Source organism: Mobula birostris, chromosome 6 (genome assembly GCF_030028105.1).
Source record: "Mobula birostris isolate sMobBir1 chromosome 6, sMobBir1.hap1, whole genome shotgun sequence".
In the NCBI taxonomy this organism is placed as follows: Eukaryota; Metazoa; Chordata; class Chondrichthyes; order Myliobatiformes; family Myliobatidae; genus Mobula; species Mobula birostris.
The window spans coordinates 177,503,611-177,751,249 of record NC_092375.1 but is presented as its reverse complement, the minus strand read 5'-3'; the positions used below and the strand labels follow the sequence as shown (position 1 = coordinate 177,751,249).

Here is a 247,639-nt window from a genome sequence, read left to right as displayed (position 1 = left end):
GCGAAAACACAGAAGGTAAAACACAAAAGTGAAAATAGTCCAAGAGAACCACAGACTAGTCCATAAATCGAAGACTGTACAAAGAAGATCGTAGAAAGAACTTTAAGAATATTTCAGAGGGTATTCCAGGTTTCCACCATCCTTTGATGATTAAGAGATTCCTGACATCAGCCCTTTTACATCTGAGCTCTAATTTTAAGGTTAATCTCCCTTGTTATAAGATACTGATCTAATTCAATGAGCAAATAGGCTTAGGGAATTGAGTGGTCTTCTCTTGTTTTCTAACTAGTGTGAAGCATGTGTATTTACTTAATACTACAATTCCATGCCCATTTACTTGAATGAGTTTACATAACAGTGTGTGCTCTAAATTGGTGAGCATTAAACGTTGCCATTTGTTCTTCCTGCAAGTCTTCTGGTTAATGCCAAATGGCAACTGAGCACAATGAATTCAACTTCTTCAAGTAAAATCTCATACGATAATTGTGTATGAAATAAAAATCATGCCATTCAATCAGCAAATTGCAAATACACCTATTCTATTATGGTTTTAGAGGAAATATATCAGAAAACTACTAAATATAATCATATATAGATTTACCAAATTTCAGCAACTGCTAATTTTGAATATCCCTGTAAGCTTCATGTTTTGGAATTGTCAGTTTGAATATTCACTCGCAAATTTCAATCGATGTACCGTGGAGAGTGTTTTAACTGGCTGCCTCGCCGTCCGGTATGGGGGCGGGGGGATGCGGGCTACTGCACAGGATCGAAGTAAGCTGCCGAGATTGTAAACTTAGTCAGCTCCATCATGGGCACTAGCCTCCGTAATATCCAGGTCATCTTCAAGGAGTATTGCCTCAAAAAGTCGGCGTCCATCATTAGGGACCCCCCATTACCCAGGTCATGCCTTGTTCTCATTGCTACCATCAGGAAGGAGCCTGAAGACACACACTCAATGATTCAGAGCTTCTTCCCCTCTGCCATCTGAATGGACTTTGAACCCATAAACACCACCTCGCTACTTTTTTATTTCTATTTTTGTACTACTTATTTAATTTAACTATGATATATATTATAGTGTAATTCCGTTTTTTCCTATTATCGTGCATTGCATTGTACTGCTGCCGTAAAGTCAACAAAATTTCACGACATATGCCGGTGATATTAACACTGATTCTGATTCTTATTCTAACATGTCTTTGGAAAAAGAAATAAAAAGCTGTACAATATCAAGAAGGAAAAAAATCGACATGCATATTCGAGTTACAGCTGTTATAGATTAAGACTTTATGGGTTTATTATGGTGTCTTCCAATGACTTCCGATTTGACTCCTCATTATAGCTTTTATCATTGATTTAGCTGGATAAGCTCCATTAGGTAAAATCCAGTTTTGTGAACATTTAAGTAGTTCTCATTAATAGTTACAACTGTAGTCATTACTTTCAGTCTCAGCACCAGTGTGTAGAACTGGGCCTTGCTAACCTCATTAGAGTCTGTGCATCAATGTGAACAATCCAGTATCACGTTACAAATAATCATATTTAAACACTGGTGCCCATCAATCGAGGTTTGGTTTTCACCACATGTCCAGCAATAATGAAGACGCGGGAGGTTAAAAAGTTCCCACTAATCTGTTCTCCCATTCTAACAGACAAGTTCTGGAAGGCACTCAAAAGACTGGTGGGAATCTCGATGAGGACCTGATGATACAATTTGGATCCTGCCTTAGTTAATCCTTGGCGGCGATACCCAGTGCCTGATTTGTCAGAAACACCGGGGGCAAACTAAAGGGTGAGTTCAATTGTCCCTAGATTTCCGTGCGGGGCTTTGCTTTCCCCTGAAGGGCATACCTACCCACTTCCAAACCCATGTTCCCCTCGTCACCATTTGCTGCTTTTCTGCTAGGTCCTCTACGATGCTGACTTGAAGTGGGAATCAGGCCAGTTATCTTCAAGTGAGGACCCGAACTTGTTCCTAGCCCAGTTAAAATCGGGACCTTCTGTGTTTCATCGCCCCTATTAGTTTAGTACGCCTTGCCGAGTTACTTAATCAGTTCTGTATTGTAATACAACCCAATTCATCATTTCAGTCACCTATGGGAATCAGCTAAGTAACCTCAAAATGCGGTGAAATTTAACTTAGTAACGCCGCCTCATCAGATCACAGAAGGCTGGAAGCACCATGGTCTCGAAATTACACTGAGATTAGTGCATTAATATTTAATATATCCACATGAAATTCTTTAGTCTCATAATTAAAATAGATATCTACACATTTGTTTTAATTTCTCATTTAAAACAGCAGGCAGGGGAATTTCATGTCCCTGTTTTAAGGCTTTCGTACAGTAATACAAGTCTAATCAGCTTCAATATGCCGCTTCAGAAGTCTGGAGCACACAGTATTGAAAGTGGATTGAGTGCACATTATGTGAGCGCCAGATCTTGCCAGATTATGATGCTCCTTCGGCGGAACAGCTTGTGGCCACTCGCAAGGACACACACACACGCAATTAATGCCCACTTGTATGAAATTTTATGGGTGAGTTGTCCCGGTAGAACTGCCACACACTGCAAGAGTTTCACAGAGAAAGCATTTAAGAGAGAAACGAAAATCAATAAGGCAAAAGACCAGGCAATATATATTTTCGAGTCAGTTTCAATGTTGTGGTATGTCCTTGAATTCAGAAGGATGCCTAAACCACCTATAACCTTCTAGTATATTATCGGCGTGTAAAATATGACGGGGCGTTTGTACACCTAAAAATTAAACCGGCTTCTGTCTCATCCATCCTTGAAATCATAATAAACGTCCCACGGTTGCATTCTAAATAACGTGAGCTTTTGGGTGTATCAACCACTTCCCTTTGGGAATAAATAAAGTCCACAGGCTTGAATTATTTCAGTTCAGAAACCAACTTTGAATGAACCTCAAATTAAGAGGTGTCAGCACCCTGACCCGCTGTTATCAGCAGCAAGTCACTCGACAGCTCCGATGTTATGTCACATGGAGCCCTTTTATCGGCTGCGATTGATGAGATGTCAGACTGAGGAGTGTGGGATATTTAGGGTTTTCCTGGAGGTCAAGCCCAGCTACACAGATCAGAAACTCAAGTGACCAATAAACACTGTTTGTATTTGGGGAGGAGTGAGAGGGAGGGCAGCCCATTTACTTCAGTAGAGATTGAAGCCGACAGCGGAGTGAATGATTCAAGTGTTTAATGATCGGAATGCGTGGTTCCTGCAATTAAATTTTAGCAGATCGAGGGCAGCCGTCCTAATAAGTCTATGAGCCTTTATGTGCTTATAATTTGCCTGCTTAGTTCATTTAAAATAGAAACAGACTGTAAGAAGTTTTGAGAAAAAGATACAGGAGCGTTTATTCTAAGACTGGACCAGCCTAAATTTGCCACACTTACTTAAGGCCTGCCTCTACTTCAACCAAGTGGCCTCTGCATTGTTTAAAATCCACCCCAAGTGATGAACAAATCATCCACCTGATAACTATTCTCACTCTCGAGTATATGCATATAAAGTTTTTCTCCGTCTTATTTGTGTGTGCATCTCACCAATTTTTCCACAACGGAGGCAAGATAATCAGCATATGTCGTGAAATTGGCTGTCTTTGCGGCAGCAGAATAATGCAATGTATAATAGAAAAGACACAGTGAATTACAGTATATACATGTTAAATTAAACTTGTGCAAAAATTTTAAAAAAGTGAGGTAGTGTACATGGGTTCAATGTCCATTCAGATATCCGATGGTAAGGGGGAAGAAGCTGTTCCTGAATCGTTGAATGTGTGCCTTCAGGCTCCCGTACCTGCTTATTGATGGCGGTAATGAGAAGGCCTGTCTGGGGTGATGGGGTCCTTAGTGACGGATGCCGTCTTTCAGAGGCATCGCTCCTGGATGTTTCGGAGGCGAGTGGCCACGATGGTACTGCCTAAGTTTACAGCTCTCTTAATCAGGGCACCCATTCTCCGATGAGATTGTGCAATGTGAGAGGAGGAATCTCAAACTTATCCATTATAAATCTGGAGATGGGGATGTGTCCACAATTTAGAGTTTGAGGATCAGCTATACTCTCTGGTTCACATTATTACCCAGCTCCTACCTCACATCACACCATGGAATGAAGTAGCACTGGAGGCCATTTTAACCAGTCCTGCTCTCAAGTACCTTTTTGCAATGACCAATAATGAATATGCAAGTATTAATAATTTAAAGTAAATAAAATGAATTTAGAAGTACCCAATAACAAACCACGGCACACAGACTCCTTACGGCTGTATAGGTATTTTATTTATATTTGGGAATAAACAAAACTAGTTACTGCTTCACACATCAGATGTTGATTCACATCCTTAAAACCTTTCTCAGTTAAAAACAAGGCACATTCGGAAAATATTTCAAAATTGCATGCACTCATTTAAATCTCCAAAGGAGAAGCTTGCTAGCAAAACCCACAAAAATTAAAATACAGACATCACAATATTAATTGACTGATTCACAACAAAGTGTTGAGGGTGAGTATAAAATTCTGCAGAACTATCATATGTAGAGGAATGTTTTGATCTTCAACATTCTTTTCCACAGTTTGCTGGTTCATCCTTAGTACAAATGAATTTGAACACCTAGTATTATGAAGACTTTTAAATTAATTAATCTCTTGAAATGTTGGCAAGTATAATTTTGACTAAGAAGTCACTTTTGGGGAGGAATTGTCTGCTTTGACAAACTGATACTGAATCATATGATTTTTTAAAATTCTCAGTTATTATTTAAAAGTAAAGATGGTCTTATGTTCAACAAATTTAGGTAAAGGTGCCTGCTACTAAGATTGTTATAAATGTGCATCAACAAAAAAGCACAGTACAATCAAACCAATCCTTTAACACACTGAAAGTTAAGATTAATCTCAGGTAGATTACCTGTAGCCAGTAAGCAAAACTCCTGGGGATATCCTAACCTTATTCATAAATGTGTTTTTAAACAATAAGAAAAAAAGCAGATAGTCCACATATCCACAAACCAAGTACACCTGAATTTTTTTTTCAGTTTAAATAGTGCACTACATACATTTTACACATTATACACATACACATAATTTGCACAAACCATTTATTACTTTACTAAAACACATGGAATTTTTAAAATAAATGACGTGAAGTTCTGAAGAATGAGTTTAGTTTGTGCATAGAGAAATTTGAATCTAATCTAAGCCCAGTACTTTGTGCAGAATCAGCAGTCAGACATCCAGAAACATCTTTTGTTAACAATGTGTTTGGAAAGATCCAATGTCTTCATGTACAAAGTAACTTTCCTGAAGTTTCCCGGGAAGATGTGTTTGTTTGATTTTTGGTTACAATAAAACAATTACATTGTAAATGCCTGTTATTGCTTTGACTTTCATTCTAACATTGTGCCATTTGTGATGTATTCTTTCCTCACTTTTAATATTGTGAAATGTGATCTGCTGTTGAACAGTATAATCTGATAAATACAAAATCAACAGTTCAAAAATAAGTTAGAAAGAGCACCAATAAAAAGGAAACAGATGTAGAGACTTTGAATAAAGCATCACCTTAACTCCCAAACATCACAAGAAATATCACAAAAAAGGCATTAGAATTTCACTTTAAGTTTCCTTTAAAAACTGGGAAGAAAGTCTTGCCGGAATTGAATTTGAAGGTTGTGTCAGAAATGCATATTGTGTAGATTTCTATTCGCATCTGTGGTCACACAACAATGCACTTACATCAAGAGAACAAACGCATGAACACAGCATTTAAAGGATTCTTAATATTTCATTTTGCAGTCTATGGGTCTTTCAATTTCAGTGACTGAAGTAATAGTGGCCATTTACTTTTATTTAAATAAGCTAAGTTGTATTTTTTCAGCTCTTAGTTATTATCTAATATTCTATAAAGCAAATTACAGGATACACTCACAGCCAGACATGGAAGCCCGATCAGGCCACCTATAACTCAATGCACGCTACACATACAGAATGCTGGAGGAACTCAGCAGGCCAGGCAGCATCTGTGGAAGAAGGTACAGTCGATGTTTTGGGCTGAGACTCTTTGGCAGGTCCTGGCCTGCTGAGTTACTCCAGCATTTTGTGTGTGTTGCTTGGATTTCCAGCATCCGCAGATTTTCTCTTTTGTGATTCAATGCACGCTAGTTTTTTCTCCCCATTGACGTGGAAGGTAGACATTTATTTCAATAAAAGATGGTTGTTTGTTTCAGACCTGTCTTCAAGAAACGTAGACATCCACTGTGCAACAGATGTGAGGATAGCTAAGGCAATAATGGAAATCATTGGGTTGATGGGGAGAAATTCTGACTATGAATGGATAACAAGAAGATTTCTCCTGCACAGTGATTCTCCACAGTCCAAATAGGGAAGGTATACTTCAGTGAAAGCTCGTAGGTACATATGATCTATCATTCCCCACTGTAATCCGAAACACAGAAGGGGTTCAGCCTTTACACTGTGGCCAGTGCTTTAATATGCCCAATGCATGCATTTAATCATTTGCATAGGTATAAAAGTACAACACAAAATATATTACAGCTATATGGCAGAGGGAAGGTAGCTATTGTCTCTTGCCTACCTGCATGTTAGTTGGTGGTCAAGGTCAACTGAACTCCCAGACTTCTTCATGCCTCTTCCTTGTAAGGGGCACTGAGTGGTTGGGGGAGGGGAATTTGCAATAAAATACCCTGAACTTGAAATGCTTTTGCCTCAGTCCTGGTGTTAAAATAAAAGCCATAGGTTCTCCATGATTACTACCTCATTGCCACACTTCTATTGATTGTGTTTTACCAGCTGATTAGCAGCAGTTCACAGTTATGGCCCAATCAGCAGATGTGGGCAACGTTACAAAAGCACCCATACAATGAAGTAATCAAATCTGCAATAATTACTTCACATTTTTGGAGGTCAATTGAGTACACGGTTGACTAGCTTGCCTAAATAGATAACTGTAATACAAAGGATTAGCCATGATATATATATAGTTCTAATCAAAAGTCATCAATCTGAAATGTTGTCCGGTTTCACCTGCCAATGTTGCTTGCTGACCTCTTGAGTCTTTCCAGCATCTTCAGTTTCAATTTCAGATTTACAGCACCTGCAGTATTTTGCTTCTGAATCCTGACTCCAAGTTGCCACTTAGCTATCAAAGCAAGCTGCTGGCATCAGTGAAGCCTCCTGCAGCAGTGACTGGTCATTGTGGGAGAGCTCAGTCTTCAGGAGTGGACGGAAGTGTAGGACAGTACTGACATGACTGTGAAGGACTGCAGTGGCTTCCTACTCTGCACATAAAGGGATGCTGGCGGCCTCTGATTGTTTCTTTAAGATATGCTTCCTTCATTAACATATTTGTTTCATGGCAAGATCCAATAACTCTAGATCAAGAGTTCCCAACCATTTTTATGCTATAGACTCCTACCATTAACTGAGGAGTCCCATGGAGCCCAGGTTGGGAAGCCCTGCTCTAGATGCTCCTAAGGTGGTGAACAACAACATGGCTCTCCTCCACTCTCATTTCCTGCTCGAAGATCCAACTTCTTTCCTGGTAAATTACCATTCATTGTCCTGTACACATCATACAATTTTAAAAAAAATCAATAACTCCCAGTAAACATATAGTTAACTGGTTAGATATTGAACATACTTGAAAGGAATACAATTGATAATCATTATAAAAAATGGATACTTATTAGCCCATTATGAGATGAGAGAAACCTCACTCTTTCAACAACTGATTGCAACATTAAGTATTTTGAAGCCACTGAATTATCAGGTTTGGTAACATGTGCTCTTGAGAATGGACAGTAGCAGCAGAATGTTGACATCACAAATTCAAGCGCAAATGAAATTAACGGGAAAAAAGTTATCCTTCTGAGATAATGCCCATAAAAAGTGAGAGTTTATGAGTTACTTTACCACATTGGCACAAATACATCTATTCCCATAAAAGGGAAAAGTTAATCTCATATTAAAATACAAACTTTTGTTTCCAATTGCTTGAATTATAAAAGCTTACACTGCACTTAAAGCTGCCAGAACTATTCAGTGCATTTACTGAAGTGTAATGTTCAAAGTAATGACGTTAAGACAGAAGTTACAGAATTTAATGCATTATGTTCCAATGGAGTAAATCCTCGACGGCGTAAAAGGAAAAGGGCTGGCAACACCAAGCTTTACAGCAGCAGTGGCGACGGCCGCAGAGAAGCATACTTTTCCGCGAGGCTCATGGTTCATTTGGTGAACCAAAACTCAGAGGCCCCCTCCACTGCGGGATACGGGAATCGGACATTCTCTATTCAGATTCTCTTCAGCTGCTTTCATCAAAATAGCTAATCTGCTTCCAGACACTGAGCCATTCTGGATTGCGCTCATCAGCTAGAAGCAATAGAAGAGGAAGAAAATCAATTTTTAAAAATCATTCAGTGCCAATCACATTGTTTAACTTATCAACAGATAATTCATTCAATATCAGGTAGATTTAATAGTTACAATGGCTACACGTAACATTTCTTCAATTATGAACAGACTTTAAATTACACTGTCTTTCCTGCCTATTCAGGAAAGATACTCACAGTTGTAAGGTAACATTACAAGGAAACCTACTACAAAAGCATTATCATCAAAAAAAAAAGAACATAATCTCAAAGGAGCAGCAAGTTCTCAGCTATTGGAAGAAATTTCAGGCTTCAATTGTTTGGGCAGTAATTTGTTGCAGTGCATCAGATGACAGCTGTACAACCCGATCAATTTATGGGAAATTCACAATCAGAATCAGATTTAATATCACTGGCTTATATCGTGAAATTGGGGAGTTCTGGCAATGACTTGGGGAACTACACTCCAGGCAAACAATTTCCTCACTTCAGTTGTAATTCAGTGTTCTGTGTTGAAGAAAGTAAAGATTTTACTTTAATAAAGAGCATGGGGCATGCTGGAATAAGATTTGCTGCTTCGTTGGATGTACTTCTCTCAGCAGCTGGAGGAGCTCTTTTACAAAAGTGGCCAACATTTCAGCAGCAAAACTCTCCTGCTACATAAATGTTCCCAGGAGCAAAGGAAGAGAGCCAACTCAAGCAATTAACACCATAGATTTATGCTGACATGACGATTTTCTCTTCAACCAAAAAGCAGGTAAACTTCCTTTTTTCCCTTCCCAATAATGCAAAATATTCATGTCTGAATATTTAATAAAGCCGTACATAAAGCAGTTTCTCCCCCATTAAAGTAAAAGCTCTGTATCATCAAACAAGTGGTTAAAGATGCTATATAATCAGGCATTACTTTAGCTCTAAACTGCCATTTTTGAAGGCTTTATTGCAGTTAGGTCTGGTTTGCTAATGATATTTTCTCATCGTATTTAATTTGTATATTCTCATACTTTGGGCGAGTCCTGCATTTTAGATATGATTATAGTGCATTTTAGATAAAAGACAGGATCTCTGAAAATGCCGAAACTCCACTTACTTTGCTGCAGAACATTCATGACATTATCAGTAAAACCTAATTATTTTCTGGGAAAAATCACCATCAACAAGACAGAAAATAAAATATTCTAAATCTGCATTTCCACTCAGAATCCAAAGATCTGCTAGCTATTAAAATTAAATCTCTATTCAGTCTGTGGGAAAAAATATCCAATGTTAACATAGCATATTAATATGCTGGATTTTACACAGGGATCCATCAGCTCTTGGCAGTATACATCAGTTTCTGTGGATCGAAATTCTAGCTTATTTATTACCTTCTGTGAGCTGTACAATTAGCTGGCAGAGGAAATAAATATGAGTTCATTTACACATGAGTTGCTCAGCGTCATTAAATTCAAATAAATATATATTTTTTAAAAATGGCATGTTAGGCACAAAAGATAGATTTTCTGCAATCTTCTATCACAATGCAGTTATCTACAGCTCATCTCAGGAGAGACAATTACCATTTCCTTTGCCTTGATCTTGTTTGTTTAACTTGACACAGCGAAGAAAGACCCGACATTGACCAAAATCCCGAGCATTAATTTATCTCATGCTCTGCATTCATCACTGTCATTGCAGAGGAAAGGCTTGGCAGATATTTGAAATACCTATCCAGGACAAGATCTATAAAAACAAACTCTACTTTCAGAGGAAAAATAAACTCAAAGGCTCATGCAGACAAAGTCAAATAAGCAGATCAAGAGCCTCAATTTTATCTTATGTGTAACTTAAATGAATGTCAAAGGGCTGGACATTTATTTTCATTCAAATAAGAAACTGCAGCTAATGACCTAAACATTTTAAGCTATTACCAAGTTATAGGACCATTTTCTTTCAGAGTCTTTAATGGAAAAAGCAGATACTCACCTGCAAGAATTCAATTAGCTCTACCTGTCCATTCTTGTTTATATCAACCTCCGTTAGCATTTCATGCAGAGTTGCCTCATCCACCTGATAACCAATACTCTGGATGAAAGACAGAAAAAAATGCTAAATTTAAAAAAATTGCAATATTACAATAACTCAAACATGCTGAAGAATAGCTTTAACAGAATAGATGTATGGTCACCTTCCCATCCTATCTATGAGAGGTCTATACTAACATAGGTTTAAAAGTTCAAAGTTCAACATAAATATCTGTCACCATGTACAACCCTGAGATTTGATTTCTTGCAGGCATACTCATTAAGCCCAATAACCATAATAGAATGAATTAAGAACCGCACCCAACAGTTCAGACAGACAACCAATGTGAAAAAGATAACAAAATGTGCAAATACAAAAGTTAAAAAATAATCAACAAGCAATACATTTCAAGAACTTGTGATATAGAGTCAATAGACAATAGACAACAGGTGCAGGAGTAGGCCATTTGGCCCTTCGAGCCAGCACCGCCATTCACTGTGATCATGGCTGATCATCCACAATCAGTATCCAGTTCCTGCCTTCTCCCCATATCCCTTGAGTCCGCTATCATTAAGAACTCTATCTTTCTTGAAAACATCCAGAGAATTGGCCTCCACTGCCTTCTGAGGCAGAGCATTCCACAGATCCACAACTCTCTGGGTGAAAAAGATTTTCCTCAACTCCGTTCTAAATGGCTTACCCCTTATTCTCAAATTGTGGCCTCTGGTTCTAGACTCCCCCAACATCGAGAACATGTTTTCTGCCTCCAGCATGTCCAATCCCTTAATAATCTTGTATGTTTCAATCAGAGCCCCTCTCATCCTTCTAAATTCCAATGTATACAAGCCCAGTTGCTCCAATCTTTCAACATATGACAGTCCCGCCATCCCGGGAATTAACCTCGTGAACCTACACTGCACTCCCTCAATAGCAAGAATGTCCTTCCTCAAATTTGGAGACCAAAACTGCAGACAGTACTCCAGGTGTGGTCTCACCAGGGCCCTGTACAACTGCAGAAGGACCTCTTTGCTCCTATACTCAACTCCACTTGTTATGAAGGCCAACATGCCATTAGCTTTCTTCACTGCCTGCTGTACCTGCATGCTTACTTTCAGTGACTGATGAACAAGGACACCAAGATCCTTGAAAGTGAGTCCATATGTTATGGGAACAGTTCAGCACTGGGGTAAGTGAAGTTAGAATAGTACAGCACAGTACAGGCCCTTTGGTCCACAATATTGTGCCGACCCTAAAACCCTGCCTCCCATATAAACCCCCACCTCAAATTCCTCCATATACCTGTCTAGCAGTCTCTTAAATTTCACTAGTGTATCTGCCTCCACCACTGACTCAGGCAGTGTATTCCACGCACCAACCACTCTCTGAGTAAAAAACCTTCCTCTAATATCCCCCTTGAACTTCCCACCCCTTACCTTAAAGCCATGTCCTCTTGTATTGAGCAGTGGTGCCCTGGGGAAGTGGCACTGGCTGTCCCCTCTATCTATTCCTCTTAATATCTATCATGTCTCCTCTCATCCTCCTTCTCTCCAGAGAGTAAAGCCCTAGCTCCCTTAATCTCTTATCATAATGCATACTCTCTAAACCAGGCAGCATCCTGGTAAATCTCCTCTGTACCCCTTCCAACGCTTCCACATCCTTCCTATAGTGAGGCGACCAGAACTGGACATAGTACTCCAAGTGTGGCCTAACCAGAGTTTTATAGAGCTGCACACACAAAATGACGGTGAATACAGCAGGCCAAGCAGCATCTCTAGGAAGAGGTACAGTCGACGTTTCAGGCCGAGACCCTTCATCAGGACTAACTGAAAGAAGAGCTAGTAAGAGATTTGAAAGTGGGAGGGGGCAGGGAGATCCAAAATGATAGGAGAAGACAGGAGGTGGAGGGATGGAGCCAAGAGCTGGACAGTTGATTGGCAAAAGGGATATGAGAGGGTCATGGGACAGGAGGCCTAGGGAGAAAGAAAAGGGGAGGGGAGAAAGCCCAGAGGATGGGCAAGGAGTATAGTGAGAGGGACAGAGGGAGAAAAAGGAGAGACAGAAAAAGAATATGTATATATCCCCTCCCCCTCCCACTTTCAAATCTCTTACTAGCTCTTCTTTCAGTTAATTGTGCGGAGGGCTTTACCTGTGGTGGACTGGGCCATATCTATTAATGTTCTTATTTAAATGAAACAGAAAACTAATTTTGCAGGCCCTGAAAATTTGCTGAATTAACACAATAAAATAAAGGCTGCTCTCACAGTCTTCTTTTAAAAAAAAGTGCTTGCAATAGCGAGTCCAAGCTTTAGGCACCCATACCACTACAGAGTTATTTTACCTCTAATACGCGCTGGACATCAAGCGTTGTGATAAAACCTTTCCTGTCACCATCAAATTTTTGGAACCTTTTCTTATACCTGCAAAATTACGAATGTATCAGTTTGACTCAATAAACATTTGTATAAAAGATTTGCATTTGTATAGTGCCTTTTATTTACTGAGGATGTCCCTAAATGCCATGCTGGTGCGCCATGGTGGTGTAGCAGTTAGCACAATATTATTACAGCTTGGGGCATTCCGAAGTTTGGAATTCAATTCCACACTGTACTGTAAGGAGTCTTTGTCCATCCTCCATGTGGAATGCTTGGGTTTTCTCCAGGTCCGCCAGTTTCTTCCCAAAATCAAAGACATGTTGCGTAGGTTAATTGGTCATTGTAAATTATCCCATGATTAGGTTAGGGTTAATTGGGTTGCTGGGGCCTGAAAGGCCGGAAGACCCTACTCCACATTGTATCGCTAAATAAATTAAAATAAACACTTTACACTTTAAGAAGTACTTCCTACTGTACGTGTAGTTACTGCTACAACACAGTAAACACAACAACTAAATTAACTTCTCAAACATCAATGCTTTTCATGCTGTTCGACAGTTAGGACAGTAAAGTGTGTTTGCCACTCACCTGAGAAGGCTGACAAAGACTTGGTTTAACAAATCAGGGACGATTGTACCTCTTGCCTGAATCTTTCACTAACTGCCAGGTCAGATTTCTATGTCCTGTACCATGACTGCAGTAGTGCTCTTTCGGTAAAAACAGTTTAACTGTTTCATGGAGTGTGGAGCAAGGTAGAAAAAAGTATTTCTTTTTACCTGTCGACATCTGCAGGTGACAGGTTTATTTCAGTGTTGCCTAATTGATCGGACCGAACTTTGTAACCCATTTCATAGTACAGAAACTCCTCAGCAGCCTTTAGCTCATCCTAAAAACATGCAACAGAAATCAGGGTCAGAGTATTAGAAACTATATAATAATTATTAATAGAAATTATGCTGAAGTTACATTAGATTGGGTGTTGCTCCAGATTCAGCATGTGCAGCCCCTAATTTATTCTAATTACAGTATTTCTTTACTACTAAAAATTCTAATCAAAGCAATCTTGACTATGTAATTCAAGCATCTGTTTAAATCCAGTCTGCAGTTTAATGAGAAGAGAACAGAGTTAAAAGCAGAGGAGCTGCTTAAAAAGTGGTGATAGATAATAAATGGGATTAACTTAAAAGAGGTTGTATACTTGATGAGCAATGAATATTATCTGAGGGATATCCTTCTACCCCAGGGTGCGGTGGTATTCCGGAATTTCCACCTGGCACCTGCATGACTGATAGTAGTAAAAACCGAGCTACTGACACGATGAATGAAGCATGACGTAGCCAGAGATGAAGGACCATCAATGCTGCCCTAAATGCCAGCGGCACGATGGGCAATAGAGAAAGAGAATATTATCTGAGACGGAAGAACCATAAGTGACCATTATTTCACCAGGGTATCTGGAATTCCTTGGTCTGAAATCCATATAAAAATCATAGTAACAGGACAATTTGCAAAAATACCAATCCTTTCAAAAACATAAAAACAACACTTTTTTCCAAATCATGCAACATATTTTTTCAATAAAAAATAAATTCACTGTAAAGGACAAAACATAGCCAGAAAACGTCTAAGTACTGCATTTTCCATTGAGATCTTATTTAGATCATCTGATACAAAGGATTAGACACATTTTGAATAAAATGAAAACAATTATTAAAAGTATATTGATATAAGCTATCTCATTTATTTTCAAATGCATTATTCATTCAATAAAACAGAGGCTTCTGTGCCACAGGTCTGAAGAAGGACAGATGTTTGGTGTGTGCAGATGCATTTATTATATTCAACTGGCAGTAAATAATGAAGGAATGGTGCAAAGGAAGTAATGTCATTTAAAACTATCAGCATTTTATTTGAGTGCACCAGATAATAAAGAAAAATCTATATATAAAAAGAAAGAACACGCGGGTGACCTGAATCCGTTTCTCACTCCAGTTCAGTTCCGCAGCCATTAACTCCACAATGCGGGGAAGAGCGTCTTCGGCAGCCTGCACATTCAGGAAAGATAGTCGTGTCCGGCGTGCAAGGATGTCCACAGCAGTGCGTGCGTACTCTTTCACGGCGTATCGTACCTGCACAAATTGGGCAACAACGTGCTTTAACGTTTCAAATAAGATCTGCCTTACAGCTGGCTTTATTGCTTGGGCTGATGAAAACCTCAGAAAAATAATGCTGCAAATATTATTACGGCGTTGTGATCGAGGCGCAGCCAGTGTGCTTTCAAGCAAATGGGCTGACCCTGGCGGCAACACCTTTTTTGATCAGATCACCTACCAGGGCAGCGTCACTCAATGAGGTGGCACAGTAGTGTAGCGGTTACAGCGCCAGCAACCGGGGTTCCATCCCCGACGCTGGCTGTAAGGATCTTGTACGCTCTCCCTGGGACCGCGTGGGTTTCCTCCGGGTGCTCCAGTTTCCTCCCGCAGTCCAATGCCTACCGGCTGGTAGGTCAATTGGACCCGCGGGTGTAATTTGCTGAGTATGCCCACAGGAAAATGAATCTCAGAGCTGTATTAATGTTAGATAGAGCTCTTAATGATAGCGTAGTCAAGGGATATGGGGAGAAGGCAGGAACGGGGTACTGATTGTGGATGATCAGCCAAGATCACAGTGAATGGCGGTGCTGGCTCGAAGGGCCGAATGGCCTACTCCTGCACCTACTGTCTATTGACATATACGTACATTGACAATTACATTTACTTTTATCTTCAAAGTGGATGGCGTGGGCTCGTTGGGCCAGAAGGGCCTGTTTACCGTGCTGTATCTCTCAATAAATAAATTACAGTAAATACATTTTTGTAAATGCTGTAAAGTCAGGCAGTGCAAGTAGCAGGAATAACACAGAGATGGAAACGTGGCTGGGCAGGTGGTTGGGAGCAAAGGAATGGAAGAAGAAGGTGAATGCCTAAACATGGTAAATACCTCAGGACAGACTTTGACCCTATGACTCTATGGTGTGCCAAAAGGATATAACAAAATGGAGATAGGACACCTGCAGATAATCTAAGTGCAAAGGATAGCTGTAAGATTGTGCAGCTAAGTGGCAGCTTCAGGAAGCAAGACCAGCATGTCTTTACTCGTCGTCTTCCTCGTGGCTATCCCTTGAGGTCGAGGATGATGGTCTTCGTTCCGTACAGAGCGAAGACACCTGTGCATGTATTTGTTTAACGTGTACTTGATGTTGCACTCCAAGAAGCACACGATACTTCACAAATCAACCAGAAGTACTGAACAGCAAGAAGGGTAATTAGTAGTGTTGGCTGTGGGGGGGGGGGCAGGGTTCAGTTAAAGGTTGTGCTTCAGAAACTCACCAAGAAAATAGACATTTTGAGGTGGGAGGTGGCTAAGATTATCAACCTGATTCTCCAGTGTAGAAGAATGTTTTACAATTCGACAATTATAATCAGGAAAAAATGTTAAATTATGCTGGAAATCCAAAGCAATGCACACAAAATGCTGGAGGAACTCAGCAGGTCAGGCGGCATCCATGAAAATGAACAAATAGTCAACACTTCAGGCTGAGACCTTTCTTCGAGACTGGAAAGGAAGGAGGAAGACAGCAGAATAAAAAAGTGGAAGGAGGGGGAAGGAGGATAGTTAGAAGGTAACGGGTGAAGCCAGGTGGGTGGGAAAGGTAAAGCGCTGGAGAGGAAGGAATCTGATAGGAGAGGAGAGTGGACCATGGGAGAAAAGAAAGGAAGGAAGAGCAGTAGGAAGAGGAAGTTATGTTGCAAAGCTTTGGCTGGGCTGCAACTGGAGTACTGCACTGAGGTCTGGCCACCCCATTATCGGAAGGATGTGGAAGCTTTAGAGAGATTGCAGATGAGATTTACCAGGATGCTGCCTGGATTTAGGATTGATTGTCTAGCCTCTTCTACAAGGAGAGGCTAGACAAACTTGAGTTGTTTCCTCCGGAATGCTGCAGGCTGAGGTGAGACCTGACAGAAGTTTACAAGATGATGAGGAGCAAAGTTAGAGTAGACAGCCAGGATCATTTCCCCAGGGTCAAGATGTCTAATACTAGATGGCATACATTTAAGGCAGGAGTTCCCAATTTTTTTTATGTCATGGTCCCCTACTATTAACTGAGAGGCCTATGGAACCCAGGTTGGGAACTCCTGAAGGCGTAAATTCAATGGAGACGTACTGGACAATTGTTCTTCTTTAAACATAGAGAGTGCGGGTGCCTGGAATGTGTTGCCGGGATGGCAGTGAAGGTAAACACGATAGAGATGTTTAAAAGGTTCTTAGATAGACAAGAGAATGTACCAAGAATGGGGGAATACGCACATCGTATCAGTAGAAGGGATTGGTTTAATTAGGTGTTTAACTGGTTTGCCACAACATTGTAGGCCAAAGGGGCTTTTCCAGTTGTTCTAATTGCAACACGAATGGACAGGGTAAAGCCTGATGCAAACTTGCTTGCAGTTTCTTTATCTAAATGGTTGCTTTTCATTAGACAAAATATTCCACTGGCATTTGAGAGTGGAGATCAGAGACTGCACAGAAGACCAAGGTATACAGACCTTGGATCTCCAAAACCCTACTACAATATAGAACATAGAAATCTACAGCACATTACAGGCCCTTTGGTCCACAATGTTCTGCCGAACATGTAACCTACTCTAGAAACTGCCAGAATTTTCCTACCACGTAGTCCTCTATTTTTCTAAACTCCTTGTACATATTTAAGCATCTCTTAAAAGACCCTATTGTGTCCACCTCTACCACTGTCGCTGGCAGTGCATTCCATGCACCCACCACTCTCTGTGTGAAAAATTTACCTCTGACATCCCCCTCGTACCTACTTCCAAACACCTTAAAACTCTGCCCCTTCGTGTTAGCCACTTCAGCCGCGGGAAAAAGCCTCTGGCCATCCACACCATCAATGCCTCAAAAAGAAATTCTAAAATAATTTTTCTTGAAAGAAATGCTGGTGAACCTGGCAATAATGCGAGGGAGATGGCAGAGACAACTCTTGAGTCTAACAACGATTATGATGCCAATATCCACACGGAGTCAGAACACTTCAGCTGGCCCACTGATGCTCACAGCTCCCTCCTCACCCATTCACACACACCAGCAGCAGATTGTCCGGTATCAACTCCCTCAACACATCTCACTTTGATGTAAACCACCAGACTCTGTCCATTGCAGATAAGCGGCATGATATGGCAAGGCCTGAACAAGAACCCACCACACCCCCTAAGAGAAATACTTCCACAGGAAGCTCCAGAATTAATTGACATTCAAAAACATTCAACTACAAAATAATTACACATACAATACATTTTTAAACAACTAAATGCACTTAACATCATTAATCTGCATTTAACGTCATTAATCTGATAAATATAAACTATCTGAAACCTACCCCTCTCGCATTCATGGCCTTTCCGCTCTACTGAATGGCGTCACTGAATCGGTGACAAGTCTAATCCATTTGCCTGCATTTGGTGCATATCCTTCTATGCCTAATTGTCTCTTAAGTACGGTGATTGCATCTGATCCCACCTCCTCCCCTGGCAGTGAGACAGGACACTCTGTGGGTACATCACTGCTCACAGATTTCTAATCAACAAAGTAATCTTAAATCACCATCAGCTGCCTACTATCATCAATTTTGGATCCAGTTAGCCAACTCAGATTCCATGCCAACCTACCACATGGATTTCATCAATTTTGGGAGAGTCCCGGTTAAGAAAGGGAGTTTTGGATCTTGCTCCATCCCTTCGCTCCTCCTATTTTTAACATACTGGCTACCTCCCCTCTATCTTTCAGTGCAGGTGAAGGGTCTTGAATGAAACTCATGGTGTCTACTTCCCTCTATAGATGCTGCCAAACCCACTGAGTTCCTCCTGTGCTTTGTGAATTGCTACAATTTCCTGAGTTGTCCTATTACCCTTCTACACAAAGGAAAAAAACATTTTCCTGTCCTCTGGAACCTTGTTTGTGGCAAAAGAGGATACAAAAGTTTCTGGCTAGTTCCCAACAGTCTCCTCTCTTGTCTCTCTCAATAATCAAGGACAGATCCCATCAACCTCTGGGATTTAATCACAATAAGTTTGTGAAGTACCTTTTCAATATCAACCGCTTACAACATTCGTGCAATAGCAATACTGTTTCATACCTCTGCTTCAATGTATGGGAAGTCAGCCACCAAACGTTTACCAACTAAAGGCCACTTCCTTCCCGTAACTTGAGCCAGCTTCGCCACCTCAAATGCTCTTCCCCCATAGGTAGAGGCAAGATGGCGTGCTACCTAAAGAATAAGAACATAGTTAAAATCTGTTAGAAAAGCAGAGTTAGCATTTCTGTTCTAACCGTGTTGTGTTTACAAAGTGCTGTCTACTTTCCAGAGAATGTCATGGCCCCAAAGCGTTGCAGCAGTTTTGTTGGCACTAGAATCAAAATCAGGTTTAATATCACCGGCATGTGTCGTGAAATTTGTTGTATTTGCAGCAGCAGTACAAGGCAATACAAAATACTAGAGGAAAAAACTGAATTACAGGATATAAATTAATATAAATAAAATAGTTAAATAAGTGGTGCAAAAATAGAAATAAAAAAAGTAGTGAGGTAGTGTTTATAGGTTCAATGTCCAATGGCAGAGGGGAAGAAGCTGTTCCTGAATTGTTGAGTGTGTGCCTTCACCTTCTTAATTGTAGCAATGAGAACAGGGCATGACTTGTTCTTAGAATCAGTTTAGTATTTTGAGTACCTTCATCCACATAGTGCAAGCTCAGGGAGATCTACCCTTTAGGACAGCGGGTCCCAGCCTGGGTCCACGGACCCCTTGGTGAATGGTAAGGCTCCACGGCATAAAAAATGTTGGGAAGTCCTGCTTTAGGATGATTTCTCGATGCAATTTGGTTGCAGATTGTCCTTCGTACTGGATGCTAAATGGAATTCTTATTCGACATACATTTTTAATGTGCACACTGTAACATATGTTAGCACAGTAGGGTTAATTTTCCTGACCTTTTCTTACCGAGCAGGTCCATTTCCCAGGAACAAAGTCAAGAATATAAAAGGCACAGGGCAGTTGTTTCCAGATCTCTCTTCCCATTCACAATGTCTCTACTGTGATGCAGTCTGGCACTTCCCTGGGGCTCAGGGGCAGTGCAGCAAATGAGGTGGCGAGCGGCTTTGACAATCCTACTCTGCTTTTGTGCAGCATTGGTGCAGGGACACAAATTTGCTGGGGAATCTCATGAGACTGAGTCTATAACAAGGACTAGCCACACTGATTTTTAAAGATTTTGAAATTTCAGCTCAGGTCTAGGCCTGGTATCTATTTTTTTAAAAATTATTTGAATGTTAGTGTCCTTATTGGGAATGGTTTTATGGAACCAAACTTTTTCATTTGAATTATCAGCCAGAGTTAATGAGTTGTTTTGAGAACTCAAGAAAAATAATGTTTGAACAAGAAACTGTGCAAATCAGTCTTGATCTTGACAAAAAGTGAGGATTACAAATGGAGCAGAAAAGAAAGAATAAATTTGAAAATCTAAGGCGCAGTTTGGAGGGTCTGTGTATCAGATCACAGACTTTTTTAAATGCAGTTTTGTCTAAAACAAGAAGACTCGTTGCCTCAGCACAAACATAATGGGATCCGCCTAGCCACAGGAGCTGGATACAAATTCTAGGCAGCCATGTTCTTTCAGGAAATGAAAATTTATTGCGGTAAAAGGTAAGTAATTCAGTCACCTCAGAAAACTCTGAAGCAACTAAATGGAAAATCCTACAAAAGGTAGTAGACTTGGCCCAGTGCATCATGGGTAAAGCCATCCAAGCCATTGAGCACAGCTACATGAAACACCGTCATAGGAAAGCAACATCCATTATCAGAGATCCCAGCCCAATCTCCTTTCTCGTTGCTGCCATCCAGAAGAAAATACAAGCGGCTCAGGACTCACAGCGTCAGGTTCAAGAACAGTTTCTACCCCACAATCATCAGGTTCCTGAACAAAAGGTGTTAACTACACTCACTTGCCCATCCATTGAGATGTTCCCACAACTAATGATCTCACATCAAGGACCCCTTATTTTGTTATTTCATGTTCCGGAAATAACTTGGAAAATGTGTAGCTCGGGTGTTTGATGGTTGGGTTGAAGTGTTCCCCAATCTTGGCAAGTCATTTGCAACTGTTTCATCAGCATATAAAGAGGTACCATCAGTGCACTGTAAATTATAACACTCTGATTGTGTCTCCTTATATGGCGATGAAACACTTGTGACTGAATTGCCAAGATCTGAGAACAAGTCAGCCCAGCCATTTCATGTTCTCCTTACTTATTGCTATTTATCTGTTTTTGCATTTGCACAGCCAGTTGTCTTCTGCACTCTAGTTGATCTTTCATTGAAACTGCTACAGTTACTATTCTATAGATTTGCTGAGTATGCAAACAAGTTGAATCTCAGTGTTGTATATGGTGACATACGTGTACTCTGATAATGAAATTTACTTTGAACTTTGAATTTACTTAAATTTTACAAGAATGCTAAAAGTTTAGGGAGGCGGTGAAGCCAATATTTCCACTTAAAAGTCTAATATGCAAAACTAAAGCCCTGAAATAAAAAGCAGCAGGATTGACAAAAGAAACATTGGCTCAACAACAGAAAACAGAGAAGAGTGGTATATGGATGTCTTTTTCCAGATAAGAGGGTGGGGGGGAGGGGGAGGAAGAACAGAAATTGCTTACCTCGGCACCCAGTCCATAGTATTGCACCAATCTGATGTGAAGAGTGGGAGACCAGTCATGGGCTCCTTCTAGTAGTAGTCCAACTGTCTTGCATGGTACTGTTGTGTTCAGGTTACAAGATTTGACAGCAGTGTTTATTGCATCCTCTGCCATTATACGGTAAGTGGTCCATTTACCACCTACAAAATACATGCACTAGTTGTGAACTCCAGGTTCATAAAACATATGCTTTGAGACAGGACTTCTCTCACTCTGCATCTATACTGTCAGGGTGGATTCCTTTTATCTTAAATTCCCTCAGATGCTACAACTTGGAAGGTATCAGGAATATTCTTCCAAGATGACCACAATGCTGTCATGCTTTGGAGGCTTGCATGCCTCATTAACTTGGAGAGCTATGTTGCCTAGAGTCAGAGCTTTACGCTTTGGCTCTTGGTAGGGTCACCCATGCCAAATGGGTCAAAGGGTAGAGGCCAGACTAAGAGTGGCCCACTGGCCCTCCAGGTTCAGGGATTCGGCTCAGGGCTAACAACCCTGACTGGTTATGGAAACAGCAATGAAGAATCCTTCTACATCTGATGCGATAGTATGCTTTCCCGAGTCACCCGGGACTTGCATGACTGACACTAATGAAAACTGAGAGGAAGCTACTGACACAGTGGAAGAAGCCCTGAACGCCGCGAGATATGGAGCATCTTCATTGCTGGCCGAAACACCAGCAGCGTAACAGGCCATAACACACATTAGGACCAAGTTTTCCACTGCAATAACCTGTTTATTCCATCCTTTTGTTTCTTCTCATCTTTTCCCAGTCCTCCACAAAATCTAATTCAACATCTTCATTCCTCCACTCAACTCCAACTTCTGAACATTATCTTTTCTTTTTCTTTAAGAACTGCATATTACATTAATATATAATTATATTCACAAACCAAAATAACTCTAGAAACCCTAAATTCACCCACAAAGCATTTTATCTTCATCAAGATCATTGCTTTTGTCTGAGACGTACTCAAATCAAAAAAGGAAAATGCTTAAGTTTTTTGAGCAATAAACAGAGTAAACTAAAATGAATTGGATAATCAGCTATAAATTATTTAACTATGCGGTTCAATAATGTTAATTTTGAAAATTCGTTCAAACGATTGATATTCACTGACTTCAAATGATATACCTGCAATAGTCACCAGTTTGCTGTCAGTCACTGTCACAACATGATTGCGAGAGATTGACTGGGTGTCCTTTGAGTTGGGATCAGACACCAGTGGTCGAATGCCACTCCAGGCTGCGAGCACATCTCCTCTTCTTACTATGCAAAGCAACAGATCCACGGCCAAAGGTTACTTTTAAAAATCTCCATATTGTCAGCTATTAAAATATACAAAGAATGCAGACTGAACCAGCTTACACTTGACTATCATGGTTTAGAATATCAAGTGCAGTGTTTCTAAACAGCTTGATTTTGAAAACAAAATATATCTAATGCAGGTTAGGGTCGTGCTGCTATCATATCTGATGACACAGATATTTAATGTATCAGAAATGATTTGGAGCTATTGTGAATGTGGTATTGGAAATGGGACATCTTGAGTCTTCTGCCATGCTTGTCTCCATATTCTCTGTGTATCCAGTAAGAATATCAGCTACCCTTAGCGCATCCAATAAGATCAGAACATATCCCCCCCCCACCCCCCAAACTTTACCTGCTATGGATTTCAGTTCAACTTCTGACACTTTCCACAATCTTCTTGGACCATTATTGTTAGGGTGTATTCAGGAGTTAGGACATATAGCAATTATTAATTTCACCAGTAACCCATCTTCAGGTTTGAATGTGGACTGCAGATTTAATTTTAAAATGCAGCTCAGAACAATTAGACTCGGCTGCATGAATGTGGAAATTAACATTCATTTTGGGTGTCTGGAGTGTGGGTGCAAAGAAGGAGGTGTGTGAAAACTATATGTAATTCAAAGGAAGCATTGTAGATGCATTGTAACTATAGAATTATCCTGCTGTTATCTTTGATATTTAGCATATAAAAATGTCATGTAATATTGGGTTGAGTAGGTTTTTTTTTACAAGAGTGTCTCAATATGACACCTGTTGCTTGTTTAAGCTGAATAAAACACTTCCATGTCCACTAGCTTCAGTGTCTCTCTGGTGACTTAGTTCATGTCACAACATTGCCAACCAATGCCTGCAGCTCGCCAGCCTCTCATTTCCCAATGTAAACCCATAGTCTATTTTGGATGAGCAGAATTAGAAAGAAAGATAATTTAGATGTGACACAATCCATAGACTATCTTTGTGAGGAGGTGAAAAGGAAGCACTAACGTCTACTGATAAGGCACCCGTACACAAATTCATCTGTCCTTACTGCCCTTAGTGTGAAGACAATAGCCATTATGCAGGCCCAAAATAATTTTAGGAAACAACAGTGAAACACTCTAAAGATCAGCCAGGGAGCAGTGGGGGTATAAATACTGTAACCAACTGGGTTAGTTGTTATTATACTAGATCATGAGAGTTCAAAAATTGTGAAACTGAATTAAATGAAATTGGCGAAATAAATTAAACACTGGAAAACAAAAGTCATTATGTGACAGAAGTCTGTTCTGGGCACTGGTAGTAACTATCATAGTGTCTGAGTTGATTACAACTTCCAAAATTCACTTCCACAGATATCGATGGAAATGAATTTTGGAAGTAGGCACAACTCGCAGCTGTTACTAGATTGTGCATTTGGCGCAAGCTGTCAAATTTTCTTCCATCCCCATCACCAACTGTGTTCAAATTTCAAAGCAGCAATGCAAGTTCAACTGAAACACTGTGACCCTCTCTACATCCCCTCCCCATCAATTCACTTTTTACCAAAACTATTTGTTTTAAACCAGTTTCAATTATTCCCATGTCCTCTTGCCCATCTAACTCATCCAACATTAACACAAGCTCATCCAAAATTCTGCAGCCTATGTGCTGGCCTCCACACCAACCCTGCTCACTCACCACTCCTGCGCTCGATGCTGGTTCCTCACTCAGTAAAATCTCAGTATTAAAAATTCCTGTCTTGTTTTTAAATCTCTTTGTGGCACTATCCATGCCCTTCTGTCATCTCCTCGTGAGCTACAAATCTCCAAGGATTCTACATTGGGTACAGCGCCAGCAATCAGTGATCAGAGTTCAATTCCCACCGCTGTCTGTAAAGAGTTTGTAAGGTCGCCACGAGAGCATATGGGTTTCCACAGGGTGCTCCAGTTTCCTCTCACATCCCAAAGACATACAGGGTCGGGTGAGTAAGACAAGAAAGAGCATGCTTTGTTGGCGCCAGAAGCAAGGTGAAACTTGTGGGTCCTAGACTCTCCCACCATAGGAAACATCCTCTCCACATCCAATCTATTGAGGCCTTTCTACATTCAATAGGTTTCAATTAGAACACCCCCATTCTTCTGAATTCTAGTGGAAACAGGCCCAGAGCCATCAAACGCTCTTCATATGCTGTTCAATCCTAGAATTATTTTCATAAGAGAGAATAAGGTACTGTACAAGAACATGGGACTGATGGACCTGCACTGGTGGGAGACAGAATTGCCTCATTCTGTGCTATGAATTATGGATTTGGAGCTATTTTAATCAATACTTAATAATAATTGCAAAAATATCAGCAATATTATATTTTCCAATCTTTTATGCAAACATTTGCTTTGAAAGTAAAAACCCAATTAATCTTATTATTTATCTACAGAAATGTATTCATTTTGTTAGTAAGTATAAATTAAATGTTTTTACTTGTAGTATCAGTGAACAGAAGAAAAGGATTTAAAAGTTGGCTATAAAAAATGAGAACTAAATATTAATTTTTACATTCTAATTCTACTAGAAACAAGCAAACATGCAAATAGATTCTGGAAGGAAATATGGGACATAGAAATTAAAATGAACAGGAAAAAAAGTGACAAAAATCTGAATAAAACCACAGTGAGACGTCAAAATAAAGATGAAGGATTAAGTATTACAATTGCTATGGATATCCGTTAATACAAAAGATGAAAAATTCCACAGCATATTTTATTATGTCATCAAAATTTAAACATTTAGAATGTTGAGCAAATTAACCAGAGCTCCAGATTTTAATAGAATAGCCGGTAATAGAATTTCAGAAAGTGCTGGTCTTTGAGACATAATTGTGCTGCAAAGCCTGTTCAATAAGAGTCTGAAATGAAAATGCAGATTCAAAAACAGAACAAACACAAAATAAATTAGCTTGCAATAATTCTGTAACAATATTGTTAATGGAATATAGAAAATATAAATGATTATGCAAAACTGTTCAACGGCTGAAAAAATATTACCACACATCATAATATATTTGGCTATTTTAATAAGCTACGAAAATTTTAAAATCTGTCATGAGCTGACAGCAGTCAGCCAATTGGATCAAATGACTCCTAAAATTAGGTGATATTTCCATATAGTTACAGTAAAATGTACAGTTTTATATTTTAAAAAGTAAACTTGAGGTTTTAAACAATATTGATTTATAGGCATTCAAATACCCTCTCTAGTGAAATGAATTAACTTCCTGAAACACACTAAACAACCAATAAATGTGAACCATCCTTCCATTCCAGGATCAACAAAATTTCCAATAACCCATAAGTAAAAATAATGCATCTAAAATATTGGACTTCCAATTGTGTTTTAACAGCCTAACTTTTAAATACATGGCAAAAAACAAATCAACATCTGCTCAAGTCCACATGAATGGGTAAAACAATGAAAGACTTTTTAAAAAAAATTGGCTTGGTAATAGGAAGCAGAGGGTGATGATTGGAAGTCTGTGATGAGTGATGTGCCACAGGGTCTGGGACCCTTTCTGCTTGTGATTTATATTAACATTTGACATGAACATAGGAGGCATGATTAACAAGTTTGTGGGTGACCATGAAAAGTAATGGAGTTGTGAATATCAGAGGCACTTGTCCAAGGCTCCAGAAGGGTGGAGATCAGAAGGAATATTGGGCAGAACGTTGGCAGATGCTATGTCATCTGAACAAGTGCAAGGTGATGCAGTCCAGGAAGTGATTTAGAGGTAGGACACATGATAGGGTGCTGATCAACAGAGGGAACTTTAAGTGTAAATCCATTGTTCATCGAAGGTGTCAAATGCCTTGATAGAAATATGGAGGGCTATGTAGGAGGGAAGGGTCAAACTGATCTTGGAGTAGGTTAGAAGTTCAGCACAACATCATTGCCAAAGGGCCTGTACTCTGCTGTAGTGCTTTATGTCTGTGTAGACAACATCAACTGCCCTACCTTCAGTCCTCTTTGCTTAACCAAGCTGAATTAAATTTGTGTGACAGGACCTGCCAGGAATGATGGCTATGCCTAATAAATTCCTGCTATTCTGGATGCAAGTAAATCCTGCCCCTTAGAAACTTCTCCAGTAATTCCCATATCTCAGGTATGGATTATTTCTTCTTAAACAAATGATTAACAGTGGTTATTCTCCAGTGTTCTGGGACTTCAACTGTAGCTAAGAAAGATTCAAAGATCTCTGCAAAGACCACAGCAATCTCCTCCTTCCTGCTTTCTGCAGGGATCGTTCCCTACGCGACTCCCTTGTCCATTTTTCTCCTCCCCATCCATTCCCACCGATCTCCTGCCTGGCACTTATCCTTGTAAGCGGAACAAGTGCTACACCTGCCCTTACACTTCCTCCTTCACCACCATTCAGGGCCCCAGACAGTCCTTCCAGGTGAGGCAACGCTTCACCTGTGAGTCTGCTGGGGTGATATACTGCGTCCGGTGCTCCCGGTGTGGCCTTCTATATATTGATGAGACCCGATGCAGATTGGGAGACTGCTTCGCTGAACACCTACGCTCTGTCCACCAGAGAAAGCAGGATCTCCCAGTGGCCACACATTTTAATTCCACATCTCATTCCCATTCTGACATGTCTATCCATGGCCTCCTCTACTGTAAAGATGAAGCCACACTCAGGTTGGAGGAACAACACCTTATATTCCGTCTAGGTAGCCTCCAACCTGATGGCATGAATATTGATTTCTCTAACTTCCGTTAATGCCCCTCCTCCCCTTCTTACCCCATCCCTAATTCTTTCTTCCTTTCTTTATTTATTCTTTACTCTCTTTCCCTCTCAAAATAACTCCTTGCCTGTTCTCCATCTTCTTCTGGTGCTCCTCTCCCCCTTTCTTTCTTCCAAGGCCTTCCGTCCCATGATCCTCTCCTTCTCCAGCCTTGTATCCCTTTTGCCAATCAACTTCCCAGTTCTTGGCTTCATCCCTCCCCCTCCTGTCTTTTCCTATCATTTCGGGTCTCCCCCTCCCACTTTCAAATCTCTTACTATCTCTTTTTTCCATTATTCCTGACGAACGGTCTCGACCCAAAACGTCGACTGTACTTCTTCTGATAGATGCTGCCTGGCCTGCTGTGTTCCACAAGCATTTTGTGTGTGTTGCTTGAATTTCCAGCACCTGCAGATTTTCTTGTGTTAGCAATCTCCTCCTCTTGTTTCCTCCGGTATCCTGTGGTAGACTCCATGTGAACTTACCAACCTTAATCCTTTTTAAATACACTCAACAGCTCCTCCTTATTATTGGCATTCGTTAGAACATTAACACAGCCTTCTCCTTGGTGAATACTGATGCAAGTAATCACTTAGTACCTTTTAACCTATCACCTCCTAACTATCGTCCTTCTCCTTCCCCCCCACCCCACCCACCTTTTTATTCTGGCATCTTCCCCCTTCCTTTCCAGTCCTGAAGAAGGTGTTTGGCCTGGAACATCAACTGTTTATTCATTTTCATAGATGCCGCCTGACCTGGTGAGTTCCTCCAGCATCGTGTGTGTTGTTGTTTTGAATTTACAGCATTTGCAGAATTTTTCACGTTTACATTTAGTATCTCGCCCCGTTCCCCTGGTTCCAGGCATAAACACTCTGAGTTGTCCTTGAGTGAAGTCACCATTTCCCTAATTGCTCTCTTGCTCTTTATGCTTAAAGGCTGGGGTATTTGAGGGAGAAATTGTTTTATTATAAGAACAGAGAGTGGTCGATATCTGGAACACACTGAGGAGGTGCTGGAGTTAAATACAATCATTGTGTTTAAGAAATATTTAAATGGGCTTTTAATAAGTATAGTTAGATGGATAAAGAAACTTTAAAGTAGGGGAAAGGTCCAGCAACAATGGAGCTCCAGAACATGGGGTGGCTGAGGAATGTGGGGGTCAGATAGCTGAAAGCCTGCAATGGGATAGAGGGGCAAAATGGCCTTCCACAGTGGATCCAAGTTGGAAGAGCATCAAGAGTGGGGTAGGAGGAGAACCAATGATTTAAAAGCTAGAGCTGAGTAGCGCATGGGGGAGCCAATAGAAATTGACATCAGTTCAATAAAACGCAAATACTGATTATTGTCAAACAGGATGTGGGTGGTAGAGACTATGCAGCATAGAGAAACTGTCCATATTCTGCAGGTTCCACCGAGATGCAACACAGAGCGTCATAGGAGGTCATTCCTGCCTGTGGCCATCAAACTTTACAACTCCTCCCTTGGAGGGTCAGACACCCTGAGCCGATAGGCTGGTCCTGGACTTATTTCCTGGCATAATTTACATATTACTATTTAACTATTTATGGTTTTATTACTACTTAATTATTTATCAGGCAACTGTAACGAAAACCAATTTCCCCCGGGATCAAGTATGTCTATGACTATGATTATCAGAATGGTTGTAATGAAGATATTGACATTTTATTGTGACTGAGTTACACTGAAAAGCTTGTCTTGCATACCGTTCATATCAATCGGCAGTACATTGAGACAGTACAAGATGAAACATTAACAGAATGCAGAATAAAGTGTTGCAGTTACACAGAAAATGCAGTGCGAGTAGACAATAAGGTGCAAGGTTATAATGAGATTAATTGTGAGGTCAAGAGTTCATCTTATTGTACTAGGGATGGGTATATCTAATTGTACCCATTCACTTCAAGGTCTAGGATCTTTTCTCTGTCACACTGGTGGTTGTGTGGCAAAAAAAGACCAACAGCATCTCTTCTACCTCAGGCGACTGAAGAAGTTTGACATGAGTCTCCGAATCCTCAAGGCCATCTACAGGGGCACCACTGAGAGCACCCTGACTGGCCGTATCACCTCCTGGTACAGGAACTGCATCGACCTTGATCACCGGGCACTGCAGAGAGCGGTACGGACAGCCCAGTGCATCTGTGGATGTGAACTTCCCTCCATTGAGGACATTTATAGCAGTAGGTGCAGAAAGAAGGCCTGAAAGATCATTGGGGACACCAGTCACCCCAACTATAAAGTGTTTCAGCTGCTTCAGTCTAGCAAATGGTACCGCAGCATTAAAGCCAGGACCAACAGACTACAGGATAGCTTCATTCTACAAGCCATTAGACTTTTAAATTCACATGTCTGTACATTACAATGGAGTCATAGCACAAAGACTTTTATTCCCTCACACTGTGGGATGGATGTAAGATTTAAATAAATTCATATTCATTCCATAGGTACTGCCTGGTCTCCAGAGCATTTCCTGTTTTCTTTCATGTCAGAATTCTGGCATCTACAGTATTTTATTTCTGATTTATGTAGGATTGAGTTAGAGATTTCTGCAAGGAGGCAAATCAAGGCTAAGTGTTTCAAAAGCAATAGGATAAAGTTAAGATGGTGAAGCCAAGAGTTGATGGTGACTGGTTGCTACAGATAGCCAGCACTTGTTTGAAATTGTCCCTTGCATTGGTCAGAATTTTACTGAGGATATTAAAATACTGAATTACTCATTCAGGCAGAGATGAGGAGCCCACCCATTGCAATGCAGGAGAAATTATTCATATATTGAGATAGAAAGAGATAGGTAACCCAGCTGACTATCAGAAATAGCAGTGAATTAGGTGTTTCTTCACTTTGGCTCAAGCATATACAGTATAAAATCAAGAAAATGTGAAGTAGTGAGACACCAAACAGACAAAATAGCACTGATTACTTGAACTGGTGAATCTCTGCACTGTGGCCAGTACAAAAGTCAAACAGAAATGGACTAAGGTGTAGGGTTGTAACAAAAGATGGTTCAGATGAAAGGATGATTAGAGATGGGAATTCAGTTGAGAAAAATGAGATAACGGCTTTTGCAGTATCAGCGGCCCGGATTCAGTTCTGCCACGTCTGTAAGGAGCTTGTACATTTTCCCTGCGACAGTATGGACTGCCACCATGTGCTCCAGTTCCCTCCTACATTCAACCGAGGTTTGGGTCAGTAGGTCAATTGGTCACACGGGTGTAATTGGGCAGCGTGGACTTGTTGGACTAGGAGGGCTTGTTACTCTGCGATATGTCTAAATAAAATAAAATCAAAAATAATACAGAGTTACCAGAAAACAAATAAAAGGGACATAGCGTTCAACTTTTTAGAAAACAAAGAAGTTACTCTTTTGAAATTCAGAAGTATAAGGTTAAAAAGCTCTTGTGAATTACAGATATGTGATTCGATGTTGGGGTGTTCATGAGCTTGGCAATTAGCTTGCAGACGTTTCATCACCAGTTGGGGTGACATCGTCAGTGCGCAGTTGTTGGTGTTTCTGTCTGGGAGTGCTTGCGTTTACATTGCCTCAGTCCTGATTGGCTGCTCCTTCTGTTGACCTTTGAATTCTATTGGCTCGCATTTCTTTGGCTCTTAGGGGTTCGTAGATGGTGTCTATTTCGAGATGTTTGTTTGCAGACATCAGAAAAGAACCATGCTTCTGATGATTTGTGATTGCTAGAAAAGCAATAGGAATTAAACAATAACCTGACAGAAGTACATTATAAACGGAAAGTGGAAACTGATTCTATGTTGACAACTACAATGCTGATTGAAGAAAAGTCATGTGAAAGAGACATTTGCTAAGTTAGGAAATGGCTAGAAAACAGACATATATTAGAAGAAAATGCGCATTTATATTCATTTCATTAATAATTCAATGACTAACATTTTATGGCTGGGATAATGCAGCAATATATGAACATACCTCCAGTATGGTTTCTTCAGGATAATGCAACACATCAGATTACAGGGAAGTTAATTTGATATGAAATGATCAGTCTTTCTTTTAAAAAGATATACAGTATGACAGATGTAAGCAATGCTTTGTAATGTGATAACAGGATTAATTCCACATGGAATGACATATTAGGCAACATTGACACATTTGCCATAACAAGGTTTACGCAAGTTATTAGTGACAATTTACATCGATACAAGTGGAAGATACATGAAACACTATATCTGTGAATGCTTGTCAGCCTCTGCTTTTTCAAGATATTATTGATTTCATTTAAAGGAAAATCATGATAATATAAAAATGATTAAACTTTGTACAGAATTGATATTTGGGATTATGTGGCAAAATATACTACAACTTACCTCTGGAAATTGATAACACCTCAATATACTAAACAATTAATTCTTTCAGAATGGAAATGAGGAGGAATTTCCTTAACCAGAGAGTGGTGAATCTGTGGAATTTGTTGCCACAAGCAGCTTTGGGAGCCAAGTCATTGGGTATTTTTAAGGCACAGGTTGATAGATTTTTGATCAATCAGGGTATGAAGGGAAACGGGGAGAAGGCAGGAGATTGGGGCTGAGAGGGAAAATGGATCAGCCATGATGAGATGGCAGAGCAGACTCAATGGGCCAAATAGCCTAATCTGCTCCTATTTCTTATGGTCTTATGGAAATGGTATTGCAGGCATACTTCGTCCAAGAGGATGTTTTATATAACACAAAAATGGTCAAGCTACAAATCACTTGGTACTATTTGACACCTGGACTCTTTATTACCCCTGCCAGAAAAATTAATATCCACTTTACTGGAAAATTTTTAAAAATAGCAAGATTCTGTTAATGTGAATTAGGTTTAAAGAACAACAAACAGGGTGCCAGTATAGAATGAATTATGTGCGCTTTATAGCATCAAAATGAAAAGGCCTGAACTGCCTTTACAGGTGTTTGTCCATTTAACATTACTGCTTCCGAGCACACTGAAGAACCATAAATCATGTAGTATGCAAGATTTAAGGTACTGTCCAGTAAAAATTAACAATATGTGCCCTGAGATAGCAGGAAGATAGAATTAGAATTTTCACTACCATAACAAACCCCATTTATTTAATATTTTTGAGATAGCAAAACATGTCAAGACCTTTCAAAAAAGCCTTATCAAATAAAATTGACGCTGCACCACAAAAAGAAAAAAATCCCCCCCCCCCCCCCCCATTTTTGACTCTGGCCTTCTACATCTTCTCACCTGCCTGTCACTTCCCTCTAGGTCCCTTTCTCCTTCCTTCTCTCTTAGGGTCCACTCTCATCTCCTATCAGATTCTTTCTTCTCCAGCCCTTTACCTTTCTCACCCACCTGGCTTCATCTATCCCTTCCAGCTAGCCTCCCTTCTCTCCCCCACTTTTTTACTCTGGTGTCTCTTCCCTTCCTTTTCAGTCCTGAGGAAGGGTCTCAGCCCAAAATGTCGACTGTTTATGCATTTCCATGTATGCTACCCGACCTGCTGAGTTCCTCCAGCATTTTGTGTGTGTTACTTTAGATTTACAGCATCTGTAAACTTTCTTATGCGTATACTATATATCAATTCTTGTTTATTTTGTATCATTCCCTGTTAAAACCATGAGGAGTTCTCTGAATGTTAGCTGTGAATTGTACTGCTAGACATGTCTTAACCTCTTGTGCCATTTCAGAAGCCATTGTGTGCCAAAAAAAAACATGCAGTTTCAGATGAGGGCCAAGGCAGACAAACTTGGAGCAAGAACATCTTGATGAGGAAAATGCAGATACATTGACTGTTATTTAGTAAAGTTCAGAAAATGTATCTTTGTATTGAGAAGTTTCAAAAGAAGCTCAATTATTTATATAAGGAGCAAGTTTGATATGAAAGAAGATTGGTAGCTCAGGTTGGCTACATGTTTGTAGGGTTGTTCGCTGAACTCGGAAGTTAGGTCGCAAACGTTTCATCACCAGTCGAGGCGACATCAGTGCACAATTCAGTGTTGTTTCTGCCAAGTGCCCACGTTTATATTGATCCAACTCGTTGTTCTGATTGGTTGGCTGTTATGCCAGCCGCCAGTCTCTGCTTTGTCCCAGCCAATCGAATAGCTGAGTGATCTCCGCTGGCCCGTATCCCTGGTTATCAGCCAACCGGTCAGAACAACAAGTTAGACCAATACTACAGAATTAACACTCAATTGTGCACTGATGGTGTCATCTCCACTGGTGCCGAAATGTTTGCAAACTAACTTCCAGGCTTAGCGAACAACCCTACAAACAAACAGGGAGCAAGTAATAACAAACATTAGCTGTGGCAAAATTTTTGGAGTCCATCTTAAAAATTAAATGTCTCACATATGCAGGGAGGAAGGAAGGGAGCAAGTGTGAATAGCTGGCTGTAAAACCCAGCTAGGCTGAGGACATAGCAATCTTACTGGCATGAAATCATCATAAAAGCTCTATTGTTTTACATGCCCTACAGCTGGCCAAATGAAAAGAATAGCTGACATCTGGAAAGAAACACAAGTGGCAGGAGGACAGTGACTGGAGAAAGGCCAATAATGAAGTGATGGGTGGGAGAGAACAGACACGTTAATACAGAGTCAGAGGTCAAGATTTGTGTAGAAGATTAATGTAGAACTCAAAAGTACAAGATAGGTCAAATAATCCGTGATGTGGGTTGGCAGGTTTGGAGGCAGGAGAAAGAATAAAAGTTTTTTTTCCTGATTTGGCTGAATGTGGCATTCCCCCAGGATTTGTACCGAGTCCCAAGCTTTTCAGCATTTATATCAATGATTTGCATGAGTACAGAATTGTATATCCACATTTGCAGATGCAACAAAGATAAAAAGCTTTGGAAGAGCCATTGGGAGAGCTGAAAATTAGAGTCACAGACTAAGTGAGTGGGCAAAATTATAATAGATGGAGTACAATGCGTTTATGTACCAGGTCATGCACGCTTGATTCAAGAAAGGCAAGATGGAACATTGTCCAAACGAAAGAGAAGAGGCAGAAAAGGGATTTCAGTTTTCTTGTACCTAAACCACCAAATTCCTAGCGCAGTTAAAATTGTGATCAGAAAGGTATTGAAAACCTCAAGCACTGTCTATTGAGCTTAGGTTAGGCCAGTCCTCAAACATCCCTCGTCTGATACATAACCCACCACTCAAATGATTTGAGCCCCATTAACTTTCCATTTCTTCTTGTCACATACTGTGTTTGATCTTCTGATTAGATGTTTGTATCTGAAGTCAAGGAGTAACCCAAATTTCACATTTGCCCCATTAAACTGTAAAATTGAGCAACAAATTCTAGCTTGTACATGAGAAGATTAACGTTAACTGGATATGTTACTGATAAAATTTTAATTAAAACTATCCATATCATTCTACCTTATATATGAAATAGTCAAATAAAAAATAGACAGTAGATCATTCAACAAGCAGTTATAACTCACTGATTTATGCTTTTAATGTTCTCTTCAAAATAAGCACTGCAGAGTGATGCTGGAAAAAAAAACTTAAGACTACATTTCAAATACTACTGTTGTTACCACACTGGTCGATCTATCTAAAATGAGGCATTTATCATATTATGAGAGTACTGAACTGCACTTATAAACCATGCTACCAGAAATAGCTCTTGTCACACTATAATTAAATTGCTGGAATGAATCCAAGTCTCTGGAAGTGGATGTGCCTGGCATAATGCACACAGGATAATATAGTTTGTAGCAGATTGATATGGCTGGCACAGTTTATTTAAATAATATGAGCCCATTTATAAATATTGTTAATTACTGAAATTTAAACACTATTGACAGTAAGAATATTTTAAACAATACATAGACTTCTATTATTAGATTCACGTCAAAGTTACACTCCCTGCTGGTGTACAAAAGTAAACTTCAGAACTGCACATTCTTATGAGCCTCTTCTAGAAACAAAAGATATATATATATGTGGGGTTCTCGATACGACCACAGGTTGAATGCAGCACAAACATCACCAACAATGCCAGCAACCTTTCTCGTGTGTCTAAACAATGAGTAATATCAAGTCAAGCTTATTGTCATTTAACAAGATACATGCATACCGTCAAACGAGACAGTGTTTCTCCAGACCAGGGTGTAAAGCACATTAGTACACATAAAATGCAGATAAGACCATGAGATATAGGTGTAGAATTAGGCCATCTGGCCCATCGCATCTTCTCCACCATTTCATCATGGCTCAATGCACGGAGTATCAGAAATAAGGTGAATGATCTCGTTGCACTATTACAGTTTGTCAGGTATGATGTGGCTATCATTGAATCATAGCTGAAGGACAGTTGTAGTTGGGAGCTGAATGTCCAAGGTTACACATTGTATTGGAAGGATAGGAAGGTAGGCAAAGGGGGAGGCGTGGTTCTGCTGGTAAAAAATGACATCAAATCAGTAGAAGGATGTGACATAGGATTGGAGGACGTTGAATCCTTGTGGGTTGAGTTAAGTGTTACGTACCCCGTAACTGGGTTGCCAAACCAGCAGAAATGGATCACTCAGTTGGAGTCTGGATTACTAGAACTAAGAAAGTTTTATTAAAGAAACGATTAGAGTACTGTGTTGTTTGTTTCTTTAGGATAATGAATGCAACAGTTCAGCAATGATAAACATACATGTACACAGAATTCAGATAACAGGGTCAATCAAGCTCTATCGTTGTCTAGGGGTAAATAACCAGTTTCAAAGTGACGCAAGGTTCAGTTCAATTTAGTTCAGTTCAGTTCACAGTAATCGCTGCCGTGGGAGATGGACAGTGTGGGGGAAGGAGAGAGAGAGCAAAAACGAATGAATATTCAAGGCTTCCAGACAGACCTTCGCAGTCAGCTTTCGGGCGAGCCCTTTGTGATGTCATCTGAGGTTACCGAACGTGACCCCTCCGTTTCCAGATACGATTGTTTCCCTGCGCTGAACCTGGCACCCAGGCAAGGGTGGACACACACCAGGTTCCTGCCGATCGTGCCTTTCCACCCTGAGCGTCTATGGCTTGATCCCGCGATCAGCCGTCCAAAAGCTTCCCACTGACTTGTGAGAGGCGCACCGCTTCCAGGGTCTCGTTACCTCGGGTGTCATGTGTGTCGCCTTAGCGAACCTGTCCCTTTTTATCCCCCTGCTGGGGTATCGCCTGTCCATCACTTCAAACAGTTCGGGGTTCAAAGGGTGAGCCGCTCTTGACAGCTCTCCTTCCCCTTCATTAACATCTCCAAATGCTGCTCCATTGTTTTCCTTATCTCTCTCTCTCCTGTCAGGTGGCAGACCAGCTGCTGATCCCACTGGTGCCAGCCCAGGCCAGCTACATCTTAATCTATGTGTATTCTTGTCACATAAGAAACTGCAAGGGTAAAAAGACCCTGATACCAGTTGTATACAGGCCTCCCAATAGCACCATAGATTACAACAGGAAATAGAAAAGGCATGTCAAAAGGGAAATGTTATGTTAGTCATGGGAGATTTCAACATGCAGGTTGATTGGGAAAGTCAGGTTAGTAATGGATCTCAAGAGAACGAGTTTGTTGAATACCTATCAGATGGCTTTGTAGAGCAGTTTGTCATTGAGCCTACTAGGTTTTATTAGCTATGCTAGATTGGGTGTTACGTAATGAACTGGAGGTGATTAGGGATCTTAAGACAAAGGAACACTTAGGAGGAAGTGATCACAATGTGATTGAATTCAACTTGAAATTTAATAGGGAGAAGGTAAAGTTTAGCGTAGCAGTGTTTCAGTGGAGTAAAGGAAATTATTGTGGTATGAGAGAGGAGTTGGCCATAGTAAATTGGAAGGAGATGCTGGCAGGAATGACAATAGAGCAGGAATGGCTGTGAGCTTCAGGGAAAAATGAGGAAGGTGCAGGATAGATGTACTCCAACAACAAAGAAATACTCAAATGGCAAATAGTACAACTGTGGCTGACAAGGGAAGTCAAAGCTAATGTAAAAGCAAAAGAGAGGGCATATAACTAAACAAAAATAAGTGGGAAGATAAAGGATTGGGAAGCTTTTAAAAACCTACACAGAGCAATGAAAAGAATCATTAGGAGGGAAAAGATGAAATATGAAAGCAAGCTAGAAAACAATATCAAAGTGGATAGTAAAAGCTTTTTCAAGTATGTAAAAAATAAAAGAGGTGAGAATGGATATAGGACCACTAGAAAATGAGGCTGGAGAAATAATAACAGGGGACAAGGAGATGGCAGATGAAGTAAATGAGTATTTTGCATCAGTTTTCACTGTAAAAGACACTTGCAGTGTGCCAGATGTTGAAGGGTGTGAGGGAAGAAAAATGAGTGCAGTTACGATTACAAGGGAGAAGGTGCTCAAAAAGCTGAAAGACCTAAGGGTACACAAGTCACCTGGACCAGGCAACTGCTCCACCATTTTATCACGGCTGATCCATTTTCCCTTTTGGCCCCAATCTCCTGCCTTCTCCCTGTATCCCTTCATGCCCTGACTGGTCAACCTCTGCCTTAAATATACATAAAGACTTAAACTCCAAAGCCACCGGTGGCACCATGCAATAACTCAAGAATGTAGGAATTAAATCTAGAAATGAATTATGCACAGATAAACAAAGTGCATATATTATTGCTCGCTGCTGCTTATGTGCGGGAGGGGGTAGCTGTGGGGGGGGGGACTTTGGGGTTCTAACATTTAACTGTTGTTCACTCCTTGGGGTACTCTGTTTTCGTGGATGGTTGCGTTTCAGGATGTATATTGTATACATTTCTCTGACATTAATTTGTAATAGTCATTTCTTGGTCCTCATGATTCAGATTAAATAATATCTCCGTTCATCCCCCACAAGCCATCTGCTCAGTTTAGATGGATGTAGGCAATAAATGCTGGTAATTCACATTCAGAGCATAGTTTTAAAAATATCTGCCTTCTGGGATGGCAGTCTTATACTCTACACTTTTCTCCAAGTTCTCCTTGTTGATGTGAGCTGTCTAAGCAAGTAAAAGAAGAATGAAAGATACCCATTGTTCCCCTTCACACCTTCCCTTGATTCTACGAATAGGTGGATCAAGGTCTGTATCTCCAATGATCTTCACAGTGATCAGTGTTGGTTGGAGTGAGAGTTGGTGGTTCTTAAGGGGAGAAAAGGAAATAGGAAAGGTTTGGTGGTTTCCAGTCTCCCTCTTCATTTTATTCTCTACATTTCAGTGGGTCTCCCAAAGACAATGTGGTAATTTGGTTTACCAACATCATTTACTGTGGTTTAGAGATTCTGTATTACTGTGCTAATCCAGCTTAATTTAGGGAACAATGGTAATCATCAACAAATTAACCAAATTATATCCATAAATATAATACTAAAAATGTAGTTTTAGAATATATTCGTAAAGTCAGTGCCCAGATGAGTATTACCCTTCCTTGTACTTCCCTCCAGCCATTCACAGCATTGATATCAATAGATCTATCACTGGGGGCAGATTACACATGATAGGCATTTAATGCTCGCTGTTAACTTTGGAGGTTTTAAAATTAAGAAAATTTCACATAATTACCTTCGACATCTGGACTCAGATAATTGCGTATTTCACTGAGAATGAAGTTAATCTCTTCCTCGTGTGGAATTGGTTTAGTTGTAATCTCCGTTGGTGTATCAGTGGTTCCTGCAATGACCATTCCTTCCCAAGGTAAGAAGAATATAACTCTGCCATCACTAGTTGCTGGATCCAGCAGTCCCATTGCTTCAGGGCTACAAGTCCAAGTTACGAGGTTATTTTAAATAGAGGGCGAATGTCAAACCAACAATTCACTAAAATGCAATAACATTTGGATTTTATACAGGATGATCTTTAAGAGAACAACTGTATTATTTTGTGATGATATTACACCTGACTATATTTTGTTCACAAATAAAACAAAAACAAGCTAAAGTTGTGTGGCAACCCGTATCAGACGAAAATAACTTGAACCTATGATTTGCTGCCTGTTGTACTCGCATTGTCCTTTATTAACTGACTCATATAGAATGCGTCTTGCACTGAGAGTCATCGTACCGCTATCAAATGGGGTTAAGATTTATTTTATTACCTATAGTAGCCAGGCAAGACAACGTGTACTCCAGTACTGCCCTGACAAATCTTCTTGACTCCTTTATCATCCATTTCACGCAGCGTATCTGTGAAAGGTCCAGTAGCGTTGATAACACATTTGGCCCTCACTTGAAACAATTCCCCTGAGAAAGAACACAACACTAATCAGGCACCCAATAGTCCTGGCGTAACATATAAATGAACAATAGTGTACAAAATAATTTTAGAACATCCTTGAAATGATAGCTCCTCTAAAATATATATCTGCTTTAAAACATAGAAAATTAAATTTTGTAACATAAATACTACAAAATGTTTTGAAGATTTTTATGCTAATTATATAACAGCAATAATTAAAATTCTGCATACAGCTGGCTTTTACAATTCTTGTGGTGGTTCCTGGGGTGAAGTCACATCTGTTCTTTGAGACCATCAGGGTACTTTGATCCTAGTGTCACAAAGCAGGTGGCTACTGAGAAGGCCAATGAATTGGTTTTAATTTGCCAATGCTGCCTAGTTTCAGAGTGGGTCTATTAGATTAAAAATAGAATATGTTGCTCCATTACTCAGAAAGGAAGGGACACAGAAAGCAGCATGAACCAAAGGGTTTGATTCAATAAATGTAGGTGAGTTAACATACTATCTGTATGGGAAAGCATTGCAAGTTACAGTAAAAACACACACACACAAAATGCTGGAGGAGCTCAGCAGGCCAGACAGCATCCATGGAAATGAGTAAACAGTTGACGCTTCAGGCCAAGACCCTTCATCAGGACTGGGAAGAGAAGATGAGAAGCCAGAGCAAGAAGGTTGGGGGAGAGGATGAAGAAGGACAAGGTAGCAGGAGGTAAGGTGAGAGAGGGAAACAGGAATGGGGGAACGGTGAAGGTTGGGGGGGGGGGTTAGGATACAATTACCAGAAGTTCAAGAAATCAATGCTCATGCCATCAGGTTGGAGGCTACCCAGATGGAACATAAGGTGCTGCTCCTCCAGCCTGAGTGTGGCCTTATCTCGGCAGTAGAGGAGGCCATGGACTGATATGTTAGAATGGGAATAGGAAGTAGAAATGAAATGGGTGGCTAGAAATGAAATGGGTGGCCACAGTGTGATCCTGCTTTGTCTGGCAGGTGAAACGTAGGTGTTCAGTGAAGCAATTTCCCAATCTACGTCGGGTCTCACTGATAAACAGCAGGCCACACCAGGAGCACCAGATACAGTAGATGATTCCAACAGACTCACGGCTGAAATGTCGCCTCAGCTCGAAGCAATGTTTGGGCCTTGAATGAATGGTAGTGAAAAAGGAGGCGTAGGGGCAAGTACAGTACTTAGAAAACATAGAAAAACTACAGCACAGAAACATGCCTTTTGGCCCTTCTTGGCTGTACCGAACCATTTTCTGCCTAGTCCCACTGACCTGCATATGGACCATATCCCTCCATACACCTCCCATCCATGTATCTGTCCAATTTATTCTTAAATGTTAAAAAAGAACTCTCATTTACCACTTCATCTGGCAGCTCATTCCATACTCCCACCACTCTCTGTGTGAAGAAGCCCCCCCTAATGTTCCCTTTAAACTTTTCCCCCTTCACCCTTAACCCATGTCCTCTGGTTTTTTTCTCCCCTTGCCTCAGTGGAAAAAGCCTGCTTGCATTCACTCTATCTATACCCATCATAATTTTATATACCTCTATCAAATCTCCCCTCATTCTTCTACGCTCCAGGGAATAAAGTCCTAACCTATTCGGCCTTTCTCTGTAACTGAGTTTTTCAAGTCCCGGCAACATCCTTGTAAACCTTCTCTGCACTCTTTCAACCTTATTAATATCCTTCCTATAATTTGGTGACCAAAACTGAAAACAATGCTCCAGATTCGGCCTCACCAATGCCTTACACAACCTCATCATAACATTCCAGCTCTTATATTCAATACTTTGATTAATAAAGGCCAATGTACCAAAAGCTCTCTTTACGACCCTATCTACCTGTGATGACACTTTTAGGGAATTTTGTATCTGTATTCCCAGATCCCTCTGTTCTCCTGCACTCCTCAGTGCCTTACCATTTACCCTGTATGTTCTACCTTGGTTTGTCCTTCCAAAGTGCAATACCCCACACTTGTCTGCATTAAACTCCATATTTGTTCCGCTTGCAAGGATAAGTACCAGGAGGGAGATCAGTCGGGAGGGAGGAATGGACAAGGAAATCATGTAGGGAGCGATCGCTGCGGAAAGTGGAAAGTGGGGGCGGGGGGCAGGATGGCGTGCTTGGTGGTGGGATTCCATTGGAGATGGCGGAAGTTACGGAGAATTATGTGCTGGACGAGGAGGTTAGTGGAGTGGTGATGAGGACAAGAGGAACTCTATCCTTGGTGGGGTGGTGGGAGGATCGGGTGAGGGCAGATGTGCATGAAATGGAAGAGATACGGTTAGGGGCAGTGTTGATGGCGGAGGAAAGGAAACCCCTTTCTTTGAAGAAGGAAGACATATTAGTTCTGGAATGAAAAGCCTCGTCCTGGGAGCAGATACAGTTGAGAGTAGGAATTGAGAGAAAGGGGTGGCATTTTTACAAGTGACAGGGTGGGTAGGGATACAGTCCAGGTAGCTGTGGGTATCAGTAGGTTTATAAACAATATCAGTAGATAAACTGTCTCCAGAGATGGAGACAGAGAGATTGAGAAAGGGGAGGGAGGTGTCAGAAATGGACCAAGTGAACTTAAGGGCAGGGTGGAAATTGGAGGCAAAGTTGATGAAGTTAACAAGCATAGCATGGGTGCAGGAAGCAGCACCAATGCAGTCGTCGACGTAGCACAGGAAAAGTTGGGGAGTGATACACGTGTAGGCAGGGAACAGAGACTGCTTCACGTAGATGACAAAAAGGCAGGCATAACAGGGAGCCATGCCAGTTCCCATGGCTACACCTTTTGTTTGAAGCAAGTGGGAGGAGAATGGTGGTGTAGGGGAATAGGTTGGGTCTTCTCTAGAAAGAAATGGGGAGCTTTAAGGCCCTCCTGATTGGGGGTGGAGGTGTATAGGGACTGGACACTATGGTGAAAATAAGACAAACGATACCAGGGAACTCGAAGTCATTGAAAAGATCCAGAGTGTGTGAAGTATTATGGATGTAGGTAGGATGGGGCTGAAGATGGTGGGGGAAAAACAGAGTTGAGGTACGCAGAATGTAAGTTCAGTGGGGCAGGAACAAGCAGAAACAATGGGTCTACCTGGACAGGCAGGTTTGTGGATCTTGGGTAGGAGGTAGAAATGAGAGGTGCAGGGTAAAGGAACTATGAGGTTGGTGGCAATGGATGGGACATCCCAGAGTTAATAAGGTCAGTGATGGTGAGGGTGACAATGACCCAGTGGGGTCCTGTTCGAGAGGTGAGTAGGAGGAAGTGTCTGAAAGTTGTCGCCTGGCCTCAGCACCTGAGTTACAGTACAGTAAGACACTTCAAAGAAATCCAGGCATTCAAACATAGGGAGGTCAGGTTTGGCCAAATTAGTGCAGTTCTTTCAAATAATACGCACTTGGTGTCAGGAACTTCCTTATTGACATGTTTGAAAATTAGTATACTATTATATTACCTGGTTATTTTATATCTAAACTGCACTGTTGGTACTAACTTTTTTTGTGTATTAATATCTCTTGTAAAGTTATATTGCAACTGTGTATCAGTGCCTATATGGTTTACCTTTTGTGTACTAATTCAATAAAAAGATTTAAAAAGAAAGAAAGGAAATGTAGAGGAAGCTTAACCCAAAAGCAGAACAGCGGAGTCAGTTTTAGTGGTGAGCAATAACAATAAGCCACAATGGACACAACACCAGAGAGGACAGGTAGTAAGCACAACAGGCAACGAGGTGACTGGAGGCCAAAATCAATAGGTTGAGGCTGGCTAGTTCGCTGAGTGAATGAGGTTTGTGGATGAGAGCTGGGTTTAAATAGGCTGCAGGTGATGAGTTGGAAACGAGTGGCAGGTGATTTCTGTTAGCTAGGTGAAGACTAGGAGGTGCCTGCCTGTGTAGGCGTGATAGGACTCCCCCCCACCTCACCAACAACTGACACCCAACAGCCCAGGACAATCCAAATCTGTCTGGTGGAACTCTTCGATGAGTGATGGAGCCAAAATGAAACTAGACAGCACTGAAGTCCTCTCCTCTGGGCCATACCCTTCCCAGTCAACCAGGTGCTGTCCATGATGACATAATTCCATCAACTGGTGAACCAGGTACACTACACCACTTTCCACTATTCTAAGTTGTGGAGGTGCAGGCTTAGGTGGTTTGAGTGGTCCATGGGCAATGGGCCTAATGTAGGATACATGGAAGGTATGTGTGATCCTGAGGGACAGTGGCAGCCAGAGACTTTAGTAACTAGATTGATGTGATGAGTAGTCTTGAAGCAACCAACAAACCAGAGCGAGTACTTGCGGAAGTATCATAAACAAGGCGGATGAACTTAGAGCGTGGATCAATATGGGGAACTGTGATGTTGTGGGCATTACTGAGACTTGAATGTCTCAGGACCAGGAATGGCTGCTGAATGTGCCAGGCTTTAGATGTTTCAAAAAGAATAGAGAGGGAGGCAAAAGAGGTGGGGGCATGGCATTGCTAATTAGGGATAATGTCATGGCTGCAGAAAAGGAGGAAGCCATGGAGGGATTATCTACTGAATCAGTGTAGGTGGAAGCCAGAAACAAGAAAGGGGCAATAATGGGTGTTTTTACAGGTCCCCAATAGTAACAGGGGCATCAAGGAGCAGATAGGGAGGCAGATTCTGGAATGGGACAATAATAATAGGGTTGTCGTGATGGGAGATTTTAACTTTCCTAACATTGATTGACATCTCCTTAGCGCAAGTAGATAAGCCAGCTAGAGAGGCTGTACTTGATCCAGTATTGGGAAGTGAACCTGGTCAAGTGTCAGATCTCTTGGTGGGAGAGCATTTTGGAGGCAGTAACCACAACCCTATCTCCTTCACCATAGTGCTGGAGAAGGACAGGAGTGGACAATTCGGGAAAACAGTTAATTGGGATAGGGGGAAATATGATGCTATTAGGCAGGAACTTGGGAGCATAAATTGGGAGCAGATGTTCTCAGGGAAATGCACAGCAGAAATGTGGCAAATATTCAGAGAACATTTGCATGGAGTTCTGCATAGGTATGTTTCATTGAGGTAGGGAAAGGATGGTAGAGTTAAAAAACCATGGTGTACAGAGTATGTAGAAAATCTAGTAAAGAAGAAAAGAAAAACTTACGAAATCTTCAAGAAACCAGGTACTGCTCCAGAATATTACAAGGTTGTTAGAAGGAGCTTAAGAATGGATTTAGGAGAGCCAAAAGGGGCCATGAGAAGGCCTTGATGAGCAGAATTAAGGAAAACCCCAAGGCATTCTACAAGTACGTAAAGAGCAAGAGGATGAGCCATGTGAGAATAGGACCAATCAGGTGCGACAGTGGAAACGTATACAAGGAGTCAGAGGAGGTAGCAGAGGTACTTAATGAATACTTTGCTTCAGTATTCACCAGAGAAACAGACCTTGGCAATTGTGGGGATAACTTACAGTGGACTGAAACACTTCAGCATATAGACATCAAGAAAGAGGATGTGCTAGAGCTTTCAAAAACCTTTAAGTTAGTTAAGTCACCGGGACCAGATAAGATATACCCCAGGCTACTGTGGGAAGTGAGGGAGGAGATTGCTGAGCCTCTTGCGATGATCTATGCATCATCAGTAGGGATGGGAGAAGTACTGGAGGATGGGAGGGTTGAAAATGTTGTTCCCTTGTTCAAGAAAGGGAGTAGAGATAATCCACGAAATTATAGACCAGAAAGTCTGACTTCAGTGGTGGGCAAGTTGTTGGAGAAGATCCTGAGAGGCAGGATTTATGAGCATTTAAAGAGACATAATCTGATTAGGGATAGTCAGCATGGCTTTGTCTAGGGCAGGTCGTGCCTTACGAGCCTGATGGGAATTCTTTGAGGAAGTAACAAAACACATTGATGAAGGTAGAACAGTGGATGCAGTGTATATGGATTTCAGTAAGGCATTTGATAAGGTTCCCCACGCAAGGCTCATTCAGAAAGTAAGGAGGCATGGGATCCAAGGAGACCTTGCTTTGTGAATCCAGAATTGGCTCTCCCATAGAAGGCAAAGGGTGGTCATAGATGGTGTGTATTCTGCATGGAGGATGGTAACTAGTGGAGATCCACAGGGATCTGTACTGGGTCCCCTCCTCTTTGTGATTTTTATAAATGACCTGAATAAAGAAGTAGAAAGGTGGGTTAGTAGGCTTGCTGACGACACAAAGGTTGGGGGTGTTGCGGATAGTCTGGAGGGTTGTCAGAGGTTACAGTGTGACATCGATAGGGTGAAGAACTGGGCTGAGAAGTGGCAGATGGACTTCAACCCAGATAAGTGTGAAGTGGTTCATTCTGGTAGGTCCAATTTGATAACAGAACATAATATAAATGGTAAGACTCTCGGCAGCGTGGAGGATCTGAGAGATCTTGGGATTCGTGTCGATAGGATGCTCAAAGCTGCTGCGCAGGTTGACAGTGTTGTTAAGAAGGTGTGTGATGTGTTGGCATTCATCAACCATGGGATTGAGTTCAAGAGCCGAGGGGTAATGTTACAGCTATATAGGACCTTGATCAAACCCCACTTGGAGTACTGTGTTCAGTTCAGGTCACCTCACTACAGGAAGGATCTGGATGCTATAGAGAGAGTGCAGAGGAGATTTACAAGGATGTTGCCTGGATTGGAGGGTGTACCTTATGAGAATAGTTAGAGTGAACTTGGCCTTTTCTCTTTGGAGCGACAGAGGATGAGAGGTGACCTGATAGAGGTGTATAACATAATGAGAGGCATTGATCACGTGGAAAGCCAAAGGCCTTTTCCCAGAGCTGAAATGGCTAATACAAGGGGGCATAGATTTAAAGTGCTTGGAAATAGGTACCAAGGGGATGTCAAGGGTAAGTTTTTCCACACAGAGGGTGGTGGGTACGTGGAATACACTGCCGGCGGTGGTGGTGGAAGTGGATACAATAGGGTCTTTTGAGACCCTCTTAGAAAAATAGAGGGCTATGCGCTAGGAAATCCTAGGCACTCTTTAGAGCAGGTTACATGGTTAGGACCACGTTGTGGGCTGAAAGGGCTGTAATATGGTGTAAATTTCTATGTTCTGTGTTCTAAGTTGGTGCACTGGAGCAGATCTTGGATGGACAGTCAGACATGGTACCCAGGCCGGAATAGTCTGGCTGGGCACCACTGGTGACTGGCCTGCCAGCAGTAGGCACAATTGGCAGCAAGGGTGGCCCTCCATGACTACTTCCAAGCATTCAAGCAGTGGCCCACTAAGGCCTTGGTGGATGGGACCTCTACTGTTGTCTCCTCTGTGGGGAACAACAGAAGCTGGTAGCCATACCTGTGGTAGACAAGGTGTGTAAATTAGGGAAATCTCAGCCCAAGCCAGATACTTCTTCCACCTGGAAGGGGTAGAAGTGGTGAAGCATCACAGAAACTTCTCCATTTACTGATCTGCTCTTTCTTACTGCCTGTTGGTCTGCAAATGATAACCTAAGGGCAAACTCATTGAGGTGTAAATGAGGGTACAGAAGGCTCACCCAAAGTGGGAGACAAATTGTGAGTCCTCGTCGAAATCATTGTCCTGAGGGAAGCTGCGGAGGTGAACTACCTATTGGAGAACCAGATCCACTATCTCAGCAGCTGATAGAACTGTGGGGCGGGCAATGATGTTGGTCGCCTTGGGGAACCCACTCACCATTGCCATAATCACCATGGCCCCATTAGAAGGTGTCAGACCTGTGATGAAATCCATTGCAATGTGGGACCACAGGCGTTGGTGGACAGGCTGGGGCTGTAGGAGGCCAAAGGGTCACTAATTGGAGGAATTGGACTGGGCACATTGAGAGCAGGAAGGGACAAACTGACATTTTGTACATCTGCGATCATGGTGGGCCACTAGAACTGGCATTGCAGAAAATCTGGAGTCCATCAAGAGCCTGGACAGCCGGCCAGGGATGTGGAGTGGGCCTACTGTTGTGCCTCAGAGGGCACAGCCAATGACATGTACAGTACATGTAGTTGTCAGCAGAGCAGGTTCATTCTGTAGGGCCTGGTGGATCTGGTTCTTGAGGTACCAGACAAATGGGGTGAGGATCTGGGAGGATGGAATGATAGGCTGAGATTCGATCTCCACTTCAGCTGGGTTGGTAGGAGATGGTGAATTTGAACTGCTTGAAGTGGGCTGACGTGGGTTGAGTTGACGAGTCTGTTTTATGGATAAGAGGTTCTGCTGGATCAGGAAAGGCTTGGTGTTCCCCATCAGCCAATGTCTCCACTCCTCCAAGGCCCATTTAACAGAAAATACTTCCCCGTCACTTCTACATAACGGTGCTGTGTGCAGTTGAACTTGCAAAAGAAGAAGGCACAAGGGTGTGCCTCCCTGTCCCGTCCTTGCTGAGAGAGGATGGAGGAGAATAGGGGTGGTGGTGAATTATCTCTTGAGTTTCTGTGGCAGCAGACCAGATATCTGTGAGGTAGGTGACTTGGTGAGGGAGGTGAGAGGAACAGAGATTTGGCTGTAGTTTCAGATGAAACAGCGGAAGAAGTTGGAGTATCCCAAGAAGTGCTGTAGCTGTTTGAGGTAGTACGATCGGGGCCATTCAATGATGGCACACAATTTCTCTGGGTCCACAGCATGAAAGGATGTAACCCAGGAAGGAAATGGCTGGGGTGTGGAAATGACATTTTTCTAACTTGCAGTACAGTTGTTTTTCAGGGAAACGATGAAGGACTGAATGGACGTGACAAACGTGGTCTTGGGGGTCTTTGGCGAAGATGGAGGAAGCAAAGAACGAAGGGAAGTTTTTTGATGTTTGCATAGGTTGACCCAGGGAACTATTACAACAATCGTACTCCCAAGGTGCCGTGAAGAATTGCGTTGCCGGATTTTGGTACAGTGCCAAACAAGAAACAATAGTGAATATGCAAGTCAGGAAGCCATGTTTTTCCTCTGACGTTAGTGCTTTTGCTGTGTTTATTCTAAGAGACTATTGTGAAGAGCTGTGCTGTCAAAATAAACTGGTTCAGTGGCTACTCAAATAATAATGCATGAAAGTGCCCATGCTGAAGGAAGTCCAGTAGCTGTGGCTTCCATTGAGGAAGCTGTTCTGTCTCAGCTTGTGGTTAACTTTCCAGGTTTTGCGATCACTGTTCCAATTATGCAAAGGGTCACAGTGAGATCAAACACATGGCAGTGGACTTGTAGAAGGTGAAACGCAGAGACTTGCCCACCTCAACTTGCAGAGTGACTCATTCAGAGCCAGTCTACATCTTTGTTGTATAATCTTGTCAATTTCACGAGTGGCACAGTGATGTGATCTAACCCACAGGTGAAATAATTCTTGAAGTTACACAAGCAAACCACATGGACTGTAAGGAGAGTATAAATTTGTGATTCTGGTTAGAGAGGAAATCCAAGGCTGAGAAGGAGAGGAGATTGCCTACAATAGTTAGAGTAATTTCATTGATTTAATACATCATGGAAAATTTGAAGAAGTGATCTACTTCGCCTATCTTGTTCCTGTTAACTTGAAGCAGTAATCATTTAAAATTTTCTCCAGTGTAATCTTCTGCACTTAGTATAAAACCTGTTAAAGCCGGCTTTAAAGTGAAATATCAACAATAATGGCAGACTAGGTTGTAGATACAGATTGTGGGAGTGTGTAGCCACTGATGGACCCCTGCGTGACTGTGCTTGCAATAGAAGCCTCTCCGCCTCACAGTTTTTAAGATGAAATGCAGGCTGGAAACATCCCAACCCGGTTTTTGAGTAACATGTCCCAGACTTCAATCATAGCTCATAGAAAGATAGAAAAATCAGAACAAACTGGTTTGACTGATAATCTGGTAATGATGACACATGGGACAGAGAATGAGGATCTGCAATGACCAATCCCAACCAACAGGTGTAATGTCCTAGTTATCAGGGAGGATATGAATAGCAATAGTCAGAAGGATAGCTATACTCTTGATCGTGGTACCTGGGAGCATGAGGCGATCTAGAGCAGGGGTCCCCAACCTTTTTTTGCACTGCGGACTGGTTTAATGTTGACAATATTCTTGCAGACAGTGGGGGGGGGGGGGGTGTTCAAGCTCAACAGTGCGTGACAGGGAATGAGGAAAGGTGCAGCTGACTCATATCGCCAAATCATGTTGTTTCCTCGCGGCCCGGTAGCACACACTATGCGGCCCAGTGGTTGGGGATCTAGAACTGAATTTTCTAGCTTTTTTTTATGCCATGGACCAATACCATTAAGCAAGGGGTATGTGGACTCTAGGTTGGGAACTTCTAATCTAAAGGAAGCAAAGAATAATATCTAAGTTAAGAGGCCCAAACCTGCTCACTATACTCCAAGTGAGGACTCACCAATGCTTTATAAAGTCTTAACGTAACACCTTTGCTTTTATATTCTAGTCTTCTTGAAATGAATGCTATCAAAGCATTTGCCTTCCTCACCACAGGCTCAATCTGCAAGCTAACCTTTAGGGAATCCTGTATAAGGACTCCTAAATCCCTTTGCACCTCAGTTTTTTTTGTATTTTCTCTCCATTTAAAAAATAGTCAACCCTTTAATTTCTTCTACCCAAGTACATGGCCATACACTTCTAGATTAGTAATCTAGATTACTGTAATGATCAGCAAATATATAGCAAGGGTTTCATGACAGTGACATGGTAGCGTAGTGGTCAGCATAACACCTTACAGTACCAGCAACCTGGGTTCAATTCCTGTTGCTGTCTGTAAGGGGCTTGAATATTCTCCCTGTAACCACATGGGTTTCTTCCAGGTGTTCCCGTTTTCTCCCACAGTCCAAAGACTTATCAGTTGATCGGTTAAATCAGGGGTTGCTGGGTGGTGCGGCTCAAAGGGCAGGGAGGGCCAATTCTGCACAGTATCACAATAAAAAAAATAAAAACTAGCATAACATCAAAATCAACAATCTTATATTATAATTCCATGTTAAAAAAAAGGGAATAACAGACTATGTCCTAAAGTAAAAGAACAATACTCCGAAACCTGCAGGCTTGTTAAGAGATGATTTTGCCCCACCATTCACAGTAGAGGACAGGGACAACATCCTGGATGTCACAGGGAAACTAACACTGAATCAAACAGTAGAATTTTAAGCAAAATATGTGACGAAGAAATCAGCAGCAATAAAAAAAAATGAAAAATAGCTAGAAACGGATGGCTACATCCCAAGGGCTTAAAGGAAGTGGCTGAGTTTATTGTAGATGTTCAATTTAAAATCTTCCAAAGTATTATCAGTCAGGAACCATTCAACTCAACTCGAAAATCCTGCATGCCACTCTGTTATTTTAAGAAAAGTGAGCAAAGGAAATCAGGGAATTATAGAGTATTATCCGACTATTTGTTATCAGAAAATCACTGCTCCTGTAATTAATGAGAGAGGACAAACACCTTGAAAACTTCCATTTACCAGACAGAGCCAGCAAGGGTTTGTAACAGACAAGTCCTGGAAATTTTAAATGTAGCACAGACAGGGAGTTATATCATCTGATTACAGTGAGGGCTGTGGGGAGGGAGGTGCATCCTAGCCTAACACAGTGATGGAAAGTCCCTTGCCAACTCGGTTTGACTATCCTAACTTCCTTTTAACTGATCAGTTTCGCAAAGCTGAGGAAAATGACTTGCAGGCAATCAACTTAAAAGCTGGATAATTAATTTCAGCAGTGAAGTTTCATTAAAAAAATTAAATCACTTAAATCCTTCAGATTTAAGTCACCCGGGCCTGTCAGCATACATCCTCACGACCTGCACCAGCAAACACCTTTGTGACTTTAAAAGCAACCGTCTGTTAAAAAAATCCGAAATACTGTACACAAGGCCATAAGACCATAAGATATAGAAGCCAAATTAGGCCATTTGGCCCATCGAGTCTGCTCCGCCATTTCATCATAGCTGATGCATTTTCCTTCTCAGCCCCAATCTCCTGCCTTCTTCCCATATCCCTTCATGCCCTGACTAATCAAGAACCTATCAACCTCTGCCTTAAATATGCCCAATGACTTGGCCTCCACAGCCTCCTGTGGCAACGAATCCACCAATCCACTATTCTCTGGCTAAAGAGACATGAAATAAAAGGTTTTTAAAAAAGTGAGAAAGACTCAGCAGGTCAGGCAGCATCTACAAAAATAAAGATGGTTTCAATTTGAAGGTCCTTTGTCAAGAGTTGAAAATGTACGTCTGAGGGAAGAGGACAATTGGATTGTATGTTCATCACGACAGGAAGAGCTACAGGAGAATGGATTTATTCCTAAACACACAGTAAGATTTCTGAAGGCTACCCGAAACAGGAGGTCAATGTTTTTGATCACAATGAATCATTTATTCTGCTCTTGCAGTGAGAAAACTTCACTAGAATCTCTTTTGACTTTTGGCCCACTGTGTAATTAAGGTTAAAAATCAGAACCTGATTCTGCTGAATTTCTGGCCAGCACTTTCTCTCTGGCTGCAATTTTCCCACCCGATCGCTGTCAATCTCCCAAATCAGCAGTTTGCAGAATGATGTGCTCGTTGAATTTGGGCAACAGTTTTAACAAAAAAACCACATAAAAGGTCCAAAGATGTTAATGTAGCACCAGATGGTATTTTAATCAGGCCTTGAGTGAGGAAGCTGCCATGGCTTTACAATTTGCTGAAAACAGGGGTAGTGACTGATAAGGATGAAGAGGCCCTTGAACAAGATGAAGTAGGTTTTCTTTGTGGGTTCAGGAGCTGATCTTTAGGTCACACTTGGATTACTCTGGCAGGGGCATCCCATAGCAGTTGCAATTCTAAAATGTTCCAAAATGCTTTGTCAGCAAGGAATCATAATAACCACGCTATGTATGTAGGCTGTATCTCCTGATTTTCACCTTCAGTTGCATTTATTATGCAAGCCAAATAGGACAGCAATAATATTTAAGTTGTGAAAGCCTATCTATCTACTGGCCCAATGTTCAGCCAATAATCTGTGTGTCCGGATTAATCCAAGACCTCAATGACTGGCACTTGGTAGGGGTCTCCCACCATCCATCGGGGACATTTATCAGGAGTGATGCACACCCAGGGTCCTTAGTGTAATTAAGGAGCCCACCCATCCATCCAGCATCCTCTTTGACTTTCTACCATCAGGCAGGAGACTGATGCATAAAAAGAACGACCAGGATGGGAAACAGTTTCTTCCCTCAGGCTATTAGGAGTCGCAACTCCCTGCCACGCCACATTCAAAGTGTAACCAGTTAATCTGTTCTGTACCTTACAATATTCAATTTATACACTTTAGTTTGTTTATGCATAATTCATCTGTAGATTTTATCCAAACTTTCATATGTGTAATATGAACGTTATGTGTACTACTGTGCTTTACACCCTGGTTTAGAGAAACGTTATCTCATTTGATGGTATACATATACGTGTATATAGTTAAATGACAATAAACTTGACTGAACTTCAGTACACAGGTACCTCAATACCTTTAATCACAGATTGCATTCTTGTGAATTAGAATGAACAATAACTGCTGGGTTAAATGATCTAACTGCCTCAAAGAAAAATAGAGACACTGGTGCTGAAAGAGTTAACATTCCTTCAGGTGATATATACTGTACCTACCTGTTTCAACATCCTTGCACTCTGCACCACATACACATTGTTTTCCAGTGTCCAGATCTGTGCTTTTCAGGAGCTTCACCGCTTCAACGTAATTGGCTATGGCAGCACCATACCTGGCGGCAGTGAGAGCGATCACAAGGTTCGTTCGTGCATCATTGTGTTGTCCTGCAGCAGGGGACAGATTCCGAGGGAAAGCGTGAGTCACCTCAAGCCACTGACTTGTAGTATGGAAGAGTGTCAGAACAGATCTGTCACATCTGTCCCTGTCAGATTTGATATATCTCATTTTCAGCCAAAGCTTCGAACAATAATTCTAAGTCTAATTTACAGCACTCTCCACTTTAAAGGCTCAAGAGTGGTAATTAACATCCCCTATAACTCATACAACATGAAAGGATTTTCATAAAGAAACAATTTTGCATTGTGACTTATATACACATACTGTTTCAGAAAATCAACACTGATTTAGGTCCAGGTCAAAGGTCATAAGTTCTTCAATTTTAAGCAGAAGATTTTAAAAAGGTGACAAATGAACAAAGCCTGATTTCATGGGGAAGTAATTCTTACGTACGTCATTAACGATTTATTACAAAAAAAAACCCTGATAAAAGAGAGCAGAGAAAGGAGAAGATTAATCACATTTAATGTCTGTGCTTGAGGGATTTCTTCTATTTATTATTGCGACTGAAGATAAAATCATGAATGTTGTGCTGTGAGCAAAATTGTTCTGCATTGCAGGGGCACAGTCTCTGTGTGCCCTGAATTTATAATGACTAGGGGCTAGGAACTGGTAAGAAGGTTAATGCTACCACAAGCTAAAAGCAATTCTAGCAACCATCCCGTTGCAATTTTCCTATTGCCACAATCTCACTGGCTCTCCACTCGGCCTTGGATCACCTGCACGTTAGCAATGTCTACGCCAGGCTGCTGTCTGTTGGTTATGGCTCAGCATTCCAACACCATCATATCCTCAGCACTGGTCAACAAACTCCAAAACCTGGGCCTCTGTAACCCCCTCCTAACTGGCAGACCACGATCTGTGCGGATCAGAAATAACATCTCCACCTCACTGACAATCAACACTGGCGCACCTCAGGGATGCGTGCTTAGCCCACTGATCTACTCTCTCTACACCCACGACTGTGTGGCGAGGCTCAAACACTATCTATAAATCTGCTGCTGATGATAACAATTGTTGGCAGAATTTCCGATGGTGATGAGAGGGCATGTAGGAGCAAGATAGGTCAGCTGGTTCAATGGTGTCTCAACAACAACCCTGCACTGGACGTTAATAAGACAAAGGGATTGATTGGAAGGGAGTCCAGTCCTCGTCGACAGATCAGCAGTAGGAAGGGTGAGCAGGTTTAATTTCCTGGGATCTATCCTCGGCCAAACATACTGGTGCAATTACAAAGGACAGTGGCTATGTTTCGTTAGGAGTTTATGAAGACTTGGAATGTCGCACAGGCTCTCGCAAACTTCTACAGACTTACCATGGAGAGTATTGTAACTGGTTGCATCACTATTTGGTGTGGAGGGGCCACTGCACAGGTTCGAAAAAAGCTGCAGGAAGTTACAAGCTCAGCTGGCTCCACATTGGGCACCAGCCTCCCCTGCATCAAGGACATCTTCAAAGGCAATGCCTCAAAGAGCCAGGTCCCATTTTTGTTTGCTTTCTTCTTGCACTACTTAGTTAATTTAATTATATATTATTCTAATTTATAGGGTTTTTTTATTATTTATTGCAATGTACTGCGGCAGCGAAACAACAAATATCACCACAACAAATTTCATGACATACGCCAGTGATATCTGAACCATCAAGAAAGATGAAGTGTGTTTTACAGACAGTAATATTAATACTCAGTTAACATATAGGGCCAAAAATTATTTTCAGTTATTAATTCAGAATGGAAAGAAATACTTATTGGACCATAAGACCGAGCATTTCTAATAGACTGATTGAAATTTGCTGCAGCTTTTCGATTAAAAGAGTCATAGAAAAGTACAGCACAGAAATGGGCCCTTCAGCCCAGTAAGTCTGTGCTGACCCATTTAACCTGTCTACTCCCATCAATCTGCACCAGGACCATAGCCCTCCATATCCTTACCATCCATGCACCTATCCAAACTTCTCTTAAAATGTTGAAATTGAGCTCCCATGCACCATTTGTGCTGATAGCTCCTTCCACACTCTCACAACCCTCTGAGTAAAGGAAGTTTCCCCTCATGTTCCCCTTAAACTTCTCACCTTTCACCTTTAACCCATAATCTTTAGTTGTAGTCCTACCCAATGTCATGGAAAAAGCTTGCTCGCATTTACCCTATCTATGTACCTCATAATTTTGTATACCTCTATCAAATCTCCTCTCAATCTTCCACATTTGTACATCCCAAGAATATAATCTTTTAATATATGCAATCCTTTAAGGAAAAGGTGCAAAAGGAAAGGACATTAACTTGAAATAAGGCAACATAGGCAAGATGAGTATACCGTTAAATCCTCTTAAACATTTGTTCTGTAAATACAATGAAATGATCGATGATTGCTGACACTTTTATCTTCAAATACCAAAATTGCAAGTTTAGTCTGCAAACCGTAAGCAAAGATCAATGATTGTTTCAGACTAAAATCACAACTATTTTTCCTTCTTATTTCATACTTTTATCCAATTAAAGTTAGAAAACCTTGAAAACCAAAAACCGTGCTCCTCTTTCAGAAAATTCAAATTGCTAACCTCTGGTCAAACGACTCGAACAAGTAATCTTGTTAAATAAATAAAACTGAAGATATTTAAAGGTTCAGTAAGCTGGATAGCAAAGATTTCTCATGCAGCACTCCAACAAAACATAAAGCACAGCTACACATACAGTCATCAAGTCAGTGAGCAAAGCCAATTTAATCTGCCGTTCCCCCTGAGGTAAGTGTAGTTCAGTGTCCTGCTCCCACTCAGCCTCAGCCATAATCCCCATTTCCTAAAGGAAGACTGTGTATTGAAGTGAAGAAAATTCTGCACTGGAATAAAACGATCTAAAATGACAGAGACAATAATGACAATGAATTTCATGTCTCCAAGTCACGAGCATGCAAATGCTTGACTGGGCAGACTTGTCCAATTAAATTGTTGCAGGTAACAGCAGGAGACGCAGTTATCATCTGCATGCTTGTGGGGATGGATCCTCTGAGCTGGTGAACTGCTGTGGAATGCAAAGCTCTTATGTTTTATTACAAGAAGACAACCCAAAGGCTCCAACGTACATACGTATCTAAGCACAGAGATATATAGTACTTCCTGACAAACCCAAGACTGTCTCGTAAGATTGCTTAAGCCCCACATCATACAGTGCATCTATCAAGAAAAGCACATCCAAATACCAAGATCCCTTCACATGGCTTCAGAATAAGGTGTCTTCTTCAATATTCCTTCAGCTGCATGAATGGATCTGACATATCACTGCTCAGATTTCAGTCACATTCCTTAAAAAAAAATATGTTTGCCTTTTCCCTTCCAAGAGAATCTGGATGTCAGAAAATGCTAAATGAAGTCTGACAAGTACCCGTAAGAAATAAAGGAGAGAGTTTGCGGCTACAAAGGAAACCTTGACTAGATGGGACATGCTGTATACACCCAGGATAACAACTAACATATGGTTTGCTTTTCTGATGCCAACATAGAGCACATCTACCCTGCAGTAAAATAGACTCTTGCATTAGAATATGGCCTTCTAACATTTGAGCATGTATTCAGAATTTTCTGTGAAATTTTGAACGATCCCAGCTATGCTAGGTCAGATAAGAGTTTTTCACCTTTCCTGCACTACATCCCCCATCCCTTCACCTGGATATACATTCAAGCACAATGGATGTTTTGGCATGACCCAAGTACCTTTTTTTGGTATGAAATCCAAAGCATCTGGCCAAAGCATCACAGTCAGGACACATCCCCAGGAGTCCCTTCCCATGAAATTTGTTCATTTTAAACTTGATCCAAATCCTTATGAACGGGAGCTTTCAGGAAAACCAACACTATTGATACACTGAATTTTGAAAATGTGTTTCTGTTATCTTAAATACTGTCCTGAAAGTGAAACATTCTTAAATTTGTTTCTGTTCATCTGCTGGTATGCACTTTATGACTAATAAGTCTACTTCTAGAAGCTTCCGATAGCTGAAAATTCTGATATATTGCCTATCTCATATTAATGAAAGGATTCCTAACAGTTATAGGAAGTAAGGTCTGAATGTTAGCCCAGAGGTGAATAGTTAAGGAGAGTCCAGTCAAGTAACCTGGAAGAATGGATTTCCCTGAGTTTCTTTCCAGTAGCCTTTCCATTCAGAATGTAATTTTCTTTTCCTCTTGGTTGCCTGTCTACATTGAGGAGGGGATACCTGAATACTAGATAATTTACAACATCAGCAAGTATTCCTGGTCCTCTAGTGCACAGGGAATAGCATTTACATTATCCATTTAACCCTTATTTCCTCAGCTCACCTGTTGGGTAATTTAGGCCTGGTACAATTCACTAAAACAACTTCAGATAGACTTACTGTCAAGAGGGCACACGATCCAGTTTACCAGTCCACAGAAGGTACATTCCCATATCACTGGTTCAAACCACAAACAGGCAAATTTAAGTCTTTTATCACCAAATCCAGATCTTTGGAATTTTAATCTCTGAAATTTCAGCAATTTATCTTTCTTTTGGGGAGTTAAGATTCATCCAGGAGTTTATCCGAACAGGCATCATTATTCTGGAGGGGTACCTCAGATTACAGATGGCGTGAGTTACAAAAATCTGATATATATTTATTTAATGAGAAACAGCGAGGTACAGGCCTTTCCAGCCCTTTGAGTCACACCGCCCAGCAGAACTCCAATTTAACCCTAGCCTAATCATGGGACAATTTACAATGACCAATTAATCCGCCAACTGGTACGTCTTTGGGCCGTGGGAGGAAACCAGAGCACCTGGAAGAAACCCACGTGGTCATGGGAAGAACGTACAAACTTCTCACAGCCAGCGGCAGGAATTGAACCCAGGTTGCCTGTACTAACCACTAAGCTGGCGTGCTACCATATTGAATTTTATGATTCAATTCTCCCATATATTTTAAAGCATTTTAAAAAACAGCAAAAAATAAAATAAAATATGTGATGGTTTTCATTAATGGCTGGATATAGTATACATTCCATTAGTTTAACTATGGTTAGTATTACGGTGAGTATTCAATGAAATGTAAGACTTATGACTAGCGAATGTAAAGCAACATGAAATGTGTTATTATGGAATATGAATGTTTCTGGCTTACAGGTAGTTCACAGAAACAGAACCCTTATGTAACCTGGGGGACTGCCTGTACTTGACACAATTATACTTAAAGATAAGGGCTGACAGACTTTAACATGCAATAACTGTAACATGTGAAAATACTTGCCTCCAAGTGCTTGAATATCGATAGTTTTAAAAAAAATCTTAAAAAAGCCACTAATGTTAAGCTTGTGCAAGCACTATTTCCGATTCCCCTTTGACAGATATTTAAAGCCCTTTAGACATAATTAAAATAAAATGGTTACCATCATAGTACACAACAGCTCCTAGAAGCTTTTCTTTTTTCAGCATAGGGAATAGTTCCAGAGCTCTTGACTTGGTAAGGATGTAACTGCTTGTCAAACACTGACTTCCAGCCACAAAATCATACATCTTTATCCCAGCCCAGTAATAAGGTAAGTGCCACCACCTATTTAGATAAAAATAAAGGAGACTATGATGAACTAGAGAACAAACCTTTCGCAAATATTCAGACCTAAATTTTAGTGTGTGGGTTCATTGAACACTGTTATAAGACTTACTGTCAATACATTACCGAAGTATCATTTTAGCAATTACTAAAAAAACTGGATAATTTGTCTTAACATATTAATTTTTTGTTACCAATGTTTTTATTGAATGAGAGGCTATGGAACATCTCACCTGTGCTGATTTACAATGCAGTGTTGAACTAAAACTCTACACTTGCAGGCATAAATATACTACAAGCTAGCAATTTTTAAACTTACATGAAGCAGTATCAAATTTATTTTGCTTTCTTTATACAGCATTTCTTGTAGCCAAAATTTCCAGGTAATTTTTTATATTTTTCATAAATTACATTTATCATTATGAAATGGTATATTTTCAGGCTCCTTTGTATTTCTTAGTATGACACTTAAACTCCCAAAGGAGTTGTATCGCATTAACATGACATCCAGAATCTCAAATACAATTAACAATGGTTTTTGAGAATCTACATTTGGTATTACTGTGGATTCCAGTTAATTGGGACACATTACACCAATACATTTTGGTCCAATTAAGCAACTGCCCCAATTACCCAATGTTTCATGGAAATAGCCAAAAAGGTATAAAAAAGTACTGTTTAACTGAGTAACAAATTATGTATTTAAGTGAAATACAGAAGAAAAACAGAACACTAGCAATACTACTACAGTACAATAAAACTAAGCATTAGTTCCTAGAATTTATTAGTGGATGAAGTCATCCAGTGTATACTGCCGTGTTCTTTTGATTGACTGTAAATAAACAAAATCAGCACTGATACTTCATATAATCAATCAATTATGCAATCCGTCAGTGTGGACATGGTGGAGGATTACAAATACCTGGGGATACGAATTGACAATAAACTGGACTGGTCTAAGAACACTAAGGCTGTCTACAAGAAGGGTCAGAGCCATCTCTATTTCCTGAGGAGACTGAGGTCCTTTAACATCTGCCAGACGATGCTGAGGATGTTCCACGAGTCTGTGGTGGCCAGTGCTATCATGTTTGCTGTTGTGTGCTGGGGCAGCAGGCTGAGGGTAGCAGACACCAACAGAATCAACAAACTCATTCTAAGGCCAGTGATGTGGGGATGGAACTGGACTCTCTCACGGTGGTGTCTGAAAAGAGAATGCTGTCTAAGTTGCATGCCATCTTGGTTAATGTCTCCCATCCACTACATAATGTACTGGGTGGGCACAGGAGTACATTCAGCCAGAGACTCATTCCACCGAGATGCAGCACGGAGCGTCATAGGAAGTCATTCCTGCCTGTGGCCATCAAACTTTACAACTCCTCTCTTGGAGGGTCAGACACCCTGAGCCGATAGGCTGGTCCTGGATTTATTTCATAATTTACTGGCATAATTTACATATTACTATTTAACTATTTATGGTTCTATTACTATTTATTATTATGGTGCAACTGTAACAAAAACCAATTTCCCCCAGGATCAATAAAGTATGGCTATGACTATGACTATGACTAATCCATTGTTTTCTTTGAACCTGATAGTGTTGCATGTTTGTAGCCACGGAAACCGTTCAGTGTAGCGCGATTTAAATAAAAGCCTGTTTCATCAGCATTGTAGATATATGTATCATCTGTACAAAATTTTTGAAGCAAGTTGGGGAGTTTTGTAGACTTCTGTGTTACTGCACTTACAACATCAGTACTACCTATTTCACTAAGTGCTTTCTTGAATTTAATGTGGTGCCTACATTTCCATCGAAACAATGAACCATTCTGTTGCTCTGAAATCTTCATGACCCAGCTTCTCAGCTAGCTCCTCTGACTAATGGTCCACTGACATGGACACGTCATCCAGTTACAGTAGAAAACCACCGATTGAGGGCCTCTTCAACATCTGGTTCTCATTGTCACGCTTTCAATTTTTGAAATGTTCCCTGTTGTCCCTCGCATAATGCCCATTCTTCTCGCAGTTTATCTTGCTGATGTCTCAGGCATGCAACTGTAGATTTCCGCACTCCAGTTATCTCTGCTAGCTGACTGTGATAGGCGGATGGCTTTTAATTTGGTCCAGTAGGGTCATTTTTCTGGCTAGTAGCAAATCTTTTCGTGGCATCTTGGCAAGGTTCTGAATTTTTTCCATGTCAACAAAATGATCAAAAATCACTGCATTTTGAATTGGCCAAATGGGTAACATAACACAAGCACACGTGTCCGATGCTATTTAAAAACTGCTCGTTCTAAGCATAGTGTGATGTTTAACGGCCACAGAAGTGCACGTGACTGATGCTAGCTAGAAACTGTTCGGCAACAGTCTCAAGTCCCGATTAAATAGCATGGTGTCCCAAAAAAATGAAGGAAATCCTGGCAATTTTCTCAATTAGTTTTTGTTCTTTAAGAGTTGTCCCAAATAAGTGACTGCCTTGATTAACTGATGGCCCAAATAACTGGAATCCACTGTACTACCTTTTCCAAAATAATAACAGTGTGCAAATTATGCCCTTTGTTCAATAAATGTACTGTCAACCCCAAATGCAGATTTTTTCGATCAGAGCTTCTGGAATAAGCCTACTTTTACGTGTCCTCACTGCTGATGGCAAACCAAGCAAAAATAATTCAGGAAAAGAAACTGGGAGCTGCAACAGTATTTTGTATTGTCGCTGCCATAATATCCACATCAAATTCTGTGGGGTAAAAAAGCACTCCCTTTAAATGTATCAGTAGAAACCTAATGTAGCAATGTCTTAAATGCACATCAGAGGACTACAGTTCTACATCAGGTACTGAAGCAAAGAAGACTGATCAGTGTAAGGCAATCTTCAATCATTCCAGAGAGAAAAGATAAAGATGAGCCAATAGAGCTGACCTGCCCTTTCAGATAATTGCTTCTAGAGCTCTTTCACATCTGAATTTATGAAAATGACAATTGTTTTTCAATTACTTCCAGAACTTGCAGAACCTATTGCCCAGTTAATCTAAACTTTATACTCCGCATTAATTACAAATCGCAAGTTTTCTGATCAGCAGTTTGATATATCCAGAGTTAATCAATTTCAAAGAGAATTAATATTATTGATAAAATAATACAGATTAGAAAGTTTAATTTCACTACTGACAAAAATCAACCTTATTGAAGTAATGCAGGGAAATCTTGAAATAATGCATGAATCAAGGGACAACTTTAACACCCGCATTATAAATACACCAACATTCATCTACTTTCTGCTTTGGGGAACATGATACAACACTTGCAATATCTGAAACCAGAGAATGCCTTGTACACGCTGTATAAATAAACAGTCTGTCATTTAGGCATCAATTTCTTGAGAGAAGCAAGAAATAAATTCTGCAAAGATTTTGTTATCTGGCCTGGTAGACATCTATCCTCTAACTTGCCATGAAAAGTTCAGACTTCTTCAAAACAGCAAGACCAGTTAGCTTGCAAATAAAGCACAAAGAAGTCAAAGAGCACCATTTCCTGTTGCACTGCAGAGCGCACACTTCAAACGTTGACTTACTTCATTGTTTTACCTCATCCTCCAATCTCCTGCACAGCAAACAAAAATTAATATTTAGACTTTGCGTTTCATCATTGTACTCGGCATGGTTTTGAGACTGTCCTCACGTAACTACGTAACCTAATTCCCGAAAGTTCCAGAAGATACGAGAAAGCCTGAATATTAACCTGAACGTGAGAAGTCCTACAGATGCTGGAAATCCAGAGCAACACAGACAAATTGCTGGAGGAACTCAGCAGGTCAAGCAGCATCTATGGAAATGAATAACCAGTCGACATTTTGGGTTAAGATCCTTCTTCAGGACCTTGAAGCACACACTGCCCCGAAGAACAAGTTTTCCTTTACTCAAAGTCTCCTCAGTCTTTACAGTGCAAGCGTGCTTTAGTAATATTACTGGATTTGTAATCCCATCTGTGGCAAAATGAAGGATGAGATAAGTAATCTCCTCTTCCCTTACTTCGAATAACTGTTACCTCTTTAGTCAGTAGTGCACCTGGACACGTGAATAACAAAGAGATTGTCACTGACGGGGTTGAGTTCCAACAGCAACACTGTGAATCCGACTGACTGCAAAAAGGTGAGCAGAATTAGAAGGTGAGTAGAAGCTGAACAGTGAAATAAACTGGAAATCCTGGAACCACTCAGCAGATCAGTATGAATGAAACGCAAAATGATGCTGGTTGAAGATACTATCAGAACGGGGACAAATGCTGCCTGACTAGTTTCATTCTCTGTTTTCATTTCAGATTTTCATCACTTGCATTTTTTTTTGATTCTCTAAGGAATAACCAGATGAGAACAAAATATCATCAGTGAAAGGAGCCTATGAAGATAATCTTAGGAATACTGCCTCTTCAAAATAAATAAAAACCCTCCCCACAATATAATACTGGAAATAAAGGCATCGAAAAGGAGGACACAGAAACAGGCCCTTTAAACCACCTAGTCCATGCCAAAACCATTTAAAATGCACACTCCCATCAACCTGCACCGGGTCTATAGCCCTCCGTAGCCCTCCCTTCCATGATCTAACTAAAGTTCTCTTAAACATTGAAATCCAGCTTGCATGCCCCACTTATGCTGGCAGCTCATTCCACACTCCCATGACCCTCTGAATGAGGAAGTTTCCCCTCACGTTCCCTCTCCCTTTCCAGCCATCACATAAAAAAAATCAAGAATTTTGATTTACGATGCACAGAGAAAGAGAATAGCAACTACAAATTCAAAGCAGTGACAAATAATTGAAAAAAATATTCAAGTCTATTTAAAGCTACAAGTAAAACTATTTATTTATTTAAATACAATTAGAACAATTTTAGGGGGTACATTAGTAGTCCAACTATTCACTGCTTCATTGCTTTTTCACCTTTCAGTGAGATGGATGGGCTTGGTGCAGTGACAACAGCTTCTCAACATCAGGCTCAATGCCACTCAGAAGGAGTCTCAGATCCCGAAGTTCAGTCATTTGTAGTCTGTTTTATTGCTTTGAAGTAAGCTTGGCAACTGCACTGAAACCGTGCATCAATAAATATGATGTTTGAAAGACAATAAAGAACATCTTGACCTTTTCCACAGTGCAGGATAGCAGTCAGAGATTTCTTTCTCCAACCAAAAGTCTTGATATGATTTTTTGAATTTCAGCTTCAGCTTGAAGTTATTTAGTAGCAAGACCAGTTCTTCCTCTTTCCTTCCTGTCAATCCCTCATAAGAAGTGTTCAGGAATTTAGATAGAGTAAAGATCCGGAAATTTCTTTTGCCATGGCTTTATGCAACTCACCCAGGTGGGCACAGTGCATACTTGAAGATCATCACCTGCTATTCTTTCTTTTTCTTCCAACTCAAAGAGGCTCATAAATTACATGACGACCAATAAATAGGGTTACCTCGAGCAGAAATATGGAGACAACTGATTTGACTTTGATAAGATTCACATCATGTCCTTGCAATTGAAAATTGATTTCATTAAACCTGGCAAATAATTCTGACAAATAAGCAATGTGATGCTTAATATTCTTGAGTGGATTACTGAATGAAGCACCTTGGATCTTCAAAGAAATTTATCACAGTTTCAAAAAGCACATATAAGTGTCTCAGGTAGTTTGCTTTTGCGAACCACCTGACATCTGCGTACAACAGCAAGCATTCTCACTGTTCATCATTCTCAGAACAATGCTCTCAAAATAGTCGAGAGTTGAGAGCATGGAACTTGATTTTAATCACTGTGATTACAGCATTTGATAACAGCATTTAAAGATTTCTGCCGCTGATCACTTTGGTTTTTGCAACAAGATGTTGTCTGTGAGTTACACGGTGAATGGTAAATATATTAGATACAGCTTTTTTTCAAGAAAGTAATAACCCCTATGGTAGATTTAAAATATGCAAGAAAACATCAAACTCAAATGGGTCAAGGAAGTAGACAGACCAATTGTCTTTATTCCTGCCATGTGCTTGGATATGGAAGCTGCCATTTTGTGGAATTGTTTTACATCCTCCATTTTGTGAGATAAAGTTGCTTCACTTTCTATATTTTAAAGTAGACACAGTGATGCTTCAGGTAAACAGCTGGACTAGAGATAATTTCCAATAAGACGTTATTTGTGAGGTGTTTTTCATATAACATGCAGGTTTGCGAATGTTGGGGTTGATGCCTGCCTGAATTGATTCAAGCTGGTTACTGAAGAGACCAAAGAGCCATAATTTACCAGTTGTCACTTCTGCATCAGAGTCAATAAAAAGGTGTTAAAGGTCAATCAGATGACCTACAGCCGTGACATTGGAATGCAATATTTGAATTGGTAAGGAACAAATATAAAAGTGGACACTTACAGTGTGCTATCAGCAATAACTCTCTCAAGAGAATCACCATCGTGAGGGAGAACTCCCATCACAAGGGCTGGGTGAAGAAATAATCGATCATCTGGACAACAGAGATCCCCTATTTTGTTGTTATGAGTTGGACAAGTTGTCTGAATAAGTATTGGTACAAAGGGGACAGTAGAATTCATCTTCTAAGTTGTCAGCCTGGTGTCAACATGGTTATGTTTTTCCTTTGTGCAGAGATAATAATCAATTAATTGTGTAGTGAGTTTCCTAATCTAGTTCTGTTGATGAAGGGTCAACAGTGGTATCTTATCATTGATGGTGTCCCATCATTTGCACTAGCCTGAATGTTGGTGAACAGAATGTCCTCTTCTTTGAAAAATTGCTCAAAAACCCAAATTATTAACTCACCCTTTGTATCTGTTTCTAGTCCCCTTGCAAGTAACAACTCTTGAACCATGCTTTCATCTTTTATAAAGCAAACATAACTACAAAGCCAAGATTTGTTGCTTGGCAAAGTTAACTCACACAACTGCAGAGCAAATTGTGTTGTCCTAACTAGTAGCACAATACGTCTTTCATATTCCCAGGCATTTTATCTATTCATCTTTGAACAGAGTTGTTGCTGAGAGGAATCGCTTTAATTATTAAGTCTGGTGACTTATGCAAAATCATACTCAGGACCTCCCTGACTGCTGGCAGAATCAGTCCTCCTACAATTGTGTGGGGCTTTCCAGTTTTAGCAACGAAATGTTGTACCAAGCACACAAACCATCACTGCTTTGTTGTGAAGTGCTGGCAAACATGTTTTGAAGTGTTCTCCATTTCTCAAAGCTTTCACAAAGTGACTGAAAATAAACCAATTTCTTGTTTGCTTTATCAAAGTGTATTCTCTTAAAATATTCAAGGAGCCTTGATGGTTTCATGGCCTCATTTGACAAAAGTTTTTCAAGCAAGAGACAATTTGGCTGCTGTTAGTTGCAAGGTGCTGGTATAGATCCATATTTCAGATGCTCCACACTATATTGTCTACACTTCACTTCCTTGAAAGGAAGTGTTAATGTTTGAGGAGTGTTTGACGGCACTGAGCCTGAACTACTGGAGTTTAAAAGCATGATGGGGGAATCTCACTGAAACCTATTGAATATTGAAAGGCCTCCATAGAGTGGCTGTGGAGAGGATGTTTCCATAGTGGGGGGGGGGGGTTCTTGGTCTAGAGGCCACAACCTTGGAATAGAGAAACGTCCAATTAGAACAGAGATGAGGAGAAGGAGGAATTTCTGTAGCTAGTGAGTGGTGAATGTGTGGAATTGATTGCCACAGACAGCTATGGAGGCCAAGTCATTGAGTATATTCAGTATATTTAAAGCAGAGGTTGATAGGTTCTTAGTCAGGGTGTCAAAGGTTATGGGGAGAAGGCAGGAGAATAGGGTTGACAGGGATAATAAATCAGCCATGATGGAATGGTGGAGCAGACTCAATAGGCCAAATGGCCTAATTCTGCTCCTATGTCTCATGGTCTTATTGTTTGGTCTGCTTCTGCCATTTTCGTTATGAATCAACGACCACAGTCAATCGCCTATTGTTTAAGTCACCCACCCAAGGATTCAGTGATCCTCCTCGCTCGCGGTGCACACACAAACACACACGTCCAACCTCAAGCGCTGCGGTCAATAAGGGGGAAAGTTATGACATCATCAAAGCTCAGGCAAAAATCTGACTCTCTACCTGAAGGCACATAAAGGAGGGCAGTGATAACTCGGTTGGGCTGTGGTCAGGAGAAGTGCGGTCAAGATCATTTGAAAAGGCAGATTCCGCACTTTTCCCCATTGAATGCCATATCCTAATTCACAGGAATTGTGTCACTGCGTGATTAGTGTATGGGAATCATACTAGCTAACACTGTACTACAGTAGTGAATGGAAATAATGTGCGGGCCAAGTTCAGAAATAACACAATTTCTTCAGTCCAGATTTCCCTTGATGTGCCTGTTCGAGAAGTGTCACGTTGCTTTTCAAAACTATAACGTGTATTGAGCAAAGTCTAAGAGAATGGTGGGTTACGTGATTGTTGTAATCAATTGAAGCACTGATGATCAAATGTAATTGATTTCTTGAACTAATCCCTCAGATGTCCCCATGCTACTGAGTGTCCCCCCCTTCTTCTCCATAGCCCCTGCCTAAAAGGAGTTTGTACATTCTCCCCATAAGCACGTGGGTTTCCTCCGGGTGCTCTGGTTTCCGCCCACAGTGTAAAGACATACCAGCTGGAAGGTTAATTGGTCATTACAAATTGTCCCATGATGAGGCTAGGGTTAAATCAGGGATTGCCGGGCAGCACAGCCCAAAGGGACAGAAGTGCTGTATCTCAATAAATAAATAAATAATTTTATCTTTATTGCCCCTTTAGAAACTCACACTGCCCCAGGGAGGCAATATCACCCAGTTTGGGAACCACTGATTTACATGAATGGTTCCTGAGATGACGGATTATACTGACAATGACAGAACAGAACAGGAGGCTGGGCCTGTTTTCTTTGAACAGAAGGCTGAGGGCATAGATGATGGAACTGTATCAAAATGGGTCTAAAAGGGGTCTCTGCAGAGTGAAGTGCCAGAAGTGGTTTCGTTTAGTGGACAGTTTGCGGACTGAAGGTTAAGTGGAAGAGGATTCGGAACTTGCAGGCAGGATCCATCCTGGCCTGTAAAATTTGAAAGATCTGGGGTGAAACCAATAGGTTGCTCTGGTAGACAGCCAGCACAGGTACAATCGGCTGAATGGCTTCCTGGTTTGTTCAAATCTATTCACAGCCATATCCCTCCATATCCTTATATCCAGAACCCACAGCAACCACTATGTCTTGTATTTACAACTGCTGCCAAGGCCCAAGTATCCAGGCTTGTGCCTGTCAATGCTGATTGCATGGTTATTTTCCACTCCCATCACCCTACATGTTCTTCAGCTCTCAACTATCTGAGATAAAAGTCAGCATTCAGTCACTTTGCCTGCAAAAGATGGCGACAGCAGACAGTTCAATAGAACCCTTCCTCAGTTAATGTTGACAAGAGCTCTCCAAAGAGTCAGAAAGGACATTTCTCCATCTGTAACCTAAATTTACTGTAAAGCCATAACACAGCAGGAGGCTGCCCCAGAAATCCAGCACTTTAATGACATCTTGGCTCAAAGCACATGGCATGCAATACAATATATCACGCGCTTCATAAATACAGGCAATGAAAATGCAGAACATGGGCCCTTAAGTCATTTTTCAAGGAATAAATAGGATTGCAGTTTAACTAACACAAGAGCTGCTAACAGAGAAACTCCCTATTATTGTAAACTTGACAATAGAAATATGGGTATTTACATAAAGGAAACAAATTGCAAGTTAGATTAATGCAATGGCAGGAAAATGCTGTCAAAGTTCAAAGAAAATTTATTATCAAAGTACATTTATGTCACCATATACATAAAACACCAAGATTCATTTTCTTGCGGGTTACTCAATGAGTCCAGTAACCATAACAGAAAATAAAAGACAATAAACTGGGCAAAGAAAAAGAGAAAGAAAAAAGAAACAACAATAAATAAGCAATAAATATTAAGAACATGAGATAAAGATTCCTTGAAAGTGAGTCCGGAGGTTATGTACAAAACTTCGATCCACCTATCAATCAAGATTAACCTTACTTGTTACAGCTGCCTGAACTTCCTTACAGTATTTCACAATTAGTGAGTACACTATTGGGCAAACAAAATGCAAAATTCACACTTGACATTCCTACAATACTAAGGAATACTTACTTGTAAAGAGGAAGCATTATAGGTAACTGTCTTGCAATATGAGGAGCAACTTCAAGCAAATTGGCACGTTCTCGTAGTGATTCTCGCACTAGTTTATACTATAAGAATGAACATAATTCGAAGTTACAAATATTGTTAATGTAAGTTTCTGAATCTTTTAACTTATTTGAAAAGAAAATTAGTTGCTAATCAATTAATGTATTTAGTGCACTATATATTCATCTCCTGATAAAAAAAACAATTATTTTTGCTCCAATTGTGATCATTATTTATACCTGCTCGTAATCTAAATTTATGAATGCTTTCTGTAGATATCGCACTCCTCCATGTATAAGTTTAGTGCTTTTGCTACTTGTTCCAGAAGAAAAGTCCTCTCTCTCTATCAGTGCAGTTTTGAGACCTAGGAAAATGAAAAATAATTCTCAGTAACTTGTCCTCAATTGTTGCACTTATACAAGAATTTAGAAAATAATTTAAAATAATTATCTTTTTCTGCAATTGCTGCTACCATCACGCCACTTTTGTGGCTTGGCAAACCACTTCTGTAGGAAAATTTGCGAAGAACAGTCATGGTCCTGATACCATGATTGTCTATGTCAAACGACATGACACACAACGATCATTATCATCATCAAGCCAGAAATCATCTAAAAATAGAGTCAAAGTTCCAGATGATCGATTGGTGGAGCCTGGAGAGAGGGCAGCACTTAGTTTCCAGAATCCAGGGACACTTGTATGGCTCAGGGACACTGCCAACACATGTGGCAGAGGGATAAGGGAAGGGAACCCAACAGAGTATCTTCTGCAACTGAAAGATCAGCTACTGGAAAAAGGTCACACACTGCAGGAAGAGAATGGGGAACCAGCTAAAAACTAATGGTTAGCTTGTATTTACTGGCGACTATTCCAGTATAGCGACGCCCAGCACCAGCTCCACCATTACATTTCTTCTGAATCGATGGCTTTGTAGCCAAGTCTGTGGACAATATGAAGATAGGTGGAGGGGCAGGGAGCGTTGAAGAAGCAGGGAGTCTGCAGATTGGGAGTATGCACAATAAAGTAGTTCTGGGAATGAAAGGGCTCTGTACTCGCTGGAGTTTAGAAAGATGGGGGGGGGGCGGGTTGGATCTCATTGAATCCTGTCGAATATTGAAAGGTCTAGATAGAGTGGATATGGAGAGGCTGTTTCCTATAGTGGGGGAGTCTAGAACCATGGGGCAAAGCTTCAGAATACAAGGATGTCCCTTTAGAACAGAGATGAGGAGGAATTTCTTTAGCCAGAGGGTAGTGGATCTGTGGAATTTTTTGCCACAGATGGCTGGGAGGCCAGTCACTGGGTATGCTTAAAGCGGAGGTTGATAGGTTCTTGATGAGTAAGGGCATCAAAGGTTACATGGAGAAGGTAGGAGAACATGGGTTGAAAGGGATAATAAATCAGTTCTGATGGAATGTTGGAGCAGACTCAATCGGTCAAATGGCCTAACTCTGCTCCTGTGTCTCATGGTCTTCATGCACCATCCAATAGTATAAGAAAGAACGAAAATAACTCCCCTGGCAAACTTACTGAAACCACAGCTTAGAAACAAGTCTACCTAACAGGGAAAACACAAAAGTGGGAAATGGAAAAACATATTAGTATAAAATAATATAATTTTACAAGCATTTATGGATGTTACTGCATTCACCACTTAATTTTTTGGCAAAATATTTATGTTCGCTAGCATTGTTTGTCCAACTTCAAAAATGTCAAAATGGCAGCCATAGTCCTGAATGCTCAAAATTCGTCAGTAGCATTATTGACCACTGTTGTGTATTTAATAACTTAGGAACATTTGAGTAATCTTATGTATATAGGTTCATTAAGCATTCTTGTTGAGTTAAAGAATTTATTACGAGTTGTATGTATAAATACATGAATTGTGTATGTTATGACGCTACCACATGAAACATATGCAATGTAAACACAAAGTTAGACCTGCATTCCCAGACTCGCGAGTCTTCCTTTGAATTAGCTTAATATCTTGAAGTTGCAAAACATAACATTGGCTACAAGGTACATTTAAAACGAACACAGGACAGCTACTGACCTGTTCAGCGCAGCCAAATATTCAAGTTAATAAAACACAGCCCAGCACATACAGAGATGGTCTTCAAAAGGGAAGACACAATCGAGCTTTTTAAAAAAGTCAGAAAAAGGAAAAATTCACAGGTTCATGAAGAGTGAGTACCGGGTGATAATAATAATTAAAAAAAACAGGAATAGCTGGCTACATTGGAAAGATTGACGCATCTGATTACACAAGAGATAATTGGAACATGTATACTGAGCTAAACCAACATATTTTAAAGCAAATGAAATAGCCAATGAGAAACAAGTACCAGTTTTGCTGAGTACATTAGGATTAAAAGCATACAGTTTGTTTTGAAGTTTAACTGCTCCAACCAAACTACCTGAGATGAGCTTTGCTGATATTCTGAAAGTGATGCAGGAACATTTGGAACCAAAGCCATTGTTGATTGCAGAAACCTTTAGGTTTCATAAGCAAAATCAAAAAGAAGGGGAGTCTATTTCAGCATATATTGCTGAACTGAAGAGATTATCTGAGCATTGTCAATTCAGTAATGGGCTTAATGATACACTGAGAAATTGTTTTGTTTGTGGAATCTTATGAGAAAGCATTCAAAAATGGCTTCTAACTGAAGCACAACTTACATTTAATGAGCAGTTGAAATTGCTATATGAATAGAAACAGCAGACAGAGCCACAATTGAGCTGCAGTCAGGAATGAAAGTGAGTGTGAACACAATTGCAATGTGTTACCATTGTGGCAGGGACTCACAGACACCAGACCAAGGGCAAAACTTTGACAAAACTTGCAGAAAATGCAACAAAGTAGAACACATACAAAGAGCATGCTGGGCAGGCAAAAATAAATGGATTGCACAGAGAAGAGAAAAAACTAGAAGGTCAAGTTGTAGTTTCAAAAGAAGCACTAATCTGCATCTCAAAATAAGGAGAGTGACGAGGACTGTGTAATCTTGAGATTTACAGTGTGAAAATTCACAATAGACAAGCAAAATGCCTTACACCAGAAGTGAATGGCAAATTAATTACAACTGAATTAAACACTGGTTCAGCTGTTTGTCATTCCACAAGATGAGTTTGAATGCCATTTCAAAGATACTAAAGTAAAGCATGCACATATCCAACTAAGAACTTATACTGTAGAAAAGATGACTCCTGTGGGAATAGCATCCATAATAGTGAAATATAACAACCTTTAAGCTATATTGAGCATGTATGTGGGAAAAACAAGAGTGCCAGCATTGTGGGGATATGATTGGCTGAGAGAACTGGAACTTGATTGGAGATCTATTCACAATTTGCACACCGCACCTGCTGCAATGAAACCATGTGAAAGCAAATTAAGGAAGATACTAGATGATGCCACACTAGTGTTCAAGCATGGCCCTAGAAAACTCAAGTATACCAACGGTAAAGCAGTGTTAAATGAAAATGCCACACCAAAGTTTTGCAAAGCCAGTCCAGTACCTTACACCATCTGTGATAAAGCAGGTAGTGAGTTAGATCATGTGAAGGCTGAAGGAATTCTTTCCCAGGTTGAGTCGAGCCCATGGACAACACCACTGGTCCCAGTAACCAAGCAGAATAAATCTGTCAGGATCTGTGGTGATTTTAAGGTTAATCAACCCAGCACTGAAAGTTGATCAATACCCTCTGCCCAGTATAGAGGATATCTTTGCAAACCTTTCTGGGGGAAAACACTTTAGCGAAGTGGACTTAACTGAGGTCTACTTGCTGATGGAGGTGGAAGAAGAGTCCAAATTGTTTCTCACCATAAGCATTCACAAAGGGCTCTATCACTATGTTAGGTTTATTTTGGAGTAGCATCTGCACCTGTACTCTGGCAGGAAGCTATGGACCAGGTGCTGCAAGGATGCTCAGGCACTCAATGTTACCTAGATGACATCATTGTTACTGGTAAGAATGACAAGGAACATCTCCAAAACCACAAAACAGTGTTAAAAAGATTAAAAAATTATGGGCTCAGAGCACAATGCAACAAGTATGAATTCTTTAAACCAAACACCACTTACTGTGGTCACATGATTGATGCACAAGGATTACACAAGTGTGCTGAGCTGTGGTGGATGCCCCGAGGCCAAAGAACATGTCACATTTGCGGTCCTTTTTAGGATTTGTCAAGTAATATAATAGACTCCTGTAAAACCTGGGTACTGTGCTCTACCCCTTGTACTCTTTACTGCAGATTGGGAAGAAATGGCAATGGACAAGGCAGTGTGAGATGGCTTTCGAAGTGCTAAAGGAAGTGGTGACATCAGACACTGTACTGACACATTATGATTAACATCATCCAGTGAAGCTTGCCTGTGATGCCTCAGCTTATGGTACCAGTACAGTCATGTCACATTATCTGTGATGGTAGTGAACAGCCCATAGCCTTTGCATCATGTTTCCTTACCACTACAGAGAAAAATTATGCACAGATTGACAGAGAGGCCTCGAGTCCGGTTTGGGGTGTAAAACATTTCAAACGGTACTTGTGTGGGAGAGAGTTTACCCTCATTACTGATCATCAACCACTAGTGTCCATTTTCAATCCACAGAAGGGTGCTCCACTGACAGCAGAAACACAAATGCAGAGATGGGCTCTGTTTCTTGGAGGACACAATTACAAGACGAATTCAAGAGGATGACTAATCATGGCATTGATAATGGATGTCCCGTTTATACTTGCAAAAGGAAATACCTGAAAAATGTACAAAAGAGGGCACATCCCTCAATGTATTCTCCCTAACGCAAATGGAAAGTCTCTCTATAACGGCAGAGATGATCCAAAAGGAAATCAGAAAAGACCTCATACTGCATCAGGTCTACTAGCCACCAAAAATGGCTTCAATGTACAGCAGAAACTCCAGATCCTCCATTGTTACCAGCACCAATATGAACTTGCCCTTATGCGGGGATTGAGAGTTATTGTGCCAAACAAGCTAAGAACTAAAATGCTAGAAGAGCTACATACCGGTCATCTAGTTATGGTTAAAATGAAAGTGTAGCTCGAAGCTTTGTCTGGTGGCCTGGGATAGATCAGCAGATCAAGCAGCTCACCATGCACTGTACAGGACGCCAACAACAGAACAGCAAAAGGCTCTGTGCCCTAGAGTCAGGAGTGAAGGTCACGGAGAGCGAACGAAATCAGCTCTCACCTCGGATCTGGGCTGTTGTTTAAACTGTCTAAACAGCACATTGTACCTTGCACTATGACCCAGGCACTGCTGCTGCAAAATGCCCCCAGGCCTAGATCACCCTGCCTAGCGACTTGCTCCGGGCCCAGATTTTGTTGTCCAGCCCGAAACTGCTCTCAAGCTCTTCAAAATCAGCTGGGTGTCCAGAATGATCCAACCTCACACCTGGGCTAGTTGTACGAGCATTGAAATTAAATCTCCACTGCCTAGGCCCCAGCTTCTCCTTACGATGCTCAGTGTGATCCAACCTTGCTCCCGGGCCAGTTGTACAGGTGTCAGAACTCCATCCGCAATGACTCATCTGCCGAACTCGCCTCAGCATCATTCATTCCTTCACTGTTTGCAGCAATAATTTAACACAATTTACCTCAGAAGAGGTATTTTTAGAGATGTTTTTAGTTGGATTTCTTAGCCTTTTGACTATCAGGAATCTGTCACACACACTTGGTAACGCCACCTTAACCAGATTGAGACGCCTCTTCGCAAAGCATGGTGTTCCATAGTACTTAGTCAGTGACAATGGACCATAGTTTGTGGGGGAACAAACTGAACCAGAAGCTCGCCAACTTCCTCCTTGAATGTAACACATTCCACAACCAACAACTCACCACCTATGCTTTTTCTGGGTCATCTCTTCTGCTCATTCTTGGATCTCTTCAACCCAGTCTCAGAAGGAGTTTGCAGGACAAGCAGCTGAGACAAATTGAGGGCTCCTCAGACAAGGAGGTTCGATGTTTCACTCCTGGACAAGCAGTCCTGGCGAGGGACTACAGAGGTAATCAAACGTGGGTACTCAGAAAGATTAAGGCCTGAACTGGACCACTCTCACACTCAGTGGAGATTGCACCTGATATTATCTGGGGATGACAGATCAATCAGTTGAGGACAGCAGAATCAATTGTTAGAGAAGAGAATTGGCGACTGCTGTCAGAACCACTTCCTGCAGTCTCAGTCATCTCCTACAATCACCACAGTGGAGGCCCCAGATCCTGAGATGGTTTCACAGCCACAAGTTTCACCTGACAAGAGTGACCCCCCCCCCCCCCAACCCCTTATCAGGGAAGACATTATCCCACAAGAGCAAATAATCCTGTATGGTGATTAAATCTTTAGGCCTGGATGGGAGAATTTTAAATTTACTATGCTGTGGATATCTCTATCTAGCAGTTATATTAAATAATATACTGTGTATGTAGTTGAGATGCATTCTCTATTGGGATGGAGCTAAGCAGGAAGGAATGTTGTGTATTGAATATTTTAGCAATATGTGAGTAATTATATAGATATATATATATATATATAAAAAAGCTGATTAAGCATTCTTGGTTGTGTCAATAATTCATTACGTATAAATCCATGAACTGCATACGTCATCACGCTACCACGTGATACATGCATGCCTCGCTAAAAGTAAACACAAAGTTAGACCCGCATTCCCAGACTCCCATTTTTTCCTTTGAATTATTTTAAAGTTTTGAAGCTATGAAACAATAACCACCATAAGCAAAGTAATAACCACCGTTCTTTCACAAAAATAACATATATATTTCCTGACAGGAGAATCTCGGAAATAAAGGATCAACCATTATTGTTTGTCATTCATATTAGTGAACTGGATGAGAATGTAGAAAGCACGATTGGCAAGTTTGCAGATGACATCAAAATGGTGTGGTGGATGGGGATGAAGGTTGTCCAAGGCTACTAAAGGATGTAGATCAACTGGGAAAGTGGACCATGGAGTGATACGTGAAGATTAACCACCAAGTGTGAAATGATGCATTTTAGGAGGTTCAACTGTGGCAAAACTTCGACAGAGAATGACAGGACTCTGGGAGGTTCTATAGAACAGAGAAACCATGGGTACATAAAATATTCCCTAAAAGTGGTGTCACTGGTAGACCTGATGGTAAAGAACACAATTGCCTTCATCAGACAGAACAGTGGGTACAAGAGTTGTCATTTATGTTAAAGATGTTCGTGAGACAGCACCTGGAATATTGTGTGTAGTTCTGGTTATCATACTAATAGGCAGGATGTGATTAAACTGGAGAGGATTTTGCCAGTACTGGAATGCTTGAGTTATGAGAGACCAGGTAGGCTGGGATTGTTTTCCCTGGGGCAAGGGACGATGCAGTGGCAACCTTATAGAAGTTTATAACATCATGATTAAAAAGGCACAGCTGAAATAAATTGTCACAGTCTTTACCCCCCACCCAAGGTGGAGGAGTCTAAACGAAAAGACACAAGTTTTGGTTGAGAGGGGAAAGACTTAAAGGGGATCTAAGGGAAAAATTTTCCATCAGAGGGTGATAGGGGTTAGAGAAGGAGGTAGATGGGGGTACAATTACCATGTTTAAAAGACATTTGGACAGGAACATGGATACAAAAGGTTTAGATGGATTTGGGCCAAATGGAGATAAATGGGACTTGGTTCACAAAAGCACCCTGGTCAGGATGGACAAGTTGGGCTGAAGGGCCTGGTTTCACAGTGTATAACTCTATAACTCTGAAGCTGCTTTCAGAACCAGACTACTACCAAGACGTTAATGCAGACCTCAAAAGGGATGTTCACAATATGATTTGTTCTGTCTCCAACACTCTGCAGTATTCAGCCACCAGAAGCTCTTCCGTCGTTGTACACAGAATAATTTGGCTATCAGGTGAGCTCACCCATTGGCGGCTGGAATGAAGGAAAGGAAGGGAGTGCAGCCAGCTCATCAGGAGCACGTGTAAAAACAGGCACAGGAAGAGGGGGTGGAAGTGAAAGATGAGGCTTAGGAGCCTCTCACCAGGAGTGGACACCAAAAATAAGGCATCCGTTAGTCTTGCGAGACCATGGATCTGTGCCTGGAAAGTCTTCACTCTCCAGGGCGCAGGCCTGGGCAAGGTTGTATGGAAGACCAGCAGTTGCCCATGCGGCAAGTCTCCCCTCTCCACGACACCAATGTTGTCCAAGGGAAGGGCATTAGGACCCATCAGCTTGGCACCGGTGTCGTCGCAGAGCAATTAATTAATTAATTAAGTGCCTTGCTCAAGGACACAACACGTTCCCTCGGCTGGGGCTCAATCTCACGACCTTCAGGTAGCTAGTCCAATGCCTCAACCACTTCAACAGGTAGAGGATTCAGCTCAGTACGTCATGAGCAAAGCCCTTCTGACCATTGAACACATCTACATGAAACGCTGTTGTAGGAAAGCAGCATCCATCAAGAGTTCCTCAACGCCCAGGCCATGCACTTTTCTTGCTGCTGCCTTCAGGAAGAAGGTGCAGGAGCCTGAAGTCTTGCACCACCAGGTTCAAGAACAGTTACTAACCCTCAACGTTCAGGCTCTTGAACAAAAGGGGATAACTACACTCACTTGCCCATCCTTTCAGATGTTCCCACAACCAATGATCTCACTTTAAGAACACTTTATCTTGTTATCTCATGTTCTCGTTATTTATTGCTACTTATTTATTTTTGCATTTGCAGTTCAATAGCCTGTGTATGATGCCTCCGCACAACTGTCAGCAATGCATGGGCCAAGGACAGCAGTGCAGTTTAGTAAAAGGACAGTGAGACAACAGCTTTCAACAGGAGGCAATGAAAGGGACCATAGGATCTGAGTGGTATGTCAGCAACAGGTGGAGCTGATGACAGTCTTCAGCAATGGCCCTGATAAGACCATATAACATTGGGGCAAAATTGGATTATTTGGCCCACCAAGTCTGCACTTCCTCCCTCACCAGCATTCGAGGCTTCAAACAGTCCTTCCAGGTGAGGTGACACATCACTTGCGAATCTGCCGGGATCATCTGCTGTATTTGGTGCTCCCAATGGGGCCTCCACTACATCGATGATATCCAACACAGATTGGGGAACCACTTCATTGAGTACCCTTGCTCTGTCCACTGCAAAAGGCAGGATCTCCTGGTGGCATCCCATTCCAATTCAATTTCCCATTCCCATTCTGACATGTCCATCCTTGGCCTCCTCTATTACCAACCTGACAGTATGAACGTTAATTATAAAGTTCAAAGTAAACTTATTATCAAAATACATATATGTCACTAAATACAACCTTACAGGCAATCACAGTTAACACAAGAAACTCTATAGAATTGATGAAAGACCACAACCAATCAGATGGACATCAGCTAATGTGAAAAAAACAATAAATCACACAAATATAAAGAAAGATAAAAAAGAAATAATAATAACAATAAACAAATCAGCAATAAATATCAAGAACATGAGATAAAGAGCCCCTGAAAGTGAGTCCACGGGCTAGGCAATTATTTCAATAATGGGGCGAGTGAAGTTGAGTGAAGTTATGGTTGAGGGATAACAACTGTTCCTGAACCTGGCGGTGTGGCACTTGAGATTCCGGTACCTTCCTCCTGTTGCTGGCAGTGAGAAGAGTGCACGTCCAGGGCTGGGTGCTGGAGAGCACATCCTGACGATGGATGCAGCTTTCCTGTGACTGTGCTGATGAAGGGTCTTGGCTGAAAATGCCGACTGTTTATTCCCAAAGTGCCGGAGGAACTCAGCAGGCCAGGCAGCATCTAGCAAAAGAGTACAGTCGACTTTTCAGGCCAAAACCCTTCAAAGGGTTGCAGTCCGTAACGTTGACCGTACTATTAGCTCCTCCAGCGTTTTGCGTGTGTTGCTCAGATTTCCAGCATCTGCAGATCTTCTCTTGTTTGTGACCATTTATTCCCCTCCATACATGCTGCCTTAGGCTTATTATCACTGGCATCAATTGTGAAATTTGTTGTTTAGCGGCAGCAGTACAAAGCCAGCACAACACAAGACATAAAAGTTACTATAAGTTAAAAAACAAATAATGCGAAAGTTAAATTGCAAGGTAATGTTCAAGGGCCATTCAGATACCTGATGGCAGAGGGGAAGAAGCTGTTCCTGAATCATTCAGTGTGGATATTCAGACTCCTGTACCTCCTTTCTGATGGTAGTAATACAAAAAGGGCAGGTCCCAGAAGCCGAGGGTATTTACTGATGGATGATGGCTTTGATGGTGGGGAAGGTTTTGCCCATGATTGATCTGGCTGAATTTAACGCCCTGCAGCCTCTTGTGATACTGTGCAGTGGAGTGGCCATACCACGCTGAGATGCAACCAGGCAGAATGTTCTCCACCATATATCTGGAGAAATTTGCAAACGTCTTTGGTGACATATCAAATATTCTCAAACTCCTATCAAAGTAGAGCTGCTGGCATGCTTTTCTTCATGACTGCATCAATATTTTGGCCCAAGGTAGATCCTCTGAAATGTTGGCGCCCAGGATGGTGAAGTTGTTCACCTTTTCCACCACTGGTCCCAAGAATGAAGACTGGTATGTGTTCCCAAGTTTTTCCTTCCCGGTGTCTATCATCAATTCCTTGGTTTTGCTGCTCGTGAGTGGGAGGTTGATGTGACACCACTCAACCAGCCGACCTATCTCACTCCTACACGCTTCCTCGTTGTCACCTGAAGTTCTGCCAGTAACTGTCGATGGCGTTTGTGCGGTGCCTAACCACGCACAATTTCACAGTATATATGCACAGCAAAATCTTTTGCGGACATATACTGTAGTCATTAGTGCTTTGCAAATCATTATGTACAGTTTCTTATTGTTCCCTCCTTAACTAAATACTTGGAACTTGCACCAGTTACCTTAGAGCTGCATCACAAGATACTGATGTCGCACACAATTCAATCACAGTAAGGTGCAGTTTTCCTTCCCTGATCTAAGACTGTTAGCAAATCCACTGGCTTCTTTACGACTGCCTGGCAACTCTGACGATTGTCTGCTTGTGATAGCCCTCACGTGTATTTCATTCAACTATACAACGGACAAATTTGATCTCACGGCTTCTATCCAGACCATAGTAAAGTAACAGAGCTTGAATTTTAACTTGTACCTTTCAAATTATTTCAATAAACATTGTTTTCCTAAAGCCAAGTTGAATTTTCACTTTCTATAGCTTGACTAAATTGTCTCCAAAACCATTAGAAAAATCAAGTACTTTTGCATGTGCCAATTCAACCATAAAACCTTCTTTGAAGCAATCTGACAAACTTCGACTCATTTCAAATTAACCTCTTGCCAGCAGAAAGAATAGAGATTAATGTTTAAAAATCTATTCTCAGAATGCACATAAGATCATAAGACACTGGAGCAGAATTTAGTCATTCAGTCTATCACTATATCATGGCTGATTCATTATCCCTCTCAACCCCATTCTCCTGCCTTCTCCTCATTACCTTTGATGCCCTGACTGAACAACAATCTATCAACCTCTGCTTTAAGTATACTCAATAACTTGGCCTCCATAACCATCTGTGGCAATGAATTCCAGAGACTCATTACCCCCGGCTAAAGAAATTCCTCCTCACCTCTGTTCTAAATGAACATTCCTCTATTCTGCCCTCTGGTTCCAGACTCCCCCACTATGGGGAATATCTTCTCCGCATCCATTTTATCTCGGCCTTTCAATATTTGATAGGTTTCAATAAGATCCTCCCTCATTCTTCCAAACTGCAGTGAGTACAGACTCAGAGCCAACATACACTTCTCAACATTAACCCTTTCATTCCCAGAATTATTCTCGTGAACTTCCTCTGGACCCTCTCCAATGCCAGCACATCACATCTTCTCCTAGACAAGCAGCCCAAATCTGCTCACAATACTCCAAATGTGTTTTGACCAATTACTTAAAAAACCTCAGCATTACATCCTTGCTCTAGTCCTCTTGAAATGAATGCTAACATTGCATTTCCCTTCCTTACATTTAAGGAATCCTGCATGAGTTCTCCCAAGTTCTATTGCACCTCTGATTTCTGGATATGCTCCATGTCTATACCTTTATTCCTTCTACCAAAGTGCATGACCCTACCCTTCCCTACACTATATTCCATCTGCCACTTCCTTGCCTATTCTCCCAATCTAAGTGCTGCAGATTCATCTACACTACTAGCCTCTCCTCCTATCTTCATATCATCCTCAAACTTAGCCACAAAGCCATCAATTCCATCATACAAATCATGACATACAACACAAAAAGAAGTGGTCCCAAACCCAACCACTGTGGAACATCACCCGTCACCGGCAACCGACCAGAAAAGGCACCTTTTATTCCCATTCTTTGCCTCCTACCAGACACCAATCTTCTAACCGTGCTAGTATGTTTCCTGTAATAGTTTGGGCTCTTGTTCTGTTCAGCAGCCTCATGCTCACAAGTCCTTATTTAATGCTTTGGGAAGTTAGTGTTGGGCACGTGGCCAAGTGGTTAAGGCATTCGTCTAGTAATCTGAAGGTCACTAGTTTGAGCCTCAGCTGTGGCAGCATGTTTGTGTCCTTGAGCAAGGCACTTAACCACACATTGCTCTAATGTCTGTGCGGGGAGTGGCGCCCCACACAGACTTCCAATCTGCGCCTTGTAAGGCATAAAAATGCCCGACGCAGGCCTCTCATGGCCTGAGTCGATGTTCCCTCCTTCCCTTCTCCAGGCACCACATGCATCTCTGTAGGCAGTTGGGCTGGAATTTGAGAATCGCTGCCAAACACAAGATAATGTTCACATCAGGATATCTGGTATCATAGAGTGAGTTCACAAAACATGAAAGAAATACAATGTGGAATTCTAATCAATTATGCAATTAGTTCTGCTTAATCATGATTCCACATTAATATAATGCAATTAAGAATTATTGGCTTGAAACGTAGTGCAGATAACTCAGGGACAATGTATAACAATTTATTTTTCCAGCAGTCCAATTGAATCAGGAGCAAGAAAGGAGGCAACTCACAGGTCCATGGGTGAGATTTTAAAAGGAACAATAAGCATTTTCCCAACCAAATCGTGATGCATTCGCAAGGGCAAATAAAAATAAGGCGGAATGGCCAGTGTGTAAGTGGACCAGTGTTAGAGTGGGGAAGCTTTGACTCATCAGGCTTCGGCAAGAACAGGCTTGGGCGAGGTAAGTATCAGGTAAGTTTCTTCTTCTTCATTCTTTATCTGTGAGTATATAGTTAGAGCAGTGAAAATGGCTCCGGGGCTGTTTTCTGTTCTTTGTGTGCAATATGGGAATGCTAGGAGGCCTCCAGGTGCACTGAGCTGCAGCTCCTTAGAGAATGCGTTAAGGAACTGGAGCTGCAGATCGACGGCCTTTGGCTTATTCAGGAAACTGAGGAGGTGATAGATCGGAGCTACAGTGAGGTAGTCACTCCTAAGTCGCAGGAGACAGGTGTCTGGGTGACTGTTGGGAGAGGGAAAGAAGATAGGCAACCAGCACAGTGTATCGCTGCAGCCGTTCACCTCAATAATAAGTATACCACTTTGGATACTGTTTGGAGGGTGGGGGAGGGGAGAAATGACCTATCAGGGTGAAGCCGCAACGACTGTGTCTCTGGCGCTAAGTCTGGCATTGTGGCTCAGATGGGAAGGTGGGGGGAAGAAGACTGCAGTAGTGATAGGGGATTCCATAGTTAGAGGAGTACACGCTAGGTTCTGTGAAAGTGAAAGATACAACCAGTTGGCAAGTTGCCTCCCAGGTGCTAAGGTCAGGGACATCTTGGATCAAGTCCATGGTATTTTAAGCCGAAGGGTGAGCAGCCATACGTCTTGCTACAAATTAGCACTAATGACATACAGTACTGTAAAAAAAAAGTCTTATGAACAAGACTTTTGCACAGTACAAAAAATGACAATGAAGTTCACTCCCTGAGGAGCTCGATGTCTTTATGCACGTTGTTAGGGAGTATTCTGGATTTATTTGAACACAGAAGATATTAATTCAAACAAAAAAATGTCTACAGTTCTTAACATATATTGTAAATCGCAAGTAGAAATTTTAAGTTACTCTACTGTGCAAAAGTGCACCCTAGCTATATGTACTATATATATGCACTTAAGAGTTTTGTACAGTATTGTAGGCAGGAAAAGAGAGGAGGTTCTGAAGAGAGGTTTTAGGGAGCTAGGCAGAAAACTGAAAAGCAGGACATCCAGGGTAGCATCTCTGGATTGCTGCCTGCGTCAGGTGTCAGTGAGGGTAAGAATAGGATGACTTGGCAGATGAATTTGTGGCTGAGGAACTAATGCACGGAGCAGGATTTCAGATTTCTGGATCATTGGAATGTCTTTCTGGAGAAGGTATGATCTGTGCAAAAGGCACAAACAAGAGAAAATATGCAGATGCTGGAAATCCAAGCAACACACACAAAATGCTGGAGGAACTTAGCAGGCCAGGCGTCTATATTCCATAGATGCTGCCTGGCCTACTGAGTTCCTCCAGCATTTTGTGTGTGTTTCCTGTATAAAAGGGACAGGTTACACATGAACCTCAGGGGGATCAATATCCTTGCAGGCAGGATTGCTAGAACTGGTGGGAGGGTTGAAACGAATTTGGCCTGGGATGGGAAGCAGAGTGATAGGCTGAGGTTGAGGCAGTTGGTTTACAAGCAGAAGCAGTGTGTAATGAGACTATCAGGAAGGACAGGCAGACATTCGGGCAAAATTGCAGTCAGTGGGATAAGTTGCAGTGTAATGGGGACAAAAATCGAAAAGGGTGATGAATACAGGACTGAAGGTGTTATATTTATGCAGTATACGGAATAAGGTAGATGATCTTGTAGCGCAGTTAAAGATTGGCAGGAATGGCACTGAGGACATCACTAAGTCATGGCTGAAAGAAAATTATAGTTGAGAGCTTAACATTCAAGGACACCTATTATATTGTAAGAACAGGCAGGTAGGCCAAGGGGGGTGGGTGCATAGCTCTGTTGGTAAAAAATGAAATCAAATCTGAAGAAAGAGGTGTGATATAGGATTGGAAGATGTAGAATCCTTGTGGGTAGAGTTAAGGAACTGCAAGGGTAAAAAGACTGCAAGGGAAACTATGTACAGGCCTCCAAACAGTAGGCAGGATGTGGGCTACAAATTACAATGGGAGACAGAAAAGGCATGTCAAAAGGGCAATATTATGATAGTGATGGGGGATTTCAATATGCAGGTAGATTGGGAAAATCAGGTTGGTGTTGGATTGCAAGAGTGAGAATTTGTAGAATGCTTATAAAATGGCTTTTTGGAGCAGCTTGTGGTTGAGCCACCAGTCGATCAGCTATTCTGGATTGGGTATTGCGTAATGAACCAAATTAGATTGGCTAAAGTCCAATGTATCAGTGTTACAATGGAGAAAAGGGAACTACAGACACAGGAGAGAGGAGCTGGCCGACGTTCATTGGAAGAAGAAACTAGCAGGGATGAGGGTAGCTCAGCAACGGCTGGAGCTTCTGGAAGCAATTTGAAAGGCACAGGATAGATACTGTACATCCCAAAGAGGAAATAGTATTCTAAAGGCAGGATGATGCAGCCATGGCTGAGAAGTGAAGTCAAAGCCAACATATAAGCGAAAGAGTGGGCATACAGTGGCATGCAAAAGTTTGGACACCCCTGGTCAAAATTTCTGTTACTGTGAATAGCTAAGCGAGTAAAAGATGAACTTATTTCCAAAAGGCATAAAGTTAAAGATGACACATTTCTTTAATATTTTAAGCAAGAAAACTTTTTTATTTCCATCTTTTACGGTTTCAAAATAACAAAAAAGGAAAAGGGCCCAAAGCAAAAGTTTGGGCGCCCTGTATGGCAGTACTTAGTAACACCCCCTTTGGCAAGTATCACAGCTTGTAAACGCTTTTCGTAGCCAGCTAAGGGTCTTTCAATTCTTGTCTGGGTGATTTTCGCCCATTTTTCCTTGCAAAAGGCTTCTAGTTCTGTGAGATTCTTGGGCCGTCTTGCATGCACTGCTCTTTTGAGGTCTATCCATAGATTCTAGATGATGTTTAGGTCGGGAGACTGTGAGGACCATGGCAAAACCTTCAGCTTGCACCTCTTAAGGTAGTCCATTGTGGATTTTGAGGTGTGTTTAGGTTCATTATCCTGTTGTAGAAGCCACCCACTTTTCCTCTTCGGCTTTTTTACAAATGGTCTGATGTTTGCTTCCAGAATTTGCTGGTATTTAATTGTATTCATTCTTCCCTCTACTAGTAAATGTTCCCCGTGCCACTGGCTGCAACACAAGCCCAAAGCATAATCGATCCACCCCCGTGCTTAACAGCTGGACAGGTGTTCTTTTCATGAAACTCTGCACCCTTTTTTCTCCAAACATACCTTTGCTCATTGTGGCCAAAAAGTTCTATTCAAAAGATTCAAAGGAACATCTAAACAAGCCTGATGCATTTTGGAAACAAGCCCTGTGGACTGATGAAGTTAAAATAGAACATGATTAAAAAAAAAGGCCAAAGTCAGCATGGTTTCCTTAAGGTAAATTCTTCCCTGACAAATCTGTTGGAATTATTTAGGGAAATAACAATCAGGATAGATATAAAAAGAACCAGTGAATATGCATATTGTGTAATTAGATTTTCAGAAGACTTTTGACAAAGGTGCTGCACATGAGGATGCTTAGCAAATTAAGAGCACATAGTATTATAGGAAAGATACCAGCATAAAAGAACATTGGCTGATTGGCAGGAGGCAAAGAGTGGGAACAAAAAAGAGCCTTTTCTGCCAGTGACTAACGGTGCTCCACAGAGGTCGGTGTTGGGACTGCTTCTTTTTACATTGTATGCCAATGATTTGGATGGTGGAGTTGATGGACTTGTGGCCAAGCTTGCGGACGTTACCAAGGTAGGTAGAGGGGAAGATAGTGTTGAGGAAGCAGGGAGGCTTGGACTTGGACAGATTCGGAGAATGGGCAACAATGAGGCAGATGGAACACAGTGTGTATGGGCATGCATTTTGGTAGAAGGAATAAAAAGCATAGACTATTTTCTAAACAGAGAAAATTCTGAAATTTGAGGTGCAAAGGGACTTGGGGGTCCTTGTGCAAGATTCCCAAAAGGTTAATTTGCAGGCCGAGTCAATGGTAAGGAAGGCAAATGCAATGACAGTATTCATTTCGAGATGAATAAAATATAAAAGGACGTAATGCTGAGGTTTTATTAGGCGCTGGTTGAGGCCACACTGGAGTATTATGAGCGGTTTTGGGCCTCTTATCTAAGAAAGGACGTCCTGGCATTGGAGAGGGTCCAGAGGAATGATTCCAGGATGAAAGGCTTATCATATGAGGAGCATTTGATGGCTCTGGGCTTGTACTCGCTGAAATTTAGAATAATGAAGGGTGATCTCATTGAAACTTAATGAATTGAAAGGCCTAGAAAGCATGATTATGAAAAAGATGTTTCCAACAGTGGGGAAGTCTAGGACCAGTGGGCACACCTCAGAACAGAGAGATGTCCATTCAGAATGGAGATGAGGGGGAATTTCTTTAGCCAGGGTGTGGTGAATTGGTGGAATTCATTTCACAGGCAGTTCTAGAGGCCAGGTCACTGGGTGTATTAACGGCAGAGGTTGACAGATTAAGTCAGGGCATGAAACGTTACGGGGCAAAGGCATACAAATGGGGTTAAGAGGGAAATGGATCAGCCATGATTAAATAGTGGAACAGACTAGATAGGCCAAGTAGCTTAATTTTGCTCCTAGATCTTATGGGTTTTACAGAACAACAAGGACATAAACAGCAACAAACTAGGTTGTGTACATATGCTTCCAAATGAATGCAAACTATTTCCAAGAGAAATTCGCAGCTTTAAGTAAATATAAAACCAAACAGCATTTTTGCCTTTGTCAGTAGTTTCTATTGAATTAATTTTAACATAAACTAAAAGAATAGTTAAGTGAAATAAGTAAATTCGGGATTTTTGTGGCTTTGCATCGTTCAGACTCAACTTTTAAGTACACATTAGTACTCGGCAGGTGGCAACATTTTCCAAGGTAGAAGCTTCCCAGTTCCAAGAATAGCGGGAAAAAATCATTTGCTTGCAAAACACACAAAATGCTGGAGTAACTCAGCAGCAGGCCTAACAGAAAAGAGTACAGTCAATGTTTCAGGCCAAGGCCCTTTATCAGGGCTGGGTCTCGGCTCGAAACGTCAACTGTACTCTTTTCCATAGATGCTGCCTGGCCTGCTGAGTTCCTCCAGCATTTTGTGTGCATTGCATGGATTTCCAGCATCTGCAGAATTTCTCTTATTTGTTTGCAAAAATTTGTTCACTATTAGCCTATAACCCATTGGTCAAGGAGCCTCTTAATGAATTGGAACACCCAAATTGTTGTATTAAAATGAAGAAGTTGAAGGGTGAGCAGCCGCGTGAAGGTGTAGCTTTTAAATAGCATTTAACAGGGCAGGAGTTTTTATATTATGTATTAAAGGAAGGTGTACCTGGTACACAGACTGCATCAATCACAAAAAAACTGCATATTTACTTGAATTTAGGTCACTTTTGCAGGTCACAGTTTTTCATTGACTTCACAAATTAAGAATAAGAGCAAGAGGCTTTGATTGGTCAGGGTTGACCATGGATGTTGCCTTCTAGCAGTCTAGATATGCAAGCCTGGGGAGTACAATATGGAAAACAAGCTGCTGTCCATGTCGGAAACTCCTCCTCTCCATGCATCTGGTGAACCCAAAGGACAGGCACCAGCAGCATCATGGGAGTTGCCAGTCAATGTTGAACTCAATGTAGCACAGCCTTAGGGTGTCTAACTCTGGACTTTTCCTTCGGGATTTAATCCAGAAGCCTTCCCAAGACTGGGTATAGCCGCAAGGCAGTAGAGATTTAAGATCAGAATTTTCCTTCTCCTAAATGAGCTGCCAACCATGGCTGATGAGCCCCATTTGCCCGAAGCAACTGGTCTTAAGGTGCCAGTAACCCGCCTTTGCCCCTTCTCCTGTCAGTAGAAACAGTTCTGCCAGGCTCAGCAGCTAAACCACACGTGAAGGCCTGGAGCTGGACTTGATTGTCAGAGGCTATTTGAAGCGCACACCATTGGGAGCATTTAATAGGTAAAGGCAGTGCTCCCCAGCCACCGGGCCGCGGACCGGTACCAGATCGCAAAACATGTGCTACCGGGCAGTGAGGAAACGATGTGAGTCAGCTGCACCTTTCCTCATTCCCTGCCACGCTCACTGTTGGAATTTGAACGCGCAAGGTCATTACACACACGTCGTCCATGTCAGCACAGGAAGAAGATCAACTCCTCGTGCTTGCAAATGATGGTGGGCTGAAAAGTATGTTTGACATAACATCTCTTCCGGCAGTCAAGGCTGAATACCCTGAGATAGCCACGAAAGCACTTCCACTTCCAACATCATATCTCTGCGAAGTGGGCTTTTCTGAAATGAATGCAACGAAAACTAAATTGCGAAATAGGCTGGACATGAGGAATCCCCTTCGAGTATCACTGTCTCCCATCACCCCTCGACAGGACTGTCTTGTTGCAGGGAAACAAGCCCAGGGCTCCCACTGATTCAGCGATATTGGTGTGTTGCAATGATTTTATATGCTCATACGGGGAAAATATGTGCTGTGTGTTTAATATTAGGAGTGTATTAGCCACTTATAAGTGACTTAGTTGACTTATCACCTATATTCTGGTCGTGATTAACACCCCCCAACCCCACAGGTCGGCTGGTCCGCAAGAATATTGTCAATATTAAACCGGTTCGTGGTGCAAAAAAGGTTGGGGACCCCTGGGTAAAGGGACTTTATCACTATTACCTCCCCAGCTATATCAACCTTAAAAAAACACAAATTAAACAGACTGCATATTAATTGTCCTGAATGTGCATAGCTCAGTATGGCCAATGTCATGAGCAGTTTATCCTTCTGGGCTCAGGTCCCTCAGTCATAATAAAATTTCCAGGATCATCTGGTTAACCTGAATAGCTGCAGTGTGCACTAAGTGAAGGAAGATGGTGGCATTTTTAAGACCAACCACTAGATCGCAGTGCCAACTGGTCCTCTCTACAAAAGCTCATTTTCTAAAAGAACTGGTGACTCCGAGTAGGCCATTTTGCTGGGACTCATTTCCATCACATACTAGAGTACAATACTCCAGGAAGATCAAAAGGCCAAACCTGGGGGAACTGTGAAAGAAGGCCAGCATCTACTTTGTTCCATCTTCTTCTCCAATGATAGGGGCATGAAGTGGGAATTAGTACATAAACCAAAAAATAAACTTTGACACGTCAGCAACAGGCCATGGACTGAAAATGAATGAATCAAATTTCAATTTTCGCATCAACATTCCCCATAATACCTTAAAGCTCATCTAAAACTTCCAGGAAAGCTCGGGTGAAAGTTGGATTGTTCTATGGCCTTTGGTGTTCTTAGTGTACTGTACACCTGTATGTGACTAAGGTGCAGTACCTGGAGGTGGCCGATTCCTTTCAAACACGAGTGTCTAAGGGGAACCTTCAGCACTGCGACCCAGTAGCTGGTCTGAAATATGGCACCTTCTGGGTACAAGCTGATCACCTAATATGGTGGCTGACAACCACAGATTCACTACACCAGAAAAGTGCAGTACCTACCTTATCTATAAAGATAAATCTATGCATGCAGCCAAAACTGGTATCAGGGCCTCTGCGTCCTCTAGACCTGACTGAAAACTCCTTGACAAAAATTTAATGAACCATGTCACAACCAGTTTTTTCAGGTGGCCACCTGCCCAATCAGCAGTATGAACAGTTTTACAGAAAATTTGATGTCTGATCAGAATCATTTAAAATTAAACAGCTGAAATAAATTTGACCCACTTTATTCAAAAGGCAACAAGCTTGGGACTGCATGGGGTAGTGGATTGAGTAAGGACTCACCAAAGCAGTTTTACTGACAATTGGAAAGCATTCTCTGGAACATTCCACTTTACTACCTTTCTGACATGATGATCAGAATAAAACAAACTACGTGGAGCTGCAATAGGCAGAGAACCAGAAAACAGTGGATTCCAGTTAACTAGGCCATTGATTAATCAGGGCAGACATTGATTTCGGACAACGTAAGGAAGAAAAACTAATCAAGAAAATAGCCAATTTTGCTTTGTTTATTTGGGACACTATGCCGAGCAGTTTCTAACTAACATCAGCCGTGTGCACTTGTGTGGCCGTTAGACACTTCACCGTGTTTAGAATGAAGTTTTTAAATAGCATCAGTTGCATGTGTTTGTGTTTAAAAAAAAGTTACTTTGTCACTGATAGTTGGCAAGAATTAAGCAGCAAGATAAATCACAACTGCATTGCTCACTGCCGATACAAGCATTCAGGCTTGGAGATGTGAGAAACTGCTGGGAGTGAAAATGAAATGATTTCACTCATTCAACAAGTTAGGACTACAAATAATTTGAAGGTATCAACAATCAACTCAATGTTGCAATAAAAATGAAGATTTGGTGGATGCAATAATCAAAAGCATTGTATGAAGACAATTCATTGTCTGTAATAGGTTTCTACACTGATTCTGTTCATTTACAGTCAATGAAAAGGACAGCATACACTGGATGAATTCCTCTGTTGATAACTAATAGGAACTAATACACAGCTTTATAGGGGTATGACAGAGGTATGTGTTGGCGAGCACTTCAGGTCCAGTGATCACAATGCCATTAGTTTCAATATAATTATGGAGAAGGATAGGACTGGAACCAGGGTTGAGATTTTTGATTGGAGAAAGGCTAACTTTGAGGAGATGCGAAAGGATTTAGAAGGAGTGGATTGGGACAATTTGTTTTATGGGAAGGATGCAATGGAGAAATGGAAGTCATTTAAAGCTGAAATTTTGAGGGTACAGAATCTTTATGCTCCTATTAGGTTGAAAGGAAAGGTTAAACGTTTGAGAGAGCCATGGTTTTCAAGGGATATTGGAAACTTGGTTTAGAAAAAGACAGAGATCTACAATAAATATAGGCAGCTTGGAGTAAATGAGGTGCTCGAGGAATATAAAGAATGTAAAAAGAATCTTAAGAAAGAAAATAGAAAAGCTAAAAGAAGATACGAGGCTGCTTTAGCAAGTAAGGTGAAAATAAATCCAAAGGGTTCCTACAGTTATAATAATAGCAAAAGGATAGTGAGGGATAAAATTGGTCCCTTAAAGAATCAGAGTGGACAGCTACGTGCGGAGCCAAAACCGATGGGGCAGATTTTGAACAATTTCTTTTCTTCAGTATTCACGAAGGAGAAGGATATTGAATTGTGTAAAGTAAGGGAAACAAGTAGGATAGTTATGGAAACTATGATGATTAAAGAAGAGGAAGTACTGGCGCTTTTAAGGAATATAAAAGTGGATAAGTCTCCAGGTCCTGACAGGATATTCCCGAGGACCTTGAGGGAAGTTAATGTAGAAATAGCAGGGACTCTGACAGAAATGTTTCAAATGTCATTAGAAACGGGGATGGTGCCGGAGGATTGGCGTACTGCTCATGTGGTTCCATTGTTTAAAAAGGGTTCTAAGAGTAAACCTAGCAATTATCGGCCTGTGAGTTTGACGCCAGTAGTGGGTAAATTAATGGAAAGTATTCTTAGAGATGTTATATATAATTATTTGGATAGACGGTCTGATTAGGAACAGTCAACATAGATTTGTGCGTGGAAGGTCATGTTTCACAAATCTTATTGAATTTTTTGAAGAGATTACTAGGAAAATTGACAAGGGTAAAGCGGTGGATGTTGTCTACATGGACTTCAGTAAGGCCTTTGACAAGGTTCCACGCGGAAGGTTAGTTAGGAAGGTTCAATTGTTAGGTATTAATATTGAAGTAGTAAAATGGATTCAACAGTGGCTGGATGGGAGATGCCAGAGAGTAGTGGTGGATAACTGTTTGTCAGGTTGGAGGCCGGTGACTAGTGGTGTGCCTCAGGGATTTATACTGGGTCTAGTGTTGTTTGTCATATACATTAATGATCTGGATGATGGGGTGGTAAATTGGATTAGTAAGTATGCAGATGATACTAAGATAGGTGGCGTTGTGGATAATGAAGTAGGTTTTCAAAGCTTGCAGAGAGATCTAGGCCAGTTAGAAGAGTGGGCTGAAAGATGGCAGATGGATTTTAATGCTGATAAGTGTGAGGTACCACATTTTGGTAGCACTAACCAAAATAGGACATACATGGTAGATGGTAGGGCATTGAGGAATGCAGTAGAGCAGATTGATCTAGGAATAATGGTGCATAGTTCCCTGAAGGTGGAATCTCATGTGGATAGGGTGGTGAAGAAAGCTTTTGGAATGCTGGCCTTTATAAATCAGAGCATTGAGTATAGGCAAACGAAGGGTCTCAGCCTGAAACGTCGACTGTTCCTCTTCCTAGAGATGCTGCCTGGCCTGCTGCGTTCACCAGCAACTTTGATGTGTGTTGCATTGAGTATAGGAGTTGGGATGTAATGTTAAAATTGTACAAGGCATTGGTGAGGCCAAATTTGGAGTATTGTGTACAGTTCTGGTCACCGAATTATAGGAAAGATGTCAACAAAATTGAGAGAGTACAGAGGAGATTTACTAGAATGTTATCTGGGTTTCAGCACCTAAGTTACAGAGAAAGGTTGAACAAGTTAGGTCTTTATTCTTTGGTGCATAGAAGGTTGAGGGGGGACTTGATAGAGATATTTAAAATTATGAGGGGGATAGATAGAGTTGACGTGGATAGGTTTTTTCCATTGAGAGTAGGGGAGATTCAAACAAGAGGGCATGAGTTCAGAGTTAAGGGGCAAAAGTTTAGGGGTAACACGAGGGGGAACTTCTTTACTCAGAGAGTGGTAGCTGTGTGGAACGAGCTTCCAGTAGAAGTGGTAGAGGTAGGTTCAATTTTGTCATTTAAAAAAAAAATTGGATAGGTATATGGATAGGAAAGGAATGGAGGGTTATGGGCTGAGTGCAGGTAGATGGGACTAGGTGAGAATAAGGGTTCGGCACGGACTAGAAGGGCCGAGATGGCCTGTATCCGTGCTGTAATTGTTATATGGTTATATGGTTATAGTACTGTAGTAGCATTGATAGTGTTCTAATTTGTTCTGCTTTTCACTTAAGTGCATAATTTGTTATTCAGTTAAATGGAGGAGAAGATGGCGGCGCGATGCAGCACTGTCGTAGTGGTGATGTCTGTTATTTGTCAACTAGGGGACCGTGCACAACTCTGATTTGATGGAGACAGATGTGAGAGTACGGAGGAACATCTGGAGAAACTTCTGAAATGCCCGCTTCGCTGCGGCTGTTATTGTGAGGTCCGGAATCTCCAGAGAAGGCCCCGAATACTCGGCTTTGCTTGTTTCAGCGCCCGGGCGAGGTCGAAGGCGCTCAGCGGAGGATGGCGCTCGGGAGGCTATATCAGAGGGCCTGGTTGGAGGCTTGAAGTTTTCCGACGGACGGACTCAATGTCGGCTGTGGTCGGGTGCTTCCAATGCATCGGTAGTTGTCGGTGCCTGGAGGTTTATGGCAGGAAGTTTCTCCCTTTTGCCGCCTGCTATTGGGGACTCGGGAGTTGATCGACTCAGGAGTTTGAGACTTTTTTTTACCGTGCCCATGGTCTGTTCTTTATCAAATTATGGTATTGTCCTGCACTGCTGTAACTATATTTAGACTATTATTTAAATGGTGAAAGAATTCAAAGTTCTGAGATGCAACGGGACTTGGGAGTCCTCGTACAGGATTCCCTTAAAGTTAACCTCCAGGTTGAGTCGGTAGTGAAGAAGGCGAATGCAACGTTGGCATTCATTTCTAGAGGAATAGAGTATAGGAGCAGGGATGTGATGTTGAGGCTCTATAAGGCGCTGGTGAGACCTCACTTGGAGTACTGTGGGCAGTTTTGGTCTCCTTATTTAAGAAAGGATGTGCTGACGTTGGAGAGGACACAGAGAAGATTCACAAGAATGATTCCGGGAATGAGAGGGTTAACATATGAGGAACGTTTGTCCGCTCTTGGACTGTATTCCTTGGAGTTTAGAAGAATGAGGGGAGACCTCATAGAAACATTTCGAATGTTAAAAGGCATGGACAGAGTGGATGTGGCAAAGTTGTTTCCCATGATGGGGGAGTCTAGTACGAGAGCGCATGACTTCAGGATTGAAGGGTGCCCTTTCAGAACAGAAATGCGAAGAAATTTTTTTAGTCAGAGGGTGGTGAATCTATGGAACTTGTTGCCACGGGCAGCAGTGGAGGCCAAGTCATTGGGCGTATTTAAGGCAGAGATTGATAGGTATCTGAGTAGCCAGGGCATCAAAGGTTATGGTGAGAAGGCGGGGCAGTGGGACTGAATAGGATAAAATGGATCAGCTCATGATAAAATGGCGGAGCAGACTCGATGGGCCGAATGGCCTACTTCTGCTCCTTTGTCTTATGGTCTTATGGTCTATATGTTATAATTGTGTGGTTCTGTCAGTGTTAGTCTTTGGTTTGTCCTGTTTTTCTGTGATATCACTCTGGAGGAACATTGTATCATTTCTTAATGCATGTATCCATTTCTAAATGACTATAAACGAGGACTGAGTGTTCTCATAATCTTGTTCTCATAAAATTGCGTTCACCAGCAACTTTGATATGTGTTGTCATAATCTAAATGGTAGTTTGCCTTTTTTATACCTTTTTAACTACTTCCCTGAAACTTCAGCTAATTAGGGCAGCCGCTTAATTGCGCCAAAATGTACTGGCCCAATGTGTCCCAATGTGTCCCAATTAACCAGAATGCACTATACTTTAATTGTTAAAAACAGTTACTATTGTGTTCTGCTTGTTCTGTCCACAAGGCATGTTAAGAAGAAAATCCATTGAAGTGACAAAACTGCTTTCCATTGTATAAATTCAGAGAAGCATCCTGATTTGTGGGTTCACAGTACTGTCTACTCTTAAAGTTAGTTTAAGTAAAAAAGGAACTGCAACTTGATTAACAATTATATCAGACTATCTGTGATATTAATTGTATGAACATGTAGAAGGCATTAGGATTTAAAAAAACATTTATTAGAAAAGGGAAAAAACTGAGAAATAACAGAATAAATGCACAGTTCTTTGGAAAATGATTTCCAATTTTACTCAGGCAATTGTTCAGAAACAATATACACAAGAGCAATACCAAAACACACAAAAATGAATGCTTTTTAGACATTACTTACCCCTAGTAACAGCATCCAGAGCACAGCCAGATCCCGTTGCCCCTCCCCCAATAATAAGGACATCAAACTCCTTGGTGGTCCGTAAAGTGTACAGTTGAGCTTCTCTGGATGGGAGTTCAGTTTGAGGATATTCCCTGTTTAACAGTTCTGATGCTTCAACATAAGAAAGGCGGGCCTAAGTAATTAAAATAGAAGGACAATGAAGCAAGACTTCAACACAGAATTTTCCATTTGTGCCCAATTAAAAATATTGAAATGACAGAAGTGTCTGACATTCTATGACAATATTCTCTCAGCAGATATGAAACGAGTTCATTTACAAAAATACTGCTATATATTCCACATTCTTCTGTAATATCACAAGACTCTTAGCACTTGGAGTTTGTCCTCACTCTCTTCTAAAATCTATTTCTATTTATTTCAATGAGGGTAACATTTCAGAAGTGGATTCCCCTACGCAGCTACTTTATATACACTCTTAACACAAGCAAACAAAGGTGAAATGGTTTCTCTTGATATTCTGTTTAGACCTGCTATTATTTTCAAAGTGCCCGGCAATTAATAATAACAGAGGTATCAGTACCCAAGTGGATGGGAGCAATCAAATGATCTTTTCGGGAATTGTCCTAAAGATGGAAGGTAATGAAGCCACTTGGCTCAGTGTTACAGGCTGCTGCAATCTTACCACAATGCACTAGCACAGCAAATGTTCCATGAACTCACCACAGAAAATTAGGCCCAGCACGTATTTGCACATTTGTTAATAAAGATCTCTAATTATGAATCTGACCAATTAAATAATATTAAGTTACTTACCTCTAGTTCCCATTCAAAATATCTGAAATGTCTTTAATGAAATGAACTACAGTCAGAGATTTCCAGAATCTCTTTTTATTAAACTTTTCTTTTCTTTTTTCCCATTTTAATGAAAACTTACTTTTTCCTTGTTATTTCTCTATCTGACATTTAATTCATTCCCTGCAAATCACCATCATTCTGAAGCCACTTTTAAATCCCCATTAGTTCAGGAAATGTAGAGCTGATTTTGCCTTTCTCTAAGATCTCAGCTGCCTCGTTGTCCCATTGTCCAATTACCTTCCTGAACATGACAAACAAGTGGGACAAGAGAAAGCAAACAACAAGTGAGCATGTCTCAAGTATGCCAGGAAATTCCAGCCATCTGAAACGCAGTTTTGCTTCCAGAATCAGTCGTTTTGCAAAAATTTAATCAAAAAACAGGGTGCAAAAAAAATGACATTCTGTCACATTTCTGAAATTTAAAAACAGGCACAAAGCCCTCTCAGACAACACAGTTGAAACACATTACACACCTTCACTTTACTTACCCCATCATTGAAATGTTCCCACAATCAAGAGCTCAACAATGGTTCAATTTAATATCAGAGAATGTATGCAGTATACAACCTGAAATTCTTAGTCTTTGTGGACATCCACAAAACATTAAAAAACCCAAAGAATGACAGAAATGTTAGAATCCCAAAGATGCCCTTCCCCTCTCATGCACAAGCAGCAATCCTCCCCCCATTTGATCCAGCAAAAGCAGCGATCCCCACCACCCAACCACGCAAGCAATAGCAAAGCTCCCAATGAGACCATGAAGTAGAGTTCATCAAAAACTACTGTCATCTCGATATTTATTACTTATTTACTTATTATTATTTCTTCCTTCTGCATTTGATTAATATGCTGTCTTCAGCACTCAGGTTCAAGGTCCAAGTTGGATGGTCTTACATTGATTCTGTTATAGTTATTATTCTATAGAACTGTTGAGTATGCCCACAGGAAAATGAATCTCAGGGTTGTATACGATGACATATATGTACTTTGGTAATAAATTTACTTTGAACATTCTGTAAGGTAGTAGTATTTTATTTCACTCAACATATAGATGTAAAAATGATAAACTGTGTACTTCTCACAGTATGATCAAACTTATCAAGGCTTTTTTGATCCATCACACCAGTCCCAAATCTCTGGTGAATCAACCCAATTAGATCCAGTGCCCTGCTCTTTCATCTCAGTCTTAGTAACTTTCCCCCTTCAAGTACTTCTTGAACTGCCTCCTGGAAGCTATTTTTGAATTGTGCTTCCACCATGCTGACAACCAATGCATCTCAAGCTACAATGGTTCACTGAGTAATAAAAATGCTCAAAAGCTCTCATCGTATTGCTATGGGCTCTTTACTAGCAATTCAACTGTGGTTCCTTTAGTTACCAATGCTTCCGCTGGTGGGAATTGTTTCTCAAAACAATTCACAATTTGGACATATTGATCAAACAGCCTTTGCGTTTATAAGGATCCCAGATTCTCCAGGTTATTTTCCCCACATGTGTGACTAGGTGGCAAGAGACTTTTGTTTGTTCATTATCTGCCGTGTCGTATGACATGGGTGATTATGGTCTTTCCATGACCATCATTGTTCCTGGAATATTTTCCTACAGAAGTGGTTTGCCTTTGCCTTCTTCTGGGCAGTGTCTTTACAAGATGGGTGACCGCAGCCTTTATCGATACTCATCAGAGAACGTCTGCCTGGAGTCAGTGGTTGCATAACCAGGACTTGTACTATGCACCAGCTGCTCACACGACCTGTTCCCATGGCTTCACATGGCTCTGATCGGGGAGCGGGGGAGAGGTTGGCTAAGCTGGTGCTACAGCTTGCACAAGGGTGACCTGGAGGCTAGTAGAGGGAAGGAGCGCCTTACACCTCATTTGGTAGAAACATATCTCCATCCCACCACCCACAAGTAACTTCAGATTATTTTAATTGGCCGTGTTCTTAATTAGAGATCTTTATTGACAATTGGGAATCATTGGTGAAAGGGTATACATAAAAATAGGTGCTGAACCTAACTTTCTAATGTTCATGAAGCATTTAATGTGTAATTACAGTAAGGGAAGATTGCAACAGCCTGTAACTCTGAACTACTGTATGTGGACTTCATTAACACTGACCTTTAAGATAATTTCCTAAAAGATCTTCTGATCATTTCACCCACTCACTGCAAAACCAGGGAGAAGACAGAGGTTAGTGCAGCAACAAAGTGTGCAAACAAAGCAATCAAGATCACCAGGTATACAGATAGGACTACTGTTTTAAATTGCATCTATTTGAATGCATATTTGCTGAAAAGTAAGGCGGATCACCAGAGAGTGTGGATTGCCTCCGATTGCCTCCAGGGACTGGGATATTGTGGCCATAACAGAAATATGACTGAGACATGGGCAACACTGGCAGCTCAATGCTCCAGGATACTGAACCTTTGGGTACAGAGGAACAGGTGAAAGTGGATGGGCTGTTGTTTTTTTATATATGGGAAGACATACCAGCAGAACTTGGAGAGGATACTCTTGACGGATCATCTCACAAAGTCATTTATTAGAATTTAGGGCTGTATTATACACCAACAGTCAACAGGAACTCGAGGAGCAATTTTTTCGAGAAATAGCGAACTGTGAGAATAATAGGGTAGTGCTAATACGTGATTGCAATTTTTCTGCTAGTGACTGGGCCACCCAGAATGCAAATGGCCTGGATAAGGTGTGATTTGTGTAGTATGTCCAATCTATAATGGAACTTACTCGGTCAGAACAATTCTGGACCATTTCTTAGGGAACAAGGCAGGCCAAGTAACCAAAATGGCAGCTGGGGAGCACTTACTGACCACAATTCCATTAATTTTTAAATAGTTATGGATAGGACTGCAGGTTTAATATCAAAGCTCTGGGAACAAGAAGGAAGCATTTAGGTAACTGGGTACAAATGAATCGCTCAACGAATATAAAAAGTTTAAGACAAGCTTAAGAGGGAAACCAAGTGGACAAAAAGATGGATTTGGCAGACAGGGATGAAGATAATCTCACTGGTCCTTCAGCTATAATAACAATGAAAGAGTGACTTTGGAAAGACTAGGTCCTCTTGAAGACCATCGCTACCTATATATGCAGTTACAGGAGATGGATAAGATTTTTAAACAGTATTTTTCCTTGGTGTTTTAAAAAGGATATCAAAGAAACAAGGATAATAAGTAGTGAGGTCTTGAGTCATATGCTTATTACAAGGATAGAAGTACTTGCAACATCAAGGTGGGAAAATCCCAGGGCGTGAACATGTGCACCCACAAACCTTATGGGAGTCCAGGGAAGAAATTGCAGAAATTGGCTTTTGTTGTTAGCCACTGTTGAAGTTCCTGAAGACTGGAGTGTAGCAAATGGTGCTCCACTGTTCAAGAAGGGTAGCAAGGACAGGCCAGAGAACTACAAGCCGATGAACTAGACTTCAGTTGTAGGAAAGTTATTACAGGGGATTCTGAGGGAGAAAATCAACCATCACTTGGATAGTCAAGGATTGATCAGGTATAATCAGCATAGTTTTATGTGTTGGAATTCATGTCTGATGAATCTTTTGGAGTTTTTCGAAGAGCTTACTAAGGGGATAGCTGAATGCAGGGAAGTAGATGTTGTCTACATAGACTTTAGTAAGGCCTTTGACAAGGTCCCACACAGCAGGCTGATTAAAGGGGAGCATACAAGCTGAATTCAGAATTGGCTCACTGACAGGAAACAGAGGGTGATGGTTGAATCACAAACAAGAGAAAATCCGCAGATGCTGGAAATCCAAGCAACACACAAAATGCTGGAGGAACTCAGCAGGCAAGGCAGTATCTATGGTAAAAAGTATAGGTGATGTTTCGGACTGAGACCCTTCATCAGGACTAGAGGGAAAAAGGATGAGGGATTCCAACATGTCAATCCATAGCCTCCTCTACTGTCCCGATGAGGCCACACTCAGGTTGGAGGAGCAACACCTAATATTCCGTCTGGGTAGCCTCCAACCTGATGGCATGAATATCAATTTCTTGAACTTCCAGTATTGCCAACCTCCTTTCACCAATTCCCATTCCCTTTCCCTCTCTCACCTTATTTCCTTACCTGCCGATCATCTCCCTCTGGTGCATCTCCCACTGTTCTTTATTCCATGGCCTTCTGAACTCTCCTATCAGACTCCCCCTTCTCCAGCCCTGTATCTCTTTCACCAATTAATTCTGCAGCTCTTTACTTCAGCCCTCCTTCCCTTCTGGTTTCACCTATCACCTTGTACTTCTTCTTCCACTCCCCTCCCCCTACCTTCTCATCCTTTTTTCTCCAGTCCTGCAGAAGGGTCTTAGCCTGAAACGTCAACTGTTCTCTTTTCCATAGATGCTGCCTGGTGCTGGTTAAAGGTCAATTTTCCAGCTGGAGGCCTGTGTCTCGTGAGCTGTTCCAGGGTCAAAGTTGGGATCCCTGATTTTCATTATTTAAGTAAGTAACTTGGACATGAATGTACATAGCATGATGAGCAAATTTGCTAATGATCCTAAATTAGAGGGCCTTGTTGATAGTGAAGCATGCCAGAATGAATTACAGAGAGATCTTGATCAATTAAGGAGATGGGCTGAGGATTTTAATTTCAATAAGTGTGATGTGATACATTTGGATATTCACGCATACTGTGAACGTCAGGGCACTGACAAGTGTTGTGGAACAGAGGGATCTGAAGTACAAGTGCAGAGTTCACTGAAAGTGGCCGCACAAGTGGACAGGGTGGTGCAGAACGTGTTTAGAATGCCTGCAGAATATCGCCATGGCTCACCCGCACCAATTTGTCCATCAGGAGTAAAGCCCTCCCCACCGCTGACCACATGTACACAGAACACTGCAGCAGAAAGCAGTATCCATCATCAGAGACCACCACCACCCAGGTCATGCTCTCCTCTCACTGCTGCCATCAAGAAAGTGGTACAGCAGCCTCTGAACTCGCACCACCAGGTTCAGGGACAATTATTACCCCTCAACCCCTGGCCTCTTGAACCAAAGGCGATAACTTCAGTTAGCCTCACTTGCTCCATCATTGAACTGTTCCCACAAACTATGGATCCACTTTCAAGGACTCTTCATCTCATGTTCTCAGTATTTATTGCTAATTTATTATTATTCCTTTTCTCTGTATTTGCACAGTTTGTCGTCTTTTGCACACTGGTTATAAATGCAGTAGGTGTAGTCTTTCATTGATTCTATTATAGTAATTATTCTATTATGGATTTATTGAGTATGCCTGCAGAACAATAATCTCAGGATTTAAGTGGTGACATATATGTACTTTGGTAATAAATTTACTTTGAACTTTAGAATGCTGGTCTTCCTCAGCCACGGCATCAACTTTAGGAGTAGGGACATAATGTTGCATTTGATGTATGCCATGGATGAGGCTGTATTTGGAGTATTGGCATAGTCATACTTTATTGATCCCGGGGGAAATTGGTTTTCATTACAGTTGCACCATAAATAATAAATAGTAATAAAACCATAAATAGTTAAATAGTAATATGTAAATTATGCCAGTAAATTATGAAATAAGTCCAGGACCAGTCTATTGGCTCAGGGCGTCTGACCCTCCAAGGGAGGAGTTGTAAAGTTTGATGGCCACAGGCAGGAATGACTTCCTATGACGCCCTGTGTTGCATCTCGGTGGAATGAGTCTCTGGCTGAATGTACTCCTGTGCCCAGCCAGTACATTATGTAGTGGATGGGAGACATTGACCAAGATGGCATGCAACTTAGACAGCATCCTGTTTTCAGACACCACTGTGAGAGAGTCCAGTTCCATCCCCACAACATCACTGGCCTTACCAATGAGTTTGTTGATTCTGTTGGTGTCTGCTACCCTCAGCCTGCTGCCCCAGCCCACAACAGCAAACATGATAGCACTGGCCACCACAGACTCGTAGAACATCCTCAGCATCGTCCGGCAGATGTTAAAGGACCTTATATGAACGTTATATGAAAGACAATGTCAAGCTGAAGAGGGTGCAGAAGTGGTTTCCAAGAGTGCTACCTGGCCTTAAGGGTCTGAAAGACTTTCTAGGGAGAGGATGGCTACACTGGACCTTAGCACCTTGGAGCACAGAAGAATGAGGAGACCTCCCTTAGGCTTATAAAATCCTGAGGGTTAGGTGGACTGTAATAGCATTCTTCTCAGGTTTGGGGAGTCCAAAATTAGACAGCTCAGATACAAGAGTAGTGGGGAGGTTTAAAAGAGATCAAAGTAGTAAATTCTTTACACAGAGGATAGAGAGTATCTGAAATAAGCTGGCAGAGGACGTGGTCAGTGGCCAAGCCGAGTACAATTGTAACATTTAAGAAGTATTTGAACCTCTTAAGTGTTACATGGAGGAGAGATGCCTGAAACTTTATAGGCTGACAAGGGGCACTGGGATGACCAGGGAGGACACTCCAGTGGTTTGGGCTAGTTCGGCCAAAATGACCGTTTCCGTGCTATAATACCCCTTGCCTGTATGTCATAGCTTCATTTGTTACAATTCAGAAGAGGTGTAGAGTCATAGAAAAGTACAGCACAGAGACAAGCCCCTCAGTCCATTTAATCTGCCCAGTCCCATCGACCTGCATTGGGACCATACCCCACCATTCCCCTACTAACCAAACTTTCCTTAAACGTTGGCATTGAGCTCGTATGCACCACTTGTGCTGGCAGTTTGTTACACACTCTTGTGACCCTCTAAGTGAAGTGGTTACTGCTGATGTTCCCCCTTAACCTTCCCATCTTTCACCCTTAACCCATGACCTTTCATTGTCATCCCATCCAACCTCAGTGGAAAAAGCCAGCTTGCACTTACCCTATCTATGCCCCTCATAATTTTGTATACCTCTCTCATGTCTTCTCTCAATCTTCTATGTTCTAAGGAATAAAGTCCTAACCTATTCATTTGTTCCTTTTAACTCAGGTCCTCCAGTCCGAGCAACACCCTTGTAAATACCCTCTGTATCCTCTCAACCTTATTCACATCTTTCTTGTAGATCAGATGATGAAAACAGCACATAATGATCCAAATTAGGCCTCACCAAAGTCATATTTTTATAGACCAACACACGCAAAATGCTGGAGGAACTCAGCAGGCCAGGCAGCATCTATGGAAAAGAGTATAGTCGATGTTTCAGGCTAAGACCCTTTTTCAGGATATCCAGCTACAGAGGGCTATAGTCCCAGTGCAGCTCGATGGGAGCCAGCAGTTTAAAGATTTGTCATGTCTTCCAGCATCTGCAGGCTTTCTTGTGTTTGTGTTTTCTTATATTTATAGATTTTTCTTTTCGTGTCAACGTCCATCACATAACCATTTCTAAACATTCATTGAACAAAGTCTAAAACTCATCCAAATTCAAGTTTATTAAAACCTTTCCATTTGACAGTTGCACCACATTACAATAAAATAGAAATGGTTTCTTTAAATAAGAAATTATAAAACAGAGGTGCAATTAAAATTTTCATAATCATTTAGTGCTTTTCTACAGGAGCACTGTAAATTTTTCCCCCACCTACTGTAATTATTTTTACAAATTGTTTAAAAAGAGGGTTGGAAAGCTATATTAATGATAGGTTCACTTTGGTTAATTTCTAACACAATTTCTCACTCCAAGGGGAGATAGAGAACTTTAATGATGACTAAATGTTTTATTCAAATCTATACACAGAACTCATACTGAATGATTATATCAATTTTGCTCCTGCTGGAACATGATTTGACTTGCAAATTCTTGAACGTACAGTATCAAGACATTTGCAATTTGGAGCTTAACAGCAAACAAGACCTATTAATTATCATCTACTCCCAAAAAAAAGTGCATATTTAAATAGTGCAGACAATTAAAGCTAGGTTGTCCTGTAATCACAGTTTTAGTCTAATGCAAGACTTCATGCAAATTACTTAGAGATGGATTTCGTTTGTTTTCTCACTGGAGTTACTTTCAGATCACATTCATTTATTAAAGCCTTCAGTACTTTAAAAATACACCAGGTTGTAATGAACATAATACAAAGTATACATGTGCATACAAACCACTGATGATGTGATAATAATTATGCGGTTGTGAGCAAGTTTTCAAATTATGAATTGGATAAAAGAATGATAAATGTTATCCTTTCATTCAATGCTGGGAAGCTTGGCAAGATTGGTTTTATTCTCCACTTACAGCACTGAGTAAAAGTCTTAAGCACACATATATAACTAGGATGCCTCAGACTTTGGCATGGTACTGTTGTAATTTTATGCATTCCACTATACTGGTGCCACTCAAAAAAAAAATCTCATGACATATCTGAGTGATGACTAACCTGATTCTGATACGGGTCTCTATTGTGGACTGAGAGTAGGAAGGAGGCAGGGAAAGGGGAATCGTGGTTGGAGAAAAGAGGAAGGGGGAAGGGAGAAGGGGGGAGGGGGAAGCAGCAGAATGATATAATGTAATTCTGCAGCCAGTCAGAATGGGCCTGCACAGTGGTGTAGTGGTTAGCACCACGTTTTACAGTACAAGCGACCTAGGTTCAATTCCTGCCATTCCCTGTAAGGAGTTTGTTAGTTCTCCCCATGACCACATGGTTTCCTCTGGGTGCTCCCATTGCCTCCCACAATCGAAACACCCACCAGTTGGTAGGTTAATTGGTCATTGCAACTTTTCCCATGATTTGGCTCAAATTACTGTGCTTAATTTCTAGGGGATTGTTGGGCAGTGTGGTGTGAAGGGCTTATTCTGAGCTTTATCTCAATAAATAAATGATCAATAAACCAATTGATTGGAATCAAATGACCTTCTCTCAGGACCACACCGTCATTACAGTACCAGTGGCCTGGATTCTTTCCCCGTTGCTGCCATCTGTCCCACACTGTCCCACTCCCAACATCCTTTGCTCCCACCAGATTTACAGACTCACTCTCCACTCCACGTTGACAAATACAATACTCTGCAAAAGTCTTAGGAACCCGAGCTATATACACAAGCCCAAGACTTTTGCACTGTACTGTACTTTCTTGTAATAATAAAAATGATGTAACATACAAAACAAGTTCAATGAAATAATAATAATTAATGTGGCAGCACAGCAGCCATGACTGTGACTAATGGTGCTAAGTGTGTATGGCCAGTTAGCTCACACAGCCACTGTCTGACTGTGCTTGAAGCTGGGTTGCTAACAGTGTCTACACTCTAGATCAGGGATTCCCAACATTTTTGATGCCAAGGGCCAATACCATTGAGCAAGTGGGTCTGTGGGCCCCAGGTTGGGAACTTCTGTTCTAGATGAACACAGGAACCACTTAGGTATAGAGGGCAATGGACCAGGTGCTGAGTGATAGAATGACCATGGAAGAATAGGGCCGAACAGTGTTTTCTTGATCTTCAATTCTATAACTTACACTTCTAATCACACAGCCTTCCTGTCATGCTGCAGTTTTAATTTAGTCTTTTTGAACAGGGGATCAAATCACCCACCTTTGGTTGGCAAGGTATGCTTCAACTGTGGGGTTAATAGTTAGTAAACACTTTACAGTACCAGCAACTCTGGTTCATTTCCTGTCGCTGCTGGTAACGAGTTTATAAACTCCTTACTGTAAGGAGTTTGTGTATTTTCCCCGTGACCGCATGGGTTTCCTCCAGGTGTTTCAGTTTCCTTCCACAGTCCAAAGACGTACCGGTTGGTAGGTTAATTGGTCATTGTAAGTTGTCCCATGATTAGGCTATAGTTAAATTGGGGAATTGCTGGATGGCATGGTTTGAAGGGCCAGAAGGGCTTATTCCAAGCCATATCTCAATCAATCAATAAACAAATAAATGAATAAATGAATGAGGGCCTGCCAATGGCAACAGGACTTGCCTAAGAATTAGACTGATGGCCAGTATAATGAAAACAGTGACAGAGTTTCTCTATCGCACATTGGGTCAGAAAAGACCCAGGTTCCTTTCTTTGTGCCCTTTATTGGATGTCCCAACCCGACAAAGAACCCTTGGCTCTCCAGACCCACTTGCACAACTGAGAGCAGAAATCCCACACACCCAATTTACAAGATGAAATTCTGATCGCTGGCAGCCAGTCAGATGTGTTACGTGACTCGCACCTTACCTATTCATCTCAGCTGACCAGGTGAGATGAGAGTCACATAACACAGCGGTCTGCCTTCTTCTCATTGTGCATTTGAGTGGTCAACCGCCCTATATTGGGGCAGGGCCCCCCCACACACACGTTTCTAGACTCCTCAGTCAGGGAACATCACCAATCCTATCAAGTTATGTAAGCATTATGATGACCTTTCACTCTTAGAAACTCCGAAGAGTACAGGAACAGATTCTCTAATCTTAAAACAAATCTTTCTAATCCAGTGAATCTATCATTCTGAGTGGACATCAAACCTGTACACAATTTTCCCTTCGAGGGTGGCTCACCAGTGCAATAAGATACATTTTTACCCTTAAGGGAAATACTTTGGTATTGCATATTAACTTAGAAATTTAAATTTACTGCTGTTTAAAAAAGTTTTTCTATGTTTTTCTTGTCAAAACACAAAATCTCACACTTTTTCATGTTATTGTCCATCTGTCACATCCCAGCTCTTTTCACTTAGCTTGCTGAGATCTACTTCATATCCCTCTTTATCCTCTTCACAACCTTAAGCTTAGACTCAAGTCAAAAATCAGCCTGGCCACCATGCCTAAAGACTGGCGTCTTCACCACACAATTTGGCACATTGCCAATCTCCAAAAATTGGAGGCGAAGGTTTGTTAGATTTCAATGCACTACATTTCAATAGAGCATAAATATATATTTACAGGGAGTACCAATCAGTTCAGCAATTCAGAATGTTGCCGAACAAGTTTTTTGAAATTACGAAAGTCAAGTGATTTCAAATACTAACAATGTGCACCATCAAGTTTGATAACAGTGAAAGTTGACCAGGAGCTATGCAGAACACCTGTTGGTCTGCATTTTAAAATTTTAAACAAGGCACTGTAATCTTTTGCAATTATTTCTTTTAAACCTTCCATTAGTGTAAATTATCTGCACTGCACTTGAGCACTCTGAACCTTCGAGGATTACAACATACCTTTTGTTTCTCTGCAGCAACTCTTCACCCTGATTGAGCACAGGTGCTCCCAATCAAGCAATCATCCCAGTGCTGTCACTGCCCTGACAGTGCAGAGGGAGCTTTCCTCTATATTTAACCTGTTGTTTTGGCACTGTTCCCACTTCATTCAGGAGGACAATAAAGTTCAAAGTCAATTTATTATCAAAGTACATATCCCTATATACAACCCTGAGATTCATTTTCTTGTGAGCATAGTCAATAAATCCAATAACCATAATAGAATAATTGAATGGTTGCACCAACAGGGTAGACAACAGTTTGCAAATACAAAAAGAAAGAAAAAAAGAGATAATAATAATTACAAAATAAGCAATAGATATCAAGAACGTGCGATGAAGAGTCCTTGAAAGTGTGTCCGTAGGTTGTGGGAACATTTCAATGATGGGGAAAGTGAAATTGAGTGAGGTTATCCCCTCTGGCTCAAAAGCCTGGTGATTGGAGGGTTAATAACTGTCCCTGAGCTGGTGGTTCAGGTCCTGAGGCTCCTGTACCTTCTTCCTGATGGTCTGATGGTAGTAGCATGTCCTGGATGGTGGGGGTCCTTGATGATGGATGTTGTTTTCCTGTGACAGCACTCCATGTGGATGTGCTCAATGGTGGAGAGGTTTTTACTTGTGATGGACTGGGCCATATCCACTACTTTTTGTAAGATTTTCCATATGAGGGCATTAGTGTTTCCATACTAGGTCATGATGTAAACAGTCGATATACTCTCTACCACACATCGATAGAAGATTGTCAAGGTTTTAGATGGCATGCCAAATCTTCACAAATTTCTAAGAAAGTACAGGCACTTAACCTGCTAGATCCAGGGCAGATCCTCTAAAATGATAACTCCACCTCTGGTTCACTGATTAGGATTGGCTCACGGGCCTCTGGTTTCCTCCTCCTGAAGTCAATAATCATCTCCTTGATCTTGCTGACATTCAGTGAGAGGTTGTTGCTGTAGAATTACTTGGGCAGATTTTCAATCCTCCTCCTTTATGGTGATTCGTCACCACCTTAGATTTGGCCTATGACAATGGTGATGTCAGCCAGCTTGAATAGGGCAATGGAGCCTCACAGTTCTAAGTCCAGTGTAAAGCAAGTAGAATATGAGCTAAGCACAAACCAAACAGACTGGGGTTTGAAAGTGAGGTATTCGAGGATCCAGTTGCAGGAGGAGGTGTTGAGTCCAAGGATTTGAAGATTATTGATTGATTTTGAGGGGATGATAGTATTGAATGCCAAGTTGTAGTCGATGATGAGCATTCCTGATGTACGCACCTTTGCTGTTCAGGTGTTCTAAGATTGAGCGAAGAGCCAGTGAGATGGCAGCTACTGTGAAGCTCTTGCATCAGTAGGCAAATCGGAGCAGATCCGAGTCTCTTCTCAAGCAGGAGTTGATACGTTTCATACAAACTTCTCAAAGCACTTCCTCACTTCATCAAGAGCTGTTGGACGATAGTCATTGGGGCAGATTACCGCATTCTTCTTGGGTACTGGAATAATTGAAGCCTACCCGAAGCAGGTGGGTACCTCAGATTGCTGAAGTGAGAGGTGAAAGATCCCAGTGAACACTCAAGGATAGACACTTTTACACTTGGCTAGGTACCCTGTTCAGGCTGATGCTTCCTGTGGATTTACCCTCAAGAAGGACGCTCTCACTTGAACCCACAACTAAACTATGTGAATATAAATTTTAGTTGTGGAACTACACATCAAGAGAATTATGGGTTCAAGTTCTGTTCTCGTCCAACCTGGGCTAACAATCCGGTGTAGCAATAAGAGAGTGTGGCACTGTCTGATGTGACTACTTTTGAATAAATTGTTAAATCTTCCCAACTGGACAAAATATTCCATGGGATTACTTTGCAGGGAAAATGCCTTGACCAATAATTATTGCTGTCCCATCAACACAAATGCTATGAATTCAATCACATTGTGGGAAACTGACATGAGCAGATTAGCCACTAAAACTTCTGACAATATGATAACGACATAACTTCCAAACTAGCAAAAAATGCGTTGGAGCATTTAGCAAATGAGATGAAATGTTTTTTTTAAATTTATTGAGATACAGCCCTTTGAGCTGCGCTGCCCAACAACTCCCGTTTCAACCCTAGCCTAATCACAGGGCAATTTACAATGACCAATTAACCTACTAACTGGAACATCTTCACACTGTGGAAGAAAACTGGAGCACTCGGTGGAAACCCATGCGATCATGGAGAGAACATAGAAACTCCTTATAGGCAGCAGTTGGGAATTGAACCCAGGTCTCTGGTACCGTAGATCGTGGTGCTAACCACTGCACTACGATGTCACCCCCTCTCACACTATAAATACACCGTTTTTCTTATGGTAGGATAAGGTGTAGGTACTACAAAAATAACAACACAATGGTAAAATGAAGCATGTCCTTTTGTAGTTGAACTTTTGAATGAGCCAATAGGCTGGTCCTGGACTTATTTAAAAATTTACTGGCATAATTTACATATTACTATTTAACTATTTATGGTTCTATTACTATTTATTATTTATGGTGCAACTGTAACAAAAACCAATTTCCCCCAGGATCAATAAAGTATGACTATGACTATGAACGCCAAAAGAGTTTAGTAATACCCTCATTAATACTGTGGTGACAGAGAACAATTCTAGTATTTGCACTTTCATAGAAACATCACTGAAGGAGCATTTCCCAGAACAGGTCAGAGGGACAAAAACAGCAACATGGATTTAAAGTGACGGGTGTTTGGAAGGCAAGTAGAGAAATGGGAAGGTTGACGGCTTTGGCATGTTAGTGTAGAAGCCAAAGGTGGAGCAGTATGAGCTAGGTATCAGAACAGCTGAGTTACAGCAAGTCACCGTGCAGGTTGGGCAATGCTGCACAAAATTAGGATAGTTAAATGAATGAAACATTATGGCTGAAGGTGACAGCTGAACATCACAGAAAAATGTACAAGTTTGGAGTTTACAGTGAGGTTGGGTCTGTGTACGTTAAACCATTCGAAGTTGGTGAGACCATTGGAGCAATCAGTGTCTGAAGTGGGAACGCAAACACGAGGAATTCTGCAGATGCTGGAAATTCAAGCAACACACATCAAAGTTGCTGGTGAACGCAGCAGGCCAGGCAGCATCTCTAGGAGGAGGTACAGTCGACGTTTCAGGCCGAGACCCTGCGTCAGGACTAACTGAAGGAAGCACTATCTCTTCTTTCAGTTAGTCCTGACGCAGGGTCTCGGCCTGAAACGTCGACTGTACCTCCTCCTAGAGATGCTGCCTGGCCTGCTGCGTTCACCAGCAACCTTGATGTTTGTTGTCTGAAGTGGGAATGAGGTTTTGCCAGTAGTGAGAATGAGAAATGGTCAATGTTACACAAGTAGAAATAAATAACCTTGGTGACAGAAGCTGCAAAGTTTGAAAAAGCCAATGATGATCTTAGCTAACAACATCACCAATAAAAGGCAGGAAATTGGGAGAAAACACCTTTCCAGTTTTGCACCTTGATTGAGCACAGGCACTTCCAATCAAGCAATCATCTCAGTGTTGTAACTGCCCTGGGAGTATGTAATAGGACAGTGGAGAGGGAGTTTTCCTCCATATCACTGCACCAGTTCTCCTGTTGCTGTGCTTCAGTTTCTCCAGTGGAACTTACAACCTTCTGACTGGTTGTACAGTACAATCAGAAGGTAGTGAGTGTAATGTAATGGTTGAGGGGTAACAACTGTTCCTGAACTATGTAGATGAGCTCCTTGGTCTTGCTGATATTGAGTAAGAGGTTGGTGTTGTGGTACCACTCAGCCAGATTTTCAGTCTCCCTCCTATATGCTGATTTGTCAACACCTATGACAGTGGTGTCATCAACAAACTTAAATATGGCACTGGAGCTGTGCTTAGCCACACAGTCGTAAGTGTAAAGCGAGTAGAGCAGGTAGCTAAGCACACAGCCTCGCAGTGCACCTACGCTGAAGGAGTTTGTGGAGATAATGTTGGCAATCCGAACTGACCGGGGACTGCAGGTGACGATCTAATTGTACAAGGTGATTTTAATGTTTAAAAATGTCTCCTCTGTATAATGTTAAAACACTCACTGTTGTCTAATGTGAATTACGAGGAACATAAGAAGCACTGTGCAATCTCATCCTAATTCTCCTATTCTTAACTGTTAAGTATTTTCCTTGCAATTATGTTTCCCAAGGAATTAATCTGCTTAATTCTTCAAATCCTGCCCATTTAAGAAACTGTCCATGTAGAGGCATTGATCATGTGGATAGTCAGAGGCTTTTTCCTAGGTCTGAAATGGCTAACACGAGAGGGCATAGTTTTAACGTGCTTGGAAGTAGGTACAGAGGAGATGTCAGGGGTAAGTGTTTTTTTTACACAATGGTGAGTATGTGGAATGGGCTGCTGGTGACAGTGGTGGAGGCGGAAACGATAGGGTCTTTTAAGAGACTCCTGGATAGGTACATAGAGCTTAGAAAAATAGAGGGCTATTGGTAGCCCTAGGTAATTTCTAAAGTAAGTACATGTTCAGCACAGCATTGTGGGCCAAAGGGCCTGTATTGTGCTGTAGGTTTTCTATGTTTCTTGAATGCCACAGAGGTGGAGGCAGTGGTACACATTTTAAGAACATAAGGTTCCAATATTAAGCACATGTCCCCCTTTTTTTTTAAAAAAACAGTCTGAGTTTCTCTGACCAAGTTCAGCTCAGCCAGTTTTCACTCTGAGCATTGTTAATGGTTAGTTTTTCAAAGTGTTCCACATTTGTTCAATTATACAGTAATTGGGTGTACCTTGAAAATGGGAAACAGCAAAAGTGCAGAATGAAAAAATGTTACTCTAGATCAGGGGTTCCCAACCAGGGGTCCATGGAGCCCTCGGTTAATGGTAGGAGTCAGTGGCATAAAATAGGATGGGAACCCCTGCCCCAGATCACAAACATACAATGCTGGAAACTCTCAACAGATCAGGTACATAAGCGGGAAGAATAGAGCTAATTTTTCAGGTCAAGCATCCTTCCACAGATCTGTGACAGTGAGAAAAGATGTGTTTTAAGTTGCACAGATGGGAAAATACATTTTTAGAGGCATTTATAAATAAAAATCACAGAAAAATGCAGCCATATCAGTGGAGTTAAAATAGGACTTAGCTGCACTTGTTAAATTCAATAGAGCCCCAAAGGCTGCAAAGTGCTTAAAAGATGAGGTACAGCTCATCAAACTCATAATGGGCTATGTTCGGGGTCAAAATTAGTGAGGTCCGACAGGGAGCAGGACAGAGATTTAAAGTGACAAACAACTGAAAGCTGAAGTAGCCCTTGTGGGACACAGAACTGACTCAAAATATCGACTGCTCATTTCCCTCCACTGATGCTGCCTGGCTTGCTGAGTTCTTCCAGTACTTTGTATGTAGCTTCCCATTTTCCTGGTTCCGATGATGAATCCCTCTCCTGATATTTCAACACAAACATGAGGAAATCTGCAGATGCTGGAATTTCAAGCACCACACATAAAAGTTGCTGGTGAATGCAGAAGGCCAGGCAGCATCTCTAGGAAGAGGTACAGTCGACATTTCGGGCCGAGACCCTTCATCAGGACTAACTCCCTGACCATACACTCATTTGGGGGGCGGGGGGCATCTGGCCAGTAAATGCACCTATGTTATTGACTACAGTTCTGCTTTCAGTGCTATAATTCCAAGCAAACTGATTACCAATCTCTGGACTCTGGGAGTCAACACCTCCCTCTACAACTGGATCCTTGATTTCCTGAACAACAGACTGTAGTTAGTAGGTATAGGCAGCAACACTATCGTCATCATTATTATATACACTGGCATTCCATAAGGTTGCATCCTCAACCCCCTACTCTACTCTATTCCCTGTACATTCACAACTGTGGCCAGATTGACCTCTACCTCTGTGTACAAGATTCCACATAAGTAAATTCCATAGAGGGCCATGACATGTCAGAATGATAACTTTTCCCTCAATGTCAGCAAATCAAAAGAGCTGGTCATTGACTTTAGGAATGGGTGTGATGCATGTTCTTGTCCACTTCAATGATGTTGGGGTTGAGAGCTTCAAGTTCCTAGGAGTGAACCTCGCCAACAGCCTGTCCTGGGCCAGCGACCCCATGGCCCAGAAAGATCACCCACATCTCTACTTCCTCAGAAGACTGAAGAAATTTGGCATGACCCTGTCGACCCTTACCAATTTTTATTGATGAGCCATATCTAGATGCACAACAGCATGGTATGTCAACTGCACTGCCTGTGACCACAAGAACCTGCAGAGAGATGTGCACATAGCACATCACCGAAGCCAGCCTCTTTTCTATGGACTCTGTTTATAATTCCCACTGCCTCAGCAAAGCAGCCATCATAACTAAACCCACACTCACCACAGACATCCTCCCTCCTCCCCTCCTCCCCTCGTCCATCAGGCAGAAGATACAAAAGCCTAAAAGCACTCACCACCAGGCTCAAGGGCAGCTCCTACCCTGCTGTAATAAAACTACTATTAAAACTACTATATGGTTCCCCGGTATGATAAAATGGACCCTTGACCTCATAATCCACCTTGTTATGATCTTGTACCTTAGTTTATTTGCACTGGGTTTTCTCTGTGTCTGTTAACATTTCAACACTTAATGACATCAAGTCAAGAAGAGTGTATTTTAGAATACAATGCCAAACTTTGTGCCACATTCTGATAAGAGAACTCTTTCTACATTTCAATTAATGCTAGCATTTTGGATTATGACCAACCCTACAAAAAGGTCAATATTTCTCATTCCATTTAGAAAATTTGCTGCTAAAAATGCAATGCCCTCCAGGTCATTTGTATCCTGATCGGAAAAAACAAAATGAGAAAATTCTTTCTTTTCACATTGTGGTAATGTCAGAAGTGTAATTATAGCTGGATTTCAGATGTAGCTTAGAAAAAACTACAACAAAAATACAGCAAATTTCACCAAGAATGTGTTTTCAATAAAGTAGATTCAGTTCCATATATTATATTTTGCCTGTATTTAACATACAGATATATAAAATGATGAGGTGTAAATGCAAGCAGGCCCTTTCCACTGAGGTCACAGGTTAAGGGTGAAAGGTGAAAAGTTTAAGGGGAACATGAGGGACAACACTCAGAGGGTTGTGAGAGTGTGGAATGCGCTGCCAACACAAGGGGTGCATGCAAGCTTGATTTCAACGTTTAAGTGAAGTTTGGATAGGGTACATGGATGGTTCAGGGTATGGAGGGATGTGGGAATAGGCAGTTTAAATGGTTTCAGCATGGACTAGATGGACTGAAGGGCCTGTTTCTGTGCTGTACTTTTCTATGACATAAACCTTTATGTTATTATGTTGTGTAAATTTTACTTGTACAATAGAAAGAAAAAATATATTACATATACAATCGGAGATTATTTATTGAAAGATCTCCATCCTCCCACAAGGAAGGGTCGCTAAGCTATTTTAATGGCTTCCAGGGAACCAAGTGAACACATGAGATGACTTCTACCACCACAGACAGCACAGTGATCTCGTTCTTATAACCCACTCCCCCACCCCAGAACTGGTGTTAAAAATGCATTTAGAATTTATCTCCAAATGCTCAAAAACAAAATCCAGGGGATTTTGTGGGGGTGATGTAGTGAAGTGAAAGACACAACCTGTGAAGAAATGTCTACTTTTTCTTTCTAGATTCTGCACACCTCAGAAACAAGCAAAACAGGACAAAGTTGGGAAGAACACAAGTTTACACAGCTCTGTAGCAATAACACCCAAAAGCAGAGACAATCTGTCAATGACTTGAAATATACTGTAGTCAAATTGGGACAGCAGTATTTCATAATTAAATGTGTAATCAGTAGTATTTCAACACTCTAAAACCATTTCAAATACCAATGGATCATGATTTTGGATAGAGTTCAACCAACTTTCAAACGAATTGCTGAGAGAGAATAAAAAGAGAATGAAAGAGGTAGAGACTGACAGAGACTATCCAAATATTTATTTTTTCATATGATTAGTTTGAACAGCTGCTGAAGGTGATCTAAGTTTTAATTAACTGTTGATGAGTGACAAATATTCATTTAATGTGAGGCCTTTTCTTTGCATTAACTATTTGCAATTCACATCATTTTACGCTCCTCAGATTTTTTTCCAAGCAAATGTCTTTCCAGTGCTTTATTTTAGTTAAATAATTTTTGGTAGACCAGATTTCATGACTGAATGATAAAGTCTGGGCATTTTAAAGAGAACTCATTATAAGTGCACTCATGTCCAGATCTACAAGCTGCTCTTCCATTGCTCTCAACAATGCAAAATAAAAAGTGATCATGCAAACTTTGCCAGTCTGTGTCTCCTGGAACACAACCCATTGCTCAAATCTTCTCCTCAGAATCCCTGCCACCTGCACTCACCCAGTGCAGAAAGAGAAAGCTAAGATCACTTGCCCCTGCTCCTGGGTGTTGGGCATTGTGGACACAGCAGAGTCTGTGGAGAAGGTTCAGAAAGAAAGAGCTTTGGGCTGGAGAGAGAACAAGCACTCTGAACATATTATACTTAATAGAAACATAGAAAATAGGTGCAGGAGTAGGCCATTCGGCCCTTCGAGCCTGCACCGCCATTTATTATGATCATGGCTGATCATCCAACTCAGAACCCCGCCCCAGCCTTCCCTCCATACCCCCTGATACCCGTAGCCACAAGGGCCATATCTAACTCCCTCTTAAATATAGCCAATGAACTGGCCTCAACTGTTTCCTGTGGCAGAGAATTCCACAGATTCACCACTCTCTGTGTGAAGAAGTTTTTCCTAATCTCGGTCCTAAAAGGCTTCCCCTCTATCCTCAAACTGTGACCCCTTGTTCTGGACTTCCCCAACATCGGGAACAATCTTCCTGCATCTAGCCTGTCCAATCCCTTTAGGATTTTATAAGTTTCAATCAGATCCCCCCTCAATCTTCTAAATTCCAATGAGTACAAGCCCAGTTCATCCAGTCTTTCTTCATATGAAAGTCCTGCCATCCCAGGAATCAATCTGGTGAACCTTCTTTGTACTCCCTCTATGGCAAGGATGTCTTTCCTCAGATTAGGGGACCAAAACTGCACACAATACTCCAGGTGTGGTCTCACCAAGGCCTTGTACAACTGCAGTAGTACCTCCCTGCTCCTGTGCTCGAATCCTCTCGCTATAAATGCCAGCATACCATTCGCCTTTTTCACCGCCTGCTGTATCTGCATGCCCACTTTCAATGACTGGTGTATAATGACACCCAGGTCTCGTTGCACCTCCCCTTTTCCTAATCGGCCACCATTCAGATAATAATCTGTTTTCCTATTTTTGCCACCAAAGTGGATAACTTCACATTTATCCACATTAAATTGCATCTGCCATGAATTTGCCCACTCACCCAACCTATCCAAGTCACTCTGCATCCTCTTAGCATCCTCCTCACAGCTAACACTGCCACCCAGCTTCGTGTCATCCGCAAACTTGGAGATGCTGCATTTAATTCCCTCATCCAAGTCATTCATATATATTGTAAACAACTGAGGTCCCAGCACTGAGCCTTGCGGTACCCCACTAGTCACCGCCTGCCATTCTGAAAAGGTCCCGTTTATTCCCACTCTTTGCTTCCTGTCTGCTAACCAATTCTCCAACCACATCAATACCTTACCCCCAATACCGTGTGCTTTAAGTTTGCACACTAATCTCCTGTGTGGGACCTTGTCAAAAGCCTTTTGAAAATCCAAATATACCACATCCACTGGTTCTCCCCTATCCACTCTACTAGTTACATCCTCAAAAAATTCTATGAGATTCGTCAGACATGATTTTCCTTTCACAAATCCATGCTGACTTTGTCCGATGATTTCACCGCTTTCCAAATGTGCTGTTATCACATCTTTGATAACTGACTTCAGCAGTTTCCCCACCACCGACGTTAGGCTAACCGGTCTATAATTCCCCGGTTTCTCTCTCCCTCCTTTTTTAAAAAGTGGGGTTACATTAGCCAATCCTCAGGAACTAGTCCAGAATCTAACGAGTTTTGAAAAATTATCACTAATGCATCCACTATTTCTTGGGCTACTTCCTTAAGCAATCTAGGATGCAGACCATCTGGCCCTGGGGATTTATCTGCCTTCAATCCCTTCAATTTACCTAACACCACTTCCCTACTAACATGTATTTCGCTCAGTTCCTCCATCTCACTGGACCCTCTGTCCCCTACTATTTCTGGAAGCTTATTTATGTCCTCCTTAGTGAAGACAGAACCAAAGTAATTATTCAATTGGTCTGCCATGTCCTTGCTCCCCATAATCAATTCACCTGTTTTTGTCTGTAGGGGACCTGCATTTGTCTTTATACCGTCTTTTCCTTTTTACATATCTATAAAAGCTTTTACAGTCAGTTTTTATGTTCCCTGTCAGTTTTCTCTCATAATCTTTTTTCCCCTTCCTAATTAAGCCCTTTGTCCTCCTCTGCTGAACTCTGAATTTCTCCCAGTCCTCAGGTGAGCCACTTTCTCTGGCTAATTTGTATGCTTCTTCTTTGGAATTGATACTATCCCTAATTTCTCTTGTCAGCCACGGGTGCACTACCTTCCTTGATTTATTCTTTTGCCAAACTGGGATGAACAATTGTTGTAGTTCATCCATGCAACCTTTAAATGCTTGCCATTGCATATCCACCGTCAATCCTTTAAGTGTCATTTGCCAGTCTATCTTAGCTAATTCACGTCTCATACCTTCAAAGTTACCCCTCTTTAAGTTCAGAACCTTTGTTTCTGAATTAACTATGTTACTCTCCATCTTAATGAAGAATTCCACCATATTATGGTCACTCTTACCCAAGGGGCCTCCCACGACAAGATTGCTAATTAACCCTTCCTCATTGCTCAAAACCCAGTCCAGAATAGCCTGCTCTCTAGTTGGTTCCTCGACAGGTTGGTTCAAAAAACCATCTCGCATACATTCCAAGAAATCCTCTTCCTCAGCACCTTTACCAATTTGGTTCACCCAATCTACATGTAGATTGAAGTCACCCATTATAACTGCTGTTCCTTTATTGCACACATTTCTAATTTCCTGTTTAATACCATCTCTGACCTCACTACTACTGTTAGGTGGCCTGTACACAACTCCCACCAGCGTCTTCTGCCCCTTAGTGTTACGCAGCTCTACCCATATCGATTCCACATCTTCCCGGCCTATGTCCTTCCTTTCTATTGCGTTAATCTCTTCTTTAACCAGCAACGCCACCCCACCTCCCCTTCCTTCATGTCTATCCCTCCTGAATATTGAATATCCCTGAACATTGAGCTCCCATCCTTGGTCACCCTGGAGCCATGTCTCTGTGATCCCAACTATATCATAATCATTAATAACAATCTGCACTTTCAATTCATCCACCTTATTACTACTTGAACAGAAATGAAGAATGAAAATGGCACTGAAGATAAGAAGGGAAAACATAAATGAAGCTGATGTTCCCTTTGAATTACATCATTTGACCACCATGACTTTCACCCAGCAATAATTTATTTGTTTATTGAGACACAGCATGGAATAGGCCCCTCGTGCCATGCTGCCTAGCAACCCATGATTTAACCCTGGCCTAATCATGGGACAATTTACAATTACCAATAACCTACCAACTGGTGTGTCTTTGGACTATGGGAGGAAACCAGAGTACCCAGAGGAAACCCACACGGTCACAGGGAGAATGTACAATCTAAAGTCAGCAGCGGGAATTGAACCTGGGTCACTGGTACTGTAAAGCGTCGTGCTAACCACTATGCTACAGGGCCACCGTTAAGTCAGGATGGATACTTATCCAGAATGGTTACCACAGCAGCCACTGTACAAATATCAATCAATGCTCACCCCGCCAATGGGTGAGTACACGTTAACTGAGGGCAAAGATATAGCCTCTGTTTAAGCGTCTGACTTACCAGGCGCACAAGGTAAAACTGCTGCCCACTGGTGCAGCAGGCCGTTTGTCTGGGTGGTCACTCAGGAGGAGGCGAACGGTTTCCATTTTCATCCGCCCACAGGAGCCAATAGCTCTACTTTAAATTAAAATGAAATGCCTGCAGATGCAGGAAATCTGAACGTGCTGGACACATTTACGGCGTCAAGCAACACTTGTGGAAAGAGAAAGAGTTAACATGTCAGGTCATCAGAACTGAATGAAAATTCTGCAAATTGTAATATTAACCCTGTTTCAATTTTAGAACATAGAGCATAGAATAGTACAGCACAATACAGGCCCTTCGGCCCACAATGTTGTGCCGACCCTCAAACCCTGCCTGCTATATAAGCCCCCACCTTAAATTCCTCCATGTACCTGTCTAGCAGTCTCTTAAACTTCACTAGTGTATCTGCCTCCACCACTGACTCAGGCAGTGCATTCCAGCACCAACCACTCTCTGAGTAAAACTTTCCTCTAATATCCCCCTTGAACTTCCCACCCCTTACCTTAAAGCCAAGTCCTCTTGTACTGAGCAGTGGTGTCCTGGGGAAGAGGCGCTGGCTGTCCACTCTTTTCACAGTTGGCGGATGGCTGCATGTTTTTTTCAAGTATTGGCTGTACATGTAGAGTGGCTCATCTAATAGTAGAGCTCTTAAACCTGCACCTCAGAGCCAGCAAGTGCTGCAATGGATGCCAGTCCGCATAGAAGGATACAACAGAACCTGAACCTGATCTTAACACAGCATTGTAACACACCTGCTGGGACTATCGGGGCAACTTCATAACTGGCCGAAGTGGCACCAAATGATTTTCCAAAGAGTAAGATTTTTCATGGTATCTTTCGCAGATTAAGAAGATTAGGTGTTTAAATCAGTTCCTAGCACCTTAAACAACATGCTGGAAATTCTGCTTTCTGATATGTCTTGCTGGTGAGCATAAAACCTGGCAGATCTATCTATAGGATCTGTAACAGGCAGATCACATATAATCACAGCAAGTGTGGTATGCTACAAAAAGGAAGAAAAAGGACACCAAGGGGGTGATTTACCAGCAGACAGTGAGGGAGTTGTGTAGCCTCAGTCATAAGAAGTACTAAGCCTCAAGCTGCAGTGCCGCCTGTTTACAGCTACCCAGGAGAGAGGCATCAGAGTCGGTATGCTCCACGGGTAGCGGTGTGGATTGACATCCAAGCTGGAGTCGGTGTTGCCGCCAGTGTTCGCTCGACAAAAGACAAGCAAGTGTTTGATCGCAGATTGTTGCAACATTCATGGAATCAGGGTCTTGGTCTATATTTTTGTGACTGTATTTTGCTGATATCTTGTGTGTGCTACATGGGCCTTGTGCTGTGTGTGACTGTTGGTGTGGTGTTTTGTACCTTGACCTCAAAAACACGTTTGTTTGGCTGCTTTCATGGGCATTCTTGTATGGTTGAGTGACAATTAAACTTGAACTTGAAATTCATTTGCAGTTGCATGCCTTGATTTGGTGACGGTATCTGTCTTTCACTATTGTTACATCCAGTAGTTTTGACCCAATGACTTCATCGATGAACCTGAATGTCAGAGGAGTTCATTTGGAACCTTACTATATTCCACATATATCGCATGCAACTGGGGATGCATTTTTATTCCAAGTTTACTTCACAAATTGTATTTAAATAGCCAATGAAGCTCGGGGAGAGCGGGTTGGAGATACATCTCTGCCAAAAGAGATGTAAAGCGCTCCTTCCATCTGCTGGCCTGCAGGTCATCCTTAGGCAAGGTGTAGCACCTGCTTAGCCTCCCCATCAGGGTCACGTGAAGCTATGGGAGCAGGTAGCGGATGGTCGTATGAGCAGCTGGTGCACATCACAAGTCCTGGTTATGTAACCTCTGAAGCCAGGCAGACAATCTCTGACGATTGTGTGATTGCAGATTGTTGCAACATTCATAGAATCAGGGTCTTGGACTATGTTTTTGTGACTGTATTTTGCTGATACCTTATGTGTGCTTGCTATCTTATAATGGCTGGGGTCACCCATCTTGTAAAGACATTGCCCAGAAGAAGGCAATGGCAAACCACTTCTGTAGAAGAAAACGTTGTCAAGAACAATCATGGCCATGGGATGATGATCGCCTACATCATATGACACGTCATATAATAATGATGATGGTACACTGATGAGAAACAGACGAGTGCTGAGTACTGGTTCACAGACACCCTAGCATGCATCTAAAATCACCTCACCTAGCCTGGCTGATGGCCCCAAGTCGAAACATGATTGCTCTGGCTGTTCTGACCTGGAGACGCAGGATTAATGGCTCATTAAAAATAAACTGCTTATGATGTGCAATCAATACGTAGACAAGTGCACCCATGAAAACATACAAGGCCTCACATTGTCCAGTTGTATATCAGATGCCAGAGAAGCTGACCCAATCAACTTTCTCTGTAGAAACACACACGCAAAATGCTGGAGGAACTCAGCAGGTCAGGCAACATCTATGGAAATTAATAAGCAGTTGGTGTTTTGGGCAGAGACCCCTCTTCAGGACAAAGGAAGGGAGAAGTGAGGGGAAGGAGGCTAGTTAGAAGGGGATAGGTGAAGCCAGGTGGGTGAAACAGGTGAAGGGCTGGAGAGGAAGGAATCTGCTTGAGAGGAGAGTGTACCATAGGAGAAAGGGAAAGAGGGACCCAAGGGGAAGGTGATAGGCAGGTGCGGAGAGATAAAAGGCCAAAGTGGGGGATAGGAGAAGGGGGGAGGGGGGAGGGAATGTTGTTTTTATCCAGAAAAAATCTATTTTCATGCTATCAGGTTCAAGGCTACCCAGACAGAATACAAGGCATAATACAAGGATTATAAGGCATACAAGGTATAATTTTCACTTTACGTGGTTTTATTTTACCTCTGATAAAAAGAATGAAGGAAAACTTACCCCCTTTGTCCTGCTGTCAATTATCTGGGAAAGACCTAAAATTGTTGTCAGGGTGCTGCCCCCAAGAAGAAATACCCCTCCAGCAATCTTTTGAAATGCCATCTTGTTTTCTGAAATACAAAATCACAAGTATCACTCAAATTTGCAGGCATTTAAAAAATTTTATTTAAACTATGAATAAAAGACATCAGAGAATGTAACAAAATAAAAGTAGATTATACTGGAAACACCCAACAGATCAGGTAACTCCTGTGAGAAAAGAAACAGAGCTAACTTGTTCAGGAAAAGAAGCAAAAGGATTTTCATGAGATAATTGTCTGTATTTAAAATTATTCCACATAACATTACGGTATGAGTTGTGGACATCATTCACAATAAAATAACTAAATAATGGATATTTATTCATTATATGCTGTGTTGTATGATTTAGACAATCATGGAACCATGATAGTTCTTGGCAAATTTTTCTACAGAAATAGTTTGCTACTGCCTTCTTCTGGGCAGTGCCTTTACAAGATGAGTGACCCCAGCCATAATCAATACTCTTCAGAAATTGTCTGCCTGGTGTCAGTGGTTGCATAACCAGGACTTGTGATACGCACCAGCTACTCACAAGACCATCCCATGGCTTCACGTGACCCTGATCCATTGGGGGGGGGGGCGCGAAGAGTCTAAGCAGGTGCTACACCTTGCCCAAGGGTGATCTGCAGGCTAGTGGAGGGAAGGAGCGCCTTACACCTCTCTTGGTAGCGAGGTATCTCCACCCCGCCACCCAAAAATAATGGATGACTACCCATCTCTGTTAATAAGTGGAATTTAGGACGCCTTATATTATTGGAAATAACCAATACCAAAGAACCGTCCATGAGCACCAACTCCTTATAGCTCTTTAGACTATTTATCTATTGTTTTGTTGTGATTTATTTATTGCGCACGGTGCTGCTGCCACAAAACAAGACTCAGGACATACGTCAATGATAATAAATTGGATTCTGAATCTCAGGATACTCAAATATTTGTGGGTTTTGTTTAGCTTTTTCATACTGCAAGACACGTATGCACTCGCATACTGCTCTCTTCCCGAATGAGATGGATACCAACTTTTATTCAATCACTACCATTCACTCAAAAGGACATATTATTTTCAAGCAAATACAAATGTAAACAAGCTACTGCATCCTTGAGGATGCTGGAGGCCTCTGACACATGCAATAATACCATATGAAGCTTTCAAAAGGTCAGTCATACAAATATTAATGTATATTTATGCAATTTCATTGACATGATATTTCCAAAGTTGCATTTTAATGACAAGTGCACCAGCACTATATTTATGTTTAATGCAGATAATATATTATCTTCAAAGCACTTTTAGTGACAATAGATTCTTAAAGTGGAAACGCCAATGTCTTTGAATGGAAAGTCCTACAAAAGGTAGTGGGCTCAGCCCTGTACGTCACAAATGAAGCCCTCCCAGCCACTGAGCACATCTACATGAAACACTGTCATACAAAAGCAGCATCCATCATCAGAGATCCTCACCACTCAGGCAATGCTCTTTCCTCGCTGCTGCCATCAGGTAGAAGGTACAAGAGCTTCGGGACTCACACCACCAGGTTCAAGAACAGTTAGCACCCGTCACCCAGCTGGCTCTTGAACAGAAGGGGATAACTACATGCACTTGCCCCATCATTGAAATGTTCCCATAAAAAGTGAGATCATTGTAAGGACTCTTTATCTCGTGTCCTTTATTGCTATTTATTTATATTTGCATTTACACAGTTTGTTGTCTTCTGCACTTTGGTTTGTCTTTCATTGATCCTCTTATTGTTACTATTCTATAGATTTGCTGAATATGTCCACAGGAAAATGAACTTCAGGGTTGTATATGTAATGCCCTGGTTACAATTTCTACTGCTATGCTGAGAGGTATTTTTATTTCAGCAGTTTTCTGCAAACATAGTATATCCTGTTTGTAAACTTCAGCAACTAGTGTTTTGGCTTCAGATAAAGATAAGGAGCCATTTGCCCTGATAACCAATTGAGTTATGATAACTGAGTTAGCCAGTTAGTTCGAAGTTGTCTTCAAGGAAGTTTGAACTGTGGCTGCGCATTCGCACAGAATGTTGGTTTAGTGCGCAAGTAAAGCAATACTTGCTCCAGGAAAGAGCTCCAGACTACTCCAGGAACGAGCTCCAATGTTTATGTGCACATTTGGATTGGTTTAACTGTAATAGGCCCTTTTATTTTTCCTTTTTTTCTGTTAACTATTTGTTAAGGTTGGATTATTGGTGAATCTGTTTCCTTTGTAATTTTATGCCAGTATACAATCTGTTATTTTTCTGGCAAGCAAAAACTTTGCATGGGGCAGCATCTAGACAGCATTCTCTACTATTCCAGTCCCTTCCCAGAACATCCCAACTTTCCTGTTTGGTTGAAACCAAATCGTACTGACCCTAGAAGTGTGTTGCTTATCAAAGCTGGCCCTCTCCCCACTGAGTCACATGGCAGCTAGCAGAGTATCCAAGTCTGTATACCAGCCCCAGTGAGAGGGTTACAGAAAGGTATATTGATAAAAATAATTTACTTTTGAACTTTTTCTTTCAACTTTTTGAAAGCATAAGGTTAAAAACAAAATTCCTATTGGCATTCATCAGCATTTAAGTTCCAGCTCCAGTTCGAAAATATGAAGTAACTAAAGCAAATGCTAGAAACAAAATATATCCAACCACAAATACTGCACTAGCTTCTAATTCATTCATCACAAATTAAATTCCTTGTGCCTGCTGCCGAATCAATCTTCGGAAATTGCCGAATATTAACTAAAGCACATCCTTTTTATAGAATATTAATTACCCTGATTGTGAAAAATGTAGTATCATAATAACCCAACCCTAATTATCAGAAACAACGTCTGGACAAGGAGGGTGCTTTAGGAGCTGCAACTGAAAGCTTTATGCAATTTATTGGGGATGGAGAAAAAAGTTAGAAATATTAAAAAAAAGATTTTTTCTTTCAAATCAGAGGAGTTATGATTGAACATTAATAATAAACCCAATGCACTCTGCTGCTGGAAACTGAAATAATCATTAGTAATGTCCCAGTGTGTAGTCTTCCCTTCAAATTGTCTGACTCATTCCTAATTCCAGGATGCAGTACTTTGAGTGCTTGAACAGTGTCCCTAGAGTTAGGTCAATAAATAATACAGGATTAGAAAGACAAAAAAAAGTATATTGGTTGGATAGAAAGCAGAAAAGTGCAAATTGTGCTTATTGATGGCACAAAATCGTCATTATGGTCATGACCATATTGTGGAAAATGGCTTTACAGACACACTAAAGAGCAGAATACCGATCAAACAAAGTAGAAAGCTATTTATTTGTTCATTGATTTAAAGTCTCACTTATGTACATTTTCACTCACATCAACACACACACACCAGCGTATTGGACTTCATTTTACACCACTTCAATTGAAACGTCGACTCAGACCATGAGAGGCCTGCGTCGGGCATTTTCATACCTTACAAGGCGCAGATTGGAAGTCTACGTGGGGCGCCACTCCTCGCACAGACTAGAGCAATATGTGATTAAGTGCCTTGCTCAAGGGCACAAACCATGGGTTGCAAATGTCACAGCAAAGCAGTCAAGGACCCCCACCATCCAGGACATATTCCCTTCTCAATGCTGCCATCAGAAAGGTGGTACAGGAGTCTCAGAGTTCACACTACCAGGTTCAGGAGCAGTTATTACCTCCTCAACCATCAGGCTCTTGAACCAAAGGAGATAACCTCACTTGCCCTATTATTGAACTGGTCCCACAACCTGTGGACTCACTCTCAAGGACTCTTCATCTCATGTTCTCAATATTTATTGATTATCATTACTACTACTTTCTTTTGTATTTGCAGAGTTTGTTGTCTTTTGCAATGGCTGTCTACTCTTTTGCTGTGATCTTTCATTGATTTTATTTTGCTTATTGGATTTATTGAGTTTGCCTGCTAGAAAATGGATTTATTGAGTAAGCCCATAAATAAATGAATCTCAGGGTTGTTTATGGTGACATGCATGTCCTTTGATAATAAATTTACTTTGAATTTTGAATGTGAAAATGCATTGACTCATGTAAAACTGTTAATGTAGCTTGTCACAAAATAATTATTTGGTGTTATAAGTAATGCTGAACCAAAAATTCTACTCCCTTTCTGAATAAACCAATTCCCTTAATCTTGCTCCCCCCCCCACCACTAGACCCTCACCAAACATTAATGTCTATGTTCCTTCCAAGAACATTAACTACTTCTACTGCAGCAGTTGGCACCTTGACCTTAACTCTGCTTTTCCATTAGAGAAATTCTCATTTATCATTCCTGTACTCAGCTTTTCCATTTCGGGTTTACATCCTTCATTTTCTTTAATGTCCAATTTGTTATCAGATTTACACCACTGCCTGTGAAGGCATGAGATTAAAACTTGGGAGAAGGGGTAGTGGAAGTGAAAACATAGCACTGTGCAGGTTCACCTGAAGCTCTTCGAACAGAGGAGCAGACAGCAGATCTTCTGGTGATTTATTTACACAATTGCGTTTAATGGAATAAATGGAATGGGGATGTTCCTATGTGGTTCAAGGACCAGATTTAAAATGTAATGTAAAAGACACACGGGATGCGAGGATGGGTCATTTTCTGACGTTTACTACAATATCAATATTGGAAAAAGGGCCAATTATCACTTCAAAAGGGAATTGGATGGGGATGTGAGAGAAAAATGTGCAAAATTACTGGACCGAGAAAACAAGCAAGGGAATGTATGGAAAACACAACTGAATGGTCTCTTTCTGCATCTTGATAATTCCATGATTCCATGCTCAACATACCGTGTTCTAGATGAAATTCAGCTTCCATACCAGCCTTCACAGCTTTCTGACCCGATAATAACATTTCAATCATCCATGACTCTAATTCTATAGTTTTCACCCCAATTCCATAGTATTCTCAAATCCTTATCATATTCTGAATTATCTGTTCTCTTGATTCCAGCCATCAATGCACCATTTGGTTCTTCAGCAAGGTCAGAACATTCAAATATCTTACTCTCAGCAATTTGTTCCCCGTGTATCCACCTCTGCTTGATCACCCTTTAAAAACCTTTAGCCATTTTCTCTAGCAACACACAAAAACTGCTGGGGGAACTCAGCAGGTCGAGCAGCGTCTATGGAAAAGTCTGTGGAGGCCAAGTCATCGGGTATATTTAAGGCAGAGGTTGATAGATTCCTGATTAATCAGGGCATGAAATTGGGGGTGAGAAGGAAAATGGATCAGCCATGATGAAATTGAAGAGTAGACTCGATGGAACAAATGGCCTAATTCTGCTCCTATATAATGAAAAAAAAAGAAAAAATATCAGTTTCAGTCCAAGACCCTTCAATATGACATTTTCTTTAATGAAAGTGTCACTCCGATTGCTCAATGCCTTAAACGTTTCTCCTCTGAACAATAGTTTTCTCACCCCGCTTTTGAGCAGTCCCTATATTAAAGACGCAGAAGATGATTGTGTCAGTACTACAGACACTGCTTTCAAACAGAGTTCAAAACATTATTTTGCTAATAGCCTGTTTCACCCTCCCCCCACAGGCATGGTTTTCTACATTTTCCTAAATAGTTGGAGCAATAAGCGAATCCATCAAACATACTAAATTTCATTTTAGTAGTGACTAAACCTAACAAACTGTTACTACAAGCTACAAGACCCTTCGCATTTAATGACCAACTCGTCACTTTAACAGTAGATTATGCAACAATTACAGTAAATTCAAGTTATGGCACGAGGTCTCTGGTACATTATACCCCTTCCTTCTGTCCTGAAGAAGGGTCTTGGCCCAAAACACAGTCTATTCATTTCCATAGATGCTGCCCGATCTGCTGAGTTCCTTCTGTATTTTGCTTCTGTTGCTTTGGATTTCCACTTTCTCATTTTGATAATTAGATTACTTTGAAGATCAAAGTACATATATGTCACCATAAACAACCGAGATTCATTTTCTTGTGGGCATACTAATAACCATAACAGAATCAATGAAAAAACACCCAACTAGGGCATTCAACCAGAGTGCAGAAGACAACGAACTGTGCAAATACAAAAAGGAAGAAATAATAATAAAGAAATAAGCAATAAATATTGAAAACATGAGTCCTCAAAAATGAGTCCACTGGTTGTGGGAATATTTCAATGAAATGATTAACATTGTGTTATCTTTAGTAAAACAAGAGTGAGTATGTCAGAAATATGACAGAAAATGAGCTATTTATACATAACCTATACTAAAGTTAAATAGAAATTTCCCACTTCAACATCCAATTTGAATAATTTTTCTGTGACTATATAAATGTTCTATAATTTACTTGATGAAAAAGATTGTGTGGGTGGCAGATTGGTATTATTATAAATGAAATTAAAAATGCTTGGACAGTGGCAAAGTGTTTAAACAGACAAAAATACAGTGAATCGAGCTTATCAATGATAATAGCATTTGAAATTACACATAAAAATTTAATCTGCTTGGTGATTAACATCATATGGGAATTCCATAATTAAGGAAATTGGTATGCATAATTGGTTGTTTATTGTACTAAACCTGAAATTTCATGTAAATAAGTGTCAGGCAATAAGCATTGGCAAGTTTTTGAATTTAACTCACAGCAGAAAGGACTCAGTTACCTTTAAGAGAAACCAGTGCAGATAAGACACGCAAGAAGTTGGAAGCCTGCAGCCAAGTGCAGATTTCCAACATGTGCAGAATCTCGGGTTTATCAGGTGCTGGTAAGTTCACCTTCCAATGGAAGAAAAATATGAATTGTCGTTAACTGTATGTAAGAGGACAAAAGCTCAAGGTGTGTAGGTATTTGTAGAACCAGTGACCACTATTTCTGACCACTCAGGAACTCATACTCCTGTGCCACATTATTGGGGCCCCACCTCGAGTCCCAATCAAGAAGAAACAGAAATTCCAGCTGAGCCCGACTGCCAGTCAACTCAAACCTCTCCCATCCCCAGCATCACATCACAGTGTGTAGCACAAAGTCAAGTTTATTGTTATTTAACTATATACACACGTGCATGACCACATAATGTCTACGGAAACGAGGCATTATTCTGAACCAAAATGTAAAGCACAGTACACACATGACACACGATAACTTAAGAAGGGGAAGATAAAATCTACAGATGAATCACACATAAATAACAAACTAAAGTGCATTAACATTAAACATTGTAAAATACAGAACAGTGACACTTCAAAGGTGATGCAGCAGGAAGTTCAGAAGCCTAATGTCCTGAGGGAAGAAACTGGTCCCATCTTGTTTTTGTACATCGCAGTCTCCTGTCTGATGGTAGAAAATCCAAAGAGGATGCTTGCTGGATGGATGGATGGGTTCCTTAATAATACTAAAGGCCCTACATACACAGCACTCCTGATGGATGGTAGGGAGACCTGTGATCCCCTTAACTGTTCTCACAGTCCTTTGTAAGGACTTCTGGTCTGATGCTCGGCTGCTCCCACACCAGATGGAGACGTAAAGAAACTTAACTGGTGTTTGGAGGTGATCATGAAGCGGAAGTTACTCAAAACATTACCATCCTTGCTGCGAATCACAGAATCAATGCAATTCAGGCCACGGCCATGTTATGAACACCTGTCCTATGGATACCCCTACACTTGAATTCAGAAGCCCAACTTACATGCATACATTCTTATAACGACAAAACTACTTTCCTCTTTCTCCCCAATTTCAGCAATTGTTCTTGTACGCTTTTGACGGCATTCATTACAACGCTCTCGAGGTAGGGTCACCATGTTGAATGATCTTTGTGTATCTTCTAACTCTGAAAATTGGCTTATGGATATCTGTAAAAAGAGCCCGTTCCTTACTAATGGATGGCCTTTAACTACTTAACGAAGTAAGGACTCACGGTGTTGAGCCCTGCAGTTATTTTTATTCTTTGGCTTGCGCTCCCATCCGGGATTGCTGAATTTATCTTCTGAGTAGTACAGAGGAATTCCATTACAAGGATACGATTTGCGCAGCTCCTCAAGCGACTTAACACTTCAAGTGACAAGTACAAGCGGCACTGACAGGTTGAACAACTGATCAGTGAACAGTTCTTATTCTATTAAAATGTCAGCAAGCCAGAGTTACTCCACATGAAAAGGATCAACCTCACCAAGTTAAAGCCCGCCGAAAAACAAAATAGACATTGTTGTTAAAAGAACGCCTGAAACTTTAATTCCTATGTTCACTGCATGCTTGGTCTTGCTTAACTGTCTGAAGTAGCGGTAAGTAGTATTGTAACAATAATCCTATTACACTGGTGCTCACTCTCCTTCCCCACAGAGGTGCTTACCCACATACCAACACCTGCCAGTCATTCATACCCCATAGGTTTAGGAGCTGAGAAGCCAAGAGGACTTTTGTGTTGATGCTAAACTCTCAGTGTACACCAAATTCAAAAGCTTTATCTGTCAGCAGAACAACTCTAACCTGACAGTTGAATGAAGCTAGGCAAGACTCCTCCAGAGAGTCGCAGTCAGCTTTTCCCTCAGATGTCAGACTGAAATCTGACTTTAGTCCTGATGAAGGGTCTCCATCCGAGACGTCGACTGTTTATTCCCCTCCATGGATGCTGCCTGACCTGCTGCGTTCCTCCGGCATTTTGTGTGTATCACTCAGATAGAAATCATTTTGCATTGAAATAATATCTGTAAGGGAGGTGCACTGCTGCACAGTAACCAAAATGTCCCTGCAACCACAGCCTCTGTTACCGCGCAGCTGGAATTTTCTTTTATATACTGTATTATTAAAGTGCCGCGCAGTTTTCAGGCCATGTAAAAAGTTTTGCTCAGAGCAACAGTTGGTCCATGCAGCTGTAAAAACAAATGAGAGGGAATGTTGTCGGTAATGCAAACTGATGTAATAAAAGAACACCGAAAGTAAGTGGATTTTGGCTACAAAGTTTGATCATCATATCTGAGTTTCAGTAACAATCATGAAACACCCGAGGAAATTACTTTACTGAGATATGAAAATTTCTAATCATTACAAAATGGGGGAAGATTCTATTCACTTAATACTCAATTAAGATTCCATAAAGAACCACACCACCTGCAACATTCTCTCTTCACACAGGAAGGAGGTACAGAAGCCTGAAGGCACACACTCAGCAATTTAGGAACAGCTTCTTCACCTCTGCCCTCTGATTCCTAAATGGGCATTGAACCCATGAACACTACCTCACTACTTGCTTTTTATTTCTGTTATTTTGCACTAATTATTTTAACTTAACTATTTAATAGATATATATCGTCTTGCTGCCATAAGGTTAACAAATTTCATTACACCTGCATGGTGGTATTAAATCTGATTCTGACTCTGCCCTGTGATAGGACCTTGCTTAGGTTCATTTTTTTTTTAAAAAAAATACACCAGATGTACGTTCTCACCATGACCACAGAGGTTTCCTCCGGGAGCTCTGGTTTCCTCCCACAGTCCAGAGAGGTACTGGTTGGTAGGTTAATTGGTCATTGTAAATTGCCCCGTGATTAGTCGAGAGTTAATAATAAATAAATAAATGGGGATATTGCTGGGTAGAGTGGCTCAAAGGGCCTTGACCACCTGCATCTCAATTAATAAAAATAAATAATAGCTGTTTTCCCATTTGATTCATACATTAATCATTTTGAATTAAAAATGAAATATTTATATACAACATATAAGAGGACAATTTCCTTTCCCCTTTGATCAATGGAATAGCATCACCATTATGTGCTGTCTCATATGACGTAAATGATCTTTGACCATGATTGTTCTCGGCAAACTTTTCTACAGAAGTGGTTTGCATTCCTCTGGGAGGTATGTTTACAAAATGGTGATCCCAGCCATTATCAATACTCTTCAGTGATTGTCTGTCTGGCATCAGTGGCCACATAACCAGGAATTGTGATATACAGTGGCTGCTCATACAATCGTCCACCAGCTGCTCCCATGGCTTCGTGTGGCCCTGATCAGGGGCTAAGCAGGTGCTACACCTTGCCCAAGGGTGATCTGCAGGATGGTGGTGGGAAGGAATATCTTACAGCTCCTTTGGTAGAGACATATCTGTGCCCTGCCACCCAACAATGGAATATACAGATGGACACTGGACAACCAACTGACCAGCAGGTATCTCTGACTACAGTGCAAGCTCCACTTGTTTTCTACCCCTATATTCACATTCCATACAAATCTTTCAGATCAGAATATTAAAGAAAGCAGCTCTTATTCTCAATTCCCAGCCTGAGATAACACTAAGTAAAAGTTTTGTTTATTGGGAACCAAGAATGCATCAGCCAATGTTAATTGGGCATTAAGCTCAGCCCTGATGATCTATGTATACTGCATTTTAAGTAGTAGAGTACAGTATGTACTTGGGCACGTGGCCAAGTGGTTAAGGCGTTTGACTAGCAATCTGAAGGTTATTTATTTTTGGTGGACTACAATCTTTGTAATGGTAATACACGCAGAGCCCTACCAATGACCAGCAGTCCTAACAACCTTGATAGCTGGAAATATACTTTTTTTTTCTAATTCAGTTACTGGACATGGATGTTGCTGACAATGCCTTTACATATTCTCCACTGGTAATTGCTACTGAACTGAGGAGGCAGTTTCAAGCCAACTGCATTGTTGAGTGTGCAGCCACATACAGTTAGGATGGTGATATTGGCTGCCCTGAAGGATGCTAATAAACCAGACATTGCAGTGCACAAACTGTATCTGAGGTGTCTCGGCAATGAGCGTTGATAGTGATGATTCTAAATACTGTTGAACTTGTTCAGTGTTGCCAAACCTCTATCACTCAAACATGTGGAAAGTATTGCATCAAGTTCTGAGGAATGCAGCAGAACTTACCTCAGTAAGTGAGCCACTCTTTGCTGAATGCTCAATTAACTACAGTGGCAATGGGCCAAGTAACTGAAGTGGCATTTGAGGAAGACTTTCGGTCCAGTGACCATGATTCTACTAGTTTTAAAATATTTAAAGAAAAGCATAGAACAGGGCCACAGGTTTAAATCCTGAACTGGAGCAAGTCAAATTAGGCAGGATCTAGCTAGGGTGAACTGGATGACTCTAAATGAAGACAAAAGGAGGGCTTTTGTATGGACCATAATCAAGAGTCTGTAGAGCAGCATACTTCTGTTAGGAGTAAAGGAAGGCATGCCAAATTCGGGGAACCCAGATGATGGGAGATATCAAGGCTCCAGTGAGGAAAATGAAGGAAATGTATATCACATTTTGGCAGCTGGGTATGAATGAATTGCTCAACAAATAAAATGTTTCAGATCAGGCTTAAGAGGAAAATCAGGAGGGCAAAATGAAAGTATCAGATAAATTTGGTGGGTAAGGTTAAAAATTCTTCAGCTCTATGAATAGCGAAGGGATGACTAGGGAGAGAACATGTCATCCTAAAGACCATCAGGACTGCCTATGAGCGGAGCCACAGGAGATGGCTGATTTTTTAAATGTCTATTTCTCCTATGTTTCCAAAGAAGAATATTGTGGGTGCCAAAGAAATTAGGGTAATAGGTAGTGAATTCTTGGACCCTATGCTTATTATGAGGAAGGAGATGTTTGAAACCTTGAAGTGTATTAAGGCGGGCAAATACCCAAGGCTAGAACAAGTGCACCTTCAGACCTCGAGGGAGACCAGGGAAGAAATCACGGATGCTCTTGATGAGACACTTGTTTCGTCATTAACCACTGCCGAAGTTCTGAAGGAGGGAGGGTGGCTACTGTTGTTCAAGAATGCTATTCAAAAGGAGTTAGATGGCAGGAAGCAAAAGGTGATGGTTTGAAGGCTGATACTCCAACTGGAAGCCTGTGAATAGTGGGGAGCTCCAGGGATCAGTGTTAGTATTCATTTTTATGTAAATTATTTGGACATACGTGCATATGGTACAATTAGCAAGTTTGCTGATGACGCTAACTCAAACAGTCTTGTAAATAGTGAAGCAAGTTATAACAAATTGCAAAGAGATCTTGCTCAGCTAGAGCAAGGGTTCCCAACCTTCTTAATGCCATGAATCCCTACCATCAACTGAGGGGTCTGTGGACCCCAGACTGAGAACCTCTGAGTTAGAGAGATGGGTTAAGGAGTGGCAAATAGATTTCAACTTAGGTAAGTGTGAGGCAATGCATTTTGGACAGTCAAACCATGTCAGGATCTACAGAGTGAATGGCAGGGCACTGACAAGGGTTGTGGAATAGCTGGCCCCAGGAGTATTAGTGGACTATTCATTGAAAGCAGCCATGCAAGTTGACAGGGTGGTGAAAAACGTTCAAAGTACAGAGTAAATTAATTATCACAGTACTGGCGTTGGCACGTGGCCAAGTGGTTAAGGCGTCGGTCTCATGATCTGAAGGTCACTAGTTCGAGCCTCAGCTGAGGCAGCGTGTTGTGTCCTTGAGCAAGGCACTTAACCACACATTGCTCTGCAACGGCACCGGTGCCAAGCTGTATCGGCCCTAGTGCCCTTCCCTTGGACAACATCAGTGGCATAGAGAGGGGAAACTTGCAGCATGGGCAACTGCCGGTCTTCAATACAACCTTGCCCAGGCACAAATTCATGGTCTCACGAGACTAACGGATGCCTATATAATGTTACCATATACAAACTTGAGATTCATTTTCTGGCAAACGTTTACAGGAAAATTAAAAAAAATACAATAGAATTTATGAAAAACTATACATAAATAAAGACTGACAAACAACTAATGTGCAAAAGCAAGAGAGAGAACATGTCTTGATTTTTTTCGCCATCAAGTCATTAGATGTTTCCATAAAACTGAAGCTTCCAGAAGGGATAAGTGACTTAGACATTAGATCCCCAACAATATGAAATGTTGCAGTCAGTACTGAGCAGAATATTTGGGAACCTGTAATTCAACATTCCAAATCTGAATGTGACTTGTATTGATGCTACACAAATCCATTCAAAGATAGACTTTTAAAATTAAAATATTGAAGTCCAAAAAGGTCCACTCCAGTCCTATCAGATTCCTTCTTCTTCAGCCCTTTACCTTTTCCACCTATCACCTCCTAACGTCTCAGTTCAACCCCTCTTCACCCACTCACCTTCCTCCAACCCGGTCTCACCTATCACCTGCACTCCTTCCCCTCCCCCCACCTTCTTATTCTGGCTTCTTCTTCTTTACTTTCCAGTCCTGAAGAATCCCAGCCCAAAACATTGATCATTTATTCCCTCCCATTGATGCTGCCTGACCTGCAGAGTTCCTCCAGCATTTTGTATGTGTCAGTATCCCAAGAATAAGCTCACATGTAGGTTTGTCACCTTTCAGCATTAGGGGCAAAGTAAATTTTTGTAGTGAGAGATGTGATCAAGAAAGGTTTGATGAATAAATGTACAGGATCAAAAATCAATACATGTCCCTGTGAGCATGTGCACAGAACTTCACACATGCACTTTTCACCAGCACATCCCCTCTGCAATCAATTAGGTCACTAGCTAAATATAGCAGTAAAGAGATCTTGGATTGCTCTGAAGTAGCACCTTATCCTCCTCAATTCAGGATTTTTAAAAAAGTTCAAAAGTTCAAAGTATATTTATTAGCAAAATATATATACATTGAGTCATGGGTATGACTCTAAACTGCAACTGGTGATGAGGCTCTGATTGGGGACTTTCAGAGCTCTGGGGAAAGCGGAGCTACCCCTCAGTCATTCATTGCTCCCAGGGCCGCTCTGACCCGGAACGGTAGCACTTGCAAAGGTTCCTGCTCAGGATACGAGCGAAGGCCAACGACAGATCCGACAGGTTCAGTAACTGAACTTATGACGGAGAAGGCGGATGAGCTATGACCTCAAATGTCAACAGCTATAGTACAAGCGGATGAATATTTATTTGGGAAGAGAAATGGCGATTTTTTTTAGTTCGCCCAATGGAAGGCAATAGCAAACCACCGTTGCTGGACACTAAGTTTCCTAGAATCTATTTGCTAAGAAACCCATGGTCAAACTCACAAAATGTATCACACAACAACAGCGTCAAGAGGATCTTCAAGACAATTCTGAAGACGCTTCGCTCGGTAGGGTTGATTCTGGTCAGCAGGGGAATCCCCGACCATCATCAAGCTACGGCTCATAAAATTCATGTAACACAAAAGAAAATTATTGCCACTTGGAATGTAAGAACCCTAAATCAAGCAGGAAGATTGGACAATGTAATAAATGAAATGGAAAGACTAAAGATTCACATCATGGGAATTAGCGAAGTTCGTTGGATAGGTGCTGGAACATGTCAGATTAGAAATAAGACACTAGTTTATTCATGTGGACCAACCCATACTAATGGAATAGGAATTCTTATGGATGAAAACATGGCAAAAAGTGTTTTAGGACACGGGCAATATCAGAAAGAATGCTCTTTGTTAGATTCAGAGGACAACCATTTGATTTAGCAGTTATACAGGTATACGCACCAACAACAGATGGAACAAATGAGGATATAGATAAATTCTATGAAGGGCTTGAACAAGCAAAGAATGGATGCAAATCTCAAGATACTGTTATTGTCATGGGAGATCTAAATGCTAAAGCAGGACAAGGTGCTGGTGGAAATACCATAGGAAAATTTGGACTAGGGGAAAGAAATGAAAGAGGTGAGAAATGGGCAGAATGGTGCAAGATGAATAATCAGGTCATTATGAATACCTGCTTTAAAAACCATCCAAGATGCTTGTGGACCTGGAAAGGTCCAGGTGATAACACTAGAAATCAAATTGACTTTATTACTATAAACCAAAGATTTAGAAACTCAGTGACTCAATGCAAAACATATCCAGGTGCAGACTGTAATAGTGACCATAATCCAGTAGTATGTCATGTAAAAGTAAAACTTAAAAAACTGAAGAAGCAAAAATCTGAACAATCCCTTGACTGTTTAAGACAAAAATTTACAATTGAAGTAAGGAATAGATTTCAAAGTCTAGAAATAGAATCTGTTGAAGATGATAGCAATCATGTAGAAATGAAATTTAACTCTGTAAAGGATGCCTTAGTAGAATCAGCAAAGTCAGTGATTCCTAGAAAAGAAAAAAGCACAAAGAATAAATGGATGACAGATGAAATCAAAGATCTAATGGAAGAAAGCAAATCCTAGAGAATATAAGTCCTTAGATAAAAAAATTAAAAGCTTACATCAAAAAGCCAAAGAAGAATGGTCAAACCAGGAATGTGAGCAAATGGAAAGAATCCCTAATACTGATCCAAAAAGGTTACATCAACAAATCAAGAATATCACTGGTAAAAAGCTCCTCTGTTCCTCAGGTGGATGTTTGAAAGCAAAAGACGGTACCATTATCATGGAAAAAGGTGAGATTATGGACAGATGGACTGAGTATATTCAGGAAGTGTTTGAAGACAAACGAGGTAAGAAACCAGAAATTAAGAAAAACAATGAAGGTCCAAGTATTTTAAAATATGAAGTTCGTAATGCAATAAATAAGATGAAGAAAGGAAAGGCAGCAGGTCCTGATGAATTAGTAATAGAACAAATTATCACCCTTTGAAGATTATGGAATTGAAAAACTTACTGATTTAATCAATGACCTTTATGAGACTGGAATCATACCAGAAGAGATGGAAAAATAATCAATTTATCACTCTTCCTAAGAAACCTGGAGCAATAGTATGTGAATTACATAGGACCATAAGTTTAATGAGTCATATCACCAAGAAACTTCTAAGAATTTTTACTTCTAAGAGCTAAAAGTAAGATACAAGCCGAAATAGGTAAAGAACAATGTGGTTTTGTGAAAGACAAAGGTACAAGAAACACAATATTGATGTTAAGGATACTATCAGAACAAGCTATTCAAATGCAAAAAGATTTGTTTGTTTTTTTTAAATGGACTAACAAAATCAGAAGTGAAGCACAATAAGTTATTTGAAATATTACAGGAAACTCTAGATCTAGATTCGAAAGACCTCCGCCTAATCAGAAATCTGTACTGGGAACAAAAACTTAATTTATATAGTTGTTGAAGAAAGAGCAAAAATGGGTCTATCTATCAATTGCAAAAAGACAGAATGTACGGTGATATCCAAAAAGAAGGAGAATCCTATCCGCATTTAGAATAAACGGGGAAGACAAAACAAGTACAAAACTTTTGCTACTTAGGAAACTGGGTGACATCAGATGGCAGGTACGACATGGACATCAAAAGAAGAATAGGGATGGCAAAAGACACCTTTAAAAGAATTAAGAGTATACTTACCAATACTAAACTAGGCATGACAACCCACTTCAGAGTTTTGAAATGTTACATTTATCCAGTTATGTTATATGGCTCAGAATGTTGGACAATATCCAGTAACATGAGGAAACGAATTGAAGCAGCAGAGATGTGGTTTTTGAGGAGGATGCAAAGAATATCATGGACGAAACGAATATCTAACAAGGATGTCATGAACAGAGCAAGCACAAAAAGAGAAATAATGTATGAGATCATGAAAAGGCAATGTAACTTCATTGGACATGTGATTAGGAAAGAGGAGTTAGAATGCACGGTAATTATGGGAAAGATTGAAGGGAAGAAAGCAAGAGGAAGGCAAAGACAAATGATGATGGAGACAGCAGCCAGAGAACTGGAAACGAATACCAATGAATTGATCCACTTGGCTTGAAACAAGAGTGTGTGGGCCATGGCAGTCAAAGCTCAAACTGGGCATGGCACCTGATGATGATGATGATATACATTATACAGCCTTGAATTCTGTCTCCTCACAGGCAGCCACAAAATAGAGAAACCCCAAAACACCCAAACACCCAATGCACAGAGAAAGGAATAAACCGAATCGTGCAAACAGTAAAAGTAAATAGCTGCAGATCTATTATTTTCCATACATTTCTAGACTTACAGCAGCATGCTACTATCCTTTTCCTCCCTATTTAATAATCTTTAAAAATCCTTTTAGGACAGTCTCATTCATTCTTATATCTCCATCAATAGTCATTTGCCATTCATGCAAATACAGGATTAGTAATTGATTATTGTTAAGCAATAATTGTTTATTGATCTTTCTTTACTTAAGTACGTATATTAAGATTGAATGCAAAAAAATACAGAATATAGTGTTGCAGTTACAGAGTGCAGTGCAGATAGACAAATAAAGTGCAAGAGCAATGATGAGGTAAACTGAGAGACCCCATACATTTTTATATTACTGTGTTCTTATAAAGTACATCTTAATTGGATAAGAAATCAAGTCTTGTAAAAATGGAGAAGAAGCTATACTTGAATCTGGTGGTATGCATTCTCAAGCTCTTGTAACTTTCGCCCGATGGGAGGAGGAAAGAAAAGAGAATGTCTGGGAGTGGCCTTTGATTATGTTGGCTGCTCTCCCAAGGCAGAAGTATAGACTGAATCCAGAGGGGGAGGCTGGTTTTCTTGATAGACTAGGCCGGGGTTCCCAACCCTCTTTATGCCATGGACCCCTACCATTAATAAAGGGGTCCGTAGACCCCAGGTTCGGAAGCCCTTGTTTAGGCTGTGTTCACAACTTTCTGCAATGTCCTGCAGTCTTGGGCAAAGCAGTTGTCAAAGCACAAGAACTGCTTCTATGTCCATTGCCATTCTATTTCACACAGTGAAACCTCAATGTAACACAATAGTTGAAGGACAACTTTAGTAAGTAAAAATAAAATTTACCTAATTTCCATCTTCAGGGTCATAATACCTGCAATATATCCAACCCCCCCCAAATAAAACAAGACATTTTATATCAAAGTTCCACATTTCCATCCATTTAGTGTACTGCACTCACTGCTCACAATGTCATCTCCAGTATATTGAGACCAAACACTAATTTGGTGCCATTTGCAAATCACCTCAATTCTGACAACAAGCATGACCCATTGCTGGCTGCCGGACACTTCTCCGTCTCAGCCTCATTCAAAGCACTTTGATTTCGGCCTCCTAATATTCTTCCAACAAAGTTCAATAAACTGAACTCCATCACCCAGTTGGAAAGTTCTCAGTAGCAGAGGAAGTGTAGAGAACATATACAAGGTGCAAGAGGCATAATGAAGTATCTTTGTCATAGTTCTTCCAGGAAGTCTACATGGACACGGACTTGGACAATGTCCTGAATGGGAGACTGGTCCAGAAGGTTAAGTCACTTGACATTCAAGATAAGTATTAAATTGGATTCAACATTGGCTTATCAAGAGAAGCCAGAGAGCAGTAGTAGATGGCTGCCTCTCTGACTGGAGGCCTGGGACTAGTGGTGTACCGCAGGGAGTGCTACAGTCTCTGGTGTTGTTTATCATCTATATTAATGACTTGGATCACCAAGTTTGCGGATGACACCAAGAATGGGGGGCATTATGGGCAATGAGGAAGGCATCAAAGCTTGCAGTGGGATCTGGACCAGCTAGGAAAATGGGCTAAAAGGTGGCAGACGCAGATTAATGCAAACAAGTGTGAGGTGGGAGTTGCAACTTTGGGAGGAGAAACCAGGTACAACATGCACACTGAACAGTAGGGCACTGAGCAGTGCAAAAGAACAAAGGAATCTAGGAATACTGAATTCCTTGAAAGTGATGCCACGGGTAGATAAGGTCATAAATTAAGCTTTTGGTACACTGGCCTTCATAAATCAAAGTATTGAAAACAGAAATTGGAAAGTTTGTTGAAGACTTGGGTGAGGCCTAACTTGGAGTGTTGTGTGCAGTTCCAGTCACCTACCTGCAGGAAAGATATCCATTAAATTGAAAAAGGTACCAATGAAGTTTACAAGGACATTGCCAGGACCTAAGGACTTGAGTTACAGGAAAAGGTCAAATAGGTTGGGACTTTATTGCCTGGAGTGCAGGAGAATGAAAGGAGATTTGACGGAAGTAAACAAAATTATGAGGGGTATATATAGGATAAATGCATGCAGGCTTTTGCCACTGCAGTTGGGTGAGACTAGAACTAAAGGTCATAGGTTAAGGGTGACAGGTGAAAGGCAACACAAGGGGGATATCTCTTCACTCAAAGGGTGGTGCTACTGTTGAATGAGCTGCCAAAAGAATTGTAAGTGGGTTCATTTATAACATTTAAGAGAAGTTTGGACAAGTACATGGTTGGCAGGGTTACGAAGGACTATGGTCCAGCTGTGGACTGAAGGTACAAGGCAGAATAGCTGTTCAGCACGGACTAAATCAACCAAAGGGTGTGTTTCGATGCCATGACAGTCTATAGCTCCACCATTTAGAAGCCCATTCAAGAGTCATTGAGCACATTTACAAAGATCTTTGTCACAAGAAAGCAACATCCGTCATCAAGGACACCCATCGTCCAGGCTACGCTCTCTTCTTGCTAGTACCATTGAGCAGGTGGTACAGGAGCCTTGGGTGCCACACCACCAGGTTCAGAAACCGTTATTACCCTGCAACCATCAGGGTCCCAAAACAGTGTGAAGAGCTTAATTGACTTCAATGCTGTACTGCCTCCACAACCTATAGACTCTCTTCCAAGGACTCTAAAATTCATGTTCTCAATTTTATATTTTTTTATTATGCACAATTTGGCTTCCCTTGCATATTGGTTATTTGTCAGTCCTAGTCATGTATATTTTTTCATAAATTCTATTGTTTTTCAGTCTTGGTCTGTCTTGTATTTCTGTGATATCACACAGGAGGAACATTGTATCATTTATTAACGCATGCATTACTAAATGACAATAAATGAGGACTGCGTGTCCTCATAATCTAATCTAATTTCTGTTTTCCCTGTAAAAGCCAGCACAAAAATGAATCTCAAAGTAATAGATGGTGTCATACTTTGATAATAAATGTACTTTGAACTTTGAACAGTGGGATTATAAAACAGTGAGTTTAACATTTTCAAAAAGTCATCACTCCAGAACGTTTATTGCAGATTTCCTGCCAACCTTCCTCAGACAATCAATTCACATTTTTACCGCTTCCAGGCCCTTTGGTATCCTGCAGAATCTCCCTGTTTGTAAATTGATTTCTTCAGCCTTTGGCCCAGCCACAAAACTTCCCTCCTGTTCTCACTATTCTCTTAATTTTAATCGAGCTTCTCTCTCACTTTCCTCAGATCTGTTGAGAAATCTTTGATCAGAAATTTCTTCTTCCCAGGGAAAGAAACCAATAACTGGAGGGCAGAGGTTCCAGGTGGAAGTTTTATAAGGGAGGTGGAGGGCGATGTATACATGGAAGGAGCTGTCAGGGGAAGCAATTAATAATGTGGGTAACAACATTTAAAAGACATTGTGCTAAGTAGATGACTTGGAAGGGTTATGAGGGATACAGGCTCAGTGCAGACAAATGGGAATAACCAGGGTATCACCTTGTTGGGCATGGGACGAATTGGGCCCGTTTCCAGCTGCATTTTTATGATTTTCCCTCCACAAGTACTGACGGATATGGTGAGCATTCCTGTTTGATAGAGTAAACACCGGGCTTATCATCAGGTTGGAGACAGCCAGAGACCTGCCCGTTTCCTGAGTGGCGCTGCGGGTTGCCGGTACCCCAGCGATCCCCGGACTGACCACCGAAAGCAGGGCTAGTCCGATCCGGCCAGCGCACAGCAGCCCGGGGTGGAGCACATGAAAGGGAAGTGGGAAAACAGCGGCCTTTACATGCTTCTGAAAGGGAAACGCGCCTGCACTGCCCTGGGGGCAGGTCGGATGCGAAGCCTCCGGGTCTGAGATGGTCTCTGGGCTTACCTGCTGACAGATGTCACCATCCCCGCTACTGCGCCAGGCCGGCGGGCGGGTTGTCACGCAGCCCGCTGCATCCTCCAAAAACAAATCGGTCCCCGCTTCACTGAACGCTAATCATTCCACTCACCAAACCACCGTATCCGGACGCGTACACATCGCTTGGAAATTGCACAACCCTCACCCCCAGCGGCGAGGGTTCCTACGATATGACAACGTTTCAGGCAATTGATAATAATCGTGACCTCAGAGATTGACAGCTCCCTGCGCCCAATGGGAGGCAGCGCCACGATCAATGTGGGCTGGGTTTTGTACTGGGAGCACCAATTGCAGCCGGCGCGGAGAAAAAAAATGCTTAAATTTGGACCTGCCCAGTGATTCATCCTAAAGTGTGGGAGAGTGGGTGGCTATGTCATTTCTGGTGTCTCCAGATCATTTTTATAGCATCTTTTGAAAGTGTTGCTAGTTTTACTGTACTTTTGCGTTGTTGTCATATAATTATCAAAGGGCAAAATCATATTAAAGTGCCAGCAGTCTCACGTGCTTTCAGCAAACATGGGGAAAAAAATTAAAACATTTGGTCCCCCTGTGTTATTGCACACATGAAGTCCTTTGTCACCTTATATAATCCCCAAATGTAACCAATAAAAAATAGATTATTTTCTATTATTGCAACGTGCTCGGGGGGGGGGGTGCACTCTGTCAACAATGTATTAACAGGTGGCTGACTGCTGTACAACATCCTCGGCACCCTTTCTCACGGCCATCCCTTTCACCCTCTCCGCCTAGTGAATGTTGGAACAATCAGTTTGCTCACATATGAATAAATGTGTATTCTGTTGCTTATTTGTCAAGTTGAAATAATCGTTTCTGAGATGTATATCTGCAGGCTCCATCAATGACATGAAAATTATCTTAATCCTTCTCGGTATTGTGGCGCCAACACTAATCCACTCCTAACTCAGATATCAGATTAATTCCATCGAGGAAACTCCCAATCAAAGAACCATTTACTCTCAAACCCAGTTCCAACACTGGGAACTTACATTGCCAATCATGGCCTGGTATGGTAACACCATGCCTTTGAGTGGAAAATACTACAAAAGGTAGAGGATTCGGCCCAGTATGTCACAGGAAAAGCCCTCCAAATTATTGAGCATATCCATATGAAATGCTGCCATAAGAAAGCAGCATCCATCATCAGAGATCGCCACCACCCAAGTCATGCTCTCTTCTTGCTGCTGCCATCAGGTAGAAGGTACAAGAGCCTCAGGACTTGCACCACCAGGTTCATGAGCAGTTTCTACCCCTCAACCACCAAGTTCTTGAATAAAAGGGGTTAACTACACTAATTTGCCCCATCATTGAAATGTTCCTACAACCAATGATCTCATTTTAAGGACACTTTCTCATTATCTCATGTTCTTGTTATTTATGTTTGCATATGCACAGTTTGTTATTTTCTGCACTCTCATTGATCTGTCATTGAGTATGCTGAGTATGCCCAAAAGAAAATGAATCTCAGGGTTGTATATGTACTCGGGGTGACATACATGTACTTTGATAATAAAAGTTACTTTGAACTTTGCACTTTTAAGTTCTGACACACTAAACAGTGTATCAGCGATCATTTAAAAATAGGTATTGATAATCAGAATCACACTGTCAATGTTAGACCTCTTAATAGCATTGAGGTATAGAGGGATCTTGGAGTCCTGGTTCATAATTCACTAAAAGTAGCTACACAAGTGGGTAAGATGGTAAAGAAGTCATCTGCATGCCTGTTTTCATTGATAATGTAGTGAGTCTACATCCAACATAGAACATAGAAATCTACAGCTCATTACAGGCCCTCCTGCCTGCAATGTTGTGCTGACCATGTAACCTACTCTAGAAAATGCCTAAAATTTCCCGAGCACATAGCCCTCTATTTTACAAAGCTCCATGTACCTATTCAAGAGGCTCTTAAAAGACCCTATTGTATCCGCTTTCACCACCGTCACCGGCAGTGCATTCCACGTACCCACCACTCTCTGTATGAAAAACTTACTCTGATATCCCCTCGGTACCTATTTAAGGGTTAATGCTCAGCTATATAAAACTTCAGTGAGACCACATTTGGAGTACTGTGTGCATTTCTGCTTGCCTAATTGCAGAATAATGTGGAGACTGAAGAGTTTACCAGGATAGTGTCTGGATTAGAGGGTATATATGGCAAGGAAAGTTTGGATAAACAAGGACTGGTCTTAGTGTTGAAGGCTGAAGGGAGATCTAATAGAAGTTTTTTAAAATTGCAAGGCGTAGGTAGGGTAGACCCATGCCACACAAGTCAGAGTCTTTTTGCCAGGGTAGATATGCCAGAAGACTTTCTTTTAAGGTTAAAGGAGTAAGTTTAAAGTGATGCGATGGCCAAGTTTTTACACAGAGAGAAGTAGGTGCCTCAAGTAGATTATCAGGGGTAATAGTGGAAGCAGGTATTTTGGAGGAGTGTAAGCTTTTAGATAGATGCATGAAAAAGAAAGGATCAGAGGGATGTGTACCGTATGACACACCTAAGAAGGACATTTAGTATAAATTAGCATCATTTGGCACGGGCAGCATGTGCTGAATGGCCTATCCAGTGCTGTACTGTTCCACGTTCAATATTTTATATTAATATATCAGGTAGAGGGTGACATGGTAGCATAGTCATTAGCACAACACTTTACAGTACCAGGTTCAATTCCAGTCACTGTTTGGAAGGAGTTGGTATGTTTTCCTCATGACCGCATGGGTTTCCTCTGGGTGCTCCAGTTTCCTCTCACAGTCCAAAGAGGTACAGGCTGGTAGTTTAATTGGTTGTTGTAAATTGTCCTGTGATTAGGCTGGGGTTAAATCGGTGTTGTTGGATGGCGTGGCTCAAAGGGACAGAAGGACCTATTCTGCACTGTCTCTCAAAAAATAAGTAAATAAAACCAAGCATGAGGAATTCTGCAGATGCTGGAAATTCAAGCAACGCACAACAAAGTTGCTGGTGAATGCAGCAGGCTAGGCAGCATCTCTAGGAAGAGGTACGGTCGACATTTCAGGCCGAGACCCTTCGTCAGGACTAACTGAAAGAAGAGCTAGTAAGAGATTTGAAAGTGGGAGGTGGAGGGGGAGATCCAAAGTGATAGGAGAAGACAGGAGGGGGAGGGATGGAGCCAAGAGCTGGACAGTTGATTGGCAAAAGGGATATGAGATTATCATGGGACAGGAGGCCCAGGGAGAAAGAAAAGAGGGAGGGGGGAAACCCCAGAGGATGCCAATCAACTGTCCTGCTCTTGGCTCCATCCCTTCCCCTCCTGTCTTCTCCTATCATTTTGGATCTCCCCCTCCCCCTCCCACTTTCAAATCTCTTACTAACTCTTCTTTCAGTTAGTCCTGACGAAGGGTCTCGGCCCGAAACGTCGACTGTACCTCTTCCTAGAGATGATGCCTGGCCTGCTGCGTTCACCAGCAACTTTGTTGTAAATAAAACCAAGAGAGTTTTCAGGATGTACAGTGGAGCTGGTGGCAAGTAAATGGGGTTTATGACAGGGACAAAGAATGTGCTTTAAGCTTTCATAATGTTTAACACAGAAAGTAGGAGCTCAGTCCAAATAAAAACTGTACCTTCACTGAAGCACGTGTAAAATATTAAGTAGATGATAGGTTCAGTGATCACAATGGAAACTGATCCATGAAGTCTGCACTTGATGATACAAAGATCAGGAAAGTAGTTTATATCATTGGTTCCTTCCTGTCATCAGAACCCTTTGTAAATGGAGCCTGTACTTTGACAAGTTTTCATACTCGTTGTAGTCCCGCCAGTAAGTTTTATATTGACAACTTGCTGATGATACTACATTGATTGGCCTGATCTCAAATAATAATGAGGCAGCCTACAGAGGAAGAAGTCATCACTCTGACACAGTGGTGTCAAAGAAACAACCTCTCCCGCAATGTTGCTGAAACAAAGGAGCTGGTTGTGGACTACAGGATGAGTGGAGACAGACTAACCCCTATTGACAACAATGGATCTGGAGTAGAGAGGGTGAACAGCTTTAAGTTCCTTGACATACACATCACTGAGGGTCTCACGTGATCTGTACATACCGGCTGTGTGGTGAAAAAAACACAACAGCGCCTCTTTCACCTCAGACTGTTGAAGAAGTTTGGTATGGCCCCTGAATATTAAGAACTTTCTACAGGGGCACAACTGAGAGCATCCTAACTATCTGCATCACTGCCTGGTATGGGAACTGTACTTCCCTCAATCGCAGGACTCTGCAGAGAGTGGTGCAGACAGCCCACCCCCTCTGTAGATGTGAACTTCCCACTATTCAGGATGTTTACAAAGACAGGTGTGTAAAAAGGGCCCGAAGGATCATTGGGGACCCAAGTCACCCCAACCACAAACTGTTCCAGCTGCTACCATCCGGGAAATAGTACTGCAGCATAAAAGCCAGGACCAACAGGCTCTGGGACAGCTCCTTCCACCAGGCCATCAGACTGATTAATTCACACTGATACAATTGTATTTCTATGTTATATTGACTATCCTGTTTTATATAATATTTATGACAAATTACTATAAATTGCACATTGCACATTTAGATAGAGACATAATGTAAAGATTTTTACTCATGAATATGAAGGATGCAAGTAATAAAGTCAATTCAATTCAATTCAATTCAACCAAAATCCTCGATAACAACGGGAATGCCTTTGGGATGAAGAAGCACCAGGAGGAAAGCCACACATGGGGGTGGATAAAGGGACCCCACACTAAAGGTCAGCACTGACCTGCCTTGCTGGGAGTGTGAGCCACAGGCACTCCCAACACCCCTATGCCACCTGTTTAAAAGTACACCCCAAGCTGCCTTGGCAAGATGACACACATTGTGGTCACAGTGATGAAGGGAATGGGTGCTAATGAGATAGCTGTGCTGCCAATGGAAGTTCAAAGTAAATTGATTATCAAAGTAATTCCTTGAGATTAATTTTCATGCAGACATTTCAAGCAGGAAATAGAGTACAATAGAATTTATGACAAACTACACGTTACCATCAAATCAAGATTCAAGATTGTTTAATGTCATTTGCAGTACACAAGTGTAAAGGAGAACAAAATAATTGGGGCAACACACACAAAATAGTGGTGGAACGCAGCAGGCCAGACAGCATCCATAGGAAGAAGCACAGTCGATGTTTCAGGCCTGAAATATCGACTGTGCTTCTTTCTATGGATGCTGTCTGGCCTGCTGTGTTCCACCAGCATTTTGTGCGTGTTGCTTGAATTTCCAGCATCTGCAGATTTCCTCGTGTTTGCGTTACAAAATAATTGGTACCTTGGATCTAATGCAGCACAAAAAACACAATTAGATGAGGAATACAATAATTTTTAAAGATACTATAAATATAAATCTGTAAGATAGATTCTATCCATTGTATGTCCATAAAGTGATGCTAGGCAAAGTGAAATGAGGGCCTCGTTGGTCAGAGTTGACCATGGATATTGCATCCTACTTGTCTAGATATGCAAACCTGGGCAGTACAATAAGGTGAGCAAGCTGTTGCCCATGTAGCAAGCTTCCCCACGCCATGTATCTGATGAACCCAAAGGTACGGCAGGGAATGATACAGTTTGGTACCAGCAGCGTCGCAGGAGTTACCAGTCAGCACTGTAGGACTGCCTTAAGGATTCCAGCTTTCAGAGGAAGAAATAATAACTGCAATCTCATCATTGAATTCCGGTAAAGCACCTGGTCCGGATGGGTTTACAGTCCAATTTTTAAAATTTTTTTCCTCCATTCTTTCTTCTAAGTTGTCTAGAATATTCAAGGAAGCAATCAGTTTGGGTAAATTACCACAATCGTTTTATGAAGCCTCTATTTCCTTAATTCTTTAAAAGAATAAAGATCCTACTGATTGTGCATCATACAGACCGATATCTCTTCTGAATGTAGGCTCTAAAATTTTTTCAAAAATTCTAGCTACTAGACTGGAGAAGGTGTTACCTCAAATTATTTCCATGGATCAAACCGGATCTATTAAAAATCGCTATTCATCCTTTAATATTAGGAGGTTAATGAATATTGTTTACACCCCCTCATTTACTACCCCGGAATGTATTATCTCATTAGATGCTGAGAAAGCCTTTGACAGAGTTGAATGGCCTTATTTATTTAATGTTCTTGAGAAATTTAATTTTAATTTGACATTTATATCTTGGATTAAATTGTTATATTATTCCCCGGTAGCCTCGGTTTGTACAAATAATTATAGGTCTCCTTTTTTTCGTCTTTTTCGTGGTACTAGGCAAGATTGCCCTCTTAGTCCTTTACTATTTAATATTGCTCTTGAACCTTTAGCAATTGCTATTCGTGACTCGCCAAATATTGTTGGTATTACCCGTGGAAATGAAATACATAAATTATCATTATATGCAGATGATTTGTTGTTATACACCTCTAACCTGGAGAAGTCAATTCCTGCTATCCTAGATCTGTTAGCTCAATTTTGTAACTTCTCTGGTTACAAATTGAATCTTAGTAAGAGTGAATTATTCCCTTTAAATAAGCATGTACCTATTTATGGACGTTTACCATTTAAATTGGTTACTGATTCATTTATATATTTAGGGATAACAATACGAAAAAATATAAAGGTTTATTTAAAGCTAATTTTTTACCTTTAATTGATCAGATTAAACTTTTATTTACCAAATGGTCCCCAATCTCTTTGTCTTTGATTGGTCGGATTAATGTTATTAAGATGATCATTTTGTCCAAATTTTTGTATATATTCCAATCGGTTCCAGTTTTTATCCCAAAATCTTTTTTTGATAACGTAGATTCAAAAATTTCCTCATATATTTGGCAGAATAAAAATCCTAGGTTAGGTAAAAGGTATCTACAGAAATCTAAAAAGGAGGGGAGGCTCGCCCTCCCGAATTTTAGATTCTATTATTGGGCAATTAATATTCGATATTTAAAATTTTGCTTACAAGATTTGGACGCATCTTTAAACCCTCATTGGGTAAATCTTGAATCTAATTCATTACAAGGGTTTTCCTTGGGTTCGGTTTTAGGAACTTTACTTCCTTTTACTTCTTTTAAATCATATAAACAAATGAACAACTCAATAGTTAAGCATACTTTACGTATATGGTTTCAATTCCGAAGATTTTTTGGGTTTAATCAATTTATTCTAGCAAGTCCCATTATATCAAATTTTCTTTTTCAACCTTCCACGATGGATCAAGCTTACTTTGATTGGAAAACCAAAGGTACAATATCTTTTCGCGATTTATTTTTGGATAATTGTTTTATGTCTTTTGATCAACTCTCTAATAAATATAACTTACCCAGATCTCACTTTTTTAGATATTTACAGATTAGAAATTTTTTAATTACTGTCTCCCCTAATTTTCCACACCCATATCCAATGGACACTTTGGAAAAAATCTTAGATTTAAATCTCTCTCAGAAAAGTGTAGTAGCAATTATATATAATATAATTATGAATTTATGTCCTGATGCTTCTAATAAATTTAAAGCTGACTGGGAAAGAGAACTTGAGATTAATATACCGACTGAAAAATAGGAAAAAATTCTTCAGTTGGTGAATTCATCCTCTGTATGTGCTAAGCATAGGTTGATACAGTTTAAAGTAGTGCACAGGGCTCATATGTCCAAGGATAAACTATCTCGTTATTACTCTTATATTAATCCAATATGTGACAGATGTCATTCCGAGATAGCTTCTTTAACCCACATGTTTTGGTCATGTCCCTTGTTGGAGAAATATTGGAAAGATATTTTTGATATTATTTCAACGGTCCTAAATATAGACTTACAAACTCATCCAATTACTGCTATCTTTGGACTACCAATGATAGACTTAAATAATTTAACCTCTTCATCACGAAGGATGATTGCATTTCTTACTTTAATAGCTAGAAGGTCCATTTTGTTGAATTGGAAAGAGATTAACCCTCCTACTGTGTTTCATTGGTTTTCACAAACTATGGTGTGTTTGAATTTGGAGAAAATTAGAAGTGCAGTTTATGACCCTTCCATTAAGTTTGAAAAAACTTGGAGGCCATTCATTCAGCATTTTCATTTGATGTAATTTGATCATTTCCAAACTTGTTTTATCTCTCTGTACTGTTGTTGGAGGGGAATGGAGTCGTCGACACTAAGGTTTTCTTCTTTTCCATTTTTAAGTTGTTAGTTTTGCCCAAGTCTTTTAGTTTAGTTGATTAATTTTGTTTTTCTTTGGGGATGGGGTTTGCTTTTATTTTTGTTTTGTTTTTTTTCTTTTTCATGATTTTTTTTCCAGTTTTTTTTTTGCTTTGTATTATCCGTAGTTGGTTCTACATGTTTGGGAGCTTTGTTAATTTACACTACTTGGTTTTGCAATTACTTTTTTTAAGTGTAACAATATATCTCCTACTATTTGTATTATTGCTATGTTTTGTTTCTATATTTTGAAATTAATAAAAAGATTGAAAAAGAAAGAAAGGGCTCCAGCACCATACTCTTCCTTCGGGGTTTACTCCTGAAGCCTTCCCCGTGAGTGGGTATAGCCGCAAGGCAGCGCAAGTTTGAGACCAGAGTTTTCCTTCTCCTAGGTGAGCTACTGATCAGAGCTGACGAGCCCCATCTGCCCGGAGCGACTGGTTTTAAGGTGCCAGTAACCCACCTTTGCCTCTCCTCCTGTCAGTAGAAATGTTTCCACCGGGCTTAGTAGCTTAAGCCACACGTGAAGGCCAAGAGCTGGACTCGGTCGGCAGAGGCTATTTGAGGCACACCTACTATGAGACAAACAGTTCATGAGCAGGGTGGGTGGAATTGTTCATGAAGTTATTGGCCTTTTTCGGAGACCTTTCTGCATACTTGTCCTTGATTGTGGATAGACTGTGTCAGTGACGCATTGGTCAGATTTGATTAGCTATTGTAGAGGCTTCCTGTCCATCACAGTGCCATTTCAGTGCCACGCAGTGATGCAGAATGTTAGGATGCTCCTTACTACACATCTGCACAAGGACATAAATAGTCCATCTCCCTTCAGCCTTCTAATGAAAGCAGAGGCATTTGTGAGCTTTCCGGATTGTGTAGGATGTGATCTGGCACCATGAGAGATGTACACTCCCAGGAGTTCCAAACTGCTCGCAGTTTCCACTGCTGTACCGTCGACATCAAGGGCAGTGTGAGTGGGCCGAGTTCTCCAGCAGTCAATAACCATCTCATTGGTCTTGTCGACATTAAGGAAGAGGTTATTTGCCTGGCACCAGACCTCGAGCTCTTCCACCTCCTCTCTGTAGGCTGTCTCACCATTGTCAGTGATAAGCCCCACCACTGTCATGTCATCAGCAAATCTGACAATGTAATTGTTTAGGTGTTTGGACGTGCAGTCATGTGTGAGCAGAATGAACAGCAATGGACTCAGCACACAGCCTGGGGTGGGGGGGGGGGGCGTCTGCGTTGAGGATAATGGGGAGGGAGGAGCGGCTTGTGCATCCTGAGTCTTTGCGGTTTGTTCATTAGGAAGTCCAACACCCAATTGCAGAGTGGTCTGTTCACCAAAGTCTGTGGGGCGATAGTGTTGAATGCTGAGCTGAAATCCAGGGACAGCATTCTGACTTGGGTATCCTTTCCAGTAAATTGGCAACACATTCGGACACAGAGGCCTCACCAGGGCCAACTAAAGGTGTTTATGTCTTTTGTAAAAGAAAAATTTTATGATCACAAGACACTGCTGGACATTAAGAACTTCAAGTACTGCATGCCTACCCCATCAATGAGGTGCTCTTGGTTGGAGGAGACCACATTACTGCCTGCTACAGAAAGACACCGGAGTCAATGTGTGAAGGCGGTGTGCAGTCGAACAGCGAGCAATCGCCTTGGATGTGTTTCTTGTGACCACAAAACATGTTGGTTATTGATCATATAGAATACTACAAGTCTGGTACACTTGTTTATTGGTGAGACCAATGGCGGGGCAGCTGCCTGGCTTTGGCTGTAACTAGGCCTCATGCCGCGGTGTTGCCTGTTGGAGCTGTCAGGAGGGAAGGCGCCAGAGACCGGGTGGGACAGCATCCATGCTGGGTTGGGGTGGCTGGACCCTCCCATCAGTGCTGCCCTCCAGTGTTCACTCAGTGGACGACAAGCCAGACTGCATGTGTTCTGTCAACAGCAACAGCTGAGACCTGCTCTTGAAATAACTTCATGCTCCTTCAGTCTACGAAACACATCACTTAGGGACTTGAGCTGCAGTATACTTTTTTTTTGTGTTACATAGAAACGTAGAAAACCTACAGCACAATACAGGCCCTTCGGCCCACAAAGTTGTGCCGAACATGTCCCTACCTGAGAAATGACTAGGCTTACCCGTAGCCCTCTATTTTTCTCAGCTCCATGTACTTGTCCAAAAGTCCCTTAAAAGACCCTATCATATCCGCCTCCACCACAGTTGCTGGCAGCCCATTCCATACACTCACCACTCTCTGTGTAAAAAACAACAACAACTTACCCCTGACATCTCCTCTGTACCTACTCCCCAGCACCTTAAACCTCTGCCCTCTTGTGGCAACCATTACAGCCCTGGGAAAGAGCTGCTGACTATCCACACGATCAATGCCTCTCGTCAGCTTATACACCTCTATCAGGTCACCTCTTATCCTCCGTCGCTCCAAGGAGAAAAGGCCAAGTTCACTCAACCTGTTTTCATAAGGCATGCTCCCCAATCCAGGCAACATCCTTGTGAGTCTCCTCTGCACCCTTTCTATGGCTTCCACATCCTTCCTGTAGTGAGGCGAACAGAACTGAGCACAGTACTCCATGGGGGGTCTGACCAGGGTCCTATATAGCTGCAACATTACCTCTCGGCTCCTAAACTCAATTCCACGATTCATGAAGGCCAATACATCATATGCCTTCTTAACCACAGAGTCAACCTGCGCAGCAGCTTTGTGTGTCCTATGGACTCGGACCCCAAGATCCCTCTGGTCCTCCACACTGCCCAGAGTCTCACTATTAATACTATATTCTGCCATCATATTTGACTACTATCTTATACATGCTATATTTGCATTGTGCTGTGTATGACCCTTGGTACTGTGTTTTACACCTTTGCCCCAGAGAAACGCTGTATCATTTGGCTGTACTCAAGGGTATTTATGTATGGTTGAATGATAATTAAACTTCAACTTGAACTTTCTCAGTATTGTGACAAGGATACACATAGATGTTAGCTGTCCTGTGTGATCAGCAGTTGGCTGCCACCTGCCTTCGGGAGAGAGAGAGATAAGGAAGACAACGGAGCAGCATTTGGAGATGTGTAATGAAGGGACGGGAGAGAGAGCTGTCTAGAGCGGCTCCCCCTTTGAACCCTGAACTGTTTGAAGTGATGGACAGGCGATACCCCAGCAGGGGGATAAAAAGGGACAGGTTCGCTAAGGCAGAACACACATGACACCCGAGGTAATGAGACCCTGGAAGCAGTGCGCCTCTCACAAGTCGGTGGGAAGTTTTTGGATGGCTGATCGCGGGATCAAGCCATAAAACGCACAGGGTGGAAAGGCACAATCGGCGGGAACCTGGTGTGTGTCCACCCTTGCCTGGGTGCCAGGTTCAGCGCAGGGAAACGATTGTATCTGGAAACGGAGGGGTCACGGTGACCTCAGATGACATCACAAAGGACTCACCCGACAGCTGACTGCAAAGGTCTGTGTGTGGAAGCTGTGTTGAATATTCATTCGTTTTGCTCTCTCTCCTCCCCTCCCCCCACTGTCCATCGCCATGGCAACGATTACTGCGAACTGAACTAAATTGAACTGAACTTTGTGTCACTTTGAAACTGGTCATTTGCCCCTAGACAACGATAGAGCTTGTTTGATCCTGAATTCTGTGTACATGTATGTTTATCATTGCTGAACTGTTGCATTCATTATCCTTTTGATTAGAGTGCTGTGTTGCCTGTTTCTTTAATAAAACTTTCTTAGTTCTAGTAATCCAGACTCCAGCTGAGTGATCCATTTCTGCTGGTTTGGCAACGCAGTTATGGGGTACGTAACAGTATGTCAGGTTCTGGTGAATGACAGATTAGTTATGGCACCTACTGTAGAGCATTTCTGTTGCTTATTTGGTGAGTATCCAGTGTGGCAGGAGTGGGCTTTTTGATACCTGTTATTACAGGCTGTTCAAAGCTCTTCATAATGATTGGCATAGACAATCAGTTCTGAAGCCGCAGACTTCTTTCGTGCAGGGATGATGGTGGCTGATTTGAAGCATATGGGGACAGAAGCCGGGATGAGTGAAGTATTGAAGATGTCCGTGAAGACGTCAGAGAGCTGATGTGCACACTGCCTGAGTACTTGGCCTGGGATGTTGTCTGGCCCACCTGCCTTACGGGAGTGGGCTCTCTGCAGAGCCCTTCTCTCATCTGCTGCTGCTACAGACAGTGGCTGCTCACTTGGGAGGGGAGTACCTTTCATGGCCGGCATTATGCTGCATGCCTCAAAGTGTGCACAGAAGTTGTTTAGAGCATTAGGGAAGGAGGTGTCACTGGTACAGTCCATGCTGTTTTCCCTTGCGTGGTCAGTAATGTCTTTGATGCCCAGCCACATACACTGGGGATCATTATCGGACGGGTGTTCCTGAACCTTTTGAGCATAAGCAGTCTTAGCCCTCTTGAAGCACCAAGATAAGGTTCCCCTGGCTGCTCTGAGAGCTGTTCAGTCATCAGAAGGCAGCATCCCAGGTTTTTAGTAGGGAGCGCATCTCACCATTCAGCCAGGGCTTCTGGTTGGGCTCTGAGGTGTCTGTCCTCGAGGTACTAACATTGTTTACACACCTACTGGTGTAGTCAATGGCAGATGAGGCATATTCCTCGAGGTCTGTATCCTCTCCATTTTGTGGCGGCCTCCGTGAACGTCTCCGAGTTAGTCCATTCAAAACAGTCCTGAACCACAGAGAATGCTTCATTAGGCCATACAGTGATGCTCCCCTTTACTGGTTTCTCTGTTTTCAGCAGCAGCCCAGTCGATATGGTGGGATTAACATGATGGAGATGTGGTCAGAGAGAATGGGGTGACTGTCTGGGACGGCTTTGTAAATACTGCATCTGTTTGCATAAGTATGGTCCAGTCTGTCTGTTCTCTTAGTGGCCATGGTGACATGTTGGTGGAATCTGGGTAGAATGTCCTGCAGGTTAACATGACTGAAGTCTCCTGCAATTATGAAGAGACTGTCCGGATGCTTGTTTTGTGGAGAGCTGATGATACTGTAAAGCTCTCCCGGTGTGTCCGTGATGCTTGCGCTCAGTGGGGGATGTAGAGAGTGTTGATGAACACAACAGCAAGCTCCCTGAGCAGGTGATGTCGCTGGCATTTAATTGTAAGGTGCTCAATTGCCCCGGAACAGTGACTGTTAACTACAGATTAGTCTGTTCACCAGCCTTTGTTAACGTACAGACAGAATCCTCCTGGCAGGGACTTCCTGTTTGCAGGAACAAAGTCATCCCGTCGAGTTGAGGCACTGAATCAGTGATGTTTTGTAGTTCAGCCACATTTTGTTGAAAACCGGAATGCAGCAATTGCTCTTTTTCTCAGTTTCAGTGATAGGTGATGTTACGGTCAGTCTGATCGGGTTAGCTCTCAGTCTGGCTGGTACTCCCACTCCCTTGCTGTGTTTCTGCTTCCTCTCACACCACCCACATCTGAATTGAATTGACTTTATTTCTTATATCCTTCGCACACATGAGGAGTAAAAATCTTTACATTACAACTCTGTCGAAATGTGCAATCATAGTAATTTATAATAAATAGAACAGTCAATGTAACATAGAAATACACTCAGATCAGCATGAGTTAATCAGTCTGAAGGCCTGGTGGAAGAAGCTGTCCTGGAGTCTGCTGAGTCTGATGCTGCTGGATGGTAGCAGCTGGAATAGGTTGTGATTGGGGTGACTTAGGGCCCAATGATCCTTCAGGCCCTTTTCTCACCCCTGTCTTTGTAAATGTCCTGAATAGTGGGAAGTTCACATCTACAGATGCGCTGGGCTGTCCACACCACTCTCTGCAGAATCCTGCGATTGAAGAAGTACAGTTCCCATATCAGACAGTGATGCAGCCAGTCAGGATGCTCTCAATTGTGTCCCTGTAGAAAGTCCTTAGGATTTGGGGGCCAATACCAAACTTCCTCAACCGTCTGAGATGAAAGAGGCGTTTTTGTGCCTTTTTCACCACACCGCTGGTATGTACAGACCACGTGAGGTCCTCGGTGATGTGGATGCTGAGAAACTTAAAGCTGTTTACCTCTCAACCCCAGATCCATTGATGTCAGTAGGGGTTAGCCTGTCTCCATTCCTCCTGTAATCCACAACCAGCTCCTTTGTTTTTGCGACATCGAGGGAGAGGTTGTTTTCTTGACAAGGTTGTGTCAGAGAGATGACTTCTCTCTGTGGGCCACTTCATTATTGTTTGAGATAAGGCCAATCAGTGTAGTGTCGTCAGCAAATTTAATTAGCAAATTGGAGCTGTGGGTGGCGACACAGTCATGGGTATACAGGGAGTAAAGGAGGGGACTCAGTACGCAGCCCTGAGGGGCTCCTGTGTTGAGAGTCAGAGGTGTGGAGGTGAGGGAGCCACTGTTACCACCCGCCAGCGATCTGATAGGAAGTCCAGGATCCAGCTGCACAAGGCAGGGTGAAGGCCGAGGTCTCTGAGCTTCCTGTTGAGCCTGGATGGAATTATGGTGTTGAATGCTGAACTGTAGACCAAGAACAACATTCTCACATTCTGCTACTTCCTCGACTGAGCTACTTAGGCCAGGTCATTGTCGCCAGGCCTGGTGTCCAAACAATCCTTCGTCTGATGAGCACCGCTGTTAACTCTGCTGCTGCCCGAGTCATTTTGTCTAAAGGGTTCAGCAGTGCTGTATTCACAGAGCTTTAGTTGACTGAAATCCCGGACTGGAAACTTTGAAACTCTATGTAAGAATTTAAAACTAGCACCATTATTGGGAGGCAGAGAAGCCACTATGTCCCTGCACACCACCGTGTTACAATGTGCAAAAGACAAACTGTGTAAATAAAAAATTTAATACTGAGAACACGAGTTGTAAAGAGTCCTTGCAAGCCTGTCTGAAGGTCATAGAATCAGTTCAGAGTAGCGGTGATTGTAGATATATACACCGGTTCAGGAGCCTGAAGGTTGTTGGGTAGTAACCGTTCCTAAGGCTTCTGTACTTGAAGTGAGTTTGTTCTGAATTGTGTCTTGAACATTATTACAGCTTCACTCATCTAATCAAATGGAGAATATTCCACCATGCTTGTGCCTTATAGCTTGTAAATGGTGGAAAGATTTTGCAGCGTCGGGAGTGAGTTATTACAGGGATCAGCCTTGGCCAGTTCTTGTAGTCACAGTAGATATGGAGTTTGTTCAGTTGCTTTTCTTCGATCAACTACTTACCTGCCTTCTGTGTTCCACTTCTCCTGGATGTTTGTGTGTGTTATGTATTGTTTTCCCTGTCGCTTCATTCAAACCCAAGGTAGCCTTCCTGAACGATTGGCGTCCTGTTGCACTCACCTCAGTGATAAGCAAATGCTTTGAGAGGCTGGTCAAGGACTACATCTACAGCAGGCTACCACCCGCACTAGACCTCCTACACTTCGCCTACTGACAGAACCGGTGTACCGATGAAGCTGTAGCCACAGCACTACATACCATCCTCACTCACCTGGAGAAGAGGGATACATACATTAGAATGCAGCTCCTGGACTACAACTCAGCATTCAACACCATAATTCCCTCCAGACGACAGGAAGCTCAGAGACCTCGGCCTGCACCTCACCATGTGGAGCTGGATCCTAGACTTCCTATTGGATCGCTGACAGGGGGCAAGGATGGGCTCCCTCACCTCTGCCCCTCTGACCCTCAACACAGGTGCCCCCCCAGGGTTGTGTTCTGAGTCCCCTCCTCTACTCCCTTTACACCCATGACTGTACTGTCATACACAACTCCAATCTGCTGATCAAATTCACAGATGACACGACTTTGATCAGCCTTATTTCTAGCAGTGACGAGTCAGCCATCAGAGGAAAGGTTGACACCCTGACACAATGGTGCCAAGATAAACTCTCCCTCAATGTCCAAGAAATAAAAGAGCTGATTGTGGATTACAGGAAGAACGGAGACAGGCTCGCCCCGATCAACATTAGTGGGCCTGCAGTCGATAGGGAGAGTAGTTTCAAGTTCCTTGGTATATACATCACTGAAGATCTCACCTGGACAGTACACACTGACTGTGTGGCATAAAAAGCACAACAGCATCTCTTTCACCTCAGGTGATTGAAGAAGTTCAGTATGAGCTCCCAAATCTTCAAGACCTTCTACAGGGGCACCATTGTGAGCATCCTGACTGGCGGTATCACTGCCTGGTACAGGAACCGCACCAACCTTGATTGCTGGACACTGCAGAGAGTGGTACGGACAGCCTTGCGCATCTGTGGATGTGAACTTCTCTCCACTGGGAACATTTACAGCAGCAGGTGCAGAAAGAAGGCCTGGAAGATCATCTGGGACACCAGTTACTCCCACCATAAACTGGTTTAGCTGCTTTGTCTGGCAAATGGTACCACAGCATTAAAGCCAGGACCAAAAGGTTGTAGGACAGCTTCTTTCTACAAGTCATTAGATTTATAAATTCACATGTCTGTACTTTGCGATGCTGTCATAACACAATGATTTTTACTCTCTCACGTTGTGGTATGGATGTAAGATGTAAATAAATTCAATTCAATTGTCAAAGATATAATATCTTTCAATCCTGGAGAACATCTCACCGGTGAAACATTAATTTGATTGTTGTCTTCCTATCTGGCATATCTTTTTTCCAATTTTTAAAGATGTTTTAGGTTGATACATTAAAAATATAGCAAATAAATCATACTAAGTTTAGAAGTTATCTGCAATAAATCGTATGAAAAGAGACTGAAAAATTTTGAGGAAGATGATAATTGAATAAATGTCAACAATGACTAGAATATTATCTTAATTGAACAGATCAGGATAAATAAGAAATTAGATTAAAAGGATTCAAAAAATCGTCATGCAAGAGCTTTCTTTCTCTTTATATAAACTGGACAATTTATGCACATTTGGCAAATTTGATGAAGAAACAGAAATAATTGAAGCAATTATCTTTAGTGAGACATTAAAACAAAGGGGATCCCACTTCTCCAACATTTGGTTGGTGTGTGACCAAAGTTGGCTGAAATACTCAATTTCCTGACACGATGCCCTCCTTCTGCAGTGGGTGATGAGGACTGGCTGCCGGTGACATGGCTCGTGGCTCTGATGTGCAATCCACGCCCAAGAGCACTGCATGGAAAGAATAAGAGCCAGGCCCGCATGCAATCTGACAGCTGATATGCTGAAACACAATATCCAATTTCTGCAGTATGCTTGCTCTACTCAGCAAATGAAGTGTCAAGATTAGTGATCATCTGCTGACTGCTGTGCGCTCTTGTCAGCACATGAGGACTGCCTTCGATACCAGTGAAGTCCTGATTAACAGGAACAAGAGAGGAAGCAGGCAGAACAGAATCAAAAGGAGGAAGTGAAAGGTAGGAGGCAGACAAGACAGATTTTTTTCAGCTTCTCTCTGAAGGGGTAACTTGAGTGCTCAAACTATACAGTTAGAACTCTGGTCCCCCGATTGATCACAGTCAATGTCTTAAGTTACTGACTATGATTACATTTGTTTCCTCAATATTAAAACCAAAATGAGAGCTGATGGAGTATGGTTAGAAGCCAGTGAGCCACACACCACCGTATAGTTTAAGGGTAAATTGTATAAGTGTTTGAAATCAAGTAAGAGAGGGAGACGTGATACAGGATTGCTCTGTCAAAGGATATCCACAAACACAATAAGCCCAGTAAATCCCTGTTGGATTTTTATTACAATGGTTGAGGAATATCTAGGGGAGGGTAGGGGGTAGTGGTTGATGGAGCAGATTGAAGCTTCATGTCATTCAGCAAGATTTGGCGAAAGGTGCTTTAACCGAGTGCATGTTAAATATTCTTAAGTCCAGGGCACAGAACTAAACTTGCTGTTGACTGGCTGGAATTGAAAGTAGTACTACAGCTAGTGACTGCACCAGAGGACACGATGAAAGATGCTCACAGGGAGAGACTGAGAAAACCAAATTGAGAAATATTATCATAAAGGAAATTTGAATGGTTAGCGGTCTGGCGGTGCAGTCAGAAGTGATTGTGGGAAGTTCTGTCCAGAGCAGATGGAATTCGAGAGATGTGAGTATGTATGCATTATGCATTCTTGAGAATCAAATCCTTACAGTCAGCCACAAAACAAGAAGCCCAAAAAGAACCCATAAACAAAGAAGGCAGTGTAAGGGGTGACTGTTACATGGTTGAAACTATGTATGAAAAAATGGCGTCAGGCAAGGAAAAAAAATTGAGAATTCAAAGGAATATGAGCAAAGGAAGTGAAGGGGGAAGTAGGAGTAAAAGTTTGGGGAGCACAAGGAGTACTTTACTCAAAACACTCCAGCAAGCAATGAGTAGGTTAAAAGAAGATGATGAAGGGTAGCAAGGTGAGGTAGCAAAGGAAGGGAAGTTACCGTCGGAGTACAGAGAAAGATCAAGATGCAATTGGATGGCAAGTTACACCTTGGTGCTGTTAATTGGGTTGCATGGGTTGGAGTAACACATCAATGAAACAAAAGCTACTGTACTGTGTAAAAGTCTGAGATACATTTATATACTGTAGCTAGGGTGCCTAAGACTTTTGCACAGTATTGCATTTGTCAACATGGAGCAGACAGCAAATTTGTAAATCTCGCAGGAACAGTGCCATGGGAGGGGTGAGGGATAGGTGGCAGAGAAGGAGTGCCAGGGGTAGGGGGGGCAGTGGTGTGGGTGCACACACACCCAGCCCCTGAGACACCAGGCAAGATCATTTGATTCCAAACAATTGGATTTATTGATCATAACAGAATGCCTCTCTGGTGCTTCCTGCTCCCTCCCCTCTCAATTCCCCTTTTCCCCAACCATAATCTGAGGAAAGACATCCTTGCCATAGAGGGAGTTCACCAGATTGATTTCTGGGATGGCAGGACTTTCATATGATGAAAGACTGGATCAACTAGGCTTATACTCGTTAGAATTTAGAAGATTGAGGGGGGATCTTTTTGAAATGTATAAAATTCTAAAGGGATTGGACAGACTAGATGCAGGAAGATTGTTCCCGATGTTGGGGAAGTCCAGAATGAGGGGTCACAGTTTGAGGATAAAGGGGAAGCCTTTTAGGACCGAGATTAGGAAAAACTTCTTCACACAGAGAGTGGTGAATCTGTGGAACTCTCTGCCACAGGAAACAGTTGAGGCCAGTTCATTGGCTATATTTAAGAGGGAGTTAGATATGGCCCTTGTGGCTAAAGGGATCAGGGGGTATGGAGGGAAGGCTGGTACAGGGTTCTGAGTTGTATGATCAGTCATGATCATACTGAAATGGCGGTGCAGGCTCGAGGGGCCGAATGGCCTACTCCTGCACCTATTTTCTATGTTTCTATGATTCTTCTCTCCCTGCCCACTTCCCACTCTCAGTCCACAATAGAGACCCATATCAGAGTCAGGTTTATCATCACTCATTTATGTCATGAAGTTTGTATTTTTTTGCAGCAGCAGTACAGTGCAATACATAAAATGACTACAGTACGGTGTAAAAATCTTAGGCACCCTAGCCATATATATGTGCCTAAGACTTTTGCTCAGTGCTGTATATTTCAAGTTACTGAAAGGAGAAGGTAGGAGAAAAGGACCCAAAAAATCCATGGAAGGGAGAAAAAGGGGATAAATGTATTGGGCTGTGCCTTAGGGCACTGACAAAATGCTTATGAGATTGGATACAGGGGGAAATCTGTATACCTAGGTACCACAGAGATTAGAAAGGGCTTATTTCATTACACTTACCCGCTTGCTATCTTCGAATGCTTCTCTTACTAGGAGTGGGTTTCCAAATGCACTCTTCTGTTGAGAAGCCACATCACAGACGATTAACAAGAACTTTCTGAGTTTAATTGATAGTGTCCGCTGCCCTGAATTATAATTAAAGCCCAGAACTACCAAAGCTATATTTGACATTCAAATATCTGAAAACGTTCAAAAACTGTTAAAAATTAATAAAACATCGAGAATTAAATTATTAAAAAGTGTTTAAAAATTAAAGCACTAGAAGTATTAAAATACAATTAAAACATTTAAGTACATTTAATCAACACAATTAGGTCAAACGAAAAGTAAGTTCTGACCCAGTGGCTCTTCACATTGAAATCAACGCACATGTATCAGCTTAATCAGGCATGCACTCATCAATGAGTTTCACAGCACAAGTACGAGGAAGTCTGTAGAAGTGTTCTCACTTTCCATTTGGTGACTTGGAATTGGTGATCAGTTAGACAAAACTTACATCTGATTAAACAGGTCAATATTAGCAGTTCTGAATATTACTCTACATGTCTTGACACTGGCGTTTAGGCCAGCAATGAAGGTCTTCCATTTCAGGCAGTGTTCAGGGCTTCCTTCATCTTGTCAGTAGCTTCCTCTCAGTTTTCACTACAGTCAATCATGCAAGGTCCAGGTGCAGACTCAGGAATATCAACACACCCAGATGTAGGAGGATTCTTCATTGCTGTTTCTGTAACAATTTTGTTTGACCAGTCAGGGTTGTTAGCCCCAAGCTGAACCCCCAAACCTGGAGGACCAGTGGATCACTCTTGGTCTGTCCTCTGCCCATGACCTGTTTGGCATGGGTGACCCTGCAAAGCACAAGGCCCTGACTCCAGCCAACATAGCTCTCCGGGTCATTGAGGAATGCAAGCCTCCAAACCACAAGGTTGTGATCCTCTTGAAGGAGTTCTGAGTAGAACTGTTAGTTTTTTAGTGAATGATACAAACCATCAGAGACCATCAATAACCATACAGGCTGTAAGAGCAGCTATCACTTGCAGCTCCTTCAAATGCCTCAATAGTTACACAAGGCACACCTTGTATTTGGAAGTTATTAATAAACTGTGACAATATCTAGTTCTTCAACTGTCACTCACAGGGGTAAAGCTACAGATGAATAACCTTATCATAGAGAAATATCAAAGTTCAAATTAGATTTTATTACCAAAGTACATATATGTCACCATACACTGTACAACCCAGAGATTCATTTCCCTGCAGGCATACTGAACAAATCTATAGAACAGTAACTATAACAGGATCAATGAAAGATCAACTAGAGTACACGCTGCAAATGTAAATATAAATAATTAATGAAAACATGAAATAACAAGAGAAATAGTCCTTAAAATGAGATCATTCTTGTGGGAGCAACCCAATAGATGGGCAAGTGAATGTAGTTATCCCTTTGTTCAAGAGCCTGATGGTTGAAGGGTAGTAACTGTTCTTGAATCCATTGGTGCAAGTCCTGAGGCTCTTGTACCTTCTACCTGACAGCAGCAGTGAGAAAAGAGCATGGCCTGGGTGGTGAGGAGATCTGATGACTTCTTCCTACGACAACATTTCTTATAGATGTGCTCAATGGTTAGAAGGGTTTTACCCATGGTGTACTGTCAATATTACCTTTTGTAGGGGTGTATGGGGTGTCAGGGAGGGGTAGCACCTCTGGTGGGGGAACATGTCGCATCCTTTTCAGGGCGGTTAGTCCACCTTTGGTCCCCACCTGGCACTCAGCTCTCACCTGTGGCTCCCCGTAACTGTTTGCATGCGACAGCGGCCACAACCCGGGCAACGGCTTCGTCAAGCCGGCTAAACCAGGTGAGGGTATCCGATGGGTCTCAAACCCTCGGTGAGATAGGGAGTTTCTAGCCCAGCATGTGAAGACAGACTCCAGTAGTTTGAGTGGACGAGACCAATGGAAGGTCCAACGGTCAAGAAGGCGGTGTCTGCAAGTGTCGTGGAACGTGTAGAGCAGGGCAAGACACAGAAGACGTCCTGGTCATCCACTGCGTCTAGTCCCATCTCCAGCCGTCTAGACTCTGTCGTGCCACTGGATCCAGATGGGAATTGGGAAAAGAGAGTGAGGCTGATGCTGTGCAACTCTCCCTCACTTAAATCCAAATCACGCGCTAGTCTCGACACCATCATAATGGTGTTGAGGTCCTCATCAACGTCGACGATGGACAAACACACCTTTTGTAGGATTTTCCATTCAAAGGCATTGGTGTTTCCATGCCAGGCTGTAATGCAGCCAGTCAATATACTCTCCACTATTCATCTATAGAAGTTTGTCAAAGTTTTAGGTGTCATGCTGAAGAAATAACACAGAAACAGCCTTTTGGTCCACCAAGTTCATGCTAGCCATCAACCACCTATTTCCACTAATGCTATATTAATCGCACGTTGCTATCAACTTCTCCAGATTCTACCACTCACCTACACACCAGGAGGAACTTACTAACCCACACGTGCTTGGAATGTGGGAGGAAACTGGAACATCTAGAGGAAACCCATCCAGTCGCAGGAAGAACAGACACATTTCTCACAGACAGAACCCAAGGTCTGGATTGAATACAAACATCTGGCTCTGTGATGCAGCAGATCTACTGACTGTGCCTATCACCCTACAAGTCGACTCTCACAAGTATAACAGAAGTGATCATTTTATCGAGTGCTTTCTCAGAAAAAATATCAATCTCTGATCCATTTTGGAAAAAAAAGGTCAGGTTACACTGTATTTTAAATATTTACAGCCAAAAGGAGCTTTGTGAATAGTTAGCAACACACACAAAATGCTGGAGGAGCTCAGCCCGTCAGGCAACATCTATGGAAATGAGTAGATAGTTGACATTTCGGGCTGAGACCCTTCTTGAAGACTGAGAAGGAAGCGGGAAGATGCCAGAATAAAAAGGTTGGGGGAAGTGGAAAGAGGCTAGCTGGAAGGTGATAGATGAAGCCAGGCTGGTGGGAAAGGTCAAGGGCTGGAGAAGGAGGACAGTGAATAGGAGAAAGGAAATGTGAATAGTTGCTCAGAAATGCTCTGAAATAACAGTTACAATATCATCATAGCTCCTAATGCCAAAAACACACATTCAATCTACTCGTGACTAAGCCAAATCTACTTTAGTGGAGCATTTTGATAACCATAACCATAACTTATGTTTTCTAAGGAGTGGTATATTATCTATTTAAAACTCTACATTCCATATGAATAAATTGGCGGGAGGAGAGATAGCAGCGTGCCGCGCGTGCGCAGCCCTCCAGTGCAAATAATATCGTATCCGTTAAATAGGAGCCGTGGACAATTCTGATTTGATGGAGACAGATGTGAAAGCACAGAGGAACACCTGGAGAAATTTCTGAAATGCGAGTTCACTGCTGTTGTTACTGCGCGATCAAGAATCTTCCGGAGGGAAGGCCTCAAAATCCCCGGCTTTGCCTGCTGTTGGCGACCGAGATTGAGGTTGAATCGTTCGGATAGAGATGGTGCTCGGTACTCGGTGTCGGAGAGCTGATCGGAGGCTCAAAGTTTTCGGATGACTCAGATTCGGACTGTGGTCGGGCATGGCAGGGAGAGTTTTTCTTCCTTCTCCCGTCTGCGAGAGATGTGGGACATTTGAGAGACTTTGAGCTTTTTACTGTGCTCATGGACTGTTCTTCATCAAGTTATAGTATTGTTACACTGCTGTAACTATATGTTATAATTATGTGGTTTTGTTAGTTTTTTCAGTCTTGGTCTGTCCTGTGTTTTGTGATATCACACCGGAGGAAATATTGTATCATTTCTTAATGCATGCATTACTAAATGGCAATAAAAGAGGACTGCATGTCTTCATAATCTAAATTGCTGAGGTTCAAGAAAAATTGCAAAACATTTCTAAATACCTCATTCAGAAGGAGCAGAAAAGTGGTGTTGCTCTAACAGTCTAATGGTCTCTAGTACACACTTGTAGACAATATTTCCCTTCCATTAGCATTCAAAGCCTTTGGAGCTGATGCTGTCTAGGTTCATTAGGACTGGGATGGCCCCTGACTTTGCAAATGTCCATCAAACTGTTGCAGAATTTACTGCCACATCCATGAATCCCAGAGAGAGTCAACTGACCACAGGAGGCAGGAGAAATAATCTGCAGACCACCTAAAAAAGGAATTAATCAATCTAAGTCTATATATATAAAGCTTCATCCTGTGTAAACCACATTTCAGTCTTGACGCTCCCAAGATGGACACCTGGGCAGCCTCTAGAGTTCGGAATGTTTCTTTCTTTTGGAAATATCTGGTTCCAGGCTAGAAGCACCCCGCTACCCCCATCCATTATCTACCTCTTATTATGTCACTAGGCCTGACAGGGAAGGCAGAAGGCCAGGATTTGGGTAATCTGGAGCCTGGCTGAAATTCTAGATCTACCATTACACTCCTGGCTTGTGGAAGTCCACCAAAAATTTGGAGGAGCTTGAAATATTCAGTCTAATTCTGTGTTGATGAAACAGCACAAACAAACTATTGGTTTGATTGTTTTATTTGAGGACCAAAAGGAGGAATTTTAACCCTAATCATAAATAAGTAAATGAAAACATTGATTTCCACCTATTTCAAATGATCAAAATCGCTATCAAATTCTCACTTCAACAAGGGTTTGGATTATAAAATGTTGACATGATCGCTCATCAGATAAATAATGGAAATTAAGTTTTAGATTTACCTTCAGGTGAGATTACCATCAGAAATTCACCAGACATGTATTTCTTCCTCCACGGTTAATCCTGGGGAACCCACAATGCAATATTTGGGGCAGATTTAGGGAAGGGTATTTAAAACTAGATTTCGACTATAGATCTGTATCCAGCGATTTGTATTACGCGATACTTCCAAGTGAAGCATGTACAGCATACACTTGGTCCTTATAATTATTTGTTCTGTTTGAAAATGCAATAAAAATAAGCCAATTCTGGAGGCAAAGAGGAGAAACTCTACAGGAATTTAAAAAAAACTTTCTCTATTACAGTTAAAATGCTCTTAACAGTACAGCACATGAAGATTTATTCTCAAACTGATCAATTTGTTTACCTGATCCAAAACATGAAATGCTTTTAAGTTGGCATATGTCAGAAAATGATAATTAGCACCAGCACAGAGTCAAAGTGAATACAAGTGGGAAAATACTTTTCTGATTATTCAAAAAGCTCTTGTGATGTCACAATCCCCATGTTTGAAAAATGTTTTGATGGTTGCTGTGCTATTTTGTGTATAATGCTGTTTTAATCAATTTCTGTTTTGTCAGAAAATCTGAACTTAGTTTTCATTCAAATTCAGTTTTAGAATACTCAGCAGTCATTTCAAAATGTACAGTTATTGTTAGAGGATTTAGATAGAGTGAACGTGGAGAGGATGCTTCCTATAGCGGGGGAGTCTAGGTCCAAAGGGCAAAGCCTCAGAGTATAAGGATGTCCTTCAGAAAAGAGATGCAAGAGGGTGGTATTCTGTGGAATTCATTGCCGCAGGTGGCTGTGGGAGACAAGTCAATGGGTATATTTAAAGTGGATGTCGACAGGTGGTTGATTATGAAGGGTGTCAAAGGTTATGGGCTGAAGGGAGGAGAATGGAGTTGAGAGGACAAATCAATTAGCAATGATTGAATGCAGGAACAAACTCGATGGGCTGAAGAGTCTAAATTTGTTCCTATGTCTTATGGGTTTATGGTGTCACAGAAAGGTCTGAGAAGTAGTGGTGGGTGGTTGAGATCACAGATTCAGTACTGTGCAAAATTCTTAATCACCCTCGTTTTATATATATATATATGTGGGTGTGGGGTGTATGGGGCATCAGGGAGGGGTAGCACCTCTGGTGGGGGAACATGTCGCTTCCTTTTCAAGGCGGTTTGTCCACCTTTGGTCCCCACCTGGCACTCAGCTCTCACCTGTGGCTCCCCGTAGCTGTTTGCATGCGACAGCGGCCACACCCTGGGCAACGGCTTGGACAAGCCAGCTAAACCAGGTGAGGGTAGCTGATGGGTCTCAAACCCTCGGTGAGACAGGGAGTTATCTATCCCAGCATGTGAAGACAGACTCCGGCTGATTGAGCGGATGAGACCATTGGAAGGTCCAACAGTCAACAGTCTGCAAGTGTTGTGGAACGTGTAGAGCAGGATAAGACACAGAAGACGTCCTGGTCATGCACTGCGCCTAGTCCCATCTCCAGCCATCTCGACTCTGTCTTGCCACTGGATCCAGATGGGAATTGGGAAGAGAGAGTGAGGCTGACGCTGCGCAACTCTCCCTCACTTAAATCCAAATCAAGCACTAGTCTCGACACCATCATAATGATGTCGAGGTCTTCATCGATGACGATGGACGAATCTATATATATGTGTGTGTGTGTGTGTGTGTGTGTGTGTGTGTGGTGTAAGACTTTTGTACAGTACTGTAGGTCATCAGCAGAGCTGAACAAACGCAATTAAAAGATGGCAGAAAACATAGATGGAAGGTACCTGGAATTGTGGAAGCCCTGGGACTCACTTCTTACTTAAGTGATATATTGGGCTCACCTTTACCAGTCTGCACATTGCAAAGCTACTGATGAGACCAGGTGGGCCTTTACTTGTGCTAAACAGGAGTGTAACTAACAGCCAAGGTATAAGAACTCATGTCAAAGGGAAACCTCATCCTAGCTCATCGCATCAAATTGATGACCTTAAATAAGTGATCAGGGTCTCTGTCCACTCAAAGACATAGAACATAGAATAGTACATCCTGGCACCTTCTTCCATGTCTGTGACTTTTGCAATGATGGCCTACCAAAATGCTAGAATGATCAAGTAAATTGAAACTACAACTTACACCGTGAGATGGTATATTTGATTTGCGTATTAAATTAATTGATCATGCTTTCTGTACTTGATTTAAGAGTAATATATAACAAAATAGATAAATTAGTGTCATCTTTGTGAGAATAGGAAAGCCAAGAATGAAATTGGTGAAAAAAAATGAAAAAAACATTGGAGGAAAAAGTTGCAACCACCTGCTGCAGATGATATGAGACTATTACAGATATTAAACACCATGAAACATAACCTTCTATTATATAACCCACAGTATATCTAATATATAAGTTACACTGATTCCACTACTTTAACATTGAACTGCTCATATTACTTGATTTTGTTGTCTTATATCTGACCCATTATTCCCAAATCAGTGGTGTGCAGATGTTACACTCATTTCCTCTTTGCTGCATATTTACTCTATCTAGAGTATACATATTTTGCTTTTGTTTGAAAGTGTGCACAATATTTCCATCTCTATCGTTTCATTGCTGTTCTCATCTGCATTCTCTGTCTTCTATCATCTATCATGCTCTTATCTCCTTCCTGAATGTACAATAGCCAACCAACCCACCACTCCCTTCCCTGTAGAGTACAACAGAGCACAGGCAGGATCCTGGGCTTTTAGTAGGGAGCACACCTCTGCTCTGCTGTTGTCTGCTGTAGAGTTGTTGCACAAATTCTCTGCTGTAAGATTGTTGTGTGACAACATTTCCAATAATTTCTGAATTTGTTTCAGTTTTTAGAATTGTATTTTGCTTTGGTAAAGTTCAGTTTCTCATGAAGAGTAAAGTGTAGTTCTTCAGTTGAAAAATATTACATTCCATCAGTAGTTTGTGTTCACTGTCAGAAGGATTTACAGATTGCACAGAAAAATTATAAAGCTAACTGCACCCATTCTTTCAACTGAGAAGTTTCATATATCTTGCCAAGAGTCAATGAAATAAGATCTACAGTATTGATATGTAATCCAGGAATAAACCTAAACAATACTGTATCAAAGAATCGGGGATCTCTTCCCCTCAACAATGGCTTTTCATTAATTGGGACTACTTGTAGGCCCTGGGGTCAGTTTTGCATGATTTAATTTAAATTACCAGAGTCTTGTTACAGGTTTGTACTTAGTAGGGTTTACTAACATTGGGAATGAAGTTAATGTAGCACATGTTTCTTGCTTTTTTTTTTGTCAGAGTAGAATCTACTGAACTTTGTTGAAACTAATTAAATATAAACTTGGGCTTTTGCCCTGAAGCACGATTTTAAATGACTGTGAATGGTAATTATTTGAATAGGATTAGGCTTGTTGCTATTTTGCCGTAAGTGAACTCCAACAATAAATTAATTACATAAGTATAGTCATCATGAATTAAGAGTAGTATAAGAAAGTATCAGGTAGAATAAATTAAATAAACCAAGGCACTCAAGAAGGCAATCGATTAAAAAGCAAGCCTCACATAAGCGATTAAGGAAATTGGCAATGAGATAATAATTAAATAAGCTCAGCTGTGAAATAAGTGCCTCAGGAATTAATTAAGTAAAAAAACAACTTTTGAACAGTGGACTTAAATGAATTTAAGCACCAGTGATATGGGGGGGTGGGAGGAAATGATGTTCACTTATATTAAAGAAGAAAATGAGTGAAATCTCAAAGAAGTTCCCAAACTGAAAGCAAGGTTAGAAACAGGGTTACATTTAAAGTAACTAACAGGAGTAAAACTAACAACAGGAATGTGAACACGTATTTGAAAATAGGAAGAGAATAAAGGTACTGGATAGGGAACCATCTGGAGCCTGACCTCAGATGCCTGTCTGAACTTTCTGAGCATCGTCAGCGCATTAACAACTATGAGAATGTACAAACCACTCTGAAAGTTTCAGAAATACTAGTCACCAGTTCTTAAATTTGGAACTAATTTAATCCTGTATGTGAGTTTGCCAGAAATGTAATAGAAAAATCAGCTACTCATCATTACCTTAGATAATATTTTCTCTCTCTCCATCACCAGCCCTGCTTCATAGAATTGTTAAGGCGTCAGCTGATAAACAATTAAAACCTTATCCATATCAATGCTACCTTCAGAAAGAATAGTCCAATGCTCTCCAGGTTGGCTCCTAACTCTGTCAACTTGAGCTCATCCCAACTTGCAAAAAAGTCTCATCCGTCCATTATCCAGTGATTGCTAACCCAGTAGTGTGGTGAATCTGTAGAATTCTCTGCCCAGGGAGGCAGTTGAGGCTTCCTCACTAAATATATTTAAGAAACAGTTAAATAAGTTTGTACATAGTAAGGGAATTAAGGGTTATGGGGAAAAGGCAGGTAGATGGAGCTGAGTTTACAGACAGATCAGCCATGATCTTATTGAATGGTGGGGCAGGCTCGATGGGCCAGATGGCCTACTCCTGCTCCTATTTCTTATGTTCTTATGTTATATACCCGTTAAAGGATGCTGTCATATCTGCTTCCACCAACTCCCTTTTCAGCACCTTTGACACACCTATCATACTATGTTAAACAAAGCTCCTCTAAGTGTTCCTCCTCTCATCTACATTCTGAGTTCTTCGTCATTTGATATTTCCTCTCCAGGAAAAAAGACTCTGACAGTCTAACCCAGAGACTCCCAACCTTTTTTATGCCATAGGTCCCTACCATTGACTGAGGAGCCCGTGGACACCAGGTTGGGAACCCTTGGTCTAACCCATTTATGTTTGTCATAATATACTTTATCAAGTTGCTTCTCAGCCTCCAAAGTTCTATTGTAAACAATTCAAGTTTGTCCAGCCTCTTCTTATAGCTAATAGGCGTCCATTAGTCTCATGAAACCGTGGATTTGCGCCTTGGAAGGTTTCCAGGGCACAGGCCTAGGCAAGGTTGTATGGAAGACCAGCAGCTGCCCATGCTGCAAGTCTCCCCTCTCCACGCCACCAATGTTGTCCAAGGGAAGGGCATTAGGACCCATACAGCTTGGCACGGGTGTCGTCGCAGAGCAATGTGTGGTTAAGTGCCTTGCTCAAGGACACACATGATGCCTCAGCCAAGGCTCGAACTAGCGACCTTCAAATCACTAAATGAACACCTTAACCACTTGGCCATGCGCCAATATAGCTAATACCTTCTAATCCAGACCACATCTTCATCCACTCCAAAGCCTTCATAATCCCTCTGTAATGCAGTGACCAGAACCCACACACAAAACTCAAGTGTGAATTACTTTAGACAACCACAACATAATGCGTCAACTTTTAATCTCAGTTCCACAACTGATGAAGGCAAGCATGCCATAAACTTTCTCTACCACCCTCTCAATGATTAGTAAGGGCATTGAAGGTTATGGAGTGAAGCCAGGAGAATGGGGTTGAGAGGGAGGGTGAATCAGCCATGATGGAATGGCAGAGCAGACTCAGTGGGCTGAATTCTGTTCCGATGTCTTATGGTTTTTACGGAATACTTTACTAAAGTCCATGTTGCCACTTTGAGGGAGCCAAGGACTTGCACCTCAAGATTTCACAGTACATCAATATTCCAAAGGATCCTATCATCCGAAACCTGGCTTTTACATTTGACCTCCTAGAGTGTAAAACCTTACACTTATTCAAATTAAACTCCATCTGCCGTTTTGTTGCCAACCCAATTGGTCTATATCCTGCTGAATCCTTTGATTGCAACAACAGTACATTCCAATACACAATTATAAAAAACTGTAAATTTCATTAAGTATATATAAAAGAAAAAAAAAAGTATTGAGGTAGTATTCATGGGTTCACTGTTCATTCAGAAATCTGATGGTAGAGGGGAAGAAGCTGTTCCTGAATCGTTGAGTGTGTACCTTCAGGCTCCTTTACCTCCTCCATGATGGTAGCAATGAGAAGAGGGCACGTCCTGGGTGAAGGGTGCCGCCTTTTTGAGGTGTCACTCCTTGAAGGTGTCATGATGCTTGGGAGCCTAGACCCCATGCTGGAGCTGACTGAGTTCACAACTTTCTGCAGTATATTTCAATCTTGTGCAGTAGCCCCCCTCCCCATACCAGTCCGTGATGCAGTCAGTCAGAATGCTCTCCATGGTACATCTGTGGAAACTTGCGAGTGTCTTTGGTAATATACCAAATCTCCTTGAACTCAACTTCCCGAACCTCATTAATCATCTTTATTACTGCCTCAAAAAGTCAATCAACTTTGCAATACATGACCTCCCTGCACAAAGCTATACGCTATTAGTCCATGCTTATCCAAACCTGAGTATATCCAGTTCCAAGGATAATTTGCATTCATCACAGTTCAAATACACAGGTTTTAAGCCCTTTAATTCATTCACAAAATCTCTCTGCCTGTCCATCCAAATGATTTTTCATCGAACTGAACTTCATCAATAGCCTATACTGGACCGACTACTTTGATGTCATAGCCAACAAAGTTCATCAGCACTTCTACTTCCTCAGAAGGCTAAAGAAATTTATCTTGCCCCCGACAGCCCTTATCAGTTTTCATTGATGCACCATAGAAAGCATAATAGCTTGGTATGGCAACTGCTCTGCAAGTGACCGCGAGGAACTGCAGAGCGCTCTGGACACAGCTCAGCACATCATGGAAACTGACCTCCCCTCTCTCGACTCTGTATACACTTCTTGTTGCCTCAGTAAAGCAGCTAAAACCCTACTCACCCCAGACATGCTCTCTCCTCCCCTCTCCCATCAGGCAGAAGATATGAAAGCCTGAAAGCACACACCAGCAGACTCAAGGATAGCTCCTACCTTTTTTTCCAATGGTCTTCTGTCCTCTCCTATCTCTTTTGCCAACTTCCCAGCTCTTTACTTCACCATCTCTCCCTTTCCCAGTTTCACCTATCACCTATCACTTTGTACTTCTTCCTCCCCTCCCCCCACCTTCTTAGCCTGACCTCTTCCCCCTTCCTTTGCAGTCCTGATGAAAGGTCTCGGCCTGAAACATTGACTGTTTACTCTTTTCCATAGATGCAGCCTGATCTGCTGAGTTACTCCAGCGTTTTGTGTGTGCAGCTTCTACCATAGATTCTTCAGTGGATCTCTTGCTCGTTTATATGGACTCCTGACCTCACAATCTGCCCTATGATGATCTTTCATTTTATTGTTACCTGCGGTTTCTCTGTAGCTTTTATTCTGCATTGTTATTGTTTTACCTTGTTCTACCTCAGTGCACTGTGTAACGATCTGATCTGTATGAACAGAATGCAAGACAAGCTTTCCACTGCACTTCGGTACCTGTGACAATATACCAATACCAATCTGCTTCAAGATGTTCCTTAAAAACCTTTTATTCAAAGTGAAGTGGAGTTGATTGTCAGATGCACATAGCCACATACCATATATAAGCAGCATTCAAAAAAAAACATAAATCAGACATAAATTATACAGAAATTTTACAAGAAGAAATCACAATAAAAATTAAAAAGTCTATTTTAGTCCTAGATCATCAGTTTTTGCTAAGCTGTAGTGGTGATTAGGGTTTTGCCAGTTTAGTTCAAGAACTAAATGGTTAAAGGGAGGTTGGGAGGTTCTTGAACATGGTGGCATGGAACTTCAGGTTTCTGTAACTCCTACCCAATGATAACCATGAAAAGATGGTGGTTGAGATGGTGGAGATCCTTGATGATGGAAGTTGTTTTGTTGAGGCAGTGCCTCCTGAGGATACTACTAATGGTGAGGAGCGATGTGCCATGATTTCTTTTGCAGAGTCCACCATTCTTTGCTGTCTGTTAAGTTCTGATGCTATAATATCTCTTAATTACCCCACCTTCTTACTCTGGCAACTTCCCCCTTCTTTACCAGTCCTGAAGAAGGGCCTCAGCCTGAAACATCGACTGTTCATTCATTTCCTCAAATGCTGCCTGAGCCGATGAGTTCTTCCAGCATTTTGTGTGTGTTGCCGATATCTCCTCATGTTGCTTTGTGCCTTTTTCTCCCTGTGAAGCAATGCTGCTAAGAACCAGATCCTTCGGCTCATCTCAACATTTGCCCAGATCTGGCTGAAATCACTAAACCTTTTCTATCCACGTACTTGTCCAAATGTCTTTTAAATGTTCTTACTGAGATATTTTGAAACAGTAAATATATGTTCTAAATCAGGGGTTCCTAGCCTTTTTTATACCATGGACCAATACCATTAAACAAAGGGTCTGTGGACATATATTCCTTCATGTATGCTGAAAATATGAAGTGATATTAATCAGCAGCTAAAGCTTACAGATTTTAAAAACATTTCTAAATGAGCAATTAGAATAATTCCCACTGTATTTCAGTCTCAGTACTTGAGAAATACAAAATATTAATTAAATCTGCACACTGTCACATTTTGGACACAGACTTACCAGTTTTTGTTATTAACTTTCTCTCCTGTTTATTTTATTCAGGGTAGAGCAGTGACATTAACTGTCCCCCTTGTCAGTGATGAGCCATTAGTTTATCAATGAAGCTAGTCACCTCTCCTCACCACCTCAGAATGTGGGATTAAAGGTCATTACTATTCTCAAAATGAATAGGGGCCATTCTGGTTAATGGAACGATTGACCTTCATTGTGTTTGTTGAAATAAACAGTGAGCTGTGACATTGTTTTATCTGCTCATCTGACTTCATCCTTGATGCCCACAACATATGGATTTTTTTTTGTGCACAAGTCTATATTCCCTTTGTTTAAAAAACACACACTCTTGGGTATAACTACAGTACTGTGCAAAAGTCTTAGGCACGAGGATGCCTGAGACTTTTGCACAGTACTGTAGTAATTCTATGTATTGCTTTGCACTGCTGCTGCAAAAAAAATCAAATGTCATGACATATGTGAGTGATGATAAACCTGATTCTGATATGGGTCTCTATTGTGCACTGAGAGAGGGAAGGGGGCAGGGAGAGGAGATTCATGGTTAGGAAAAGGGAGGGGAGCAGAAAGCACCAGAGAGACATTCTATAATGACCAATGAGCCAATTGTTTGGAATCAAATGACCTTGACTGGTGTCTGCACCTGCGCCACAACCCCCCCAACCCCCCAGCACTCTTCTCCACATGTTCCACACTCTTCTCGCAGTGCTCCACCCTCGCTACGACCAACAACCTTTGCTTCTGCCAGATTTACAAATTTGCTCTCCGTTCCACATTGACAAATACAGCACTGTGCAAAAGTCTTAGGCACCCTAGCTTATATATACATGTGCCAAAGACTTTTGCACAATTCTGGAAATCCTAAAATTTAACCAAATGTCATTAAAAGCTCCAAGCTATAAAATGTTGATTTTTCCCAATGCGTGCTTGTGATGCATTATATGAAATACTTACTTACTGTCCGTTATGCTGCTGACATTTAGGGAAGCAATGAAGGCAGTTTTCAGAGCTTCCCCCATCATGTCAGTAGCTCGGTTTTCATTACTGTCAGTCATGCAAGTTCCAGGTGGAGACCCGGGAATACTGTCGTACACAGATTTAGAAGGTTTCTTCATTGCTGCTTCCATAACAGTTTTGTTTTACCATTTACGGCCGTTAGCCCTGAGCTGAACCCCCAGATCTGGAAAACCAGTGGACCACTCTTAGTCTGGCTTCTACCCTTTGACCTGTTTGGCATGGGTGACCCGACAAGAGCCAAAGCATAAAGCCCTGACTCCAGCGAACATAGCTCTCTGGGTCATTGAGGCATGAAAGCCCGCGACCCATGACAACGTTGTGGTCCTCTTGGAGGTGATGTGGAATGTTGATCTGTTAATGGATTCCAGCGCCTAGATATGTTTTTGTAGACCATGGAGGAAGGCCCTTCAGCGCATGGAATCTATGCCAAAAATCCTAAGGACATAGTCTTATTGTATTCTTCTCATAATTCCCACTACCCTGTCCCAACCCCAGATTCTCCCACTCTCCTACATGATCTGGGTAATTTAAAGTAGTCAATTAATCTACCAACCCATGGTTCTTTGATGTGTGGCAGGAAACAGGAGTACCAATGGAAACGGATATATTCACAGACAAACATATACGCTTCGCTCAGACAGGACCCGAGACTGGGATGGAACTTGGGCCGCTGGAACTGCAAACCGGCAATACCGTGCCCGTGCCACTATTTCACCCAAATGATAATAGTCCCTATTCATTTTCAGAAGTAGTTTTGGCATTTCCTTTAAAACCCACATTTCAAGGCGGAGAAGAGAAATGACTAGTTTCAATGATAATGAGTCATCAGCCTGGGTGTAATAACCTTGAAAGAAAGCTAATGGTAGAAACAAGTATGCCAAACTGCAAAAACACGAATGGTCATCGTCATATTGTATTTTGGATTATTTACATAGAATTAGTAATGGTCCTTTCATCATCAAATGATAGTGGGGAACTGTTTCTCATCATAGAAAAGCTGTTATCCAATGAGAAGCTTGGAGTAGGGTGCAGCGCTGCAGTGAGAAAGCTGAGAGAAAGTGTTGGGCAGATGACATAGCCTTTCTTAAAGCTTGTCTGCACTGAAAGTAGATCACGGACAACATGCTCTCATGTAGCAAATAAAATTCTATGGGTAGCCAGATTCTAAGATTCAGAGAGGTCAGCAAAGGCTGTATGGCGGCTGACGCAATTCCCTGCTTTTCTGCTGTATCATCAACTGATGAAGGTCAGATCCCTTGAGTCTCTAGACTATTGTGAGATTGGCCTCTAGGAAAAGGTAATTGAGGAGGACCTTAGCAGTCATTCCCAGGGTAGACAACAAGGAGTCCTCTCCTTTCCGAACAGCTTCTTCCTCTCTGCCATCGGATGAACACTGCCTCACCATTTTTGCTCTTTTTGCACTATTAATTTATTTTCTTTTTTACTTCTTATTGTAAAATAATCGTATTTTCTATGTATTACAATATAATGCTGCCATAAAACACCAAATTCCGTGACATATTTAAGTGACAATAAACCTGATTCTGATTCAGTGGTTACCATAAGACTATAAGATATAAGAGCAGAATTAGGCCATTAAGCCCTTTGAGTCTATGCCACCATTTCATCATGGCTGATTCAATGTTCCTCTCATGCCAAATCTCCTGTCTTCTCCCTGTATTCCTTCATGCCCTGACGAATCAAGAATCTATCAACCTTTGTCTTAAATATGCATAAAGGCATGGCCTCCACAGCTGCCTGTGGCAAAGGATTCCATGGTTACTACAGTCAATTTTGTCTCTTTTCTTCATGGTCACACTTCTGCCATCTTTGAGATTTTCTGATATGTTATTTTTTCCCAGACATGGAAGTTTAATTTGTGTCCTCTTCACTCCATAACCAAAATCAGCTCAGTGACTGCCTTCAACTGATGATGTTTGTGAGTACAGTCTTCAGGAGGATGAGCTCCAATTTGCCATGGACTCATTCACTGGAACATGAGGGAAGAGCCCGTCACTATATACATGTAAAACCAAGTACCTATACCAACCCTCCACCACCATACAACACCACCCCCAACAATACAGGTTCATCACAACACTGATGGACCAATTCCCATATCGTAGGAGTCAGTACTCAACATTGGTGGATAACAATGATGAAATTCATCTTAACTTTTAATGCATCTGCCCACACTTCAGCCATCTGAAGAGAAGAATGTTTAAGATCTAAACACCAATTCCACCCCCATCTAGCTAGACAATGGTCACCCCTGCTCTCCTGCACACTTCTGAGACTGACATTACCTACAGCAGGCACTTCAGAGCATGGGAGGACAAATGAAGCAAACTTAACTTTCTCTCTCAGGAGCAATGATCTTAATTACTCTGAGTTGGCGAGGATGGCTAGGATTTATTGATTTATCCAGCAATCCCCCAACTTAATCCTACCCTAATCACGGGACAATTTACAATAACCAATTAACCTACCAACCAGTGGGTCTTTAGACTGTGGGAGGAAACCATGGTCACAGGGAGAACATACAAACTCCCTACCATGACAGGAATTGAACCCGGGTTGCCTGCGCTGTAAAGCATCGTGCTAACCGCTATGCTACCGTGCCACCTAACACCAGACTTTGGAGGCAGACTCTAAGCTCCGAAGAGACTATCAGGCAGATGAAGAAGACGCATAAAGGATGTCTTCAACACCTCCCTGAAAAAATGCAACATTCTCACTGATTCGTGAGCCCATGACCATCAAGAGGAGGAGCATTTTGTGATGAACCTCAGGTTCATTGGTTGGGAGTACACAGAAGCATACTGCCTGGGGTGGAAAGAGAACATCATCTCCTGATCGATCCAGTCTCCCGTTCCTTTAAACTTTTCCTGCAGATCCCACATGACCCTCATCAGTCCACTTGAGATACAGAGAGCTGGAGTGGAGCTAAGACAACCTCATTCCCAAGGGACTGCTGAGGAAGAAGAGTTGGGATAAACTTAAAGCGATTCACATTAGAGCAGTCTCCATCCATGGTGAAATTGGATGAATGACGATAATAATCAATAAGCAATCAGGTCTACCCGAAAACACAAAATCTAAGTCTCATTCCTGTAAGCCATGTTTAGGTACATTTTAGTTTGTTTCAATGATTGCCGCGTACAACATTATTTGCTTCCATTGGAAGAAAGTAATCTGTTTAGATTGATTCAAAATGTAGGTCTGAAAGTACATCCTGCAGCAATGGCAGATTAAAGGTTACCCCACTCGAATGACATGTCTCTATCAAAGACTTTAATGTGGAAAGAACAAGGAAAAGAACACAAGGAAATAGAAAGAGAGAGAGAGAGATGCAGAGCTGAAATTAAGCTTGTACTGGCCAGTGTGGTGTACCAATAAGAAGTGTGTGACATAATCTGTTCAAAAAATTAATTTCACTGTATTAAAACCTTTTTGAGAACACATGTTTTAATATCAATATAATTTAAGTAAGTGCCCATTTAGATGGCAAACTCACTGCTGAAGCACATTGTTTCATGCCTAGCTGTTGGATATACATAATACTATTTCTTTTTTTCCCCACAAAATATATTACCCCATTTTTATCCATATTAATTACATCTACCTGTTTTAGCGAATCTCTAATAACTGTATGAGGCCGGTTAATTTCAAGACTGTGTTCCTTTATGTAAATCCTCTGTGTATGGATTGTCAAAGAGAGCTGGATAATGGTAAGGAGTTAATCCATCCGCAATGAGAATCACTGTAGAACTGACTGCCTCATATTTTAGGAACTCGCTTGACCTATTATAACTACTTATTTCTGAAGGAGAGCATAGATTTACCACATAGCTTGTCTCATCACATTTAAAACAACTGATAACATTCTTGACTGAATATGGTCTCAATCGAACGAATAATTGGCACACCAAGTTGTTCATCAAAAGGTCTCTCCTCTCGCAACAGGTAATGGCTTAAATATGTTACTCCCAGGGGCATAGAATAATTACTATATTCTGGCTGCTCAAAATAGGTTACAATTCTGATCAAATAACTAGTTTTCTTAATTGCCTGGAATTATTTCCACAGCACAGATACTTACAGGCCTAGAACTAGTTCCACATCTTCACCACCCTCACCATCTAAGACAGTGCAAAATCTTTAGATACATACAGAATGGGTACAGGTTCTTCGGCACACCATGTGTATGTCAAACACGTCAACCTATCTGTACTAATCCCATTTCTGCCATGCCTTTCAACATCATGGTTACATTCTTCTGCCAATGACATTATCCTGTTTTGTTTTTTTAAATATTTCATAACGAGTAAACTCTTCTCGGGCTTCCAGCTAAACAGGTATCGATTATAACCAACGTTTCAATGACAAACTCTGCCATCTTCATCAGGGAAAGCACTAGATCCTTTTTTAATATTTCATACTTTCTCCAAGTTATCTGATAAATTTTCTTCAATTATCCCATTCAAGCTTTTCTAATCTCTCTTTTCCCTCCTTTCTAAACATCACATTCAAGTTCAAGATCAGGTTCAAGTTTATAGTCATTTAAGCACATACCTGTATACAGCTAAATGAAGCACCATCCCTTTATGGCCGAGGTGCGAAACACAGCACCTATATTTACGATCCAGCACATACAGTCGCAAAATAATATTAGCACGAGTCCCTCAGTGACAAGGCCTGAAGATTGACAGGTTGACATAAAGTGCGAGGAGCATGTTTATTTAAGACGGTACAATGTTACTGGCACTATTAGAATAAAACAAGCAGTTGTATTAATATGTGAAACAGCAGCAATTAAAGATAAGAAGAGACCAGTGCATGAGGAGAGTGTGTCTGTGAGTTGGGGAGTGGTGTGGGTGTTGGCGGTAGGGTATACAGATAGGGTGTACTTGTGTGCTGGGGTGGCCGCAGGGCATTAAGAAGTATAAAGTCTACCAGTCTGGGGGAGAAGCTGTTACCCAGCCTGACAGTTCTGGTTCATAAGCTGTAGTACCTTTTGCCTGATGGCAGGAGTTCACAGACATGGTGGGAAGGATGGAAGGCTCTTTGACAAGACTGGAGGCACTGTATACTTTATCTTCAATATTTTTGAGTCCTAATTTTATTACATGCCTCCTTTGTAAATTAAGATTCCTCTTTCATTTGCAATTTTGTGAAAAGGTATTATGGATCAGAAGAAACATTTTTTTCCCTAGCCCACCAAGGGACGTATAAAGATAAAACATATTTGGGGCTCTTCTGATCTCAGAATGCTAGAAATCCAAACAACACACACAAAATGCTGGAGGAACTCAGCAGTGCAGGCAGCAAATATGGAAAAGAGTATAGTAGGCCAGGTGGCATCTATGGAAAAGAGTACAGTCGACATTTCGGGCTGAGACCCTTCATCAGGACTGGTGAAGGGTCTCGGGCCAAAAGGTTGACTGTACTCTTTACATAGATGCTGCCTGGCCTGCTGAGTTCCTCCAGCATTTTGTATGTGTTGTTTGTTCTTTCCTTCAATTCTTTCATATACTGAATTTTCTATTATTTTCATAATATTTTAAACATCTGTATTTTTTAACTATCTTTACCAACAACTCATCATGAGTCTTATCTTTACAGTGGTTCTCCACTCAGCTCCGCTTTGTTGCCTGCATCCTAGTTTGTACACAGACTATCACCTTTCCCCCTGCCCTATTGCACAAGATCATGGATGTCAGCTGACTTTAGTCATCTGAACTTACTTCTGCTTACCAATGATGCTTGGCATCTGATTCTGAAACAAATCCCTGGTAGCATCAAAATACCAGTCTACTAAAATGCATGATTTCTTGAGGTAAACGTATTTTACTGATAAAGCAGAAGAGCACAGATGTGACTGAAAGTGCAAAAGCAGACAGCACAGTTCCCATTTGTACACTTCCTGTCAAGGAAATAGGAAATTACAGTTTCAGTTATGTTATTACTGCAGATACACAGGTAAAAACTGATTTGGGGTTGACTTTTTCTTCGCCATCAGGGAAAACTGAGAGGTCATGATCATGAGGAAGGAACTAAATCAGAGGTTGTTCAGCAGTTGGTTGTTTAGAGAAGAACAGACAAGTATTTGAGCAAGTACATGCCATGCAAAAAAGCTTTTTCAACTTTTAAAAGGAGCTGGAAGAGGCAGAATCTGTCCGGTATTAATGAAATAGAGCCATAGAATATGGCTGCACAGAAACAGGCCCTTCAGCCCATTAGTGGAAATAGTTATTTGCAGTGGGAGTCATCTAGGTCCCATGGATAGTCAGATTAAGTAGCAGGTTTCACCTTTTGAGTTGAAATACCCATTCTATTTTTCTAAGCTCCATGTACCTATCCAGGAGCCCCTTAAAAGACCCTTTCGTATCCACCTCCACCACCGTTGCCGGCAGCCCATTCCACGCACTCACCACTCTCTGCGTAAAAAAAATTACCCCTGACATCTCCTCTGTACCTACTTTCAAGCACCTTAATACTGTGCCCTCTCATGTTAGCCATTTCAGCCCTGGGAAAAAGCTTCTGACTATCCACACAATCAATGCCTCTCATTATCTTATACACCTCTATCAGATCACCTCTCATCCTCCGTCGCTCCAAGGAGAGAAGGCCTTGTTCACTCAACCTATTCTCATAAGGCATGCTCCCCAATCCAAGAAACATCCTTGTAAATCTCCTCCGCACTCCTCCCATGGTTTCCACATCCTTCCTGTAGTGAGGTGACCAGAACTGAGCACACAATTTCCTCACAGTCTTCTGAGGAAATTGAGATCCATGCTGGAAAGCAAAAGGAGGCAGATTGGAGGGATGGGAGGCCTCTTGGCAGTCTTTAGCTATGAAAAAAATGGCCTCGTGGTCTACTAGCAAAAAACACAAGTCAAACAGGCAGAGGTAGTGGATAAGGTTGCTACAAGATGCTGGCTGTGATCTAGGCACTAAACCTGCAGTTTCACCGTTCCACCGTATGGAACAGTGAATTCTGGTAAGATTTTAAATCCGGGTTGAAGTAGTAAGCCAATGGGAGACCTCGATGAAGGATTTTGTGCATTCTTCACCACTATCCCATCCGATTTCAGTCACTCATCGAGTTTTCTCAGTGATTTTTGTATATAGAATTCTAGAAATCTGATTTGCTCAAGGCTGAATTCTTAATTTTCTGTCACTATTTAGAGATAGATTATACATTTGCTCATTGAAGCAGCAGCCATTAATTACAACTTCAGAAGGCTTGTCTGCAAGTTAAGCTTAGGTACAGTTATACAAACTTGTGTGCTTTATGGATATAATCTCACGAGTGCTATTTATTATGTGCAGCTTTCGTGATGTAAATGGCAGAGTTTAATCATGAACACATATTTCATGGTGACCATCTATAACACTTGCCTGAGTTTGGCTCTGTGGATCTATAGTTTATAGATAATTGAAGAACCCGTTAAACTCCATGGATTTTATATGTTCAATGTATCTGTTTGATAGAAAACAAAACCCACTAAACTCCATGGACAACTAATTCTAAAGCAATTCTGAGCAGGGTTTTGAAAATTGATCTCACTGCTCATTGGGAAATATTAAAATCGTAGGCTTCGTGTGCCTTCACTCAGGGTGGCACGGTAGTGTAGTGGTTAGAACATGGCTTTACAGTACAGGTGACACGGGTTTGATTCCTGCAGCTGCCTGTAAGGAATTTGTACATTCTCCCTGTGACCGCATGGAGTTCCTCGGGGTGCTGCAGTTTCCTCCAACAGTCGAAAGAATTAGACCATAAGACAAAGGAGCAGAAGTCGGCCATTCGGCCCATTGAGTCTGCTCCGCCATTTTATCATGAGCTGATCCATTCTCCCATTTAGTCCCACTCTCCCGCCTTCTCACCATAACCTTTGATGCCCTGGCTACACAGATACCTATCAATCTCTGCCTTAAATACACCCAATGACTTGGCCCCCGCTGCTGCCCATGGCAACAAATTCCATAGATTCACCACCCTCTGGCTAAAAAAATTTCTTCGCATTTCTATTCAGAATGTGCGCCCTTCAATCCTTAAGTCATGCCCTCTCATACTAGACTCCCCCATCATGGGAAACAATTTTGCCACATCCACTCTGTCCATGCCTTTCAACATTCGAAATATTTCTATGAGGTCTCCCCTCATTCTTCTAAACTCCAGGGATTTAAAACATTAATGTTGGGCATTAATGAATTACCAGCTGGTCATTGATCGTTGTAGGTTATCCTGTGATTGGGCCTGGATTAAATCAAAGGATTAATAGGTGGCATGGCTAGAAGGGCCAGTAGGACCTGTTCTGTGCTGTATCTCAATAAATAAATAAATAAATAGATTCAGAAGCTATGAAACAGGTATCTTTAAAGGCCTCATTTTCTCCCAGATAACAAACAGAATTGACTAGCTGATTGGAAAAGACAAATGATGTAATGAATTTTCATTCTAGTTGCTGTTTTAAAGCAGTGGCTTCAACATTGTCCTTTATAGATATTGAATCCATTTCACTTTGTTGGGCTTTAATGAAGTTTTTAGTACTGTTCTTAGTTTGAGATGCAGAAAACAGTATGGACATTGAATTGGTGAAACTATCCTTGCCAATCTTTGTGAGCTGATTTAGCATACACTTTATTAGGTTCCCCCTGTACCTATTAAGGTGGTCACTGAGTGTATTTCTGTATGTTCATGGTCTTCTGATGCTGTACGCCATCCACTTCAAAGTTTGATGTGTTGTGCATTCAGAGAAGCTCTTCTGCACACCACTGTAGTAACATATGGTTATTTGAGTTCCAGTCAGCTTGAACCAGTCTGACCATTCTCCCTTGACCTCTTTCATTAACAAGGCATTTCCAGCTACAGAACTGCCACTCACCCATTTTTCACACTATTCTCTGTCACCTCTATAGACTGTTGTGTGTGGAAGTCCTAGGAGGTCAGCAGTTACTGAGATACTCAAACCATCCCATCTCATCCTAGCCAATTCCACAGTCAAAGTCACTTAAATCCAATTTCTTCCACATTGTGGTGTTTGGTCTGAACAATAACTGAACCTCTTGACCATGCCTGCATGTTTTTCTATATTGAATTGCTGCCATATGATTGGCTGATTAGATATTTGCATTAACAGCTGTACAGGTGTACCTAATAAAGTGGCCTCTGATTGCAGGATTCACCCTAACCAGGTCCAAATGGCTTTGAAAGAGCATCAGTCCATTCATTTCCTAATCTGGCAAAAAGTATCCAACATTCTTTTTCATAGCATTACTAATGGATCAGCAACAAGATTAAAGAGGAGAATATTGCAAGTTTTGGGAAATTATCTGTATATCACTGTCCAAAGGAACTTGGATATGTAAGGCAAACAGAACTTGGAGAAGCACACAAAAAATGCTGGACGTATGTTGACTGCATGGTTTTCCATAGATGCTGCCTGGCCTGCTGAGTTCCTCCAGCATTTTCAGATTTCCAGCATCTGCAAATGTTTTAGAACTTGGAGGAGGTCGGGGTTGCTGAACTCATGTGGCAGGTAGCAATGTGATGGAAGAGGCTTTGCAGTGTAGCTGGATTTGCAGGGTTATTTCACCATGGTTACACCTCATGGATCCTTGGAATGTACAGAGAAAGAGCGTAGAAACCGACAGTTCGGCCCATTAAGTTCACAATGATCACCAAAGCACCATTTACACTAATCCTAAATGAATCCCATTCTTTATTCTCATCAGCTCCACTCCCCCGCCCCTCAGTTTACACACTTGTGGGGGTTTCTAGTAACCAGTTAAGCTGCCAACACACATGCCTTTGCTAGATGTGAGGAAATCAGAGCATGGTCCTAGGGCCAACATCAGAATCTGAATCAGGTTTAATTTCATCAGCATATGTCGTGAAATGTGTTGTCTTTGCAGCTGCAGAACATTGCAATACGTAATAATAAAAACTGTGAATTACAGTAAGTATACATACATATTAAATAGTTACATTAAATTAGTGCAAAAATAGAAATAAAAAAGTGAATTAGTGTTCATGAGTTCAATATCCATTCAGAAATCAGATGGCCGAGGGGAAGAAGTGTTCCTGAATCATTGACTGTGTGTCTTCGGGCTTCTGTACATTCTTCCTGATGGTAACAATGAGAACAAGGCATGACCTGGGTGATGGGGGTCCTTAATGATGCGCACTGCCTTTCTGAGACACCGCTGCTTGAAGATGTCCTGGATACTATGGATGCTATTGCCTGCAATGGAGCTGACTAAGTTTACAACTTCTCTGCAGCTTATTTTGATCTTGTGCATTAGCCCCCGTATCAGACGGTGATGCATGCAGCCGGCAAGAAAGCTCTCCATGGTACATCTGTAGAAACTCGTGAGTGTTTTTGGTGGCATACCAAATACTGTATCCTCAAACTCCTAATGCAAATTCCATTCACAGAGCACTCAAGGTCTCTGGTGCTATGTGGTGGCAGCTTCACTAGCTGTGCTACAGAGCCACTAAAGATTTATGTATTGAGGGAAACTTCTCAGAGCCCTTGGATTGCCTTTCATTAGAAGGCAGTAAAAGCAAAACCCTTGAGTAGTCTTAAGGCAGAGATAAACAGCTTCTGTTTAGGGATGGCACGGTAGTGTAGTGGTTAGCACAACGCTTTACAGTACAGCTCACCTGTGTTCAATTCCCACCACTGTCTGTAAGGAGTTTGTACATTCTCCCCATGACCACATGGGTTTCCTCCGGGTCCCAAAGACCTACTATTTGGTAGGTTCATTGTTCGTTGTAAATTGTCCTGTGATCAGGCTAGGATTAAATCGGGGTGGGGGGGGTGAGTTGCTGAGCAGCACAGCTTGAAGGGCTGGGTGGGGCTAGTCAGCACTGTATCTCAATAAATACATAAATAATTTTTTCATATGTCATTTCATTAGCAGTGATCATTCAGCAGGGTAGACAGGAAGGTGTAATCAAATCAACCATGACTTTAATCAATGATGGATCAATCTTGACAGGCCAAGTAATCCATCTCTACTCTAAATTTCTCTAATTATATCTATGATATATGTATATAATATATTTTTAAAATCCGTCAAAGCAATAAATAAATCCGCGTCTAATTTTCTAAAAGACTATGAGAACTGAAATTATCGTAGAGGACCTGGAGAGGAGCAAAGAAGATCGTAATATGGCAAGGAATTACAGGCCATTGACCTGATCTAAATAATGAAGTACAGGTACTTGTTTCTGGAGGAAATACTTAATTAGCAGTTTACCAATCAACCACATCAAATTCTAAAACAGCAGACTGTCAAAATTAGCAGTGAGTGGTCAAGTCTGTGGTTTTCTAAAAAAGAAATTGAGACAATGTCACATGAGATACCTTGTAGCAAAGGAAGTGATGGGCAGATGTAAGGAAATGAGATCTAGTGACACTGATGAAAGGTCTATACTCCAATGGTACTTTTATTTAGTGATACAGCATAGAGTAGGCTCTTCCGGCCCTCTGGGCCATGCCGCGCAACCCCCAACAACCCCAGTTAACCCTAAACTAATCACAGGGCAATTTACAATGACAATTAACCTACCCGGTATGTCTACGGATTGTGAGTGGAAACCAGGGTGCCGGACACATTCCACAGGGAGGACATACAGAGACCATAGAACCATAGAAACTACAGCACAGAAACAGGCCCTTTGGCCCTTCTTGGCTGTGCTGAACCATTTTCTGCCTAGTCCCACTGACCTGCACACAGACCATATCCCTCCATACACCTCCCATCCATGTATCTGTCCAATTTATTCTTAAATGTTAGAAAAGAACCCGCATTTACCACCTCATCTGGCAGCTCATTCCATACTCCCACCACTCTCTGTGTGAAGAAGCCCCCCCTAATGTTCCCTTTAAACTTTTCCCTCATCACCCTTAACCCATGTCCTCTGGTTTTTTTCTCCCCTTGCCTCAGTGGAAAAAGCCTGCTTGCATTCACTAACAGACCTCTAACAGAAAGGCGCCAGAAGTGAAATCTCAACTCCGGCGCGCCCCGATCTCTGATCGTATTGCGCTGGCCGCTACACTACCGTGGCATGAATGGTTGAAATTTCCAGTTCCAGGTAACCCATCTCTTGTGTTCCTTTTTCACAACTTCCAGCCCACTTAGGTTCTCCCTCCAGGTCCTAATGAAAGGTCTCAGTCTGAAATGTTATTGCCCCTCCCTAGAGCATCAGACTGACCAGCATTTTGGGTGTTGCTCAGGATCTCCAACATCTGCAGAATCTGTTATGCTTAGGTTCTCTCCCCCTTTGTCCACCTTTCTCACCTGCCTATCCATCGGCGTTCCACTTCATTCCTCATGTACTTACATCTACCCTTCATTTCTCCTTCATCTGACTCCACTTACTACCTTCTCCACATCACCCTCCCATGCCCCACCTGGCTCTAAATGCCCCCTTTCTACCCCCCCCTTTTATTCTTATCTGTTTCACCTATCACCCGCCAGCCTCTGTATCTAAACTCCACCATCCCCTCACCAGTTCCCACCTGGTTCCATTTGCCATCAACTGTTTCCATTTAATACCCTAGCAGATCACATCCCACCCCACCCATCACCCCCCTTGACTGGGTCCACTTATTACCCGAGCAGATCCCTCCTCTTCCTCTCCCTCTTTATACTGGTCTCCGTTATGTTTTGTAACTCCAAAACATTAAACTAATTCAAAAGAAGACTCGGGAGTCAGGAATGTGAGTCTAACTTCGTTTTTTACCTTAAGCGAGGCGCGTACATATCATGTGGTAGCGTGATCATGTATGCAATTCATATATTTATAGATACGGTATAACCCGTAATGAATTATTTAGAGAACAAGAATGCTTGCTCAATCAATATATTTATAATATTACTCAAATACCACTTCCATCATGAAGGACCACCATCACCCAGGTCATGTCTTGTTATCATTATTGCCATTGGGTAGGGGGTACAGGAGCTTGAAGGCACACATTCAACGATTCATAACAGCTTCTTCCCCTCTGCCATCTAATTTCCGAATGGACATTGAATCCATGAACACTACCTCACTTACTTTCTTTAAAAAATCTGTTTTGCTCTGCTTATCTTAATTTACTGAAACTATTTAATATACATATATATACCTAGTGTAATTCCATTTTTTCTCTATATTTATTTATCATGTATTGTATTGCACTGCTGCCACAAAGCTAACAAATTTCAAAACATGTGCCAGTGATATTAGACCTGATCCTGATTCTGATGTAAAATACACAACAGTTATCTTCCCTCTCCAGGGATTCCCAACCTTTTTTATGCCATGGACCAATACTACTAAGCAAGCGGTCTGCGGAGTCCAGGTTGGGAACTCCAGCTCTACACACTCAGTCCTGATGCAGGTCATGACTTGAAATGCTGGCCATCTCTTTACCCACAGGGATGCTCTCTGACCTGCTCTGTTTCTCCAGCAGTTTGTCTTTTTGCTGACTGAGGATAGAATATGGCATTTTGAACCACAAGACAAATTTGAAGCAAGTCTACAAATTAACTTAATATAGAATTAGATTGTTGCTTGAAAATTAGAATATTAATAAGTTTGGGAATGAAGGGCAAAAGAAATGGAGCTGTCGACTTAGTGTAAGTATCAGGCAGCCCATTGGACAAAATTTGGATCTGCCTTATTCCTATTTGATGGAAATCTCTCGAAAGATTTCACCTGAATGAATTATCTGTCATCTCTTTCATATATCTGTCATGACCATTGTCTGGTACGGCACGTAAAAGGCTACAAAAGGTATAAACTGAAAGTGGTGGTATCTTTGACTGATTTTCCAACACTGCTGGTTGGCTCTGTTGAGTTAATTGGAAATGCAGATCTGTATTTACCTCCCTACTGATCCAAAGAAAATTTATATCAGTTGTGGTGGATAGTATATTGTTTCGGGGGTGGCGAGTTGGAGATATGTCTTTACCAAAGGAGGTGTAAGGCATTCCTTCCCTCCACTAGCCTGCAGATCACACGGGCAAAGTGTAGCACCTGCTTAGCTCCCTGATTAGGGTCACATGAGGGCATGGGAGCAGGTGGTGGCTGGTCAAGTCATAGTCATAGTCATAGTCATACTTTATTGATCCCGGGGGAAATTGGTTTTCGTTACAGTTGCACCATAAATAATAAATAGTAATAGTAATATTACCATTAGTAAATAGTAAATAGTAATAGTAATAGAAATAATAAATAGTATTAGAATAATAATAGAAAATAGTAATAAATAGTTAAATAGTAATATGTAAATTATGCCAGTAAATTATGAAATGTCCAGGACCAGCCTATCGGCTCAGGGTGTCTGACCCTCCAAGGGAGGAGTTGTAAAGTTTGATGGCCACAGGCAGGAATGACTTCCTATGATGCTCTGTGCTGCATCTCGGAGGAATGATTCTCTGGCTGAATGTACTCCTGTGCCCACCCAGTACGTTATGTAGAGAATAGGAAGTGGGCAGCCAGTGCATATCACAAGTATTGATTATTGACCATTAACGCCAGGCAGGCAAGTATTGGTAATTGCTGGGGTCACCTGTCTTATAAAGACACTGCCCACAAGAAGGCAATTGCAAACCACTACTGTTGAAAAATTTGCCAAGAACAATCCTGCTCATGGAAAGACCATGATCGCCCATATCAAACAAATGGCACATAATGAACGAACGAACGACTATATTGCAAATACGGATAACTCTCATCTAGTGGCCTTTTATGTCTTTGGTGTTGTTTGCTCATTCACATTATTAATTAAATAGACTCACAACCTCAATGCTTTGAAAACAGTCATTTCAAGAAAGTGAAGTCTCTCATTTTTCAATAACAAAGCTAGCCTTCAACACCCGTTCAAAGAAGGTGAGATTTGCGCATTGTATGTTCAATACATAAGAACAGAAAATTTGAAAGCTTCCCCTTATTATGCCCCGAAATTCAGCAAGAAGTTGTTATTGCGAATGAGGTTCCTGTCTTCTCTATGTGAGAATCTCCAGGGACAGCAGAAAAGAAATTTCAAGTCGACATCAAGCAGCAGGAAGCAGTCACGTTAAATTTTCCCACCCGCGTGCACTTGGTACTGAAAGGAATCTGCAGGTGGCATGTGCCATGGTTGAGATAAATTATCATCAGAAATTAAAACAAGAAAGCTTTAATAGAACAAAGCTGAGGGAACTTGAAAAGCATAGTGGGAAAGGATAGCCACAGTTTTTAAATCTGAAGTGATAGAAACTTAAATGTCATAAAGGTTAATGCTCTATCAGCTAAATTAGGTTTGGCAACTATGCCATTAATGCATTCAGTTCACTCTTATTTGTGTCTTGCAGCAGTAACCATGATTGGTAAAAAGGAAAAAAAAAATGTGATTTTAAACTGATACATAGGCAGTAAAAAATACAGAAAATCATTTTGTTATTGCTTGAATTAATATGACTGACAATAACAGTTTAAATGTACTGAAGCATTACTGTGAAATTGGATCTTGCTACAGTTTCTTGCTTGCTCACTAGCAATAAACTGTTAAATGTAAAGACAATGTAAGCTGAATACTCAAGGTGGCCTGGGCAGTTTATCAACAGTGCGATCACAAGAACCCTGAGTGAAATTGAGACAATATGCTCCAAGTGAGCTGAACAGACATAATAATGGTGATGGAAACAGCTACGCTTTAAAATGCAATTTACAACAAAGGATCCAAAGGGTGTTGTGGATGCTAGTTAACGCATCCCATTTCTTGCTTGAGAAGCTTGAATCTCAGGCGGCTTTAGGAGTGGATCTAAGCAAATGCCAAGTTCTCCATCTGAGAGTGGTGGATGAATTGCTGCAATTCTTCCACAAATGGTTGCTTCAGCGTCATCAGGTCTGAGAAATCGTTTAACCCGCACCCCAATCTGAGAGCAGCACATGGCAAAGAGTGGCCTGGAGTTGGGAATCGGCAATGAAATGGCGCAGGGAGGGGTTGGTGAAGTCTCTGCATTGTTAGAAATGCCAGTTGAGTTTAAGCAGCTCATTGAAGAATGTGGGGGCTAATCTGGAATAAATATGAGACCCATACCAATCGATTGCAAATGTGCCTACTTCTTGTTTAAGCATGTGGAGTTTTGGGCAGTGAATTAGCTCGCTTGGGAGAGGAACATTAGTGATGACAAGATTTAATGAGCCTGTATTCCTTAGGTTTTTGGCAAGAATTTAAGTCCAGTGGCTCAAGTTTAGCTTTTGTAGACCTTGGGAAATCTGGCAGCAAAGGAGAATTGGTAGTTTCCAGGTTTGACTGGTTAATGCAGTTCTAGTACTGCTATGAATGGGAAGAGTAGGAATCCTTTCTCCCACTTCCTCAAGCAAATTTGCTAATAATCTCTCACCTGCTGTGATCACTGTCTGTGCCCACAGTCTCTTTCTAATAACCTGACTCTCAGAATCATTCATCCAGCAAGTGTGTGGTCTCCTGCAAACTCCCCCTCTGATTTCTCCCCTTGTTATCTCTTCTCTGATATCATGCTCTCTGAACTCTCTCTCTCTCCCCATCAGATTCTCTCCTCCTCTTCTTCACCACTATGCTCTGAACTGCTGTAACACACCCTCTTAGTCTAGATTGCTGTGACTGATGGTTCACAATCTTTCTGAATACAACCTTACCCGCACTCTAAAATATGGTTCGCCAACATGATATCATGGTCTGTTCCTTTTAAGCAGCTGAGCCTGTCTCCAACGTTTCCTGGCTACTGGGTGGAATAGCCAACATGCTCACTTTATTTAAATTTTTTTTGTGAACTTTCTAACTAAATTAATTCAATATTATTGAAGTCTTGCTGACCAGCTGTAATCTATATCACCACCTTCTACTCCCATAGAGTGCAGTCCTTCCTGAGAGAATCAGGGACCCAGGGTTGGAAGCCACTGCTGGAGACAGACTCCTGCTCTCATTGGCTGCTACCTGGTAACCCAGACTTTCCTGACGAGCAAGGCACCCACCTTTCAATCGGCTCTGTAGACAGGACTCAAAATAAATACATAATGTAACAGCATAATAGGCCCTTCTGGCCCTTCAAACCACGCCACCCAGCAATCCCCGATCTAATCCTAGCCTAATTATGGGACAATTTACAACGACAGCATCGTTGTCATAACGTAACAGCATGAATGGCTGTGATGTTTCACTCCTAAATGAATTCGATACCTTTTATGCACACTTTGAAAGACAGTATAACACTACGCCTGTGTGAATCCCCCAAAGCATCTGGCGATCCTGCGACCTCTGTCTCGGAGGCCAACGTCCGACCATCTTTCAGGAGGGTGGGCCCTCACAGGGCATCAGGCCCCAATGGTGTGGCTGGCCAGGTCCTGAGAAGCTGTGCTGACCGGCCTCTCACTGCTACGGTCTGAGTTCCCCTCCTGCTTCAAAAGTGCTGCCCAAGAAAAGCTGAGTAGGCCACTTCAAAGATTATCTACTGACTGCACTCCCATCTACTATGATGAAGAGCTTTAAGTTGTTAGATAAGGCTTGAATTAACTCCTGTCTGAGCAAGGACCAGGACCTGCTGCCACAACAGCTCCACAGCAGATGCAATCTCAATAGCTCTCCGCTGTACTTTAGAGCACCTAGACAACTGCTTGAGATAAATTGGACGACTGTTTACTGATTGCAGCTCAGCATTCAACACCATCATTCACTCTGTAATAATACTAAGTTTCAAGAAGAGAACCAGCCCTCTGTGCCTCCCTCTGCAACTGGGTCCTCGATTTCCTCATTAGGAGTCTACAGTCAGTGTCAGTAATAACATTTCCTGCTAGCTGACTATCTTCACAGGCATACCTCAAGGTGATGTTTGTAACTTCAAAAATTTATACTAGGTATTTATATCTTTATACTGACGTGGGTACGAAACAATGGATTTCACATCTGTGATAATAAATCTGAATCTAATTCTGAAACAAATAAAACTTTGGAGCCTCATTGCTGAAGGTAATAAATTATTCCCAGAAGTTTTAAACTTTTTTGTTTACTTCTTTCTCTGTTTTCACTCCTCCTGTGGGTGATGATAAACCGCAGACAGCTGACATATAAAAAAAACTTCTGATCACTTGGCATCTTACATGCCTTCAGGATGTTCCAATTTATAGCCAATGAAGCATTTTTGAAATGTAGGAACTGTGACAGCCAATTTGCGCACAGCTCGTTCCAACCAATAGTAATGTAATAATGACCAGATAATCTATTTATGTCATGTTCCACGTGGGGTAAATATTGATTAATTTAAAGACAAGACCTTGATTTAACATCTCATCCAAAAAGCAACTCTGAGCAGGTGTCTTCAGGAGGGAATGTATTAAACTCCTTATAGACCTAACTTGCATTGAGAAACCATGAGGGATCTTTGATTCAAGCAGCTTAAAAAATAGGCTGCGACTTGAAGAAGTTGCAGCAATCTTGTTGACAAGCAAGATTTATTCAAGGGCTCAATTTATAATATCCATTTTCCCTGCAGCCTGAGGAACTTAAACAGAGTAAGAATTTTTTTTAGGTGTTGATAAACTCAGAGCTTCTTCCCCATCAAAAAAGCATTAAATATAAGTTTATGACACAGGACTAATAGAATTAATTAGGTTAAAATGCATGGTATTTTGAAGAACAAACTAAGCATAGAAGGGACAAAGTTCAAAGTAAATTTATTATCAAAGTACAAATACGTCAGCATATACAACCCTGAGATTCATTTTCTTGCAGGCATACTCAATAAATCCAATAACTATAATAGAATCAATGAAAGACTCCACCAACTGGGCGCACAACCAGTGTGTAAAAGACAATAAAATGAAATACAAAAAGAAAGAGATAATAATAATAAATAAATAAGCAATAAATATTGAGAACATGAGATGAAGAGTCCTTGAAAGTGAGTCCATAGGTTGTAGAAACACTTCAGTGATGGGGCAAGGGAAGCTGAGTGAAGTTATCATCTTTGGTTCAAGGGCCTGATGGTTGAGGGGTAATAACTGTTCCTGAACCTGGTGGCTCCTGTACCTTTTTCCTGATGGCAGCAGTGAAAAGAGATTATGACCAGGGTCCCTGATTATGGATGCTGCTTCTCTGCAACAACGCTCAATAGTGGGGAGGGCTTTAGCCACGATGGGCAGGGCCATATCCACTACTTTTTGTTGGACTTTCCATTCAAGGGCAATCGTGTTTCCATTTCAGGCTGTGATGCAGCCAGTCAATATACTCTCCACCACATATTCATAGAAGCCTGTCAAAGTTTTAGATGTTATGCTGAATCTTCACGAACTTCTAAGGAAGTAGAGGTGCTGCTGTACTTCCTTTGTTATTGACTAAGGGAGGGGTTTTTCATCAATTATCACATGTGTAAAGGGGGTTTATTGGGGCAAACCTGACTAGAGTCTGAAAAAGCAACTATAGACGGACATGTTGCCACTTACACCAAGCACCTAGTTGTGTGCAATCCAGCCAGATCTCACTGGTGCTTGGGAAGTCTAGGAACACTAGTGAAAGGTGAGGGAATTGGAGAAATGGAAAACCTGTGGAATAAGAACAAAACTGAAACCATAAGAACTTAAGGCATAGGAACAGAATTAGGCCGTTCAGCCCATTGAGTGTTCCGTACCATTCAATCATGTCTGCTTTATTTTCCCTCTTAATCCTGTTCTCCTGCCTCCTGCCACAACCTTTGATGCCCTTACTAATCAAGAATCTTTCCATCTCTACTTTAAATATATCCAGTGACTTCTCTCCATAACCCTATCAAGGCGCTAATCAAGAACCTATTAACCTCAGCCTTAAGTACACTCAGACTTGACCTCCACAGCCGTCTCCAGCAAGCAGAGTCCAAGAGCTGTCAAATGCTCCTCATGTGTTAACCCTTTCATAACCAGGATCATTCACATAATCTCTGGATCTTCTCCAATACTTGCGCATCCAATCTTATATATGGGGTCCATTATAGTGTGGAGGCTAGCATAATGATTGGGCTTCAACCCCTGCTGTTGTCTATATGGAGTTTGTACGTTCTCCCTGTGATGGTGTGGGTTTCTTCTGGGTACTCTGGTTTCCTCCTACATTCCAAAATCATGCTGATTAGTTTGTTCATTTGTAATGTACCATGTCATATGATGTGGGCAAACAAGGGCTTTCCATGACCATGATTGTTCATGACAAATTTTTCCACAGAAGTGGTTTTCCATTACCTCCTTCTGGGCAGTGTCTTTTCAAGATGGGTGACCCTAGTCATTATCAATACTCTTCAGACATTGTCTGCTTGCGTTGGTGGTCGCATAACTAGAACTTGTGATATGTACCAGCTGACCATATGACCACCCACCACCTGTTTCCATGGCTTCACGTGGCCCTGATTGGAGAGGGGTGGGGTGCTACACCTTGTCCAAGGGTGACTTGCAGGCTAATGGAAGGAAGGGGTGCCTTTGGTAGTTATGTCTCTTCACCCCACCACCCAACTGATTAGTAAGGGTTATAAGCTGTGGGTTTGTAACGGTTCATAAGTTATTAGTAAGCTATGTTGACGTTGCCATTGGCCGGATAAGGCTCAGCAGGAGATTTAAATAAAGGGTTCACATCGAACAATCTGTCCTGACCTAGTTTCTTTGCTGAGATTGTAGCAAACTTGCCCATAATGGCTACTGATTTTATTTTGAATTAATCTGCATATGCAGTACTGTGGAATAGGGCACATATGCTGTATATAGCTAGAGTGCCTAAGGCCCTTGCACAGTACAGTAGTAGTTTTATCTATTGCATTTTATTGCTGCTACAAAACAAAAGCAAATTTCATGACATACATGAGCGATGACAAACCTGATTTTGATGTGGGTCTCTGTTGTGGACTGAGAGTGAGAAACGGACAGGGAGAGGAGAATCATGGCTGGGAAAAGGGGAAGGGAGAGGGAAGCACCAGAGAGACGACTCTGTAATGATCAATAAGCCAATTGTTTGGAATCAAATGACCTTGCCTGGTCTCTCAGGGCCATGTGAATCTGCACCCGCACTAACCCCCGCCCCGGCACTCCTTCTTTTTCACACTCCTCCCACGGTGCTCCCTTTGCCATTCTCAACATCCTTTGCTCCCGCCAGATTTACAAACTTGTTCTCCGCTCTACATTGACAAATACACTACTGTACAAAAGTCTTAGGCACCCTGTAAGCATTAGGGTTAGGGTTACAGTACTGTAATTTAGTTTCTTGTGTCCTGTTTTGGCTTGGGGAATAAAAGCAGAAAACCTTTAGGGTAAATTCAGGATTGTGCATGTCAGGAACTGAAATGCATTCCCTATAATCAAAACAACATTCTGAAGTAGCTCAGCAGAAGAGCTACATTACAATTATCTTTGCTGCATACAGTATATTTTTATTGGCTGTACAGAAAATAAATGACTTTTGATGAAATTGTGGCATAATTATTAAATTTTATCCACGAATAATAGTTCAGTCAACCCTAGGTCAGAATGACCATGTTAAATTTCACCACTTTTATTGGTTACTCGCTGAGAAACTTTTCCATACAGTTACAAATTATAAGTAAACCAATTATTGGGCTGATCCAGTCAATTCCTGAACTGACCAAAGCAACTATGTTGTATTCAGTATAGGATGATGGTGGATATTGGTAGCTTGTGGTGAGAGGTTTGATGTTTTAAAAGTGGGCTTCTCTTCTGATAACTCTGTAAACAAACTTATCAAAATAGACACCATCTACAAACCCCTAATAGCCAAAGAAACGTAAGCCAATGGACCTCAACTGAATGGGTAGCCAATCAGGATTGAGCCACGCAAATGGTGACCTTTATAAATGCGAGCACTCCCAGAGAAAAACACCAACAACTGAGCACTGAGATGTCACCTCGACTGGTGATGAAACATCTGCAAGTTAATTGCCAGGCTTGGTGAACACCCCAACATCAAATGTATTCAGTACCTCAACAGGGCAATTTCTATATAAATTAGAAGTATTTAACATCTACACTTTTTACATACAAAGATGGAAAGTATTTCTCTATAAAAGAAAACAAAATGTCTAAAAGAAAAAGGTATTGCAGACTTGTGATTTTCAAGTAAACATGCCCTGCTTGTGGATTGCAGGATGCCCCAATGTTATTATGAAGTAGGTGCAGAATTATATTCCATTCTATTGTGTGTAAAGAGCATATATCCACAATCCTTTTTGGACAAAAATACGTATATATAACTATATAATCTGTGCCAACTGAAATAGTGATGCTGTATTGATGGCAGAGCCAAAAGTTCACAAAAAAGGCTCATTATCCAGAATGTTCTAAAACATTTTGAAAGAAAGCCTACTTTGGAAATGTGGAATTTTATTGTGGCCATCTTTTGTTACCTTTTTATGTGATAAGAATATGTTCCCATCCAATTCTGAAATATGCTGTTATCTTCTCTCCTGAGATGACACCAGATCTGCCACAGTATGTATGTTCAGCTTGTTTTAATCTGCTGCAGATTTCCTGCATTTGCAGTATTTTGCCTTTGTAAAATCCAGCACTCCATCACTGGCAATCTGACTGGTAGTCTAATACTGACAGGGATACTCAACCTACCAGCATGGTGGGAAGGGTGACAGCAGACCTTGAAACGATACTTGGTCAACACATCTGCCTCCGCTGTGATTCCATCAGCCGAGAAACTCTTGATTAAGGATTTTTTTTCTACCAAATAATTAGTAGAAGTAATGTCACTAGAATGCCAGGGATCAAAGTTTAGCTGTATGATGAAAATAGTAATGCAAAATGCTGTAACTTAGAACTAGTATAGATGGGTACTTGATGATAGGTTTGGATTTGATGGGCTGAATAGCCTGTTTCTGTGCTCTGTGACTCTATGACTCTGAAACTGCTAATCAGATTATTGAAAATTACCTCAGGAATATAGTTTGTCTATTTAATGAGCTCTTGTACAATACTTTGTCCACTGCACCTTAGATTTGGGGTAGCCCTATACTACCCAACAACCAACTCCTTAAAAGGACAAATCATTTCTTGGTACCTTCTCATGAGACAGAGTGATCTTTGATCTTATATTTCCTTTACCGCATTGAAGGTGAGCAGACATTTGCTGTGATACAAATCATTAAGCAACTTTTACCAGAGTTACTAATTCCTGTGGTTACAGCCCAAATTAATGGGCAACTTCAAAATGGTGAGTACCCCACATTTCCCACAGCAGTATATCAGCTGTCTCGAGCAAAGTAATTTCTGATTAATTATTGCATATTTTCTGAGCCTGGCTCTCTCATGGTTCCATTTTAAAAATCTTGATCACTAGCAAACAGTAAATACATTGGATATGTTGTACATTTTCACAAATTAACTTGTTACTGCTTACTGACTGTAGGAAAATATTATCACATCACAACCAGCTCATTAAACCCTTCTACAATCTTGATGAGGCAACTTCTTTGCAGTTGTCTGAGAGCTGCTTATTTTAATTTGCAGCATACCATGCTTTAACTGCAAACTTAGGCTACAAAATTCCCTCCTATTTTTTGAGGGAAGTATTGCATGTTTTCTTATGCAGTTTGGAAAAGCCCTGTAAAGATTGTGAGATTCCACAGCACTATTTAAAAATAGTGTTCTTGGAAAGGCTCATGTGAGACCATGATGTACTGGACCACTGGAAAGCTCCATTGAATTTCTTGAGATTTCATCAGGCAGTCCTCATAGTCATTGAACCAGAGTGCCTATCCATGCAGAGCAACTGGTCAGATAGAGAAGGTGTGTAGTGTTTCTAATATTTGAGTAATGTTGGAAATGTATTCTTTGATTAAGCATTCTTTCTTTGTTTACATAATTCATTACAGATTATATCAGAAGTAAGTGAATGGCATACTTCATTACACCACCATGCCATATGTGTGCCCCTCATAAAAGTAAAACTAAGTAGATATGCATCTCCCAGATCCTATGAATTCCTTTTGATTAGTTATAAAACATAACAGGATGCTTTTCACAAGGGGAGAGGCCTGGCATCAGCAGACTGTGGGGGGTGCGGGGTGTTACTGTTTCAGCTCCACAGAGTTCAAGCTTGGTCAGTGGTTCTGTCTCAGAAGCACTGATTGAGACTTACAATCAGTAAGTTTTAGGCAAAGGCTCCTGAGAAGGTACTCCGAAATGCTTGGAGTAGTATCAGTCTGGTCTGGGACCATGAAAGAATTCTATCAGCAGCAGGACGACCTCTTTTCCACCTAGAAAGTAAATTACTCTTTTCTATTAACGGCATTGCTGAGGGACAGCAGCATCTGAGGAGTTGGTTTCTGTCTCTATTGAGGCAGTGTCATGGTCCTCCAAAGCCCTGTCCCATCCTGAACCAGCATTGCAGTTGCTATTGGGGAATAGTTAGTCATGCTCGAAGATCTACTCACTTGCCTCATCAAGATTGTAGAGGCAGAGACGGGAATTGCCTAACCTGAAGAGCACCATATTTAAATGTTGTTCACTTAGAGCTATAACACAATAAGACTTGGGATTAGAATTAGATCATTTGGCCTATCGAATCTGCTCTGCCATTCTAACATGGCTAATTTATTATCCCTCCCAACTCCATTCTCATGCCTTCTCCCCGTAACCTTTGGCACATTTACTTAACCATCAGAGAGAGTTGCCAGTGAAAGAAATGAGATATCCACCTACTCTATGTGTGGCAAGATCTCTCCCAAGACTTTCATGCACCCAAATATCCATTCGCATTTGTTTCTCACTGCTGTTCAGGATATCTGACATTATAATTAAAAAATATGGAAAATTGGGGGAAGTTACAGTGAAGTCATTTTAGGGCAATACTCTCTCATTGAGTACCAGTTTAAACATTTTACTGGCCATTGTAGCCATTTATACTTTATACACATTAAAACATTTAAATTGCAATGATTGCTCAAAAATTTTGCACTGTGCTGAATAAATTATTTAAAGAACCCTCTTTTCAATTCTGTTGTGGGGCATAAATTATGTCAAACAAGCCTTGGTTGTGATCCAGTAATGTTCCCTTGTTAACCTGTATGATGGACAAAACAGTGAGAGCCTGTACAAGCTAAAAGGTCACAGAATGATCAGCATTATGCACAGTTGCAGGTACAGCTATTTGTATTAGATCACATTTTGCAACTTGTAATAAGAACGGTCGACACTAGCTGGAGTTGGGCAAGGAAGATCAGAATTACCGACAGACCAGTCTACTTTCATCACCAAACCATTATAGAGCAAGGGTAGCTATTTGGTAACGGGACAAAATAAAGTCACTTCTTTGCTGGGATCCAAGACAATTATGTCAATGCAAGAAGCATGCTTTATCTAGATGTCTCTGTGACCTGGCATCCTTTTCAGTGCAACTGCTGTCAAAAGTGCATTAATAAAACATGGCTGGAGACAGTTTGGTTGTAATACATAAATAAAGATAGGGACACTCAACATAGGGTTAAGGTCATAATATAGATTAGAGTCAAGAGGCTAATTGGACTCTATTTGTTTATGTGAGTTGAATAGCTCAACTTACATTAGCTGGAAGGAGATATTTGAAATAGTATTAATTCTATTTAGGGACTGAATGTTTTAAACCCTAACAGTTCACTGTTAGGTTATTTAAATTTGTTGTCTCTATTGAGGAACAACCAGGCTATTTTAAATAACAACTTAATGTAGAATAAGAAACAGAATCTTCTGATAAATTTGGATATATATTGAATCTGTACTTAAAATTAATATGATTGCTCTTCCTTTCTCAGGCCAGGGTTTGTACTGGCCATTTTGATACTGACAACACACTTGGAGATGTTTGATATGCTCCATCTTATCAATCCTTCTGGTGCCTCTGCAGCACTGCCCACATAAATACAGGCTCAAAGCTCATGTAACTTGTCCACACAATACTGAGCAAAAGAATCATTAAGATCAAGTCTTTGAATTTCAGTGGGGTTCTCTTGCTCATCTGTGGTAACCTTTGCAGAAGGTTGATGAATCCCCTAGAGAAATTGCATAAATGGCTGCTTTTAGCTGCAGATGACATTTTCCCAAGGGTCTTGCTGAACTGTCTTCGGAGAACCCTTTCAACCACAACTTGCATGTATAAGCAGTACCAACAGGTTAAACATATCTTTAAATTAGACACTGAAAAAAAAGAGCATTTTCATTTTGATTTGTTCCTTGTCAGGTAAATTGATGGTTTTACAAGCTCATTGTCTTAAAGCTTTCATTGGACAAAGGAAGCTGGAGGAGCAACTTGCTACCTTCCTGACTGCTTTATAAAACAACATGACATTACGGCTAATACAGTTAAAAGTATTAGCATACTTGATTGGCAAAACTATGACTATCCCTTTGGACACAACTTTCTGCTTCATGTACAGAGGATAGGGATGATGAAGAAGAAATTGCTGTTTAGGTACAAGTGGGATGCTGTACAAGTATGCTTTTTGGTATTCAATGGTTCAATTTAATATCGGAGAATGTATACAGTGTACAACCTGAAATTCTTACTCTTCACAGACATCCACGAAACAGAAGAAAAACCCCAAAGATTGAATGACAGAAAAACATTAGAGCCCCAAAGCCCCCCTTGTCCCCATGCACAAGCAGCAGCAAGCATCAACCCTCCTTTCACCTGCCTCAGCAAAAGCATCAACCCCCTTTACCACTCCCCATGCAAGCAACAGCAAAGCCCCCAAACAGACCATGATCTAGAGCGTATCAAAAAAAAAACACTTTCTATCCCAACACTTCAACATCCCACAGGCTCTCTCTCTTTTTCTCTCTAAAAGGGAGAGAGCGGCATCTCTCGTGCCTTACCAAGAGGGGAGACCAACAGCTCACTGTTTTGACGATACAATCTGCAGCATCGCTTATTTCAACAGCAGCCATTGAAATACTGTCTCGATGTTTTACTCTCCTGTGAGGCCTCAATCAGTGACACCGGCAAGGAATCGGGTCATCCACAGGGCCTGAAGGTTCAAATCTTCCAGTCAGGTCCTGGAGATACCAAAAACACTAGGCCGATAGGCAAACTCTGAAAGGGGTCCCACCACCGTGAAGGACTGCAGTTTGAGCACAGCTGTAGATTACGGACTCCAACAGGACCCCAGCCACCTTGTAAAGGAAAGAAAAGACATTAAACAGAAGAAATCAAATTTCTTCGCCATCTTTAGCTCCTCCTCACTGTACTACTTATTACTGTAAGATCTACTTTTATGATATATCAGATTTGCATAAATGAAACAATACAAAGTAACCTGTCTTCCTGTACAATGATTCTTAACAGATAATACATTTCAACATATATAGACATTATAGACATTACAGGAAGACGGGGCTGTCGTCACCGAAGTCACAATGGAGTTGAATTGTCACCTCCCAACCTTGAGCACATATACTTCTGAGAAGTCATTAACACTTTACTTGCACAAACCTGTGAATTAATTAATGTTCTTTTGGAAGGCAGCCAACAGCAGGAAGGGGTCTTCTATTCATACTTCTGTGGCTGGAATCTGCTAGCATGGCAGAACAGATTGTTATTATGCACCCATATGCATCCGTGATCCCAATTCAACGTGATTTTTTTTAACTTGGCAATCCACACCAATTAAAATGCAATTACAGACTCTCATGTCCTTGCTAACGCATGATTCCTTCATCTAGAGTAGTTAAAAATGTGACTATTTCTTGCAGAAGCAAGAAAACTCACATTAAAACTGAATGATAAAGCATTTGCATTATATTACAATCCATGACATAGCTATCACTGAAGTTCAAAGTTCAAAATAATTTATTATCAAAGTACATATATGTCACCATATACAACCCTGAGATTTATTTGCTTGCAGATATACTCAATAAGTCCACAGAATAGTAATCATAACAGAATCACTGAAAGTCTACACCAACTTGGGCATTCAAGCAGTGTGCAAAAGACAAGAAACTGCAAATACAAAAAGAAAGAAATAATAATTATAAATAAATAAGAAAGAAATATTGAGAACATAGATGAAGAGTCCTTGAAAGTGAATCCATTCGTTGTGGGAACATTTCAATGATGGGGCAAGTGAGTTAAGTTATCCCCTTTGGTTCATAATGGTTGAGGGGTAATAATTGTTCTTGAACCTGGCGGTGTAAGTCCTGAGGCTCCTGTTACTTCTTCCTGATGGCAGCATTGAGAAGAGAGAATGTCTTGGACAGTGAGCGTCCCTGATGATGGATGATGTAGCCCTCATAACATCACTGTGCTTCATAGGTGCCATCCTGATGGGTGCCATGATGTGAAGAGCAAGCCATGAAGAAAGATGTATGACTGCTTTAGTGGAGCCTCAGCATTAAGTATTGATTCTAATACCTTGACAGATTGGCTATTCTTACAGAATGGTCCAATCTAAGCTGTTGATCTTCTAGCTCTCTGCTGTATCTTTTCTGCATTCTTCTGTTGTTTTACAATTCGCCAAGCATCTACGCTCCGTCCACCAGAACAAGCAGGATCTCCCAGTGGCCACCACCCATTTTAATTCCACTTCCCATTCCCATTCTGATATGTCCATCCATGGCCTCCTCCACTGATGTGCCCCTCCTTCTCCAATTCATATCCCTTTTTCTTTCTCTCACCTCATCTCACCAATCAGCTTCCCAGCTCTTTACTTCATCCCTCCCCCTCCAGGTTTCACCTGTCACCAGGTGGTTCTCTCCCCGTCCCCAACCACCATCTACTGCTCGGCTTTCTTTTTTTCCAGTCCTGTCAAAGGGTTTCAGCCCGAAATGTCGACTGTACTTTTTTCCATAGATGCTGCCTGGCCTGCTGAGTTCCTCCAGCATTTTGTGTGTGTCGCTCGGATTTCCAGCATCTGCAGATTTTCTCTCATTTGTTGTTTTACAATTGTTGATTTGTACATCTGTCAGCAAATACTGGACAAGCAAAGTTGTCCTCCAGTGCAGGTAATAAATGAAGTACTATTATCTAAGGGGTCCACGGACACCAGATTGGGATTCCCTGATCTGCAGTATATATTATATAACATCTGTCATGAGTCTTACAACAATAGAACAGATATTTTCCTTGGGTGAGGTGGTACATGTTCTTAAGCTTCAGTATCTTCTGCTTGATGGGAGACGGGAGCAGAGAGAATGACCGGGGTAGGGGAGGTCTTAGCTACTCAAGTAGAATAAGAGATACTGTTCTTCCAATTTGTGTTTGGTCTCTCCAAAGCAACAGAGAAGGCCAAAGACAGACAAGATAGTGCTGGATTGAGAAACAAATTTAAAATGACATGTAATTGGAAGCTCAAGATGACTGTGGTGAACAGACCACAGGTGTTCCAGTTCACCAATGTAGAAGAGGCTACAAAGCAGCCACCCAGTGCAATAGACAAGGACTGAAGAGGTGGAAGATAATGTCTGTCTCACCTGGATGGGTTGTTTGTGTCCTTGGATGGCAGAGAGGAAGGAGCTGAAGGAATAGATTTTATACCTACCTCAGTTGTCGTGGAGAAAGTGGCAGGATGAGGAGGGTGAGTGGGATGAGATAAACAGAATAGGGAGTCCTGAAAGAGCAGACCCTTGGAAAGCAGGAAATGAGAGAGAGTGAAGAAGATGTGATTGGTGGTGGGGTAAAATGTAAGGAGTAGGGGAATTCTGATATTCCCTTGGGGTTGGAGAGCGGTAAGAGTGTTCTCTTTTGTTATTGTTGCTGATTTCCTACTTAACACTGACACACAAAAAAACTATTAACATCGCAGGAGAGAAAAGGAAAACATTTATTCAGAAATGCTTATTTAATTAGTTAGACGTGGAGAAACATCTAGCAAATTTATGGTTTGGTCTGAGATTGGTCACTGCCCCAAAATACAGGCAAAAACATCCACTCTTTTCAACATTTTTACAGAATCCATTATTCCTGTCAGCAGCTCTTGGCGGAAGTTAATTGTGTCAGGTAGAATTTGAATCTAAGATCCTTACATCTTGAATGAACAATGTATGTTTCAGGCATTGAATGCCATTTAGAAACTTTGATGAACAGGACAGCTGATAGTCAATGTAGCTGACTACTGTCCAATCAGTCTACTTGCAATCATTAGCAAACTGATAGAAGGTGTTACTGACAGTGCGATCAGATAGCAGTATTACATCAACAACCCGTGCACTGATCTCTCGTGTTCTGCCAGGACCATTTGGCTCTGGGCCTAACCAACCTTGGTTCAAACATGGATCAAACAGCTGAAATCCAGAAAAGATGGGAGAGTAACAAGAGCTTTCAAAGTTCAAAGTAAATTTATTATCAAAGTACCTATATGTCACCATATACAACACTGAGATTCATTTTCTTGGGGAATACTCAACAAATCCAAGGTAGAATAATAACCATTAAAGAATCAATGAAAGACCGCACCATCTTGGTCACTCAACAAGTGTGAAAAAGACATCAATCTGTGCAAATACAAAAAGAAAGAAATAGCAATAATAAATAAGCAATAAATGTTGAGAACATGAAATGAAGAGTCCTTGAAAATGAGTCCATATGCTGTGGAAACAGTTCAATAAGGAAGCAAGTAAAATTAAGTGAAGTTATCACCTCAGCTTCAAGAGTCTGATGGCTGAAGGGTAATAACTGTTCCTGAACCTGGCAGTGCAGGTCCTGAGGTTCCTATACCTTCTTTCCAATGGCAGCAGTGAAAAAAGAACATGGCCTGGATGGCAGGGCTCCTTGATGAAGGCTGCTGCTTTCCTGCAACACTGCTCTGTATAACTGTGCTCAGTGATGGAGAGGGCTTCATCCATGACCTACCACTACTTTTTCTAGGCTTTTCCATACCGGGCAGTAGTGCTTCCGTGGCAGACCACGATTCAGCCAGTCAATATACTCTCCACCACACATCTATAGAAGTTTGTCAAGGTTTTAGATGTCATGCAGAATCTTTGCAAACTCCTAAGGCAGTAGGAGTTTTTTTTATAATTGCAGTTACATGCTGGGCCCAGAATACTTCCTCCAAAATAATAGCACTGAGAAATTTAAAGTTGCTGACCCTCTCCATCTCTGATCCCACAATGAGGAATGGTTCATGGACCTTCTCCTGAGGTCAATAATCAGCTCCTTGGTCTTTCTGGCATTGTGTAAGAGGTTGTTTTTATGGCACCACTCAGCCAGATTTTCAATCTTCCTTCTATATGCTGATTCATTACCACCCTTGATTCGGCCAACGGCAGTGATGTCAGTAGCAAACGAACTTGGCATTGGAGCTGTGCTTAGCCACACAGTCGATAGTGTAAAGCGAGTAGAGCAGGGGGCTAAGCACACAGCCTTGTGGTGCCCCTGTGCTGAGGGAGATTGTGGAGGAGATGTTGTTGACATTTCAAACTGATTGGGGTCGGCAAGTAATGAAATTGCACAAGAAGGTCTTGAGGCCAAGGTCTTTAAGTTTATTGGTTAGTTTTGAGGGGATGATCATATTGAATGCCGAGCAATAGTCGAGAAAGAGCATCCTGATGTATGCATCTTTGCTGTTCAGATGTTCCAAGGTTGAATGAAGAGCCAATGAGATGGAATCTTCTGTGGACCTGTGGTAATGTTAGGCAAATTGGAGTGGATCCTAATTGCTTCTGAGGCAGGAGTTGATACGTTTCATCACCATACTTCTGAAAATAATTGATCACTGTGGATGTAAGTGCTACTGGTCGATAGTCATTGAGGCAGGTTACCAAGTTCTTTTTGGGCACTGGTATAATTGAAGCCTGCTTGAAGTAGGTGAGTACCTCGGACCACTGAAGTGAGAACTTAAAGGTCTGAGTGAACACTCCAGCCAGTTGTTCAGCACAGGTTTTCAGTACTTGGCCAGGTACCCCATCCAGGCCAGGTGTTTTTCATGGGTTCACTCTCTGCTCGCACATTGGCCTCAGACAGAGATCGAAATCACAGGATCATCAGGGCTGTGGGAGTTTGTGATGGCTCTTCCATATTTTGACGGGCAAAGCGAGCAAAGAGGGTATTGAGCTCACCTGGAGGCGAAGCCCTGCAATTGCTTATGTTGCTTGATTTAACCTTAGAAGAGGTGATAGTATTCAAGCACTGCCACAACTGTCGACCTTCCTTCGTTGATTCAAGTTTAGTCCAGAATTAACACTTCACCCATGAGATGGCTTTTGGAAGACCACGACCTCTTGTAACATTCTTGGTCACCAGACTTGAATGCCTCTGATCTGGCCCTCAGCAGATTGCGGATCTCATAGTTCACCCAGGACTTCTGGTTTGGAAAAACTGAATGATTTTGTGGGGACACGCTTGTCTACAACTCTTATAATAAAGTATGTGACAACCATCCTGTATTCATTCAGATCCACAGATGAGTCCTTGAACTGGGCAGACCCAGTCCACTGACTTGAAGCAATTCAGTAGCCGTTCCTCTGCCTTCCGTGACCACCTATTTGGCTGATATTAAGGCTGATTTAGACTGAATGTGACATCAAGAAGCCCTGACAATACTAAGGGCTCTAAAAGATAGGCACAGACAGATTGCCTCCCCACAGTGAGTAGTCTGAAACTACGGATATTGTGACAATGGGATTAGTATAGAATTAGTGTAAATAGCTGCTTGGTTGTCTGCACGAATTTAATGGTTCTGTTTGTGTTCCCGGAATAAGAGGGACACCGTTTAGGACTGCATAAAGGAGAAATTCCTTTAATAAAAGCAGAAAATGCCAGGCAAGACTCTTCATCAGAGCTCTACTCAAACCGCTTTACTCATTTGTTAGGGAATCAATAATATTCTCTACCCTGCGTATTATGAAATGTGATCCGGAACTGCAAGCGGCGAACATTTGTCGATACAGATCAGAGGCCACTCGTCCTATCCTCCTTAAACTAGCTAGTTCCCCTCTCCATTCGCAGTCGTCATGGAGGATTTCGATTTGAAACGTCGACAATTCCTTCTGTTCTCACAGATTCTGCTGAGTTCCTGGTTGTGTTAGATTGTTTGTTGCTCTGGATTCCAGAATTCTGTTAAAACTCTGGAAAATACCGAACAAGATGTTTTCCTCCTTTATCGTATCTGCAAACTGTTTACTCCATGCATCGGTGGTTCAGTGGTAGAATTCTCGCCTGCCACGCGGGAGGCCCGGGTTCGATTCCCGGCCGATGCAGCGCTGCTTTTTTTTTCCTACTCCGTTTATTTCATTTTAGTTCCTGCCTAGAAGTCATGCGTATGTTTCACTCGTGGGAAAAGTTAGGCTTCCCTAGATCTTTCTTATTGTTATTCCTCTGATCGAGGTACCAGGAAATAAACTCAGAGTCGCACTAACCGGAGAGGAGAGTGTGAAAAATTAAAACTTGCTGGTGACCGTCGCCTACTTTACGAACAAGTTCTTAGATGGTTGTTTAAATGCAACTACAAACTTCCAGCGAAAAACTTTAAATCAGCAGTTGAGTTATATTAATTTCACCTTTTATTTAAACTGTGAATATGCACTTGGGGATGTAGCTCAGTGGTAGAGCGCGCGCTTCGCATGTGTGAGGTCCCGGGTTCAATCCCCGGCATCTCCAGGACATATTTTTGTTTGCTTTATGTTTTGCATGAAGTTGATCAGTTTTCTTCGTTGGTATTCGTAGTTATTATGATATGATTTAAAAGTAATTTCACAGGGGGAAATCACATAATCTGAAAGGAAGAACAAGCTATTAAAGACGGGAAAGCAAGTACTTTCCAGAATTGTCACCAAACTGGGGAACACAGGAGCCGTTTCCATCCATCCAAAATAAAGGACTCCAGTACTTATTCTTCTGTTTTAAGGAATAGTATTATTAGTTTCTCACAGACAATTCTCCTGTTACACAACATAAGATTATCAACCGCTGAGTTCTGTATTTTGATTGTTCAGTATTCATGGAAAGTCTGAGGCATTTGATAAAAGCCAGGTCTGCAGGCATTGGAAAATGTATATAAATTTTATTTGAACCAGCTTGGGGAATGCAGAGAGAATTACAGAATTATTGACTATGAAGTGACCTCAAGCAATTTACAATCAATGGGCATTACATGACCAAGCAGAAGATAACATTGGATGTTCATTTCATTAATATACAAATCCATGCAAAAGTTACTGAGAAAACCTTTGCTTCACTTCAAAGCTGATTCTATAGATGTCAAATTGTGATCCAAGGTTACCTCTCACAAAGTGTCTATTCTAGGTCTTAATCAGATATGTAACTAAAAGCGTGTACAGGATGCAAAGATGACATGTGGCTAGGAGGCAGGTGTTTCTTGGGTTTGCATCCATAATATCAGAGGAGCATGAATGGAGGAAAATAGAGGGAATGAGTCTCAGAGGGGTGACTCTCAGAGCATCACCACTCCATTTATGTTAATTATCTGTGTTCTACTTTACAGAGTGCCTGGGTGCTGCCCTGACTCGCCTTCACAGTGAGCTCACCAGCTCTGCTCCTTATCCTGAATAGTTCTGTCATCAAATTCCTGGAATATTTGCTCCCACACAGGCACTGCAAAGGAGTTTGAAGTACTACCATACCACACTTCTGTTCACTTAATATTTTAGATTTTCAAAGCAAGCTACATATTTCTACTTCCCTAAGATCCACAACACATCAGATTAAATGCCCGCTAGTTGAGCACTCTGTTTTACTGAGATTATTTTGATGAGCATCAGACTTGTCTGTCCTTGTTATTATCCAGAGAAATCACTTACCATATTAGATGACAAACATCAATTAAGTACAATAGTATTTGTGCAATTGCAAGGATTGCAAATAGCACATATTTAGAAAATTATATGTTACAATTGACTTTCACGTTAGTTTTTAAGTAGTTAAGGTCAACCTAACTGCACCAAACAAGCCTCTTTCCTTTTGTACCTTGGATTATTTTAATGAATGACTGAAAGGCTCAGGCAACAATATTGATTTCATCACAATTGCAAAGATTAAAAAAAGCCAAGCCGATAGTCACATTTTTATGTCATTGTTTATGCATTATCCATACTCAAAGATTCAAAGATTTATTATCAAAGTATGTATACAGTACCCAACTGTGAGACTCGTCTTCCCCACAGACAGCCATGGAACTTGTTCAGAGAACAAACATCAACACCCCCCCCCCATGTGCAATGAAAAACAAATCTCACAAATGGCAACAAAAAAACAAATGTAAAATACAGAATATAAAACACAAAATTGAAAGAGTTCAGCTTAGTGTTCATTTTCTGCAGGCCACCCCGATTCAAAACTGCCCAAATTAGCAACAAAGAAAGGAGGTACCAGAAACGAGAAACACATCGTAACGCGAACTACAGATACCAATCCACAAACCACGTCCATTACCTTGTACAGAACCCAGGACTTAGGCACCATCCTCCAACAGCGAGCAAGAGGTTGGTAAACAGCGCAGTACACCTCTTGCCTTCCGCACTTGCCTCGATGTTTTCAATCTTCCTGGGCAGTTTAATTAGTGAGAAATGGAGTTAATTATGGGCTCGTGCTCCATCTCCAGGCTTCTTGGCCTTGAGGCCACACGCTTTGCTGGAGACACCCTTGGAGACAGCAAAACGCCAGATCGCTCAATCGGACGGAAAAACACACCACCAAAATTTCGATCATGGGCTCCAACAGTGGGAGAACCACATTTGAATGAAAAAGAAGACATAAAGGAAGTGAAAGAAGTAGTTTCGTGAACAGTCTGGAGCATGTTGCCCTTAGTTGCTTTGTTTGTACAAGCCATCTTCTTCTTGTAAAATTCAAATGTAAGATTTCATCCTTCGCAGTTTCTTGTAGTTCAGTCTGTTCTAACTACTTAGATTGAAGGTGATTTGCTTTCATTCTGGTTTTTTTACGGTCTGAAATGGCTAATGAGGATAAATGTACAACGTGGGTGGCAAGCTTGAGTTGGACTAAAGTTCCTGTTTCTGTGCTGTATCACTCTATAATATAGGGACTGCAGATGGGACAGGACCTCCAAGTGGACCACAATCTTATTGTGGTTTGGAGGTTTACATGCCTCAATGACCCGGAGAGCTATGTTGGCTGGAGTCAGGGCTTTATGCTTTGGCTCTTGGTAGGGACCCCATGCCAAACTGGTCAAAAGGTAGAGGCCAGACTAGAAGTGGTCCACCGGTTCTCCAGGTTCGGAGGTTCAGTTCAGGTCTAACAACCCTACTGGTAAAACAAAGTTGTTATAGCAACAGCAATGAAGAATCTGAGTGCGATGGTATCCCTGAGTCTCCACCTGGGACTTGCATGAATGACAGTAGTGAAGACTGAGAGGAAGCTACTGAAACGATGAAGGAAGCTCTGAACACCACCAGAGTTGCAAGATCTTCATTGCTGCCCCAAAATGCCAGTGGCGTAATGGGCAGTAAGATACAGAGGTGGCAATCAGGGCAGGCAATCGGAAGCCTGGGAAGTACTGCATTCCTTCTGCCAGTTTTGCAGGACTCCTGTCTACTCTCAGTGAATGAGCTTATCACAATTATTTTCTTCTGCGCTTTGAATGGCTTTAAGCTAGAGGTTCCCAGAGCATGACACGTTTCTTCAAAGGAAGCTCTAAGCGAATCCGTGAATCCTTTTCATTGCCTGCATGGCATTGCTGAGGGTAGAGGAAGGAGGCTGGCGGTGAACTTTGGTTTTGCAGGTATTGAGTGTAAGCTCTGTCTTCTCTGGTCCAATGGTGAACAAATAAACGATATCTTAAGAGATTTTTTTCAGAACGCTCTAATCTTGTGCAAATGCAATTATCGTGTGGATACTCAGTGTGACCATGAAGTCCTGATGACCTTGGTTGTGGAGTGTAGTTACCACAGGTTAAACTTTTTACCATTTGTTCTGAAGATTAGCTCTACTTTGAGGGAAGCCTGGCTGAGTCCCCTGATGTCATCAATATACCAACTGGGAGGTTGTCCCATTGTAAGGCTTGCATGTGAGCTGTCCTATTGACAAAGGAGATAAATAGCCCTGTGGAAGGCAAAGGATATGTAAAAGAAGTCCCTTCCTAATGATTGATTCTCTGCTGCTAATGCCATGTAATTAATGAACAGCAAAATGGAAAGTCTATGCTCAAAGGGTTTACACCTGAGAATTTATGCTATTTTATTCTTTACCGATTTTGAAAGCTATGCAGTTTCTCTCCTACATTTATTGCTTAAATACAGATATGAAATTCTCAAGTCATATATCCTCAAGGAAACTGCATGATTACTGCTCATCTGATACACAGCAGATGCCGGACACGTTTGTAACGTAAAAATCTGTAGATTTGTGAAATGCAGTTCATTATATTTTTATTTTAGAAGGATAGAATATTTCACTGCATATAATATTAATTGGAGTAACCTAACATTAACAAATCGGTTATTTATTGAGACACAGTGCAGAATAGCCCCTTCCAGTCCTTCGAGTCATGTGCCCAGCAATGCCCAACTTAACCCTAGCTTGATCACAGGACAATTTACAATGACCAATTAACCTATCAGCTGGTACGTCTTTGGACTGTAGGAGGAAACCAGAGCACCCAGAGGAAATCCACATGCACATGGGGAGAATGTACAAGCTCCTTACAGACAGCAGAGGGAATTGAACCTGGGTTGCAGGTACTGTAAGGTGCTGCGACAACACTGCTACAGTGCCACCCCATCTGTAATATATTGTATTTTTTTTGCTTATAAATTGTCCATTCAGTCATAACTCTTTACTGGACAACCAGGTATTCTTCTGAAATAAAAAAAAGGTTGCAGAGAAAAGAACATTTGTACAGGTGTGGATAAGCTTTTGACCATAAATGATTTTTGGAATTTAACCATATTTAACTAGGATGGAATTTGTTTTGCAGTTTGTCGGAAACACTCTCTGACAGGTGTAGGCAGACATACGTAGTGTACACATTTGCAAACAATCATTTTCAGTGTGATTTCTATAGCAACAGCAGCCAACTGGAGTGCAAATAGTTCTTGTGTGGGTGACAGTGTTTAGGTTTTATGCCAATGAGAAGATAAGATGTGACACCTTGCTGCATGCAGGATATAGTTCGGACCCTGGCACTGATGTGAGCAGCTGCAAACAGTGTGCACAAACATGTACTGCTTTCCCACTTGGTACGCCAAATTAACTATTGGAGTGCAAGATCTTGCTGGAAGTCTTTGCCCTGACAACATTGGATAGAAATTACAGCTGCAATTATCCTTGCAGACTATCATGACATTGGATAAGGGTCCATGCCATTAGATAGTGGGAAACGGTGACCTCTCAACCAAAAAAGTTAAGGATGTTTCTGGAAAACAATTGTTTGTGCAGGTTAGGGTGAGTGTTTCCCTGAAAGAAGGAAGGTATGCCTTTGTGCTGAAGGGAGATTTTTTGTAAATGAGACTCTCCATGAAAGGTATAACAATGTCTCTGTTACACAGTTTGGGCTTTGTCTTTAAAACATCTCCTTCTCAATGGTATGAAAGTGATATTAGTTTCCAATAGTAAACCTAACTGCTTATGAACTGAAGGCTGTCCCTCTATACTTGGGTTAGTATCGCCTGAAGTTCTTAAGGCAGCACCTTCCAGACCCAGGACCACTACCATGCAGAAAGACGAGAACACCGCCACTTGGAAATCCCCCTCCAAGTCACTCACCATCCTGACATGGAAACATATCACAGTTCCTTCATTGTCGCTGGGTCAAAATCATGGAATTCCCTCCCTAACAGCACTGTGGGTGTACCTGCAACTCAGGGACTGCAGTGGTTCAAGAAGGCAGCTCATCACCACCTTCTCAAGGGCAATAAATGCTGGCTTAGGTGGTGATTCCCACATCCCATAAATGAATAAATAAAAAAAATTTATTTTTTTGGGCGCAGAGCTTAAGAACAAAATAACAAAAATAATGACCAAGACTCTTGTAAATTCCTCTAGGTGTACAATGGAAAGCATTCTGAGTGGTTGCATCACGGGCACAAGATTGAAAGAAGCTGTAGAGCATTATAGACTCAGCCAGCACAGCCCTTCCCACTAAGAACATCTGCAAGAGGCAAGGCCTCAAGGCGACACCCATCATTAAAGACATTCACCATCTGGGACGTTCCTCTTCTGGTGGCTACCATCAGGAAAGAGTCTGAAGACCCACACTGAGTGATTCGAGAACAGCTTCTTCCCTTCGGTCATCAGACTTCGGAACCGCCCAAGAGCAAACTCTTCATCATTGGTTCTTCCTTGTATTATTTACTTCTTCTGTCATTTATATTAGTTTTATACCTTTGCACTGTGCTCTTACTGCAAATTGCCAAATTTCGCATCAGGTAATAGAACGTGATTCTGATTCCCATTCAGTGATAAGGCTGTTGCTATTGTAAGGAAAATGAGTGATGCTTTGGGTGCCCCATTGAAAAAGTTGTACATTGATAATGATTATGGCAGAAGTTTAATACAATTTATCTGATGAGGGATTTCCTTAAGGGAAACTGTTAAAGCAGTTCCATTGATTAGATTTCAAGGGAAAGATCAAGTTGCCATGCTGAGCTGTTTCTCCATTGTTAAGGTGTTCCTCAGTGGATTTGCCAACTGTGGTTGCAGAGATGGGTCCGATTCCACCAAGAGCCATTTTCCTATGTGTCACTCTTCCAATAAATACACGATTGGATTGGATTAAGATCACTACAAAAGTAAGTGCCCATGAAAGGTCTCGGCCGGAAACGTCTTTTCCATAGATGCCGCCTGGCCCTCTGAGCTCTTCCAGCATTTTGATGTATTGCTCCAATTTCCAGCATCTGCAGATTTTCTCTTGTTTGTCTCTTAAAGAGTATGCCAAATATCCTTTGACTAATTATTGAAAACATTTAGAGTGTTGCAAACAAGCTGGTCGAAGTAGCTAAAATCTAGTGCAGAAAGGCGAAAATGCTGCAGATCTGGCATAAAAGCAGAACATTCTGGGAATAATCAGAGCAGAAGAAGAGCCATTGACTCAAACATCAACCCCACATGGTTGCCGCCGAGCCGAGAATACGCAACAATTTCTATTTATAGCGGAGATGTTGTAACTGTTGGGTTTTGCTTAAATAGCCGAAGCTGGATAAACATGAACAGATTATAAAAGTTAACCATAATATTTTAAACTTGCGTTACTTAAAAAAAATCCCAGCGATTCCTCCAATTATGTACCGAAAATTTGTTAGTGGGGTGATCGAACCTTTGAAAAAACGACCACAGTTACTTTTGGTGTGGATATTTGGTAGATCTGGGAGGAGAGGGAGATAAATGGAGCAAAATGCGTGAATAAGTTTCAATCACTGTCTAAGCCCTAAGGAAAAAATACATTTATGACATGTATTTCTCTTATGGAACCACAATGTTGATTACTTATATCACTTAAAAACGGGGAAAAAACCCAAACATATCCACAAATTCTCAAGTCTACAAGATTGCAGCACATACTGAAAAATAATTTCTTAAAAGGATTACCGAGTTTTTAACATTCAGTTTAAACTTTGCAAATGCATGATTTAACGTTTCTAATTTCGGACACGGCTCTCATGATAACAGTGAGTATTGTGACGAATACATCCTCTCTTGCACACTGTAAACGTTGTTTCCTTTGTACAGCCACTCATGAGGATCCCCTTTCCCTTTTTTTCCCATTGCATGCCGTCAATGGAAAAAGCCATCAGTCAGGCGCTCAACTCTAATTGAAACAAATGGCTCTATTTATAGAATGACGCAGACAGCGACCGCGTCATCGGGTCCAGGCTCTATTGACGTCAGGATGACGCGAGTGCGGGGTTTGTTAGGAGGGCCGGGGCGCGAGCGGCAGTGTGGACCGGATAGCGATTTTTGTTACAATGGAGTCTTTATCCGGAGAGTTCCATTGGAAACAAAAGAGAAGCGGGAGCGGGCGCGGGGCTGCGGAGCGAGGTCGCCCCGCGCAGCCTTGTTCCCGGATTCGGCGATCCGCGACCGGCTCCTGTAAACGTGCAAGTGCGAACCTCGGGGGCTCGCAGCCCGCTCCCTTCTCGGTATGTGCTCGCCGCTGGACTCGGGCTGCACCGGTAAGTGGAGTGGTGCGACTCGGAATGCCGTGTCTGGGTTACTCGTGTTTTGCAGTGAATGAAAACCGACGCAGAAAAGTAGATTTCGTTATTTTCATCCTCCTTCGATTTTAAAATGTAGCCGCCTTGTTGGCAAGACCCAGACAATTCTCCGCAAAATTCTTATGATGTTGTCAAATAATTTTTTAAAATAAGTTTTGTGGTGGCTGCTAGAAACGCGATTGTTGACTTTTAATTTATAGATATTTTACCTGTTATGTTTTTAAAACGTTATGAATAAAATAAGAATCAGTATATCTCGCCCGTTTCGAATAAACTCTCCATAAATAGGACAATACTGTATATCAATAGAAGATGTACAGTCGTTTATTACGGAAATAATTAGTTATGTGTCAATGATGTAATTTAGTTAAGTGAGTAAATAATAGAAACACATTTTCTGGGTACAGATGTTACTTTATAAATGGTTAAGCATGAATGGGCTTGGAGACATATGGAAAACAACATGTTGCCATATGGTCCATTTAGCCTCTAACCTTCAGTGGAATCAATCACGTACAAATCTGTGAAATGACAGTAGCATTTCGATGACAAGATGGATTTTGTGTCAGGGAATGATATGTGGTGGTGCTAGTTCATACATTGAAAGGTAGAATAAGTAATTGTCTTAACACCCGTCTTGTCTGTTGGGCCTTTGCACTGTAACAATATCACTGATAAATGTTTAAATATGAGCTCTTGTGAATGAACAAGATGAAACAAAGTAATCTTTCTGTTTCGCTATATGGAAATTTTAAGTGTGAACTTGTGTGTTTTTAACATCAGTTTTATTTCTGTATATTGATATATTTGAAATTTCCTTGTGTATAAAGGTCCATTTGATACATTAGAGGTAGAAGGCGAAATATTCAGGTGCATTTTACGTATTTCTCTCTCAGTTAGTAATGGATGCTAACGAGTGAGTTAAATTTAATTCTATATACTTCAAACCTCCCACAGATTCAAATCACTATTGAATCATCATGCACTGCCTACTGAAGATTGGTTTAAATTGGGTAAGTGTTATAAATATAGACTGTTGATGTTTTAAGCAGGAGATGATTCATTTGCTGCTGTAAACCTACACTGCTAATGAGTACTGCATGTTAGTACAAGCAACATGCTATTCTTTTCCCACTCTGACATTTTCTTATTAACCTGTATGTTGCCAGAAAGATTACACAGACAAATCGGATTTTCTTCTAAATAGAGCAACCTGGTTCTTAATAGAAAGGTCCACCAATAGAGTACTGTTAAGAAAAAAAGGACTTAATCAGTGAAATATAGATCAGTAAGTAGCTGGTGTTGCACCTGGGCCCTTCCAAAGAGTCCACAAGTACAAAGAGCAGAAATTATGGTTCTCTAGTACTTACCCAGAGAAAATGAATGTTTAGAGTCATGGAGTACCACAATACTGGAACAGACCCTTTGGCCCATCTAATCCATACTGCTGTGATCTTCTGCCTGCACCTGAGCCATATCCCTCCAAAAACCCTCCCATCTGTGTACCAATCCAAACTTCTCTTAAATTATACAAATTAACCCTTTCTTAAATCTTTATGCATTCCCTTACAAGTTGCTTTTTGCTTTACTGATCAGAGTGCCACAAAGTCAGATTATATGAGCAAAATATATTTTGGACTGTTTTCATTAATGATCATTTCTGTAAGGTGTGATGAACCAAAGAAAATCTTTTTAATATTTCATTCCATTACTACGTATCAAGATACCATCCTTGCAATTTATGCTGTGAACCTTCTTCTCTCACATGTGCGATGCATGGAAACTGATGACAGGACGATTTTGTGGCATGTCATCATGTGGGCAGATCGAGAGTGATGTGGAGATTGCGCACAAATTGGAATTCTTTACAAAATGAGCGTGGTTACCTGAAACCTAATTGGTGGAGCATCTTTAATTGTAGTACTCTGAATGATGCCGGGTGTACATTTTTATACAAATGTAATTCACAGTTTTGAAGTTTGAATTAAGACTTGGTCTTGTAGTAACATGTTTTTTGCTGTTAGATTGCTACACCTATGTGAAAATAGCTGACATATATATATGCTGGATGACTACTGTTAATGTGCCACATTCTCTGAGATCAGCATCCTTTATCTTAATTAGCACATGAATTTGCCTGCACAGTTAATATTTTTGATCACTATGATCATTAACGTTAATATCCCAAAGGAAGTTTTGAAGATGGTGTTTGATGTTTAATGGTTTTTTTTGGTTAGTTTCTTCACCACCTCTTGTGAAGGTTATGACTAAAGTGAGCAGCCATCTTTTGTGTCAATCAGTTAATGGATTATTTGCTCATGGACTCATCACAATCATTTCCGTTTTGCATGCAACCAAAGACCATGCATGGCCAATTTCCAGCTTGGGCTTGGAAACAAGAAACCGGAACTCCCGTTACTTGAATCCAGTCAGTGAAGCTGTGATGTAGTAGCACGTGTAACCACCTGAAATGTTGCTTGTATGAATATCTTGGGTTTCAATTGTTAACAGATGTTAAATTTGTATTTTGTGTTCTCAAAATTCCTAGTTACTGATTTGCATTTCTTTTCGTTACAGCAGTGGAGCTTCCACCATTCCTGAAGCAATGAAGTGGCCATCAGCAACACATTGCAGTTAACTCTGTTGCAGTTAAGTACAGACAGGTGGAGGAATTGTTTGTTTTTTTTTGCTTGGTGGTGGTGTAAGAGAGGAATCTGGATGCCCCTAATTACCCTTGAAGGTGTTGATGAGCCAGTTTCCTAAACTGCTTCAGACCTGGTGAAGCTACTCCCACAAAGCCTTAGTGACAGAATGATTCCAGGTCAGGACAGTGCCCCTTGGAGAAGAATACGCAATTGCTAATGTTTGGATACCGACTGTATAGGAACTGGTGGAGTTCATGGACTGGGGAGATGTATCGGATGGATCTGAAACGTGTATCAGTTGCAACACGTTTTGTAGATAGTGTATACTGTAGCCAAATATGGCCCTATGGTGGAGACAGTGAATGGGCTACCATTTAGAAAGTCTTCTTGGTCATGGAAGATGTTGAACAGCTGGAGTGTTGTAAAAGCTGCAGTTATCCAGGCAAGAGAATATCCTATCAGACTCTTGATCTGTGCCTTTTAGACACAGCAAATTTTTTGGGAATTGGAGGTGTGCCATTTCTTCATGGCACACTGTCCCTGATCTGGTTTTGTAACTAGAATGTAGGTGGCTGGTCCATATGAGATTCTTGTCAGTTGAAATCTCCAGTCTATTGACAGTGGAGAAGTCTGATAGTGGCACCAATTGTTAGTTTGGGGTAGACAATTAGACTCTCTGGAGATTGATATTATTTGGCATGTGGTGTGGTTGTTACATGTCACTTAACAGTTGCTGTCTGAACAGTTTCTAAGACTCGTTGCTCGCAGGCTTTGCCTGATTTTGCTGAGCGAGTGTGAATCGAGGAGAATGTTGTGCAGTCATCAACACGTGCCCCATTTCTGACATTGTAGATGGAAGGTCACGGTTGGCATAATTGAAAATGGTCCTGGGCCACTTCTCTGAGGAACTTCTGAACTGATGGTCTTGAAAAGGGTTACTGCTCTCTGCAAACCACAATCTTGTTTTTGTGACAGGTGCAGTTCCAATCTGGGGAGTGCTTACCTTTGTGCTTTGACCTCTGATAAAAGTGAGATACACCAGAAAATACTAGAAATTCTCAGCGAGTTAAACAGCAACTATGGAAAGTGAAACTATTGTTTTAGGTCGAAAGGTCTGAATGTTTCTGACAAAATCATAGAAAAGTACAGCACAGAATCAGGCCCTTCAGCCCATCTAGTTCATGCCAAACTATTTAAACAGCCCACTTCCAGTGGCCTGTACTGGGAACATAGCCCTCCATATTCCTACTATCCAAGTACCTATCCAAACTACTTCAAATGAAAACATTAATTCTGTTTCTTTATCAGAGATGCAGGCTGACCTCTGGTGTGTTTTCTGTTTTTATTTCAGCTTTGCTAGGACTTCTTGATGTCATGGTTGGTTAAATGCTATCTCAATGTTGAGGACAGTTCTCTCTGTTCACCTTCAGAATTCTGCTCCGTTCCATATTTGGATGGAGCTTTGATATGACAAAATGTAACTGGGTGTTGAGTAGGTGCAGCCTGACGGAACCTTTGGCATTTTTTGTCAGCATGTTGGGTGATTGAGGGCAAACTCATTCGATTGTAATTGGCTTTGATTCCTGCTGCTATGCAAACAGGATTCATCTGGGCAATTTTCCTCATGGCTGGGCGGATGCCAATGTTGTCCCTGTATTAGAACAGTTTAGTTGGAAGTGTGACTAGTTCTGGAGTGCAGGGCTTCAGTACCACAGCTGAGATGTTATGTCCCAGAGCTCTGACCTATCTAGCACCATTTTTCTGAAGTGGAAGGCCAAAAAATTAATAAATAATAGCAGTGTATTCTCGGCACTCCATAGAGAATATTTGCAAACATCTTTCCTGAATGTGATTAGCTTCTTTCTGTGCAGGAAGTGAAGGTCATAAATTGCTGTTAGTTTCTTTATGTATCTGTTGGGCAAAGTATGGGAACACCTGGTTGTGTGCAATGAAGTCCATCAACATTCCGTGTATTAAAGATTATGATGCACATATGGCAAGGGTGTGCCGAGGTAGGCCTTCGCAATGTGTGAGGCTTCAAATCTTAAAGGGAACCAGTCCATGCAATTTCTGGAAGAATCACTTGCACAAATTTATGATTAATCCTGACTCCCTATTATCACCCCTTGCCACTTCAAAGTCTTTTTCCACTTGCTTGCCACTTTCCTTGATCCTTTAGGCTCTTTTTGTTTCCAACTAAATTCTTTCCCTGATTCAAAGTAAATTTTATTATTGAAGTACATATGTGTCACTATATATAACCCAGAGATACATTTTCTTGCAGGCATTCACAGTAAATACAAAGAGGTACAATAGAATCAATAAATAACTGCACATAAACAGATGAACAAACAACCAGTGTGCAAAAGAAAACAAATTGTGCAAACACAAATAAAACAGAATAATAAGAAGAAATATTGAAAACATGAGTTGTAGAGTCTAGAAAATGAGTCCATAGGTTGTGGAATCATCTGACACCTCACAAATTACGAAGGGTTTAGCTTGGGATTCTACTCAATATTCAGCCTTCAGTGTCCTGAAGAATATTGTTTTTTCAGTGGAGTGGGGTAGCTGGTGGTGATAGAGCCCAGAAAGTGTGCCTTGAGCCTTCGTATATCTTTTGCTTTGTCTATCCTGGCACAGAACACAAGAATTAAGTGTTTTGTACCATCCTTGACATTTGTTACTAGCTACGGTAAGACATTGAGGTTACAAACTTGTAACATATAGACCATTTGAATAAAAACTATTAATAATTCAACAGATAACTGAATAGTTTTTTTAAACAAGCAGTATTCACTTGTCTATTTTTAACTGTGGCAGTGCTGTAATTGTGAGGTATATTTAAAATGAGGATTTATTTTCATAAATAGTATTTCTTGATTTGAATGCTAAGGATGTAATAATTCATGATTCCATATTCAGAACAGAAACATTTGCATTTTAAAAAAAACTTTTTTTCCTTGGATCTCTTAACACATTGCATCAGTTTACAGCTGAGCAAAAATGGATGGCATTGATTACACCAGTGGTTCGTGCAGTACAGGCCCATGGAAATCAACCATTTAATTTGCTTTCCTCTTTTGTTTAAAAAGTCTTTCGCTTTTTACTTTTCCATTATACTCCTGCCCCATGACATAATTGATAACTTGCTGCAAAGGGAATTGTGGAGTGTTGACTTGCATCATAACACTCTGTGGTTAGAGGCAATGTTTCCTTCCTATCTTGTGAAGGATGGTTCCACCACTTATTCTGGAGGGATTTGAATTGTTAATCACCTACTTTTATTTACTTGTCTGCCTGTTATATTCTATCACAATCTATTCAATATATAACAATGTACAATAAAAATAAGTTTAGCATTTCATTGTATTCTATCATTTGTGATGCAGTATCATAGGATGGATTGGATGTGATTTTTTTTTTGGGCAAAATATCCAGTAATGCTGAAAAGGATGGATTGCATTGAACATTTTATTTTTTAAAATTCCATAAATGATGGATAATCGAAGGTAATTGTTTTTTACTCTTTACCCCCGTGGCAGTCAACGTGTGATTCATTTTACAATTGTTCTCTAACTATATTGAGCTAGAAATTTATGAATGGTGTAAAACAAAATTATATCATTAATTGTACTTGCAGTTACGGAATGGCCCAGATGGATCAACATTCAAAGGTTGTCTGAACCTTCCACAAGGCATTGGGTTCATGTTGTAATGCATGTAATTATAAAACTAACCTATTTTAAATTTGTTGATATATTAACTTGAGAGATTTTCAATTGGGCAGCTCTGTAAGAAGGAAATAATGCTAATACTTTGTGGAAAAGTACATTTCAAGTATCTCAGAGCAAGAATTTTGTTCATTTTTCTCCTTGCTTGGCGCCACCATCCTCTTGGCTCAAGTACAATTTAATTTTCAATACTAAACCTGCAAACATTGGCTATTATAGGCTGCTTCATTGTTTATAGAATGTCAAAGCTTAGACTATAACACTACAATTATACTGCCAAAAAATATGTGGATTTACAACATTTCCAAAAAGACATTTTCTTAATGTAAATCCAGCTAAAATTGCTGCTTAAAACCCTTGGAAGCACAAAATTCACAGAATATTGAAAGATGTTCCATTCTTTGTATTTTTAATTGTCTTAAGTTCATTCCCTTGCTGTCTTCCCTGTATACTGCCTTTCACACATCAAATATGTAGTATCAAATGTTGCTTAACTTGGTTTAAACACGTGAAAACAGTTACTCAGTGGAATTTCCTCTAATTCAGATTTATATGGAACTCCAAAAAAAAGTTGCAATATCTGTTCATTTGGAACATAGTAAACATTTGACTTTAAATTGAACTTTCCAATCTCAACCAGGTTTAAGTTGCGTTATCCTTTAATTTGGAAGAACTGAGGGAGAGATGGAATCTTGGTATTCAATTTCAACATAGTGCTTAAACAGCACAAGCTATTTTTGCTGTTTAATTAAACAGATTGTTATTTTTATAAGGTAATCACTGTAATTCAGTTTCATACATGACTGATGTGTATGTTAAAGAGAAAGAGTCTAACATTATACTGTGTGTGTGTGTATATATACATATATCTACAGTGAATTAAGGATGCACTTTGAAATTATTGTCTTTCAATTTAGAAGACAGAAAATATTTCAAGGCACTGTAATTTTTTTGTACTGGATGTTCCCAGAGTTGGAAAATGTGAACAAAGAGGCCTATAAATCACAGTGCAAATGACAAATGTAATAGCTTTGGCTTTTAAAAGCTTGATGGTCCTTGGAGGAATGGAAATTTGAAGACAGGCTGCATCATTTTTATGTACACACAATGCAGAAGCCAACATCAGCCAAAAATTAAGTCATTTGGTTAACTTCAACTTCTTGCTACTCAAACATTCATCAGGGAAGTTTTCAAAATGTAGAGGGAGTTTTTGCCTCCAACTCTTTGGACAATGAATTCTAACCCTTGTCTATATATTAAGTGCATTCAGTCGGTCAGGCAGCATCTGTAGGAAAAAGAGCATTAGTACTGTAGAGTAAAATCCTTCATCTATTGCTGAAATATTTTATTTTTTCCCATACTTTTAGTCAATCAACATAAATTTCTTTCTTTCATACCTATTTCAGAGAATTCCTTCCTGTTTGGATGTTTCATAATTTAGTACATCTTTATGAAATTTTCCTTTGTATTTTATTCAATTACAAACAGCTCAAGACCAGTCAAATACTCATCATGATAGTAATTGTCCACATATGAGATCTTTAAATCTCCTTACACTTTTTAATATATTTTGTATCCTTTTTATTGTGATAACTTAAATGTCATAGAGGAATTGATGTGCTGCTAATGAGTGTCAGAGTTCTATCTTCTTTAGTTTTAGTCCTTCTGTACTCTGCCTCAGCTGACAAAGGCTGGTATCTTGTCACCTAATTAATTTTACCTACCTATCCATTAAGTTTGTACAATGGACATGGATTATAGCAGGGGTTCCCAACTTGGGGTCCACAGACACCTTGCTTTAATAGTTTGTTCCATGGCATAAAAAAGGTTGAGAACCCCTGGACTTTCTGCTTCTCAAACAATAAATTAAATGCTTCATTTCCTTATTTGTCTTCATCCATTATTTCTCTGAGCTGAAATTCTATTCACTTTTTTTTTGTGGACACCCCACCAATCCATGGATCGCTTGCAGCCTTTAATCTCTTTTCTCATCAATAAAACACATCGCAGTTTTTGGAGTCATTGGCAAACTTCAGAACTGTGGCCCCTCTATTTAAATCTAAATTACTAGATCCCCCTTTGAGACGTTACAGAGTTAGAGGGTTTAAGTGTTGGGGATGAACAACTTAAGAGTTGCATGAACAAGTGTCACGATGGATGTGGGGGAGGGGGAATGGGAAAATGGTGTATGTGCTCTCTTTGGAGAAACACAAAGGGGAAATCTCAGCAGTTTTATTGACACAGAAAGCAAGAAAGGCTAATTTGGCAGTTTGGATGCCAGAGAAACAAAACTGATCCCATTTAACTTTGGTTTCTCATGTTGTATCTGTGACAGTAAACACAATTTCAGTTTTTGACCAAGTCTGGTTGATTTGGAGGTCAGGTGGGGTCACAGTTGAGAAATAGTGTTTGCCATGACAATACTCAAGCATGGAACCGCTACTAAAGCTGAAATGGAAGTTCTGCACGAACTGTTTTTCTTGGATGAATATTTCACTGTCAGAGGTTATTTCTGAGGTTTGCCAAAGATAAAAATAAGCAGTTTATCTTTGAAGAATATAATGAAAAGAGATTTGATTTGCCCACTAAAGGTGTGGTTAGAAACTGCGGTGCAAGAGAATTGGAGTTTAAAAGTATTGGGCAGCAGAATATACAGTATGTGATTCTAGGTTTTGCCCACTTCGAAGAAGTTTCTCTGTCTTATCCTCCAACACAGTCTCCAAGGTGTGCCCACTTAGAAGTTTTGCAAGTCCTAGTGTCTCCATAATTTTCTGATGAATTTCACCTTTCAATGTTTGAACTTTCTCTTCATCTTGATCTGAGTTTCTACTAACAGGATTAGGTTGATTTTTAACCTACACCGTGTGTTTGGAGAGGGAGGATGAGCAATTACACCATGTCCTTGGGGATGTGCTGTGAATATGAATTACTTTATAAACATCTAAAAGATCGCTTATAACAGTGTGGTAATACAGTCTCTTCTCTACAGGCAAATCAATTCTTTAAGCAGACTACTCCATTCAATTTCTTTGTCAGTAAGAACCATTGGTTTGTTGAAATTAGTCAGATTTTTAGCAAGATCAAAATCAAAGAAAAATGTTTGAATCTTTAAGAAACAAGGACTTGTTTCCCCTGCTTGTATTGTATTTTCCATTTATGGTGAAAATTAAGCTGGATAGTAACAAATAATACAACCATTGATCTGGTCATAGTTTAAATATTAGATTAACATGATGCAAATAACTATTTATTTGAATTTAAAGTATTCATTTCATATTGGTAATATCACAAGCCTTAAAGCATCAACATTTCTGATGTATACTTTATCCATCGAATGGGATTTCTCCAGTAACTTGGCTGAGTCTAGTGTCAGGTAACAATAACATTTATGAAATGTGCATATGGATGTTAAATGTTAAAAAAAAAACATTACTGAAAGTGGAGAGTGGAAACTATTTCTGTCTTTCATAGGAACAAAGGCATGTATGTACATTGCAAATACAAGAAAGTGCAGATGCTGGAAATCCAAAGTAACACACTTAAACTGGTGGAGGAGCTCAGCAGGTCAGGCAGCATCCATGGAAAAGAGTGAACAGTTGATGTTTCTAGCCAAGACCCTTCAGCAGGACTGAGAAGGAAGAGGGAAGAGAAATCTTCGTAATTTTGGTCTTAATTGTTCTTCATGGCATTATTAGTCTGGCATCTTTCTCTCTTAATTCTGAAGAATGGTTTTGGCCTGAAATATTGACCGTTTACACTTTTCCATGGATGCTGCCTGACCAGCTGAGTACCTCCAGCATTTTGTGTGTTGCTATGTATGTACAGTGTTTTTAAAATTTAATTATATTATGGGAGCTCATTCATATGCAGCGGTGCCCATAAGTTGGGTGTTAATAACCTGGGGCAACCTGTACTGGTTAATTATTTCAATATATTTTGATTGCTGATTTTGAAACATAAAATATAATCTCTCAAAATTAATATAACAGCAGTCATTGTTATTCAAGTCTTGGAATAACTTGAAATTAGTTGAAATCTTAAATAAAAGTTTCGTGCATTTGTTTTGCTGTTCCGTGTCTTTAATTTCCCCTACCACGTACCACTTTCATATTTGGTGGAGAAAGCCAATCCATTCACTACTGTCACTTCGCTGTTGCGTACTGAAGTGGAAACGGAACTGAATCAACAGGATAATATAGTGATTAAAGTTTCTGGCCATAGCTTACATTGGCTGACAATAATTCCAATAACCGCCTTGTCCACTCTGCAGCCAGCTATCTGCGTGTTGTCAATTCACAGGGGAACATGTACTTAAGTAAATTACGGTTAGAACCTCTGTGGAGTTGCACAAGATCTGGTTTTGGCGAAATTTTTAAACTTAGTTCAAAGGCGGGGAGGGGGAATCCTTTTTTTTGCGGGTGGATCTTTTGAGAGCGACTGCCTCTTCTTGTTGAAAACGCGTAACTACACCAGTTCCGGTTTTCTGAATGGAGTAAGTCTGCTAAGCGGTCAACCACTGGAAATGTGTCGTCTGCCAAGAATCTTTCCTAATAGGAACGTAATGGACATTTCCCTTGAGTTGTTGCCTTTTACGTTAATTGAACGTTTTGTTTACTGATGCGTTCACAACTATTCGGAAGCTATTCATTTAAATATTTTTCCAATAAAGGCATACTCCAATGAAGTGATTTATATTTTCCCCTGTAACAGTATAATAAATTTATCATATCCCCCCATTGTTGTCCTACACCACTAAGCCGTGCACTGTAAAGTAACTGATCACAAGAAGGTGATTGCTGAGACGTGGGTTTTAGTTTCGAACTAATCCACTGCCGTCTTGGGTTTGTATGAAAGGAACAGGTGCTATTGTAACACCTCAGACTGAAACGCATCAAAACTGGCGACAGGAGAAGTGCCAAAAGGCAGAAAAGCTTCAAAAATACCTTAGTAAAACATGAGCAAAATCACAAACATAAAAGCAAAATTTTTTTACCATATATTCACATTTATGAACTTAAACCCTATCCATATAACTTGGCGCGAAAGTGGAATCTCTAAAAATATCCGCAATGTCTTAATTTGGTGCTCTCGAGTTTCCGCTGGAGTTTAAAATAGCCGCAGTACGCCCTGCCCCCGAATGCATCAATTGCACAGTGACAATGCGCTGCCAGCCCTGCTATTTTTGGCTGCCCAGCCCGGCTCCTTGCGTCAATGGCTGCGTTCCTGCGTCACGCGGCACTCTGCCGGCCTCGGCGCGCGCCCTATCACATTTTCCTTTCGTTCATTAAATCGCTTCGCCCACGAGCGCTGACGCTGCTCTGCAACAAGCCGCGTTAATTAGCTCCCTCCGAGCCTGTCACTACTAAAGGTGGTCACAAGACTCCCCCCCCCCCAGCCACCCGGTCCCGCTTACATTATTACAATTTCCACTTTAGCAAATACATACACACAACGCATTTGTGAATTTCCTAGTCAGTGGTGCTCCGTAGTAACTATAACAAGCATTTTAATTACTAGTTACCAGTATAATTCTCACGAAACGTGCACTTAATTGTAAAAACAAAACTTCCTATCCCACAATCCGAAATTATACCTGTTGATTGTTTTTTTTGGCGTGATATTCCAGAAGCAGAACCTTTTATAAACCTTAATGAATACATGTACGCTGTTTATTCAAAGATAATTATAGTTCATACTTTGCGAATTACACCAAATGGAATGCACGCATTTTAAACAATATTAAAGTAGTGCCAATTTAACCCAAAATAAAGCGACTGAAAATAAATCCTTTAGACTGCTTAATAACTCACTCAATTTTCCTCATGGCTGACTAGAATTTTACATGTTTAATAGCTACGTAACAAAAAAAATGTTACAGTTACCGTCATAGAAATAACTCCACAAGGAGCGATCAATAGGATCGATAATCTATATACGGCGAATGTTCCAACTACATGTTGTTTTGGAAATGCTGCAAAAAGGTGAGAAGGTTGCCGTAAGTCATGTCCTTACTACCTTAAAAATCCAGAGCGCTAACGTCACCTCGGAAATTTACCAAAGTGAGACTTAGCCAACCGTGTGGTGCGGGCCCAGCCCTCGGGCGCTCATTGGGTTTGGCCACGCTGACGCTCGCTGACGCTCGGCGACTTGGTTACACGCTGTCGGTGGAAGAGAGGAGCTCACATAAACAAAGGCACATTGGAGACTAGGGCCAGTCCGAGTCTGATCGCCTGCTCAGAGTGCCGAGAACAACAACCTGTACCACTGCCGCTGCTTAAACTCAAAACACTGCTGCACTTCAAAGTTCATTCTACATAAAGCTGACTTTCTACTCATCCTGCAGACTACAGCATCCAAATGAGAGGCGGAAAGAGAAAATAATCAAGTAGGTATACAATGTTTGAGCAATCGCATGCTACGTGTTTATACGGCTATTTTCATTATATTGTTCCTTGCTGCAGTTCTGAATGCCAAGGCTTAGTTTTACCGAGGATGTTGTGAATTATCGAGAGCGCTTGTCAGTTTTGGAAATGTGGGTTCTCGACAACAGTTGCTGGCTGGCTGTTTTTTGTTCCTGTCCCGGTCATCGTAGCTCAGTTATTAAGCAATTAAAAGACTGGTCCTAGCAATAATTCAAAGCAGTGATTAAACACCTCCTCTCAGAAGTCACAGGACATGTCCAGTTTCGCCCGCGTGGCTTTGTTGTTAATGCGGTGACCTGTACGTTCCACCTGGTACCCTGTACAGCTGTTTAGGATGGGGGCGTGATAGCGGGATCTCATTCACACGTGTCTTCCTTGCGACTGGCAGCGCGAAGTATTAAGATAAAAGCCTTGTACAAAACTGCCAAAAGATTAAACTACCACTAAGTAACCAGTCGCGTTACAAATATAAATATCGGTCAACTGTCCTAAAGATTTACAGAGCGATTCGAGCCAGTTGGCAAAAAGTTAGACGTGCGCATTTTGGTATGGCGAATACTACAGGGCATAAGTCCAAAAGGTTCTCGATATTTAGAAACTGCGGCGATCTGCTTATAATCGTGTCGAGCTAAGCTATTTGGACTAATTATAAATTAAAGCACCAGTTTATGGTTGATCAATTTAAAGTAGACACATTCTTTTAACGTTGTAGAATTGTTCCAAGTTTAAGTTTATAAAGGCATGTGTGCAAAGAATGTACATATTGCTGAAACTTTATTTTAAGCCGGAGGTTCTTACTCTTACTGTTTGGTCTCCCACAAACCATGTAAAACGGTTTGCAAAAAGAACCTACAAGTTTTTTTTGTTGTAATCGGTTATTAGTGCGTTTAAAAAAAATTGTTTTACGTAGCCCCCGCCTTCTTATGTTAGCATTAGGGAGCACCAATGTAATTTGAATCAACGCTAGACAGTTACCTTTCTTCCTATGTCTATGTGTCTGCCTGCCTGCTGTCTATATACATTACTACACCTGCCGATTTGCTTTAATTTGTGTATGTGTGTGTGTGTGCGTGGTGCGTGTGTGTGTGTGTGACTCTTCGTATAAGAGAACGTGTAGCAATATGCGGCTGCATATTTCCATGGGTATAATTTAACATTGAAATAATTTAGTCTGCCAGCGCTACGTTAATAATCACAAATCAGCCAACTTCCTCTAACAATCTTTTCTAAATATAAGTGATTATTTCCCTTCATCTGTTGTCATAGCCTCTCCCAGGTTCCTCTCGTGGATTAATCAGTGAAATGTGATCTGGTATGCAAAAGCGTTGAGACTGTTGTTGAGTTAGTCATATATAAAATATGCAGGGAATTCGGAAAGATACTTAAGCAAAAACGACATTTTTTTCCAAAGGATGATGAGAAAAATGGGGCAGAAACCAGTGCACAATATTGTCCCTACAGGGCTTGAGTTAAATCCCCTCCTTCGGGGCACGCCGGGAACTTTGGAAATATGAAATCAAGGAAGATGTTACTTGAAAAGGATAGAAATAAAGTGTTAGGTGTCCGGTGAAAGACTTTAGAATGTAGTTACTATTCTATGAAAATTTACACTTGGCGTGGCTGGGGTTACTGATTATTTGTTTTCCATTTGCTTTCAGAAAAGCTGTTATTGTACTATCACCGAAACTGCGATTTAGAAAACATTCCGAATTCTGCTCTTCAGGAATACAAACCACAACAGTGTCTACTTTTCATTTCTTTCACAGCCACTTGGCAGAAGGTACGCCAATTTGATTGTGCAATTATGTGTTAATTTATCAAATTATGCTAATTAAATTATTTTTCCATTGATTAACTCGGCATCGAAGATACTATTCTCGATGCGGTTCATATTTTTAAAACTCTGCTCCTGTTGATGCAAATATTTGCGTGATAGATATTTGACTTCATCTCGAATATTGCAAAACAAAAGAAACCTGGGCTGTATTTTGAAATTTGTCATTTAGAAGTAAATCGGGGGTACTTTACTGAGGACACGGTGAAAATGTGTACGTTTAAATGCTAACAAATGCTAACAGTACCTTCCATATTACCTGAAAGTAATATTACCTGGGTTGAAGTGAAATGATTTCGACGTATTTAGTTAGTTCAGATTTCAGCGCTGGGGCTTGGGTGTATAGAGCAAGACGATTTAAAAGTAAAAGCCTTATGCATTGAAATGGTATGAGTACATGTTCAGAACTTTCATTTACAGCCATGCCCTGTGTTCAAGCTCAGTATGGGTCATCGCCACAAGGAGCCAGTCCTGCCTCTCAGAGCTACAGCTACCACAGTGGGGAATACAGCTCTGACTTCTTAACGCCAGAGTTCGTAAAGTTCAGCATGGATCTCACAAACACCGAAATAACAGCTACCACATCGCTGCCAAGCTTCAGCACCTTCATGGAGAATTACAGCACTAGTTACGACGTGAAACCGCCTTGCTTGTACCAGATGCCACTGTCCAACCAGCAGTCCCCCATCAAGATCGAAGACATCCAGATGAACGGCTATCACCAACAGAACCACCTACAGCACCCACCAGAGGAGATGATGCACTCTGGCTCTATGTATTACAAGCCATCTCCACCTCCTACCCCAACACCCCCAGGCTTTCAGGTCCAGCATAACCCATTGTGGGATGACCCCAATTCTCTTCACAGCTTTTCTCAAAACTATGTAGCTACCACCCACATGATAGATCAGCGGAAGTCAACGGTTTCAAGACTATCTCTCTTTTCCTTCAAACAGTCTCCTCCCGGCACCCCAGTCTCTAGCTGTCAAATGAGATTTGATAACCCCTTACACATTTCCATGAACCCTGAGACAGGAGGAGGGCATCACGTGGTGGACAGCCAAAACTTCGCTGTCCCCAATCCCATCCGAAAACAGGCATCCGTGGGCTTTCCCGGTCTCCAGATCGGCCATGGGTCTCAGCTGGTGGACAACCAGGTCCCATCGCCTCCTTCTCGAAGCTCTCCATCAAACGAAGGCCTGTGCGCCGTCTGCGGAGACAACGCCGCCTGCCAGCACTACGGAGTCCGCACTTGCGAGGGCTGTAAAGGCTTTTTCAAGGTAATTGATTCATTTTAAAGTTTAATTCAAATTTTATGGTGTTCGCGGAATAAATGGAAAGGCTATTTTCCGCGTGTTTGCTCATTATGTGTGTGGGGTTTAAATGGAACCCACTGCCGCGAAAAGCAGAAGGACCCGACGTCGTACAAAGGCGTACTGTGGGTTCAACATTGTAACAAACATTTCTGTCTGCACCAATTTACCTTATTTACAAGAGCAGCTTTTGGTGTGATTGTCTCAAATACAGACGGCAGTGGGAACCAGCTATAGCGTCTGTCACAAACTCAGCTGACTCCTTGAGATTTAAATTGGTAACAACATTAAGCCGTGTCTAAGTTAACCAAGTGGAACACAATTCCCTGTGGTAAAATTAAGGTGATCTCTTTATTTCAGCACCATGATTGAATAATCTTATCATTTTAAATTGAGGGGTCTCGGAGGGATGTAAATAATATGAATGCCCACGAATTTGTATTTACCCACTGTCTGCGGCCTCCTTTCTTCGCATATCAAGTACAGCGAGACCATGGGATAGGGGCAGACGGTTAGAGCCGCTGCGCACACTGTAAAATCCACCCTTTAAATGCGGTGCAAAAGCAGCTTGCATTTAAATCCCCTTTATTTTCAAATCTGTACATATATACCAGATTTTGAAGAAGGTCGTTTGTTATTTTTATTAATTAACATTTTTGTTACTCTTTTACAGCGTACAGTGCAGAAAAACGCTAAATATGTTTGTCTGGCAAATAAGAATTGTCCAGTGGACAAGCGCCGCCGTAACAGGTGCCAGTACTGTCGCTTTCAGAAGTGCCTTGTCGTTGGCATGGTGAAAGAAGGTAAGTTTTGGCGCGGTATGTAATTATGCACCAACTTTTGCAAGAGAGTAAATGACGCTTTTATCAAAGGAATTGTCCCAGATCTGAGTTTTGCTTTTTTTTCTCAGTCGTTCGTACGGATAGCCTGAAGGGTCGCAGGGGACGCCTCCCGTCCAAACCGAAGAGCCCTCAAGAGCCGTCGCCGCCGTCTCCTCCCGTCAGTCTCATCACAGCTTTGGTCCGAGCGCACGTCGACTCCAACCCTGCCATGTCCAACCTCGATTACTCTCGAGTGAGTCCCACAATTGCTTTTCCACAAATCGCCAGCCAATTTTCTGTCTGTCTAAAACAATCTTACCGCGCGATCTCCGGGTTACTGATTCAGTCCTATTAGATTCATCAATATATTAGAAAATAGGTATGCAATGACTTTGATTTTTAAGGGACTGCAGTTAAAACACATGTCATTTTCACTCCCATCTTCCGAGACTAGAGATGTAAAAAAAGGTTAACTTGTAATGCCATTTACAGAGATTACCAAAACAATGAATGAACTTTAAAAATCCATAATGTTTGGAATGGGTTGAGAGTGTTTTATTTAATTGGCTAACAGCATTGGGCAGTTTGACAGATTTTTGTTTTAAAATGTGAAAATAAACACCACTTTCGAATTTATTCAGGAATTATATTTATTAATTGGTCAATAACCATATAATTGCAGTTGTTAGCAGAATTAGAAGGTCGCCCTGTGCGCAAAGCAGGTGTGACTTTACATTTAGTCTAACGGGTCTTTATTGATCTTTAAAAATCTAGTTCCAGTCCAACCCCGAATACCAACTGAGCGGCGGGGACACGGAGCACATCCAGCAGTTCTACGACCTTCTGACAGGCTCTATGGAAATAATCCGCGGTTGGGCAGAAAAGATCCCTGGTTATACCGACCTTCCAAAAGAGGACCAAGAGCTGCTTTTTGAATCGGCTTTCCTGGAACTGTTCGTCTTGAGGCTGGCCTACCGGTGCGTATGCAGTTCTAATGTGTCATTGACGCTTTTCCACACCCTACCCCATCAAGCTTCAATGATCTAAATTTTATTGCTTTGCACTAATTAAAGGGACTTGTTATTGCACAGTAATTAGTAACGTTATAATTGTTAATTTCAGGTCCAACCCTGTGGACGGCAAGCTGATATTTTGCAATGGGGTGGTACTGCACAGACTGCAGTGCGTTCGCGGCTTTGGGGAATGGATAGATTCAATCATTGACTTTTCGTCCAACCTGCACAGTATGAACATAGACATTTCAGCCTTCTCCTGCATTGCTGCCCTCGCCATGGTAACAGGTCAGCACATTTATTTTAAGCCTTTCTCCTTAAATCCCACAATAAAATCTTTAACCCCTTCAACGCCGCGCTGTATTGCCCAATAGCAAACTTTAAGTAACGTTCCTTTTTTTTCCCTCTTGCTGTTATCAGAGAGACACGGACTAAAAGAACCCAAGAAGGTAGAAGAACTTCAAAATAAAATTGTGAACTGTCTCAAGGACCACGTGACTTTCAACGGTGGAAACTTAAATCGTCCAAACCACTTGTCCAAACTTTTGGGGAAATTGCCAGAGCTACGCACCCTCTGCACGCAAGGTCTTCAGCGCATCTTCTACCTAAAGCTGGAGGACCTTGTCCCACCGCCGACAATAATTGATAAGCTCTTTCTGGACACACTACCATTTTGAAAGCAACCCTAAGCATTTGGACTGAATAAAAAAGATAGTGAAACTATGATAAAGGACATTAAAGTGCCGCAGAAATGCGGCAGAGACATTTCTACAGTGGAACGGGACTTTGGTGCCAAATGCATTTGCAGAAAGGTTGACAACTTTTTGCGCTTGTTAAAACTTTGTATTACAATCGTTTACTGGCTAGGATTCACAGCAAATAAACCCTCAAAACGTGGTATATACAGTTTTTAATTATCCGTTTAGTCTTTTTTTATTGACGAGATGGAGCTTCCCCAAATGGGGGGGGACATGCATTCCTGTCAAAATCCGTTCAACTTTTGATAGAACTCATAATTGCAGTGTATAAAATGGATTGTAACCTCCACCCTCAGTAAAGCTCGTGCTCTTAGCATATATATGCGATAGTATCTATAACATAAAGAATTGGTGATTATAAATACAACAAATATGTGATGACGTGATGCGCCCAAAGCGAAAGAGAAAGCTGCAACAATTGTAAATTATCAAATTAAGTTTTGCTCTGATTATTTTTCTGATTGGTTTGAAATGTAAGAGTGAAGAAATGTAAGATGGAGATCTATTAGTGGTTAGTGCAAAAATAAAGGCCAAGCATGTGAATGCTATTGCAGGACTAATCTTCATACTTGTATGTTGGAAATATTATAGGCACTTGGTATCTTCTTGATGGATTATGTCTACAGTATGAGAACCTAAGAAATAGTATTCCAGACACTATGTAGTCTGTTAGATTTTTTTTAAAGACAGATGTAGTGTTTGATATCTTGTTAGCAGATGTACAATTTTAGCATTTGGCTACAAGCATACACCGACTGGCATCTTAAAGAGATACATTGTGTTTGTAAAGATCGTTCAACATTCATCGTTTGTAAGTGTTGTATGTACTGTTGATGTTGATAAAAGTTTATATATTATTTTTGTTGTCTAACATGAATTTGCATGCTCCTGCTTTTGACAGTTTTCAGAGTGCTTTTGGGGGAAATCTCCTGCAATTTACTGAGCACTTTGTCCTACTTTCCAAACGTCTGCAAAAAGGTGACACTTGTCATTTCATGTTTTAGTGGGATTTTTAAAAGAAAGTATTTACATACATGTAGGTTTTACTTTGTATATTAAAATATATATATGTATGCGGTACGTATACATTTTGACCTACAAGTCACTGCCTTTTCTATTGTGTATCTTACATTTAGAAATGCTTAAAGTATGTTTTCTGAGAATTCTTTCTTTGAGAAAGAAACATTTAATGTTTACAAAAATAAAAGATGTCTTCAAATAGCTATTTCGTGGGTTCATGAGTACTTAATCGGAATCACCGTGAATTTTACCTCTGTAGTCTCCCATTCAAATTGAAACGTACTATTTCGATTTAATTCACCCGCTGCACCCATTTGGCGCAACCTCACATTCATCAAAGCAACACTTTTCTCTGTAAATCGCCGGGAAGAAGATAACAGCGAAGGCGTGTATGTGTGAATTGATAATTTTATTCGATGATCACAATACTAAATTTTAATGTGACGCGAAGAGTTTTTAAATGAACATTTGGGCAAATATTTATTGGACTTTAGTAAACAGGGCTGAATTTTATTTGAATAGAGAACGCACTGAATAGAATGCGTTTTCCTAACGCTCTCCGAAATTCCAAGCCTTTCTATGTTGTATTGCAAGCTTTGTATATAATAGTCAGAAATGTCCCATCAGTTTAAGTACCTTTCCTAATGAGAAATGCAATTAAGGTTTCCGACATCCTATCTGAATAGCATTTGGTTATCGGTTATTCATGTATTCTGTCTTGGGATTCAAATAAATTAAAGGAAATAGCTACCCAGAGAATTTCTCGATTTCATGAATGTCACAAGATCAGCTTCTCTTGTCTTCAGATAAGGAATTCAGATTAGTTTCGCAGTGAAAAGATGCGAATTTTTCCTTCGTGCAGCGCCTCGGTAACTATGAATGAAGAAAACCTTTTTTTTGTGTCATTACTTGACAGAGCTAGACATTACTTACGAAGATATGCGCAGCCAGAAACCGCTGTTTCCGCTTATCGCTTTTTCAATTCCCCGAGTTTATCAATCCAAGTTAGCACGATTGCCGACTCGAAATAATCCTGATGCTGTTAGCGGCCTCATTATTGGATTTTTTAAAAAGTTTGTCGCAACAGAACAGAAGTGTCAGTGAATGTTGGACCAGTTTTTAGGGGTATATTTAAGAAAATCAATCTGAGTTGGGCAACAAAATCATCAATGTTGGTAGAACGCTTTCGTCTTAATACTGAATACTCTTTAACGGCTTGAGTTGGGATCCCAGTACATCATGTCATAAATATTACTTAATAAATATTGTATTGGTATTTGCAATTTGCTCTGTAAATTGAATTCCTCTATCGGACTTGGTTTAGCACAGCGTCTGGATTCTGATTTTTGTTTTACCTGCTCGGCACTGAGGAGCCAAAACTTCTCGAATTGCGGTCTTTTGAGTAGAAGGGTATTTTCTAAAATAAATCAGCATAAAATGCTACAAGGGGCGTATATTTTTAGTTCTGAAAACGTGGAATTTAAGTTAAAATTCATCTAGTTTTGCATTATAATCTCCCATCTGCGATTTATTTCAACGTGTATTAATTTCAATCTACCACAATTTCTTCTCATGTCATTTTAAAGATTTTGTTCGGAAATTTCGACTGTAGTATGTGAACCAGTGCCTTTTCGATGCGTAACTGTAGATGTTCCAACTGGCACCTGTTATATGCACAACAGCATCATTTCACACCATAATACGGATCAGTATTTTTGTATAAATTCAGTGTTTAGCGTAAATCGAAATAGTCCTCACTACGTGCGTAGGCACACACACCCTTCAATGTGAAGTGCCGTTGTGCATCTATTTTGAAAAAATGTGTAAGACACAAGAACAATAATTTGATTATTTCAAAGAAACTTTTAAATTAGTTTCGCTAGTGTAATTGTTACACTTCTAATGCTGTTTGATCACAAATAGCGGAACGTTTCATTTAATGGACGGTGAATATTGTAAAATAATATCAGGCAATAAGACAGAACTAGAGAAATAAATCTCATCGAAATTCTATCCATTCAGTTTTCTTACTGTGCAGGTGTAAGCTGATTTTAACCAGCGCTGGGCGGAACGGATATTCATAACCGTGGGAATTAAGGATTGCCTTAAGTATGAAACAATTCGATTGAGGGCAATCAAACAGCTCTAAAAGACAGAAAATATGAATTCCCATGTACGGTTTAAACCAACCTAGCTGAACAGTTCTCAAAGAAATCAACTACCGGCCTAAAGAGGTACAGTAGTCTTTTTAAGTGGTGTTGCTAAGGTTGGTCTGTTTACTGGCAGCTTAAGATCTCAGTGCGCTATCATATATAATTGGTGGTATTTGGAGGCAGCTTGTACGTTTGTGTGCATGTGTATGGACGGCGCTTTATAGAGGTTCCACAGAGAGTGATCGGCAGCTGGGGCCGCTACAGAGCTGGACTTGGAGCGTAGGGTACAAGCGATGGCAGACAAATCGGTCTCGCAAAGTACGAAGAAGTAGAGGGGCAGCTATATAGTAAAAGCATCTGACAAGAGAGGGATTTGGATGGGGGCAGTTATGGCCAGAACATGCGTTGGAGCGTGTAGAGCACGAACGTAACTCAAAACAAAGAGATCTCACAAAGATGCCTCAAACCCCGGAGAATAAAACGCAGAATACAGACAATGCGGTCCCATTCGAGTTTGGGGATAGATGACCCTGAATATGCAAACGAATATCTGGCTTGGCTCAATTTTGCTTACAGAGGAACGAATGGATTTAGGTTAGCCATATAGACGCAATCTGTATCTTTTTAAACTGGGAGGAGTGCGAGGGACATTTTGTGCTCTTGAAAGCAATGTCCCAACCAATGCATTCTCTAACCCACTCCTCCCCACACCCACCCAAACCCGGATCAGCACCGTCCCCCGACCCCCGCAACCACGGTAAAGCTCAAAACGGCAGAGTGAGATGTCCGTACTGAGGGCTTCAGGCAGCTGGAGGAACCTGCCAAAGTTGCGGGAGCTGCAGTCGCGGAACGGAATCACGCTCATTTCTAATACTCGCAGGTGTTGCGAAAGCTGTCCCGTCACCTTGTTCAAATATTCTGCAAAGTACACGCAGAAATTCCTGATGTCTATAAATTAGCCCTTAATCGTTTTTTTTTGTTTTGCTAATGACATCATCTGTCAACCCCTCGGTCTGAACATGCATCCAAGATCTGGGACCCAGTGGCAGCTTCTGCAGGCAAAGCCAGACCCCAAGCCATCTGCAAAGAACAGATCGCCTGGAGTACCTACCAAGCAATATTTCTGCGTGAACAAAAAATGGTCTCAATCCATTCCTCTCTTGTTTTTGCAGCTTAAGATGTTACCTGTGTCCATTAATCAGATTAGTTCCCTGCATTACCCTCACACGCAATCTTTTGTTTATGATAATTTATACTCTTTCTAGGCCGCGGGAACGAATTGGGTGGCTTCATCCAGCGCATCCTTGAACTGAGGTTTGTTGACAAGCGACTGGGTGGTGGTGCAATACATGCTCTCACCGTCGATCGTATGGCTTAGGGACACTACTACTAAATCATCTCGAAGCTGGTTTGACTTCTGCTGTCATTACAGTGCGTTTTTTTTTGGGTTCTGGGGCAATGCCAAGATTTTCCTTGTAATTCTGTCAAATATACAGTACAATGCTGCTAGTGCCTGTCTATTCTCAGAAGTTCCGACGTAAGCAAGAAGACCTCCAAGAGATCACTTTACATCGGATTTGCTTTGTTGTCGTTGGTGCGAAGCCTATCATTTATTTCGTTTTGGTTTGTTTTTTTTAAACAAACTATTGACAGCGAAGGCGGCGTTCTATCTGTTTACCCCCCCCCCCCAACCCACAACCCTTTCATCAGGTCAACGCGATCAATAGAAAATCCACCTGCAGAATTGGAGGCTTGGCAAATGGTAGCTCATGCATATGTTGAAGTACATACTCAGCTGTGCACCGGCTCTGCTCAGCAGTGCGTGCAGACAGTGTAGACACACATTCTGTGCCCATTCCACTGCACACTTGGCGCCAGAACTGCACTGACGCAGCCAGCCTAATCACAGCAGACAATGCAACCTCTGCAGAAGTAGTGGTTCTGTATGAGGTTATGTGCGCGGGACACCTGTTGTCCTGCTATTGAGGAAGAATAAACACTTGAAAGAATATAATTACAAGTTTCCCTCTCTGTGACATTCTATTTTCCATGGGTCTTGGTGCTTGCATTGTCATAATTGTGAGAAGTTGGATGGCTTTGCTTTCATGCCAGATTTCAGCCTAATTCAAGGCTGTTCCTGCCAACGAAAAGCAGCTATTTGAATGTTCTCTTTAACTTGTCTGAATGGAAAGATCCACAAGGACAGACAAACAGTTCCTTCACATGATGATTTTCTGATTTCTTCATGCTGCTCTAGGCAATCTGGGGCAGAGGGCAAATGCCTCTCTTCAGTAAGGCAAGGAAGAAATACTTTTGCAAATGTCACCCAGGTCTGCTGTCATAAAAATGTTATTTGTTGTCTTCACATTGATTATGTCAGATACTAGGAAACAGGTTGCCTGCTTTCCTTTGGGCCAGGGTTAAGGTGAATTGGTCAAAGAAAGAAGAACAGATAATTCACCCTGTGGTTTTGACCTTCCTGCGGCTCTAAATCCTCATTTGGTTACTAGACTGCTCAATATGGAGCTGCGTTACAGGGTACAAGGCATGGGCTTGGATCCGAGGCTGCATTGATTTCTGTCAGGGTACAGATTGGACTCCTGTCATTGGTTTCAGTTTTAGCTTCATCAGAATCATAAAGGGTAACACACTCATGATGGCATGCAAGTTTACATTCCCTGCTTAGGCTGAAGGGTGAAGCACCAGAAAACCTGGCCAGAATAAACCCATATAGATGTTCCCACAACAAATGATCTCTCTTTAGGCACTTTTAATCTCATGTTCCCATTACTTATTGCTACTTATTTATATTTAAATCTGAAAAGTCTGTTGTCTTCTGCACTCTGGTTGATCTTTTATTGATCCTGTTATAGTTACTATTCTATAGATTTGCTGAGAATGCCCACGGGGAAACGATTCTCAGGGTTGTATATGGTGACATACGTGTACTCTGATAATGAAATTTACTTTGAACTTTAAATAACCCAGTGCCTTCAGATGAGACAAGGAGAGAACAGAAAGGAGTTAAAACAATGCATTATCTTCCAAACACAAAAACTAGAATAGGGTTTCCACTTTTTTCAGTCATCATTATAATTAGTTTGGGATTAACCAAACAAGTTGTGGATTCACATATTGCCCATAAAATTGGTCCCTAATCAAATTGCAAGAATTCATTGACTTGGAGGGCTCTTCACCCTGAGCCCTTCTATTGAATGCAAAGCTGTAAAGTGGACATATTTTTATATCAAAAAGTATTTAATTTGCTAGATTCCTAACAGACTCACACCAACAAAACCGTTAATGTTTCCGAGCAGTTCTTTTTTATGTAAGCTTGAGTGATTTAAAAACAAGTTCGAGGGACTGGTCATATTTTTTGCTGAATGCTCATTTCCAACAATAATGAATCAACTGGACTAAATTATACGTTGTAAAAAAACATCAGGAATGTTGCTGACTCCAATCAAAAGTTACAATCATGTTCAATTATGCCGACAGTAATTTCTTTGTGTCTAAACAAGATAATTCTGGGGAAAGCAAAAGCCTAACCAACAGAAGACCAAGTGAATTTTAATCACAATTCCACAATCTGGTAGTCAATATAAAAACTTAGTTGAACAACATTAATGAAATCAATCACTTTCACTTTGATCTCATGAATGAGTAAACATTCATAAGCTCTCATTTGTTTCTGGGTTAAAGAAAGAAGAATAAAATTCAGAAATTGCAAAACTCAACAAAACACATGCATTTGTGTTATGCCTTTATAATAACAAAAAATCAAATTAAAAAATTTGTTAGTGAAATACATAGAAATATATTAGGTTAAGATGACTGCAAATTAGGTCAAAGATTTTTCTTTTAAGGCTAGACTCAAAGAGGAAAAGGAAGCAGAGGGATTCATGGTTTTGGCAGCTAATGGCAATGATGGAGCATTTAAATAGATAATGAGAATTCCTAAACAGAAAAAGTGCAGAGATCCCGGAGTGCTGTAGAGATGTTGGCAGTTAGCGCGATAGAAAAGGTTGAGAGTATAGGGTGATTTGAAGAAAAACATTCCTTCTCTGGGAGTCAATTTAAGAGATCAGCTGGATTAGTTAGAAAACAGGTTGCAGGATTTTTATGCCTTCAAATTTAAGAAGGTGAAATTTAAAATAAACCACAACATATAAGGACGCAAATTCCGTCAAAAAGGGTTGGTTTGTTAACCAGCAATATGTTGAATTACTATCATGGATAATGTAGCAAATCTGGTTGAATGCAAACCAGACTTCCCCTGGTGTGTGGCTAAGCCACACCAATCAGGAAAATCTGGGTTGAAATTGCTGATCTCGGCCAGAGTGGCGATGAAGATTGAATTATTGGCTTCAGTTTTTGCCATGACAGTCAAACAGACTCTGTACAATAGTGACAACCATTTCAGTTGACAAAACAAACAGTCAGTGTTTAATATGAAATGTAATGGTTTGATGAATGCCCTAGTAACACAAAAGACTATGAATTTGACTTCTGACATAACTTAAGGTTCCTTAAGGTTGTCATAGCTGGGGAGGGGGAGGGTTGGTGTGGAGTGATGATAAGCTCCCACTACCTATTAAATGCTCCCAATGGTGTGCATCTCAAATAGCCTCTGAAAACCAAGTCCAGCTCCTGGCCATAACGTGAGGCTTAGCTACTAAACCTGGCAGAACTGGTTCTACTGTTGAGAGGAGGGGCAAATGCAGGTTACTGGCACCTTAACATCAGTCACTTCAGGCAGATGGGGCTCATCAGCTGTGGTTGGCAGTTCATCTAGGAGAAGGAAATCTCCGATTTCAAAGCTCTGCTGCTTTGTGGCTGTACCCATTCATGGGGAAGGCTTCAGGAGTAAACCTCGAGGATAAATCTGGAGCTGGAGTCCATAAGGCAGTCCTGTGATGAGTTCAATGCAGATTAACAACTCCTGTGACATTGCTGGTGCCAAACTGTATCGGATTCTGATGTTCCTTTGGATTCATCAGTTGCATAGAGAGGGGGAGCTTGCTGCATGGGCAACAGCTTTCTCTCTATATCATACTGCCCTGACTTTTGTATGACAGCTACAGTAGGACACAACATCCATGGTGGACCGCAACCAACAGAGGGCCTCTCTCTCTGTAAAATAGAGAATTCAGTATACTTCGGAGAGAACACAACATAGATCACAATGAACAGAGCTCATTAGGTTGCTGAAAATACAACACTGATTGCAGATAATGCACATAAAACAACCCATATTACAATGACTATGGACCAGCATAGAAGATTTGGAGCACAGACGTCAAAAATATACATGGAATATATCAAATACAGTTCAGAACACATAAAATATAGCCAAGAATTAACATAGTCAGCAGCCAGCAGCATAGTGAACCTGTCAAAATAAAAGAGAGGAAATGATTTGCAATAAAAAAAGTATCTGGATGCAAGAAAATATAATTTGGAAGGCTATAACCAGTTTGTAAGACAATGGAAAAATATCAGTAGGCTAGCATATAGTTGTATAATTCTAAATACAGGAACAAAGACTGTGTCACAGATATCAAGTCTGGAAAGGCAGAAATAGCTAAAAATATAAAGGTTACATCCTGGAAAGCAGGAGACACAGAAAATTAAATCCTGAACAGATAGAATGAAGATTAAGACATGCATAACTTAAAAAAAACGGGAAGATATTCTTTGTTTCCAGTCACAACTCCATTATCATTCCTTGGCAACAAAGTTGCCTAAGCCCGAATCCTGGTGACTAGGTGGTAGACACTGCCTTCTGTGTTTGAATTCAGCAGTGACTGATAGAAAGAAAACCTTCACTCTTTGCTGGGTGAAATGAGTTCATAATAGGGGTGAGTTCACAGCATAAACCTACCCATTATATAGGAATCGGTGGCACAAATTGCTCATTGAACAAGCCCCCAAGGATCGCCATTGTGCATAAAGGAAATATCACAATTTTTGCAGCACTTTTCTCCTTTGGTCAGCTGGTTGTCTAGCATGTGTGAAAAGCTAAAGTAACAGTGTTTTAGGAGCTATCGGCTACGAGAATTCTACACGCACAGAATTTGCGTTTGCCTTATATGGAGTGGGTATTCTTTATGTCTATAGAAACAACTCACATTTTAGAGTTGCCTAAGCGTATGCACTGTGCAGCAAGTTTACCAGCCAAAACCACTTATCTCGACAGGATGTAGCACTGGTCAGCTGCCTGCTACTAGAGTCATTATTTTTAACATGTTTAATAAGGAACGAGCTGACAGCAGAAATATGATGCACCGAGTAGGGAAAAAGGAAATCCACATCCACATCCAAGAGAAGTCTGTCTTTACGGGATTTGTTGCTTTCCCGCAGTACTCCAGATTTGGCTTCTTCAGGCAATGGACTATCAGACATTTGCTTAATCCTGAATGTTTATCACCAGATGGAGCCACCTCAATTTGATAGATCCTATTTATAATTCCTTTGAAAGGATCCTTCACACTGATTGGTCAATCATATCGAACAATCAGAGTTTTAGGGTAATCTGTTAGATACCGCGGAGATTATGGAAGGATTTGACAGGGATGATATGGTATTCTTTCACAAGAGAAACAAAACTGGGGCGCCAAGATTATAAAGCAAGTATCATCGAAGGAGAGTTCAGAACGTCAGCGAAGGATGCCTATATGTTCTCCGTACCTCGTGGTGCATCGGGCGGCGACCTTGCCGTTTCCTTAGCACTTGTCTGTGTTTTATGAAGCCGGCCCGATTTGAACCCGACACCACACGCATTGAAGCCCGGTGCCGATTCCACTACACCTCCAGCTTGCTAGTATGCCTATAATGAAGCGGAAATCATGAGGGTGGTGCAAGATCTGGTGAAATGTATCCCAGGCTGCTATGGGAGGCAAGGAAGGGAATTGTTTAGACCATGACAGCGATATTTAAATTGTGCCAGGTAACTGGAAAACAGCAAACATTGGAACTTTATTCAAGAAGGTAATCAGGAATGATAGGTATTCATAAACAGGCTTGTTTAAATCAGTGACCAAGAGATTATCAAATAAAGTGCTGGGGGCAGGATTAATAATCACTTGGAAAGGCAGGGATTGATCAAGGATATTCAACATGGATCTGTCAGTTGGAGGTCCTGTCTGGTTCATTTAATTGAAATTTATTAACATAGATTTGCTGGTGGGAGATCCTGTCCGGTTAATTTAATGGTGTTTTTTTTTAGATATAGGTGAGGGACAACGTGGTTTATATGGTTATATGCGTTTTGTTTAGGCAGTGACAAAGTCCCACATTGAAAGACTGGAATGGTCCAAAAACTTAGAGTCCAT

General features: G+C 41.2%; 2 protein-coding genes and 2 non-coding genes across 10 annotated transcripts; 3 read left to right on the top strand and 1 right to left on the bottom strand.

The window, feature by feature from the left end:
* Nucleotides 1–4,282: 4,282 nt before the first annotated feature.
* Nucleotides 4,283–143,489, bottom strand: gpd2 (glycerol-3-phosphate dehydrogenase 2 (mitochondrial)). 3 transcript variants are annotated; one of them, XM_072261962.1, is made up of 17 exons: nt 143,280–143,489; nt 122,488–122,597; nt 95,617–95,791; nt 69,624–69,748; nt 69,349–69,446; nt 58,990–59,153; nt 53,414–53,578; nt 39,706–39,850; nt 39,174–39,367; nt 22,728–22,862; nt 21,554–21,732; nt 18,978–19,109; nt 14,761–14,919; nt 13,567–13,676; nt 12,757–12,835; nt 10,380–10,478; nt 4,283–8,415 (listed from the first exon to the last, which is right to left on the bottom strand). In XM_072261962.1, the coding sequence occupies exons 2-17, from the start codon at nt 122,587–122,589 to the stop codon at nt 8,290–8,292; spliced, it is 2,187 nt and encodes a 728-aa protein (XP_072118063.1). In that variant the 5' UTR covers nt 122,590–122,597; nt 143,280–143,489; the 3' UTR covers nt 4,283–8,289. The 3 variants fall into 3 exon arrangements, with proteins under 3 accessions (XP_072118063.1, XP_072118064.1, XP_072118066.1); XM_072261963.1 differs by having other exon boundaries at nt 143,404–143,489; XM_072261965.1 differs by lacking the exons at nt 58,990–59,153; nt 69,349–69,446; nt 69,624–69,748.
* Nucleotides 143,490–210,595: 67,106 nt separating this feature from the next.
* trnag-gcc (transfer RNA glycine (anticodon GCC)) lies at nt 210,596–210,666 on the top strand. The gene has a single exon. It is a non-coding gene; the product is annotated as a tRNA-Gly (tRNA).
* Nucleotides 210,667–210,994: 328 nt separating this feature from the next.
* On the top strand, nt 210,995–211,066 carry trnaa-cgc (transfer RNA alanine (anticodon CGC)). The gene has a single exon. It is a non-coding gene; the product is annotated as a tRNA-Ala (tRNA).
* A 7,267-nt stretch (nt 211,067–218,333) lies between these two features.
* Nucleotides 218,334–238,357, top strand: LOC140199608 (nuclear receptor subfamily 4 group A member 2). Of its 5 annotated transcripts, XM_072261957.1 has the most exons (10): nt 218,462–218,550; nt 219,550–219,605; nt 221,170–221,240; nt 233,052–233,173; nt 233,648–234,507; nt 235,214–235,343; nt 235,451–235,614; nt 236,136–236,338; nt 236,484–236,662; nt 236,795–238,357. In XM_072261957.1, exons 5-10 carry the CDS (start codon nt 233,650–233,652, stop codon nt 237,049–237,051), a joined length of 1,791 nt encoding a protein of 596 aa, XP_072118058.1. In that variant the 5' UTR covers nt 218,462–218,550; nt 219,550–219,605; nt 221,170–221,240; nt 233,052–233,173; nt 233,648–233,649; the 3' UTR covers nt 237,052–238,357. The 5 variants fall into 5 exon arrangements, with proteins under 5 accessions (XP_072118061.1, XP_072118060.1, XP_072118058.1 ...); XM_072261958.1 differs by lacking the exon at nt 219,550–219,605 and having other exon boundaries at nt 218,529–218,550; XM_072261960.1 differs by lacking the exons at nt 219,550–219,605; nt 221,170–221,240 and having other exon boundaries at nt 218,334–218,550; nt 233,666–234,507.
* Nucleotides 238,358–247,639: the final 9,282 nt, after the last annotated feature.

Bases quoted from the DNA above. Each gene is read 5' to 3' on its own strand.
- LOC140199608 (XM_072261959.1), top strand. From the start codon at position 233,650: ATGCCCTGTGTTCAAGCTCAGTATGGGTCATCGCCACAAGGAGCCAGT. The intron at 234,508-235,213 runs GTAATTGATTCA...ACTCTTTTACAG, and splicing joins GCTGTAAAGGCTTTTTCAAG to CGTACAGTGCAGAAAAACGC. The intron at 235,344-235,450 runs GTAAGTTTTGGC...TTTTTTTCTCAG, and splicing joins CGTTGGCATGGTGAAAGAAG to TCGTTCGTACGGATAGCCTG.
- gpd2 (XM_072261962.1), bottom strand. From the start codon at position 122,589: ATGGCATTTCAAAAGATTGCTGGAGGGGTATTTCTTCTTGGGGGCAGC. The intron at 69,749-95,616 runs GTAAGTAATGTC...TCATTTTCCTAG, and splicing joins TCTGGATGCTGTTACTAGGG to GTCTCAAAACTGCACTGATA. The intron at 13,677-14,760 runs GTCACCCGCGTG...GCATGTTTTTAG, and splicing joins GGAGTGAGAAACGGATTCAG to GATGAGCTAAAGGCTGCTGA.